The sequence below is a fragment of the Acanthopagrus latus genome, chromosome 10, assembly GCF_904848185.1.
Source record: "Acanthopagrus latus isolate v.2019 chromosome 10, fAcaLat1.1, whole genome shotgun sequence".
Taxonomy (NCBI): domain Eukaryota; kingdom Metazoa; phylum Chordata; class Actinopteri; order Spariformes; family Sparidae; genus Acanthopagrus; species Acanthopagrus latus.
In genome coordinates this window covers 8,763,794-9,052,151 of record NC_051048.1, presented here as the reverse complement: position 1 = coordinate 9,052,151, position 288,358 = coordinate 8,763,794, and the positions used below count along the sequence as shown (strand labels likewise).

At 44.8% G+C, this 288,358-nt stretch overlaps 1 protein-coding gene across 7 annotated transcripts; it reads right to left on the bottom strand.

Moving 5' to 3' along the window:
* Positions 1 to 110,790: 110,790 nt before the first annotated feature.
* Positions 110,791 to 228,442, bottom strand: pcdh7b (protocadherin 7b). 7 transcript variants are annotated; one of them, XM_037112287.1, is made up of 4 exons: positions 227,521 to 228,442; positions 224,330 to 227,413; positions 175,868 to 176,087; positions 110,791 to 114,713 (listed from the first exon to the last, which is right to left on the bottom strand). In XM_037112287.1, the coding sequence occupies exons 2-4, from the start codon at positions 227,402 to 227,404 to the stop codon at positions 114,241 to 114,243; spliced, it is 3,768 nt and encodes a 1,255-aa protein (XP_036968182.1). In that variant the 5' UTR covers positions 227,405 to 227,413; positions 227,521 to 228,442; the 3' UTR covers positions 110,791 to 114,240. The 7 variants fall into 7 exon arrangements, with proteins under 7 accessions (XP_036968182.1, XP_036968181.1, XP_036968183.1 ...); XM_037112290.1 differs by adding an exon at positions 116,042 to 116,060 and having other exon boundaries at positions 114,581 to 114,713; positions 224,330 to 228,442; XM_037112291.1 differs by adding an exon at positions 116,042 to 116,060 and having other exon boundaries at positions 114,581 to 114,713; positions 175,892 to 176,087; positions 224,330 to 228,442.
* Between the last annotated feature and the right edge of the window lie 59,916 nt (positions 228,443 to 288,358).

Below are 288,358 nucleotides of genomic sequence, written 5' to 3'. Positions count from 1 at the left end.
TATGAAATTGAACACGATTAATAAAAGGCCTTCAATTAATCGTCGGCTTCTTTTGTTCAGCGCGGAGTTGAAACCTAGGCTGATGCGATAAAAGAGGAAACAAAAGATACAGAAGACAAAGAGCTCTCTCTCTCTCTTCCTCGTTGAGAAGGAAGATGTAATCACTATTTCTGAAAGACAGAGGCAGTTTAATTGAGTGTTATATGTATGTTTTTCTCACTACTCTGTTAGGTGTTAGGTATATACTCGGTCAATCTCAACACCTTTTTTTCCCATTTCCTTGCTTCTAACACGTTGGTGATTACTTACAGCAAAGGGGAGTCCTTTGACGCAAACCATATATTTTCCATGCTTATATTAAGACTTGAATTGATGTGATGTTTCTATGTTCGTTGAGCTGGAAACCAGTGAGAATTGAGCAATATGCCATATCACTTCAACAAAACTATGGATTTCTTTTTAAAGCATGCAGTTGAAGTTGCTGGCTTCAGTCAGATCTGGACAGGACAGCTGATTAACTTAAGTATTTATTTTCTGTACACTTGTTACATTAAACTTCAGTTAAACGCTGTGTTAAATGCTTCACGTTGCTCCGAGCAGTCCTGCTGTGTGTTTAGCTCAGTCGTAAGCTATCGGCTAAATTAGCCGAACACGCCCCAGGACTCTGATGCTAACAGCTATCGGCTAACTGCCTCAGCTGTTGATGAATTCAATAGAGATAACAATAGTTTTCAGAATTTTGGATCTAGTGTTTTTCCACAATTCTTTGAGAACGCATTCGTGAGGTATAACGTTGAAATGAGGTGGCTAAACCTTGAGTCTAGAACATTTTCACAACGAAACTCATGTAGTATTAGCGGTTAGCGCTTCCTGTTTGCACTGTCAGCATGGATGTATAGACGACTATTTCTTGTTTAATTTTGATAGGTTACTGAAGAAAGTATATCTGTGGATGTTCATCTACATTCTCCGTGGGAAAAGGGGACATAAAACACAGTTTGCTCATCATTTTAACGTTAAGTTCAGTGGAAAACTTGTCAAAAAGCGACACATTAAACAAGTTGGTACAGCAGAGTTGGTAGAACAGTTGTGTTAAGCTAAAAAGTGTTTGGAACATTCCACAGGTTAGCAGGTTAATTGTAAACAGGTAAACAGTTAATTGTAAACAGGTAAACAGTAAACATCGCACCATGATATGACAGGGGTGTCCTCGTGAAGGGTCTGTCATTCGCACGCAAGGAAGGGCCGAAGTTCACCACGATGAAACACATGATTCTATAAAGGACATTACTCTGTGGGCTCGGGGACTCTCTGACTAAGGAATGACTGCCTATCGCATTCATCAGGCGCAAAGGTTTAACTTGCTCGATTGGTTTGATTGATTCCTGCTAAACCAAAAAACAAGCAGCCTCAGCACTGTTTGCTCCTCGTTTATCTTCAGAGCTCTCCTCTTTTAACAAACTCACTTTTATACCCCTATATACCTTTGTAGAGCAGCACCGAACCACACAACATTTATTTCCTTCCTTTTTTTTTTTTTTTTTCCCCCCAGACCCCAGTAAACTAATACTAAACACTCCGCTTGTGCTGCTGAGGCTCATCAACAGCCCGGTCACATAACTTCTGGTTATCTCCCCCCAGGCTCCCCGACCAGACACAAGAGAATAAACTGTGTGCTGAATAACAATACATAAAGAGTTAATGGTGTTCAGATGCCGGCCCTCCCCCCTCTTGTCTCACTCCCACCTCTCACCCACCACTTGGATGAGATGCTGCCTGGCGGTTTCCAGGTCACGATATTGTGAAGGATTGGCGCTCTTTGGCTGGAACAGATGACGGAACTACAAAAAGGAGACTGACCCCGTCTGTCATTTCTCAAATCACTCGTCGCTTCCTGCAAATTTGTCCTGCGCTCTTGGCCTGGGCGTCTGAACCGCAAATGACACCCGCACACACGTGCGCTTGATGAAATGCAGAGCGTTCATTAACATTTTCCTTCCCTCAGCCAAATCACGTAGTAACTCCGGAAAAGTTGTAACCTATGTTTTTTTTTTTTTTCTTAAACTAAGAAAGTCCATCTGTCGAACACAAGATGTGTTCCATTTGGTTTGCACTCTCCGTGAACTTGTGGCATAGTGAGAGGTCCTTGTGTGGGTTGGGAAGGCAGACGCACAGACACTCAGCAGATGGACCCCACTTCAGTGCGGCGACAGGGCGACTGGTGGGGGAAATGGGAGGTCCAGCAGGCTCGAAGACCCCACAAGTCTCTGGCACGGGGCGACCAATCGCACGTACACAGCCCGCGCTCCACTCCCGATCCCTTGTCTCGGTGACAAAAGTGAGAAACTTCACACTCAATCTCAGCGGATGCGGGACAGGTGGTGAGGAGGATGGAGGGAGGTGAGAAGAGAAGGAAGGAAGAAAAAGAAAGAGGCAAGAGGAGCAAGAGCAGCTGAAGCGGAAAAAAAAAAAAGAGACGCTCGCATACAAAAATGGTCTTGGCAGAGATAAAAAGTTGGCCGCTCGCAACTGTTCTCTGGCCTTAACGACGGTTTTTGGCTGATAGGCATTCTGGCAGAGGCTCAACTCGCTCCCCGAAGGTGACAGCAGACGCTCAAGCCAGGTGGAGCGGTGACATTGGTGTCAGACGTCCCACTTGGAATTCAAGTTAAATTCAAGGGAAATTCTGTATGTCGTCCTGTCGCTGGCTGACTGACAATTTAAACAGCACATTCTTCAGGTCTAAGTGACTGTTACCTGTTGGACTGTTGGGCTGTTGAAATTAGAGGGTCCTTACATTTTTCACGGCACTTACCTCGGGAGGCACTTCAGATCTTGCCAGGCAATACGCAAGTAAGATCCTATAGTCCAAGTAATTTGAAAAAGTATAATCGACTGGATAAAAACTGACTGAGGGTGTGTAAAAACTAATTACCAAGCGAGCAGAGAGGTTTAACTGGATGATTATAAGCTAAAAGGTAGTTTGCCAAAAGTGGATGGATTGAAATTGAACTGAAATTTCTTGCATTATTTGCATTAGGGGTCTAGGATAGTACTACTTACTACTTACAAATGTGGGATTATGTGTGAGTTATAGACAATATACATGAAACTGGTCTGGCTTGGAATAGATTGCTAGAAAAAAAGTATTAATGGTTGTCATAGATAGCTAAAAGTGATGGATAAACAGCTGACATAACTGTTGAATCACTGGCTGTAAGTAATACCTAAATGATTATAATAGATATCATAGCAGTCTAATGGAATAGTAATGGGCAATTGAAAAAAAAGCTATTTGGCTAAAATAGTGGATAACAGTAGAAATAGTTTGCAAAAATTAGGTGGATAAATCATTAAAATAGTTAGCAAAAGTTGGATGGAAAAGTTACTTAACAGATAAATGGTTTTAAAAGGCAGCAAAAAGATATTAAAATAGTGGATAACCTGTAGAATAGGGAGCTAAAAGTCAGCATAAAATATGTCAGAATAAATTGCTTATCAGCCTACTGGAAATACTGTTGAAATGTTTAGCTAAAGTGATAGATAAATGAAAAAGTCTCCATACCTACGGATGAACGATTGAAATGGATAGTAAAAAGCGGGTAGATAATAATTGGAATAGAAGCTGAAAGCAGCCAAATGAATTAATGGCATGAATACGTAAGCAAATTGATAAATGGTTCATAAAGATAGCTTAAGTATGTTAAAATAGTTGTATAAAAGCAGTCCATGAAACTGTGTAAACTGTTGAATATGTAGCTAAAAGCTATGGGTAAATTATTGGAAAGATAGCTCAGTAGCCTAAAGGAAATATAGTCAGAACAGTTAGGTGAAAAATAATGGATCATTAAGAAGCTAGTAAGCTAAAATGTATAGATAAAAGGATTGAAAGAGTTAGCCAAGCTAAAAGTAGCCAAATGGATAAATGGCTGGAATAGGCAAGTCACAGATAAATTGTAAACAAAAATAAAATAAATAAAGCTAAAAGATATTAAAATATTTTGTAAAAAAGTGGTTGGTAAACTGTTGAATAGTTTGGTAACTAGATAGCTGAATAGCCTAATGGAAATACAGTTGAAATGTTAGTGTACATGTTAGTGTATAGCTCAATATGATAAGTAGCATAACTGGTTTGAAGATGAATGTAACTGGAAAAGGTAGCTAGAAGTAGGCTAATGGATCGAATGTTGAAATACACCAAGCTACATTGAACAGTTGAAATAATAAAAGTGTTTGAAACATCTAGCTTCTGCTGCTCAAAGTAGTATATGTGGGCCTACCAATGCAAACTTTACCAAAGCAACATAAGTGTTCAGTTGTATAAAATCAGCATTGCTATGCTGTCTGCTGTCTTTAAAAAAAAAAAAAAACAGTGTAACTTCAAGTTAATGTTAATTGAAGTGAACACACCGGCCCTCAGAGGCCTGTAGCCTACATTAGAAAGCAGGTTGAATCCTTGCTCTGCTCCATGTGGTAATGGCTGCTGAGAGCTGTTTTTCTAACCATGAAAACGATTTCCAATGAATATGTTCTTGATTATCGGACATAATCTGTGGATATGTTGAGTGATGTAAGAGGATGAATATTTCAGAGGGCCTGCAGGCATTTACACATTCCAGCCATTAATCTGCGGTCGTGATTTGCCTTCCTTTCCCCTCAATCAAATGGGCTGCATTTCACACTCCCTGTTTTTTTTTCCCCCTCATCAGGGAGATGACACAACAGGGTAATTCACCTTATCTCCGGCCAGGGTTTCTAAAAAATCCAATAAACACATTTCCACATTGCCTTTTGAAGATGGGATTCCCCGTTGAGCACAGCCAGGAATGGGCTTTGTGCGGCGCGCAACGGCCTAACAATGGCGAACACAATTGAGGCGCGGTGGACAAATTCGGAGGACCGGTTTGAAGCCGCGGGCATCAAAGGCAGAGCATCTGCTGATCACACCTCTTACGAGCAACCTTTTACCATCTTCCCACATTGATATCGCGTTTGGCTGCTCACTGAGCGATCCTTTGTTGCCACTGCTCTTACTACTTAAATAATAGAGACGCTTTCAAGGCGACCGGCGATGGAGAGACTTTGCTTCGGCCGCTAACAGGTGCTCCGGACCCCTTCCACCAACTGTCGGCACCATTACCACCACCAGCCCAAGGTGAAACCCTGATAATTGGTCATATGGGATGGGGGCTGATTTTGCTCTGGCAAAGCCGCTCGGTGTGTCGCGGAGCAGGCCAACGACGAAAGCCTCCGCCATCTGCCCCGCTCTTTTTTTTTTTTCCTTCTTTTTTCCCCCACTCTTCAGCACTTTTCCACCAAGATTTTCATCACCTCTAATTTGTGACATACTATTTTAGTGTTTCCGCGTAGTGTCAGCGTGTGAAATGGCAAGTGAACTAATCACCCGTTGATTGCGAAAGCGACTTTTAGTACCGAGGGCCGCTTGTGTGATTTATTAAATGATTGGGAATGAAATGCTGCTTCTTTGATTTACTTCGGGGGGGGTGATTGTGAGGCGCTTCAGTGGCGGCTCCTGTTTGCTTGTTTAGTGTTCCTCCCAGGTTTCCTCCCTGCCATGCTTTGTTCCGTGAGTTATGGGGTTCAACAGGCTACCATATGGACAGTAAATGTGGTTTCTGTCACCACAAAAGTCTTTTACACTTTACTAGCGCTTTGCTTTCTTAATCATGAGCGCCATTATCATTATCGTTGATGTAGCATTTTGTTTTGGTCGTTAGACTCAGGGCTCTGCATGATTAAAAATAAAATATATGGCACGGTGCAATCTGCGGCGTCTGTTGTGCCTGCCGAACCAGCAGTTCTGCTTGCATTGTTATTGCTCTCATCAAACCCTACAAATGTATATTTCAGACATTATGCCTCCGCTGCAAGATCGCGGTCGCATGGCAGTTTTATCATCCGGTTGGTGAAGCCGCGTATGAATATTTTATCATCATAAAGTCAACAGTGTTTGTGAGCCGCCTCGCAGAAAGCTGCAGAAACTGCGATGCTGCTCGGTGTTGTCACCTGATGATCGATCAGGCCCAAAAGGTTCGGTTGATGGGCTGATCTGCCCCGCTGCCACAGCTGAGCACCCAGCAGGTCGCCTGTAACACTGCACTGCAGTCATGTGTCACCTGTTCTCCGTTCTGCCTTGAGCGCCAATCCGCTTTGTTTGGGTATTTGCATCGAGCCCCTGGTTCGTTTTTTGTCTTTTTCCTTCCCCCCTGGTCCTCACAGTTCACTGTGAAGGCTTCATTGCGGTGGGCCGGGGGAACTTCGAGCTCCATAAAGCCTCGCGACGGCTAAATTAAAATATCAAACTCAAACAGAGCAGGCCAATGTGACAGGATTATGGCACTGAAAGTCCACTCGCGGATGAAGGGATTGAGCACTGAAAATAGGACAGGGGAGAAATCCGACCATTCTCTTGGCAGAGGCGCCTTACCGCACGAAAAAAAAAAAAGGAGGTTTGAATAAAAATAGCAGCCTCTCAAGCAGCGCCTTAAATCGGCAGCCTCTCCACACATTCGAATGGAAACATGTAAAATGCAGTGGCACTTCCTTTACACCACATTAGTTAATTGGTCGAGATAAGATGTCAGCAGAGTGTGCGGTGCAATGATTGTCTCCCTAAATAGTTGAGCCTCTCACATTCATGACAATTATTGACAATAAGGGGAGTTAAATTCGCGGAGGCAGCGCTAATGAGGTGTCATCGCCTACCCCAAGCCACTGTGGAAACAACTTCGGGCACGACAGTGAGGCCGACGCCTCGGCACGCGCTCCTATTTCCTCTCGCGCTCCATGAAACCGATAGGTACGGGACCCACATGAAGCAAGGACGCGGCGCTTCGACTGATCGGCCGAGTTCACAACGCACTCGGCGCTCTCCGCTCCTCCTTCAGCATGCGGCGCACGGCCTTTAATATTCCCGCGTTTATCAACACGGACCACTCTCCCCGGAAAAAAAAAGACAAGAGGATATGCAAACGACCCCTGACAGAAGGCATTTGATATGCTAAAGCCCCCCTGATAAATGGTATTAACCTGGCCGGGTGCTTTCCAGCATATGAATAAAAATAAAAAAAGGGATTCCAGAGAACAACAAGATTCAGTAATGGAGAGGAAAAAGGGTCCAGACGTGTGTGTGGGACTTTGTAGGAGGCCAGACGCAGCGCAGAAAAACCCCATGATATCAGCACTAGATAGCTGGAGTGAGGAGCCGCTCCACCACAGCGTGCATACGAATGTAAAATTACATTTCCCCAGACTGCGGCGTGCAGAGCCAGCAGAGCATGTTTTAACCACACTTACACGTTTCCTGCTAAAGGCCCTTCGGATTCTCATATTTATGGTCTAACCATGTGTTGGCGGGGAGTTAATGAAGGGAAGACAGGATCTGAGAAAGACTTGTACGCAATCTAATACTCACCAGAAAGCTTTGCCTCGAGTTAAATTAGGTTGTAGCTCAGCTGAGAGCACCATTTTGTCACCTTTTGTTCTTACCAGAAATTGGGTGCCCTCTCTGATCTCCAATGTTCCCCACCCTCCGTGGCCCCGCCGCGCCGATCCGACTTCCTGTCAATAGAAAATTACCATCCAACACTCGCTTCTTTTGTCTGATTTAAGCGGAGGTTGGAAAGCCGGGGCGATTGATCCGGGGGGGGGGGCATATATCAATAGCACAACCTCGAGACACTCAGCACTTTTCGGGAAAGGAGGCTGCGTTTCCGTTTCAGTGTGTGTGGGCTTGAAAGCTGATAGTTGGGGGGGGATTGGCGGTGGTGATCGGATCCCGGTTCATCGTCCACCGTCGCCGTTAAGTCAACGTACGTGAATGTGTATCAGTTTTGCATCCATGTCTTAAGAGACAGCGCACCTTGCTGCATGTGCAATAGCCGGAAATTTTGATCTGAAGATCAATCTCGTCCCCTCTGCTGATCAAGGTGGTCCGCGAAAGGGAGATGCAAGACCACACAATGACCAAAGTGCCCTGTGGAGCTCAGTCTGCGCATGAACCTGTGTCAATGCCACGTGAAGTCAGTGGTCAGAACGGATCGATGGATGCTGCCTGTGGACAGCAAGAACACGCTTCAAACTTACATGTTATATGAGCCAATTCAGCTCGTTTAACCATAATCTCTGAACGGGTGAATGAGAATTTAAAGGTGCACTATCTCGTTTTAAAGGAAGGAGTTGTTATCAGACGATGACGATCTTCATTTACATGTTTGTTTATCAACTGAATAAACAAACCAACCTTAAAGGACAACAACATTTCAAACTGTTTATATGTGGCGGACCCTGCCACATGTCTAGCTTCCAACAGTGTTTTGGGAACCTTATTTTCCCCTGAGAACAGCTCTTTTATTCAGTTCGGGAAAAGATAAATAAGTCTGAGTTGGTGTTATTGCCTCATTTATGTTGTAAATATTGAAAATATTTTTGGATTCCTCGACAATAATACATACTGCTCCTTTAATTATTTGTCTTGCATCCTGCTTCATATCCAAAATACATCGATTTAACCAAAAATCTAAAAAAATATTAAATAATGAGTAGGTAAGCGATCAATTCAAGGAGACATTCACCCAAAAATGAAAATACAGTCACCTGCTCAGGTGTGACTTGCAACTTCGAGCAACTTTGATGGTCAAGTTCAAATTGGGTGCAAGCTAATGCTTCAGGCTTCAAAGTTACAGTAATGATTTTGGCGTCAAAACAGGTGAACATTGCTGTTTTTTCCCATCTCCTTCAGCTGGTTAGGAGAATGCTGCAACACTGTTTTTCTGACTGAATTTTCATTTTTGGGTGAACTTATCCTTTAAGGAGAGACACCACGGGGAAACTTCCGCTATGAAACTTTGGTCAAACCCAGGTGGATTTTTCATATTAGGATCATTTATTTTCTGTATTACATTACATTAGGTTATTCAAAATGGTGTGCTTAAATATGCAAAGGAGGTTTGACCAAATTAAACTAGAGAGGCTCTTCAGAACTTGCGGTCGTGAGCACTGACTGCTGAAAAAGCCGACGGCAAATGTGCACAATGCTGGCTGAAAAAAAATGTTGAACAATGGCAAGAATCAATGAAAAATGGGGAAAATATTACAGTTTGTTTAAAAGCTGATGCCAAATGTGCACTGCTGAGTAAAAGTATGCTTTCACCATTCACAACCTATTAGCATTAGACTTTTTTTTTTTTAAACTGGCCTGAGAGTAGACGCTATGAAAGCAAAACAGCTTCATATTTATTTTTTTTTTTATTATTGATCAGCGCATGAAAAAATGATGTTTTCACTGGTAGCGTCTTTCCTTAACTGCTCATATTCACATTCCCAGGTACACCGAGGCCTAACTCTGACTCAACACTTTGACAGATTGAGGAACAAATGAGTTCCGCAGTCTGTTCCGTCTCGCCTGTGGGATCGTCTGTTTGATGGCAAAAGCTGATATTTATTGAATAAAATATGAGCGGAGGGTGGAGGGTGGTGGGGGGGGGGCTGATGCAATATCAGCTGCAGACAATGTTCCTTAATACAAACGCAGTTTGAAAACATGACTCGAGTGTTTGACCCCCGACAGCTGAGCAGGCGCGTCGGTACATCTAACCGGCGTGGAAACTGTCGGACTGAGGTTATCCGGTCCTGCGACCTTCCTTTGATTAAAAATGTTGAAAAGCGCTCCTCGCCAGCTTAACGGCAGCATCAATTCTATCTGACTGCATAGGTTAATTCACAATTCCTTGACGTGCTCACGACGCGATTAGCCATTTGTGCGAGGAGATGGAGGATATGGAGTGACTATTAGTGAACTTGTTATAGTCTTTTATCACTGTTTGTTATCCTCTGCTGTATTTTTCATCTGCGAAGCAGAGGCGGTGTAGTTATCCATGAGGGTTTTAAAGCTTGAAGGGCCCCAGCTGTGTCAGCTGAACCCCAGCTGATTCAGCCTTGAACATGGGTATGACCGGTCACCTGTGTACCTGCCCAGAGCCTCAGGCTAGGGGTCCACTTGAGTGATCTGGCGCACCGTTGGGGATCACAGATCACAGAATCCGTGTTTTCTTTCAGGCGCGCTGGTGGTTAAGATAGCGCGGCCAGCCCCGGCCTGGAAGTGGCACGATGGGCATGAGGGGGTTATCCCTCCCCCGTGTGCTTTAGGAGCCAGTAGCCTCGTTAATTCCACCACCCGCTGGGCGAGTCTCTACCATTACAGCCAGGAATGTGGCCCCCTTTAAATTTTATATCTTTATTTACACATTCAGGGTTACAATCCTCAACTCGCACAGCTGAGCAGCTTATCTTGTGTTGAAAACTTATGTCAGGAAAAGTGACTATTCGTATTTCTGAGCTGAAGTAAGCTCGTGTTTTGAAAATTAAAGGGAATTATAAAGCAAATAATTTGAAACTCAACATTTAAATAAGTAATGTCTGCAGCAGCTGAAACACGATCGCAGGTTTGAAACTCACTGATAAACTACATCCATATACAGTACAAAGGCAGCACCATTTTAAAGGGGCAGGTCACCCCAAAATAGAAAAACATATTTTACGCAGCTTACCTGTCATGCTTTTTATCCATCCAGATGGATGTTTTCATGTGAGGATCTTAGTTTTGGAGCTATTGGCCATGGAGACGTCTACCTTCACTATAATGTAATGGAACTGGATGGCGCTCGGCTTCTAGTGCTCAAAGAGCCAAAGGAAAACTCAACACCAGTCACGCAAACCAATCCACAGACTTTGTTGTGAGCAGTTTCATGTATGAACTAGCTGGCCAGCTAACCTGGCGAAAAGCTAATGTGATGTAGCTAATGTTACAGCTCAGTCCAGGGGGACGGCATTAATGTTTGGTGCGACCATGATAACCAAACGCTCTTATGTTAGTGGAGAGAGACACAGTTGTTGAGTTATGTTTTTTGGCATAGGGGGCATCCAAGTGCCCTCTTGGATGCCCCTGTGATGGTGGTCTTGGTGGACAAAACGTGATGACGTGCCCTCTCTACGCTAGAAATATAAGACGACTTTCTGCAGGCTGGTGCCCTTTTTATTCTTCTGCCCCTTAAACATTCTGGGTGCACCCCTGGCGCTTCATCCAACCAGAAGACTTGCCATCTGTCAGACCTTGCCCCTGTTTCTTCGGCTACACAAAAGAAGAAAAGAACAGCCAAAACCCTCATGATAAACTAAAACACGGACTCATGCAATGAGATTAAACTGTACAACCTTTCGGAAGAAGAGAAATCACAAATACCCGTCTGATACTGAACTAAAACGAACAGCACACTTGATTCGAGGAGGGAAATTGTGTAATCCACTTGTTGTTTTCTAAAGATGTTTAAAGTTCATCGGTCATTATTAGCTTTACAGAGCGGGAGATAACCGCCGTAATAATGACAGAAATCCCTGGTGGGATCTATAAATTACAAAAGACATAATCGGCCCTTTATTTTGGTGATTTGCCGTATGTCCATACAAAAAAAAAGGAACCAAATAAATGAACATCCAGTTTCCTTAAGCACTCCGACAGCATTAAGCAGGACACACTCGCATCAGCACAAGTGCACGCTCGCGCGCTCACACACCCGCGCACACATTTACTTTCCTCAAGGGCATGAACAATAGCACACAGGAGAGAGGGGTGTGAGGAGCGCTGTGGCATATTGCTGGGACTAATTTACCAGCGGCTAGGGGAAGTGCTGAGTGGACACAGCTCGGCGGCTGATGCGGGGCCAGGGCTGGGGCCCCTTGGCGACAGACAGACACCGCCAAGGAGCTGAGGCAGCGGAAAAAAAAAAAGTCCACCGCACACAAACACTCAGACACACATTCACACGTACTCCTTTCGCTTTCACACTCTTGTCTTTCCCTTCCTCATCAAGGAAAGGCGGGTGCCTGTCAAGGATATGCCACCCCCGGGTGCCAGCTGCAGCTCCTGTCGATTGCTCGTGTGTGTTTCTTTAGTTTTTTTTTTTTTTTTGTTGTGTTGTGGTTTTTTTTCTGACTTCCTCTTTTTGGCATCTGTCGCCCTGCTTCGTGTTCATGTCCATGCTGTGTCCCCCCCACCCCCCACCCCTTCAATGACAAGGGCATCCCATAGCGCCAGATGGACCTCCCGCCTCGCCAACCTACCCGACACCCCCTCCATGAGAAGTTGATCTTGTCAAGGCTTTGAAAAAACAAATGGCATCTCAGCCACCTGACAACTCTGCGCAAACACATTCTGGTGATTCGGGGTAAGTTCTCCGGGCAAATCAGGGGCATTAATACAACTCTCGAGAATCTAAGAAATGGGCCTTTCATTTATTTATTTACGAGTTTTAATCGACAGGGACCGCAAATAACGAACACGAATTTGAATAATTCAAACCGGATTCATTATACAGTCGGTTAATTTTTCATCCCAGGGCAGGTAAACACCTGTAATTGCTTCGAATTTGGGAATTGCGACAGGTTTGTCAGGATCACACACTGTTCACCCAAAGGATTGTAAAACAAAAAAAAAAAACATATATATATATATATATATATATATATATAAATAAATAAAAATATTTCCAGACTACAAACAAACACAATGAAGTTATGATTAAATATATTTCACTTACTGGCGCAACAGAGCCCTTCATTCTCCGAACACGAGGTCCTGCTTTCACCGTTTCAGCACCATGGACAGCTACAGTCATTGGCTTTTCATTGTAGCTCATTACATACATGTCGGCTCCCAGTGTGGATGTTATGCACTGCAGCATTGCGCCCTGTACAACATGCACTGCAAACAATACTCCATGGCACTGAAGCGCCTGAATATATCTACAGTATATCGATAAACAAATAACAGGCTAAAGCAAGGTGGAGAGTAAGTATATCTACTCAAGTACTGAGCTGAAGCACCATTTCTTTGTTGTTGTTTTTTTGTACTCGTATATTACTTGACTACTTTTACTTGAGGGTTAAAGTTACTAGTTACTTTCCAGATTGGATAAATGCAACACAAACTACCACTGAGACTTAACATTCACAAACTTTGCCACAATGCGTAAAGTGATTTAAAAAATGTGTAGGCTATATACAAAAAAGTAATATTAGCCTCATATTTACAAGCTGTAATGTTACACTGAAGAAAAAAAAATAAGTTTTCCGCAAAAGGAGTATTTTTCCTAGTTGGTACCCTGTATTTTACATAGATTTTGTACATATATGCATATATCTTTTTCTAAGTATATTATGATTCTCATACTTTTAGCACTTTACTGAATTTTACTTTACATGAGTAAAGTGTTAAATGCGGAGCTTGTACTTCTGAAGCGGAACCTCAAACAAGTCCGGTTTCTTTTGTCTGGATCTCAGGTATACCGTGACCTGGAAGACCGAGGACGCCCACAGACTCTTAGTTTCAGTAAAATAAATGATCTGAGCATTTCCTTTCACCGCTGGGTTTAGGACATAAGAGCACACAGTTCGGAGGGGTTGGCTGTGTTTTATTTGGTAATTGCATCCTTATTGTGCGGTGTCTTGCAGCTGCCACTCAGCTGGAACTTAGTGAAGGCCAACACCAAGCTAATATGACATTTAAGTGTTGCCAGTTTGTTCGTTTTAAATAACTGAATTCTCCAGGATGTTCACAAACGTGTCCCCGGGGTCTCCAAACACAGATTTACAGATCAGATTGCAGCATCTTAAAGCGACATTTAACCTGAAGTTACTATCTTTATGTGTGTTAGCTACCAGATTGTAAGTATGTGATAACTGAATTGTGAAAGTAGATTGTGTTGCGTTGTATTTTCCGTAGCCTCGATTGTTTATCGGCCCACCCCCCCCCTATACTGTGGGAGGGGTCGGGTGGGGAGGGGGGTGTCAATGCTCCTGGCAGGTTGCCGGTTCCCATCAAGCACCGCTGCTGCTGTCAGGGCCGCGTGCTGTTCGCAGCCCTGCAGTACTTGTGATGAGAACCGTGTCCGTCGTCTGCTGCATGTATACACTATGCGTTCACTGCAGGTGAAATAAGCAGCTTGTTAGTCTGACCTCTGACTCGAGCCTCCTGCAGTGCAACACTACACCCGTCAGATAATGGCGATTCATAAGTGTGAATGTATAAGTATGATGGAGGCAGGTGGACACTAATTTAGCGACTCACCATGACTGTTATCGTTTTCTCAAATTAGATTCCCGAAATGCCATGATGTTTGAAATGTGCATTTTCTTAAATGTTTTTTTTTTCGTATTTTTTGTTTTTCATGTTCTGAAGTTTGGCGCACCGAGAAATGCTTTTTCTCTAATGTATTTTCTGAAATGTTGCATGCTTGTGTCCAAATTCGTGCGGCGTTGTTTCCTGAAACATTAGTGCGCACAATAACCTTTCAGTAACGTTTCAGTGTTTTCAATGTAGTCGGCTAAAAGTGTTGTGTTCTCTCAAATGTTGTATGTTTTCTAAAATGCTGTTGATGTTCTATTTTCTGAGATTTTTTTTTTTTTTTTTGAATTTTTGTGTTTTTATCTGGTTGTAGTGTAGTGTTTGGCTTATCTAAACTGTTACTGCATTTTGTCAGTTGCCCCTGTACCTTCTGAACGTTGCAGCGCTCAGACCTTCAGGGCCACCGTAGAATAATTCTTCCGCCGCTGCTGTCGACGTCGTACACGAGCCGTAAAATAGAATAATAATCATGACCTGAAACGATGACTTCGAGTACTTGCAGTGGAGTGAAAGCAGCGGGCTGAATGAGCTGCACGCATGTCACAAAAGCCAACTCATTTCTTCACCGCATTTTCGCGATGCGTTGACCCGACTCGTCGTCTTTCCGCTGTTTGTCACTCGTCAAAAGAGAAAGACAAGGGGGCAATGAAAGGCGCGCGGGAGGCAAATGCCGAGAATTACTCTCTCAGCTGGTGACCGCATTTCAACTGCCTGTCACTGTTAGGACGATTTACACAAATCACTACACTGGAGCCTGTTTGGGATTCAGCGCTCATCCGTCCGATGGCAACAATGACTCAGTGATTTGAAAACAATGCCTCTCTGCCACGTTTCAGCACATCACTGCACCGTAGCGACGAGGATGACAGAAGGCCATGCGCGCTGCCTAATGGAAAAAAAAAGTGTTAATAATACTAATGTCATTAACTCCCTGTAAGTGCCTACTTGTCTTCTCAGATAAACATGCCGGCGTTGCGTGAGCTCAGCCGTCGTTCTTCCCGTCTTTATCTTCTCAGCGTGTCGCCGCGCTCCAAGCTGAGCCTGCGAAACACGGCCTGATCTTTGACCGCATGGACCTCTCATACCAATCAGCCCAGCACGTGTCGCTTTTTTTTTTTCCCCCGCAATTTTTAAGTCATGCATCCGTTAATTGTTGAAAGCTTCGCCCTGCTGTGCACCGTCATTCGCTGAAGAAAGTTGATCCCCGCTGTCTCTGTGAGGATAAAGTGCAGTTTAAGAAAAAAAAAAAAAAAAAAAAACATAAAGCAGAGAGTACTGGTAGATTCGGCTAAATGCAGCATTAATTTGTTATGAAAAAAGACAATTTGAGGTCAGAATGTGCTGTATAGCCTAAAGATTTTTATTTTTTTTTTTAACACAGCATAGCAGTATAGATCCTACCAATGTGAGGAATGTGCAAAATGGGCACCGAGGGCCTGACGCTCGGGGGAGATTTGCGATCTCTGCCTCCCACGTTGAAGCTTCAGCCTGTACAAACCTGTAAATTGCTCCCTGGGAGCAGATAGTAGATAAAACAGATATGTATATGTATTTTTTTTTCTTCTTCTTCTTCTGTCTTTGGTGGACCACATTGGTTTATTCAAAATCTGACACTACATACATAAATGTAAAGGTGCTAACTGATGATGGAGATAAAGACGATGAACGCAAATGTATCCGCTGAATGCAGATTTATTTTGGACATGTGAAAACAGAACAAAACAAACTGGAACCAAATAATGGTTCTTCAGAGTAATGCCCTAGAAGACCCATTTTTCGGTTCTATATTGGACCATTTAGCAAAATGTTCCTTAAAGAGTCATACCTTCTGACTTTTCTTTAATGGACCCCCAAAGGTGCTGCGTAAATGGAGCAAGAAAGAACCCTCGCAAAAAAGTTGTTCTTTGTTTGTTGACCCAACTGGTTCAATAAAGAACCTTTTTTAAAGGACTCTTTCGAAATGCTGCCAAACAAATGGTTCTTTGAGCAAATTAAATCACTATGGGTACGTATAGTAACAAGTAGGCGTACATATTTTTGTGCTGTTTATCTGTCTAAAGAACGACATAAAGTATAAAGAAAACCATTGGCTAAATGGAGAGGCTCTTCGATTGGTGATGGACCTCTCAAAAACCAGAGAGCCCTTTTTTAAGAACCACTCAAGAACCGTTGTTTTTGTGAGTGTATTCCGCTGGATAGGGTTGTTATCTTTGCACTGTAGTATCTGATATGAATATACGGCACCTCGAGGCTGCACAGGAAAGTAACTGTGTATTAAATGATTAAAAAAAAAAAAAAAAAGTTGGCAGAGAAATGTGTTAAGACAACAAAACAGCTTTGCGGACACTCTCTGTGTATAGGATAATACGAGGCCCCCTGAGTTCCACTGATCCTATGGCACATCGGCTCTCATCTTTTTTATTATGTTATACAACATATTTTGTTTATTACCTTTTCACACAAGCAAAGACATGAAGTACAACACTGTTTTCTCCGGGAGAGTATGAGTCAACAAACAAATGTAAGGATGCTGTGAGTCCAGATTTGGCCGGATGATGGTTTAACTGACAGAGAGTGTTTTCGTCTGCACAGAGCGGGAAGACAGGGGCTCGTCTACTGGTAAAACCCAAAGAAACTATGAATTATTCATGCCTTTCTTCCTTTGGTAAATTGAAGCAAGTTCACTGTTCATGGTCTTGTTTACTTGTGTGCTCGCAGCGCGTGGGGCTTTTCGTTACTGTGTTCCTGTAAACCCTCAGACATGCACCCTGATTAGAAGATATTCTCCTACTGTATTCTTGTTTTTGTTTTTTTTTTTGTCTGTTGTTGATTTTTTTTTCGCCGAAAAAGATTAGAAAAAAAAAAAAAGGAGCGGCAAAAGGCTGTTCTGAATATATCCAAAATGGCTTGCTGGATATTCCCAGACGCCCCCTTTGGAAATAAAAAAAAGTTTATGAAAAATCGCAGGATAATCTCGCAGCGGACCGGGGGCTGTTATTTTTTGATAAATGGACACTAAGTCTGTCTCTGACTGGTCACACGAGACAAATCCACATCATTATCAGGCGCAGTCGTTGGTTAGCAGTCCATGGACTTCGCATTGATCAAACGGCACAAAGCAGCAGCCTCACTTGGTAGTCGCAAACTGTCACCCCGGGGATCGACCACTGGGGATCCACAGCCCTGAGGGCAAGACGCTAAGCAACATTTGGCGCAGCACATTTTTTTGCCCTGACACAAACACACACAGTGGCAGTTTGTGTGAGCCGCTGCTGTCTAAAATAAAGATCAGTGGAGTTGTTTGCTTACATCTAAAATTAATTGGTTCACATTTACACAATGACCTACTGGCAAAGTGGCCCTGTCAGCTAGTTTTCAGCTGTGGCGCGCGCCCCCCCATCTATCTCATGGGACTTCATTCTGGTGGAAGCATGGGAGGCATCCCGGCTGAAACCCTCAAACACAGCATCTTAACCTTTCCCTCTGAGGAACAGGCTGCTGCTGAATGCACAAAAGTGGCTTGACATTAAGGAAACCGAAACTGCTGGCGTCGGAGGGGGAGCTAGGTGACGTGGGATGAAGACCTTTAGCTGGGGAGTGTGTCAGCAGAAGTTCTTAAGTGTATACCCCGGACCTCAGAGGTCGGGATAATTCCACCGCTGCAACACCGTCTTTTTCACACCAGATAAAAAGGTTAGATACTCACTACGAGAGTGCGCGCAGCTGAGACAGCTGAAAGCTGCTGTCTGCGGCTGTCTGCGGCTGTTATCAAATAAAACACACCGTAAATGAGATTACGCTGATAAACACGTGTTCTTGAAGGGGATAGGACTGAATAACTTAATCAGAGTTGGTCACATTTGCTCTTTCAGACCCGCTCAAAGTCACAGTTTCATCACACTATCGCCGGTTCGTCCGATATATCGGAAGCAATGCAGCAGCCAGATATTTACGGTTCTTTGAGATACATTTTGAAATAGGGATTATATTCAGCCAAGGACGCACAACAGGTTGTTGAAGGATTTTGAGCAGGGCGGGGGGGGGGGGATGATTTTATTGGCTGGAGTCTTTATTATCCTGAATCTGAAGTTAAAAAGCACAAGCAGGGTTTTTAAGCTTAACAGTTGCCAAAGTCATACTGTACTTTTCCGTGTACGATGTTCAGATGGCTGACAGATCATATGTAATGCTTTCCTGGTGTTCGGACCAAACAGGATGATGTGGATCCTTAGTTGTTGATACGTGTGACTAATAAGTTAATTGGCAGAGAAAAACTAAGAAAGGAGTGCCAGCAGCTGTTCTTACCTTCTAACTTTTTTCCCCTCACTGTAGGACATCAGTAACCAGTTTGGTTTGGTTAGTCATCAAATAATTTGCCCTGAGGATTGATTTGTGGGCTGGTTGAGACATTTTCATTTGTCTGTAAGGTCAACTGTCCTTTCTGATGCTAGCAAAGTATTATTAGAATAGTTCTGAGTAGTGACCAACTTTACCCAACTATAATACTTATTTTTTTTTTTTTGTCAAACCTACAGTCTGTCCTTGTACCTTCCCATTGAATTTGCATGATTTACAATATAATTGTATAACTTTTCCAATTTGGTTTCCTGGTATGTGCCTGTGCTGGTGAAAGTGCAGTCACCACTGATGTCTTTACTAAGAAGCATAAATCCATTAGAACATGATGAGTTTCGCTTTAATTGACCCCTGAAAACATACCATACTCCTGAATGTTAGATGGTCTTCAGTATGGTCGTCAGAGATTCATGAATGTATCTATTTCTGAAGGCAAATACATGAAGATCACAGTTGCGGTAGCCTCACTGTGCTCAAGTAGCCTACAATTCCAAGGTGCTTAGCCTACTTTTCTTGAATATTTATTTTGCGTTTGCTATGGCATAACAACAACAACAACAACAACAACATTAATAATAATATATTTTATATAGCGCTTTTTATCTACCCAAAGACACTTAACAGGTTAAAACAGAAATATAAAAACAACACACTTAAAATATAAAGAAAAAAAAAAAAGTTATACATTAAATGGTTGACATCGAGTCTGGTTTTGCACAAAGAAACACACAATACACTGCAAATCGACCCTTTTGTTAAGAAAAGAGCTGGGCTAGCTGATTAGCTAAGCATGTAATGCTAGCTTAGAAGGCTGAGTCATTTGCCTTTCTGCTATCTTACCATGGCCAGTCTCAGTTAGCTGCCTCATCATGGCCCATTTTTGTGTGGTCCAACAGCTCCAGTAGGATATGTAGTGGAAATCTTTGGCTGCTAGTGCCTAGCTTGCTAACATTTCTAATTCACATATTATTTATTTCATTTGAACAACTGCTAAGTCTGTATGTTCATCTCACATTATATGAAGAAGGGTGGTATAGCTAGCATTAGCTAACCCTGACCCCACTGACTAACAAAGGTTATAGAAGTCTTAAAAGAAGTCTGAAGCTGATGTATGTGAGCATAATAAATATGCTGACATTTTTTTGGTTTGTTTCAACTTTAATTAGCGAGGAAAGCATTTTTTGGGGGTAACAGATACGGGACTCCGGACATGCTAACAAGGGATTATAGTAAACAGGTTACTGCCACATGCTTCTAAAAGAAGCAAGACACTGAAGCATAGCATAGCATAGAACAGGGCCTCTCAAAAGTAGGGCCCATTGTTCATCTAGGCCTCCCCAATGTTTCTCGTAAAAAAAAAAAAAAAAAACAAAGTTCATAATTATGAATTATTTGATCGTAATCTGAGCATGCACAGTACAGCAAGAAGCCGGTCAATAGGGAACGCAGTACTTATTAGTACGATTGCAAATATGATGCATTAGGACAATACAATACAATATGTGCACCACCACCAGGGAAATAGTTTTGTCACCTCGGTCCCTGTTGGTGGTACACGAGGTGATTTGTGGAATAATTATTCCAGTCTGTAATGACTCCAGCAACAGTTGCCTTCATAACCCGGTGCCAAGGGAGCGCGCAGCATCTGGACCTCCTTATTTGTACCTTGGTCAGCTCCTCCTTCAGATGCCGGTCAGCTTTTTTCTCTAGCCTTCAAAGCAAATTTTCCCTAATTAGCACCTAATCAACAGTGTGCCTTAAAAAAACAGAATGTAACTCCGCGAGGCTACTCCGTGGTATCTCGCACACTTGGTAGAGTGTGCAAAAAAAAAAACAAAAAACACCCGAGTGCGGCAATAACGTGCACCACCGCTCGCGCATACACACAAAGGGTGCATTGGGTATCCTGCTCACACAGGAGTGTGCTTAGTGGAACACTTTGAACCAGTACAGCATCATTAGCGTGCTAGGTTGCCAGAGGCTATGGGAAAGGGCTACCGCACATAGCTCAGCCAGCTCACAGTGTCTTCTGCAAAGCCCATGAGGTTCATTACGGAGACACAGGCTCCAGTAGCCAGCACATTGTGAACCAGAGGAAAGTTATCATGGCAATGATTCAACTGCCTGTATCTTCCACTCAAAAGGGATTTCCTCGCCTTGGCTTGACTTCCTCAGGCTCATTTAACAAATGGCAGGGGAGATTCTCAAGGCACTTTGTCATTATCCTAAAGCGGAAAGTTACCAGCGGAAATAAGCAAAAGCGACACTTTGTTTCAAGTTGGCATTCGCCCCCTCGAGCAAAATGTGTTTGTAGGCAAATTCGCGCGCCGAAACCTGCCACAGAGGTGGGTGTTAGCGAGCGCAACTACAAACACCTCCACTCCAAAACACACCCCGACTGTTTATTCCAAGGATCCACAGTGTACTTTGGGTGCTCATCCATTCACGCTGACGGCTGGCTCCGACGCGCAGGTAAAATTACAGCCGAATATCATTATCTGAAGGCATTTGCTGACCTTGACAGTGCATGAAGAGCGGCGTCTCCCCCGTCTCCTCCTCCGAACAGGAGAACAGAGCGCTGAGAACAAACACGTTGCCTAATCCGTGCTGAAGTCAGCGCTCTCGAGATATGAAATGCAAAAAGCAGAGCCCACCCCCCCCTTCCACTACACCTCCCAAAAATCTGTTCTCCCTCTCTATCTGCCCGACTATTTTCTCTCCTCTCTCTCGCCGCCCCATCTCAAGAACGGTGTCACTTTCACTACTCTCACGGAAAAGTGCTGTCAGCGCTTGTCTCAAAGTGCTGAGAAATTTCAGAAAGTCTCGGGGAAAGTAACCCTACACTTGTCAACTCTAAGTGGTACATATCCGGTACATAGCGGCCTCAGAAAGTCTAAAAACTACCACTAATGGGGCTTCTGCAGAATTTTTCAGTGTCCGGTGTCCAAAAACTCCAAATGAGACTCGGTGCAACTTTACGGCTGCAAATGGACAGAAATGCAGCGATGCCAACTTAACTGTTTGTACAAACGAATCTCTGTTTTCTCGATACCTAGTAATGCTGATGGATGGGATGAATTTCAACCCATTCGCCAGAATGAATAAAAGAATAAACACTGTGTCTGCAAACAGCGAAGTGAAACTTCAGTTGCTTTATGTTGCATCATTACGTTTCTTTCGGGTCAGTTTTCTAATTTATGTTTCTACGCTGTGATGGTGCTCTGGTTAAAGTTTTCATTCAGTTTCGGTTTCACTCAGTTTCTGCCAGTTTCCTTTTGGAACAGCACAGCATTAACTATTATTTAAGCTGTCTCTAAAATTGGGAGTGCACGATGTTCACTTGTTGGCCAGACCGTCTCCCAGGCTGACGGGAGACGTGGACTCTGTGTTTATAACATCGATGCTTGGTGCTCACACACAGTGTTTCCATGATGTCGAACTTTTGATGTGAATGTTCCAACCGTTTCATCATCATCATAATTGGTGCTGCTGTTTACATTGCAAATTCACCCCAGTGCAAATTCAGAGGAACTATGTGTTCATGTACGTTTGTATTTACATGACTGTAGATATGTTCTGTAATTCATGTAGCTTTAAGGAGTTAATGAACTTCCATTTCATTACGCAGCCATGTGTTGTATAATGATGATTAAACTGCCTCATGCCTTGTTCCCAGCTAACACTGTTTATACCCAGGAAGTGGAAGTGTCTTGGAGACGCTGCTTTTTTTAGTCATGGTTCATTGACAAGGACTCCCAAAACGACATTACGATTGCATTGCACAGGGCGAAAGGCGTACCCTCCTCATATGCTCACAGTTTGGTTAAGGTTAGGCATGTAACTTCAGTTATGAACCTGCCGTGGTTACGTAACGCTATGTAAGTTATGTAACAAACAGCTTTCACCTCTTTGAAACTGTTGAATCATCCATACATTCCCAGAACGCATGCCTGTGTGGTCACTTTTTTTATACTACTTCACCTGACTTCCTCCTTTGCTGCTGTAGGTTGCCATCTAAAAAAAAGATAGGCGTTTAAGATTTGAAAATAAGTTGCTCCTCCGTTACAAAGGGATGGATATGCATGTGTTTACATCCACCGATTTTTCTGAAAATTTGTTTTAAATTTGCGTTACATTTCACAGAGTAACGCAGGGAGTACGACTTAGCAGCAGTTAACAACAGAGCTCGCCGGCGTGGAACTAAAGTGACACCAAATCAAATGCATGAACCCTTCTCTTCGATAATTACAATTTCGTCCAGATAAGTACACAAATCAAGACAAATACCGAGGATATGAATCATCATATATAAATTTGACTCTCATAAAGCATCTAAGATCGTAAAATTCCCAACACTCTTTAATTTGTGGCCGGCAGGCTCATTTAGGGATACAAACGATGTGTGCGTCTCAGAGGTCACCTGAGAACAGCCCATCTGAAAAATGCATATGCTGCCCCGCCTTTGGAGGACTTCCTGTGCACGCCAGCCTCTGTCACACCCTGATGAGTGAAAGATGACTGGGCTTGAACCCTCTCCTTTCATAAATCTTCCCCCCCACCCCCTTTTTTTTTTTTTCTTTTTGGCTGGGTTTCCATCCCCCTAATTAATTCCCGTCTCTAAATGAAATTAAATGGGTTTTAGCACTCCTACACCATCTATATACTTTTCATTACCCCACAGTCTTCCGCAATCATTAATTAGTTTGAGTGTTTTATGTATTTACAGCTGATTTTGACGAAATGCCAGCGAGCAAATAAGTAGGGATAGAGGGGAGGGAGGAAGGGGTGGGAGGGGGAAAAAAAAAACAGTCTATGTGTCAATTATGTGCTAGCATGGTATCTTGAGCGAAAGATGCCAAAGCTCGTGTGTTATTTATCGGAGCTAACAGGCGTAGTTACGATGCAGCGGGCAGATGAGTAATCTCGGCCCTGGGCGTCTCCAGTACAGTAGATCCCAGACGTGCCAGGGTGACATCCATGCCACCGTCGATTCCCCGCTCTCTTTCTTTTATTTTTGTGATATTAATCATTGCTTGCATTGCTAATGCCTCTCACTCCCTCTCCTCTATCTCCTCCCTGTCTGTCTGCATTTTTTATGCTTCGCTCCCTTTTCTTTGGCACCTCGAATGTGTAGACAGTCAGTCGCGAGCCTGTCAGAGCTAAAATGTTACAACGGGGGGGGGGGGGGGTGAACAAAGTGAAAGAAACGTCAGGCACGTGCTTTATTCCCTTTCCCTTTTAATTCGACTGTAAAGCTGCTACAGTTTTTTCGCAGTAGCAGAAATACTAATTAAAAGCGAGACGGGAAAAGGTCAGCGTGGCGATACCTCAGGCAAATGTCAGCGTAAACAGCGGTGGTCTCACATTCTTCTCTTTCTCCCCCCCCCCCACCACCTTCTGCCTCGCACTCGTACAATGATTCCCAACTCCTAACCCGTTTCCCACACTCGTAAACGACCGTCCCGCCTGGCCTTCAATCACGTACGCAACACACACACTCTCTTCCGCTAGCTGCAATTTTCTCGTGTGATACTGTGTTTCCACTCCCCCGAGCACCTCTCCCCACAATGGCCCACTGAATCATATGACAGAGCCTCTTGAGCCCCCCCTAATACCACTTCTTTAGCTCCCAGCCACAGAGAAAAGGGGAGATGAAACCCCTCCAGCTTCAGGGAGAGGACGGTCGGAACGGCACATGCCCCCGACGGACAGCCACTTTTATCGGCTGCACACCCCACCTCCCATCCCCCCGAATCCCCAACGCATCCATCCCCCTGGCTGCCTTCCACGCTCTGATATTTCGCCGCCGCCACATTAGAGGAGGCACCGTTGTTTGGCCCTGCTGGCGACGCGCGCCTCCGTCTGTGGGGAGATGCCAGTGGGAGGGACGGGGAGGGTGGGGGGGGGGTGGAAGATGAGAGAGGAGTCAAATGATCCATAACATATTATTCTGTCATTTGAAAATGGCGTTGGAAGGCGAGCGGCTCGCTGGCGCCTAATGCTCTGCCTTCCCCGCGGCCCCAAGGTGGCATTTTCTGCATGTTGTGCTCTTGGATTCATTATTTAGTCGGAATACAAAAACTGTTAATTAATGGTTTTGATATATTAAAGTCTTTGTTAGAAGCGTTAATGAACAGTTAAACAGCCGCTTATAACACCTCATAAGATGCTTATTAACATTAATAAGACTATATGAGGGTTTATAGCAGCATATGTAATATATTCATTATTGGTTTATAAGACAACTAATTCTTAAAAACATGGAGTATAGACTGCATATCCATGTAAATAAGATGCTTATGAACACTTATATGAATATATTAGGTAAGTTAGTTAAACTCAATAAGTGAACTTTATAATATAACATTAACATTGCAAATCTGTCTCAAGTGTTAACAAGGTTCTAATAATTAGTTATATATGTCTCATAAGACAATAAATATGCTACAGTTAACCCTCATATACGCTGATCAGTGTTAGCAAGATTCTTATGAACATTAATAAGACTACATTTAGTAGGTTAGTTACACATTTAACCTTGTAAATGTTGTGTTAACAAGTTTATGATAGTTAGTTTAATGTCCCATAAGCCAATAAATGATGCTATAATTAGGCCTCTTATAGTCTTAGTAATGTTAATAAGCATTGAATTTGTAATAATTGTTATAAGTGTCTTATAAAGCAATAATAAATGCATTAATAATACTATTATTGTCCCTCATAGTTGTATTAATGTTTATTAGCATATTATTATCATTGATAAGCAGTCTTTAAGCTATTAACATGTTTCTCATAATTAGTAATATGTTCTTATAAACCAATGACACATTATTTATTAATTTCTTATGTGTGCTATTTTTAACCCTTAAAGAGTTTTATTTATGTTAATAAGCATCTTATAACAGCTTATTATCTCTTAATTAATGCTTATTACAACAACGTGTTGCCATGGTTTAATGTCTTTGAATCAATAAACAATGTTTTATAATAGATTTACACTCCCTGACACTCACAGGTGAGACGTTTTATTAGCCGGCCCTGCAGCAGATAGGTGTCTTACTCAAGGACACTTTGTCACGGATGGACGCTCACTTTGTGCCGATCGATCGTGTGACCTTTTTCGGTTATGGGAAAAAGCTCTCTCGCCACCTGCCACCCGACAACCGCCTTTTTTTTTTTGTTTTCCTTCCTCCCCCTCACACATCCATAAACGGCTGAGGAGGTGAACTTAAATGACATTTAATACCTTTAACACGATCCCATTACTCGGGGAAAGCGTCATGGACGCGTGTGAACTGTAGTTTTAGCGATCCCGTTTGCACCAAGAATGTGGTGAAGTCTCTAATCCTCTTAACGGTTCCTCCTCGTGTGGCCGCCCTGATCTCTTCAGCAGATCAATGCACGTTTTCCCGCCCGTCCCTACAAAATAAAAGCACATTCTTCGGGGTGCGTGGATCCTCCCATTGATTCCCCCGCATGTGAGACGGAGTTCAAAAGCAACTTTCTAAAAAACTTCGGCGCGCTGACAGGTTTCCTTTAGCGGTTCTCCTCGCGGCTCGAGCGGGTCGGGGGCCCTGCCTCCGATCATTTGTATGCAGCGGGTGAGTCTTCAACCAGCGCTGATCGATGGAAGCGAAAAGAATGCAGGTTTTCTTGTCACTCTGCAAATTAGATAGATTAGATTCAGTCAGCACTTCGCCCCGTTTCATCTGTGAGCTTGTGTTTGTAGAAGGCAAGACAAGGTGTGTGTGTGAGTGTGTGTGGTGGGGGTGGGGGGGGGGGGGTGTTGGCAACGCATACCAATTTCTAGGCACACAGGTCGCCCATTGAAGTATTCCACCTACACATCCAGTATAGACGGTGAGAGTAGATGAGCGCCGCGTTGCTCCTCAGACGAGAGGCAAGCCTTTGAAAACAGAGGAGAGAGTGTTTACAGTTGCCTCGAGGAAAAGAAAAAAAAAGGTCTGCATATTAATGCGAGCCGGGGTCATCAATTTATTTATCTATCCTGTTAGACAGGTGGATGAGGAGTCAGGGTGGGTTTTTGCATGGTTAATTATTCTCAGTTGTCCCAGTTAATCCTTGAGCACCGAGGTACAGGCAGATGCAGCGGAGGGTGCCGCTGCCAAAAATGCACATCTGTGCTCTGGGTAAGGAAAAAAAAAAGAAAGAAAAAAAAAAGAGAAAAGACACGGAGGGAAGGAAAGGATATTCATTGCTGTGCAGACACTTTTCCGAGGTAGATGTTTCTTGGCACTGGCAGGTGTAATTTAGAAGGGGTTGCATATTGCCGACTCTTTGGATTTGGATTGGTCTGCGGGCAAAAGCCGAGAAAAAAAAAGTCCAGAGGCGCAACTTATTAGGACGAGATGCACGTGTTTCAACTCAAAAACCCGGCTTTGTATCTTTCGAGCCTCACTTTTTGAACTAATAAGAGGAGAGCAGGCGCGACACCCACGAGGCTCAAGCCGAGGACGAGCCCTCGAGAGGGAGATCCCGACATGTGTGCCGAGCGTTTTCCTCGTGATTCGTACAATTAAAAGCGGAAAAAATCCTCTCTAATCTTGCCTCTCCTCCGCCGCGGCAATTTTTCTTCATTAAGGGCCGGATTTCTTTTTTTTTTTTTTTATTTGAAAGTTTATGACGTATCCTTACAAACAAATAATTGCAATATACCCCCAGTGGGAAAAGCGCATTTTAATCAGCGCTAACCCCGAGCTCTGACACGGGGGAACTCATCTCGCCGCATTCATTTTTCCTTCAATTTCTTCCGAGATGTATGCATATTCAATATTCATTTGCGTTATTGTCTTTACCCCCACAGTGAATAACAAACAGCGCTGTTGGGGTGGGGGGAGTGGGGGCGGGCTGAGTCGCATGCATGTTTATTCATTCAGCGCGGAATGTCGCTGCTTTTTGTGCTGCGGCGCCAACATTCGAAGAGTTTCTCGGGGTCAGAAGGGAGAAAAAGTGAGAGGAAGTCCTTGGAGCCACCTGTGCACAACAGAACTACAACTACCAGCGACACTTTCACCAATAACGCCCACATGGTTCACGTCTGTTTCAAAGGAGAGTTGACAAAGTGCATCAAAAGGGCATAAATACCACAACGGATAAAAAAAAAAAAAAAAAAAATATGGAAGCGATAAAAACTGTAAAGCATTCAACAGAAAACTAAACTACACTCGGATAAAATGAAGGCATAAAAACACAATAAAGACAACGATCAGAAAGCGTGTATTACGAGAAAATCTTATTGAATTTTGGTTGGAGCTCCTCAGGCAAGGAGCCCTGTAATCAACTTGAAGTGAGCTTTTGTTCCCTCGTCTTCCGTCTAGATGGGCTGAGGTTCAACACTGACAGGCTTGCGCCGAGTGTTTGTGCCAGCGAACTTTGCATTCACGCAACCAAAATGCGAATGAGCCCGAGGATCGCTGTTCGGATGAAGTCCCTTGGGAGACCAGTTCACCTACCTTGTCAGCTGAGCCGTTCCTTAAGCCTGACCTGTAAAGCTGGGAATTTAAATGATGCACTCCTGCGCTGCTGTGTTTATGACGTTTTATTCCATTTTAATCTTTTAATTACATTGTCAGTTTGATTCTTGTAAATTCTCGCTGCTTTAACAGCCTGGGTTAAATGAGACCTACTCAGCTTTTCCACTGCTTTACTTCCCTGCATCGTTTTATATACAGGTGGGTCTTTGTGCAGCGGCGGACTCAGGATGTCTGAGGGCCAGGGGCGGACAAAAATATGAAGGGCACCAGCTGTATGTGGCGGGGCACCAGCATTGCAGAGAGAGCACCTTAGAAGTGTTTTGATGGGGGCACCGGGGGGAACTCGCCCCGAGTCCATCAAAATAAAATGATGGACCTAAAAATAAGCGGGACATGTCTCCTTTAAAACCAGATGGAGGACAAAAAATGCATTTTTGTGCTTAGCAGCTGACATCACTAATGAATGGGCTAACCAGCCATCCTAATTAAATGATCAAGGGACCAAAATGAGGCTGTTGAAGGAACTAGGCCCTGTCTATGGAAAACTACTATACACAGGACAAATAAAACTAAAAGTGTCTGAATGGCTAGATGCATCTAGCAGGTAACAAGGAAAAATGCCTCCAGATTATGCTCGAACTGGCCCTTTAACTCAACTTTAACTCAACTTACCGCTGATGTATGCATTCGGAACACCGGTGGCTTCCATCAGCCAATGTGTAGCTACCGAAGCAGCAAATAGCCGGCACTCCAATTATGTTCAATCTGTTTGCTCAGCTTTAATTGCGAGGATGTCGAGGCGGGGATGGGGTGGGTGGGGGGGTAGGGGCTGGGGAGTTTGGGGAGCAGAAATGATGTGATGTCCAGGAGGAAAGTCGGTCACTGGTAGGGCGCCTCTCACCCCAGCTGTGGGAGCACATGTGTGACCCTGCGCCGAGACACACGCGGTCGCTCGCAAACACTCGCACAGGTGGAAAGCGCGGTCCCCTGAGTACCTTTTGACGCCCTGGGATCTGCCCATCCGTGCATGATGCCATCAGCGCATGCTAGAGAGAGCTGATGGCATTTTCCCCTATATTCCGTTAGCCACAACTCTCCCCTCGGTGCAGCCCAATGACCCGTCCCCTTTCGCTCCGTCACGCGGAGACGGGGGGGGGCTCCTCCGCCGTGACATCACCGCGCTCCAGCCTCTGAAACACCAGGCTTACTTATTGATGAGGAGGGACAAGCAGACGGAGGCCGACTCTGTTCAGAAAAGCGTTTACTCCAGCGGAAAACATTACAGCACACGTTATTTAACATGCACTGCGTAGATTCAGTGCGGTTGTTGTTGTCGCCAGGCAGACATTGTTGTCACAGCAGGAACAGATGGACGAACTTAATAAAATCGGCACGGCAAAATTGATTCTTTCTTATTAAATGTGACAAAAGAGTGACAAACATGTGGGTAGAAAGTAAGAAAACATTAGAAAGGAGAGAGAACTAAGGCAGGAAAGATCGAAGGGAAGAAACCGATACAACAATTGTGTTATCAAGAGAAAGCAGCTGTGTGATAACAGCAGAAACTGTGGGGTTAGGCTACTGATATGAAAAACTGGTGTGCCTTAGCATGTCTATGTGCAAATGAATTAATTTCACTACGCTGCTGGCTAATAGTGAGCCTTTTTGTAAGAAACAAGAATGTCTATTTGACCTCCCGCTCAAAGTGTTTTTGTATATTATTGTTAAAAACCAGTTATGCATTATACTGTGCAGATGTGTAATGTCCTATTAGCAAGCTATCGAGCATGCTAACTGCTAGTTTAAGCAAGCTTGTTTGTTTGGGATGTGTATCGCACAAAATGATAACATTAACTCTCGAGGACAAAAGAGGATAAACATAGTAAGAGCTGTGGGGAGTTGTTGTGAATGACTAGCGCTACCATCTGGTTAGCATGCTAATGCGCCAGCTACAGTAGGTTAGTTTGCCTGTTAGCCCCTGAAAGTAGCCTATTTGCTGAGTCTTCAAGCTTACCGGAACGGAGAGGCTTAGATTAATTTGCCGCGCTAATTTGGACCCTATGGCCAGACCTTTATTGCGGTCCAAGGGCGGCTTGCTAGCGCATTGACAGTGATCAGTGTGCCTGTATTAGCTCACTGACATTGTTGACGTAGACCTCATCGCCACCTACTGGACCAGAGTGTTTGGATTCCTTTTTTTATGTTGGAAAATGAAGGTCACTTGGATAAAAAAGAATAATAATAATAAAAAATAAACCTACAAGTGGAGTTAGGGCTTAGCGGCTTCGTGCCTCATTTCCTCCCCTCTGGACTCCATTTCCCCCCACTCCTCCCTCTCCTCCTCCTCTCTTATCTCCCCTCTCGCCTCCCCTGACTACAGTAGCACAGTGACCTGGCCTGTCAGCGGTGTCAGCTGTAACTCTCGAAAATCTAAAAGCGCTCATCTAGCTGCACACAGTGACAGGATGATTACCCTTTTCATCATAACTGTGAGGTCTTAACATGAGCTGATTCCTCTCCCCTGAAAGAACTGCACGGAGCCGGCGTGAGACTGAGAGAGAGAGAGCGCGCCGGCGAGACAGAAAAGAGGATGAAGCAATCAGACAAAAAGGGATGCTGATGTCAGGATGCGGGCAGACAGCAGCGAAGAACAAACGCTTTAATATATTGACCTATGTTCTAGTTGATTATGCGTCTTTAGTGATTCGCTGCAAAGAAATGTCTGAGCCTTTAGGTTAACACATCAATCAACAGTTCTCTGAAGCGCAGTAAACCTAAAGGATATTCATTTTTAATGGTAACAGTGTAACGCCATTAAGCATTTTACACATTTAGCGTCGATTTTGCGTCACATGATTTTCAACCAGAAGGTGTTGGCTGACAGTGATAATTAGGTATCAAACAATTGACAAGCAAGAGGAACAATGCAGAAAAGTGATAATTATAGAGGTTCAAACTAACATGCCACAAAAGTAGGAGCTAATTTTATTGACGTCTTGCTTGCATGCTGTTGATGTGCTCGCATGGTATAATGTTTAACCATCTTATCATAGACTCTTAGTACGCTAATAATCTTTAATTAGCACTAAACTCAAAGTAGCACTGAGGACAATGGCAATATCTTTAGTTATGCAAGTATGTTGCCATGAACCAGAGTACCTTTTTTTCGACTCTAGTCAATGTTGTTTCTGGAGCATTGTGAGTCATGTTGCTCCAGGAAAGTGAAGTTAAGTTGGGTTTGGTTTAGGTAACAAAAACACTTTAGTTACTTAGTCTTGGGCAAAAGAGTACTTGGCTAGATTTAGGCAACACGATTACTTGGTAAGGTTTTGGCAGCAAAAAGTACTTGCTTAGGTTTAGGCAACGAAAGTACTTTGTTAATCTTCGGCAAAAAAGTAACTGATTAGGTTTAGGTGATAAAAGTACTTGGTTGGGTTTAGGCAACACAATTACTTAACATTTAGGCAATACAAGTAATCGGTTAGGTTTAGGCAATGCAATTTCTTCATTAGTTTAAGGCAATACAAGTATGTGGTTGGGTTTGGCAATACAATAACTTTAACATTTAGGCAATAAAAGTAATCGGTTAGGTTTAGGCAACACAATTTCTTCATTAGTTTAAGGCAATAAAAGTACTTGGATAGGTTTAGGCAACACAATTACTTGATAAGGTTTAGGCAATCAAAGTACTTGGTTTGGTTTAGGTGGCAAAAGCACTTGGCTGGGTTTTAGAAAACATGGTTTGGGTTAAAATAGAGCAGCACAGTTTACACAGCTCACTAAGCCAGACTTGCAATGAAAGGTATATTTAAACTAACACACTGTATATTCAGTGCAAATTAGTTTCTGGAGGAGTCAAATGTTCCTCACCGAACATTTGAGCCATTATCTTCACCTCTTCACCTTTAATCACATAACTCCCATGACTACATCTTTAGGTAACAAGCTATTTGATATTTTGCCACACTCTAAAAGAAGGACACCCTAGGATGTGTGAAAATGTGAGGAGAACCAGTCCAACTGCAAGGGCTAACAAAGTGAAAGTAAAGCTTGTTGATGTTGACACCTCCTCTCCGGGACAGAGTACCACAAACACGCAGTCCTCCCATCCTCTCCTTTGTTTGTCTTGCTTTGCGGTTTGGGAGCATCATTAGCCGAGATTCCATCAGCGTCACTAGATTTTGTTGGCTGCCATCTGCTTCACTCAGTTACAGTGGGGATTAATGGTCAGGGGTGAGACGGGAAAACCAAAGCCCTCCCTCACTACCCATCACTGCTAATCTACAGCCTCCTCCTAATCCTCACCCACCACCTCGCATCCCCTCAATCTGATAAGTGTGTTTATGCATCTGTGCCCTTGTATGTGTTTTTCCAACATCATCATTTAAGGAGACGCAAAGTCGACAGCAGTGCAGATGCAGCATTAGACCTTCCAGCTCTGAAACGTGCAACTGCAGTGTGGAGGGAAAATGCAATTTCAGGACTCAATTAGTCAGTTCCCTGTTCCGGTCTTCATGTTGGATAAATTGAAACCGTAATGAGTCAGATGAAAACATTCGAAGCTCACGAGTCAATCTGTAAAACATTCAGACGACAAGCTTGTAAATACAGGAAAGAGGAGCAAACAAAATTACTCGCAATTCCGCTCACGTTTTATCGACTAAACGTTGCAGGAATATCCAGAGATTTCTGTTGGCATTCTTAATAATTCAAAATTAATGGCTTCTAGCTGTGAAAATCCTATTTCCGGTCCGTAATGAATACACTTGAATGTACATTGTAATATCTGCTTGGTAAAGCCAGTGTAATAGATCTAGTGCCTGTAGCAGCTGACACCGAACCCAATAGCGCGCTTTAGCCACACTGATAATTAAAAGACGCATTGATCTCTTTTCCCATTGCGTGGACCCTCCCCTTCAAGATCCAGTTCCCATTTCCTGCAGGATTTATTTATCACCCACAATGCCACGGGGGTGCTATCATTCACAGCGTAAAGAGGGGAGAGAGCTCTAGAAACAAGTAGAGTGCACGGGGAAAATGGTGCTCTTTGTGCTCCTGCGTCAGCACACAGATAGATGGGCCATTAGTGGACATGGGAGCATGGTTCAAACCTTGTTATTAACACAGGTGAGCGAGAGTGCATCTCCTGAATACCAGATAAGGGCTTATTTTCCTCGGGAAACTTGGCTGCTAATTAAATTTTGCACTTAATTTTCAGTGTGGCAAATTATTTACAGCATGATATTGGGAATTTATACAGTAATTGAAATGCTTTGGAATAAACAGCGCATGAAATCACCTGCACTTCATGTGGCAGGAATTAGTTAAATGTGACTCATAACTCATGGTTCAGAAGTAGAATTCAAATACTTCCAGGAAGTGCGTCATATTTTTGATGGTGTTGGGAAAGTCAGTTATCATGTGGATCATGGAAGGTCTGGCTCAGGACCTCGGTATCCTAGACAGCACCCATTGCACTTCTTTACATATATTTTGCATGTGCCCCAAAATCTGTTTTGATCAGCTCAAGTTTAATTGTTTCATACTCTTCAGCGTTAAAGGTTAAACATTGTTAATGCTAGCGAGCAAACCGGTGCTAATGCTGCTAATGCTATCTAGCGAACATTAAAATTGCTAATCTAGCTAACGTTAGGTCAGTACAGTATGCTGGGAGCCACCATGACTGGTGACTGTTGAGAAAACACAAGTACAACATACCAACTGTGTTACACTGGCTGACTGACCTTGGCAGAAGCTGGAACCAACCGTCAGAATTCTTCCTGGGACTAAAACAAAACAATCATTTTTGGACCTGACAACTATCACAATTAGAATAAAAAGAGGCACCTTTATTCTCCATCTTTCTTCAAGCTCTGTAGATATATAAATATTTTTGAATTGTCTTCATAAAATGGTTCAATCAATATAACCATTAGTGTTTCTTGTTGTCATCACTTTGAAAACCTACTTATTTTAACGTAACTATTGCCTTTTTTTGTAACGTAGTGAAACATAAATACAATTAACAAATCTTGAAGGATCCTTGACCCATCACTGAGGTACTCCAGGGATTCCTTTGGGAACCACCAGTCTATATCTTTTCTTTTGTTCTTTTGTTAATTTGACTGGGATTGCTAATTGTGATTTTGTGGTATGTGATGTGTGATGCGCGTGTTAAATTGTTGTGTATGGTTATGTTAATCTTTCTTTTTTCTTTTTTACTAATTAATATTGCAGGAATAACACTATTGGGGTCACAGTTGAAGTATTTTGATTTGGTAGAAATTGTCTTTTGTTGCAGATATCAAAGGGAAATTTCCCAAAGTTTTTCATCATCATCCTTGCCAACGGCGATGAGAGAATCAAAAGGCGAGGATGCTTCACATTTTAATTTTCTTTCAAACTTTAAACCCATTAACCTTTTTATTTAGCTATGGTGAGATCAATGGTGCACCGAGATAAATTGGCAGTTCGGCCTTGAGAAATTAACTGCGGAAACGCTAATAAAATATGGTTCAGAACATTGTAATTGTAAGAAGATTCATGAGTCTAGCTTCATATGCCAAATTAATTCATAAAAACTAATTGTTCAAACTAAACCCAACCAAAAAAAAAAAAAAAAACAATCTCTACATCATAACTGATTTATTAGGTCATTACCTTGTTGAAGGCTTCTCAACCCTGCACAAAACTTCAAGCTTGTTATGCAGAATGAGGTGTGCACATCAAAACCAAGTCAAGGTATGAAATGGGCTTTTGATGGTGCTCACTCGACCCCACAAAGCATTACATTCAGAATGGGCAAATTTGAGAACCAAACCTTATGGAACATCGTTGTTATCATTGTGTGGACATACGATGGAGATTTTGCCACCATCGACCGGTCGGAACGTGAACGTCTGTTAACAACCCAACACTCAATCATCCAGAATCCACCGTGTCTTTTTCATAATCAAGGCAGTACAACTGTTCTATTTGTTCTGTTTCCACACCAGGCTCCCCCACTACGCAGACCATGTGGCACAAACAGTTTGTAAAGCAACAACACCACACATTTGGTCAAGTGTGAAACGCGGAATAAATAAAGTGTAAATACAGGAACACATGCATGAATGAACAATAGTCATAGGCATATACACATGTAATTGCATGCACATTGCAATTATGTTAATGTGATGGTAAATGCATCCCGTTGGGCTAAAAATAAAGATCTACGACTGAAAGTCTACCTCATCCAGCAGTTAATGAGTATATACAATTCATATACAAGAGAGACAAATTGAAAGACAATCAAATCTAAAGTGTACTAGTGAGATGTTGAACGTGTTAAGTGCTCCTTGACATATATTCCCCAAGTCTCTGGAACTCAACAGTACATTGACAGTTTGACGTGTCATCAGCTGTGGTGATCTGTTATTACAAAGTCATTTGCCATGTATCTGTGGAGCTAGAAAAACACGGACACTCACAATCTATTCATGATTTCTCACCATTAAAGAAGTAATCAAATAAAATTTTAAAAAACACTGCTTTATTAGCTGGTGCTTCATAGGTTAACATTAGCAACCCATGCAACGACAACTGCTGTTATTAAAGGAAGTGTAGCGACCTCACTGCTGGACTTTAAGAGTTTCCAGAGATGTATGCGATCGAAGGAGAGAATGCAATGCTGGTATACGTCTAAATGCAGCAATGTAATGTTAGCTACCAAGACATCAGCAAACTAGGAGCAGCTATTAATGCGTGTTAAGTAGAAAACAATCATAATGCATTGAAAAGACAGAAGCTTGGGTCTGAAGTGTGCCTTCGAACAACATCCAACACTCTGCCCTGCCCCTCGAAACCTACAACAATTGGGGCACCCTAACCCTAGATGTGAACCCACAAAAACAGACAGTTGGGCTAAGAGAAATGGGCAAGGGGTGTATTGGGATTAGGCCAATGTCTATAGGTGACTCCTCTGACCATATCCCTCCTCACATATAAATGATCATGGCTTGGATGGACATTGTTAGACACCTAAGGAAAAGTTGCTTTTCTGTTTTTTCTTTACATTACCCCACTAATGCATGAACATCGCGTTCATCAAATGTGCGCCGTTGATCACAATTTCCGACCCTATTTACCAACGCCTTGCCTTTAGATCTCTGCCACTTTAATCACTGGTTCCTGTTATTAAAAAAAAAAAAAAAAAAAAAACACTCGCCAGTCGAGCAGTCAGCTCCTGTCATCCGTGCCCCCACAACGAACCCTCTTTTCAAAGTCACTTTGATCTTTTCGTCTTGCCATCTTGACACAAAATCAGGATAAAACTTTGCCTGCCAAGCACTTTTATATATGGCGCGGTGCATGATTGGATCTTAATTGCTTAGTTGTACCATGTACAACTAAGTATATACAATTATGTTTCAGTAAGGCCTCTACAGCACGCAATTGACCTGTAATTAACCCTGTTAAAATCATTCATTTCAGCCATTGTTTTAATTCTCCATTTATGTAAAGATGGGTCGAAAAATAGTACTTTTCTTTTTGTGCTTTTTATAGTGTGGCTTTATGTGCATTTGATTTTCAGATTAGATTTTATCACCACCCCTGAAATTCCCTATATGCATTTAGTGAGAAAGATGTCATGTCACCAGCTGCACACACTTGAACGCCGCATCAAATCACACTGAAAAGGCACAAGTGACCCTTCCACAATGAGCTCCCGCTCCTCGGTGCTGGTGGTATATACAGCTGCTTTCATGCTACAGCAGCTAGTTTATCCTTTAAAGTGAATATCCGCACAGTTTCAGGCCCAGTACTTTGGTGCATTCCAGCATGATGGGCATCAGCTACAATGGCTGAGCACACACGCCCATTCAGGGCTGATGAGCACTGGCTCTCCGGAGACAGCTTGGTGTGAACAGCGAGGTGGAATATTCATGCCACTGAGCAAGGGGCTTGGAATCACTTGAAAAGCAGTGAGTGGTGTTGTCAAGTCATAATGGTAACAATTACCAAACGGAGGAGGCACCGCTTTTGAAATAAGATCTGCCTCGCCATCCAATTAACGCTAGGATGCTCTCACCAAATTCCCAGTGTTAGCACGGCTGAAAGGTTATCCATGCAGTTAGGCCAGATGCCCGTGCAATATCTAATGCTACTGCCACTTTCGGGAGCCTGCTCATTCACCGACGCCGAGGCGGATCTCGATGCGAGCCAGACGATATGTGCGTTATGCAGAGGGAGCCGTTTCTGAATGGAGATTGGATTACCCAGGAGCCCTTATAGGAGGGTTCATTACGGCCGGGCTATCCGAGATTTCCTGATTCATGGCTCTCTCGCTCTCTTTCGCCTGAGTGTTTGTGCATGTGTGTGTGCGCGCCGGTGATGCTACCATTAGCAGGCCGATGCAGTAAACAATGCTGATGGGCAGCAGTGGGTGCAAGCAGGGGCAGACACCCCCGTGAGTCATGTTAGGTCTGATTAGATTATTGGATTTTAAAACACATACAGGTAGGATATTCCACCAGATATCCACATATTGCATGCAATAGCACGTTTCTTTAAAGGGATATTGCCCCCATTACACATGTATCTGTTTTTCTCTGTGTGCTTTTAAGCAGATAACTATGTCTATCTAACACATCTAACATATCACAAAACACATGTTCATTACCTCGGTTGTTGTGTATTCTGAAATGTTGTTGTGCTTTGACCCTCAGTGCCAATGTGCCGATTGTGAAAAAGATCCATAACTTCCTAACAGCTAGGATTTTGTGGTAAGATTTGTGAGATTTAAGGCTAATGCAAATTGTCTAAACAGTTTCAGACAGTAGAGACGTAGAGAAAGACGTACACAAACAAACACAAAGAAGATACAAATTAAATTATCTGCATCTGTTAGTTCATCAGCTCAGTGGTCCACAAAGCTGTGCTCGCCCTGTGTGTGAACACATATGTGGTGGCAGCTATTATGAATTAGCGCCTTTTTTTAATGATGTGCTAGTTAATTGTGCTTCAATTAACTGAGGCGGGAAAAGGAAGGTTTTGATTGATTGATTGATTGATTGATTGATAGATATGGAATGCCCTGTGTGTTATGTTTGCAATCAGGTACATACACTTTATTTGTGTATGCAGTGACAAACGCTTACACTCCAACTTTATTTCAGTGATGAGCACTTGTCAAGTCTTTACCCCTGTAGAGAAGGCAGGCATGGAGCTCGAAGACTCACAGCTGTCACACACACACACACACACACACACACAACCTGTGACTTCTTAGCTGCGGTGACGCCATCTCTATCTGTCTACTGTCTCAGCTCGCTGTGCCTGAAAATTTCAGAGACATTTTATGCAAACTGCAACAAAGGGGACGGCAAAGTACCAATATTAAACCCTTGCAGACCAAACTGATTATATCACATGGCACATGACGTATGGGAGGCCATTATAGGTCCGAACACTCAACGTGGTGGAGTGCTGACTCCAGAGCCATCAGGGTGCCCCTTGACCAAACGCCCCAACATGCTAGCGTGATCCTCCTCCAAACCAACCCATGCCACTATCCTCTCGCTCTATCAGTGCTATTTATAGCGGCCTAACCTTTTGCCACTGGGCCCGCGTCCAAGCGCTCCCTCTCTCCGGCTCTGTCACACAGTGGCCTCAGGATCGCCGCGTCCCTTCTATGTCGACTCTTCACTTCAGAATCCCCGTCGTTAACCCTCTGGGGGCGGCGTTCTCATTTTCAGGTGGCCAATGAAGATGACTGCCAAAATCCCAGCTTCAGGAGTGAATTACATTTCATCACATTGTGTTTCATGCTTAGCTAGGCCTAAAAGGACCGTTTATGACAGCACCTGCAGTCATGCAGCGGGAAATGGTGCATCGTTCTACGGTACATGAGCACTTTTCCTGGAGTTTGTCTGAAAATTTCAAGCTATATGCTACAATGTTAATGTGATAATTAGCTCTTTTTTTCTGAAATGAAGGACTTTCTGAGTATTTTGCCTTGACAGAGCAACACGTTACCCAACCAGGATTTTTGACAAACAGTCACTCTGCAGCGATTAATGATGTTCCCAGAAAACGCAAGTTACCGAGCTTCGGGCATTACAGAGATCTTTGGAGTCTAACATGGAGATTAGCCAGAAACCATTTGTGATGCACTGAGCGAAAAACAGTCAGGTGGATCCTCCCGCTGCAAAGTCCTGGTGATGCAGCAATTTTTCCCTGGCTCGCTCTGAGTCCAGATGCCTTTTGCCTCATGACAGCTGCACTAGTGGATGATCCATTTAACTAATAGAGCAGTATTTAAATGCATCTGCTCAGAGGAGACAGTCACGTTCCAAACAGGCACATTGTGAGCTGCTGACATTTTCTCCGGGAAGAAAAAGCCATGTAAAAAGAAGAAAAAGAAAATAGGTGCTTGACGTTGATCGAACCGCCTGCAGATGCACACAGAGGATGGCTGACATTTTAAAAACTAAATTTTGTACAGATTTTATTTTGTTTTTTTTTTTATCATTGGGAAATCTAATAACTGTATTTTATTGTACCACGGATGCAGAGAGCCACAGTTGTTGTTGCCTGTGTATGATTTAAGGTCAGTCAGGGTGCACTGGCGTGTGCTTGCCCATCCCTGAACCCCCTCTGTACAGATTGTATGTGAGGACTCTATTAGAAAAACAAATTCATTGTGACTAGTTAGGGCCAGCTAATTGACACATGCATATTTCAAAGCCTCGCTACACAGAGGAGAGTAGTCAGGCCTATGGAGAATGTAAGATGGTCCTGCTGCTACTCATAGAACTGGATTTTGATGCATAACCTCCAGTTAGTATAAAAAAGTACAGTGTGTAACTAATTGCAGAGGTGGAATATAATGTTCATAGTTATGTCTTTATGGGTATATAATCATCTGTAACTAGGAATCATTGTGGTTTAGCTACGTTAGAACAAGCATTTTATATTTTGCAGAGGGAGAGGGTCCTTGTCCATGGAGTATTTTTCTATAGTAGTCAAGTACAGACAAACCAAACACTGGATTCAGAACGTTTTTCTTGTTAAAGCGGCCACCATAGGACAGGATGAGGGGTATTCAGTTGGTTGCAATTGGGAACATCAGTTTTATACACTGCCCTGGTCATTGGATCTATTGGTCATGATACGCAACAGTTATTCAAAGACGCTACAAAAAAGGTCCAACAGAGTAACAAACGAGCAATCGGACGATGAGAAGTGTCGCAAACTGGTCAGCCAGATCTGTTTGGGAGGGAAAAAGAAAGTGAATGATGGGTTTAGCAGAGCTGAGAGAAGGAACCCCGACACGTGCATAAAGTCGCTAAAAGGTCAGATGCAAGTCCTTCGCAAGGAAGTCGACAGTCCGGCAACATTAAACAACTTGTGTGGGCAACCAAGAGAGATGGGGAAGATGTCATTTTTTACGTCACATTATAATTAGAGACAGTTTTCTAAATCTAAGTGTTTTTTGTGCCCAAGCCTGACCAGACCTTAACCACCGTGCACCTGCAACATAAAATCAAGATGTCGAGGCTGACGAGTACAACGTTATCATAAGTGATGGCCAGTGAAATGAAAATATATCCCGTGTTCTCCTTAAACTGTAGTTATTTTTCAGCCACACACTTTAGAATTAGCATATGCCATTACAGCCTTAACACAAGAATGTACAGAACAACATGTACACAAGGACCGCACGTGCCTCAGCATGCGGTTCACACAACTGCACGCACAAACACTCACCTATCTGCTGTCCAGACTGATGCCACATTGGCTCGATTGCATTCAGCCCCCCCTTTTTTTTTTTTGCTCGAGTGCTACTTCTGTGTTATGATTATGGTATTTTTGGTATTTGCTACCCATCATCCACTTCATCACCTCTCCGCCATTTCTAAGTGCTGTGTTCTACCACACTTATTACCATTTTTTTGGAGGGGGGGGGGGGTTAAGGGAGGGGAAAAAGAACAGCAGCAGAGTGAGAGGGAGCGCAGCCAATACAACAAATCAGCATTACTTGGTATGCATGGGTCGGCCAAGGCTATCGTGTTATAAATTGGCATGTGGCAGCAGGCCAACAGTGCATTGCATTAGTCAGATGCCCTCAATGTAATAAAATGCAGTAGGAGGAAAAAAAAAAAAAAAAGAGCCAAGGCATTTTTCTGTAGATTGAGATCTTATAAAGGGGAGCTGCTGAACAATAAATAGGAGAAAGAAGCTCAGACCAGCTGAGGAGATCATATCGGCTCGCAGGATTATTCTGGACTAAATGAGATGACATTCACTTTGACAAATAATTTCCTTATTTCAGACCTGCATTTGTGGAGCTGCGGGAGAAAACTTAAATCCACAATCAGCCCCTTTTGTGCAATCTTCTACAGCTGTGTAGAGAGCAATATCTAGGTCTCCCCAGGATGTAAAGGCTTATTTCCCGCAATGCAGAGAATGACTGATATAAAGTGAACAGAATTTATTTCATTTTATAATTTTTGTGAGGGTAAAGCCAAGGACTGCACTGGTTGAGTCATATAAATACACAAACACATACATATAGATAGATAGATAGCTAGATAGCTAGATAGATGGATAGATAGTGTCTGTCATAGTAATGGTATGCATTAAAACACTATTAACATATATTTTGCATGTAAAATATATATATATATTGAAAATTAATGCGTATATGTTTTACAATTTATGAAAAATGGCGATAAGTAGTATATCTGACAATAAATAGAAAACATATACAATTTGATGTATCAAATAGAAGTACATGAAGTACATACATGTCAAGATACATGTCAACCTTTCATGTCAGTGTTAAACTGAATATGTAGGTTCAAGGTAAAAAAAATATTGCTGTAACACTGTTTAATTCAGAAATAACGAAAAAGAACACTGAGAGTGTTGATTTGTCGGATTTGCCATATCGACAATGGTTCGCCCTTTTCCTCTGATGTCCCGCTCAGTGCTGTGATAATGTTGTGGTACAGCGTTTCAGGTTAAAAGTCATACAAACGTAGAGAATCCAAATGTTCTTTTTTTTTTTTTTTTTTTCGAATCATTTCAACAGTTTCTGATTTACCAGCAACTGAGAAAGTGATGGATACAAAAAAAATCTCAAGCGTCATCTTCAAGATAAAGCTGCGTATCTGACTTCCAGGTTTAACGTGTTGAAATTTGAGAACAAATTGACATAATGTTGTGTAAACTTTAATGTAACAGAATGTAATGGATGTGGTCGAAGGCTAACATGAGCTGTCTAGCGGAAGCTTGTCAAACGCCTTGTTGGACCTTGCAAAATGGCCCTCTGGATTTTCACTGTCCACCGTCTCAAGTCACTGATCAATCAGGTAGCCGTGTAATTATATGACTTCCAACCTGGAACACAAAGGTAAGCTACCACTTTTGAGCTTCCCACCTCCTTTGGGCCGGAAAGGAACACGTCATTAAACCAAGCGGGAAAGCTAACAATGCTAGTTAATTGGCATTGCTGGCACAAACTAGCATGCTGGGGAACATCAAAACCACAGTTCATCGATAGCGATGACATCAAAAACTGCTTCTTTTTTTTTTTTTTTTCTCCTTTAAAATTATGCCACCTTTGCGTTTCTATCTGTTGTATCCACGAACACCAATGATGAGTTGAACCCTCTGCTGATGCCGCACCATTATGTAGATTGCACTGGTAGGAGATAGAAAATAAAGGCGTGATGGTGCACAGGGTGATTTTTATGGAGATAAGAGCACATGAATTATGATAATATAAGGAACCCGGTTGGAAGTGTAAAGTTCAAAATAATATTGTATGTGTTCAATCTCCAGGTAATAATCATCAGCGGAGCAACTCCGGGCTGTATATCAGCGAGGAAATCACTGATTAGACATGTGGTTCCTGCTCTCCGGCTTTAGGAAGAAGGATGTTCATAAATAACTGACTATAGGACTGAATTAGTCCATTAAAATTATCATATTCTGATTTAGTAGGAGAAGGAATTTCCCTGAGTAGATGGTGGAACGTGCAGAACGCAGTGTGTATAGCAGGCAGTTCTCGTCCGTTCGCTCGTTTAGAGTCCTCGGTCGAGCCATGAAAGGCCGAGCGAAGAGGCCAGCGAGGTAGCATTAAGTGCTATATTGGCTTTGACTTTTTGAGCCCTTGTAAAGTTAGGAAGCATTTAATTCCTACTGAGTAAAATATGTTACATTATAAGTGGCTTTTTGAAGGTCTCCAGTCGGGAGTTGCGTCTCTTAAATTCGCAAGGTATTGTTTCACGAATAGACCGTTCAATTAAGATCTTAATTAAAAAGAGAAAAGACATGCAGTTCCTCGTCTCGTTGCTTCTTTTGTGTTAGCGCCACGAGTGTACTGTGCAGCAGACTGCAGGAAAAAAAAAACCTTTAGCATGTGTCTCATTTAACAAAAGAAAAAGAGTTCATTTACATACATTATGCACATGATAGTTGAAACAATATACAGCTAGTGTAAGAAACTCCCAACTTTGGTAGCTGAATAATTTTTCAATCTGCGTAGAAAGTGTCTCGGGAAGGTGAGCATATTCCTGCAGCATTTCATTAGCAAATCATTTTGTGGCCACAAATGATTCTTTATATTTTGTGCCTCCACTGGCGCCGCTCGATGTATGCTGAAGGATGATTGGATACATCTGAGAGAAAGTGAGCTGCATTATACCTAAAGGCAGTCTTTTTTTTTTTTTTTTTTTTTCCCTCCGGCTGGATGTTCAGTGGGATATTAAAAACAAAACACACTTAATGATGTGTCTGATTATTTTGAAAGTCGTTCAAAATGTTTGTTTTGTTTTTTTAACACTTTTTTTTAATTATTCTTTCGAGCAAGTTTTATTGCGTCTGGAAAATTAAAACAGATTTCTCGACCGGTGGCGAATAAAAAAAAGTAATCAACTTCGGCGCTGGCGATGAGCGTAACTCAACCGTGGGAAGCATTGCAATCAATAAGTCCCAGCGTTCTGAGGATTTCTTTATATCAATATGAATTAAGTGCACAGTGTTTTTCTATGTGTTACCTGGCTTATCAACAGATAAGGCCTCTGCTGCTGTTAAACCAGTCTGTAGGATTTTGTGGACACAAGATTGGAGATTGCAACCAACTGAACATCCCTCACTCATTTGTCCCGTCATACCAATGATTCCTCAGAAAGCTTCAACCTTTTAACGCCAAGAAAGAGAAAGAGACCGGAGAAAGCTGATGGGTAGAAGATGAAGACCGTTTCTCTGGTCCTGCAAGTTGCACGCGGCTTCCTCTGTTGCCGACAAATACTTTTTACTTTTTACTTTATAAATGACCTAGACACACACTTGGTGTGTAACGATGATGGCATTACCCCTTTAATGTTTTGGTACCTGGTAATGTACATGAGAAATTACATTTTTACTCATTTCATACGTAATTTCCAGGTGCTTGTATTCATTTTTCAACATGCATTTGACTCGCGTCTCCTCCCGCCCTGTAGCTATAACAATATTTTCCTTTTTTCTTTTATATGTTCACTTTTTGACTTGTGCCATATTTGATCCCAGGGAAACTGGTTTTAATCTACTTTATTTGCTTTGTTGGTGGTTTCCATACCAACACTGATGATTCTAATAGAAGTCAGTTTTGTCTGTATTAACTGATTCTCAAATTCACCTTTAACTCTCCACTTCATGTACTGTATGAAATGAAGCCGGTGTATTAGTAGAGGTCCATGTTTTAATCTAATGTGTCTGGTGTGTCGTTATGCATTTCAGGACACATTAACAAGTGTGTTCAGCCATTTGTTTTGGTGATATAATCTGAATTTTACAATAACGGCATAACATGTAGCAGTGCTTACATTTTGCTATTAAAACTACTTGAATTTACTCCTAATTAGAATTCCAAATACACAGTTAATGTTTATGAAAAGATGAGATTGTGAGATGAGGTCAAACAAAGTTTAATGCAAACAGAAGCTTCATCATTAATGGTTTGAAAAACCTTAAATATAGCTCTCTAATAAAATGCAGTCTAATCAGACTTGACTTGTACTGTGGGCTATATTTTGTCCAGCTCACTGCTGATGATTTAGTTTTGTACCACTTAATCTCGCCAAGTTGATTAGAAATAGGAAAGGCCATGTGTGAATGTGCAATGTGTGTGACATAATAAATGAAAGTTATTACTAATTGGCTTCATTTAGTTTGGAGATTTCTTTCTTTCTTTTTCTTTTTATTACTGGCAGTTTAATGCACAGCCCTCACGGGTCCACATTCGTTCTCAAAAAAATTGCTGCTGGATCAGCAACTCTAAAAAGCTTTCACTTTGGTCCAGCCTCGCTGCTGTGATTGCACGGCTCCTGATGTACCTGGATATTGTGCAAGCTAAGCAGGCGCCGCAAACTTCTGACTCTCCTGAGGAATCCGGGTGAATGCAGCCTAATTCTGATACCTGTCACTATGTATTTTGTGTTTCCGGCCCATCAACTGGAATGTCTCTATTTAATGAATGAGGAAATACAGTTCCACGCAACAAACCTTCAGCTCTTGCCCTGCTGGGACTGCTGGCCTTGCTCCCTGTCAGCACTGATTTGTAAAAGCAAAGGTTCTGGTGTCAGATTGGTAACTGTCAAGATCTTAAACTGTTCAGGAAATGTAATCTAACCTGAAAAAGGCAGTGCATAATTGCGATGGCTCTGAATTTGGCTTGCAAATAGAAAAGTGAAGTTGTCTCCCGATATATATATTTTTTTTTCGACAAAGCAAAGGGAAACATGACGACAAATGTCTTGAGTTGTCACAGCAGTCACCTTAGATGAACTCGATAAACGCATTTCTTCGTGATAACAACTGCAAAAATCATGGAGGTCAATATGAATAAGTCTTTGTGCTCAGTACACGTGTTTACACAGGAACAAAGCTAAGAGTCTGCAGACTGCTAACGGCTCTTTCAGATAATGGGCACGACAGTGGTTGTTAACTTTATCCCTGCTAAATTGTTTTGAAAAGCGTGTGTTTACCATTAGCTAATGATGATTAACATTACCCATGAGGTACAGCAGAGACTGATGGGAATGTCATTTGTTTTGTTGGTATATGGTCATAAATTAAAACCCTGGACGAAAAAAAAAAAGAGAAGATGAAAAGCAGGCAATTACGAAAGTCATCACAATTAATCACGGAAGTCCATCCAACAGTTGTCAGTAACTTCGGTGGAGATGAGCTTCGATGAGCCGCTGAAGTTTCGACAAACTTTTGGAATGTATTTCTGCACAGAATGGTGGATTTGGTCCACCAACACGTACAAACGGGAAGAATGATTAAAGCAGCAAGAGCTGTTTCTGGGACCGAACTATTGTTTCTGTCTTATTGCAAGACAAACCTTGGCAAACACAATGGACCATATTGGCAGTAACTAAGAAGCAAACTCACATGCTTCAAGCATGCAAACACAGAGGAGGAAAGGTGTAGCTGTAGCTGCTAAGCTAAAAGTGTTAGCTTGCACCTCATCTGAGGTGTGTGCATGAGCTCCGCTGCACCTCGAGGGTGTAAATAATCTCTTTTTACATCATCTTGGGATCTCAAGACTTCTAGAGACTTGGATTGCATGGAGTGAGCTGTATGAAACCACTTTAGTTATCTTTCTGGTTGTGTTTTTAAAGGTTTCAAAAGAAAGGCCCCATCTACTTCAGCCAATGTCAAACCTATCTTGACCAGGACCAAAACACAACATATGCTGGTCTATGCTGGTTTTTCCAGCAGGGTTCTCAGTCCTCAAAGTCTTCGTCGGAGATGCTAGCATGCTAACTGCGAGGCTGCCGAGCCCAGTTCCATTACCCGCGGCGTATACACTAACACTCCCCCTGTTGCTCTGAGCTTCCAGTCAAGGAGACTCAACTCAGCTTAGGCCCACTAGCTGCACAGCTAGCCGTGCTACCTCATTAACTGGAGCCAGCAGCTGATGTGAAATACACACTGGCGCCACGCCGTCTCCTGTTTGTGCGGAGTGACCTTCAACAGGTGGCGTATTCTTATGTAACGCACCTTTAAATCAGACTCGGATTACTGTGACAGTCTCAAAGTTTCAGAGACGAACACACAAACACACACGCACGCACGCACGCACACACGTGCCTTCACGCTTGCTGAAAAACGCGCACTTGTTTACCCGATGAGCATTATTGCAGAGGCATTAGATTGGCCGTGCCGTCTGCTCCACAGTTATGGATTTATGCTTCATCACCGTGGCATCTCTTTTAGCGTTGATTATAATTCCCAGAAGCCCTTAATTAAACCCTGCACAGCAAAGGCCTTTTGTTTTGTTTTTTTTGTTTTTTTTTCATGTAATTATTTATCTGGGAATGAGAGCGAAGCCCCCATCAGATTTACTGACCAAGTCCCCTCAGTGCAGCGGAGAGCCCCAGCAGGCCAAGCACCCCATAAATTGCTCAACCTCCGCCGAACAATTTGCTCTAACTGAAGTCTGCTTATGAGGCGCATTTTCTCCTCGCTTGGTGTTTTGATTTAATCGCCTCGCCTGCTTAATCACGGCGCGAGGGGGCTGTATATTCACGAGGGCGCGTTGACTTTGATGACTTTCTTTGGTATTTCGGCAGGGCCGCGGCTATGCTCAGCCTTTTCAGAAGGAAGATTTGAGCCCCCCCAGCACCACCCCCAGAGTGCAACAGTCCAGTTTACATTCAGCTGATGTAATCTGGCTCTTTAAATATCGAGGAAGCGTGTTGCTTTAATTACACTACATTGTGAATTGGCAACTTGGGTGTTTAAATGGTCATAAAATAAAATGCCATTACAACTTCAACTTTGCTTTTTTTATTTATTTATTTTTTTTGTTTCATGTTGGAAATATACCTTTGTTTAGTTCAAGCTTTGGGTAAATTTGTTGAGAAAAAATAAATAAATAAATAAATAAATAGAATGAAATCAACTGTGGAGATGAGCCATGCTGAGCTTTTGGATTTTCAGTCACACAGTATCATTTTGAAGCTTGATATTTCACCTAATCTGGTAGCTATTGATTCAGCAAATAATGTGAGCAGTGCTGCGTCTCACTCTGCTGACTGCTGCGACCACACTCCCCTGACTTGCTGGAACAGTGTGCACTCTTTGCTTTTCCAGTATGTCTAAACCCCCCCCCCCCCCCCCACGCGATTGCGGCCGCTAATTCGGTGCCACGGGTCCGTGATCGTAAACGTGCGCTCCGTCTGCTAGTTTTCCCAGAGTCGATGAGCTAAAATAGAGTCTTCCGTTATCCCTTACAAATATATTTATAGATGTAAAACCCCAAAACTTTAAAACTTTTTTGCACGTCAAGCACATCACCACAAGCAGAGATGTGCACCTAGACTGCGGATCACAGTTCAATGTGATAAAGCAGAAGCCTCAGCCAAAGTGCAGCAGACAGTAAGACCGAATACAGACTTTTTCATTCAGCTTCATTCAACTGAGTTTGCATTTATAGCTCTGCCTTAATTGTTTTACCAGTCAGCTAACAGCACTGCATCAGCACCCTCCTGGCCTTTTAGTATTTTACTGATAATGCTTTCAACATTTGATGCATAATGCTGCAGAGGGCTGCGAGCAGAGAGAGCGTGCCGGAAAAAAAAAAAAAAAGAAAAAAATAGAGCCTAACCTTTCCATTAAATTACGTAGGAAGTTTGGAGTGATTGAGCCCCATTAACTGCAGACATGCTGCAATAGATCGAACCTGAGCCACTGATATCAGCATACTATGATCCTCAGTGACGACTGTGTGTACTCACCTCTATAGTGTATTGATCGGATTTCTCGTACGGGGCTGTGTTTCCTCTTTGACAGTTTTCCTTCATATTTCCCAAATGGATATAATGGATGAGGTGAAGGTCACTTACACATCTTCAAAGCCCTTTTATCATACTCTAATGTATATTTTAATATCAATTTTGATGGCATGGTGTTGAGGTGGTAGAAAAATAGTCCTGCTACCCGTGTGATCGTTTACATTTCGATGTAAATGTGAGGAGTCTGCAGTGTGGGACTAAGATGGAGCTTCAATCTTCTTTCATGCCGAGCGTGACATTGCACCAGTGGCCCTTGTTTTTCAACGCAGCTGGGCCACAGTAGCATTCGCTAACCCGATTTTCCACGTTTTTGCAGCCAAAGATGCTACCTGATTCGAACCGTTAACCCCAAATGCTCTGACCCGCATGTCCATTAGCATTTCAAGTTCGGCGCGTTAGTTGTGACAGCGTCAGTTTCACTGCGGGGAAACGCGAAGGAGAAGTTAATTTTCTGCATTATGAATTCCTGGAGTTATGTGCTTGCCGAGCCTACAGGGACTTGGCTAACAAATCACCAGCACAGCAGAAAATATCAAAGTGGATAGGGGTAGCGGGTCATAACACTATGCTTGTTTACATTCTGGTGCAGTCTGGGTAGCACAGTAACTGCTTTGCAGACTTTGTCATACACTGTGCCATGCATGGACTACAAGGGACAGCATGCTTTTTCCGATGTATAAGCTGATCACTTGATGGACTTTTATGACAAGTATTGTTTTAAAAAAAGTCAAGTCAGTGCTGCATAATCTGATGCTTACATGGCTCAACACCCAACTTGAATGCTAACAGCTTAGCCTGAGATTTGGGTGTGTTATGCTAGTAGAGGCTAATATAGCCTCGGTCAGCGAGATTATGGTGACCTAAAGGTGTGACTGGTAACAGTCAGCCATCAAATGATACATTGCTCTTCCCCCTTCTGTATAAGAATCATCTGCCCCCTAGTGGATGTGGGTTTGTTGCACTAGCTAAATGTTGCTAACACTCGCTAGCAAGCACTGTTAATGGTTGCTAGCAAACACTGACATTGGTAATGCTAACTAGCCAACTTTATGTTGGGAAACACTAGCCAAAGACTGGGCCTATAGTGTAGAACTCAGCCACTTTAACATATTTTTTTTTTATTTTTATTTTTTTCCACAAACTGGCAACGTCATTGATGCTCGGTTCTCAAACAGAGTCAGGCTGATGGACAGCGTTCACCTGATGACGAACTATTCGTATGATCACATTATGCCAATCACATTATGACTATCTTGTTTCTGGTGTTTACATTCATCCTGACGCAACATGTCTATGTTGATGTGAATGTCATTAACTGTGGGTGTGTTCCATGATTGTGTAGCACTGCCCCTTTAACGGGCCGCCCTTATTGAGGCACAAAAAGATGATTAATTTCGTGCCTAATATCTCTATCAACAAGAATCCAGCTAAGTTTCCGCTGCTTGGGTTTATTGCTGGCCATTTTTCAAAAAACTACACATGTCAGAAGCGCCAACAAACAGTAACTGCAGGTACACTTCATTCCTTGCATTGAGGGTAGCTAAATTGAGCTAGCAACTTAAATTACTTGCCAGCGACTCAACTCAAGATTTATAGCTACTGCAGATCAAATTGTTGTCTTAATGATGCTGCACTCTGTGTTCTCTCATAACTAGAATAATATACCAAAAACAAACCGTGTACTCTATACTGCTAAACCTATTCTGAAGTCACCCCCTTAAATCGAGCACCCAGCCGTATCAGAATCTCCTCTCAATTGTCGCATTTACAGGCAGGTTGATATCGCCCTTATATTCCACTCATCAGCATGTACATCTTGGCACTATTGTGGTGATACCATTCATGAGACACGAGCACAAAGCCCAATAATTATAATATTTGCAACTTGTGCCTCATGCTTGTTATTGTCTCATCACAGAGGCAAACATCAGACGCCGATATGATGGATCAATTTATTTGCGGTATTGTGCAGTCAACGGAACACAGGCGGAAGCAGGTGCAGCGACAAATGGAGAGCTGTTATTATGTATACATCAACAGAAATTATAACGAGAATCCAGGACCGATTTAAGCCCTGATCTAACAGCTTGAATTGAGACTAGCAGCGTGAATGTTTAGGCAGCCCCAATGTAAATACAGAAACTGATTATGGGCATCATCCCCAGAAGCAAACAAACAAGACAGGCATGTTTATGTTAAATCGTACAAACAGGCTTCGAATGCTATAAATCTCGATGGTTAATTAGCGTAAATCAAAAAAGGGAGTGCTCCCTGTCTTCCCGTGATATGTCTGTTATGTGTTCCTGATATCACAGGACATCACCGGGAGGAGGGGGGACACCTTTACATGCTGCTGACAAATGGTAACACCATGCAGCACATGCAAACACTGGGCCAGGTGTCAGATTACATCCATGTGAGGCAGATTGTGCCGGCGAAGCTGTTCCGTTGTCGCACAGATCTCTCAAACAACACACCCAGGCCACTGTGATGACGATCAGCCAGAAAGAACAAGAACTCGAAATAAATTAATGCCGGAGCCAATGTTTTGAAAATGATTTCATTCTACAATGAACGAGCATGGGAACTCTGGTATGGCGTGGTCATGGTAATTTTGTGGCCATGACAAATTAAGCATGGTTAAGGTCAGCTATTCTCATTCTCATCTCGTCAACAAATGGAGCTTTTGTCAGTGGCCCTTCCAAGTATGACCCTGTAAGTGCCCCTCTGGCGTCAGTTTTGCCGGGAAAGGCTCCGCAATGGAGTTTGAATGGGGTTTAATGTTCTTATTTGGATGTTTATTGGGAGGAAGGAACTGAAGAAACTAAACTTTGCAACAGAGGGTGATATTCTTTATTTTTATTTTTGGTAAATATGGTTGAACTTACCTAACTCTAAGATGCAAGTCACTGGAAAAATCAGAAGCTGTTGCAAAACACCTTTTTAAAGGGGATTTTAAAATTCTAAATGACAGCTGTCCGAGCACAATCCAGATACCATAGCATTGAATCGAATGGTGACCTTAAAATTTGAAGTCAGATTGAATTGTTGATTTAGAGAATCTTGACACCCCTAATTAAGATTCATGGTACGGTTAGACTTTTACAGTAAAGGTATCTGAAAACATTTCAACATTTAATCACACATTTAAAGTCTGGACCATCAACTTTGACGAACAGCGGCTGATTGGTTAGGTTTAGGCAGCTAAACTACTTTAGACAGCAAAACTGGTTTGGTTTAAAGCTAGTATGTAAATGACATTATGTAAATTAAGTACAAGTAAACTCTGACTTTTAGTTGGACACAGGACTTCAATTCAATTCTCCTGGGAGTAAGTCCTCTTGTTGGATCAGTTAACTGAAGTCCAGTGGCTGCTGAAAATGTCGAAAATTTCCAGATGGATTGTTCGGAAGTCAACAGAACAATATACCCCTGAGGTTCATTGAATCCCCACCAGTATTCGAAGAGTAGACCAATGTCCAGTCGGATTAGGCTGGTGAAGTTAAAGAAAAAATAGTGCAGTTTTCCCATTTGTCCATATTGTACCAAAACAGCAAATGGCCTGTCACTGACAATCAGAGGGACTTGTTAAACGTCCAGGGCTTGTACATTGGAGGAATCCTCTGATACTGCAGAGTGACTGTGCGAGTGATTGGGGTCCCACTGAATGGTAATCCCTCTCTAAAATGGAGTACTCGCAAAGACAGGAAGAAATGTAATTTGAGATGGGAATCTTCCCCAACTGGGGCAATCTAGAAGGTAATCTGATTGAGAGGGGATGCAGTCGGACTGTGTAAGATCAAGAAGAGTGGAGGCTGCATGTGGGGATGTGTTTACGTTAGAGTCAGCATGGAGGGACAATTCATATTTGATAAAAAACACAATCATGTAGGCATTCCCTGTTGGTGTACGGAGAATTTTCTGGCTATTTTAGTGACATGACTCTATGAATCATTAAGTGTGTTGGTTTGTTTGTCACTCCACCGCTGTGTTTTGTTACCATCTAAAAAACCTTTGGATGGACCGCCAGGAAAGTCTTCATGAACATTCACGGTGCCAAAGGATGAATCCTAATGACCTTGATGATCCTCTGCATCTAGCACCACCCTGAGGTTTTGGAGTGAAATATCTCTACAACTACTGATTGGATTGCCATGACATTTGGTACAGACATTAATTTCCCCCTTAAGAAAAAAATGTGCATACATTTTGTGATGCCTCCATTCATTCCCAGTCTATTTAATACTTTAATTTGTGACTAGATAGTTACAAAACATATACTTTGTGTTCAGTGCTAATTAGCTAGTGTTAGGATGACAGGCTAACCTGAGATGTTGAACATTGTAATCATTAAGCTTGCTTACTATCAGCATGTTAGCATAGTCACTCTATGCATGTTAGCATCCTACCTGTCTAAATCAGGGCCCAAAGTGGAACCCACAGGGCAAAGTTGGCTTGCTAAAAGGTTAAATGTTTCCAGCAAAAACATTTTTTCACCTGTTCTTGAGTGCATGTACATGTTTTTTTTTTTTTTTTGTCATTTGTCTATAAGGGCTTCCATACAATATCATTTTGTAATTTGAGAACACAATAAGTGCTTGCTCATTGCCCATGGTCCACCATTAAATTTCAGTTTTGGCCCTCCTGGTCTGAATAATCACAATTTTGTTGTATTTCTTTCTGTTGACTCACTTTAATTTGTTAATGCAGGCTTGTTGGATTGGGTCACAACCTGGCATCCCGAAAGTGCCCTTTATAATGGCATTTAGAACAGATTTGTACTGATTATGCACTGATAAATAATTTATTAACACTACCCACCCATAAACAAAGCCTTGTCATTCTGTTTTTTTTTTTTTTTTAATGACTCTCTAACTTAAAAAAAAAAAAAAAAATGCTCAAAAGCTCATTTCCTGTCATCCCACCATGAATGTATAATCCAAAAGTGGCAAAAGGTTCAGCAAACTTTACCGACAATACTTTACCTTTTAGCACACGTAAGCAATACATCTGAAATATGAGTCCGGAAATGGACTTGTCGAAGCTGTCACAGAAAACAGCCTATTGTCAAAATAAATAGGATTCAGGGGAATGTGCCTGTGCAATTTTGTGCCGTTATGTGTGTATGAACCTTTGTCTGAATTCACGTACACCGTGTGTGTGTGTGTGTGTGTGCGTGTGTGTGTGTGTGTGTGTGTGTGTGTGCGCGTGTGTGTTGTGTTTGTGACCTCCAAAGTGAGTTCATACCGGGCAGTCTTCAAACTAAATTTACCATTGCCCTGGTGGAGGTTAATGTTGGTCCTCCCATCTGCTGTTTTCTAATCATCCCCTGTTATCTATGAAAAAGGAGAGTGGAGGAATATGGTCGTAGCGTGCAACAGCCATCTTTTTCCATTTACCCCTTCGCTCTCCTGGCCATTTCACCATCATTTGTGAAATCAGCTGTAGCAGCGGGAGGAGAGTTTGCACAAAATGTACTTCCTGGAGTGTCTATTTCATGCCGAGAGGAGAGGAGACGGCGGCAGCAGCTGAGGAGAATAAGCGAGAGAGGGAAGGGTAATGAATAGAACAGTTGGAAAGCTAGCTGGAGATGGCCCCTGAACATTTGTCACTCCAATAGGAGTTATCTATGTTGTGAGATTGGATTTTGGTTTATCATTGTTGTTTTGCAAAAAAAAAAAAGAAAAAAAGAAAGGGGGTGGGGGGGTGTCACTCCGCGCCTGGACGCCAGCAGAGCTTCACATGTAAGTGATGAGGTGCAGTTGTTCTTGACGGGAAGGAAGAAGCCGGGTCCTCACCTCACACTGTATCCAGTGGGATTCCGGCAATAATTTGCGTTTCCTGCCCTTTGCCTCCCCTCATGCATGAGCACAGAACGAAAGCAATCTAATCCGTGAGCCCATTCCATGGTGGTGGTGGTGGTGGTAGGGATGGGGATGGGCGGGAGGGGGGCACAGTGCAGTCACGCTACCTTATTGTTCCTCTGGGGACAGAAATAGGCAAGTGGTGGCTGTCGGCACATCGAGTCACAGCACTTCAATGCATTGTGACTGGCCTCGCTAATACAGAAAACCAACACAAACAGCATCCAACAATCACACTGAAAAAACACCACGGCACCTCTCCTAGGAAATTACGTTTGCATATTATTGAATTGTTTTTCATGATTTCATTGTGGTTTTGCTGCCTACATTATGTCAATTTGATTTACAGCATCGTGACACCAGAATAAGACTCCTGCTTAGGCTTAGCTTTCGCAAAAGCACTTTGGTTAGGGTCAGGGCTAGGGGTTAGGAAAGATCATGCATGAAGAGTCAGCATTGATTTAAGACTTAATACAGTTTGTTAACACTTAAACTAACACAATCCTTCCCTGACATTAACTAAATACTGGCAGTTCCTAGACATAACCCTAAAAAGACTTCCTTAACTAACAGAATGTGAATCAAATATGTTGTCATGGAACACCTGTTGACATTTTGGGACTTGCAAGGTAAATTAATTGAAATTACTGTATGTATTTTCTAAATCAAAATAACGTAAACAAACGACGTAGTCTGATGATATCTTGGGGTAGTGTTGGATGATGGGAGCTGTTTTCTTACGATGCAAAATCTATCTGTAGTGATTCAAGGCAGAAGTTCTCATGTCGCGTTCAGTGTTGCATATTAGCTCTTTATAAATATGATTTCTAGGGGATGGAGTTGGCCAACTGGAGGCCAGTTCTATGTCAGGTGTCGGTTCTGTAGCAGTCCCACTGTTTAAAAGATCTAGCTCTGATCTTTCTTTGTTTTGGGGTGATTTTCCAAATCCCTCTGGACTAATTGCAGGGAATTCAGATCACCTGTGTGCAGGGTGGCAGGGACTTCTGATTGAGGAGTGGAAGCAGCTGGGTGGCATTCCCCCTCCCAGCCAGTCATGGTGTGACAATGCCCTTTTTGTGAAGGCTTAAAAGAGGTGGGTGATGTCACCTGGCTGGCTCTCGCAGTGAATCTGTACCTGACTCACTGTGAACCTCATCTCCCTAGAAACTCTGGGGGGTATTCCAGAAAGTGCGTTTTGTGAAAACTCTGAGTTTGTTAACCCTGAGATGAGAGAAACTCTGAGTTTTCAGTTCCAGAAAGAGAGGTACCTAAACTCTGGGTCTGTTACTGCGGTAACTTACTCTATGAACCTAACCTGCTCACTAGCAGGTTTACCTGAAGAAACCCTGAGTCTGACAGAGCTGTCTGACAGCGGCAGAAATAATTCACATAGTTTTACACCAGGAAGAGAATTTAGGTTCATTTAGATGAGCTCGCACTCCCTGACGAGGACTGAACCAAACAGTAGACCGCTTCTCATCAGTCCATCATTTATATTCTCCAGCTGCATAGCGAATATCAGGCTACACGTCATCGCTGACGTGCCCTCAGATCTGAACAATCTTTGTTTTTTTAATCACTTTGCAGGTTAATTAATCACCTTCCAGCAGCCAGAAAAAGAGAACTAACTCATTTCATTTGGCTTTCTTTATTTCCCACAGATAACTACAAATGTAACCATCAGTAGAGCCTATTGTATTTTTTCCAACGCAATTTCAGAGTCTGTGTTTCTAGTTTGCTGCCGCATTGAGTGTAAGATCAAATTACTTCTAGTTCAATGTGTAGACAGTAAGTGTGTGTCTGCGTTGAATGTTGGGTCCTGGGGGTGAGTGATTCCCTCAGCTTCTGGTCACCCAGCGACCTGACTCAGGATCAGCTCCTCCTGCCTCTGTCGGACGTGGTGGAGGTGGAGGTGAGCACCGCTTCATGTTCAACTACTCAGTAGGATGTTAGGACACACGTGTGTTAAACATCATCTGTTGGTGGTAAAAGCTGCTACAAGTTAAAATACCAGCTGAAAAAAGTTTTACTTTGTTTAATACGTGAAATAAAACCAAAGCGAGGAGCCATCGTGAGACTGTTTTTATATTTCATTTTCAGCCGATTTAAATTAAATAAAATAGCCTAAAATAAAATAAAACATTGAACACTATTCAACCACTTCCTCAAAGGCTAATATAAAAGAAAGTGATGTTAAATTCAAAATGAAAAGACGATCACATCTAAAACTCTGTCAGTGAGTTTTATTACGGCCGCAGCCGTTGACTTACCTAACTCAGATCAGCTGATCTGGAACTGAAAACTCAGAGTTTCACTTCACAGGGTAACATATATATATATTTGGTATACAGATACAGGTCAGCTGTATTAAAATCCACTGTCTGTGGCTCTACCCAGTGGCTGTAATTTGATTAGCAAGAATCCATCGCTCCTGGCTCTATACAACCAATCAGAGCCAAGGGGAGTGTCTGAGAAGTGTCAATCACTCTCATGCCTACACTGCTGGCAGCCCCCGCCCCCCGCAGTGCCTGCTCTTACCTGGTCAGATAAGCTTCAAGCTCAAGTCCAAACTGAAGGACTGAACGTCTCTGTCCAAAGAGAAGACTGAAAGCAGTGTAAAGAGAACGAACTGGACTGAGCCAGAGATAAAACAAGGATAAATACCAGCGTGTCATTTCAGAGGTGGAGAACGCGGCGGGATTTGTAAGGACTCAAGAGAGACGTAGAGTTGGCCACTTTTCTGCTGCACAGGTAAGGACACCTGCTTGATATATGCTTAGTTATATATTTTAACCACAAGGCTATGGTGGCGGTGGTTACAGCAATACTCGCAATAGCGCATATACGATGTTGCAGTCAAGCTACATAGCTTGTTGCTAAATATAGCTTGTTAGCTTGTATGCTAACTCCGGTGTTTAGCTTTGTCTTCATGGCTACCGGTTAGCAAATGTGTCTTTCAAGTGACCGGGCAGTTATAATGTTAGTTTGTGTTCAGTACTCTCTGAAGTGGTTGAATTTGTTCAGAGAAACAACATTGCTCATGCTTCAGAAAGGCAGCATGATGATGATGATGACCTGAATGAATACCGCCATGTGAGGAACATTGTTTGCTACTCGGGGTATCTACAGTAAACTGCATGGGGTACTCGTCACTGTAATTTAGTTGTATTGGTCAGAAATGTAACAATTTGGGCTTATGTTGCTGTTATTGTCTTAAATGTCTTGTCTTGGTTATCTGGCATCCTCTGTTACGTGGTTGCAAGCCTGCTCGTGCATGGCAGCCTCCTCTGTGGGGACTGGAGGTGCTTTGAAGGCAGGGCTGCAGCGTAGCAGAGAGGAAGAAGGGAGACCTGGGAGCTGTGCTGTTCAAATTTTCTGAACTCCAGACTGCAGCTTTAAATCAGATTTTTTAATTTCACTGCAGCTTGTAGGAGCACATTTGCTTATTGTGTTTGTTGTCCAAGTAGCGGACATTGAGCGTCCCCTCTAGATTTACATGTTTTTTTTTTTGTTTTTACTGTTATGTAGGTTGGGCTGGCCTATAAGCATTTTACTGCCAGTACCGCCACAGTTAATGTAGTATGATACTTTATTATTATTTTTTTTTTTATGTGCTCCTGAACTGTTTTGCCAACCTCGACACAGTCCTTTTTAGGTTACATCACTTTTAATGAAAATGTCCTCACACTAACTCAGGAAGAAATCTGGCCTCATTTTATTTTAAGAGAAATTAGTTCCTCCACTTAATTCAGATAATTATCTACTAAGTCTACCACTTCTGCATATATCCCACCGATGCAGCTTCCTCCCCGCAGCGCACTTTTTTTTAATCACTCCCTCTATTTTGCCCTCTGTCTGTTTCTCCCTCCGCCCTCGCTCTATGACTTCCCCTGTTTCCTCCCTGTCCTCCCCTCTCGCTCTCTCTCTCACTCTCTGGAGGAGCCCTTGGCTTGAAGCACTCTTGAGAAAATGAAGGGGGCAAATATACATGTGTGATGTTCAGAACTGGATAATGGTGCACTTGTTCAATGTAATTGGCCTGGAAAAGCACTGTAATTTGTGACTGGAGAACCCTGACTTGACTTGAGAAAAAATGTAAATGTGCAGCAGAGGAGCCCCTTGGTTAATCAGTTCTCACAAAGAGAATACTTTAAGTTCATTAGTGTACCATTTGCATATTCGCCCTCATAAAGGAAGAGTTAATCCCAAATGAAATTGCAAGTTTCTATCATGAAAATGGGCTTGCTTCATATTTCTCCCTATTGCCCCAACCAGAATGTTTGTGTGTGATCATAGTAAAATGTGGTGCCTGTACATTAATAGTCAATCAGTTTTAAATTTAATGCTCTAGTTTTATGCAGCTGTAATGTGATTTAATTTAACGTCATTGTACCGCACATACAGTGATGGGCCTGCTTGATGGTGGTCGCAGAGTATTTAGGCCTCTTTTTGAAAATTTGAAAACATGGAAGTTTTTGTGCAAGGCCGCGTCCACAACTCCCACAGTGGTATTGACAGAGAGAATTATGTCAAGGCAGCAGCTCTTGGCAAAAATAATGCCCGAGTATACTGCACAAAATGAACCGAGTCTAAATTTGAGGGGAACAAAAGCAAGCGCGTCTGCGAGGATTAACGCCGAACAAAAAAAAAGGGCTAATTTGCCAAGCGATGATGGCCATCAACTTGCTTGAATAAAGGGAGTTGAAGGCAATGGGCAGGGAAGCTTTGGATAAAAGGGGGTTAGAAATAATAGAGAAATAAAATAAAAAATAGTGAATGACAGTGAATAGGCGAGGTTGTGTGGTGTAACTCCGGTTCTATGAGCCCAAGCTCTGCGGGCTTTCCTGCTCACCATTTCAGAGAAGTACACTTGAATGGGCGTGTTTCAGCCAATCAACAAAACAACCAGCTGGTGACCACCAAGTATTTCTTTGTTTTAGTACGATTACGATGCCATTTTATTTTTATGTGAGCCTGTGAAATGTTATGTAGAAATAACACATTCTTTTTACACACAGTTAAACTTAGAAAAGTACAAAAAAAACATCCATCTGCGTGCGATCAGGGATTCTTGCACTGCAGTGTCACTTGCATGGGGATCTACTGGCTAAAGTTGGTTAACTTTGGCTGCGTTAAAGGACATTAGTGATTCAACTCGCCGAGCGAAGGAAGAGAATGGCAATAATAAACACAGCCAAGTTGCCTAATGATTCATTAAAGCTCCAGACTAAAGAGAATGGAAAATTCAATGTGCAATTAGTCCATAATTACCACCTACAGACACACTGAATAAAAAATCCTCCTTTGGGCAACTTTCTAAAGAAATTGTGATATAACTGATTTCGCAAGGAGTGATTTTATTCAAATAGTTTAATAATAATTTCACAAATCTCTCCACATGGATAGAATCATGGCGAGCGCGAGGCATGAGAGAGACTCAACGTGACTGATGCTCGGAGGTTTTATGGAGTCACGTTAGCGTTATGAGGCAGTAAAATGATGGCGACCTAAAATAACTGATGCATTTATTCAGTCTATAAACATACTTTAACAGATTTTTATGGCCACTTGGGGCAACAACACCAAACACAACACTGACAGTTTGCAACTTTATAGAGCTGATATAGTGAACATGTTAGCAAAAGGTTGTCTTTTAATGAATCAAGCCAATACAGAGTGACATTATCATTCAACTGAGCTTTTGTTTGTGTGTGTTTGATTGACCAATATGTCCAGTATAACTATCCTTTTGTTAATGATCTCATCATTACCCTAGGAAAACATCTGGCTCAGTAGCTGCTTCATTTCTATTAGCCAGATGCTAACTTAGCCTGTTTCCAATTTGGAGCTTTGTTGCTAGCATAAGTTGTGTTTTGTTATTGGGTGTTACTTTACAGATATTAGTTACAACCTGTTGTCCATAGGATTCACGGGAATTAGAAGGCTATATTGGTGGAAATGCAAAATAATTATCAGAATTATGTTTTCATCATTGTATAATCACTTGAAAATAAGAATTGTGGGGTTTCTGTTGCCTCAGAAGAAGCCTTTTATTTCTGCAGAGAGATCATACTCTTCCATGGTGGACTCCGCCATTTGGCACTGCCGTGTTTATACAGTAGCCCAGGCGGGACAAACCAGATGCAGGCCTTTTTTGAGTTTTTCATGTTTTTAGCAGCCTCCATAGGGGAGGATGAAGGAGTGGGTTTGCTCTTGGTTGCAATCTGCAGCCTCATTAAATCCTATGCACTGGACCCTTTTTTTTTAGGATCCTGTTATCCTACCTAAAATTATGTAAAAAAAAAAAAAATATTTTGGATGCATCTTTTAAATCTGAATCCTTGAACATCATCTAAAACTGAAAGCCCGTTTGCAGCTTCAGTAACAACACTATCCACTCATAGTATTCTTCTTGTTTTTTTTTTGTTCTTTTTCTTTCTCTCTTTTAGCTGATCAGGGCCCGTGTGAGGTTGGTCACTTTGGCTTGGCAGCACTGGCTCCCGCCCAAAACATCTCTTTGGGCTCGTGAGCCCTGGATTCCTGGATGTTACCCACACTGCAGGAGGAAGTGATGCGATGGTGGCGGGGGAGAAAAAAAAAAAAAGGGGGGGGGGGGGGGGTTGAGAGAGTTGAAAACAAAGCCATCAATGTGATTGGTTGTCTGGACGGAGGCCAAAGCGAGGACAGAAGGAGGGAGGAGAGGAAGAACAGAAAGACAGGAAGGGGGCGGAGGTGGGGGATTGTCTTCGAGCCTTTTAAGCGCCCTCTGGAGGGGGTCACGAGGATGCCAGATCTGCGGGACGTCTCGGCGCTGACTCACAGCATGTGTGTGTGTGAGTATCCTTCTGTATACCTGCCCGTGCTAATCTGTGTTCATTTGTCCACTACCCTGTACGTGTGTTGTTTTGGGGGAAGTGCATAATTGCCCCCACGGGTATGAACGCGTGTTGCCCTTCCGTGCGACACGTGTGGCGTTTTCAAAACGTGATGGCTCTTGATCTTGTCCGCCGGCGTGAGCAGCCAGTGAGAGGTTGATTTTGGATAACACTTTTTAGCCGGAAATTCAATTATGTCATTGAGAGTATGAGGAGCTCCACTACTATTTTCGCTCTCCACTTTATTTACCGTCTCTCCGGCCAAATGGATATGAAGAGGGCTAGACGGGCAGCCAGTGTGACCTTCGGTGCCCCGATTTGTTTCGCTTTATTTTTTTTTTTTTTTTTTTAAAGTCTGTCCAACAAGGGAAACCCGAATAGACTAATATCAGCACAGAGGTAGTGCAACACAAGTGCGAACTCCAGCTCGTGTGTAGGGTCAGTTCTCCTTTAACTTCACTCAAACTGAACCATGAAATGAAAGCCATTCATTTAGTTTTCATTACTGACATTATTCATCGTGCACATTTTCATTTAAGATGAGTCGTAATGACCTTTTCAGGAGAGCATTTTTTATTAAAAAATCCTCGAAATGAATTGTTTAATCCGGTGTCAATTGACACCAAGCATGCTTCACCTCACAGCACTTACCCTAGCGGAGATCACATTTCATCCGGCGGAGTTGGCTCTGCACACGGATCCCTTCGATCAAATTCACCGACATTAAATCAAATGGAAAGATTGCAAATTCATTCATAAAGCGTTGGCAGTCTCACACCACTCTATTAAAGACATTTGTAAAATGTGGGAACTTCTAAAAAACAGATTAGAATATTGTGAGGATATTTTTTGCATCGGTACATGCCGGCTAATGCTGCGCTCCTGCATCTGACACCAAGGTTAGCTTAACATCTGGGGTGTGAAAGGCGCTAAAAGAAGAGTCTACAGCCATGCTATGTGGATCTGCGTGGCTATGCTATTGGCAGTGCCATGCTCTAATGACTGAGCTTAAACAGCTGTAACATTTATCACGTTTGACAATGTATGTTAGCATGCTAATGGGTGCAACACAAAAAAGATAAATAAATAAATAAAAAGACGCCTTGAACTAATGGGATTCGGTCATGAATCAGTGTTGGACATATTAAAACATTTGAGCTGCTGATGATTAAAAGTTATTTTTCATTCTGAAGGAGACATGGATGTCTGAAACTAATTGCAATCCATCCAAAGGGCTAGTTGTTGAGGCAATAAATGTCAATTTCACAGTCGGGAAACCACTAAAAGTCTGCAGGCTTGGCTTCATCATCTGGAGAACTTTAATATCTGTACCGTTGGTCGAACCATCGAAGAGTTGTTGATGTATTTCAGGCTGAAACAAAGTACTGGACTGACCAAGAGGTAGACGTTGAGACCTCAAAAAAAGCCCCATTGCCAAAGTTGAAGCTCATATTCAGTGCATATCCAGTAGCAATTTTGTGATAGTTGACAAGTATGACCACACTGAGCCACAATCGATGAATATATTTTTTCCTTAAAGCGGCTACACGGAACTTTCCTTTTGTTGATTCTGGCGGCCCCTGTGGACAAAAGCGGGCATGAGCACCACCCCCTTTGTCTGAATATCTTCATCAGGCTCTCAATCTTGCTCAAATACACTTTATTTTGTGAACACGGGTATTTGAAGAAAGCATAGCAATGAGAAAATGTATCCTTGGCTCTCTGTATGAATAATATATGTAATGCGTGCCTTACGGTGCCACCAGATTACTGACCAGCGTCTTTCTTTACTCCTCAGTTCATCCTCATTGCTCGCCTTACAAAATTATTTCAATCTTATATCTTATCCGACTTCTGTGAATAGGAATCCGACACAGTGAAAGTCATAATGAATAACTATAATAATATTGAGCAAACCCAATCTTCTTACGGATGGTCTCGATTGATTACGCGGATCATCTTAGATAGCGTTAAATTGGGACCATTTCAAAACCATTTTTAAAAAAAAAATCCTTGTAGTAAGCTTACGAAATGTACAAATTAACTAGAATGGCACTCACTAGAAGGCATACTTCTGCCAAGGCCTAACAGTCCCCCTTTCATTCAATCAAAACTGAATCCAATGTCAGACTCAACAGCCTTGTAACACTCTAAATTTTAAACCTCTCATAACTGCCGCAGCAGGATTTCGAATCCACATCAAATTGTACTCAATCATATACTTCCATTTTTTCTTTTTTTTTTTTTTTTTTGGTTTCACTCATAGTTCCCCTAAGAAATGAGTGAGAACAAGGCATCTCACAGTGTTAAAGAATGGATCTATTCTGGGCCGGCACATCCTTCCAGCCAAGTTTTGTGGAAATCCATTTAGTAGTTGTTGTTGTTGTTGTGTTGTAAGCCTGCTAAAAAAAAAAAAAAAAAGACATAAAAAACATAGAAATTTGAGAAACAACAAAAAACTGTTTGAATCTAGAAACGAACAGAGATTACAAAAAATGTTCCTTTTGTACGATGTAATGACGTGTTTAATTCACTGCAAAACTCATTTTCAGAGGAAATCTACTTTCAGAACCAAACTGAAACTAGAATAACTATCCTAAATTAGCCTCCAATGATTAAACGACACATTCAATAAGTCAAAATGTACAGTATGCACGGATGTCCATGCTAACTTCCTCTTTAATTATCTTTCTTTCTGTGCAGTCTCATCAGGATACTTGGCACGCCGCAGCAGCCAGTCCATATGTGCCACTTTCGCCACCGAGCTCTGATATCTCCTGTCATAAGGTTTGTCACCACAAAACCCCATCATGCTACTGTCCCCGCCTGATGCCATGCCAAACAAAAAGCGGGCCATTCACAGCCAAAATTGATTTTGTGCTCGCACTATGGCATGTCCTTTCTGCCATTTTCACCTCCTCTAGTGTGTTTTTCCGCTCTCACTCCTTCTGTCTGGCCCTTCTGCCGGTCGCTTTTTCTTCCCTCCTCGTCAGACTTCCTTTTCTTGCTTTTTCAAAACTTCTTTTTTATTTATTTTTTCTTACGCATCCCAGATACTCCCCAGGATAATGTGATCGACCGCGGTGAACGTTTTTGAAACACTGCTACGGGTGAAGGGAGTCAATGCAATCCATTCTACTCCAATCAGAATTCATTACACCGCATTAGGCAAGAGGCACTGTTCAGCTATCCATTTGTCATTTTCTGAGAAATTACCACAATAGGCGAAAGGAAAAAAAGAAAAAAAAAAAGAAATCGAGGGGGGAGAAAAAAAAAAATCAGTATTCACACCAAATTAGTTTAGCTACAGTGAATAATGGCTGTTTCCATCAAGAGTATTGTAATGAAGAAATGGTTATGAGGTGGCAATGATTCAGAGGTGTTTCTCGACGAGAAAACGAGGAAGGAGCAAAAATGACATAAAGGGGGAAAGAATGGACGCACACACGCCGCACACGCAAACACGGGCGAGACAGATGTGGGCTGCCACGCGCGCCCTCCTGCTGTTCATAATGAAGGGCATTCACCGTTCTGTTCCGGCTCTCCCACTGTCAACACGATTCTTTCACACTGGGCCTCCTTCCCTCCCCCCTCGCGCCCTCCCTTTCTATCCGTCCCTCTCTTCCACTTTTCTTCCTCAATCCAGTTTGGGGCAAAGGAGGACGAGAGGAGAGAGAGACAGAGACAGAAAGTGAATCGAGAGAGCGGCAGAGGGAGCAGATCTGCGCAGCTTGCGGACCAGCGTGAGGCCGTGCTTGTCACTTCTCCTTCCACCCAGCCCGTCGACTGGCAGGGGCTTGTGTGCACAAGAGCGCTTACTGTACCTGGGCATCTGCGGAGCTCCACTGGGTGGGTGGGTGGTCGTAGGGGAGGGGAGAGGGAGGGAGTGGTGGGGGGGCTGCGCCACAGGCCTCAGCACCTCTTTAGCAGCCAGGCAATCTGCTCCGCAAGCCCGGGTCCCTGTCTGTTGTACTGCGGAGGACACACAGTAAAACACGGCCGGCCACCCGCCGTGGAGCGCGGTCAGAGCCCAGGCAAGATGGTCGATGAGGCACAACAAACACATGCGCACATGGCGCCCCAAACTCACTGATATATCATGTTTGTTGCTTTGTAAAAAAACAAAACAAAAAAAAACCCCTCAGAAAAAAAAATGGAGTGATGCTGAGCTTTTGTACTTCATTTGACACAGCAACCAGTGAGCTAACAGCTACAATTCTGGAGGTAGACTCCACAGTAGCTATGCTCCTGACACCAACATGAGATAGTTGAAGGCCATTTTGTTTTGAACCAACAAGACTGCATGAGTAGTAGTAGTAGTAGTAGTAGTTAGTTGTAGTTAGTAGTAGTTAGCTTAAAGTAGGCCAAGAAAACCTTTTCGACAGTTAGCCAAATGTCAGGATTAAGCACTCAAAATGATTAGTCTCCTTTAAAAGACAAGTTAGATAGTCAGTTAAATGTCTTTACAGCTAGATTAATAATAAGCAAACAGTAAAATTGAAATAATGATATAAAAGTAACCTAAGTTTTTACTTCAAGGTTATGGGCCTTTAACCTAATTTTTCAAGTTGAAGGGTTAGCTAAAAGTAATTGTTAAAAAACCTAGTTGAACTAGTTAACACTGAAATGGAAGGCTTAAATTAATGGATAAACTGTTAATAGTCATCTTAAACTAAAACATTAAAGGTTAACATATAAGTAGCTTATGTATAGATGTTGGATTAAATAGACTTGTTCGCTAAAAGTAATGGTTTAATAGTTGAAACGGATAGCTAAAAGTAAAACAACTAGGTATAGCATTGGTAAGAGTAATGAATTAGCTTATTAGCTAACAGGAGGTATAAGCAGTTAGCCTATGAATGTAATAAGCCTATGAAACATTGGCAATAGAAAGGTAAAAGTAATAGATAAACAGTTACAAGACATTAGTATTACAAACAATGATTGAAACATCTACCCCTCAACAGGCTAGCAGGACTCTAAACTCACCTTAACCAACCTCAACATTAGCAATTCAAATACATGGGGAAGAAAACAGCAGCAACATCTTAAAGTAGTTGAAGCCCACTTAAATAGAAAAGGACATATGTGGATGATGGGTTGTGTTGATGATGGGTGGTACATCACAGGAGTACACAATGTTCTGGCAGCAAAAACACATGAATCACATCTTGCATAAATAAACATCCTGCAAATTAACAATTCAGTGCGGGAGCAACATGGATAGTTTTTTTTTTTTTTTTTTTCCCCTTCGTGCTCTAAAAAGCAGTAGCAACAGCTGTTCTGGCCAGAGCAATTTGTATGAGAGTCAGAAACAAAACAGCCCAAAATGTGTAGCTAACTAGCAGTTGACATCCTCGTATCCCTTGAGGTCACTTCCTCCCGTGCCTCCAGAACGCATTCTCCAGATAGGCACAATACCCCCCCACCCTCAACCCAACCCCACCTACCCCTCGCTTCCCATTCCTCAGTGGAAGTGCTCAGGGCGTCTGGAGTAAGGAGTGAACAGCTGTTTGAATTAAATCTGCAAGAGTGAGTCTAGACGGGGCCAGGTTTATTGAAGCGATGTCGACTGTCAGATTGATGGAAGACAAGGGGGAGATGGCTCGGCTTGTTACAGGCAAAGCCAAACTGGATTCTCTGCCTGTAAGCTGCTGTAAATCTTGTCTGTTTGATGGGGAGATTAGTTGTAATTCTGAGGACATAAATACAGCGTTAGCTTGGAAGTGAAGCTGGCCGGAAAACATGAACATAAGGATATAGAGTTAGCCCGAGTACATACTCTGTTTGCTTGAACACAAAATCCCTGGTTATAGAGGGAAAAAAAAAAACATTTTAAAACAACCCTGATGTCCAGTTGCCTCGAATTCAAAAAAACAGCCCACACCTTTTCATAAGTGCAGATAACTCATTCCAGCTAGAAACCAAATCAGTAAATAGATGTCCAATATCCAAACGCAGGTCTATTAACAAAGGTGATGTTATTGCAAAGGGAATATCTCATGCAGTTAACCCTGTCAAACGCTTTTTGTAGCATTTAATCCCAATTCACTGCAAGCTTTTCAGTCATCACTGAAAAGGAGGCAAGGTATTAAAGTAAGTATCCAGGTGACTATCAATACATGAGCTGGATCAATTAAGCCATTGATTGAAGCCAGGACTAACTCAGTGCATTCCTCCTCTTCCAAGGTTTCAAATATTCAGAAATGCATTTGTGTTGTAGGGTTGGGCAGATTTACAACGCTCTGTGTTGGTGTTGGCAGTACTACTTCTTTTCTGCTGCCTTTACATACAAATAAATCCGGTCAAAATCAGTCTTGGACAGACCTCCGCTTTGCCTTGACCACCGTCCGCATTTAACTCAAGTCTCGCTTAAACCATTGGCTACTCCACTACACTGCCGCCCATGACTACCAGCGGAGAGAGGGTGCCAACAGTACCCATCTCTGACAGAAATGAGAATTTAGAGTCTTTCTTTGACTTGTGCTATTGTTTTCTTTGCTTTGTTAGCTTAGCTTCGTTGGTGTAGCTCGCCACCTAACTTTGTTTCAAGCTCCCGAGGCTGAACACAGTTAAGTTACAGACATGTGGTGCTAGTGTGAAGACCCGACACAGGGATGTATGTTGGATGCTGGCCAGACTGGGATGTAAGAGTTCATCTGACCCCCATCGACCCCCAGCGATGACAGGAGACAGTTTTCAGAGTTGGATCAGATTGTTGGAGGTTGCCTTCAGAGCAACGGTGAAGCATCGGTGACTACGGCCATGAGATAATGATTAACTTGACTTCAACTCAGTGGAAGCGCCCTTCCTCAAATTTAGAAACTTACGGTAATGTCATCGTCCATCGCGATGATTCACATCGTCATATGTGGTATATTTCGATATTTTCTGCTCAGCCCTAATGTATTATAAAACAAGCATTACTTGAATTCCAATATTAATGTAGAGAAATGGATGCAGTCTGGTCCAGATCAAAAATTAACCAGAAAAAAAAACATGGTTTTGAAGATATAATGGAAAAGTACAACAAAACTGGCTCAGTTTAGGACTTTACAACGGTGTAAAACAATGTAAACTCACACAACCTCAGAGGCAGCCAATTTCACGCATTTTACAAGAACTACTGAACAATTAAGTCTTTTGGAAAACACTGGCACATTTATAACAATGTTGAACAATGTCAGTTTGACTTGTTGACTCGCCGTCATAGCTCTGACATTTGTCACAAGTGCCGTTAAATATTTAATCATGGAAAAAAGATTGTTTAGCCCACAAACCATAGTTTGCACATTTCCCTGCAAACAACACGATGATGTTGTCTGCTGAAAGACAATGTCGGCTTGTCTATGTGCGTCTTAATTGGGTTCCACCAGCGTCCCCCTCTTGCATTTGGGTGCTTGCATCTGCAGCAGTGTGTGTGTGTGTGTGTGTGCGTGTGTGTGTGTGTGTGTGTATGTGTGTAAGAGGTGTGGACGTCGTGTCTCACCAACTCTTTTGAAAGTGACTCTGACAGTTTGGATAACAGTGCTACCCTGCTTTCCTCACTGCCCACACACATAAAGAGACAGAGACACACCGCCGCAGTCACGTTGCCTTCAGATGGCGGGCTCCTCCGACGCCAAGTGTTAGGGGCCAGCTTATAATTAACTTGCCTGCCAAGTGGCATTATATATCATCAAGGCCTCGACATTGGCCTCGAGGAAGTCCAAAAAAGTGGCAGTGCCTTTGTTCGCCGCCTAATAAGGTCAACGCAGTGGCATGGTAAATTACAGTTATTCCTACCATCGAGACAACAAATGTGGTCAGGCGTCAGCTCCTGCTTCTCACACGGACGTTTCGGGGCCCCTGGAGGAGGAAGCGACCGGGTCCTATTTGCCGAGCAGAAGTCAGCGAGGGTTGAGTGTGTGTCATGGCAAAATACGGTTCAATTATGAGTTTCTCAAGGGAGAGACAGAAACCCATGAAGATAAGAGAGGGGAGATGGAGTGCTGGTGACTTTCAAGCCAAATGATGGCAATTAATGTTGTTGTTTATCAGCTGGAGGCGGATTTTTCTTCTTCTTCAATTAGCTCAGTGTGAGCACACTCATGCGGTTTGATGAGTGCCTTATCCATCTAAGTGGACACACTTGCACATGCACTGCACCGTCCCTGTCTCCCCCTGCTTATGTCTATCCCTCCCTGTAGTGTCTATGTATCAAATCCATGTCACATACTATCATTATGCGGTACAGTATACTATGTAATGCGAGATAGTGATACAAGTTAGTTGCGTAGTTTAATATTTGGGACAATCAGCTAGAGATTCTAATGTAAAAATGGTGCACAACGTAACAAGAAACTGTGCAGAGACAGAAACTGCACACAGTGTCGACTGTTTTCAAATGTGACGTGTTGCACAAAGGCGAAAAACATCAAATACAGCCAAAAAAAGACTTATTTAGTTGTATTTAATGATAAAATAAAGCCTCAGGTTCCAGCTAACATGTGTCCTGATTTTGTTTTCTAACCTGGTGGTTCCACACCTGTCCACTAGAGGCCCTCACTGAGTTTCCCAACTCTTTGCATCACTTGAGTGTTTGTGTCTCCTGGTCCCAGCAGCCCAAATTGTTGAGAGTCGAAGATCAACACTTTGGACTAATGTGCTTGTTTGATTACTAGAGTTAGATGGGAAGAATCGACATTAGAACATCTTCTTGTTTCTCCTTAACTATTTAACAAAGGTCTAAGTTCCCTTTTCAATCAAGCCTTCCATTTCTTTACTAAATCCAAGCTGCCAGCTTCAGAACTCAACCTGTCTTACAGAAACTATTAGGAAAATGTTTTGCTTTTACTGACACTTTAACATTACCTACTTGCTTGCTTTAAGATTCAATGCAGGTAACCAGGGATGATATTTTTCCTGAAACCAGGACACAAATGATAAGGCTCAGAACCGTAATTGCTCTTCACAGTATCCTCCAACTGTCGACAGCCCTTTTGTCTTTCTCCTCCATTATCGTATATCAATATGCATTTGTCTCTCTCTATTATAGACAGTGCATAAATCTACAAATGCAAACACTACAAAATATAATGCTGTCAATAATCCAATTCAGTATTAGTTTCAGACTTTTCCCGGGAAGGAGTTTTCCATTTCCGTTTTCTGTGACTTAAAACGTCTTTAACATTTGTTCAAAACACTAAAATGCATGATAATGTCTGGACAGTGCCTCCAGTTTGCTTTTAGGTTTGGGCTCTACCCAGACACCCCAAAGCCACAGTCTGTGCAAAAACAATCGTGCAGAGGCTTGATTGGCCTCTCTTTGTGCACCCTCTGAAACAGGTGAATGCACGACCAACAACAGCACCGTCCATTCAGTTTCAGACATGGCAACAGGGCCCATGCTTCATAGCATTACACCAGCATTTCTAGTACTATTTGGCTGTGGATTCAGAGATGGCAAACTTGTGTCTGCACATTTTCGTATATAAAGGTTGGTTTGATTTGTGTCACTTCCTCGCCCACCGATGGCGAGGATACTGCAATAAGTTGAGTGGCGATGAACGCGAGATATTCTAAGAGGCACTAAGCTGTGTAAAGTCGTTCAGAAGGAGGCTACAGTTGTCCTCCCTGCCTCCCTTCTGTCTCTCTCTTCATTTGTGGTGTAATAGGGTTGTGGCGATTGATTGATTCCCAGGGACAGATGGCATGCACCCAAGACGGGCATTTCTGCCTAGATCCAATAACGTGGCGAGTTTTCCTTCCCTATTGCATTATATCACAATTTCGAATGTGTTGTCCCTATTATAGCCAAGGTTTTTTTGTCTGTGTTTTATCAAAGGAATAGGCATAGGCAAGTGTGTGTGTGTGTATAGCTGTATGCATGCATGTACAACCAGCCTTTTCTATCCAGGTGGTACGTGTATTCCATCTGGAGTCCTTACCTTTTTTTTCTCATCTTGGAAATTAGGACATTAAGGGTAATAGAGATCTAAATTACATTCATCTGATATTACCACCACCTGTCATAACTGCACGCTATGGATTAAACGAATCATTTAAGTTGCGAGTTGAATGTCACCTCAGCAGGTGCCACTCCCATCAAGTCCAGTGTTGATTGAAAAGGTGTATTATCTCCGCTAGGCGTATGGGCCCACTACGCCTATTGATACACACCTTTTGTGTGACGGATGACTCGAGGCCCACTTAAGTTGTAATGATCTTTATACTTTCAAGAGGTCGACACTTGGCCAATTGGAGGGAAATGAGCAGAGGGTGTATTGAAGATTCTAACCTTGGCTCCCCCTCAATTAGGCCTGTACACACAAATTCCGCCGTCTCAGTCGTGGTTTTGTCCTCCTATAACTAACCCCCCACCCCACCCCCCATCGCATAACTCTGTTCTACAATTACAATAAACTAATTCCTGCCTGGTTCGCACAGACTGTGAATAATGGGAGTGACAAAAAGGGTCGCTCTGCAGCAATAGTCGTACAGGCTCTAAGCACTGTTTTGTTAGGCTTGACTAGATTTTGTAATTATGTTATTTTTTTTTTTTAACCCCCCCCCACAACCTCCCCTGACCATGTATCGCCCCGAACTGCGGAATTCAACTCACTGAAGTATAAAATGCGTTCCACTTTGCAATATAATCACAAGCGAGTCTGTTTAAACGGTGGGAGACTTTGTTTTATTTCATGCACAGACTGTTTAAGTAAGTGAAAACTGGTTGTTTTCATCAGCTACTGTCAATGCATCCCTTGCATTGCACCAATGAGAACCTTTTAATCTGAGCGGCTTGCCGAATGCAAGCCGACGTGACGCCGCGCTGAAGGAAATGGCGACTTACGCTGGGGGGACTAACCACGCTCCTAAGTGCCTATATTCTCATCCTTAGGTTCAAGCGTATTAATTTGCTTTGGATACTTTCGAAAAAGAAAACTGTAATTACAAAATCTCTCATTGTCCAGCAAAATAGGCCGCTCCTTTCATGCTATTGAAAGCAGAGATACCACTTGGCTTAGAATTCTCTAGGCTAGCTGTTGAACATCTTCTTAGCATAGGGCTTTGTGTTTTGCACCGTGGCTCAATTACCGTTAATGCTTATTTCAAACGGTGGCGTCTCTGGGAAAAAAAAATGTCACCGAATCGCGATAAAGTTATCTCCCAGGCCCTAATTACCTCGGCTTAATGAGTTACTATCAACACATCTTGCCGGCGATCTCCCAGTAGCATCCCAGAACCCGTTTGGTTCAGGGGTTGGAGGTGGGGGAGCGCTGTTCCTTAATGAAACCCAGCATGGAGCCTACCAAAAAGCAGAGCACAGTGATTAGAGGCTTACACAAACACAGAAAAGGCTCCAAACAGTGATTAGTTTGTAATTGTAATCCTGTTTCAGAAAAAGGGGATCTCTGTCATTGAATCAGTAGAAGAAGGGGTTAATTAAGAAGGGGGGGGGTCGGCGCAGTGTGTTACGCAACCGTCGTAGAAAAGTACAAGAAATATTTAATATTCATTCTACTCATTTCGAGTTGCTGGGAAATAATTGCCACGTTCTAACTTTGCAGATTAGGCTTTGAAATTGACTGAGCCAAAATAATGGAATTACTTTCTGTTTACAATGGCTCAGCTAACTACTCGCAACTGACTGTTTATAGGCACTTTCCCTCCGCCCGAATATCAATAAAAGGAGGAACAAAAAGCCAGTGAAAAAGGATCGCCTTGAACAAATAATGTCATTCAGATTGTCTCCCAGGCTCCCTCCTCTCTCTCTCTCTCTCTCTCTCTCTCTCTCTCTCTCTCTCTCTCTCTCTCTCTCTCTCTCTCTCTCTCTCTCTCTCTCTCTCCCCATCTTCATCATCCAAGGCCATCCCGGGGTCAACAGATTCTCCCCGCATGTGGTCAATTAGGGTCTGGCGGCACTGACAGGGTCAGCGTCGGAGCTCTTGACCTCTAATAGGTAGAGCTTGCCCGCTCTCGAGCCTCATTGGCCAGCCCGCCTCTTCCCCCCCTGTCCATCAAACGTAAGGGCGGGGTCGAGGAGGAAGCGGTCCGAGCAGTTTTCCCGCGGGGTCTTCTAATGATGACAGGGGCTTCCTCTGAGGCTCATTAAGAATATCATCCGGAGGAGACTCCCTTAAAAGCACATAAAAGACACTGTCTGGACGTACAAGCAGCTGAAGCATGTTCTCACCGGGATTACCGGCCAATTTAGCGAGTGTGAACTGGAGCAGCTCATGCACAGGCCCTTGGATCCTGAACCCCGGCGCATCACACAGTTGTTTCAAGAACTGAAGGCTTTAGATAGACTCTGCCCACTGATACAAGAACAAAATGTTGGAGTTTCATGCAAATGGGGCACTCGGAGTGTCGTGACTTTGGCGATCCTGTCAGCATAACAAGACTGTCGCCCCTGACCCCCAACACGCCCGCTAGCTTCCTCCGTCTTCCTCTCTCACTCCCCCTCTCCTTCTGCTCTTGTCGGCTCAGAGTCAAAGTTCTCCCTTAATCAGCACAATGCTCTCGGTGGCAGGTGTTAGTGAGCTTTTTTTCCCTGGCATCTTGATCACCCCTGAGGGAGCGCGCCGGCCTCCGATGCTGGGCGCACAGCGGGAGATGTCACCGGGCGGAGAGCCACCCACGGCGGCGACAGAACCAGGCAAATTGCTCTCTCCACAGCGAGAGGGAAAGGTTAGGGCCACGGGACTAATCCGAGCTGCAAATCAGCGCACAGAATTACTGTGGGAGGTTAGCGTGACGCGTGTAGCTCGCCGGTGGCAGTTTGCATAAATATGACTGTGCAATAATAATGTGGCCACAAAGATCAGTCTCTCAGGGTGACCACAAATTTTGAACCTAGCTGACTGGAATCCATCCTCATTGGTGGGAAGTACATTTAGATTTCGGGACTCTTCTTAACATCAATTTTGTATTTCCACTTTATGCTGCTTCATAAAAGAAAACATTTGCTTAAAGCTTCAACTTTAAGTATTTCAATGAAATGTACATTTTCCATCCAATTCCTCAAAAAAATAAAAATCGGGCCGACTTCTATGTTAAGTGTTTACCAGTGTTCACTGTATATAAAAGTACAACTGGATAGAAAATGTACTTGTAATTAAAACATTAAAAGTCAAAATAAGACGGTCACCTATGTTTGTTTCCTAACACAGAGGGGTCCCCCCAAATTTCTGTCTATGCCCGACCCATAGTTTGGGAACCTGTGGCCTAAACTGCAGTACCATAAAACAAGCTAACATTTTTGCTTCAGTATTTGCAATCTAATATCAGTCAGTCATGGGGCTAAATTTGTTTTACTTTAAATTCTTTTAAGGTGCACCATGTTTTAGTATAAAACATTTCTAGAAAAAATAGTCATTCTCAACAGAATGCAAAGAATTAACAGAGTGAATTGTGTTGCAGAGATATCTACTGAGATTAGCATGCTAACCAGCTAGCACCGGGTCTGGAAAACTGTTCCTCCCAGCGGTGTAAGGCTCCTGTGGTAGTAGTGTAAACACCCACAATCATCTGGACCGGCTAGCTTCATAGCTAATTGAGCTAACAAGCTAAGAGAAGCTACAATAATGGCTATGTAAACAGAAAAGAGCTAGCCGCAGTTACGCTAGTGACATACTGCCTCTATTTGTTGGGAGTGTCCAGTTCTTACATAGTGCATCTTTAAGTATTTTCACATTAATTTATTGGTTATTTTACTGAAGAAAAGGATGTTGATACTTGAAGGATCTTCTGTCAGAAAACAAATAAAATGTCTCCAAGCAAATGTGAGAATTATTGATGAGCACAAATGCAGATTACATTTTTTAGGGAAATCATCCAGTCTCAGTTTCAGACCCTTCCAAATAATGGTATTGCACTTAGGATTGATTATAGGTAACATTGATCTGACAACATAGGCCGGTGTCTCCAGGGAAATCAGCTAAACAATGTCTCAGTACCACATGTATAGATCGAATGTCTGCTCAAGTGAAGAATGACTATTAAAGCAATCTTCTGTGTTGTAACAATGCGTCTTGAGCTGGATGAGCTGGGCCGAGGTGTCACGCCAGTCATTTTCGACTCGCGCAGACACACCTCACTTCGCACATCCACATCTGCTTCACTTCGATCGCGACTTTCTCGACGTACGCGTTTGCACCTCTAAATTCGGCTCCAGTTTTGCCGGCTGAACCCAGGTGTGGGCGCCTCTGCTAATTGGATGACTGCTTCATACATATTGTATGTAAGAAAAAGCTTTAAGACTGTTTTTCACCTGAGTAGCTCCCCTAATGACTATTTCAGCGAATTAAAGTTTGAAAATTACATTACAGAGGTGCTCTTAATTCCCTCAAATATATTCTTAACTTTTTTCGCAGTTAATTTCACAATGCTGACCACCGGTGATTGGCTCGAGGAAATTGGCTGTCGCAGCAGATCCCAGAAGTAGGTACTTTGCGTCGGTCATATTTTTGACTATACTGCGGCGACATTCACTGGTCCTTCAATTTGCTGACACAGCTGTAGACATTTTGATGTTATGTATACCTTCACTTTCCCTCTTCACTAGCTGAGGATTTTGAGGCGATACATCCCCCCCCCCTCCCCTCCTGGGATCAGCTCAGATTTGTCACATTACTTGCTGCCATGCCGCCCAGAGGGGGGTTAGTTTCAAGTTAATGGAATATTAGATTTTGGAGCCAACTCCTCGAAAGTGAAGAGAAAGCACGTCACACCAAATTTACTTTTGCACCAACAGTCACACGGGGAGATTTCTGTCACCGACATGAGAGGATGATATTCAGACTGCATGGCGGCTCCGCACCAACGTGACTCAGCTGCGTGCCCCCTCCAGCACAGGGGAGCACAGTTCCAGGCAAATGGCTCAATTTTACCGATCGCTGATGAGAGGTCAGCCTAAAATGTGAGGGTCCCAGGATCTCTCTGATTTTATGGCACCGCGGTGCAGGCCCTGCAGGACGCACATGCGCAGTGCCGTTCTGCTTACAAGGTAAATTGTCGGGCTTTCACAAGTGATACGGGGGGGGGGAGCTGATTTTGTGAGCTGCTCAACAGCGCGCTCTCTTTCCTGCAGCTTCTGCCGGCGAGCGCTCTGTCACATTCAACTATCAAACTGCACGCGTCAGCAATCTCTGCTCGTCACAAGGGCTTTGGGGAGAGATTGGTTTCTAACATCCTCTCCCTGAAATATTTCCAACAAGGCGGAAATGCGCTGCGATGCACGGCCCGTGGCTTTGTCAAAGCCCCCTTTTTTTTAAAGGGGCCGTCGGGCAGATCTCACTCAGGTTGTTGTCAATTAAGACGCCGTCGTGCGAGCTCTCCGTCCACTCAAGCCGCAGCCTTGCCACGAGAGACCTTAGACGTGCCACGCTTGCGACTGGCCTGTCATCCGGACAACATCTCAGCGTGAGGAATTCAATCCTCATCCCACGGGGGAGAAAGCAAAGAGATCCATCTTGTCTGCTCTGTGTTGACATGCTTTGACATGTTATTGTGAGGCTCATCGCTGCAGTACACAAAGCAGCTTGATGTCTGCTGTGCGGAGCCCTATAGGCTCAGCCACTCCTGAGTGATGGCATGCGACAGTCGTATGTGCGCAGGGAGGTCACCAGCCTTTGTTGCTAATGCTGAGTACAAGAAAGCCAAGTGTGTTCGAAGTCTTAAGGGGATTTGTGTGAAGGTGTCATGGTTGGAAACCCCGACCATTCAACAGGTTTTTCTCTCCTCCTCCACAGCGAGGATGCATTGTGAGTGATGACTGATGAGTCATTGTAAACCAGTTACGCTGTTCTTGAGCTGTCTCTGAGTTCATGATTAGTACTCAGAAAGGTCTGTGAGCGAGACAAAGGAGCGAATGGACTGAATGCATACCCCATCTCTCATCTCACACACACACTTCTACTGACATGATGATTTTCTCATTGTCGTACCTGTAAAGTCACATACTTTGCTCTGTACCGCTCTTCCTGTTGACTGCCTGACCCTGATGTACTAGGCGCTGATCGTACAGTGCACAGTGCCAGTGTGCACTCCCAATCTACATTTGTTGGCGCTTCCTGCTTATCGGGGAGGACAGATGGGAATCACAGATGCTTCTGGCAGGCTTGTTTACAATGATGCGATCACAGGAGCTGAGGTTTTTAAGGTTTTGCCCCGTAAACCTACAGCGCTTGCTTTGAGCTTCTGTTAAATGAAACAACGGTTACGTGTTGTGTGACTCTGTCTTAGTGATCAAAAGTGGGGGGATGTCACTTGTTCCTGAAGACTTAAAGGTTAGCAAAAGCTTATTTGTGTCATTTTACTACACCCGGGTTGTGCTGCATAAAACAAAAACAACTAAACAATCTATTATAGAGTGAATTGCTGAAGATGAATCGAGGAGTCTTACAGCCCAAGGATAGCGGCTCTGTATTTTAGCGGTACGGCAGAGGGATACTTCTGTATCTTTTGCCAGATGGCAGCAAGGTAATCAGAACCGTTGTCGGGGTGAGTGTCGTATTTCAGTATCCTGTGGCTGTTGCAATCTTGGCAGTGCCTGACTCCTTATTAATCCTTAAACTAATCCAAAAATCCAGAGGCATGGCGTGGTGGAGCTGAGACGGGCCAAATTAAGCTGGGGAGAAATCTCGCAGCTAGCTCTTAGTCAAAGCAGCCATGCATGCCTAGCGTAACTTCAAGTTTTAATTTCATTTAAATGAGACAGTTGCATAAAAGGTCTCTCCTTAACAGTTATCAAGAACAGAAGAATTAGCTCAAGAACCCTAAACTGTTTTTTGTACCACACTGTAAACACGTTTATTAGCCTACTGCTGTAAATTGTGCCATTTTGGGGATCAATACGGTTGGTTAGCACGGCCATGCCAGCAGCCCTGTGAGGATATTCTTCGACATAGAAGTGCTTTGACATACATATTAGTATTAGAAGTGAAAAATACTTATCACAACAATGATACAGTGCTTATTATTAACAGGTAGAATACTCATTATTGATCATAATCTTATAGTGTGTTAGCATTTGCAATTTAGCACTTACGATAGAGTTGAGACAGATGGCAGAAACCAAAAGTTTTGGACCAACAACAAATGCTGATGATTGGCACCAGGTAGAATGTCACAATGTTGAACGTACGTCCAAACTATCCCAATGGTGAAACCCGTGGTGATGCAACAGGAAGTCAGGGGACCGCCAGCGGCAGTCCAGGGCACCACGACTTCGTGATGAGGCTCTGTGATGAGCAAGGGCATGCCTAGAAATTGTGGGGCACAGATGTAAAACGCAGATGTTCCTGTGAAGCTGCGAAAATGGATATTTAGGGTAGACTGTGATGGGATTGGTAATGTCAGAGGGGCCTAAGTTGTTTTGCAAGACTTTTGGTTTGACTGTAGGCACTTCAGAGCTGAAGGGGGGGCGTGACACAGCTTTCGTAAGACAACATCAAAAATGGCAAAAAAAAAAAAAAAAAAAAAGTTGAAAAAAAAGAGTTGAAATCCTTTCTGATAGTCAATGACTGAACCACTTACCAAACATCAAAGCACAAGACAGGGGCAGACCTATACTCTTTACCCACTCATCTCTCTCTCTCTCTCTCTCTCTCTCTCTCTCTCTCTCTCTCTCTCTCTCTCTCTCTCTCATCTGCTGCCTTGTAGCCTCGCGCAAAGCCTCTGAGATATTTTTGAGTGGATTTAAAGAAAAAAAAAAAAATGTGGGTCGTTTATTATCGGCCAAAAAAGAAATCTGGAGCTCTATCTTGGGTCTTCCTCTCTCTGCCCTCGCTCCTTTCCCCTCATCTGCTCCCTCTTTCTAATTAGCTTCTACAGCGAGCGCAGACTGGACAGGGGCCTATAATGGAGCCAGATGTTCGAGGAGATTTCGCCCCGCAGGGGAATGTTTTGTTTACTACAAGATGAAAACAACTCTCTCTTGCCCTTACTTTCCTTTCGGGGTTGTTTATGTGCAAAAAAAAAAAAAAAAAAGCATTTTTTCCCTCCTGCTTGTGTCGAGATTCAGCTGCTAAGAACCCGTTAAAATGCACATTTTATTTTATTTTGTTCACAATACCAGGTTGTTATTCAGTTGATTGAAAGTGTTTTTCACTTTAAAACCTGCAAAAAAGAAAAAAAAACATTGCTTGCCATATTCTACAGGGGACAATCCATACCATTTAGATCCATATTGGTTGCATCAGCAAGAAAAGTCGTTCCTTCAGCCTCACTGTTTTCCTCCCTCATCCAACATAGCGTGACAACCATTATCCAGTTCAACACTTATCACAACAAAATTGACATGTAACCCATTTCTGGGATGATTAATTTAGCTGTGGTGTGGCCCGCCGGAGGATCAGTCTTAATCAGCAGAGAGAGAGAGAGAGAGAGAGAGAGACTCGGTCTATACATCAGCCGTTGTGGAAAAAAAAATAAATAAATAAAAAAAAAAAGAAGACACTTGGAATCAACTCCATCTGCATCTCCGACGGATTCTGGGAGCGGGATTAGGAAGGCGAGCGGGTCAATGAGTTTCCGAAGCGGAGTGGCGGTGGTGTGTGATCAGACAGTGATGCCGTCACACTCGTCAGCATCTTAAGATCCACTGGGGTTGTAATTGGGTAGTGCTCGGGACTCGAGCAACTGATAAGGTTGATTAGTCCAATAGCATCGCAGGGCAGTGGTGGGATTTATAAGAAATGAGATGAGATTTACTTCGCAAAGGGGATCAGGGGGAAAAAAAAAAAACAAAAAAAAACACAGATCGTGAATGTTTGCAAACATCTTTTTGCGCCTAAGAATAAGATGGATGAGTGGCAACGGCACATAAAATGGGATTATCATTACTTGAACAACGTCTTTCAACGCATTAAACTAGAAGTAGAGCGAGTGAGTAGGTTGGTCTGTGGTTCAGTTTGTATGCAAACTCGTAATGATAAACGCGCACACACACACACGCACGAGGAAGAAAAAAAAGCCAAAACCAAAAGAGTTTTTTGAGTGAGTGAGAGTGTTTTGAAAAGTAAGCACATCTGTCTTCAAGAAAAAAAAAAAAAAAAAGGAAAACCCTCCTTTTTAACTCTTGTCGGCACAAACCGCACGCTTTGCCTTCTTTCGAAATCTGCACCCACCTCATTCTGGTCTCTGAGCATAGAGAGACGGAGGGAGAAAAAAGGCACAATCACATTAGCATGAAGTCAAATCTGCCTTTTGTGAAATGCCAATCCAATTAGCACGTTCTCGTTTAGCTCCCTTCTCCTAAATGGAGGTTTTTGCATCTTTTACAAGGATGATGTGCAGTAAAAGGCACATTTAGTAAACAGCGCGGCCCTCGGGCCTTCCTCTGGGACTGTTCGAGCTAGGTGGCTAATGAAACTGATCCATAAAAGCAGCAGGGGGGCCGTGAGGGTGGCCATGTGGAACACAGTGGCATGGGGTCTCCTGGGAAAGGGAACAGAGAGAAAAGAGAGGATGATCCTTGTCAGCGGGGATAGGTGGTGCTTTAAAGGTCCAATAGTATTGATTGTTGATAATTGCCCTCATGATTGGTACTGAAATGGAGACACCCCAAGATGAAAAAACACTCTTATTATCAAGAAAACTGGCTCGTGTTCCTCTTTGGTTGTATGTGTGCAGCTAAAGAGTGGATTTGTTTGATATTTAATGGGATTAAGGCATCTAAATCATAAAGCCTGGGGTCCCAGGATGATTTAGAGATTATAGAATCAACATGTGAGGGTGATTTGTTGGTGTCATCAGACAAATCCAGATGCTTAAGTTGCATTTCCTTCTATGAAAACTGCGATGTTATAGATCTGGCATTGTATCTTTCGGTTTCGATGACATTGCATTTAGGATCTGGCAACACTGTAACAAGCTAACGGGTTAGCCGAAATTCAACAACTTAATTCGAAAGAAAAAATCCAAAGTTGGCTCAAATAAAATGTGCATCACGGTGGAAGTTAACCCCAGAAGTTTGTAAACTCTGATGATTGGTTTATGACAGACAGTTTGGGGATGAGTTTTCCGTCAGCCTTTCATTTTCTCTTCCAACATTTTTTTGCTTTTTGGCCAACCTCGGAGTTGATTGAAAACCGTTCTAGCTGTTTCTCAACATAACCAAAATTCTAATGTAAGCCATTAAAGGGCTACTTTTTTTTTTGGGAAATTACTTGTATTAAAGGACAGTCATTATTTCTCCCTTGCGCCTAATGGAGACAACTGAAACTAAACATGAAATAGCTTCATACAAAAGCCCTGGGATGCCAGATTGATTTGAAAAAAAAGATTACTTATACCCTGATTACATGGTTGCGCTTGTGTACCCACTTCAGACAGGGGCGTGTGCTCACGCCACGCTTTTAGCTGAGCAACTAGTGAGGTGAATATTCTGGCTGTAGAAAAGGTGCAAATAGCGTCTTTTTAAACACATTTTGGGGATTTGAATCAAGCTGGACAAGCTGTATGGAGCTGTGTTATGTTCACTTTTATTTGTGTCTTTACATTTAGAAACAAGTCCCCATCTACGTCAGTTGTTTGGGAGAATGCTGCAATGCTGCTTTTTTTTTTTTTTTTTCCCGTCAAGCTCCGTAAATGTTTTGTTGACAGCAAAAAAAACTTTCCATCAGCATGACTGTGAGTAAATAATGACTGATGTGTCATTTTTAAGTGAACGTATCCTTTAAATTGGACTTTTAAGAGCCAGATCATTAAAAGGAAAGTCCAAATCAAAGGACTAGTAGCCAATATCTCGCAACTATGAGTCCCTTGTGTGGATAAAGCTCCAAAAACACTGGATCCTACATTTCCCAACATGCAGCCTGATGGAATCTTTCATTAGCCCCTTCCTACCTGGTGAACTGATGTCTTCTAAACTCCACAGACCCCTCAAGTGAGTGGAAATCCATGTGTAAGATTTGGTGGACAACTCTTTTTAAAATCGTTCTTACTGATAGAAGCGGAGACCAAACCAAAGAGCGGTCATTAATTTAACCAAAAGAAATTCGACTTATCTTGGAATCAGTGGGGGCGCCGTGTAGGAACTGCAGGTATTTAATATGCCACACATTTTTAATCGCATTAAATGTGTGTGTGGTGTGTGTTTGGCGCGAAAAACCTTCCCGCTAATGAGAAGCTTTACCGTGCCCGGCTCTTGCTAAAGGCTCCTGGTCATTCGTGTTGAACTTTGAGGTTTTTTTTTTCTTTTCTTTTTTTTTTTTTTCTTTTTTAACCACAAAGTTTCTGGAGTGTATATGGCTGGGAGGAAACCCAGCAGACCTCAAATTATCCTCCTCCTTTTTCCAGGGTCTTTTCATCATTTCAGCTCTCTTGCACACCATTCCTTTACTCTTGGACATTTTACCCACAGTTATATCTGTTCTCGCTTGCACATTATTTTCTTGCTTTCTTCTTCTTCTCCTTGCTCCGGTCCCTGCTTCTGCCAATTTCATGCCAGGCCAGTCCTTGGAGAATCACCAAGGGCGTTGGAAACAATCAGACGACTCTTCCCCTCTCCACGCCCCCCCCCCCAAAAAATAACAGACCTCAGCTTGTAATAATCAACCACCATTTAGTTTCCTCTCTGTCGCAATTAAAATGGAAAAAAAAATACAAGATGGAAATTATTTTTAGACATGGCTCTCGTTTCCTATTTCGCATTTCACAGTTCAAGATTATTTATCTAAACACAGCGCTGTGCAAGTGTGCGTTCTGTGGCCCGCAGCTATTTTCCACATGGGCAACCGTGAAGTCATATTGACACTAAACATATGGTTGGCCCTGTTTTTGAGATACACTTGCAGACTCCCAACGTTTCACTTGTCTTAATGAATAATACCATGGTGGATTCCGGCGTCTGGAATCAGTGGAATTTTTCAACAGCACCAACAGTGCTTTCATGCATGAATTAACGCCGTGCATTTCCATTTTTCCATGGTGCTGGGGAACACAACGGTTTGTAATTTCATTTGCAATATTAAGAGGGAGGGTCTGAAGAAGAGAGACCCATCCTTTGCTTGTGATAAGTGGCCCATTTTTATGTTGATTCCCATTCCAGTTCAGCCGAGTACGTTGTCCCCGCACGGTAAAAAAAGATTGAGGCATTTGAGCAAAATCAATGATATTTTACGGTACTAAACCGCCAATCTTTAGTGATATATCCCTTTGTTATTGAAATGCATTTTCTTTCAGAAGGACCCTGGCTTCATATCAAGACTGGAGCTATTCCTGTGTGCACTGAACGGAAGAAACCTAATACTAAGTGACAGGATAGGAAATGAAAATAATGAGATCTCATAAATATAGTTTGGAAGACAAACCGTCCACTGCTGCTCAGACAAAAGGAGATATTTCTGTCCACGGGCCTAATTTCGGTGACCTCTGAGGTGTAGAGGGAGCTACAGAGAGACGGGCCGAGAGGAGCTGTGCGTTTGTGCATGAGAGAGAGAACAAAAAAAAAAAAAACTAAAAAGTGTATATGCTTTCATGTTTATCTTTTTGAAGGTCATATTGAGAAGCAGAATTGTGTGGTTGCTCCCATCCCAAGCTGTGGCTCTCAAAAAAAAAAAAACCTCCCAACAGCCAAACAGGAAATATCACTAAAAAAGACGAGATGAGCTCACAGTGTAGTGCTTTCTAATGAGGGGAGCATCAACAACATTGGACTGAGCAGAAAAACAAGACTAATGGTGCCAGTGTACACTGTCTGAACTGCTTGTCACATGTGTATAACCAAGAGAAACACTATAAATACCTTTTCAGCTTTTCACTCCATCTTTCAGTGAAGATAAACACTTTTGCCTTCTGATGTGGTCAGACAGCACGTTGGACAATATAGTACTTTTCTGACCATATGCAGCAATGTAGGGACTAACCGCGATGTCAGTGTTTATCCATTGGACAGATAATGCCAACTATGTTAACCGTCTTGGTTTGGCATGCTAACTTTTGCTAATTGGAGCAAAAAGTAAAGTATGTGGGGAATTAATATATCGTCTTGATGATGGCCTCAGTTGGAAATTAAGTGGTATGACCAAAGTTGTTTTTGTGTGCACAAAATGTCCAGTTTGTAGCATTCAGTGGCAGCAAGCAGTGAGGGTAAAGCTAGCAACCAACTGAATACCCCCCAACTTTCACATCCAACTTTGTTTAGAGGGCAATAAAGGTTACATACAAACAAACAAACAAACAAACACACTCATGCACACAGAAAAGACATCGGAAAGGCTGGGCTTCTGTGGAAACATGGCAGGCGACGTGGAAGAAGACTCTCTTCCTCTGTAGATATAAAAAGAATCATTTTAAGGTAACCTTGTTTCTATTTTCATGTGAAAACAAAAACACAATTTTGAATATTACATTCTATTTCTGCCAATAGATCCCCTGAAATTGTGCACTGTGTACCTTTAGAACCACAAATGTCATTGTCATGGTGGCGCTAGATGAAAAGTCAGGGGATCATTGAAACTTGAGTACATTGATTGAAACTGAGATTAAATTTCATGGCAATCGTCAAACAGTTCTTGAGATGAGTCATGAGAAACCTTAAATGTCAACTTTATAGTGGTGCCAGACCAGGGCTGATGGCCAAAGTTGACATAAAGCTTGCATTGGCTCTCTAGATGTTTCTCATGAAAAAAAGATCAAAAAGTTAATAAAAAAGATTATACTGCTGTTTTGCTTTTTGCAAGGTGAAAATAAAATATGTAGGATCCTTTGAAACTTTGCACAGGAATTCAGCCAATGAATGGATTCTTTGGATCCTTGCACCACTTTGCATCTAAACAATATAAGCGGCGTTTGCTTTTTGCCCCTGGTCCACCATTAAGTTTCAGTTTTGGTCATCTAAGGGACAAGATTTGTGCTGGCAGGGTGACCGAGTATGTGTTCTCTGATGACCGTGAGTGTACAAAATGCAACAGTGGTTAGTGTAATAGTTGTTGGGATGTTTTTCCTCTGGACCATAGTGACTAACTGACCAACTGACTGATGGATCAATACTGCAATCTATAAAGCCATGACACTAGTGTGGCTGAGAGGACAAACCTGTTTTGTTTCCATACACTACTGAGCAAATAATTATCTGTTTATATTTAATAAAAGACCTGCTGTAAATACAAAATAATAGGAACAGTTTTTTTTTTCTTTTTTTTATGTACCAGAGTGAATGTTTGATATCTGGTGGGAGGTAAATTATACATTCAAGCAAATGTTTTTGTTTTGACTCAACAATGCCTTGCTGAATGTTCAGACACTCCACAAACATGTTGACAGGCTTCATCAAATGTAGTCAAATTAGCACCTAATTTAGTGTTGGCAGTTTCAGCCAAGCTTGTAGGTGACATTTGTCTAAACAATAGAGGTTGTCATCGGTTTTTCTTTTCCCCTTCCATATTTCAATACATTTAACAAACACCTGCCTCCTTGATGACTTTTTCGGTATTCACTGACTGTTCCCAAAGTTTTCTCCAAGCCTACCCACCCGAAGGAATTTGATGATGTCGGTGGATTGTGGTTTTTTTTTCCACCGCGATCGTGGCGACTCATAACTCTGAAACCTTATTAAGGTTGATTAGCAGTTTGTTGAGCTCGTACTTTTGTGTGCATTTCTGTCACGCATAAATCCTGACAAATGGCCTCTGGGCTCGCCTGCAAAGTGCATGATGTACTAGACACACATTTCACAGCTCTGAGCTGGCTGATTAACATTGCCGCGTCTGACTTTGGTAAACTTGAATGTTTCCTTAGCGGCTCATAAGACAGAGCAGAAAAGCACGAGCCAGAGATATTAATCAATGAAATGAAGAACTACAGTGCAACGAGCAAGAAAAATTATATTATTTATGTCATGTCTGAGGAAAAATGCTTGTATTCATTCCCCGAATTGCCTCCGTGTTTGCAGAATCCAATCACTGAAACCAATTGGTTATAAATACTGCACTATCCCTATTCCCAATTCATAACAAGCACAACAACATTGCAAAAGTCAGGGCGTGCGGCTGACATTTTCATTTAGATTTCACACCAGTATTTAATTGTCCAATGGGAGAGATTTGATTTGCATACAAGTTTTGGAAATTAAAACTAAATTTACCAGATACACGGAACACATACCAAAGTAATGAGTATCAGCTGATACATGCACAAAATTAAACATCTTCTGATATCAATCCAGTAAGTTGATATACCTGACTCCAGACTCTAACTCAGAATGCAGAAGGCATCGGCTCAAGTTGCCCTCCATAAGTAAACAACCCAAAGACTTTAGAATGGCATCGGCCTCGTTTCGCCATATGCTTCTCGAAAGTTTCCCGTCAGTCGTACCTGGCCTCCATAACTCCGAAACACCAACCACAACTCCATCCTGAAATCTTCTTCTGCTAATTAAGAGCGCGACAACAGTGCCGCAACAGTAAAGGTTCGCGGGACAAGGAGCAAACATAAAGGTGCAGGTTAAGTGACAGGCCAGATGGTCCGAGTTTGGAACCAAAGTCACTTTAGATAGTGGCACTCTTTTCACCTTCCCCAGCCTATACTGTACTGCAGCTGCTGAATAGGCAAAGAAAGCATCATCTGATCGGGGGAAAGAATTCTGGGTTGTGCACTTTTTGAGGTCAGTTCTAGTTGGGGTGGGTGTGAACATGATATTGTTGAGGGTTCTGAACATTTTTTTTCCTGTAGGTTAAAGCTAAATTTAACAGCTTTAGAGCATTGCGTCTTCACTAAGGAGGGCTACATTTGCATTGATGGAAGAAGTGCTCAAGTTCTAAAGTGCCACTGAGGCAACGTACAAAAATACTCAAGCACAATTTAAGGTGCTCCATTAAAAACTCAAAAACTCAACTAAAGTGAAAGTACAGAAGTATTATTAGTTGAAGTACTTGTTCTGCAGAAAAAGGACCTCTGTGAGTATAAAACATTATTACATTGTTAGCTACAATATTTCTAAGTACTTAGAAGTTGAGGGTGTCTCGAAAGGGTCTCATTAGAAGTCTGTGGGTCATGAAAAGATTAATGTGGCTGGAGAGAGGAAAATACAAATGTTCTGCTCCTTAATATTGTATTTATAGACTTTTAAATTGGATAATCTGACACCTTTTGACACCTACTCTAGTAAGACCTTTTCAGATAATTGTATATCAAATCAAGCCCATCCTCATCAGTAAAGACAGCTGTATTTCTTGACTGAGCATTGAGCTCATTATAAAACATATTTTGTTCTCTGTTAGGGGCAACCTGTTGTTGCTGTAATTATTATGATGGGAGCAAAGGAGGAAGTCAGGTGACTTTGTAGGATTACAAGTGACAACATCTGCATATGGAGGAGGAGGGGTGGATGACTGGGTCAAACACAGACAGACCATCACCAAGGAGACAGCTGTTCATGTCCCTTGTGAAATGTCAAATACACTTTAATAAGTTAGTTATGTAAGATCATGTTTATATTAACCCGAACCCATAGGTTTACTTAAACTTTTACCGAAACCGAACTGCAAGCTTTTCACAACCTTATCCACCACATATTCTCACTGCCAACTCGTCAACCACAGGAGCTTCAATCAGTGGCCTTAAGCTTCAAACTGTGACTCTCTAGTAACACTCTTGGCTAGGTTTAGGCACAATAACTTCTTGACTAGGTTTAGGTACTTAAACCGCTTGGTTAGGTTTAGGCAGAGAAACTACTTGGTTAGCTTTAGGTATAAAAATTACTTGGTTAGGTTTAGGAACCAGAGGATTTTACCTAAATAGCATTCAGACATGTCACTTACCTAACTTACTTGAATCACCTTATGTATGTTAACTCATGAATGCAACATAACTTAAAAACTAACCAGTTATAGTGACTCTTGGCAATAAATCTGTTTCTGAATCTAATTAGTTTCCTTTTCCCTGCTTCTTATACAATCACACTACAGGTGTACTACTGCATGAAGCTTAGAAGCGTAGGGCAACTCTGTAGTGTTTGACATGCTGGGAGTGAGAGTCACATGAAAGTGAAGGTCCAGTATCCCTATCTTGGTACATTCCACCACTCACATACAGTATGGTAGGCAATGTCATTATGGGAACGGTCATCTATAGTGTTTTGGGGGTCACTGGAAACATGTTGGTTAAAAAATACTGTACACAATTTTAGCAGGGCCTTTTATTGCAAGCCTAAATGTTTCGAAATGAAGCCATTTCCCAGCATATCTGTTCAATTTGTTAACATTTATCAAATCTCCCAAGTTTAAGACACAGACATTAAGATAATAACTGGAGTCTAAATCCCCCACAGGTTTCATCAGCAGTGAAGCCACTGATTATGAATCAACGCTGCTTAGAACATCGTAACACCATCCTGTGCTCAAGGAATACAGTCTCCCCAAATTTGATACCATTGTTTCTCCCTTCTGATGTGTTCAGACTGATGGCTTGGAGAGGCGTGATGTATTACCCAAACTTAACTTGATGAAGTCTTCTGGAAGTTTGGCGTTTGTACAGTGTGTTGTTTTGTTACTGTTGAGAGACTTCTTGGCTGGGAAAACACACAGTGCAAGGGAAAATATAAAGACACCCGCTGGCGATAATGCAGAGTAGGACGGTCTACACAAGTCGCGAAAACCCATAATCACGTCGGCAAGGTGCTTAGGACGCAGTAATTGGGAGGGCAGAGTCTTTAAAGCGAGCGGTCACACTGAAAACGCACTGTGCATATCAGTATTGAACACTCTCGCCCTCGCCCAAACAAGCTGAGTGCATTTTACTAGCAGCTTGCTTTAAAGATGAAACCATTCCACTGTGTTCCTGTGCACTGCAAGCACTTCACGATCTGCCTCCCGAGTGATGCATCCGACAAAATCCACACGTGCACACACACACACACACACCGTCCTGCATGTAGGCCACAGCACAGATGGATATTGATGACAGTGCAATACCAATTGGTGTAATTAATGCCCAGGTTATATTGGAAGGACATGGGCAGCGATGTGGGCCATTTATCACCGGTGGGCTTGCTTATTCTCGCCCCATTGAGCCATCGGAGTAGGCTGGCTGAGCAGAATCTTAATTGCAGGCTCAACCCTAAACCCCCATCCCCCCCCACCCATGCCTGAAGACAGGGGGGACAAGACGGGAAAGTCAAATAGTCAGCCAACCCTCTCTCCACCTCCCTTTCGCTCTCCGTCGTCATCGCTTCACCTCTGCACAGCGTGCAATGAGGGAGAGGAGGAGAAATGCATGTGTGACGGCAAGAGAGGGGCGCACACACACACACACACACACACACACACACACACACACTGGCTGCCGGATAAGCGAGTGAAAACGGAGGGTGGGAGGTGGGGGGAGTCCGTCACGCACACGGCGGGACTCGGAGTAGATTACAGAACTCCTGAGGAAATATTTCTTAGCCCTCAAACTGTCAGTGGAAGAGGATTGACCACTGCAGAGCCCCCAGAACAAACATTTACACTTTTCCCGCAATACACAACATTGCGTAAAGAGGCAGAAAGTGCCGAGCAGATCAAGCCTGCACCATGAAAAAAACAGAAATGCCAAATAGGAAATCGACAGGGAGCGCGCGCTCTGTATTTACCCCAATTGGTGCGACTGTCAGAGTCATTTTGTGGAAGATGTGCCATTTAAAATGTTTTTTCGGCAGGAGAGATCCACACTGCTCCAAATGCACAGCATCTACTGCCAACATCACCTGGCTGTTTCTCACAGCATTCACAGGGTTTTTTCATTAATGTATGTAGTTTTTTCTTCTTCTTTTTCTTTTTAATGCCGGGGTTAAGGTGGAAGGGGCTCAGGGCTCGTCAGAGGGGTGCCTAATTGAAAACATAAATGTCAGAGAGGAAGCAAGGCAGAGTGTGGTAGCATGGTGGAGGAGCAGGCGCTCTGGGAATACCAACGAGCGCTCATTATCATCACTGTGCTTTACTGTGTCGAGACTCTGGAGAAGGGTAGAGGAGACGAGGGAGGAAGGAGAGGCAAGAGAAGGGAGATGAGGAAGGGAGCCGGACCGCAGAGTAGACGCTGGTGATGTGTATCTCTGCGAACCACGGATGCTGAATGCTGCAACTTTACCTTTCTTTGCTGTGACGGTGCTGTGCTTGTGCTCTGGTCGGCTTTAGGCACACAAGGTTTTTCCGATTCTGTAGGGCGATCTCGAAAAGTGGCCAGCACACCACCACCATGAGTCTGAACTCCGTCATGCAATCTGACTGTGATACAGCGCAAATTGTAGAAATAACCCCAAATACAGTATGTGTGACACGTACAAACTTCCACATATCAGTGGTGTGCAGAAACCAAAAATGCCAACATTTTTACTCGACTGGCAAATGGAAAGAAGCAAAACATAGTTGACAGGTGGGTGCAGAGAGACGCGTAGAGACAGATGTTCACTCAGGATAAAATGTTGGCAGTTAACGTGTCTGAAAACCACTGATACATTCGCATCTGTACGTGTCACAGTCTATGTACCACACTGACATTTCTGCAAAGCCTGTCACGTCACAATATTTACAATACATTTTACAAACTGACTTTCAGGTGAGGAGTTACAGGGGTTCGACTGGCAAGCCAGTGACCGCGGTTCAAGCCTGCGTTTCAACATTTGCGAGGGTGAAACTGCTTGATCTTTTGAGGCGATCTCAGGACATTTTCCTGCCATATTTGTAGCAAGGAAAAACAGACGTTTTTGACGGGCAGCTGAGACCTCTCCAGTTGTCTTTGTGACGACCGAAACAGGCATTTTAAGCCAAAATACTCCAATCAAGTGTTTTATGTGCTTGAAACCTAACGAGAGCCTAAAATAGAAAATCGAACCTCGAGAAATGCAAAGTTGCGATGTAAAGAAACAGAAAGTTCCAACATATCCATTGTTTGCAGAAACTTACATTGCCAACATTTAGCCTGGCGCTTGAGTTAGTTCACAAATGGTTGTAGAATTCTTCCAGGGAGCCGTTCCTCTGTGCATAAGCGTGTATCTCTGCAAACACTGAAGCGCAAGGATTTTAGCCAAGTGCATTTTAAAGCCAGGGAGACAAGCAAGAACAGACTTGGTGCGCCTCTCCGCACCCTTAGTCCCCTCCTCCTCGCCATTGTTTTCGCACATCATCGAATCTCTCTGTGTCGTTTCATCATTAGTCCATATCTCCAGTGACTAACTGTCCGCTTCGCCGGTGCCGAGTTGAAAAATGCAAATACTTCGACTGCACTCCATTATGAGATGCATTGCAAACAAGACCCCCCCCCCCCCCCGTTCCCCTTTCAAAACCACTTGTGTCAATACAGGGAGGGGAGAGATCTAATGTAATATGATAGAGTGCCGACCTTTCTCAATGATCAGAGGTGTCAATGGGATGACAAATAAACTCTTAAGTCAGGCAAGAACGCTGACGGAGAGCAATACAGAAGCCCCGGAGTTCGCTGTCTTTCCTCAATCACTCATGCTGGAAGAAGTTAATTTCAAATACATACTTGAACTGTGGTTATACAATATGTGAACACGCACAGAGAGAGGTCGGAGATGCATGTTTCACGTTCTTTACTTCATAAATGTCCAGCCAGCAGTTTGGTGTTTGCTGCAGACCTGTGGCCATCAGTAACAGAAAAAAGAGAGAATGTTAATTCGTGTTTGCTTTAATCCCATTTTTATGTTCATATGAAGCTCGAGCCAGTAGGCAATTAGCTTAGCTTAGCATACGGACTGGTAGCAGGGGTTAACAGCTAGCTTGGTGCTGTCCAAAGATGTTTTATACGTACAAAAATATATGTTCTGTAAGTTATGGAAGTGACTGATCCGGCTATGCAATATTATTTGATGAAACACGTTAATGCTTCCGGTCTTTATGCCAAGCTAAGCAATTAGCACATCTGTTCCACCTAACTGCCTGCTGGCTGTAGCTTCATAAGTAAGGAGCAGACAAGAGTGTGGTATCAATCTACTCATCAAAATGTTGTTAAGAAAGTGAATGGGCAGATCTCTTAAAATGTTAAACTGTCCCTTCAACCAAAGTGCCAGGAATGGCCAAACAGTGGGCTTTTACCTCTGGAACACATGGAAGTTAATTTGGTGTCAAATTAACCTATCAAACGTGTGTTTCTGAATTGTTTGTCATGACTCAGACCTCATCTCTGTTCTTGTGATGACTGATTGTGAATTAAAAAAAAATTAGTTCTGTTCATTTTTTAAAAAGAATTCAAAACTACTCTTCTAAGACTTGACTGGAATACATGGACATTTTGATGTGAGTGGATTCATGTTATTATGTAAAACTGTCACCTCTCCCATGAACTTTTTCTTCAAGCTCACATTGATAACATTTTTTAAAAATATAATACATCTAGAGAGCTTGTGTAAATGTGCAGAATAAAAGTATCTCCTCCTCTCTAAAAATCATTATTATGACCATGAATACCATTTTTTGAAAATTATGTTGGGTACAAATGGATTCTTCTGTTCCTGCCTGTGTATTCCGACAATTGGTTTTCTGCTTCTAACAAGGATTGTGCGCCAATAGTATAATGCTGTTGGTATCTGTGTTTCATTAGCGATCATCAGTCTTGGTAGTTGCCAGTTTGTGGGGGAAAAAAACATTAAAAAAAGCTGATTTTTAAAGTATGCCCAGTATACTGTACTGCCCTAACTAGCTATTGTTGTAAACGTAAAGATTTTCTAGCAATACTGATGTAAATATTAGCTAGTGTTAGCAATGTAAAAGTTAGCTAGTGTCAGTAACATATACAGTAGCTAGTATCAACAATGTAAATACTAGCAATGTCAGCAATGTAAATATTTGCTAGTGTTAGCAGCATAAATGTTAGCTTGTGTTAGACACGTTAACGTTAGCTGACTAGAATAGCTACCTTTCCTTTTGCTAGATAGCGTTAGCAATACTGGCAAGTGAAACAACATCTGATGGGGCAAGCTGCATGAGCCTCAGACCTCCTCTGGAAAATGTATTTCAAATTCAAGTGAATTTCCTGTCCATAAATATAAAAACACTATAAAAGCAGAGCTCTTTTATCATAATTAGAATAAATTTTACATATAAAAAAATGATAAAATGTGGATGAGCTGCAACTTGTTGTTATTTCGAATGCACATACCAGTGCTCTGAATCCGTCATCTTCATGTTTTCCGCACACATCCTGACTGACGGTGTGTAAAAGAAAAGAAAAAAAGTTCTCTTACAGCGCAGGAGATGGGTGGATGAGACATCTGCAGTGTGCACTGTGTGTACAATACATTTCTCTCACGTTCTCACTGCCTCCCCCCCGCGTCTGTCCCCTCAACCCTCGGGCTAAACACACTCCATTGTATTCCTCATGTTGACTCCCGAGAAAATCTGTCACCGGCACTCCGGTCCCGTGCCATCATCTGGCTCCTCAGAGGGGAGTGGTGGCTATATGCATGTCTGCGTGGTGTTTGCACGTGTGTCCGTGGGTGGGCTGCCAAGCCCCTTCCATCTCCGTTGAACTGATTGGCATGGCAGCGGTGCTAGCAGACACTAATCTCATGTGCCAGGTTGGAGGCATCACACGGGCTGCTATCACTTCCGCGGATAAACAAGTTACCCCTCGCAGAAGTAAATGCTGCTGCAGTAAGTCAGTCGACTCAATAAATGACACCGAGGGGACTGAGGGTTTTATGCAGGGGCTGTGCACGGAGGTGACAGCGGTCTGACAGACGACGAGGATGTCCGGGGGGGGTCACAAGTTCAGCGGCGAGTGAAGGGAAGAGTTTCGTTCTGAAGCAAAAGTAGCACAGTACCACTGCGAATAACATCCATTTTGGACGTCTCTGCGGTATGAACATTAGCCAACCGGTCTCCTAAAAAATGATGGCCATATACTACCAGAGGACTTTACCAAATATGTTTTGGAAGAAAAATAACTGCTGCCTGAAATATGTTCAGTGGCAATGGTTTTCCCGGTCCAGATAGTATTAAATCAGCAGAAATCCCAGAGAGGAGGTGGGAGTGGATGGTACAGAACATAAAACTTGAATCCTGAGTCCTGTGCTTGGTTAAGTTTAGACATCTTACATTGAGAAAGACTATGGTTTTGGTCAAATATTGAGAAAAGAAGCACATGTTTATGACTTGACCAAGTGGGAAGGTCAAAGGGATGGTAGTGGTGTCACAGTTGAGAGCGCTACCAAGCCAGTGACCACTGTTCAAGACTGCGTTTCAAGATCTGTAAACCTCGAACCAAAGGATATTTTTAAGGAGACTTGGGAACAATTTCCAGTCTTGTCTGGCCCTGAAACCGTGGTCTTGCAATCCATCCCTGATCTTGAGGGTGTTAAATCAGCCATTATAAACAACATTATGAAAACAATGGATCATAGTAAAATGCTACAAATCGTATATAAAAGCAGCTCCCCTCAATTACAGAGAGCTCAGCTCATTGTTTAGCTCCCCCACCCACAACTTTAGTGTTTTACTTCCCTCCGACCACTCTCATGGTGTCGTTTTTGGCCGCAGCAGGCAGCTGTTTCAAGTGTGAATAGCTCTAAAATCCCCCTGGACTCTCAGTACTTTATTGCCATGTCAACACGGCTGACAGGAGTTTGCCTCAGTGCAGCTCTTAAAAGGCAGACAGTCGAGAACATACACAGAAGCAGAAGCAGTTATAGATTCATACATATGTTTTGGGTTCAGTCAAAAAGTGCATGGTGCTGCTATTCTGTAGTATGATATATATTTATACAGCTAATGCCTCCTCTGCCGCTACAAGTGCAGACAGCCTCGGGATATGAGCTGTTCCCTGAGGCGCGACTTCCGGCTGGACACTGCTCAGCACCAAACGCGAGACAGACAGGATTAGATACTATGTGGTGAACATACTGGGAGTTTGAGCAGCTAAAATGCCACACATTTTGCTTGGTTGTCGGTGGAGACCAACAACAGAGCTAAAAATAGATTGAATATTGGACTCAAAGGACAATTTAAACCCAAAATTCACATTTACTTCCCATGGTATGTCAGGTGGGGGGTTTTATTCAAAATATTTAAAAAAATATAACAAAATAAAGAAAACCATAAGATTTTCATACTGTTTGCCAAATCCCACATTAATTTGAAACGACTTGTAGCCGCTAAGCTAAATGCGTGAGCAAATCCTGTTAGAGGGGGCTGCTCAATCTTGACCAGGCATCGAGGGTGAAAGCTAATGTTGCTCCTTGACTGCTGGATATTTGAATTAGCAACTGTTTTCTGACTTTTCTCAGTGGATCAGAAATTAGTTACTGCAGGTTTTGGGAAGTATTGTCGAAGTGAGTGTTCTAACTTTTTTAGACAAAAACACCTCATGATGGATGTGGTGTATATGAAGAGGAAAAAGTGACTAGAGACGGCCTTCGCAGATACATTTTGGTATGAACATCTCGTCGTCTGTTGCAAATTAGTTTTAAATATCTTCTGAGGGTTGGCATAGGAGTTTGTCTCCGGCTGAGCAACCCGACCACTTGCACATATTAATGGTACCAAAGTATATACACATTAATATGCCTCCCTGATACTTTTTTGAAAAAGTTTTTGTTTGCTCTCTACTTGGCACAAATGATGAATAATGCATGGGGTAATTCTGAAGTGTTTGTGATACTCAGAAAAATGCACAGGCACTTCTGTTGTAATTATTGTGAAACAGTCTTTTTTTGGGGGGGGGGGGCGACTGTCGAGACGGGGCTGGATTAAACGGATGGGTTACACCAAACGGACTGTAAGCGTCGGGTACACGCCTTACCATTACAATTTTATGATGTTTGGTAAACAAACAGAACCGGCTTAACTGTGGCATGATTACCATCATGCTCATTATTTTTTTTTCGCATATATTTTAGCTTAACTCAATATATATTTACAGGAGAGGTATAGCCCTGTCTTCCAAATTTAGTTTAATCTGTGTCTTTACTTGTTCAGATGTAAATGTTTTCAGCCATCTTTTAATGAGCTAAAACCACTGAAATACTCCTTACCCACACATTAATGCTAATGTTGTGTCTGTTTAAAATGAATGAGTTAAGACATTAACATTGATATAATGTTTTAGATTGTATATGTATATGTTTCTGAATATACATGGAACTATTCTTCTCCCTTCTGACTGGGCCCCCTAGTGGCGAGGAGGCCTTAAAATACCTGTGCCAGCCCAGACTGTGCTCGCAAGGGTAGAATTTTCCCTACGCCTGCCAGGGCGTTGGAGGTTGGCGGTTTGCCTCTCATCCCGTCACATTGAACGTTTTGTTTTTACAAACTGTTATCTAGTCTTTCCCTTACCTCTGAACTGCAGGGCTGGCATTCAGATCACTTTCCAGGACATTTTCGGCTCTTTCCATCGCTACCATAAGATAATATTTTAATTAGTCATTAATCTATGACCCCGATCCCTTTTTCCCATGTGAATCATATTATAAATTGATGCCTGAACATCAATAACTGAATAGCTTTAGTGGTTTCAGCCATTTAAGCTGTAATGTTACACTAATGCTGTCCAGCCTGCAGGTGCTGCTGTGTGAGGTGACTTTGGGGGATGCGTTTACAGCAGCCTGTTCAAAACACTCTTGTGCATGAATATAGAATACCATTTGATACCACAAATGTACCATCTAAATGTTAGCATGTTACCTTGACGTAGCTTAGCCCTTTCAGGTGACAAGGCCATCCATTTTGGGGGAAAACATTTCCTAAGACTTTATGCTTTTACCTTCATTTTTCATGCTTTCCCCAATTGGAAAATTGGTAAACTTTTTTTCCTGATTTCCAGATCATGTGGCGACCCTGACTTTGCCTTAAAACCATCAACAGTACATTTGAAACCGGGGGGGGGGGGGGGGTACACTTCATAGTCTGCGACAACACACTGCTGCCGTTGGTTTTCCCCCTTGCAGAAAACACAGCGTGCACTTGTATTGCCTGGTAATATGGCAGTCACACTCCACATCCTAGAAGGGGCCCGGTGATTTTCTGAGTTGCAAAAAAAAAAAAAAATCGACACATGAATTAAACATCTCCCCCTCCGCTATTTTCAGTGCTACCACAGCACTTTGGTATTAACAGCCACCAGTTCTTAAAGTCAATGCAGTCTCAGTCAACCAAATCATGCATACGGCGCGCGCCCCATCCTCCCTCGGAATCATTTAGAAAAGCACTCTATAAGACACTTGTTTTTTATACATGAGCGCCTTGCAGAGTTATATATTCTTTTTTGTTTTTCAGCGCTGCCGTGCTTCAAATTCAGTTACACTCGCTCCAAATCCAGCGCACTTTTATGGTCCTGGCAATCAGGCAGCAGATGTGGGTGGGGGGGGTTAAAGGTCTTGCTGAAGGGCACGCTGGCAGCAGCTGCCGGAGGAGTCGTAGATCCCCTTGCTACATGGACGAGCAATGAGACGATGAAGCCCGATGGCATAAATCCCGGCCATCCCAGCGGTGACACAGGTGGTTTTATCACACATTTTATCACACATGCCTCAATAACACGGATAGAAAACGTTAAATCAAAACAGGAACTGTAGCCAGGAGAACGAGGTGATTAATAAAGAGGATGGGGAGCGTGGGTGCTGACATTAGGGTGACATTGTGCACACAAACATCTGTTTTGTTTTGTCAAGACAGGCTGCTCCCAGGGGGGTTCCCGCTCCTTAGCATCATCAAATCCATGCGGATTTATCGCACGTGCGCGCACTCGTACGTGTGTGTGTGTGTGTGTGTGTGCTGCATTATCATACATGCAAGAATGAATTTGTGTGCTCGTTGAGGACTTTTGTGTGTGTGTGTGTGTTTGCGTGCTGTCGTGCAATCGGCTAATTAACTGTGGCTAATGCATACCACACACACACACACACACACACACACACAGGCGCAGTTTCTCCTTGAGGGATGTGTTTTAAGCAAAGGGTCCAGAAACACACCACAGCCTCTCCCGGGACACACACTGTAGCTCCCAACCCTCCCCCGGCCCCCACTTTTGCTCTCCCATCGGGTGCAGCACGAGCGGGAGAGGCAGGAAGTAAACAAGGTGGCCATGGGGACCGCACGGTTCACACTCGGCTCGTGTATCTTTGTGTACGAGAGAGAGAGAGAGAGAGAGAGTGCGGGGGACCGGATGCAAAGTCAGATCAAGGGGGACGCTTGTTATTCAAAAATCAGACCTAAAATTAGCAACGACGTCACGAGGCCTCATTCAGAACGAGTCGGGCAAAAACGGCGGTCCTCCTATGAGATGTGGGAGGGCTGCAGCAGTGTGAGGACTGCAGGGGTCGCCGACATGAAAACGCAGCGGCCGCCACGGCAAAGAGTTTAAAAAAAGAATCAACTTTTGGTTCCGCCGTTGCTGGGGTGACTTCTTCCCTCGACAGTGTTTTTCAATCCTGTCCTGCACGTTTTGCACGTTCACCTGCCCCGACGCACCTGATTCAGATGATCAGCTCGTCATCAGGCTCTGCTGAGGTCAGATAAGGGCCCACTCATTTGAGTCTGGATGTGTTTTCAATCAGTTGAATGTTACTCTTGACACGGATGTCTCAGAGATCTGGGAAGATACATGTAGCGCTTGGCTAAGCAGACAGCAGAGGCATAACAGCGGCCCTGCCCGAGATACAATGCATTATATAGATTCTCTGTGCATCCAGAAGACCAAGATGTGAGTGGGCTCAGAATGGAATAACTGTAACTGGTCCGTAAAGATTCAATGCAGCTACTGCTCGCTAGCATATTAACGTTAGCATTTCACAAAGCGACTCGAAATGTAGCGCCATCCTCCCACGCGGCACCGCGACAGCACCACAGATCCGCCCAGATACAGCCTAGGAGTGAGCTCGAGCTCACAATGCAGAAAATAAGCATGTGCGGCGTCACATCTCCAATGCATAGAAGTCCCGCAACCCCAATGCATCAATCAAGAACAACGGGGCGAGCAGCGATCGTCACATACCAGCATTCTTTGATGTGGCGCATGCAAATACTGATACTCTCCTCATGCTTTCCTTCTCGAGCTCGGCGCCTAACCTAAATACTTCCAACAAAAAAAAAAAAAAAAAGCCACCTTCTCCATAGAGCCATCATATTTATGCTAATGAGTAAATAAAACATGCATGCATACATGCTTGACTGATTAAGTGTTTTTTTTTCCCCTTCTCAACTAACAGTGTCTTAGCACAATCAGATATGTGGGATAATTATGCAAAGGCATGCATTCGAAATGTGCATACAAGAAAACCCTGTGTACCATAAAACATCAAAGACAAACTGGCGTCCTTGTCAGAGTAATGCACGCATGCATGCATAAACAGATATTTTATATACATCACAAAGGGGGATGCACCAAGCAAAGAAACAGCGAGCCAGAGGCCGCGCTCCCCGGAGAATCAGCCGACGGATCTCGGCTTCTTCTCCCGACCCGCGTTCGGCGAATTGTATTGGCCCGCATGGATCACCCAATACATTGATCTTGGCAGAGGCTGAAATTAGCTAATTAATTAGCGAGAGTGTGGGGGGGCTGCAGGCAGACAGAGCACTTGATGCGAAAGCTATCCACAAAACAAAGTCCACTCCTGAAGTCGCTCCCCTGCTCTTGGAGGCTCCAGGTTGAGGCTGCACCTTATGTAAATACACCTCCGATGAATTATTCATGGTTCGAGTGTCATGGGCAGTGTTACTTTGGTATGCTAATGAGGTATGTAAATAGACGGGCAGAGTGTTGGACTGGCGGCTGGTTTAAGAGATCACTGAGGGATCAATAGTCCAAAAAAAGAAAAAGGGGGTTGAATGCATTTGTGCATGTACACATGTTCACGTCAGATAGTGTAAGCTCGGAGGCAGTGGCGAGGACTGGGTGGTGGGGGGAGGAGCAGAAATGAAAGTCAGAACTGTCGATGGAAAGGCACACAGACAGAATGAAAATAATGTTTTGACTAAACGTGTTATTAAGAATAATTTGGTCCCCAGCTGAGGCCATTATGAATCATTTCTCCTCAAATGCAGGTGCTTCTTAAGAGAAGGAAAAAAAAAAAAGAAAAGAAAAAGCGGTCCTTTCATTGTTGAATGAATTGTTGTGAAACTAGTCGCCATTTCACTTCTGGTTCCTAGAGATGAATGATGTGCCGAGGCTGCTGAGGCAGCTCTTCACACCCACACAAGGTGTTTTCACTTGTTGCCTAATTAGTTCTCCTCTCAGGACAGGGTGGGCGTGTACAAACTGGGCTTGATTGACGTCTCTGAGACTTGCCTGTTGGCACCTGTTTTGGCTGGAAAGAGCGTTACACTGCCTGATTGCTATTGGACTGATCGGACGAATGTGGAAACATCTGGTCTTAATGTCACCCTGAAAACAAGAATTGTACGTGTTTTATCATTTACCTCTAATGGACAGGAAGGGGCATAATGTTGGGGCTCTTGGCCAAGGGAAGAGATACTACCTTTAAAAACTGCTGACCGTGTGTTTTCATGAATAACAAGGGGCTGTCGTGTCATACCGTGTCATTATTACCACGAACCATCATGAAACAAATCCTGTTTGCGTTCAAAACGGTTGGTGACGGACACCTAAAGGGCAAGAAATCTCAGAACCTGTGGCAAGTAACCCTTGGCCCTTTGTTTTATTCAAATCTGGCACTTTACACTATATCACCTGACTTCCTCCTTTTGCGGCCATAACAACAATGGCCACTAGAGGTCACCACCTAACAAACTACATCAATATGGGCGGTAATAAGTTGATTTCAGCTGCCTTTTGACTTTTGTTTTTGTTGAGGACAGGCTGTTTGGTTCGTCCCTAAGTTCATAAGTGAGTTCGGAAAAAAGTAGTTGAGCAGGCCTGGCATAGTTTGTCCACTGGTCTCGGAAATGTGAACATTCACATTTCTGTTTTTGTAGCACTTTTGAGGGCTGAACAGCTTGAACTCCAAACACCTACCTTTTATACTTTGTGTTACATCTTGGTGCGTTTTAAAAAGCCCGACGCACAGCTAACCTGTCACACACTGTATGGGCTTTTTCGGGACTTTCGGAACCGGCGAGTCCCGGCCATACAATCTCGTTTTCGCAATCCTTAGTGCCCACTTCCTTTGCTCCAACGGTAATGAGAAGTGCAGCAGAGTGGCAGAGCTCGCGGGGCACAGTGGGATGGAAATGGCTCGGTGTCTATCAAAGTGTCAAAATGGAATATAGCTGTGCTGCACTCTGGCCTTGAGCCACGGGGTGACTCAGGGACTCAACACACACACACGCACGCACCCATGACACACACCTACGCTGTGAGGTCAGCGCAATTGCTGCTGAGTCAAACCCTTCTATTCATGATCGAGTGTTTTTACAAAAGAGTTTCGCGGGAGATGCAGACGGAAAGGCGTCGGACCGAACGTGAGAGAAAAGGGTTAGTTATTGGACTGGAGGGGCTCTTAAGACACACAAGAGTGCATCCGCCATGAGTGCATGTGTGTGTGTGTTCATTCTAGCCCTAACACACAGCTGCTCCGTGCATTATACATCCATCCACATGGGAAATAATGAGATCACTGAGATCGTTCTCTCAGAAAAAAATAAAAAAATAAAAAAGAATCTGTTGCATTTTCATGGCTGGTGCCCTGTGCATGTTAACAGCGTGAGGCGTGGAGCTAAACCAACTCTCTCTACACACACCCCCCTCCTTTCTCTCTTCTTTCTCTCTCTCTCGCTCCATCTCTCCCTCTGGTTTTGCTTAATGCAAAAAAATATATATATATATTTGTGCATGTGTAGGAAAATGCATGAGAAGCCCGCAGACGTAGAACAGGGGAGGGAAAACGATGCGGTTGTGAGTGCTATCTCACTGGCTCGACGGCGGGGTCAGTCTGGGTAGGTGGGGGGGGGGGGTGAGGTGGATGTACGGTAGTCAAGTCTGTCATGTCTCCATGGGCCAAAAAAAAAAAAAAAGGAGCTACTGCACACAGTGGCAATGCGCAAACCCTTAACGCGAACACAGCGCCGTGGATGTGTCTGTGGGGGGGAGGGGGGCAAAGATGAGATATGACTCCCGCTGCCAGAGTGCAAGCAGCGAAACGTTGCCACCCAGCCCACTTTCGTACAATATCACACCTATGATTCATATGTCAGCGATGATCCTCCTCCTCCTCCTCGCCATGTCTGCCACAAATGAGAAATCCTATGCGGTGGCCTCAGTACACTGCTTGGAGCTAGAAAGGCGGCAGGGTCCGCCACATATAAACAAGTAAGAACAATATGACATTTGTTTGTTTGTTTGTTTGTTTGATAGTAAAAATTCAGCAAAAGATACTTTCTCTCCTGATGAAGATTTCTACCTCAATACTACGTAGCACACCTTTAAACTTTACAACAGGCAGATGTGCTATTTATTTTTTTATTTTTTTACTGTTTATAGTACAATTTGCCTCCAATCTGTTGTCAGTTACGGAGGAGTGTTTTTTATTTTTTGCGGCTACAAAACATTAAACCAGGTTTCCATTGCTTCTTCCGAGAAATCTCATCATAAACAAGGCCAAAGAAATTATGCGGGACCCCTCCGGACTGGACTTTGCTCCGCCTAATTAAAAACACTGGGACCGGCGAAAGCGCATTCTAGAATGAATTCAATCTGAATGTAATTATGTCAGCAGAGTGGTGTTTGTGTGTGTGTGTGTGTGTGTGTGTGTGTGTGTGTGTGTGTGTGTGTGTGTGTGTGTGTGTGTGTTTGTGTGCAAGGTTTTTTCTCGTTCTATTTGTGTGTATGTACGATGTGATTCCTGCTGTTTTTGTGTTACACAAAGGTTGTGACAAATGACATGAATGGTTTAACCACCAGAACATCAATTAAAAAGTGTGTGTGTGTGTGTGTGTGTGTTTGGGGGGGGGACTGCAGGAGAACAAAACAAACGTTAGTCAGCAGCACTTCACCGGTACAGTATTCAGTCACTAGATGCATTATGAGGCAAGGTTTTTTTACGATTGAGTCTTCCTTTTGTCTCTTTGCATTGATGAAACATAGTGCCAATAAGGCTGGAAGATATAATGGTCTCATTTTAAGTTTAAAGTTTCATAACTGTATCGTTTTTAGTTACTACTAAACTACTACTACTGAGTCACTCCTCATGCTGTTCAGTGCTGCAGCTCTGCGTCCCCCCTCCGTCTGATTCGCTCTGGTTTTTGCTCCAGTCTCGTCTGATTGGTCAGCTCACACGCGCCTGAGCCGGCCACGCTCAACATGTCCCGTCACGTTTTGCTGTGTGATGTCGTGAAGTCATTAAAGGCTGGACTGCAGACGATGCGTTTCAGGAGCAGCGTTGTATGTGGGAAAGATGAGCTGCCGCAGGCTTTATGCACAAGAGCCTGCATAAAACACTGAAGGCAAGGGAAAACAAAAACAAAAACAGCATAGTATGTCCCCTTTAAAATGATCTTTTCAACTTTTTTAATAAGGAAATGTATTCAGCATGTTTGTTAGGCCTCAAGGACATGCATATGGTGTATGTTTTCGTGGGTAAAACATTGAATTTGAACCTATTGTTAGGAAGAACACTCTGCAGGATAGCTTTTGATGTTTTGTTATTACAATGGTATTTAATGTATGAACGGTTGATGGCTGTACATATTACCATGGCTTTAAATCAGATTGCGTGGCACACAGGGCAGTCCTTGAGTTCAATGAGAGAAGGCTTTCATCTGCAGCAACCTACTGTTACTACACATAAGAGCAAACTAAACATATGAAAACATAAAATGTACAGAATGAAATGAACAAGTATATTCATTAAATAATATCAGAACCGCGCTTCAATGGCACCCGTGTAATGATCCACGTTTTCCCGTTAGTGTTTCTGTGTAAAAGTCAGATTTCGCCGCAGCTCTATTCAGGTTTCACTCTCAAGTTCAGGTTTTTAAAGATAAGACCAGCAGTCTCAAAGGGTTTCTCCTCCCGTGTCACGATTTCACTGAACATCTTTTTTTCGGCACACTTGGTTGTCATATTGACTGTATTCATTACCACATAAATGCTCGGGATTTTGCAATGAAGAGCCTCAAACTATGAATGTAATCCAATCAGTTCCCTGTCAAAGGTGAAGGTATGTTACTTTTTTTTTTTCCCTTTTTTTTGGTCAGACTCTGCTCCTTTTGTGTCACACTTAAGTATTTGTAGAAATGAGATTAAACTCACAGGTTATTTCTTTGGATGTGAATTTGGGGAATTTTGGCTTTTTCTTTCTCACAACCTTCCAGGGGGGAAGGTTTTTTTTAAGTGGGAGTTCGATAAATAAATGTATGAGTCATTTGTCGTGGCTCAACTTTTTTAGAACATGTGGTGTGTGTGTGTGTGTGGGGGGGGTGGAGGGGGGGTGGTAGTCAATCAAGCAGTCCCCTTTTTCTCAATCTCTTTCCGCCCTACAGTCTGCCGCCATCTATTTGTCATTTCTCCGCCCTCCTCCGGCTCCATCTCCCCCGTTTTTTTTTCCTCCCTCACCCCGCTCACTTTCTCTTACGTAAGTAGTTCTCATTAATCACGGGCCCACGGCTTCGACTACTAAGGCTTGTATGGATTTTTGTCAAATTGCTTCTGCCACATAAATCTAGCACATATAAATTTGTACGCGCTCGACTCACAACTGATGTGTGATTAATGGGCGTCAGTGCATTTGCCTGCTCCGGTGCAGATTCTGGCCTCACAACAAGTAGCTAAGCGTCCTTACACCCCCCCGTGTTCGCGTCGGGAGATCACGTGATCGGCTGAAGGTCGTGGCGGGAAATCTATCATGTGACGGCCGGGGTCGCGGGGAGTCTTGCGGGTAATAACTGGTGACCCGCACACACGGGAAAGATATCACTCAACATCTCCTCTCCGCCAGTCTCGGCCTGCCTGCTCTGTGTCCTAGTTTGCAGGTGAGAACTGTTTGTCACACTCGAAACCGGAGGGACGGGAGGCGAAAACATTGAAGGATGGAGCCTGAAAACTGCTGAGACAGCCCGTCCTCGCCAGAAAAACAGCCGTGTAGCGTGTCAGTGCTTGTCAAGGAGTTTGTCATATGACCCACATTTGGGTTTACAGTCCAGTTACAGCTAAGGAGGAAGTTTTGTGATGTAGTGTAAAGAGCGTTCGAATTCGGCATAGCTAGGAGGTCAGGATGGATGGACGGGTCACACACACCCAGACTTTTACCCAAGAGGATGGCGCTCGTGTCCAACGTGAAACCAACAGTCAACCCTCAACTCATAAAGTACATAAAGAGACTTCAGTGTGCTATTTAAACCCAAACCATGACGTTTTCCTAAACTGAACCAAGTGAATTTGGTGCCTGAACTTATCCAAACTGCAACCGCTTCCCAATGGAACATTGGAACTGGGTCTAAAAATGAGTCATAACCTGTATCTGACTTCCCGGCATGCGTTTTTGTGCCATAGAAATGTCTAATTTCAGCTAAAATAACGTCTTTTAGTAGCCACAAAATGGGCCTAAAAACCATGCCAGCACTGAAGTAAGAGGGTTTTATCAAACCGGCGTTAGCCCCTCAGTAGCCTTAGCTAATGCTAAAACTAAGTTTAGTTTAGTTTTCCCCTAGCTTTTATCTTTAAATGAAAAACATTCATTTGGATTTGGTTCAGTGATGTATTCAAGTTACCTAAATAAAGCAACAACTTTGTCACTTCAATATGGAAAAGGAAAAACAACAAACGTTGTTGAGCTAGCTTGCAGAGCTTTTAGCAGCTAGAAAGTTGTTTTAATTAAGTGTATCTAATGTCATTTGGTGGTTAGGCGTCCCTCCTGCCTCACAAACTTGAATATAGTAAACTTTTTGATGTAATTCTCATGAGTTATCACCTTTAAATGTTAGCCAATACATAGAAAAACTTATTTGGTATATGCTGATGTTTCTGTGATCTTTTAATTGTATTTTTAGGGTTATAGATGATTGCGGTATAGGCTAATGGAGCAACAGGGGTATATAAAAAGACATAAACTGAAAGCACAACAGCTTTTGTATCTGTTTAAAAGTTTCAGAGTCGTCCAGTCTGTAAACTTTAATCCTATTTTTCTCAACTTTACTGCTTCTGTAGGCAATAAAAAAATAAGTCTCTCCCATAATTTAAATTAAAACAATACAAAGCAACTGCATCAGATTCCCTCAAATGGGAATATTTGATCGGAAAACATTGACTTGAGCGGATTAAGTGTGAACACAGGGCGAGGCAGCGCCTGCAGTCCCTGTGTATGTCCGTCTCTGCTGTGAGAGCAATGAAATTAACTGTAATGACATCATCCTCGGGGGTGCGATGGCCGGCAAAATAAAAGCTGATAGAATTTATGTGATCACAATTAAATCTAAGTTATTGCAGGAGTTTCCTTATGAACTTGTTGAGCTGTTCCATCCACAACACATAAAAAAAGAACTTCGCCCCCCTCCCCTCCCCGGTCCCTCGGCGCGTTCGTAAAATAAATATGAAATAGACATCAATTCAACAAAAGCCCTAACTGCTATTCCTCGGATGCCATTTCCTGCGGTTGCGCTCGAAAAAATAAAATTCAAAGACAATAAAAAAGTCATAAATTGTGGATATCAAATAGCTTCCTCTGAGGTTTATGGTCGAATTCCCCTCGCTGATGTGATTTTGAGTCGTTATTTCGCACCAGTGAGCATAAACGGGAATGGAATTTATATTGAAATGGCATACCTCATGTTCGGTGTGGGAGAAGTGATCAATGATTTCATTAATTGGCCTTACATATTTGAGCTTGGGGAATAGTGCCTTTAATATGCTCCCTATCTCTCTTGCCCCACAGCACACCAGGGGCCTTCCTGTCCTCCGCAGTTTTATCAGCCTGTCCGTCCCACACTATCTTCCCCCAACGGCTGGTTGAACACGACACCTCGGCAGAACGGACCTTTTGACTCAGGTGAAGGCCCCGATTATTATCGAGGCCTTCACCTGCGCTTCCTTCAGGGGCTCGTGCTCCCACGGCGAGACCTGTGTGGGAGGTCAGTGCGAGGCCGGGACTTTGTGGGGGCCTGTTCGCAACTTAGCATGGAGTCGGTGGGTAGCGGGTGCGGTGTCAGCTATGATCGCGGGCTATTTCTGCCAGGGGGCATTTGTTTCTGCCAATGGAAAAGTATCAGGTGCCGGTGAACCCGCTGTGCAGCGCTTTGTTGTGCTACAATCAGGAGAAACACTCGTGCCCACGCAACATGACCATTTTAACCGACCTGACGAGACCTCACAATTAGCACCAGCAAATGCATATTTCTAAGAATAAGCTGTGCATAACCTATGTTGTTATTGACGCCTTCCATCTAGTCGCACCTACTCCTTTTTTTCTTTTTGCGCAGTGGCTCTGGTTCTTATTTATGGTATTCATAGCATTCCCTCACTGTTTTATTCATTACAAAAATTGATGTGCGTCGCCTAAACATTAATTACATTCAAATTCATCCTAATTTGCCTTAATTTCTCCCCCTCTCTCTCTCTCGACAGAAAAAAAAAAAAAATAGCGCTCCCGCTGATTATTCCATGCCAGGCTATTCAGAGAGGACAAGAAAATGAGCGAGTCCATTTGCATATCAACACGATTCAAAACCTAGTATTTCTTAGAAGTGGCATCTTTTGAAGACAAACATGCAGGGGAGGAAAAAAAAAATGGTGACAATTTTGAATTTCCTATTGAAATTGTGGGTAAACAAAACTTGCCAGCCTCGTGGAAAAACAGTGTTTCAGCCGATACCGATACGTAGCAGCGCCGCTGTTGTGCCGCGTTCGCACCGGAGCTCCCTCCGAACGTTCGCCCAGTTGAGGGGAATAATTTCTCCAAATTATTGAACTTTGGAGATGTAATTTTATAGTGCATTGTAGTTTTCTATTAAGACTCCATTAGCGGTTTGAGGGTGTTAGAGAGGCTGCGGCACGCTGTTAATCAGAGCGCAGGGAAAGGAGTGGAATGGATCTCTAATCACCTAGACTGTAATCACCTCATACATCACCCAGGCGTACTGGCAAAATAGGACACACACACACACACACACACACACACACACACACACACACACACACACACTCGAAAACATGTGAGCACACACGTATGTTAGCAAAAGCACATAAACACTTGTGTACATATTATATGAACGCTCACAGCTGCCAAGGACACGCTTAATTCCATTTGTGGCATAACATTTATATTCCTCTTCTCTGAAGGGTGTAATCAGCCTGATCTAAGTTATACACATATTGTACATCATTCAACTTGCAACTTAAAGCTGCACTGATATTGTGCACAATGTTGTTTACATTGCCAGTCGATCAAGTGATCATTTGTTGTGTGAAAGTGTTGCTCGTAGTGACAAACCCACACTTTTGTTGTACTGTATTGTATTGTATAGACCATATTCACACGACAGCCATTGTCCTATGACGTGCACGCTCGGAAGGACAAAGTTATGCTAGTCATATAAACACAGGAAATTGACAGATTATCTTTCCACCTCTTCTCCAATGATCAGCCACTGAGAAGATGGATCTGATGGTGACAAATTTCCATGTAAAACAACATATTCCATAACCCGCTAGTTATCCTTAGCATGCAACCACTTCCTAGTTGACATTACTGTTTGATTACATGTAGTGGGTTTCACTTCCAGATTTTGGTTTGAGGTTTACGAAGATGTGTTTAATATTTCAGAATTAATTCATGCCTTTCCTTCACCGTTGTGGAACATATATCAAACTGCTGTGCTAGCCAATGCAAACGTTAGCCGTTGTTTAACACAAGCTACTGTATAAGTTATCAAATATGTTGTTGTAGCTTATATTATAACCCTTTGTCCCTCTGGCTTTTCACTGTTCATTGTGTTTTCAGCTGCTGATCAATCAGTAAATGGCGAAATGGTAACTATTCTTCGGATTTCCTACATTTCTAGGATGTGGAACCTAGAAAACAACAGTCCCGTATGTCCGATGAAAATGGCTGCTTAAAGAATATCTCCTATCATACAGCTACAGCAGGAAGGAAGCGCAAAAGCTATGATAATACCCACTGTATGCTAGCTGCCGCCCCAAGAATAGCAATGCGTGTAGCTAGCTTGTGAACACAACGAACATTTCGAAGCTAAAATGTCCGACATCTTTCACAGGAGTTCGTAAAGACCAAAACACCGCTAAAAAGGGAGCAAATACTGGACTTACATTCACCAGTGGGGCAGAAACATGGCTTTAATGATTAGTAATATTGCTGATCAATGTCTGCTATGTGTGTTGTACACAGGGAGCTAACACATTAGCCAAAACAACCTATTAAAACCCATGATTTGTCAGATTTTTAGCTTGCCCCCTTGGCCAAAAAACAATTAATATAAGTTTTTGTAATATTTAATTGGAGAATATTTTCATTTGTGTGTCATCCGTTTATTTTACAGAGATAGCACAGTTAGCTGTAATCTATAAAATTAGCATATTGATGCAAAAAGACCAACGCATGCATATAAACAATGAAACCAGGGACGCCATTTTGTTTTACCATGTTATATTTTAATTTCTGCAGAGACAAAAATGACAAGCAATTTATTTACACAAACCTGTACAAAAGCAAATTAAATTATGTAAAATATCTCATAAATAGAAGTGGACTTGCGTTCAATACACTTTGCCATGTTCAGCTAAGCTGCGTGCATAGTGACTCATATTAAACGATGATAAGTTTATTCCTCAATTTCTATATCAACATCCAAGTCGCAGGACAAATAGTAATGGTTAATATTACAAATCTCATTACACACTGTGAAGGCTATATGAATAGAGGAGAGCGCGGGGCGGGACACACACCTCGGGTGGCAGGGTGCAGACATTTTAATCGGCAGGTGCTGACGTAATTCCGCCGGCCGCAGTCCGGACACCTAGGTGAATATCAGATAAAAAAAAGTAAGTGAGCCTGTCAGAAACGTGTGCCGTCGTCAGGTGTATCCCTTTCGTCTGAGGTTTCGCACCAGTTTTTATTTCGTCTGATCTTGGAAAAAAATTCAAAGCATCGCCTCGCTGTATCATCGCAAACAATCACACCGCCGCTTATTCGCCGTGCAGGGTGTTTTCATCACCCCCTGATATGCATATACTGTAAATCCGTGTGTGAGTGTTGTGTTGCTCGGCACGTCCCGAGGTGTGTGTCCTGTCGGCTGCTCTCCCTTGCAGCTTTTTTTTTTTTTTTTTTTTTTTTTTTTTCTTCGACCCCCTCCCCCTTGCTTCCACTCCTCCTAGTAAACCGTCACATTAGCATTTTTATCTCCGGGCTCCCTCAACTCTTAGCAGTCAAATGTCTCCAAGCAAGTTTTTTTTTTTTTTTCTATCCCCACGCTTTACCTTTCTCTGCTTCTATATTCAGTCCTAGGGCTTGTTTCATGCACAAAGTAGGTTACTTGACCTCTGATGTCATACATGTACATGAGTGGAACACGACAAAAAAATCCATTATATCATTATTATTACTACCAACAAGCAACTTTTTGAATGTACCTGTACTCATTCGGGTAATGCACTATGCTAGGAATGGATATTTCGACAAGTTAATTGAACCCAGCGAACAACAGCCACTTGCGAGTCGTATGAAGGCTCGCTGACATTTGACCGGCCCAGTCCTCCCGAGAAGCCTTTGACATCATGGGGATTTCATCTAAGATATGCAAATATAGTTCAGTCCGCTCTTGAATGCCACCCCAATCTACTTTTTGTAAGCAACGTAATTGTTTATGCACCATTCCAAACCAACATTGAATCATACCAATTGGTATAAAAAGGCACAATTGCATATTTGCATTCACTCTAGTGTTTTTTTTTTTTCATTTTAGGGTTTTTTTGTCAGTTTTTTTGTCTATTTTTTTTCAGAAGCACTCTAAATATACAAAGTGGCACCAGATAAAGAAAAAAAATAATAAAATAAAAAAAAAGGAAAACACGCAGTACATTGTCATGATCATTTTCGACCGTTGTCGTGTAAGAAAATCGATGCACGGAATTATAAAGTAAAATACAAGATGGAGATAAAAAAGTTGAAAATGTCGCCGATACAAAGTCGGTGTGAAAACGAGTGAAGGTTTCGGGTTCGTGTGGCGGTAAGAGGAGACACTCAATGAAAAGTATGAAAACGTTAAAAAGGAAAAACATGGTCCTTACTGATGTACTAAGTTGTACTACATGTTTCTTCAGGTATAACAAAAGCAAGCAACAAGGTGGATTTCCATGTTTACAGGGAAAACATTTTTTTTTTTTGTACATTTTGTTTTACAGTTTTTTTTTCTTCTTCCTTCTCAGTAAGTGAAGTAAGTTCCCATTTAAACGTGCAGTAAAAAGTAAATATTCATGTATACAGTTTGATAAGTATAGGAGCACTTTCCTTTTCAAACAACGAGTAGTACTTACAGACTATTAGATCGCCCCGGAGTGCAGGACGAAAAAAAAAATAAAATAAAAAAAAAGCAGCTCCAGTCCAAACCAAAGGGGTTCTGCTAACATACAAAAAAAGTTCCATTGCATCTGATATTCTTTTGCTTTATTACAGTCATGAGATTTTGCGCCTCTGCAGCTGCGGGAAAAAAAAAAAGGAAAAAAAAGAAAAAGAAACATCACTGTAGACAGGGAGGCACAACATCCCAACATTGTCATGTGTCTGTGTGTGAGTGGCCGTTGAGCGTCAGCACTGAGAATGGAATGGATGCTTGTGTTATTTTTTTTGTTTGTTTTTTTTTTCTTTTGTTGTTAGCCGAGACATCACATTCTTATCGCTCAGTCTCAATCCTTCACGTAATGCACGTAAAAGCTATTTTTGTGTGTGATGGAGTGTGGGTGGGGGGGTGGGGGGGGAGTTGGTGAGTGGGATGCTTCATCCAGTTTGCGAAGCTTTGGTTTCACTTTGACACCGTAATCCAAAAAAAATTAAAAATAAAAAATAAAAAATCGCTCCCTGCTCTCTGCGACGTCGCTTTCTGATTGTTCTCCCATTGAGCTGATTCGTACATTCGTGCTCAAAGACGCCCGTCGCCGCGCACTTGTACGGAAAGCGACATCTGCTAGTGCTAAGAGGACACGCTCTCTCGCTCGCCACGCGTGGGCGGCCGATGTCACCTTGAAGGCTTGAGAAGAAGTGACAAAGAAGTTGATGCTTGTTGGTCACGTGTACATGATGGTATTTATTGCTCAGTCTATCACACAAAATCAAAGGAATAACAGTAGAAAGCTGTCCTCCGCAGCTGTTTCAGGAGCAGCTCAGCCATGTTTGCGCCCTCCTATGCCTATTATCGGTGTACATCTACAGTATACACTAAATATAGCCCCCCCAAAAAAAACACACATTTAATACTGCATATCTGGCCTGTACACTCACACACTTTCAATTGCACCTCCATAATTTGACTCGGCATGCCACACACTGTGCTTGCCCAGGCCTCAGTTACATGGATCTGTTTTTTTTTTTTTTTTTTTCTGCTCCTGCATATACGTGTGAATGAGAAAGAAAACAGGGCACGTATTACAAAAGAGATCCGACTATGCACGACCTTGTACACACATGCTTTTCCAGCCGACGCGTTGATATGTCATGGCTCTACTGTAATTTTGCATTTCGTAAAAAAAAAAAAAAAAGGGTTGGGGCCAGGAGGGACGGGGGGGGGGGGGTTTGGTCTCGACCTCGGCAATCAAAGACAAAAGAACGAAGAGACTGAGGAAGGGTCGCAAGACGGAGAGGGGAATGAGAGTGGTTGGCGTTGTTGCTGTGGTTCCAATGCGTATGTACAATGAGTGAGCGCTGGTCGCACTGGTCGACTTCAGTCACCATGTGTTCATCGTCCAGTGTTGTCGTAAGTCCCAAGCGAAGGTGGCGTTGCGGCGAAAAAAGAAAAAAAATCCGTCGAGTCCTATTTCCGGTCCACGACTTACACAAGTGTCCCTCTGGGCTGAGTATTTAAAGCTTAGTCTTTCCTGTCCGTTATAGGATTTCAGTACGATCAAGTTTTGGTCTGCTGTTTAGCAGCTTTTTATTAGAAACAGTCAAGGTGAAGGAATCCACGGACAGCTCGATGGGCTAAAGACCATAATGTCTGTATATGAGACATCGTGGCCCGAGTGTTGCACTCCTCCAAAAAACAAAAAAAAAAAAGGCATAACCAGACACACTCTGAAGTCAAAAAAGTCCACATGTACAAGTTTTCTAGAAAAAGAAAAAAAAAAATCAGAGAAAGAAAGGGTCCGTTTTTGTACAGTGTCATCTTCAGGGAATGGGGCCTCCATGGGGGAACAGTGGGGGGGTAATGCATGCATGTACTGTATATGTAAAATGAGTTGATTATTGTACAGATTTGACTGTCAGGCAGCAGATCGTGTCCCAAGAGCCCGACTCGCCAGTAGAACAGCCTCGTCCCAAGTCCCGTCACTGCCCTCAACAGTTTCTTTCCTCCTCCTCCTCCTTTTCTTCCAGGTCATGGCCGGAGTTAGCACTTTTAAAAAAATGGTACTATGTTTATATATCCACTTAGAGTTTTCATTAAGGAGCTGTCGTAAAAGTCTTTGGAGAGAGTTTAGTCCTACCTCGCGCAGAACAAGGGCGGCTAAAAAGCTTCTAGAGCTCTAACGGTGGCGGGTAAGCAGCTATGCTTAGTTTTGAATGCGTCAAACCCTCCCAGCTCACAGGTACACCTCCCGTCGCGTCAGAGTGCCACAGGACGTGGGCTTGTACTCCCCGGTAGGTGCCAGTGGGATCTCCTCAGTGGGGTGGCCCAGCGTCTCCTCCCCGCTTCCCGGCGAGCCGTAGGAAGGCGAGCCGAAGGCCTCGTAGGATGAGGAGGAGGAGGCCATCTTCTTGTTGAGAAGGTTGCGATTGCGGTCGCCCATCATGTGAGCGGAGGTGGGGTCTCCGTTGGCCATGGCGGCCATGGCGAGGGTCTCTTGGCTGCCGGGCTGCTCCGCGCTGCTGCTGCCGCTTCCGCTGCCGCTCATGAAAGTGGAAAGCTTTGGTTGTTGTGGGGTGGTGGTTGACTTGGATGGCCGTCGCTCGGGCGACGTGCGCACAGGCATCCAGCAGGAGTCCGAGTGGCCGTACTCGTCGCATTCCCGGGTGCACTTGCCAGTCATGGCTACGTCAGGCAAAGGCCGGGCGTCTAGAGGAAGAAGAGGGAGAGAAAAAGTGAGCAATGCTGTTTGTTTCACTAAAGTGGGATATTAAATGAGAAACTACCTTTATTTATTTTTTTTTTTGACTAACTTGCACTAAGTGTTTGGTGTGGTATGTTTTCTTAAATTAGATGCGTGAATCTGCATTTTCTCCCTAATGAGGTCATCAGCGCATCTGAATGTTAATGGAGAAAGGTGGGGAAAACAATCAAAACTGGTCCCAATTGGTCACCGGGAGCCCCGCTGCTGACCGCTGATGTGACGTTCTGAATTGTATCACTCTGTTGAACACAAGTCAGCTCGTACGTATGTTTAAAATTTGCATGTTTTTTTTCATGCAGGAGCCCCCATACCACATGACAGAAAACAGCCACAGAAAACAACAATGAAACGAGAAAAAAAAAAAAAGTCCACTGGCTACGACAACAGCCTCAAACTAAAAAACAGTGGCGTGAATCAGAGTTGAAATAATGTCATGCTTCAAAACGTGTTTGTGCTGAGAGGGGGAGGGGAGGGGGAGGGAAGGGAGGCAGAGATGGAGAGAGGAGGGAGGAGGTCAGTTTGTGTTTTTCAGCTCGCCTTGGTCTAGAAATTAAGATGCAAAAATTAGGCCCGCTCTGTGTCTGCAGTGTGTGTGTGTGTGTGTGTGTGTGTGTGTGTGGGTGAGGATGTTTGAGCGCCAACAACACCCTATTTTTCTTATCTGGTGATTGACAGACGGCAATCACATTCTGATCTAAGTAGCTTAATAGCTTTGTGTGGCTAAAGCGCCCTGATATCCTCTTAAATCCACTAAATAGGGGTCTTAACCAATTACCTAGCTAGGAGCCGGCCTCAGATTAACTACGTCTACTGTATTATTGTGGAAAGCAAATTAAGTGCTTACGATGCTACGCCAGGACAACAGGTTTGACAGAAAGCCCCACTGCCAGTGACTACTGTCAGACAGTGCAATAGTTTATTCCAGTGTGCAATGTGTGAGAGATAATTATCCCAAATGCAGCAAACCAAAGCTGAGTAGCTGGCTCGATATGAGACGGGAAAAAACTGTGAGGCAGGGAAGGAAGGAGGAAGGAGTCTACTCCAAGAAACCCTGACCGAATGCTCAGACATAACACAGTGCCAGAGTTAATAAGAGTGCCAATGTTATAGAGATGCTATGTTAGATGTAATTTATTCATGACCTGATGCGAAAGTATGGAGAAAAAACCAAAAATCAAGCAGAAGCGAGGGTGAGTGCAAACCAAGCCAAGCATGCCTTTTGCACATAGTAAAAAAAAAAAAAAAAAAAGCAAGAGTTTGGACCATGGCTTACTTTTAATGCTCTTTTTCTCCTGTAAAAGAAACAAAATAGAACAGAAATCACTCTTTATGTTTTTGCACTTGTGCGATAGTATATATATATATATATTGAATGTATGAGAAACCCCTTTGAGCAGCATTGAAACTGGAACTAAAAAAAATAAAAAATAAACAGTGTTATGCAGAGCGGACACATGACTGACGACACAATGCAGCCGAGACAAGGACAGCAAAGAAAGAGGAGGAAAAACAGACAATGAGAGTCCTCTGCAGTCCTACTGATCAACACGTCAATTCACTACGGGTGCCTTTCAGCCAAAACGTTACTCCAAGAGTGCCATTCCTGCTCTGCCGGAAATCTTATTTCTACTAAATACCTATTAGAAATCCATTTTCGTGTCACAAATTACCTTTGTCAAGCATCAGCTGATGATTGCCAGTCAATATACTGTATAGCCAATGCCTCGGGGGAGCAACTGCCGCTTGATGGAAAAATCAAATAACTTCTTTGTCATTAGCGAGCCCCGACAGCTGAGCAGTCGTGTTAAATGAAATGTAAATTGCAAAATAAATGAGGAGAAATGCAAGAAAATAAAGCAAAACAGAGAGATGCAATGGCAATCAAAAACAGTTGAAGGAGACTTTTTTTCCATCAGTGTTTTATAGGTTGAAAGTTAAACACTCCGCACGGACGGAAGCTCCTTTCTCCCACAGAAAACACGGCTCCTTAAATGCCTCGTCAGTAGTCCCCGCCTCTCTGTGACTTTATGACATCACACTTTGCATAATGTCTGCCCTAAGAATGGATTTAGCAGAGCTGCTCCGTCGCTGCTAAGGGTACCGGCTCTAGCGTGCTTGAGCAGACCAATCAGAGCGGAGCGTTCAGGGGGAGGGCCTTAAAGGAACAGAGCGTTTCAGACAGGCTGACAAAACTGACGTGTTTTTTGAGCATCAAAACATGTAAACCTGTCCTATTAGTGACCTGAAACAAGACTGTGAACCTGAAACTGAGCAGAATCTGTCTCCTTTAACATTCCAGCTGATGAAAGTGATAACAGCGGCTGTGGATCACGGCAAGAAAGAAAGAAGAGACGTCTCCCTCACTCTCCTCCTCTGCTGGAAAAGCACAGCCGTCAAAGAGACAAGCGGACACCAGGTACCGATCGTCTCACTCATTTACAGCAACGATTGAGCCATCAGGCAACCCACAATGCACGAGAGCCCCCCCCTGGCGCCCTGCCCCGGTATGCTAGTCCAAATCTCTGCATCATCGTCCCGGCCACCCCGCACGGTGAGCTGCTGAGGTAGTTAGCTGGCGCTCTTGTGTGCTGCGCGCGCTGAAAGGAGGCTGATTATTTCCTAGCCACGGTCCATTGACTCTGCAGGCCTGCTAAAAATGAAGACGTTTCCCACAGAGCTAATGAATTGGGCTGCTATATCAAAGCAAAAAAAAAAAAAAAAAAAAGCTCTTTTTTTTTTTCGCTTTCCTCCTTCAAAAACGTGTCACCCCCCCCCCACACTTCCACTTAAACTTTGAAACCATTTAAATCCATCCGTCCTGTGGCTCTGGACAAATAAATACGCTCGAGTCGACTTTGGTGAATTTGAAACTTTACTACAATTCCAAAAAAAAAAAAAGAAATCTACGCCAGCAGAATGAAAGCAAATGCATCGAAACGTTGCCCAGAAATAATCAATTGTAACTGTTTCGAGAGAGACAGTGAAGACATGCAACATCGCTCCCAAACATATCCATAGGCCCTTTCAAGACCCAATTCAGAAATCAGGACGTAGAAAATATCTTCAAAGAAAAAGCCCTCGGAGCGCACGCGGCACTGTAGCAGGCTTTTGTTATATATGCACAAACATCCCGCAAGCCTGCACTATCAGCCGCGGAATAACACAATACAAGTGGGTCACTCTGCTGTGTTAAAAAGCCTCCCTGCAAACGCCGAGAGCTGCTCGAGAAAGGGCCCCCCTCCGTCCCAGGTTGCGGTCCCGAGGGTCGAGGCCTTGTTGTTGCCAGAAAACAGAGGCTCGGTCAGGGTCCTTGCAGGCGAGGCCGTCTCCATCGCTGCGAGAGAGGCAAGCTTTTTAGCCAAGCAGAGCTGGGGAGGGGAGCGGACGGGAGCTCATAATACCCCACAAGCCATTAGCCCTCTTTTACATTTGACTCAAAGGAGGCTTCCGGAGGTGGGGGCGGGGAGAGGTGAATGAGGGGAGTGATTGGCAGATGAGTTAGAGGGGCACGGCGGAAGAGAGAGGATGTAATTCCACGCGCTCCGCGGCCGAAGTGATGATTACCCGGCGGTGCTCGGGGATATCTGCGCCTCACACTGTGTCTGTTAGTGGAGACTTTCTTCATTTGTGCGCGTCTGAAAGTGGGCCAGTGGCTGCACTGGTTGAGCGGCGGCTTTTCTTAGCCGGGCTTTTAGTCAGCCACCCTATCAGCTGACTAGCTCACACTGTGGGATATTTCAAAAGAACCCTCGGATGCCGGGGTACAGTAGCAATTCGACGCGCCGTCTTTTAGATGTTGCAGCGGTAGGAAGGAGAGAGGAGAAAGAGGCGGAGGGGTTAGGCTGTCATCGCTTCTGGGCATATGCACACTAATGTCTGTTGCGTGGGCCTTTCTGGGCAATTACAGTTCAGCGTGTTTGTTTGTGTCGTAGTACAGTACACTGTGTTTGCACAGTGGCATGTCAGCAAAGTCACTTGCCAGTCCGGATCCGCCGACGTCACAGGCGCTCTCGCTTTTGAGCCGCGCCGTCCCCCGCACCATCCTCTCTCCACATTACCGCTATGAAACACTTCTGCACAGACTGAAGCTCCCTGACCTTCTGCCCTCTTTTTTTTTTCTTTTTTTTTTTTTTTCCGGCCGGCAGACTCAACCCAAACAGCTGAGGCGCTGGGAGGGAGGGAGGGAGGAAGAGAGTGGAGGACAAAACAGAGGTGACGTGCCTGCGTGCATTTTTTTTTTCTTTTTTTTTTTGCGTCCACGCTGTGTCTTTGACAGACATTACAGTCGCCCCGGACAGCAGATAGGGGTCAGGAGCGGCGGGGGAGGGATGGATGGCGAGAGAACGAAGGAGAGAGTCAAGGAGGGAGAGAGTGTGTGCTGAGTATAGCAGGGTCAGGGCCTGGGAGAAAGGGAAACGGCAGATTGAGTGGAGAAGACAGCATGGCTGCCTCTGGGCCGTCACAGGCCAAACACACTGCCAAAGAGAGCAGCGGAGAGGAGAGGAGAGTCGCGGAGACAGGAGGAAGAGAGGAGGAAGAATTGAGGACATTAGCAAAGACAGGAGGAGGACAGAAGGGGAACGCAGGAGGAGAAAGAGTGATGGCGAAAGGGGAACTTTGAGAAACAGAGGCTGCACTGTCCTGTAAATAAGCCCATGTGCTCCCAGGTGCTCTGGCGCATTAGCTTAACGAGCCAAAGAGCTTGATTTAGCCCTCATCATCTCCCCAACAATGAAGCCCTGTGTGCAAGGCGACGCTTATCTCCCCACTCAACTTAATCCAATGTACTTCCATCACAGGGCAGCTAAAAAAAAAAAAAAAGAAGCTCCAAATGCCATTAACAACTCGTCCGCATGGTTCCAATTTCAAGCCAAAATGGGACATCTTCTCGATCGAGGCGGGGAAAGAAAAAGGGTGGGAAAAGGCGCGAGAGGGCGCCTGTGCGAGAGGATGGCGAGTCTGGCATTTTTTTGGAAATGGGCTCGTGATTGCCTCGCGCCCCTCATCAAAGGCCTCCCTGTACGGACAGATCTATCTGCGGCGGCGGCAGAGCAATCAGCGCCGAGATGACAGTGTACATTGCCGGGTGTCACACAGATTACTGCGTGGCGGCCAAGGGAGGGTGCGTGTGTGTGTGTGGGGAGGGGGGGAATGAAATATTTATCCGGGAAAACCAGCTGTTGGGAGCGCTCGTGACAAAACGGGAGCGAGCGAAAGAAAGGAGACGCGATGTGATATGAGGAGACGGAGGGGAAAAAAGCAGCGCCTGTTTTCCCTTCCGCAAGTCTTCCTCCCTTTCTGCTCCTTCTCGCCTCTAATAGAGTCCCGCTTAATTAGGTGAAACTCGCCGACTAATTGTGGTGTGAGAGCGAGTCTCCGCCGCGTTCGGCTGTCTCGCTTTGCGGGGGCCCCCTGTGGCATCGCCTCGCAGCCGAGAGGTCCTGAGCATCAAAGACAAGACGGGAAAGACAGACAACACACACACAACTGGGGGTGGTTGTTGGTGGGGGGGAGAACGCAAGGAAGGAAGCAGCAGAGAAAGAGATAAGAAGAAGAAGAGGCCTGAGAGGAGAAAATAAGGTGAGGGAGGAAGTGCGAGAGGAAGAACAGGTTGCTGAATTATTAACACCTTGACGGCGAGTCCAGACAGAACAAAATCCACAGGAAAAAGCGGTATTTGTCTTGCTCTTGCTGAGATGTTTGCCAGACAATTAAGGAGGGATGGGAGAGAGAGAGAGAGAGAGAGAGAGAGAGGCGCGGCAGTGCATGGGAAAACGAGAACAAAAAAAAAAAGCGCCGTCCTGGGGAGCGATGACCTTTGAGGGAGCGCGAGTCACGCCGGCGCACCGCGAGCGACGGCATTTAATTGATGGCATTAACGTCGGCGGCGCGGATTCCTTCGGCGGCGTGGTTAAGTTAAATCCGAACCTCAAATATGTAACCCCCGAGATCTCGCAAGCGGGAGGCCAATTTGATCGAAGGAGCGGAAAATAACTCTTAATTACTGTTGTGTGCACAGGAAGCGACGGTTTCCCATCAGTCGCTTTCGCCCTCCCTCGTCACCGGCTCGTCCTCGGCTTTCGCGCTTTAGCCGTTGCCGCTCACGGGCCCAGCTGGAACGCGGGAGCGCCGCTCAAAGTGGCAGCAGGTGATCTATTCTCCGCCTTCTGAGCCCCTTGAAGTATTTACTGCCTGGCAAGGGCGACTGAGGGAATAATCTGGAGCCCCCCCGCCACTCCTCGAGAGGTTACGGGACGGGGCGTGAAAAAGAATAAAAAGGGGCAGCGAGCGAGGGAGAGAAAAGATACAAGGGGCCCCGATCGAGTTTTGTAATGAGCTGTCGCCTCCTTTTGCCTTGCTGCTTTCCAGACGCCCGACCTCTGTGTGGAGCAGAAGTACACATGAAGGCCGTCCAGGAGACGTTTTCTAGGGCCACATGCAGGTCCAATCACTTCCTCTTTTTCATTCTCTCACTAGCCTCACAAAACCCACCGCAGGTCAGCATCATGGGTATGGCATGGCCACCAGGGTCGGTACTCTTTCTGGAATAATGAATGTTACTGCGGCCCGCTCCTGAGGTAATTAATCGAGGGGGAGATTAACTAGCATAATTTCATTCTGGTGTCGATCTCTCAGCCAATTATCAAAAATGCGCCGTGCACTCTCCCTCCCCTCGGCTCACCTCCCCTCTCCACCGGGTCTCAGGGCTCGAGAAGCCCGTAAATAAAGCGTCCCACAGTCCCTCATCCATCTCGCCCGCGCGCTCACGTGCAGCAGGCAGCGGCAGCAATGGCCGTGTTTACCGGAAGCATACTTTCTCCATCTAGAACGCAAACAGCGGCCAGACCGGTGTCCTCAGAGCGCCTCCGACCCCTGACCTCATCTGTAAGTGGAACAACAGCAGGATGATGTGCAAGCGAGGAAGAAGCCGAGTGACTCATCCACTCTGCTAATAAGAATGATGGTGCTGGCTTCCTGCCACGCACACTCACACAAAACACACACGCCGATGACTAAAAAGCTCGAAACGAGTCAAAAACAATATCCCCTCAAATGTGTGCTGAAAATCTGAAAAGTTTTCTCATCAGGCTCGCGCGTTATCCTCGAGGCATCACACTTTTAATCACCTTTGCTAGCTGCACCTCACATCTCTGTACATGTGATTTGTTCACGGCTGAAAAAACATCCAATTACAGTAAAAAATAAAAGCACCACAGCTCCTTTTTTTTTTTTTTTTTTAAAAACTTAGTTTTTTTCAAGCGTCTTGTTTTCTTCCTGTGCACGGCACTCCGAGCTCATACAGAATACTCCGGGAGAGCCGTGAGGATTAGCATTAGCCGCTCTTCCATGGTGCACGCGTGCAACACTGCTAGCAGCCGATAAAAACAACATGGCACCCGCGCTCGCTTACAGATGCTGCGCCACTCGGAGCGAACCGCACATTTTTACACATGCAGCTTGTGTGTGCATGGCATACCCGGCCACAGACAAGAAGGCAAGCGGCAGCAGCAGCAGCAGCACACAGTATTACTTGATAAGACAAACACAGGATGAAGGGGCAGTGGTGGTGGTGGCGATGGTGGTGGTGAGTGTGTAGAAAATGGTAGGGCTTACTGAGTTACTGTGAGCAGTGGTGTGAGCAACCAGGGGTTAAATCAGTTTTCTTTTATTGTTTATTATTCCTCTGCATTCTCTCTCTCTTGCAACAGCATCTCCCATCCTCTCCCTTGCTCTCCCTCCCTCTTTAGAAAAAAAAAAAGAAAAAAAAGAAGTGTCATTGCTTCTCCTCCACTGTTACTCTTATCGCACACTCCCAGGCACCCTCACACAATAGCCTGTTTTACACCATTAAATGGTTATTTGTCAAAATACAATTTCGATTAAATCCTCCCCAAAAAATAAAAATAATAATAAAAAAAGAAGAGAGTGGAAGAAAAAGGTCAGTGATTTGTGCTTCTTTTTTTTTCTTTCTTTTTTTACTGATCGTACTTATAAGAGAAAACATCTTAATCACGGCGAGGCATACTGTAGAGGTAGGGTTTTAAATATATATGTGGCTCCAGTGGAATTCTTCATCCAACACACTTTGCAATAACCGGCGACTGCACCGAAGACGGTTCAAGTTCAGCACATGTTCCGCCCTAAGCAGCATATGAAATATGAAGCTTTAACAAGAAGTATTATACCACTTGGGCGAAGAGTCTCATAACAGTAGCAGCACATTTGCATCAGAATTTCATTATGTCTTAAATTTAGTATGACCTACATTTTAAGAAATGCTTTTGTATTCATGCATTTTCATTTCAACGTGGAGGGGAAGGGGAAAAAAAAAAAAAAGGCACCAGACTGACTCTGGAGGTTACAAATGAAAGGAAATAATCCGACAATCTCTCTGCACCTCGTGTCTAAAAGAGAGGCTCCGCTTGTGATGTGTGATTAGTGGTGGCCGGCTAGGTGGTTAGCTGGTGAGTCAGCCAAACAACACCCACTACCTACCACGCCTGTCATCCCGAGTGTAGCAATTAGCCCTCAGCTGCTAGCACATTCTAGGCCAGAGTGAGCTAGGCACGGGTGAGTCACGACCTTAATGGAAAGCTAGTGGTGGGAATGGGGTGGGGGGTAATTATGCTGACCTCCAGGGGACAGGCTCGCTCGTAGCTCTTTTCAGCATGCGGGCTCATAAACAGGCGCGCCGAGCTCCACTTCAGGGCAGAAAGAAGACAGCAAATTATCCAGGGCCTGTGTTTTTCCGAGGGGGATTAGTTTGGCTGTGTTTGAGCAGGTTCACGGAACATGATGGGCTCTTGTCTTCCGCCTTAAAACTCTGAGGGCCTTGTTGATTTAGGTGGACACGCGCATACTGTTTACTGGTGGTTTACTTGTGAGAGTTGTGAAGATTATTCCCATCATGATTTAGAATCCACTGTAAAACATGGCACCAAAATGTTATAATAGTCTAGTTGGACCATGGATTTAAGATGGTGCACTCCCCCTCATTACAAAAACCAAAACCAAAAAGCTCCTTCTAACTCTTTTGACCAAGCTTCCACCCACTACCTGGAACTTTTAGTCCCAGGAACCACTTTTCAAGGAACTAAAGGAGTTCTTTATACCTGTAGTTTTCTGCTTTTCCACTACAGTCTAAAGACAAACAGAGAATAAGCAATTAACAGTTAGTCAAATATGGCAGCATGGTCAGTGGTCTTAAACTTCGAATAATGACACTTTACCTACCCCCATAGTGTCAGTTTCCCATGTGAAGGGCTCTATGGTCAAATAAGCAATAACGCTTAATATGCAATATCCGGCTTATGACTTTTATATACTTATTACGGTTGTCAAATGTCACTGCTTGGCCAGGGTTAGGCTCCAAAACTACTTGGTAAGGTGTACTCACAAAAACTACTTGGTAAGGTGTACTCACAAAAACTACTTGGTAAGGTAAAGGCACATAAGTACTTGGCAAGATTTAGCTACAAAAACTACGAGGCAAGGTTTAGGCACAAAAAGTATATGGTAAGGTTTAGGTACAACAACTACATGGTAAGGTGTATGTACAAAAAATAACATGGCAAGGTTTAGACACAAAAGTACTTGGCGAGGGTTTAAGTACAAAAAACTACTTGGTAAGGGTTCAGGTACAAAAACTACTTTGTTAGGTTTAGGTACAACAACTACATGGTAAGGATTAGCCCCAAAACTACTTGGCTTGGTTTAGGGACAAAAACTACTTTGAAAGATACAGTTGCAAAAACTACTTGGTGAGGAAAAGATCATACTTTGCGTTAAAAGAACTAAGCTTATGTAAGGTATGCAAGTCAATAACTTAACCTTAAATCAAATCGCTCTCGACCCTTGGTCTCAAATAGGATGGGAACCCAAGACTTTTGCTGAGTCACCCCTCCTATTATGCCATGACTGTTTCTAACTCGCAAGCTTCATTATTAAGACACTGGGATGTGACAACACTACTCGACACAGCATCACAGTGTAAGGCCCAGGGTAACCAAACAAAAGATCAGACAGGTTTTAGAGACATTTCCCTCTCGAACAGACAGGACTCCTACTGGGAGGGTTAAAAAACAAACTGCATCAAATGGCTCTGCACAGTGCAGCCCCCTTGATGAAAGTACTCAAAGGAAGTGCCAGTCAGCAAATGGCTTCTCCAGCACCTCTTTAATGTATCCTTGAGTCTGGCCGGGGTGTCTCTGCTGTGTAAAACCTCCTGCGGTGTTCAAGGGTTCAAACATTGAAGATGACAGCTTGAAGACCTCGTCCTACGTGAGAGACATCTGGCGAAGGACTCTTAATCCAGCCCAATTTGAATACTAGTCACAGGTACAAAAACACATCCAGATATGCTGCGCAGTGACAAAATGTCATCGCGTGTTGGGCCTGATCCTGCCAGGAGAAGCTTGAGCGCTCAGTCAGAATCGTCATCTTTGATTTCTTGAGTCCCTTAAACACTCTCCAGCCACTCTTGCTTGGGCAGAAGCTCAGAGTGATACAGCCTGATAACGCCAAGGTGTCCTGGATTATAGACTATCTCAGAGATAGCCCACAGTTTGTTCCCTCCCGGAGCACTATATTGGATTTGCAGAAAGGCACTGTTGCTGTCACCTTCCTTATTCGCTCTCTATCTTTTGACTCAACTGTGGGTCACGCCACCTCCAGATTTTCTCTCATGATTCCTCCAATATGGTTTGCATCTATGAGAGGGGGAGGCGTATTGTATGAGTCTGGTAAGGAGATCTTGCTGTTGGGTGCCAAGGAGGACCATCTGAAGCCGAACATTTGCAAAATGGAATAAGGCTTACGCAGAGGATTGCCGATGACTGACATGTAATGGCATCTGTCATTATAGAGTTTAGCTTGGAAATGTGCTATAAATAAATCAAATGACTCCTTCTTGAAGGAAAGTAAGATAAGATGAAATGGGGAAAATGGTGGGAGAAATTGTAGCACTTTATAACATCCACTATTAATAAATGTTAAATTCATAGTTAATTAATCATTAGTTATTAATTATTTCACTGTCACCAAACAATTCAATGTTTTGTAGACCATGTACTTAGCAACTTTTTATTATTATAACTGTAAAGTTGCAGCTGGTGGTTATTATTCTTTGTAGATGGTTAATAAAATATGTGTAGTCTCTATAACTAATAGACATTCAACTGACGTTCATGATTCCTTAATTAATGATTTTTTGTTGTTTGTCGACAGTGAAATAGCTACTAGCTTATGTTTAATCAACTTTACCTAATAGACAAAAAGATAAACATACAGATAAATAATTTCAAGTATATGAAATTAAACAAATACAACAAAAAAGCCTAGACGTGACAACAGCACTTGAACTTCAAGGGGCAATATGTAAGAATTTGTAGATCAAAACCAGAAACAGCAACTGATGTTAGCATGCTACCCAGCTAGCCCTGCTCTGTCCCGATCCAAAGCTCCTGTGCTAGCAGAGTTCACAGTGATTCTCCCCTGATCCCTGAGTGCCCAGCTAGTTGCACAGCTAACTGCACAAGCTAGCTAACAGCAGCTACAGTTACCAGCAGTTGCTATAATATGCTGCCCCCTATGTGTTTTGATTATGAATTTGACAGGTGGCCAATTTTTACATATTGTGCTTTTAAATTACAGGTAACAGCAGCACACATGAAGCACCCACGACTTGTGTTATAGAATAGGATCAGATATAGATAAGTATAATATATGGTGAAAAGTAGTGTACAGCAATATAGCACAAAATAATATATATATAAGTAAAGTATGAGAATAGTATAGTACAATAGTACTGTATTACTATCACTTACAAATCACAGTACAAATAATAATTAATGCACATATTTTTCCATGTTACCCTTATATATTTAATTATATGCAAGTGTCAACGCAAGGGCACACAAGCTGTGTGCACACCACCCTCCTCCTCCTCTCCCCATCCCAAAGAGGTTTTGCATGTTGGGTCAAATTATGAAGCGTGAAGAAGCAAAAAAAACAAAAAAAAAAAACATCCGAACATTTCCACTATCTTTTTGCTCCGTGCCCCTCCTGCACCAGCTGAGGGAGTGTCGGTGACACTGACACACCACATCTTAAACATTCATCAGTGCACGATTCTGTTTCCAGCAACAAACGCCACGGGGAGACAACAAGGCTCCTTTTCAGTCATCACTCAAAAGTCGCTTCCTATCCTTGAAGCTCCGAATCTAGATGCGAGCGCAATTGAAGACTGGAGAGCGAGGCTCACATTAACATTTGCATGTATCACATGGATGAACAAGAAAGGGAGATGATTGGAAGTGAAACAGGCCCTGGATTTGGAGTCGCTAACCGTACGCCTCTTTCAACCCCACAACACACACACCATTCTTAACAGGCCAGTTTAGCAATATAGAACTACATCACCATGGCTGGAGCCCTACACAGTGTATTATTTAAAGCACCAGGGGCCCAATTTGTCACTCTGGCGGGCTCATCACAGGCGAACATCCTTTATGAAATGCACTTTTCACGCTGCCTGTCGGAGGGATCAAAGCAGCAGCAGCCTTGCCCGTTTCTCCCTCTTCAGTTTCCCTGCTCCGATTCCCACTGACAAAATGAGTCAATTTAAAGCAAATGGATCCCCTATCAAAATAACGAGAGCGAGCGGGGGAGACAGACGGGGAGAAAGAGATTCATATCGTGGGTGGATGAGGTTTGGACAGGTGGGCAGTAACTAGGGAATATGGACACTCAGCCGCTCTTGTATTGACTGAAAATGGTCAGGTGTAGAACATAAATGCCATCGCGGCGTTTTCGGCTTGGAGTCAGTTTTCAGCTAAAGTGTCACAGATTGTCAGAGAAAGAGTGTAAAAACTCAGCTTGTGGTTGAAATAGCCTATTCCTCTTCCATTTCCATGAGGGTCACATTACATTTGCGCAGCATGTGGATTTATTTCTGGTCTAATCATTATGATAATATCATAATACACCTCATATTTCATCATTGTGTTCATTTTGATGGCACTTGTTGTCTCCAAAGACAATAACTTAAAGGTGAATTCCAGTTAAAAAACAACAAAAAAGTAACATACAGTGGAAGCTATAGGGAACTACAACAACATTGGACAACAGATAATGTACTCTTTAGGAATTTAAAATTATTATTTATTGTCTACTACTTGATGTGAAGCACATCCTAACTCAGATGAGATGGCAATCCAAACATTTGAGCTCCAGCACAAGCTAGTTAGCATCAGCCAGCCTCACAGAAACGCATAAACAGCCAGCAAAAGTTATGTTCGCTACATGTTAGCAAGTGTGATGTTGCTAGCAACTAGATACAAGTCTATGTAATGACTTAAGCTAACAGGGTGATAGCTCATTGGAGTCAAGCTTAGGTGAATCCTATGCTTGGCTACTTGTACTAGCTGCTAGTGATGGTGGATTCGCTGTTTATGTAAAGTTATGGTGGAGGCCTTATTGACCAGCTTTGCTATGTATTGGCTGTTTCCCTATGTGGCTAGCACGAGCTACATCATCATCCTTTTAACAACATTGAAACTGCCTATTTGGAAAGGCTTAATTCTCAGCAGCGAGAAAAGTTGTAAGGCAGCTCTAACCTGCGACTGATCAGCAATTCTTGAGAGCCCCTGCTGATATGTAGCACAAATATCACTCATTGCAACTCATTGGGGGCCTTGAAGGTGCTAAGTTAATACTTGAAGAGTTCAAAGCGTTTGAAAAAAAACCCATCACGTTCGCCTCAGCTTTCTTTGCATTATTTCTGGCTCGTGTGATACTCAAATTAATTTGACATGAGATGACACCGAGTACATAACATGACTTCACCGTGCCTTTCCTCCTTTGCCTTTGAAGCACGGAAAACATGCTTCATTATTCATCCAGCTTGACAGGCCTATTTTTCCCCCCCTTGTACCCCCTCTACCGCCGCCGCCCTCCCTCCGCCCTTTTTAGCAAAGCTCTCGACCAATTGATTTTTCCTCTTCCACCCCCCACCCCCCGCTCCCCCACCCTCGATTCTAATGCTTCTGGGTTGTGGGAAATATTTATTCACATTGATCGACGACGGGGCTGATGGGTCTTTCATGAGCGTCAGAACTCAAACTGTTTTTGTCCCACCGATGTCTCCAAATATCAATCACCGGTGGGAGAAGTGTGGACCAGACTGCAAGATTAGGCCAATAAAGCCCCAAAGGCCAGACTCATTTTCCTACTCGAGGAAGAGAGGGGAAGAAAATATACACCAGACACCGATAGTCTGACCCGTGATGGAGTGTTTGTGTATTCTGCGATGCGTCCTGCGAGCTGTCGGCGCTCAGACGCATTGTTTTAAAGAGACAAATGGAACTTTTTTTCCTACGGATGATTGAAACACCCGAAGCGGATCCGGACTGCGACTGGAGTTCGACCCGGAGGTGCAAAAGTCGTCCGGGGGGGGCTTTTAAACGACTGGAGAGGGAAGCGCCGCGATGATAATTCCCGCGTCTGCGTGCTCTCCGTTAAAAATGCAGCGCCGACAGGATATCTTCCGCATCAAATTTTCATAGCGTCAAGCCGCCTCAGCATCCTCGCCTGACGCTCTTGCACGGGGGAGATGTCTCGAAGCCCTGTGCATCTTCTCTCTCTCTTTTCTTTCTTTTTTTTTTTTTTTTTGTCGTCTCTGAATGAATGCAGAACAGCTTTATGTACAAGGGATGCAGACGGGGGTATTGTGCCATGGTGCATAGCGGTATTCCTCAAGGGCCTTCGACTACTCTGTGTGTGCTATCCCTCAGATGAACACCTTCGACAGTGACTCACATGCGTGGGCGCACACACACACACACACACACACACACACACACACACACACACACACACACCAACATCTCTGTTTACCAGCTCTCCTGTCTGCACATACAGAAGCATGATTCGAATTATTACTTTCACCACAAAAAAAAAAAACCACCCGCACGCGCCCCCCCCCCCCCCGGCATCTGGTGACAGGTTGTCACTTATGCCCGGAGAACAGCATGGGTGCTCTATGTAAGATAAAGGGCACGCACGCACGTTTAAATAGTCTGGCAGCCCACACATGCAGTACTGTACAGGCCACCGACATAATATACAGTACGGTCGGCTGCCAAACTAGTAAACACATTATGTCTAATCCTCATGAATACCACAACCCAATCTGACTCAGCCGCTCTTTTTCCCATTTTCATATTCATATTCGGCTGTCACATCCAAGATAAAAGCACATCGTTCCAGCACAATTTAAAAAAAAAAAAAAAAATATGCGAAAGCCTCCCCCCCCCCGCAATTCCCGCCAATCGCTGCATGCAAGGTCATATGTAAATAGAGTTCCCTCGCGGCGAGAGGGAGACAGAGGCATCACCATCCATGTTGGCATTGCGAACAAAAAAAAACAAAAGAAAAAGAAGAAAAAAAAAAACTTTGCTTTTGATGAATACGCCTGGTACGCATTCACACGCCAGTTCCCCCTCGGCCTGAGCAAACAGTTGCCGGGGAAACGGAGGCGAACGCTTGACGTGTTTTGGCCGCCTTGCCCTCATTATAACTCGCGTACGGCACGCACTCGGGTGTTCCCCCGTCGCGTGAGCAGACCAGAAACGATTCGCGACCGTTACAAAGTGTCATCGCGGAGATAAGAAGAAAGTTGTAAAACTAATGGCGTCTGGATTTATCACTTTCCATGCATTGGAAGAAATAAAAAAATAAGTCCTTTTTGATGACTCCCAACTTAATCCCGGCAAAGCTGACAGAGTATTTGCTTTCTATCTCGTTTCACTGGTTGAAAGATTAGCATTATCTCCGTGCGTCTGATGAGAAGAATTCGCCGAGAATAGGACAGTCTAAACCACAGCGTCGCGTACACAGAGAGCGATACGAGGGCTCTGGCTCTGTGGAAGGGTGACCATGCTGTGTTGATACCTGATGAGCGCCACTTGAAGGGAAAGAGAGAGGGAGGGAGAGAGAAAAAGCAATAATATGTATTTACTTCCTTTGTTTCCTCTGGAGAGACGCATAGGAAGAGCTGGGGGTAGAAGTGTGAAGGGGGGTGGTGGGGGTGTGCAACCAAATTAAGAGAGAGAGAGACGTAATCAGAGAGAGTGAGAGATGCAAGTGTGTGTGAGAGAGCGAGAGAGGGAGCGAGAGAGAGAGAGAGAGAGAGAGAGACTGGTAATATGCTTGGGAATTTAATAAGGCTCAGCGCTCCTCAATAATATCACCCGCTTCACAGAGTCCTCTGGGAAACATGAAATGTGCCGATAAAGGATGATGCCTCCCTCTGACAAACGGGGTGTGCTAAAAGTGCTGTAGAGAAAAAAAAAAAAAAGAAGGAAAAAAAAAGAAAACAGCCACGCACCGCCGCCATAGCTAGCGCACATGCTAATGCGCCCCCGGCTACACTTTAAAGAATTATTCACTTTCTTCTTCTTATGCAGCGTTTCTCCAAACCTCCCCCTCTTTAAGGTCACGCGCGCACACGCCGCACACTTAGCTGGAGAAGCTGCAGCCTAATCATGACAGAGCGAGCGATTGCAGGGCTGTTTTGTGGACACGGGGCAGTGCGTTTTTGGGGGTTTTTTTGGGGGGGGGGGTGCATTTAAGCCTGTCTCGTCATGGCGACACAGCAATGGATGATCAGCTTGATCGAGGGGTGAGAAGAGGCAGGGATTACACAGATCAGATGCTTACTATTATTCAAATGTCACCTTTACATGCACAGTATGTCATGCTACAAGAGAGCGGGTCAGAAATATTTGGGATGGAGTAAATACAGATCTCAACAAATGATGTAGCTGAGGTTCAGTCGATTTTAGACATTTGAATGCAGAAATGTGACGTAATATACCTTTAACTGGAACTAAACAGCCCAGAGTTAGGTTGAGTTGAGTGTCACGTCATCGGGTCAGAACAGAATCGCCACTTTCCCTCTTTATGTCTGGCTGGTTTGTGAGGCTCGTCAGTTACCTCACAGGCCCACATGTATTAAAGGTGCAGTACGTGACAATTTGCCACCTCAAATTCATCCAAATAAACAGGGATCACCAGAGCACCTGCTAACTGCTGCTTACTTCATGCTTTTTATACAAACACGACTATAGCTGTTGTTTGCTTGTTAGCTCAGTTAGCTGTGCAGATAGCCAGGTGCTTACACTGTCAGTGCATGAGGAAGGGTGGGAGAAAGCGGTTTCCAGGCCTGGGGCTAGCTGGTTAGCATGCTGTTAATCTTGTTTTATGTGCATATTGCACCTTTGCGTGCATTTAGCTGACAGTTGGATTGCGTTGGACTTTTCTTTTGCTGACTGCCTCCATCTTGTTTCCTTTGGATCGTAACTCCTGTGAGGACTGTGGGCTGGCTCCACATGGGGCCTTGAACAGCTCACTCAAAAAAATGCAAGCAGGTGCGCGCCCCTGCTCTTCTTGCGCCTTCTGCCGCGTTTGTTAACTTTATTACGTATTACTTTTCCCGACTTTTCTCCCGAGTCGCGTTCGAGCGCAGCCCCCGCTCGCGTACGTCAAACCCCCGACGCGTTCATGTTGACACGGACGCGACACGAGGAGAGGCTTCCTCCCGAGCTGTCATGTCCCCCCGTCTAACAAACAGAGAGAGACAGCCACTCACTGCGGTCGAGTCCTATGACATTTACATACCACATCGCCCGGTTAGCGCAGCACTCGCCCTCAGGCTCTACCAGGCCTTGAATTTAGGACAGGCTGTTTTTTTTCTTGTTTAGTTCGAAGGCTCCTCCTCTGTTCTCTTTCCTCTCTTGTCACTACCTCACCAGGACCTGCTCACGCTTGACAAAAAGAACCCCAAACATGTACCTTGCTCCACTGCCGCTCCAAAAAAAAAAAAAAAAAAAAAAACCGGGCTGCTGGCTTTCAGACGGGGGACACAAAGCGTGAAAGGGGGAAAAAACATGGCCCATTTCTCTCCCTCCATCCATCCTTCCTTCCCTCCTCTCTCGGCCCTATCTGAGCAGGCGTTCGCGTTCACCCTTTTCACCGCAACTCTGTCTATCAAGGCTCACCTGCTCCCTTTGTCTTCGCTAATCTGCCCTCTCGCGCTCGCTCAATCTTACTCCCATCTTCTTCAGTACCTCGGAATATTTCCTCCTTGTTGTCCCCGTAGTCGTTCCCCCTCCCCTCCCTCACATCCCTCTCATTATCTGCCTCTGTCTCTGCTGATCGGCCAACGACTCCCTATCGGCAAATTCATGAGATTGATCATTTTTACACGGGTGGGTGGATTTACTAAAAGGGCCCCTCTCCCCTCCTCTCCCAACCAACACGGCGGCTCCTATGCGGCGCGCTACGTGGCACCCACACCCCTGCCGGTAAGACTCTGAAGCCCTATCACTTAACATGCACTGGGCTCAGCTCCCAGGAGGAGGATGAGGAGGAGGAGGAGGAGAGAGAGGAGGGGAGGCTGTGGGAGAGCAGTGAGGAGAAGGAGAAGAAAGCGGAGTAACCGTCTGAGCAGCATACTAATAAAGCGCAGCACTCGAGAAAAAAAAAAAAAAAGAGGGAGAAGGCAGCGGCGGCGTTCTGGTGCGACAAAAATTAACCACTTAATTCGATTCACTGCGGTAGCGTCGCCCGCTTCTCCGCCCGTCTCGTGTTTTTTTTTTTTTTTTTTTTTTTTTTGCGTGCACGCGAACATGTGCGTCGAATTATGCGAATGTGTGTACGGCTGTGTGTAAAGTGAGCCCACAGGCGTGCAAAGATACAGAGTTATAGAATTCTCCACTTAAGATATTCATGTGCCTTAGGGGAGTTTGGGCACTCCGCTCTTTTTCTTCTTGTTCCTTTAATGCGTGCGTGCGTGCGTGTACAAGCGCGCAAGTGTATAAGTGTGTGTGTGTGTGTGTGTGTGGGCGTGTGTGTGTGAGTGTGGTCGGCCTCTGCCAGCGGAGAGAGCGAGGGTGAGGCTGCATTAGCATGATTAAAAGGACAGTAACAAATGACTGCTGTCTCATAGAAGCCATGTGACTATCACAACAGGATATAGGCCAAGTATATCAAGACACACACACACACACACACACACACACACATTCCCTTGCTTCTTAAAGACAGACGAGATTGGCAGGAAACGAGCGGTGAGGGACGCTAAGAGGACGCCGTGTCGCGCAACGTGACAACTTTGAGAATTTGTTTGATTGTATACGTTGCGCGTGGTATTTTTTGAGAGCCAGTGTGAGAGCGCGGGTGTGTGCGTGTGTTCGGATGCATCAAATATTAATGGGCGCATGGTCGCTGGCGAAGCCTCATTATCACAATTTCTTTTGGGGGAAGAATACAGAAGAGAGTTTTCTTTCATTGCTACAACTGCCGAGGTGCAGGCAAAGGCGGGCGCTAAAAATAGCCTCGAGGTTTCATGTGCCGTAAACCCAATTCTACGCTCTCGTACTGGGTGGAAGAGGTGGGAAAGTTTTTTTTACACCGGTTTTCCTCATTATGAATCAACAGCTGCGTGGCGCATTTCCCTCTCAATAATTAAGACAAGAGTGACCGGCCCGGCTGCTGGCTCAGCGTCCAGTAACGACCACCCTGAATGGATGAACTCATCCCTTCCCGCCCGTCACCTGGCTAATGGCTACCCGTGGCTCTGCATTAAGCCTCAGCTAGGCCGAGTGCACTCCTCCACAGTCCCGGCTCAGAATAAGGAAGCAGCCCTAACCATCTTCATGTTAGCATAGTGGAAAGAACACGTTTCTATCTTTGCCCGTGGCAGCGTTCAGCCGGGGCGTTCATTAATATTACAGGCGGGGGGGAAGAGAGAGAGTGCGTGCGAGGGAGGGAGCTTGAGAAGAAAAAAAAGATTGTGCGGTACATTAGCGGCCAGATTTATTGACGTCTTTGCGCCGTGAATGTGGCAGGTGCTCTTAGGCTACTTGTGAACAGCGGAGCTCCCCCCCCCACCCCACAACCTCAACTCCCTGCCTCTGGAGATAAGTTTGGTGGGGGAAAAAAGACACATTCACACACACACACACACACACACACACACACGGGCGGCGCGTTCAGTCAAGGTTGCTGAGACGTTGCAGGAACTTTTATGAATGTTCTCTGTCTTGTCAGGGCACAGTGTGCAGCCTCCCACTGACAGCGGGCACAAAATGATGGACGGCCCGTGCGCGGCGCTGCCAGCGGCTGAAAATCACCTGACGGACCTGCGGCCAGACCTTGAAAACAGACTTAGACCACGTTCGCGGCCTGTGAGTCATATTTATTCATATTTCTTTAAATCTTTCAAACGACTGCAAGCGTTCATCTACGAGTTGCTCCCTTGGCAACGGAGATTGGAGGCCACATCGTTCCACCTCAGGGCGAGGGGAGCATGAACCACGGCGGAACACCCTAAAAACTGCATTAATGGAACGCGCCTTTTTCTATCTCTGCTGATGAGCGTGGCTCGTTTTATCAGCCGTGAATCAGCGCTGCGACGAATCTCGCTTTACTCGTGTTGACATTTATTTTCTATTGTCTTGACAACACAGTAGGCAGTGTGACAAATCATCACTAAATCGGCCATAATTCCTCCAATACGTCACGTTGCAGCTTTTCATCAGTAAACAGCCTTTCCTTGGCACTCATTGCACACTGCTTCTGCCTGTAGCTCTGTACTTCACTATATATAATACTTGATTGAAGTCTAAAGGCCCATGCACATACTAGGGGGGATGGCTGTCAAATGTATTAGATCTCGCTCCCTGTAGGGCACTGTAAACAAAATGGAAGTACTAAATTGTCAGAACTGAGGTCAGAGGTCACTTACTGAGTTATGTTCAGTAAGTGGAAAAAAACAAAAAAATCATTACAATTAAGGAGCATGATGGCAAAGTGTTAGTTTGAGGTTTTGTCTTAGCTAGGCTACAGCATGTGGCCGTTAGCTTACTTCGCTAACAAAACATGGGGATTAGTTTTCCTGTTTATGTTCTACCGATGCAGGAAATGCATTCCAATGAAATTCGATGATTTAAATATCTCTTTAAGGTAGCCTTCATGCAATTATTGCCATTAATTATGATGGGAGAGCTAGAGTTTAGGTTGTGTGCCAGCTAGGCTGTTAGCTCAGTCGCTAGCAGAAATATGAATGATTCTTCCTGTATATGCGATGCAACAGATGTGCTGGGGTTTTTTGTATTCTTCAGATTGCCCGCAAAAGTTTGGTGCGAGAGCTGAACTCTTTAGCTAGGCCACAGCTGCTAGCAAAATATCCCGGTTGGGGATGCCTGTCACATTCTCTTTGAGGGTGGGGTGTCTAAACTTCTACTACAATTTAAACGTTGTGTCCATACAATAGTGAAAAAAAGGATAAAGGGAGAGCTACAGTAAGAAGAAGTTATGTCTTGGCAACAGTACAAAATGCACTTGTTTGTTTTCTTCTTATGACACAATGCATCTTAAGTGAACTCATTCCTAAGATCGCTTCAATGTCACTTCTCCCCATTTAAATAACGTAGTGACTGCATGACTGCCAACCCCATGCTGTGGATGGTTGTCACAAGTGCATGGGACATATTTGACAGACCATATCTCTTGAACGGTAGAAGGTTAAGAAGAGAAAGGTCATTCCATTCCTACCCGACACTCTAGGCTTCAATGACACATTGAAAGGGAAGCTTTTAAGGATTGCAGTCAAAGTAAAACGTGTGACTAGCAACCCAATTCTCCTCCATCTTTTCCCTTTAACCCAGCTACACAAGACACAGTGTTGTCAAGCCATATGCAGCTCATTTATTCTTTGCTTTATGAGACACTTAAGAGTTTAAGATGGTTTCACTAGATGCATCTGCTACATCGGTCCTGTTCAAATCACAACAGAAAGACATGAATAAATAAGATTGTTACCAGTGAATGAGTGTGTATATATGTATGTATGTATATGTATATATGTATATGTATATATATATATATATATATATATATATATATATATATATATATATATATACACAGACATGCCCTGTAATGGTCTAGAGTTTCTTATATTGGAGAGCCGCAAGATTCATTTCTTGGCGCTACCCCAAGCCACAATCATAACCTTTTCACCCCGGCTCATATGTCTCTCCCAGGCCTGAGGCACAACAGCGAGCGCCATCACTCACTGGATAGGAACTGATGTATGGAACCACGCATCGGTTCAATACCATTTAATTGTATTAGGCCTAAAGTATGAGATTAGTCTTCAAATCTGTCCAGAAGAAACAGGGATGCTGTGCGAGCGCCGGCGGTGGCGTACCAAATTGATGTGAATCCGACACAGTCCGATGAGGGGGTGGGGGGGTGGGGGGGGTGGGGGTAGAAAAAAAAGCCGGCTCTGGTCTCGGGACATAATGACTGCTTGGTTTGTTTTCTGTGGGTCAGCTTGGCCATTTCAGGGGCTAGAGAGGTGTAGTCATTGATGTATCAAAACTATTTACCCCCCCCCCCCCCCCCTATAACTAAATATTCCACGCAACTTGATCCCCCCCCCCTCGTCCCCCGTACCTTGCTTAAAGCTCTGAGACAAGTTGTCTGGTGCGACGCTTGTGAAATAAATTAGAGAGGGGAAGGGGAGAATAAATCACATTTTCATTGGATTTCGTAGCGAGGGAGCCTCACCGAAAATCAAAGGAATGAGCTTAGGCTATGAAACGCCATCTATTCCTGGATTGTGTTCGTCCTATATTTTCGGGAGTTACAGTGCCGCAGCATAGCATAAATAATACGCTGCTATAGTGCGCTTTTAAAAAATGATTTTGTGGCATATGAAAGGCCCCGCTGTCCAAAAGAGAAGAAAAGGAGGACGAGCATTTCTTCCCACTGAGTACACTCGAGGATGCGAGGTACTGTACATACAGTACAAGCTCATTTATCTGTCTCTTTATTTCCTTCTGTGCAGCACATAGAGCATATTGTGTCATCCTTAAAATTGCCTGAAACAAAGCTATTTTTTTTTGGGCCGTTTGTGTGTTTGCATGTGTGGGAGTCGTGATGACATGCGAACGCGCCAAGACCAATCCTCAACACTATGCACAGATTTTGTAATTCAAACAGATGAGCATTCTGGGCGCTAAATCTCCGCCAATCGATTGGAGCTGTGGATATCATAGCAAGGCAGGGGAGAAAAGAAAAAAAAAAGAAACACACCAAATATTTAATACACAACAAACATATCAGCCGCTAACAGCTGAGTATGGATTAGGCCATCTTCCTGAAAGTGAGCGCATATTTACTGACACAAACAAAGCTAGGGGAGCATATTACCGAGACACACATTGCTCAGCGCCAGCATATGAATGTTAAATTAGACTGTATGGAGGTTCGGAACGGCTGCGGCTGTGACATTTGCTGCAAAAGGGAAAGAAAATAAACAACAGTGTTGCATGGAAAAGCTGCTCAGCTCTAGAGCATCAGAATCAGAGGGGTTATTCTTTTGGTCGGCACTGAGACGTGATGTTGATTCAATGGCGAAAATTTCGTGCACTTATATTTGGATAGCGACTGTTAATGCATTTCTTGATTTTGTTGAATACATTGGAGTTTTAATCCCAACAGACATTACAGCTTCGCCATCTGTGCACAGAACCCTTCCCGACAGATGGCACTTCTTTCCATTTCAAATTTGTTTATGATTTCGACCCCTTCACCCCTCATACTTTTTTCTCTCCGCTGTTTCGAGGCATTTTTTTTTTAGAAAAGAAAAGCACCCGCCACTGCCAAATGGGTAAAACAAATGAGCCCCGAGCTCATGGATGTAGATGGGTTTTGTTTTTTATTGATTTCCAGTGGCTGAGGAGCTGGTGACAGGGAGTCTCCACTCATCAGGGCAGGTTATCGATTAGCTGAGGAGGAGCAGCGAGGAGGTGCGTGAAGGGGTCAAGCGTGCAAGGCGAAAAACGGGGTTGGAATGCGGCCCGTTGCGAAGGCAAGACACAGCCGCGAACCCCACACACCGGTAATTAACGCCTGGAATGCGGTCAATGTCTCTTCGGGGTGGAGAAGGGCTGTTGCAAAGTCAACGTTTTGCTCACATAATTGAACGGTCTCACGTCCGTGAGCACTTAAGGAATCAAAGTATCCCGCAGAAGGTGTCAGTCTGGTGCAACATGCTGAACCGCAGTGCAAAATCCAGCCCAACCATCAAACACAGCAGTCTGGGGAGTGGCTCATCGCTTCTAGTTCTGACACTGTGGTCAGCCCTGTATCGTCATTTCATAGTGTTCCCCTCCAGTGAAGTGTAATAAAGATATAAAGAGCAAGAAAAGTCAAAGTCGGGGAGTGGTTGGAGGTGACTGGGTGGGCCACATGCAGATTTTTGCCCTGGAAGAGTGGTGTGTGTCTAGGTTGATCTGTCTTTAAGTTGTGCCGTGTGAGTTAACTTACTTAAATTGCATAACGTAAGTTGATTAAACGATGTGACTGAGACTTTTTAACACAAAGCAAGATGTTTTTTCTACACCTAACCAGAAAGTTTTGGTGACTAAACATGAAGTATTATGTATAGTATAGTATACCTTGTACTCCAATCTCGAATGAGAATTTGCTTATCCACAAGGCGGGATGTCTAATTTACTGCTAATCGCACCTGATGCCAACAAACACTTGCAACAACTGCAGAGACCCAGGAATGAATGCCCATTGTACCCTCTCCAGCTAAAGGCCAAGGCCACATGTTGGTGGGTTTGCATCCAGTATGAAAGGGGTTGTACTGTTGCAGAGGTATAGCCTGTAATGCCCGTGTTGCACTACCCTACTAACTCATTAACAGTGCTAATGATAGCATTAGCTTTAAATACCTCCCTAAAAAATCATAAATGCCTATACCCTTTAAATAACCATCCCTATGTCGCAGGAGTCTGTTGTTAGAGGACAACAGTACACTCAGAGGTAGGTGAGACAGATGACATTTTGAACCCCCGCAAGGACTGAATCATTACAAGCACCTCCCCACTGGAAGTGTGGTGGGATCAGCAATATTTCACACTGACAGAAGGACCCAACAGCAGGCGTCCACACACAAGCCCGACTCCTCTCCTCCCTTTTTATTTATATATTTCTCTGTCTCTTTCTTTACCCCCCATAAATTTGGGAGTTGCCAGATTGGATCAAAAGCGCATCGACTTCAAATGTACTCTTTTACTCTATCACAAACTTCTCCACTTGAAGAGGTATGCTCACAGAAGGCAGGGGGGGAGGGGGGCGGGGAGCCGGAGTGTGTGATTAGAAATCTCAAACTCGACAGACTTTCCCGACATTCTTCTTTATGTTTCTAATCAGCATCTGAATGCAAATGTGTCTCCGGCTCGAGCTAGAGTGATAGGACCAGAATCAGTATGTGTCTGCTTAACAGCAAAGTGTTTAAAATGCCCGCTGAGTGCCCCTCTATCTTCCTCCCTCCCTGCTCCTCTTTCTTCCCTCTGACTTTGTTGCTGATGTATATGCAGAAGACACAACATTAGGACTCTGGTTCTGCTGATTGAACCCATTTGCTGCAGACTCTTGCCTCAATCCTGGTACCCATTAGATAATACCTTATCGTGCAACAGTTCACTTGTACCTCTCGAACATCTTACAAAGAAGATGAGCTCATTTGATCTGAATGCGCCCGCTCTTAATGCATTTCATTCCTTGTGCTATTTATTTCCATTTGGGCCAGAGCCTTTCTCCTCCTTTAGGACCCATGAATAGTGCATCAGTCTTCGCTGTGAGCGCTTCGACGAAAAACACAAAGAGCCTTGGAAGTCTAAGTTTGACTCCGGGGCAAGTCTCTTTCCTTGCCCCTCCTCTCCCATCCTCTACCCATGTACCCCTTTACACTAGCCTGAAATGAAACAAGTTGGAAATAACAGCTCCATCTTTGGCAGTGCTTCTGAACATCGTAAGTCTCCAAACAATCGAGGCGTATTAGCTTTGAAAGCTACTGACATGGAATGATGTTTGCTGACAGAGCCCACACTAAATCACTTAGGAGGAGGCCTTCTTTTGTCTCCTGTCTTGCCACCTCTGCCTGGGTGGCCTACATCACCCTTGGGGGATTACCCGTCGCCAATTGTCTTTCAAGAGCAGCATCTCCATTTGCTCATTAGCTATCTCTATGTGTTACAAAGCTGAAGTTCATCCAATGTTTTACAGATTAATTTGAGGATTTGATTCTCTGCGAGCTGCTCGTTGCATGAAACCTGGCAGGGAGCTGCTCCCTTGGGAGCGGGTTGCCAGAGAGAAATAAGTAAATAAATTCTTTCTTTGATTTCTGTTGGTGTTAAAACATAATTCTCAAATTTGCCAACACTCAGACATTCCTCCAAGTGACTAAGCATTAAACCTAAACTCGCCCGCGAAACTCTCCAAAAAATGATCCCACTATCAGCAACCATGAGCGGTGGCTTGTACCATTTGCTGGGATCAATTAGGCTGATTGGCTTAGGCTCGGTCTTGGCCGGCCCAGGGGGTTGGCAGTTGCAGACAAGTTGTCCAATTAAGTGAGCACAAGTACTTGCCAATAATGGCTGAATAATGGGCCTTAAGGGGAGTGTGATTCATCTCCAATGTTAGGCACCAGGGAGGCAGCCATTGAGTGTGTAAAAACCATAGATTTCTCTTTTCAGATTACAATCGATATCGCCCCCGTGGCTTTGACACAAGCCTCGATGAAGGATTAGACTGTAAAGATTCCGGTGTCCTGGGTCGAGGCCAATAGTTATTTTGGGACCAATTCTACCAGTGTACAGTTCACAAATGTCAACATCTGCTCTTCTGAAAAGGGTGGCCACAATCACGAGCCCGGTCAGTGTTTGCGATTCATTTTCCCCGACTTGTGCGGAGATGCCTGGGATTTAATGCACTGCGGCATCAAGTGCTACATCTGACAGGTATGCTTAGCTGTAAATGCGCAGGTATTCCTTTTGGTCCCACACACACACACACACACACGTCTACAACAAGCACTTTCACTTGTCACTCACATGGGATAAATGAGACCGGATTGTTCCCATTACATCAAGTCGGATCGGTAAACGTTAGCCCAGCAGCCATGTGTACGCGTTCCAAACTTTGAAAAGATTAAGTCACTTTCTTTGAGGAGGTCGGAAGCAGTCACCATTTTAGCCTTTTTTTTCCCTCTATTGCTCCCTCCTTCCCTCATCTGGAGTCTAGAATAATAGTCAATAAGTAGTTGAAAGGCTTTCATTTCCTCTGACATCACATCCAGCGCCAATCTCCCTCCCCTCCCTTTCACTCTCCGCATCTCCTTTGTCGACGTGTCTAATACTGGCAGGTTTCTTAATGTCACATGTAAGCAGCTGTAATTTAATGCGCCGGGTGTGGCGTCTGACAGTCGCGTGTTTAATCTCTCGCTTGTCGAATGCTTGTTAGTGCCACCACCTGATCATAGGCCCGGAGTGGGAGATGCCACGGCGCGCACAAAAGGGACCATTTGAAACGAGGAGACGAAAAGACAAGAGACGAGCCGGAGAATGGCTGCCATATTTGATGCATCCTTTCATCCCCCCTTGTTTCCTCTCCCCGTGTTCATATACATTATGTGATTATTCAAGATGTAACCGTGTCATAATGAGGAGACGGGGGAGAGGAAGGAGAGACGAACGGAATTGCACACTTTGCTGAAGTGATCTCACACACCTCCACAGTGTTACTTGCGCGTTCATTTCAAATGCTCCTCTCTTGCGCACCCCTCACTCTGCTCTATTGATCTCAAACACTGCTCATACGAGTCGCTACCACCACTGCACTTGGTTACCTCTCTGACTTGTTTTTTTTCACTCTGTCATGGCGGCCTCTCTGTGTGCATTGGCCGAGGACGGGAACATGTAACAAACCTCCCGTGTTTGCCCTTCTAACATTTCCTTTTCCTTTCTTCCTCCCCCGGCTCCCAGGCGGCTGTCTCTGGCCAACCGTGCACATCGGGGTCAGCGGCAAAACGGACGACATTAGCAAGGGAATGCACTCTTTGGCATGTGTGCGAGCAACACACCGTTCCCCCATGCACACGCTCCCCGGCTGATAGCAAAGCTGTCAATCATGATGGCCTGGGAAATGTGTGCTTCAGCACAGCAACAACCTGGAAATAATACAAATCCTATGTGCAGCTGTGAGTGAGTTCTTCCCTCTATCTCCTCTCCCCTCCCTCCCAACACCATCCAGCCACTCCACCTTCGCCTCTACCAGACACTCCATCCTCTCTCCTTGTTCATCCTGCCTTTTGGAACACCGTGTAATCCCTCTTTCACGAGAGGGTACTTGTTTTCTTTATGTACCCACTATATTGGTTGCCAGCAGATAATTGTTTAGAAGACACATTGCCGTTTTGGTTAAGATTTAAAACTTAGACACGAGGCGGGGTGGGGTAGGGGGATGAGCCGGTGACATGCGTAGCCTGAATCTCATTAGATATATTTGAGCATCAGGGCTGCATGAGATTTTCGCTGACCACAATGCCATCCAGTTACCAGCAGGGCATTATGGGAGAAAAAGCAATTTGCTGCGGCAAGGCTCAATGGCCTCATGAATCAAGCCAATATGGACACAGCGAGAGCAGTAAAGAGACCAGTGCATGCCGCCTGGAGATTTCACTTAATGCTGTTCTTCGGCAGGGAAAAAAAAAAAAAAAAGGTGTGTGTGTGTGTGTGTGTGTGTTTGTGTGTGTGGTGGGGGGGTCACACTTTGTAGTACCTCAACCTACAGGTTAATATCCTTTTGCGTTGCCTCATTGTCATCTGACACCTGTTATAAAACGTTTAGAAAAGGTTTTGGTAGTTTGCTATGAAACTCAAATGCCTGCACAGGTCAAGGAGGTTTGTAAATAGCAAGACGGCCTATAAATTATAACACTTCTTATCCTATTAATGGAAACGATACAGATGACAGCATAAGTTTTCAATTTTGAGTTTTTTTCTTCTGGGTCATGTCTTCTGTCCAAAATATGCTTTAAATATTAGCTCAGGTTTTATATCTGGATGCTTATACAAATGAGCAGTGACGTCATACTACTTAAGTTTCATATTGACATCTATAAGTTACATTTTTTTTGCCTGATGTATATATTTAAAGGTGCAATATGTAATAATTGGCCACCTGCTGGATACAAAATCAGAACCAAAAGGTGGCTGCGTGCGACCAGCCTAAATGCTAATTGTTGCTAACTGTAGTTGCCTTTAGTAAGTTAGTTAGCTATGTTTGTGAAAGTACCCATGGAGTGTTGGTGCTCACACCATAAGCATGGTAGCTTTCAGGCTAGCCGGTAAGCATGCTAACTTCAGTAAATGTCCCTTCAATATAATAACATAAACTCAAATAATCCACAAAATGTGAAGAAATAACCAGTGTGATGTTATGATGTCTGTTTTTGGAGACTTGCAACTAAAATTCTCTCAACATTTTGCACCTTTAAAGTTTTTTTTCTTTTTAAATCAACATATCTTTCTTTTCTCTGCTTCAGCAGCACTTCCATACACCACACATTCCAATTTTCTTTCTCTTTATATTCTGAAGATTTCTTTTAAAGGGTGTGTTTATACATCATCCAAAGCCTGATTTATCTAACATTTTATGCCTAAAAACATGGCAGAAATTATTTTATAGCTGTAGACATCTCTTTCGTGATTTATAAAGTGGTACAAGGATGTGTCCACAATTCCCTCTGTGAAAAACCTTTTGCATCCATTTACTTTCTACTGTCAGCAGAATGAAGCTTCATCCAATATTCAGATATCTGTTCTGCAAATGTATATAATAACCCTCACCCTAATCCTAATTAGATGATGCCAAATGTGCACATTTAAACAAAAAACAATTGTCTTACTGAAAGTAATACACTATGGAAGACTCATATTGATATCTGTCACTTATAGTTTCTACCCTATTCATGATTTTCTGTACAGGCTGTTTTCTCAAACTGTATTTCTTCTCATACTCTCAGCCAGAAATCTCCATTTCAATCACACTTACATACATCAGGCTTCCCGCCTTTATTCCTATCTACATTCTAAAGGTCTTTTTTTTCAGAGGGGTTTGTTCATCTGTCATTCATAGCCTGACTTGTGTAACATTTGTATTGTTGAAAACATGGCGAGAGTTGATTTTCTGACAGTATCTTTCAGATTTATGGCGTGGTAGAAAGATAAATATACTATTCCCTTTTGTCAAAAAACATTGACTCTAAGATGGCAACAAAATATATGCAATATACCGTAACCTTGACCATAAGAAGATAATCGCTAATTTGCACATTTAAACATATAATCTTGGAAAACAAACTGTTTTGTTGAAAGTAATTTACTGGGGAAGTTTCATGGTGATTTCTGTTAAAAATGTGATCCCATTCCCCTGTAGTATCTCCCCTGACAGAGAAAAATGTGATACACAAAGTTTGCCCAGGCTTTTTTTATTTATTTATTTATTTTTTGCTTCCAGACACAACAACCTGTTGGCGCTGGGCTGTCAACAAGGGCTGAGTTAAAACACCTGTCATACCCTACTGCCAACCCTCTTCCTGGTAGGTAGCTGTGCCGCTCAAGCTGCTAATGATAATGACGGCAATCAAAACATTGGCACTAATGCTGTTAATAGCGATGATAGCACTAATGAGGACACTACCTGGGAGGCTGTTTGCCTAAGCTGTTTTCCTGGCTTGCCCTCTGGGACCAGAGAAAGAGGGCCTGATATCCTGTCGCATTGGTCCCCCGGTGGTCTCCTGGATGTCCTGATAGGCACCCGACGGCACCGGCTAACTGCTAATACGCGCCGCTAATTACAAACAGGGGAAATGAGGTAACAGCGAGGGAGCCTCGTGGGGCTCGGAGATGCACCCTGACTCTTCCTCGCAGCCCCTCGCCTCCCTCCTCCCTGGAGGGTAACGTGATTTGCAACAAGTTTCGAAACAGCTATTTTTTTTTTTTTTTAGCCCTCTGGCTGTTGTGAGTTTTTTGCTGAAAACACACAAGGGCGAGCGAGTAGGAAGAAAATGGGCAAGTTGTTGCTCTCTCTAGCACTCAGCCTCTCTGCGCGGCAATTAAAACCTGAAATATTAGTCTGCAGAATGGCTGCATTAATGATCAGTGTGGTGGAGGAGAGGTGAAAGAGCTTTTAAGCTTTTCAATGTTGATAAAAGCTATTTATATACTGTATTTTCTGTCTCCGAACAAAAGTACGCGGGAGGAAAGGGGGCGGGGGATTACAATGTTGTGGGACCACCTTTGTAATGCTAAATCCCATTCCTAATCTGCCAGTATTGATTGGCCATCACAAGCGTCCGTTTACCAAAAAGAGGATTGTGGGGGAATTAGGGATTGTGGGGGACGAGGCAACACAAGGTGCTCCCAAATGGCCGACACTGGATAAAAACCAAAGCCTAGCATCACTGAGCCTGCGCGGGAAGAAAAACAGAAAAAAAAAAAAAAATCGAGGATAATGCTCTCCCTCTCATCTACTGTTGCCACTCGCCACAAGCACAAGGGAGAGCATAATCGCCAGAGCAAGACAGAGCAGAAAAAGGAGAAAAAAAAGAGGGAGAAAGGGTAGAAATGAGCCCTCCTGCCTCCATTTTGGCTCTGATATCTGGCAGTTGCCCTTTAAGAGTGAGAGTCTGCTGGGTCCAATTGGAGACGGGAGCCCAGTCCCCTGTTCGGTCATTAAAAGCGGTTTCTAGAATGGCATCCATCTGCTGCTCCCTCATTACTGCTGTGAGTGATGGTGGTAATGTTCCTAAATACGGTACTGGCGAATTGTCACTGTGACCCTTGACTCAGGAAGTGGACACAAGCCGGCTAATGATGCCAGCGTGTGGACAGAAGTGAGCTCTGGGCTTCCAAGTTGGACTCCATTGCAGGTGGCGGTCGCATCATTAAGCTTAAATGACTCGTCCTTCCGGGTGACGCCGCTCGCCTCGCCTTGCCTCGTCGGCGTGCTCGGGGGTCGATTGCACCTGCATTAACAAGAAGGGGGTTGCGAGCGTTCAGCCGGGGACTGCTCATCGCTCGCCTGGCCTCAATCAATGTCGTCTGCCTCTCTTACCCCCCCCCCGCAGACCTTATTCCTTTCTTCGCTGCCTTTGACAGATGGAAAACTCCAATGTGTGAAATGAGTAATAAAGCGTTGCTAAAGAGCTAAGCTGTGACTCAGCAAACAGCACATTCACCGAGGATAAAAGCCCTTTTTGCACAGCAGCCATTTTGATTTCACATCCACGTCGTCAAGTTGAGGCCGCCGTTTATTTCCCCTCCCCGACAGACACAGAAAATCTCTCCACGGCTCAGACTCTTGCTCCGCTAACGTCGCCCCTCCCGCCCCTGCTCTCCATCCATAACTGCTGCAGTGTTCACTCCCATTAATTACCTGCTTACAGAGGCTCTGCATTAGGGCCTGCCAAGACTGCAACAGAAATAGCGCCACGAGTAAAAGTGAGAGCGGGAGTGAGACTGGGCGTCAAGCGCCACGCTCGCGCGCTCACGAAACCCGCGTTCGCAAAAACCCACTCCTCGTTGTTTGCGCCGCACACAGAGCGTCGCTGCTAACAAACAACTTCATATGCATGGGCCGACGGATCTGAATATGCAAATAGATACAGTAAAATGGAAAACAATGCGCAGGCTTGTGCGCGCGCACATACAAACATCACTCATCACTCCAAGGTGTGAGCCACTGTTGAGTCTATTTACCTGGAAGAGAGATGAACTGTACGGCACACTAAGGACTAATGAGTTCATTCTCTCTGCAGCCAAATCCCCCAGGCATCTCACACACAAATATGCACGTGCACACACACACACACACACACACACACACACACACACACAAACTACCAGCCTTCCTCCCCTGTCACTACCCCTTCTACCCCTTTCGTCATTTTTTTTTTTTTTTTTTTTTTTTTTGCAATTCCTCCTCGCGCATCGCACTTCTCCTCCCTCTCTCCTTGTTTCTGTTTTCTTCTCTCCTCCCCACTTCCCCCCCTCCTCTTCCTCTCCCTCCCCGAGGCGTATCCCAGGGAGCCTGAGTGATCCAGCAGCTGTTTGTTTGGAGAGTGGTTGATAGGGCATGCGGGTACCTTGGGGCGCAAAAGGCGGGAGACGGAGAGAGAGGCGATGCGAGGTGACGGGAAAAGGAGGAAATAATGGCTGGGATGCTTGGAGGGAGGAAGTTGTGGATGTCACCAGATGAATCGGCGTGCGTTTACTCGAGGTGGTGACTTTTTTTATTCAAAGTTGAGGCGGATGCGACTGCTGCCTGGATCTTTAGAAATTTGTCACATTCTACCTTGGAGCTGTACAAGAAAAGTTTGATAAAGACAGTCAAGGTGACCCTCCGTATTCCTCGACAAGAAAAAACACCTTTTTTTTTATCAATGAGCTGGCAGACAGACATGCAGGAAGTGATTTAAATGCTGTAGCAAGTAATGCAGTTCAACTCTTCCATCGAGATATATCTAATCTCACATTTTGATATTGATATAAACTGTCATGTAGGGAAAAATCAATTCAGAAACTGTTTACTGGAAAAAAAAATAAGGGGAATGGGATTGTCTGTTTTTCGGCTAATCCGGCCATTGAAACCCCCGACAAATCGAGGTAAATCATCACATTGATGCAAATCTATAAAAAGCCAATATTGCTGTAAAAACATTCTGCACATTGATTTGCACCACTGCCCACAACGACCTAATGAAACCAAGAACTCCAGTGGTTGAAAAATTCATAGCATATCGGTGTACTTATCATCATAATGCCAGATTCTGATAGAGTGCATATCGTGAGGTCATTTGAGAGGAAGGTTTGTAAGTTTAGGGTGACTGGATTTCATGTTTTAGACTTGGGAAATGAGAGTGAGGGGCCGGCAAGAAATGGGTGATTCAACGATCAGCCGCAACAAGAAAGCCACCTGCCTAATATTGCGCAGGTTCCCCCAGGTTCAAGGCATGGTTACGAGACTTCTGGGGGTGTCCTGTTGAGTTAGGAACTGCAGATGTTTGTAGAGGATCCTTTAGGTTCTAGGGGTTAAGGATCGGGGCCTCCACGGATCAGACTTGTTCCGGTACCTCGTACAGATGCCCCATCAGCTTGGAATCTTGGGAATTTGCAGGTCAGGTTGACCACTGGAGAGTGCCCTCGCCATAAGAGGGTTCACTTGGTCTGTAATGGTGTATGGATGGGTGTCTATCTGTGGAGATGCACCATCATAGCTGCCCGGGCTCAAGATTCCCCAGCAGAACGCTGCATTGTAAGGTGATGATCAATGTTATTCACATCGACTGTCAAGTGGTTTCAATGCTGCGGTGGATTGGTGTTTACACACAAACTGTACCGAACAGGCAAGCACCGGCTGAAAGGCTCCATTTAAAAGCACTCATTTATTCCCAGAGTGGCACAAAAAAAACACCAGAGCATTGATTGACAAACAGCAAAACTCTCTTGGACACTGTCATTTGTCACAGTTGCTGAGGAAACCCGTGCACACACACACACACACACACACACACGGGCTCACACTCGTTCCACGTGACAGGTGCACAATGAAAGGGACAATCTAATCCCATAAAAGGTGTCTTTGTGCTATATGAAGCTTCTGCGCTGCAGCCTACTTCACTTCGCTGGTAATTATCACCGTCTGCCTGGAAGACAGAGACAGTAATGCTTCATTACAAAGTGCAGGAGAGACTGGAGCACTGCGAGGGGAAGAGAACAGACCAGGAGGAATGTCGGGGATGAAGGGGTATCATTACTGGCCCGTTTGTCTGGAAACGCAGAGATGGGCAGGAGAGGAGTTTGAGGAAGAGGAATTGGATAGATCTATGAGAAGGAGACCCATCAGAAACCGATCCAGCTGGATCTCAGGGGACTCCTGCCTGTCAGCGGCGGACCAATTGGCAACTGCGAAAATGAGCCAAACCCGGTGTAAATGTAGTCGACTCTCCCAATTCAATTTCATTATTCCAACTTTAATTACTTGACCAATTTGGGGCTATAGCACGCCGTGATTAAAATGGACACTATTTAATAACCCCGGCCCCCTCAAAAAAAAAAGGGAACGCACCTTGAAGATGGAATAATTAAAGCAGCAGCGAGATAAGATTCATATCGTCCCCCTCGAACACCGCGCAAATTGGATGTGCTCTAACGAGAGAGAGCCGAGCGAGCCGGGTGAGGGGAGAAAGCGACGAGAGGTTGGGGGGGTTTGACGAAGGAAGAGAGTGTGGTGGAAGGATTTGATGGACACGTAGAAAGGCTGGAGGAGGATAGGTAAAGGAGAGACATGTGGGGGTTCGTGGAAAACGGAGAACAGGCGCTGATCTGGTCTTGATTCGACCGATCCGAGGCATCGGACCTGTGATGTTGAACACCGAAGGGTAAATGGGCTGGAGAATGTGGGTGGGTTAGCAGGGTTGACTTTGCGTGTGTCCAACAGCGCCCCCGGGGGAAGGGCTATTTAAAGAAGGGGACGGACGGCCGAGCCTCCCTCCCTACTCTCACCAAGAAACGAGGAGAGAGAAGTGGGGCAGGACATTTACAGTGTCCTCCACGCACTGCTTCCGACTGGACGCGTGCGAGCAGCAGCATCTGCGCCTCTCATTTGGTTTCACCGGACATGTTTTTTAGTTTAATCATACCCAGTGGGCTTGTGAGCCACAACACTAACAAATGTGGGAGTTTTGCTCTTCCCGTCCTCGCATTTTTCGGAAAAAAAAATATGGCTTTCAACGAGAGTTTCGGACAGCATTTACTTGGCCTTCCTGATATCAAAGCAGCATGGGGTGTGTGTGTGTGTGTGTGTGTGTGTTAGTGCGAGTGCATCAGCGGGGAAAGGTTGCTTCCCTGCGCACATGTGTGTTTGTGTGTGTGTGTGTGTGTGTGTGTGTGTGTGTGCTTGTGCGCCACTGCAACAGCCACTAACCTGTGCGCCCTCGTGGCCTCACCTAGTGAGAGTGCCATGGCTCGTTAAGTTGGCAAGGATGATAGGGCCTGACATCTATTTACCGTAGCCACGCAAACACACAGGCACACACAAATGGCCCACTTTGGCCAACAGCATCCCCTCCGGCCATTTTACGACTCTCACTCTTTGACTCTTTTCCTTCCATTACAACCCCCACCCCCCCGACCCCGCTCATGTCTCCTTTTCATCCCTTGGTGCCTCCATCCTGGTCTGAAACGATTAGTGTCATACCTGGCTGTGAGAATAAAACATGGGGGAAGTGTACTTTTCAATGTGCTACAGCAGCTTTCCGTATAAATACACCGTGATCTCACCTCGCGAGTGAGATGTGGGGCGTCCAAAAAAAAAAAAAGCGATTTGCAACAATGTGTTAAACGAACATGCACCACAACGCTAACATCTTGTTCCATGAGCCCAGACCGACTTCACAGCACTTCATCACTAGTTGATTCGTGAGGCTCGTCTTCTCAGATCTGTCAGTGTGTCAAGGGCTCGCATTCAGCAATTTACTCTAACAAGCACAAAGCTAACTTGTGCAGTGGCCTTGCAGATGTATAGCCATTTTAATGCACCATTGGAAAACGACTCGTTCTCCAATAGAACGCCCTAATTTCAGCAAAAGCAGAGTCCTCGAAAGCTGCGACTTCCTTCTGTAAGCACGGGCCTCCGTGATTTCAGGTTTTAATAAGATGTGCACATACTGAAATACAGAACTTTTTGGTGAACAGACTCATTTTAGCCGAAACCAGATAATGCTAACAAGAAGCTCTCCTATGCATGATGGTGGCCTATTTTTCGCCCTTACCCTAACCTGGATAAGATGAAGTCTACTGGATCAATAGGCCTGTGCACCTAAATGCAACAGTGGCCTGTTTTTTCACCCTAACCTTAAAAAAAGCATCCTTTCCTAACCCTAACCTTAGTGTTTTTGTGCCTGAACCTAACCAGACACATCCTGCACACAACATAAATCTCTCCAGTACACCAAAGCACAATGGTAGCCTGTTTTTCACCCTAAAACTGAAGAATGAGCTTTTCATAGCCAGGCATTTTGTGCCTAAACCAATATGCACAGCAAATCTGACTTAAACTTAAAGTTGTGATGTAAAGAAATGTAAAGTTTCAACACATCCCGGATTTGCAGAAAACCTACGTTGCAAAAACTGGGTTGCCCATTCCGCACATTTAAAGCTGATGTTTGTATTCGGTATCCCAAAAAAAAAAAAAAAAAAAGCATACCCGCAACTTAACTAAAGGCCGTTCTAATTTCACCCATGCAAATTAGCCTGCTTAAGCTGCTTTTAAAAGGGCCTTCAGAAAGCGATCTAAATGAATGAAGGAGGGAGAGAGTCTGATGTAGAGCGATGGCGAGAGAGAGCGAGGGAAATCACAGCGTGCTACCCCGGGCTCAAGCTGATCAGCACTGTCTGGGTCAGCACATTTGAAGTTAAAATCAGTCTTAAATGGGTCTTCAGACACCCTCAAATGAAGCCGACAGACAGCGCTGACCTTTACAAACTACTGTCTGCAGTGAAGGGAGAGGGCGGCGGGGGTGGGGTGGGGATGGGGGGGGGAGTGATGGAGAAAAGCGCCACGGCTCAAATTCTCTATAATTGAAACTTTTCGATTCTTTTTGGGAGTTGAGCTAAACTCGGGGGAGGGAAAAGTAAAAAGGCGGAGCAGGTTCTGTTTTGACTCGCTCGTCTCCGGCAGACCCCCGCAACGCGCTTCCCCATATTTTTTTTTTACAATGTGTTTATGTTCAAATCTAGGTTGCTGCAAGTGCGTGAGCGGGAGAGAGGGTGTTATTTGGAGCTCACGTTCTTCTTTTTTTTTTTTGTTCTTTCCCTTCTCCTCTGCACTGCGCAATTAAATTTAATGACACAAGCGTTTGTCTAAAGCGTTTGAAGTGACTTGGCTTGGTGCTGGCGAAATGGAGAGGGCCAAGGTCGAAGGCCCGAGATGTCATATCTCTCCTCGTGTTGCATAATTTAATGACCCCGAGCGTTGGATTGTTAATTCATTCATCCGCAGAGTCTGTAATTCCGCTGAGACATGGAGCAGGAGGGGAAAGGAGAGGAGCGGCGGCAGATGATAGCGGGAAAAAAGAACGTTGCGTTGTTGCTTATTGATCTGCGCTGGACTGCGAGTGTCCATCAGTGCTCGTTTGTGCGGATCCAGATGCTTTTAATTGGGCAGCAAAGGGATGTTTTTTTGGGGGGCTGATTTGAGCAGAAGTATGGATTGCGAGCAAGAAACTACACTTGCAAAGTCAGGGCTGCTTTGTTTTAACTCTAGCTAATCTTTAAAGAACCCAGAAGAACTATTCAGAACTCATCGGGACACCGTGGTTTTGGAGAAGAAATTAAAACTCAGAATTTAAATACTGACAATATCAATAGAAAACTTAAATAAAAGCAACTCTGAAATATTTACAATTTCCATAACTGCTCAAAGAAGCTGTTCTGTGAGGAAAATAAGATCCCAGATCATGGTGTGAAGCCAGAAAGGTGGCAGGGTCCGGCACTTCAGTAATGTTGTGATGTCACAACTACACAGTCCCGCCCTCAGCCACGCTCTCTAACACGACTGTGGCTGCTAAAACGATGGCAGAGCCGGTGCCAGAATACAGTGAGTGATGCCTGCTCAGGCATGTGAGAGATGACCAATCAGAGCAGACAGGGCCTTAAAGAATCAGTGTCCGGACAGAGGGTGAACAGAGGTGCTGCAGGAATGGACAGAGAAATCCAAAATTAAAGTGTGAACCTTTCAAACTTTACTTAACAAAAGAAAAAAGTGTTTTCTCTGAGAGAGTGAGTTCCGGCTGGTCCCCATAAATCTCACCGGTAGCGCATGAGTTATTTGTTTATGCGTGACATGTCTTGGCCGCCGAAATGTGTGTCAAGCGAGCAGGTGGGGCGGTCATCAATGAAGACAATTAAACACCTCGGAGGCACCCAGCCAAATCTTCCCTCTGTCCCTTGTTGCTCCGTACCCTTCCTCCCTCCCTCGCTCTTCCTCTTCCCGGCGTCTGACGGATGATAATACGGTGGGAGTACGGGGTCACGGCCTGACAGAGAAGGGCATCATCAGCTGTGATAACCATCGCCGGACACAGACAGTCAACAACAAGTTGGCAGCTGAGAACAACAACAGACGCGGGGAGAACTTTTCAAAGGCACGCTCGCACACACCGGCCGGGCTTTTCGCCGATACAACCCTCGCGCTCCCCGAACGCGCGTGCATTAATGCTGAATCGGCGGTTTTCGGGCGACGCCTTGCAGCGGGTACACTCTGTGCCGCGGGCGGGAGGCACACTGCTTACTCATCCTAACCTGACTCCCCTGTGTACACCGAGACCTGGAGACGCACAAACAGGCAGCGAGACACAAGACGTATCAGCCCCCGTCGAGGTCAAAGGGGCTCTCGGTTTCCCTCGCATCATATCAAATGCTCGCTAATTACAAGGACTTGATGGGTATTATTGTGCCCTCTCTAATTGCCGGAATATTCTAGAAGGACAAAAAAAAAAAAAAAGAAAAAATACTTCAGTCACTCGCACGTCCTCAAAGGAGGGATTATAGTCCCAAACTAGAGTGGGAGAAAAAGAAAAAAAAAAAAAAAAAGCCAGTGTCACAAATAGGGATCGACTGTCAGCCCAGCTAATTATCCCCATTGAAAAGAGCAAGCTTCATTTCCTGGACTTGCGTCGAGGGGAATCATTTGTGGCGACCTCATCCCCGACTTTATGAAAAGAAACATTACATTCATAATATTACCAACCCCCCCACCCCCCCTTTCTTTTCCAGCTCCCTTCATTTTGACGGCTAATTCCGGTGTTTTCATTTCAGACGCATGAGCTTAATTCTAATGCATATTAGCGCATTACAAGGGGGGTATCCGCGGCGGCGGCAGCCCACACGCATCACACTGACACGGGGGATAAAACATGTAAGCTCTCGGTCACAATCACAGTCGAATGCGCGAACAGTCAGCTGAGTGATAGCTCCTACACAGTTTCACACATATTAGCGCTCCTTTAATGCACTGACACTGTTAGCCTCGTGCCTTTAACTGCTCCGTGAGAGGTGCAGCTTGGCTAACGCGGCGCTGTACCTCGATCTGAGTTCAGAGTGAATGCGAGGCTGCGAGGTCAACGCCGGGGCACTCGCATGATCGATGCTAACGCGATTAGTGACACGCTAGCGCTCTGCCAGGGGCTACGCCACGGCTCACGTGCAGGTGCTAGCGTTGCTTTCCCATCACTAGGTGCGTGCAGACCTGCGAGCGGGCATGTGTGCAGGCTAACATGGAGCTGCCCATGGACCATAATCCATTTATGACTGTAAACATGAAGGAGGGGGGGGAAGACATTTACTGTCAGGCAGCACTTGCCACAGCCGGTATATCATCTTCCTGTCAGCAAAGCACACACTGCTGGCCTCCATTAAATCACTACCGCTGCAGAGGTGATATTAGTAACATTACCTGCAGGCTTCTGCCTTCTAATCAACTGCAGTGCTCTTATAAAGAAGCCCATCGTTTTCGCTTTTTGCATGCTTTCACTGACGATACCTGCGGTTTTTTTTTTTTGGTTTTTTTTTAAATACAGATGTTTCACCTGGATTTTTGTGCCCCAGTGCAGAAACAGCTGTGCGCCCTGCAACGAGAGGACCCTGATCGTATATACATGGAAAATATACACCTTCCTGATTATGAGCTGCTCTAAGGCAGGGAGTTACAGAAAGACAACCTTCATGTTTCCTTTCACTATCCCGATTTCATCAAATAATCAAACGTAGAGACATTTACAGTACTAAGAAAATACAAAATGGTATAAGAGTATTTCACAATGTAAGTAGATACAGAGAGAAGTGTAGACTAGCTAATCTGAAAATGTGATTATCAGGGCAGGGTAGTAATGGATTACATGTAATCAGTATTACATGGTAAGTGTTCCAAAAGAAATGTAAAAAGTGGTTATCCACTTAAATTCCATGTGAAGAAATTAGTAATGATGTGAAAGTCACCTTGCCAGTGATAACTTGATTACATTATGAGTAACATTTTGATCCTTCAAATGTCCAGCAGGTAAGACTGGTGTGATTGTTGGTGGATGAAAAAAGACTCCTTCATCATTTGAGCTAGTAATGTTAAAATGATTCAACATTTAACAATATGTTCCCCTGTACGTCAAGGTTACTTCTTGGTTACTTCTCTCAGGATGCCAGTTTTGCTGAGGATGGAATTATTTATGTTTCAGATTGATGATCATAGAAATCGCATTTGTTTTTACCTACATTGAAAACATAAGACAACTGCTTTGAGTAACTGCTCTTGCTGCACTGCAAGAACAAAGTTGTCCATGTGGCCTTAGTTTTAAAGGAAAAAAAACAGCCGGATACAAAAACTTGCATGAAGGATTTAGCATCCCACACATCACACGTATTTTAGAATTCACTCCGTACGCATGTAGTTTGTGCCAGTGCTGTTTTTGTGAGGGGTCACTTGATCCGACTAACTGTAGTGTTTTGAGAGAATAAGGAATATGTGTGGAACTCAGATCCTTGTGGCTGGGTACATTGTTTTTGTTTTTTTTGTTTTTTTTTTAAGACAATGCATGCTATGTCACTTCTGTTTAGTTACCTCAGTCGGTCAAAGTAATCTGACCCGAGCCTTGTGGTCACGACTGTTGTGTCATGTCCAAAAGCCCCGACTGTACGGCGTTAATCCACCGTCCTTATGCCGGGTGAATAAGGCCACGGTTTTGTCTGCCAAGGTTGCAGACATGTTTAAGAGCGGCTGACATTTACACACTGAGGTCCCTCAGCCTTTTGGACTCGCAGCAGTCACTCGGCGGCTTAGTGTCCTGGAATGGCAGGAATGGCAAAAAAAAAAAAAAAATACTGCTTGTAGGATAATAAGTTAAAGAAAAAAAGAAAAGATTTGTCAGTGAGCCAAGTAAAAATGTGTGAAAATGGTCCGCAAACAAGTCCCTGCATCTCCCCGAAGTGTTACACTCTCTGTGATTTTGTCTTATATAAGATGTGGAGTTTTTTGCGTTGCTGAGATGTGATACGGAGAGGAAAAGAAAGACCGAGACAAAGAATGTGTTTCCTCTCTCACTTTGTGATGTGCACACACACACACACACACGCATACGCACACACACTCCCTCTCCCATTATGCAAACACCTCTTCTCACACTCTACCTCGCTCCCAGACCATAACTTCTATTATTAGAGAAGGGCTCTCCAGCTACCGCTACTCCTTTTGATTTTTCACTGGCGCCGGCTTCGGCGAAGCAGGTGCAGTGGCCTTGCCTGCAGAACCCGAACCGGCACTGCCTGCCCGCCCGCCTCTCACAGGGAAACACAATTAAACTGGCCTTGCAAAAAAAAAAGAAAAAAAACATTGAGACGCGAACGAGCATGCCTGTTTGCTCTGGCAGGGAGGGAAAAAAAAAAAAAAATTACATCATTAATGACTTTTTTTTCATGGCATTTTTTTTTTTTTTTTTTGTCTGTTCAGCCAGACGGAGGCAACTTCAGGTCAAGCAGGAGCAGCAGCACGAATACCTGCCCTCCGACGGCCAAGGTTGTCTGCAATGTCTCGATCGATATTTTCCCCTGGTACGAGCCGCTACACGTCTGCAATCGGCCACTGAGCAATACGGTGAAACACCCCGGCCCTCGGCGCTCTACATGTGTTTTGCAGAGCTGAAAAGAGGTGCGCGGAGGTGAGAATGCATTCCAAACCCTCGGCTGCAGTTTGCTCTTTACTGTCGGATTCCTCCGCCAGAGCACTAGAGCGGCGTGTGATGCCGGATGGGATTTCATCACCAGTAAGCGCTTGATAAACAGAATAATAATGAGCGTTGGCTCTCCAGTTAGTGGTTGCAGCAGAGGGACTTAACCATGGCGGGCGTCTGTGAGAAAATACCATTGTGCTGTTCGGTAAATGCATATAATGCATAAAGATGGACACGCACACACACACACACACACACACACACATCTCGAGTGAAAGCACTTGAAATAATACCCGGAAAACTTTCCCACATTGCTCAACATCTCATGGCAATGCTCCTCGCAGCCATCGCCGGAGTTATTAGTCTATTATTAGCTGCAGCAGCGGCTGCCTGCTCTCCCTCCCTCCCTCCCTCCCTGCCTGCCGACGCAGCGCTGTCATCATAGATGACTGGCCCCTAATTGGATGCAGAGCAGGCCGCACGCATGTTTCACACGCTGCGAGCGGCCATCGAGTGGCGAGAATCGGATTTTCAATTAAATAAGCTCCAAAATGCCAGAAATAACAGTTCTCGGGGAAGGCGGCAAGCTGATTACTCTGTGAATCATATTGAGGCTTTTTGCATAAACAGATGATTGCAACGAGATGTCTGAGGAGAAGTCGGGGGGTGGGGGAGGGGTGGTGGTGGTGGTGGAGGGGTTTGTGGAACATGGAAGGACCTCTTCATCTCCGTCTCTCTGCGCCTCAGACAGTTGGCACCGACTTTTTGTTTCTCATTTTCTGGGTGTAAAGAGGGAACTAGTATGCAAACACACATGCACAAATACAGTGTACACACACACACACACACACACACACACACACAAACGCTCAGTGGGAAGCTGCAGAAAAGTGAAGCAGCTGTGAAAACACTGCTTCTCAGTATCAGAAGAGATTTGAGAGGAAATATGGTGCAATTTTTTACAGCTCTCTGCCTGTCAGGGTGAGTAAAGAGAACCCTGTCCAGTGGACCTCTACAGTCTACACACACATCAACACACGCACACACACACACACACACACACACACACACACACACACACACACAGAGACACAAAATCAGAAACTCTGGTGTCACATTCTCCTCCTTTTGCCTCTTCTGCCTATTCGTACGTTCCTGCCGCCTTTTCTTGTTTGACGTTCTCGTGAAAACGTGGCCTCGTTCTCACAACGAAACAAACAAGTCACTGCATGCGAGTACGAGCGGGAAACTGTATTTTTTTGGGGGGCTTTTTTCGGCCCATTTCCCACTTCCTGTTTTTCGACGCGCGGGAACCCGGCCCGTCGATTCTAAATGTTAAAAACACAGTGTTTTTCTGCTCCCCGGCTCTCGGAATTAGTTTCCCAAACACAATTTAGTGAGAGAATGCGATTGATTTCTCTAGTATGTTATCTGCGGCGGCCACAGAGTGAGGCTTCATTTAGACTGTGTGTGTGTGGTTGTGTGTGTGTGTGTGTGTGTGTGTGTGTGCACGAAAATGTGTCAGACTGGCATTTTCATTAGGGGAAGTGCTCTCTGGATCTTAACTGTGCATTCTTTTGTTTCTCATTATTATTATTGTTTTTTTTTTTTTCTTACCGTGCCCCCCTGTTCACATCATCAGCACTTCAGATTAAACCGACACAATCTCCTGCTCGAGTGGATGCACACACACAGGCAAGAACACACAAACACACACACACGCATGGGCGTGCGCACAATTAATCAGAAGAAAAAGGGGAAGAGTCTGCACGGGGGTTGCGTAACACCTTGAACAGAACACAGCCGCCGAGCTCCCGTCATCACCTTTGTCTGGGGAGGTGGAGGTGGGGGATAAACTCTCCGGCTCGCAGGCTTTCCATCAAAAAGCCCTGAAAACTGCGAAAAAAAGAAGCTTGCTCTCTTTATCCCCCCCCCCCCAAAAAAAAACTGTTTATACACTGTTCCCCACTCCCCTTTGCTCCTCCTCTGACGCTTTAGAAACAAATTGCTTTGTCCTCGCGCAGAGTTCAGCCAAAGAACATGAGCGTTGACAGCTATGGTCTTTTTAAGAGGGGAGAGGGGAGAGGGGTGGGGGTGGGGGTGGGGCTGAGGATTACCGCATGTATGTATTGAGGTGGATTAAGACTTTTCAAAGGTCCTGACCGGAGCTTTTTTTTGGGGGGGGGGATGAATTGGTCAGCGGGTCTTAAGCCCAGATAATGCGTTTAAGACCAATCTGAAATCGCCGAAAGCAGGGGGTAGTAATAATCATAATAACACGGAGAAAAAGAGCAAACAATCGAGAGGAGTCGGGAAAATGCAATTTTCGCCCACAAAAAAAAAAAAAAAAACAAACATCTGCTCGCTTCTTATAATCTGTGGCTGCTTTTGATTAAGATTAAACCTCACCCGGAGCCCCGTGAGCTATTAAAGGAGTGCAGCCTCTTTCTTTCTGTTTTTTTTTTTTCTTTTAATAAAGATGAGTGATTTGGAGGGTGATTTGGGTTGCTCCGGAACAAGGTGAGGTGTGTGCGTGTGTGTTTATGCATACGCTTGTGTGCGTCCTTGCTCCGTCTGCAATCGCTCAGGGATTAAGATGATTTATGCCGCCCTGGCGTGACTTCAGATTCACAACATGTGGGGTGATGGGACCATCATTCATCTCTCTCTCTCTCTCTCTCTGTCTCTCTCTTCCTCTCTGTCTTTTCTTTCTTCCTCTCTGTCAGTAAAAATCAACCTCCTCGACTCGATTCCCCCCGGAGCCAAAACTGTCGGAAAAGTTTCGATTCTGATTAAAATTCTCGCTGTGTTCAGCTAAACAGCGCTCAGCGTGAACAAAAAAAAGGTTTTCTCAGCTCTTTGAAAGAGCATCTCCCTCCTAAAACGACGCGGAAACCGAGGATAATAGAGAATATTTCCAAATGAGATGCAAAATAAAAGTTGATCCGGCAGAATCGGGCACTCTCGCGCCTGCATTAACCGTGATGCAAGTCAACCACCGACAGAGGCGGCGGCGGACGCTACAAGCAGCTGCCCCGTCGGGCAGGGACGAGGAAGCGGCCTGCAGAGGTCCACTAAAGTCACCTCCCCACACCCCTGCAGTGTGTCTGTGCATGTGTGTGTTTGTGTGAGTGTGTGTGTGTGTGTGTGTGTGTGGCAATCCCGATACGAGACAGCTACCCAAAGAGCAGTTTGGGAGCGAGTTCATCATAACCGCTATAACTGGATAATGACTGTAACTTGTTTCCCCGTGCAGTGTGTGAACCCAATCTGTCACTTCCAGAAGATTTTCAAATCCGAGTGTGTGGGAGGCAGGCTGAACAGCGCTCCTCCACATCTGTGCACACGCGGCGAGGAATACAGTAGCCATGTGCTAAAAAAAAAAAAAAACGAAAAAAGAAAAGAAAAGAAAAACACTCTGGAACTAGTGCTAATTTGAAAACCATCCAAACAGCATGCTTTTTTTTCCTCACCCCCCTCGCCCTTTGCTTTCACTCGCAGCATGGAGGGATTCCCTCTTGCCTGCATGTGTGCAACCTCTTGATTCGCCTCTTTCCCAGCAGCATCCCCGCAACCATCGCACAAACCCTGCGCTCGCAGGGGCCGCCGAAAGCTGATCCCAGGGCGTTCACAGAAAGAGACAAGAAAGAGAATTTCTGAGCGTGTTTCGGTGTGGTATCGGGCGCGCCTGCATGTGTGTGGCTGAGCCTTTTTGCTTTTTTGTTTGTTTTTTTTTCAGGCGCTGCGCAAGTTGTCACGAGGGGTGTCATCTGGATTAGGACGCGCTGCTTTGTCAGCCCATGGGGGGTGTGCTTGCTTTTCTTTACTCTTCCCCTCGCTCCCGTTTCACACCTGATGAAAGTCGAGGGGTTGCTTGGTGCTCAGACAAAAAAAAAAAAAAAAAAATCGGATAAAGTTGAACGAAAGAAAAAGAATGGAGGTACGGGCCTTTTTCCCCTTCAGCTCTCCGCTGACCATTACTCATTAGTTTCTCTCCACTTAAATCTAATCCAGGATGCCCTGTGGAGGTGCTTCTGTGACTAGTTGCGCAACCTGAGCCAAAGTGACTGCCTGAGGGCTAGCTTGGACTACAGACAAGATAAATGCTATTGTGTTAGCCTTCAAGGTGGCCATTAGTCTGCGGGCGGGACCCGCAAACAAAGGGACAGGAAACAGACAAGGCACAGAAACAGGTGTGCCCTTATTGGGCTTGTTCAAAGGGTTAACCTTTTCTGTGAACCCCCAGAGAAAGAAAAAAAACAACTCACCTGGCTTTCCCTGCAACATTTACCTCCATTGTTTGCCTTCAGTGTCACGTTACTTTGCTCCGATTGTGTCCACTGATGTGTTTTGGCTCTCGGGTTCTTTTTCTCTATTGTGGTTTCAAATGGAGGCTTTTGACTGCCACTTTGGCTTTCCCCCACCCCCCTTCACAGGAAGTCCCGCTTAAGGCCCCAGGTCGCGTGCATGGCGGAGCCGGAAGGATTTGTGAGGCGATTGCCGCAGTTTCGCAGGCATGAAAAGACGGCTGCCACGGCGAGCGGCACACAAAGCAGAGAGGAATTCATTTCTTAAGTCCTTGTTTTTTTTGTTGCGACCTTGAGGTGAGATTCCACACCTGGGAGAGGGGCGGGATCTGTGTGTGCTTGGATGCACGCTTCCTCACTTTCGAGACCAGGTGCAACCAAAAAATGACAAACAACACGGAGGAAGGAGGGAGGAGGAGGGGGGGATAAGCGCGCCACGCGATGATGGAAGAAGACTTGGGTGAAATTTGTCAAGTCATGGGCTCGAGTTGACGCGGCACTTCAATTACTGGGTGCCAATGCATATTCATCCCAGCGTGAGGGGGAGGAAATGGCGCATGGTGCCCCGAAATAATTCCCCGAGCTGTCAGCGGGTTGTTTTATTCCATGACGGACCCCCTGCCAATGCATTTCCTGCTCTTGGAAAGGGTGATGGAGAGAGGAAGAGAAAGGAAAAAAAATGAAAGGAGATAAAGCATTTATTAAAAAAGAGAGAGCAGCTGACAAAAGGCTATTTTTTTTTTTTGTTAAAAAAAAAGCGTCTGCGGCATCCAAGTCTTTGCCCTTTAACTGCACCCAAATTTTAAGTCCAACCTGAACCCACCCAAGTTCAAACCCTACCCTCAATCCCAGTGCACCCTGGTATTAGCCCCATCTCTGATGCACTCTGAGGTTCAACACCAACATTAAACCAAACTAACCCAAAAGTGAATCCCGACCCCGCTGCCCCAAAGTTTTAACTCTAACAATAACGCGCCCAGGTTTTCACCCTAATCCTTACCTGATTGCACCAAAGTGACAACCCCAACCCTTGTGCATCCAAGCATTAACCCTGACCCTAACTCTTTATGTTGCGTCTCTGCAGGTGCTGCCTGTGCGGGAACAAACCGTTCACATCTCGAGCTGCCAGAACACAATAGCCAAAAAAAACGCTAAGGCTCTTACAGTAAATGGGTCAACAATGCATAAGCAAGCAGCTTCACACTCACAAGGGGGAAGCAGGGAGAGTGCAAATATTAGCACACACACACTTAGCAACCCCCTCCACCCCCCCCAACACACACACGCACGCACACACAACTTCACGGCTGTGCGGATGGTGCGGGCGATCGTTTGTCTTAAGTAGGCTGAGCTCTCGGCCTTCATAAAACATGCATGGCGCTAATGCTGACCGTTATGCGAGTTTCTTGCCTCACCCACGCCAGGGGAACGGGTTCAATGGACTAAATGGACGAGCCTTTGTAAAAAAAAAAAAAAAGGGATCTCGTAAAACGCATTAAGTCCCTCGCGACGCTCTGGGCCAGCTCAGACAGAACCCTCCCTCTGTTCTCCGCAGGCTTCTGCGGGAACCGCCGAAGGGAAATAATGAAATGGAAAGCACATATAGCCCATCTAAAGTTCACCAACACACATATGACCCTCTGTAATTGTGTCCATGAGCCTACGGAAGAGAAAGAAAGGAGGAAATAATGAAATTCCTCAGCTGGGAGGAACTGTACAGAGCATATTGTCCCTGCAGGTGAACCCAGTGTTGCACGCGTGTGCCGTAAAGGGAGGTGATGACGTGTGTCAGAGCCTCCTGGATGTGTTTTCCTGTTTGGATGCCACGCGTTATGAAACCCTCCAGCATCTCCCGCCGGTGTCAAAGGTCGCCATGTGCACCACGCGGAGACCTCTAACATGGGTCTCTGCTACGAGGGAGGGGGAGATCCTCTTTCTATTAACCGTGTGTTCTTATCATTTCAGTCCCCCCCCTCTTCATTTCCTCCCTCCCCACCACTTCCTCCATGCGAGACACATAAACCGTCCTCAAAGGGAGACGGCGAGGGAGAGAGAGAGTCTGAGAGAGAGAGAGAGGGAGCAGGGAGGATAACCCCCTTCTTCCATTGTTACAGGCTTTCATCTATTTTTATAAGGCGATGGAGCGGAGGGGTGAGGGAGAGAGGGTGGAGAGGGGGAGGAAGGAGGGAAGTAAAAATAAGTTCTGGTGGGCCGCGGTATAGTGTTGCTGCTGCACCGCTGAGAGTATGATGCATCTCCGGCTGGATTTACTTGCATGTGCATGCGCGCGCACACACACACATACACACACACACACACACAGGTATGCTGAACATGGATGCCATATTTAGTATCGATCCGCGCAGCTTTCGGTAAAGCACTCTGCAGAGACAACATTTTACTTTATCGCCCTTATTTCACATTTATAAGCACTTTATATACAGACTTCATAGACAGCACAGTCACACTTATTAATACCTTAATAAACACTTAAAGGATGCGTTCACCCAAAAATGAAGACCCAGTCTTTTTCTAGATCGCTTAGGTAGGCTAGATAGATTTTCTTGATTGTGCTGTACGAGCAGTGTGAAGCAATTCCATGTTTTTTTGTTTTTTTCTTTTTGATTTTTTTCTTTTTCTTTATTCAAATACTTTTTTGGTTGTGAAGCTCCAGAAATGTCTGGTGAACTACAAAACTACACCCGCCCTCACACTGGCATGGAGGGGTGAGCTGATAGTGGCTAAATCCTCATTTTGGGCGAACTGATCCTTTAAGGCGGCCTCATTTCAAATGTTTCAAATCATGTATTACACGCAAAAATCATTTTGGAATTTAAGATTAGGGTCACCGTTGACACCGACAGCTGTCTCCTCCTCCTCCTCCTCCTCTTATTGTTGCCAATACAGGGTTCACAAGGGTCCTTGAAATCCTTGAAAGTGTTTGAAAGTAGACTTAAATGGACATGGAAGTATTATTTGTGCAACAGTATTTTTTCATTAATTCATATTTTTTGAGATGTGTCTCAAACTATGCTGTCTTGGGTCCTCCACGAGGAGGGGAGAAAGGCTGGAAAGTCCTTGAACAACCTTGAATTTAGTGTTAAAGAAGTTATGAGATCACTGATCTAAAAATCAACGTTGTGACAGTGTGTGAAACCGAAATCAAATCAAAACGCAGCGAATCCTTTTAAACTTGCATTCAACTGAAAATACAGACTAGATATTTAAAGGTGCATTATGTAGTTTTGGGGAAGATTTTTTTTTTTTTCACATGACATTTACAGATCCCCCCCGTGGGATTTGACTTGACTTGACTCGGGACTGAAGAACAAACTAATCATACTGTTTTACTTTACATGCTGTTTAAATGTGGCGGGCCCTGCCACCTTACTAGCTTAAAACAGTGTTCTGCGGACCTTATTTTCCTCTGAGAACAGCTTGTTTATTCAGTTATGGAAAAAAATAAAAATAATAATAAAATGTTCGAGTTTGTATCATTGCCTCATTAATATTGTAAATATTGCAATTCTGAGTTTTAATTCCTCCTCAAAACTACATAGTGCCCCATTTTAACACACATACTTTACTGCCGATGTAAACACCTCATGATATGAATGTGAATTTAATGCCTGCAACAAGTAATAGTATTTGATTGATATGAGGATAGTGGCGTTCACACTGTAGTGTATCTTAAGCTATAACCCTCACATAACCCACGCACCGCACCGAGACTGTCTCCTGACACTGAAACACACACACACACACACACACACACACACTGATTATCATTAGCTTTTCCACACGATGCCTCCAGCAGGCAAGCATTTGTTTGCCCCGTGTTTTGACAGTTTTACAGCATTTAGCTGCGTCTGTGACTCATCAAACCACCCCGATTAAAGACGAACACGATGTCAAATTCCTAAATAATGCGACCTAATTGGTATCAATTAGCGGTAGCAGCCTCTGCTGCTGGCACAGCGTGGAGTTTTGCTGACAAAAATCCCTTCCCAGAAGGAATGCCAGTTTACAGCCATGCCTGCTGGAGACGCGGCACAGCAAGCTGTTCTGTAAATAGGCTCACGTGGGTGAACCCAGAAAGAAAGTTTGTGGATTCTTAAATCATTGTTGGGGACAAAGTTGTGGGCGGCTGGGAAGCGCAGCGTGACGTCTCCGAGTAGTCAAAGGTCAGACTGTTGGCAGGGGCCAGACCCCCCCCCACCCCCCCCCCCCCCCACACACACACACACACACACACACACACACACAAGGCGGAAGATAAACAGTGAGGGCGCTAAAACATGCACGCGTCAACACACACCGGAAAAAAATGTACACAATTTGCAATTCCCTACCTGAAAGGTCAGAAACAGTGTCGCTGCTTTTATTCAGCGCAGGAACACAAGCATATCTCTTACTCATATTCCTCTCTGGAATGAACACATTTATGTATATTGGCTGCAAGAAGTGCATTACATCTGGTTCCAGCTGGTTCAGTTCAGCTCAAGAGGAACACGTTCACCTTTTTGTGCCTTTTCTCGGAAAAGACGCGTTTTGCAATCGTCGCGGCATTCCTGGCGCGCACAATTAAAATCGGCTGCGTTTTTTTTTTTTTTTTTTTTTGGAAGAGCGTGTCGAGCAGGAGTTTCAGTAGAGTTGTTATGCATGAATTTGTGTGTGAGATACGAGGAGGAGGGGGAGGGATAGTGAGAGACGGTGTTTGCACATAAAGTGTAGTATGTTTTTGCGAAACACATGAATGAATGCATGAGCGGCATCCGGCTTGGTGTCGGCCCCGCGGAATGTGCGAACACCTGAGCGTGTTTTTTTTTCTCGATCCTTGTTTGTCTGTGCCGTTTCAACAAATTCCCGGAGGTGAGAAAAATATGAAGAAAGGGAAAAAAAAAAAAAAAAGAACGAAAGAATGCCTCCATTCTTTGGCTTTTCCCGGTGTTCCCTCTCAGATACGCTCCTGGTGTGAAGTCCTCGTGCTGAAACATATGCACATATACATACGTATGCACGCAAACACGCGCGCGTCCCTTGCAGTGGTCTCCTTGTGGGAAAACACACATGTAAATCAACTAGCACTTGCAGCCGCTCCCGTGCTCCAGACCTCACACTGGGAGAGACATGGCACCCACTGTGTCCCAGCGCTGCGCACCTGATGCTCCGGCACGCACCGGAAAATGTATCCCCACCACCCCCCACACCGCAACCTATGCAACCAGCCTCAAATCTCAACCGTTGACGACAGTTATGAAGAGGAGGAAGATCTGGGGAAGCAGACGGAGGAGGGGAAACAAGCAGAAGACAGAGTGCCTGGGAGGGAGAGCTGGAGGGAGGGGGGGGGTAGCGAGGGAGGCTTTGGCTCGGTGCCTTGGAGGTGTTTAATTGTCTTCATTGAAGACCGCCCCACCTGTCTTCCCCCTTACACCTGACACACATACCCCAGCCAAGGAGCGATGATATCCTGAGAGAGGTGGGGAGAAAAAAAAATGAAAGAAGAAGAAGAAGAAGCAGCTAGGTGCATTCCAAATTAACAGCTGTCGGAGGAAGCGATTTTTACTCCTAACAAATGCCCGTGCCATTTGGAGGGGGGCCAAATTGCCGGTCGCCGCTTCACTGCACCCGAAAAAGGCACAAAATGCACATGGCAGCATGCGCGACTGTAAGCCCTCATTGAAAGTACAGTCATGTCTCTGCAGCGCCATGAAAAACCATTCTGCTCTCCCTCTCCTTCTCCCGCAAGTGGGAGGCTGGCTGGCTGGCTGGCTGGCGGGCACTTTATCGACGGTGCCGAAGCGCGACAGACGTCGATGATCTAAGTCGAAATCGGCATGATGCAAAAATGACGCTTTTACCGCGAACACTTGACAATTAGCCCTCATCTCTGAGTGACAACTGCGCACACCGTGCACGTACGCAGCCTCGAGTGCGGCAATAAAGCGGACATACTTTTTCTGCAACTCCAATCCGAGCCATCGTGGCTGTGTGACGCTTCTGTTTATCAGTAAGCCGGCTGAATGGCTTTTTTTTTCTCTAATCTCTGTCAGGAGTGGGTGTCAGTCGGCCTCGAGCCACACAAAACACAGCGGCAACAATTCCATTACCTACACTTGGACCGCCGCAACACCTGCATGTGCAAACATGTGTGTGTGTGTGTGTGTGTGTGTTTGTGCGTGCACCACATACATCCTTTACAACTTATTGTATTGGCTGTGTCTGCCTCTGTTACTGCACAGCCCTACAGCACACGTACACACAGTAGATGTTCATGATCTGACTTTCACACCAGAAGGTGGAGGGGTCGGTGGCCTTTTCGAGAAGGTTGGCAAGCCAGTGACCACGGTTCAGGACCGTGTTTTGACGTTCATAAACAGGGCACCACTTCATATTTTTGAGGAGACTTCCCAGTCATGTTTGCAATGACAAAACCGGGTATTTTAGCCACATTTGTGGCGACAAACGGGTGTTTTTAAGGAGTGTCATCTTCGGCTGTGTTGAACGCTTTGTAACCCTAACACAAGCCAACGCAAAATAAGATAAAAATGGATGGAAGTAAGACATGCCCCCATATTAAAGCTTTCTGGAGGCTCCGCTGGTTGCAACAACACATGTTAAGAACTCAAACAGCAACATTTACTTGGAACTTGTGTCTTTAACTTATCCTCCCCCCTCTTTAGTTTGATTTTCTCAAGTTTATTCACAGGGTGCAAAAATATTTCATGCAAACAAACCCAAAACAATTTCTGCCTTCAGCCGAATACAGTAGAGGTGGATACAAATGTGATTTTGTGATGCAAAAGAGTTTAAAAAGCACTTAAAAAAATTCTCTTTCCCTAGTTGGATGACTCACATGTGATCGCTTCACAAGTTTGGTTATGAGCTGCTCGGTCTGTTTTCTCTTTAGAGGCCTGAATAGGTTATCTTAGTTGTCCATGGGAGAGAAACAATGTTTGTGCAGAAGTTTGACTTTTTTCTGTGCTGTTAGACATCTTTATGACCTCTTAGATTTGTCCTGAGAGAGCTCTGCTCTCTGTAATTCCGCGGAACAAACCGTTTTCTCAGGGTAGGAGTGAGAATGCAAAGCCGTCCACAGTGAGGACCGTGGATTGTCCGGAGCAACCTCCCAGGGTGAGATGATGCTTTTCTCCGGCACTCCTCCATCGTCTTCCTGCAGGAATCTCGGCCAGAACAGAACTCTGTGTGCATGGCCAGATGCGAATAGATGTGTTTTTTTTTGTTTTTTTTTTAAGTGGACTGATGCTTTTCAAGGCAATGCTTCCTCTGCAGACTTATGTTACGAGCATGTTTTTCTCCTGATACACAGCTTGCTGCTGTCAGTGTGGTGCGTTACGCGACTCAAGGCTGCACTGGGTGGGCTCTGCAGTCCATGTGTGCCCATGTGGAGCGACAGAGAGGGAGACAGGGCCGTGGATGTGACACTGGGGTATGATTTGAATACCTGCCTGCGCCGGAGCAGTGATCAATCATCTCTCTGTCAAGCGCCACTCCCTGCTGGCAACTTCTCCATGCGTGCAAACCCCCCCCCATCCCTCAATCGTTCTCCCTTCTGTTTTTCGCTCCCTCTCTTTGTTTTTTTTTTTTTCTCTTTACTATTAATTCTCTCTCCATCTCCTGGTCGCTCGCCCAACCTCCCGTCCCTTCGATCCGTTTCTAGGGGCCCTCCTGCGCCGCGTGTTACTCATTTTACTCTGCCTCGCCGCGCTTCTCCTGCTCTTCGCCCTCCCTTCTGCGCTCGCATCGACTCACCGGGCCCCCTAGCTTCTTTCTGACGCCTGGCCCGAGGACGTCGCGGAAAAAAAATCAAATAAAAGGGGTGCGTGGGGTAAAAAAAGGGGAGACGAATGCATGAGAGACGCAAAATGTGCGGGCATCCAAACGTTTTACACACTTGTTAAGATGTATGATAATTATTTCCCCTTTCCCACATTTCTTTTTTTTTTTTTTTTTTTTACTGGTGCACAACACGGACTGTGACCTTGGGGAGGGTGAAAAGCGTGTGTAACATGCTGATTGATAGCGTGAGTGCCTGCCGCTGGGTGATTTTTCACTACACCGCTCCCCATCGGGTGGTTCTAATCACACACACACGCACACACAAGTATTCTCACAGACATGTTCCCATCCCTCCACCAAGTTGAGGGAAATCAGACCTAAGACCAGTGCCGCCGCTGCTGCTCCGCTCTTGAAATATGAATGGTTTTAATTAAACAAACTCGCTTTGCCATCTGGCTCTACAATTGGGCTTGCCTAATGAACAGAGTTGCACACAAACACGCACACAGAGGCAGACACACACGCACACACACACACACACACATGCACATTATTAACCAGGCTAAGCAGCATTCCAACAGGCAAAGCTTCGTAAATGGGGAGAAACAACAACAATGAAGTGATCTAGTGAGGTGCTTCACAGAGCTGGAAAATGATGCAGTGCCTCGTTGTGCTGAATGAGTGAGTGAGTGTGTGTGTGTGCGTGTGTGTGTGAGAGCGTATTTGTTTTTATGTGACTGAGCACGTGTGCACTTGCTTGTGCATGTGCATCTCTCTGTGTAAAATTGGCCATTTTCAGTCTGTCTCTCTGGTTTTATTTTTGCGCACTTTGAGCTTGTGTGTGTGCGTGTGTGTGTGTTTGTGCGTGTTTGCTCAGACAGCGCCTGTACTCGTCGACTACCTGACTGATAACTGCTGTGATGTGCCACTTTCCTGTCCTCTCTATTGGACCAGCTAGCCAACACTAAATGATGATGTTTGTAATCCGACGGTGGTACCCCAAGATTTCTCAGCAGGAGAGACAGGAGAGAGATAGAGTCTGTGTGTGTGTCTGTGTGTCTGTGTGTCTGTGTGTGTGTTTGAGCTGGGGGGGGTGGTTGTCTGGCAGCCAAAGCGCAGAAACGTGGGAGGCATGCTAACGTTAGCAGCCGGTGGGACGTGCTATTACTCTCTTAGAGGCTACAATAAATTTGCACTATTCATCTGTCTTAGCAGCCAGTATAAACAAAATCGGGCATCAGCCTCCGCGAGATGCACTCAGTGATGTAGTGGTGGATAAAAAGTTGAGTAAACTGATGTATCACCTCCGGTCTACTGCTGATCATCATACAGCACAAATAATACCCCTGCAATCCAGAAAAAATGGTCTTTTTTTCGAGAAGCCCCTAACAAGTCTAAACTCCATATGGATTCTTGTTGCATAACACACACACGATACATTGGTCTTGTTAGCAATTGCTACTCGCACCACAGCTGATAGAATAGGCACTCATTAGAGCGCATACCTCTGCCAAAGCCCGACAGAGACTCTCCTTGACGAAAACATGTGTTTAAACCTTGTAGATCAAGATGTTTCTAATCATGCCCATCATAATGTGCTCACTCATAGATACCAACCACCTAATTGTGGTTTTCATCAGGACGCATGCATTATCTCAGATCCACACCAAAACTTAATGGGGTCCGCTGTGCACTGAGACTGATCCTCCGTCCAAGTTTCGTGGAAATACGCTCTGTAGTTTTTGTGTAATCGTGACTACAAACCAACATCGAATACGGGTGAAAACATAACCAGCACGTCGTAGGTAATTAAGCCTTAGTTAATAGTTATCCACTGCTAACAACCAATAAAATGCTTTAAAAAACAATTATGAAGCAAGGTTTACAAACCTTTGTAAATTGTTTATAAATATTCTGTAGTTAATCTATGAACATTATTTGAACATTACAAAACTGTAATCAATGGTTTAGAATGCACTTAATAGTTAACAGTAACATAACATTTAATTTAATCCACCATTTTGTAAGTGTTAGCTAAAATCCTCATTGGTCAGCTGACTGATTATTAGTTTATTAATTCTGGTTTATAAAACAAAAAAAAAACAAAAAACATAAAAACTTGCATCTGAAGCTCAATAGAGGATTAAATCAACAATATCTGGCTACCCACTTCCTGGTTAAGCCCCGCCTATCCATTGTATTGACTAGATACAATGCAGTAAATCTAGCTGCTTGAACAGATCTAGATACAGCTAATGCACTCACTCGTCCCAAGTGTTAACTCAGGGTTGCATACAGGGAATGGAGGATATAATAAGATTGATGGCTGAAGTCACACATTATCATTCTCTCTATGAAAAAAATCCACTATATAATGATTCACGCTATGGATGTAAAAGGATGGATCATCGGCAGCGTGACCTACACACCACACAGGCTCACTCGTGCACTGAACAATATTACATCTCCGCCGCCGGGAGCTGTTGAGATCCGCACGGAGGTTTCATACGAGAAAAACACTTTGCACACCTCAGACACCTCAGTCATGATGAAAGGCCAAATCTGGAAGCGTGTTATTCGGAGGTGTACTTGAACTAACATGGTAAGAATTGAAAAATTCCTACCCCCCCCCCACCCCCCGGCGATGTGGAGATCAATAATGGAGCGCAGAATCTTTGACCCGCTGATAACAGCGTACATCTGGAAGGGCTCTTTGACATCCATAACGGCCTAATCGGGTGTTTGACTCCAAACACTCAGCGTTTATGAATATCTGATGAGCGCCAGGGTAAGCTTATGAATAAGTGAGGGGCCCAGCTGTGCATCAAAAAAGATCAAGACTTCATGGAATGCACCAAAATGCCAAGCGCCGAGCAATACACGGATCTGCGTGATGCTCAAATTGATGCATTTCTCGTTCTAATAAAGACTCCAAATTGAATTTCTTTGAGCCCGGTTCAACTGAACACGTTCCCACACATCTGCGGATGCAGCGGAATTCTCCGGACACGCAGCTTTTGACTGTCTCTCACTCTGCTGAAGCAAGAAAAGAGTCCGTCAAGACGAGACTACAGAGGCGGCTTGTCTGCCGGCCTGTGCAACGTGGAAAGGGTCAAGAATGTGTTCGTATTCCCGCGGTGACCCCAGCACTCCCTGTTTTGAGTCGGCTCTGGAGGAATCTTGGATGGAGAGGTTGTTTTTCCTTTTTATTTTTTGTTTTCTCTCCGATGCTCCCCGCGGAAAGGAGTCAACCAATAGAAAATAATAAAGTTCGAAACCTGACCTTGATGAAGGAGATGAGGGAGAGAAAACAAGGTCCCTGGGCACATCTGTGCGAGGGAGGAAAGGGAAGGAAAGGACGGATGAGGAATGGAAAACAGACTCTTGTGTGCGTTGTCTGGGCAAGTCTGCGCAAGTGTGTGAGGCGCTCATTCGTGTGTGTGTGTGTGTGTGAGAGGCAGATGGGCAGCTGCGGCGAAGGATGATTGTTACTGTGAACATCAATCGCCGGCGAGCGAGTCAGAGCCCGAGGAAAAAAGGCACCGAATCCGCATTTCGCTGTTTCACAAAGCGACGGCGATCTGGCGCGACGAGTCGGCGAAGCGGCGATGGGAAATCAAATCGTCGGAATCAAAAAAGTTTCCGAACTGATGACACCCCGTTTCCCGTTTCGTTCTGGCGCGGTCAGAAAAGACGCTCTCGCCGCCGCAATCGGCCAGCAATTACCTGTCGCTAATGACGCCCGCTGAGCACCGCAGCAGAGCCATCTGCTTGCTTTTGTTCCCCCTCTTCCCTCATAACTCCCTAATTCTATAAAAGAGCTTCAAATATATTGAGTGTGTGTGTGTGTGTGTGTGAGAGCTCTGGGTACAACACGAGGGGGAACGCTAATGACCACAGTTAGCATCCCTCAAGAGGCCGGAGCAGTTTGCCAATATTTGCCCTAACCTCAGATGATTGCATTTACTTTACACTTACGGTATTTAGCCGATGCCCTCATCCACAGTGACCTGGCAGAAAGTGAGCGAGCAGCACCCTGAAGGACACTCAGAACAGGAGACACTACTGTGATTGAATGACAGGATCTGGACCAATTACAGTCTGGCACACCACAAGGCCCACCCCCCCACCCCCCACCCCCCCCCCGATCATATCTCACCCTGCAAGGACTCGGAATCGCATAAATGCGCCGCGAAGACGCAAGATTCAGAGGGCTGATTTGATATTGAAAAACAAAACAGGCGAATATTCACAGGCAATCACGTCCGATCTCGCTTGTGCAGCTGGCCCCTCAAGAACACACACACACACACACACACACACACACACCAGTCTGGGGCTGATCTCGATGGAGATAGCGAGCAGCGGCCGAGCGTGTTGTTTCTCTTGGATGGCGACTGCTCCGTGAATTGACCTTGACTCCTGTCCCTCCGACAAATCTCCTCCCAAGCCCCGGTTTACTTTTGCAAGAGCGCTCTCTCTCTCTCTCTCTCTCTCTCTCTCTCTCTCTCTCTCTCTGTCTCTCTCTCTCTCTCAAACCGCAGGAAGAAAAAGGGGACAATTGACAACATGTGTGCGCTTGAGCAGAAACCAGAAAAATCGATGGCGCTGTGTGTGTGTGTGTGTGTGTTGGGGGGGTGTGTGTTTTCCATACTTGTAGATGTCAAATATTTAAAAGGGTTAACAGCCTAACAGTCCATCTCAGGATTCATTTGCTGAGCTGTTTTCTTTTTTTTTTGTTTGTTTCTTGAGGTTGATGACACTTATTTTTTCCTGATCTAGCCGGTTTTGCTTGCTATCGGCTGTTCCTGTCCGATTAATAAAAAAAAAAAGAAAGAAACCACATTGAAATGGGCCTTTTAATTGGCTCTAATTTGGCCAGTAACTGGGCGCCTGTTGATCTGAAAAACAGGGAGATTTTTTATTTTTTTTTCCACATATCCGTGAAGTAGCCCCATCGGCTCGCATTAAAAGCGTTTCAAATCCCTTTTAATCTCCATTAAGGCCGAAACTTTGAGGAAGGCTCGCCGCGGACACCTGTGCGTTTATACCTCTCGAGGTCGATCTCGCCGCCCCGGGCCTCGCCCTGTGGATGCAGCGGAACGCTAGACCGGCTGCGATCGATCCGAAATAAGTTAAGACATCATCTACATAACGGCTCCGTCCATAAAAAGAAAGGATGTGTATCTTTAAGCCATTTGAATATCCTTATCCTAAGCTGCGGCGGGGGAAGCCTCTGCACTTAGGCTTAGCACTCTCAAGACAGCTAGTCCTTGTTAAGCATCGCCTCAGACTCCTAGACTATGAATGGGACCATTACCCCCATCTCTCTCTGCTGCACACCCAGACACACACACACACACACACACACACACACACACACATACTCACTCACACTCACACATATTTTTGGCCTTGGTAGGGAAAACTAGCTTGTGCTAGCTGCGAGAAGGGGAAGACTACAGTGCTGCACCCAGGGACTGCCTTTTGCATTAGGCTCCATTGCCTTCCATGCACTTTCTCTAGGCTGCAGTCTTTCCCCATTACAACCTACACAACGTCGGCGCCGTCTCCCAATTGCAGAGAAATGAACTCCTTCATGGGGGGCTCGAGCCAAACACACTCCGCAAAATCAGCAAACCACCTGTTTTTTTTTTTTGGCCTCCAAACAATTCAAGTTAGGTATTAACCCCCCGCCGTTACTCCTCCTTTACTTTATCTCGGAGAGATGTAGAGACTTTGTTAGGGGAAAGAAATCTATATTCTGACAAGCCGAAACCCGGATGACAAAAGGAGCTCGACAGGAATTGTAAAGGAGTCCGTCAGAGCTGGAAAACTAAAAGCAGAAAGACGATCGGAAAGGTGGTTGATTTAAAAGAATATATCTGTTACATATATTCCCTGGTGTAGCCCCCTTTGATCGAATAAGCCTGAGACAGAACTGCAGCTCTGACAATAAATCCATCACCTCCGTCTTCGCGTGGTGTACATTTATTGGAGGGCTTTAGCTTTAATAAAAGTTGCAACAGCTACTGCATCGCCACATCACACCTGATACACTACAGATCTGACTAACCACCGCCGAGAGCCGAAAGCACCTGAAGAATAAACAAAAATTGAAAAGGACAGAACCTGACATGTTTCTGTATGTTTTGTAAGACTGTCTACCATCGGGCCCGCTACGTGAATGCTCTAGGCCAAGTATGTGAGTGTTATAATGTTTTTTTTTTTCTTTCTTGTATCTTAGCGTTTTACTTAATCTCCTTTCAGTGTTTGCCCCTACCATTTTCCATGTGCTCTGCCTCACCGACACTGCCATCCGGCGTTGTCCTCTCGTAGCTGTCCTCGGGAAGGGGGAGGGCGCCCAGCCGGGGGCCCGACGAACTCTTGCTGCTGGGCGTCTCCGACTCATCCAGGCCACTGTCGTAGCAGCTCTGCAGCGATCCCTGCTGGTGAGGGTCCTGGGGCTGGCTCACCACCGAGAAGGTCACTCGGCGAAACGGCTACAAGAGAAACCAAACGGCCGGGGGTCACTATAAAAGGGACTGTTTTTCTTTTACTTTTTTTTTTTTTTTTTCTTTTTCACTCTTATTGTTTCAGGGTAGCGAGGGAGTCGGGTCCTCTGGGATTTCGGGTCAGGATGGTAGAGAAGACAGGTCAGGAAAAAAAGGGTGCAAAGGTGAGGAACTATGGAGGAGTCGTAGTTCTTTCTTTTTTTTTTTTTTTTTTTCTTTCAAGGACACAACCATCAGGGCTAAAAGATCTCCAAGCTAGCTGTGATTTCAATTTCCTGCCCCCCCCCCAAAAAAAATAAGACACATAACCTACTGGACTCTGTGACAAAAGCCAATAAAAACCTTTTGTTACCATAAACAAGGTCCTGCCTTTATCCTGCACTGAAAGCGTTCAATAGGAAGACCTTGTAATGGGGATATGAAGGAGGCTGTATAAAGGGACTCTTTCACGGGCTCGCTTGAAGCTCAGGGGACCGAGCAGACGTGGCAGCTGGCTAAACCTGTGTGCGCAACACAACTACGGAGGGAAGAATGCGCCGGCCTCATCCTCTTGTTTATCTGCCCGTTAAAGGAGGACGAGGGGAACAAGCATTCGGCTCTGCGGGGGGTCCGATTTGACGCACGTCGAGGCGGGGAGCACAAAGACGAGGGCGCGCGGAGCCAGCACGCCTCCTCGGCCGCGCGCGACCACGTGCGCGGGCTCGACATGTGTGGCCCGCTCGACAAAAAAGAACACTTTATCGAGCTGCGTCCTGAGTTAAGCAGTAACGGAGCATGTCATTAAAGCCGAGGCCGCTTCCTCACTGTCTCAGTCCGTTTCCCTTCCTCCCCCTGCATCTCTCAATCCCTGTCTGAGCGCCGTGCAAAGGTAATGGTGGAGAAGCTGGTGGTGGTGGTGGTTTGGGGGGGGGGGATGAAAGAGGGAGAATGAGCATGAGGCGAGGAATGAAAGATCAGGCTTGGTCATTACCAGAATAAATGGCATAACAAATGGCTAATGCCATTCATTAATTAGATACAAACACAGTCGGAGCTCGCCGCCGTGGCTGCACATCTTCTCCTCCAGCCCCATGCAGGACCTCATCGCTTGCTCATGTTCTCCTCTCGTCCCCCCCGCCCCCTTCCCTCTGTCCTCCTCACTTCCTTGTTCCATCATGAGAGTATCAAACAGGACAGGGGGGCCCATTACTCAAACATTTTCCCTTCCTCCCCCTCCTTCCATTTGCTCCCGACTTGTCCCACCTGATGAAGTAAAATCTGCTACTTCACGTCTATTCATAAACCACCCGAGCATCAGGCTTGTGCATTAGAAATGGCTGGGCCGCTAATAAATCTGCTTCACTCATATCAGTACGTGTGTGCTGACGTGGCATCCTGGCTATTGTTTGTGTTTTCAGCTAAGCTAACTGAAAAAAAACAACAAATGATTTGGGTCTAAAGCTCTTGCTCGCTAGCTCCCTGTTTTTCTTCTCCTTACTTTCCTGGCATCCAGATTAGATAGTATTCTGGGTCAAAGTTCATCATAACCCCCCCCCAGTTGCTGGGCCCCTGAAAGCTGTCAAAGCTTTGCCCCTCTTATGGGCGTCCCTGCATCCTACAATGTCATCTGATCCGAGACGCAGTCGCCAAAACACCACATCGAGCTTTTATCGTGCCGAACGTCTATTTACTATGCAAGAAAGCGTGTCTACATCTTGAGAAAAAGAGAGACCAATGAAGCGTAAATACACATGAACACACACACACACACACACACACACACACACATACAGATACACACAAATAAAGTGAGGATTCTCAGCAAGTGTTGACAGGTCACCTCATAAAGGTGAGCGTCTTGTTATTTCCGCTCTCCGAGACGCTCGCTGTAAGCACCCCTGAGTCTCTGCCAGACACATGCCGAGGAGGATGTTTCTTTCTTTTTTTTTTTTTTTTTTTCTTTTTGGTAATGAAATTTCCCACAAGCCACTTGGAAAAATGGGCTCCTTTTCTGCTGCGTGTGGAAATGAAAAAAATAAAAAGAAATTTGCATTTATTTATATATTTCTGCCCGGCTCGCTCTTCTCTGGCTGGCTGGCTAACACAGCAATCTTGGCAATAAATCATGTTTCCATGTAATTACAATCAACACTCAACAAATGAATTGGTATAAATATTCATGCAAATTTCACTTGGATAGTCAAACATTTGTTGCATAATTAAACCAGGGCCCAGAAGGAGAACCGCTCTCTATAAGTGTAATAACACTTGAGGAGATGTTAAGATATTAAACCATGTTTTTTTGTTGTTGTTGTTGTTGGGTTTTTTTTGCTGTTGTTGTTGTCTTGTTTGTTTGTTTCAACTCCGTTTCTCCGAGCCACTTGTTTGGTGCGAGGTGCGCGATAACAAGTCCCACAGCTTGTGTGTGTGGTCGGAAAAAAGAGAGCACTCTGTCTGGATCAGATTTAGCGGAGTGCCATACTCCTTGGGAAAACACGGTTTTCTAATGATACAAATTAAACGACTGTTGCCTAATGAATTGCCAGCGAGCGAGCGTCGCGAGGAAAAACAAAAAAAAGAAACACTCCGGCAGGCGCGCGGCGAAGGGAAAATTGAGTTTGGGAGCGAGAGAAAAAAGGGAGCCGTCGGGAAGGAAGGGGGAAGAAAAAGGTAAATGAACAAATAGATTTTGTTCACCTGAATTTCCCTTTTATTTTCACTGGAGGGAGAGCAAGATAGAGAGAGAAGTGAGGGAGCGGGAGAAAAAAAAAAAAAAAAAAAAAAGCTAATTTGTTTGCAGACCAGAAATGGAGTTCATGTAGAGATCGCCGGAGGCTTTGGATTAGAATCTGCAGCAGCCACCGTCTGCACAGCGACCTTCGCTCCCTTCATTCTGTGTCTTTTAAATAAATGAATAACAAAAAAAAAAAAAAAAAGTGATTCTTTCTTAGTCATTTTTCATTCCCCCTTGTATTTGCATTCGCATGCCCAGGTGTGCGTCTCTCGGTTGTCGAAGAGGGGAAAGAGAAACGAACGGTCCGGTGAAAACACATATGGCTCTCTGGCTTTCTTTCGCTTTCAAATAGTGAAAAGGGAGGATCATCTCGGGTGTTTGTCACATGGCCAAACCACAGGGAAAAATTAACAAAATTATCTGCCATGCACACACAACCGGGGTTGACGGCTGGAGTTTCGCTGCCCCGAGGACACTTTAACGCATGAGCGGCGGCGAGGGAGGTTTTTTGCATCGCGGGAAATGAAAAGCAGGCTGTGGGTGTTGCAGTGAAAGTGTTCCCCTCGCTGTCTCCCCCATGCTGTCATATGGCACGCAGTTGACCCGTTCTCACCAGATACTGGCCACTTTCAGAGCTAGGGGCGTTTTGTTAAGCCTGACTGAGTACATGCCCTTTCCCTCTACCTCCTACCCTGACCTCCCGCCCCTGTTGTCCACTCAGCCGCCAATCAATCTACCGGGAACACACACACACACACAAACAAACACACACGCGTACGCAAACATGCTGAAATGTCGCGACCCCGTAGTCCCATTTAATTTTAAAAGGGAGCCACTGTATTTCAAACAATACCAATTTAGTTTATTGACTGTCTATTATGTGCTGGTTGATTTTGAAGCTTTGGATTCAGAAAAGTGAATTAACACTTACACACTATTGCTAACCCCCTGCTGTGTCCTGCCAAAGTATGACAGAGCTTTAAATACATGGCTTTCATTACAAGTTAGCGCTATTGTCCTTTATCTTTACCAGATGCTGGGACCCTGTTTTAGGGGTCTCGACGGCGGAGGGCCTCTTAGGGGTTTGCCTGTGATTGAAAGCCAGCTGTGACAGCCACGGGTGACTGAGCGAATCCGTCATCCCGAAAAATGAACAACGCAAACAAGCCACAGGTTTATTGGGAGCTCTGGCCCGAGCCTGGCCCCGGCCTGTTTCCTGGACAGCTAAAGGGAAAACACATGGGCCTGCCCGACTCGAGCCGGAGCCCGAGCCAATAAAAACAGGCCCGTGCCACTCGTGTCAACAGCGTGTGACCTCCAGGATTTGATTTTCATTTCCTCCTCGCGCCGGGCCAAACGCGGAGCCGCTGTCGGCAGCACTTTGTTTGAGCCGTACCTCTTCTTTTATCTCCGCAGCAAAACCTTGAATGAGTAACACGTTGTTTCAACGTGGAGCGCTCTGCCTTTGTACCAAACCTTGGAGTATGTCAGATCAGCTGAGAACACAGTCGAGGCAGATCACTCAAGGCTATACAGAAGCTTCGTTGTCAAGTGTTTCCTTTAACATTCTCATCACCACATCTCTATCCAATCTCGCCCCTTATGCGATATGTACAAAAACGGACAGTGGAGTTTACTCTGCTTGCTAACCCTAACCCCTTTTTTGCTGTGGCTGCCTGCATTCGTAATGAACCCCGCCCTCACCAGGGCCTCTGGACAGTGTAGAGGATAATGGAACTGATGGAGGTGGGTCTGGTCGGAAAACACAGTGTGTGTAATTTCAGCTGTAAATACCTCTGGCGGATGGCAGTGACCCACTACCGTGAACCACAGGAAGTAATTGTGGCTGGGCCGGACTGGGGGCAAGGGGAGCAAACATAAACTGCAGGGCCAGTGTCTTATTGCAGTCAACCGAGAGAGATGGAGGGATACAGAGAGGAGAGTATGAGTAAGTGAGATGGAAAGAAAGATAAAGAGGCCAGTTGAACATGCGTGGGGGTGGGGGTTACAAAGAAAGAGGGGAGTGATACGCAGGTATGGTCGTAATTGCCAAAAGTGCCGGTCGGTAATTAAGACGCCATGTTTCATTTTTAATGGGCAACCAGACAGTGACCTGCGATACGCCACCTGAGACGGCCAGAAAGTGCCAAAAAGCCACGGTACACCAAGCAGCGTACTTGCCGGGGATCTTAAATTGGCTGTAACCCAGTGGCGGCTGCTATGCCTTGCAGAGCTCGAATGCAGGTGATAGCGGCTCGGTGTAATTCCAAGTGCTTTTGAATTTAAAAAATAAAAGATCACGAGATGCCGCTGCGATAAATGAGACAAACGCCCTCGAGGTGAATCCCTTGCCCGGGAATCAATCGGAATCCGATCTGGGTGGATTCAGGTTCTGTTTGGGTGCTGCTCACTTTGCACTTAATTATGCTAAAAGCTAAGCTAAGCGCAGAAAGACCCCGGGGCCTCGCCGGTCCGAAACAAGAGACAGAGTGAGGATGGTTCCTCAGGTGCATTGAACCCCCCTTGTAAGCACCCGGGGAATTTCAAAAAGAGGGTTTTTTTCTGTTTGTTTAGGGCTGAGTAAGTTGTGGGAATTCTGTCAGAGCGGTTGGCTGCAGCTTTGTTAGTGCAACCCTCCTGCAGAGTCTCAGGTATCACGTTCCAGTCTGACTGATAGCTTTGGCCCTGTCAAGCTCCAGCGCTCCTCTTCCCTTCCTCACCTTCCCCCCGTCTTCTTCAAACTTCTACTCCTCCGCACACATTCTTCCCCTGGTCACTCGGTATGTAGAGGAGAAAACCGGGGGCTAACACTTCCAAAGAAACACCCGAGACTCCCGGAAAAAAAAAAAAAAAAAGAAAGAAAAACAGATCCGAGATAAAAGAGACTCTTGCGGCTTTGGCGTCTGATTTTTTTTTCCTCTAATGTTATCTTCTAAGTCAACAAAGATGCAAAGACGGTTGTTTTTTTTTTTTGTTTTTTTTCTCTCCCTTTTTGTTCTATTCTGCTGAGTTTGAAAAAAGAGTTGCTGTTTTTTTTTTTTTTTTTTCCTTTACATCCTTTAAGTCAGCCGGGCTGGCAAGGGCACCCAGCTGTCAGCTCCTCGCCTCGACAGCGAGCACAGCGATGCAAGTGAAAATAACGTGATGGGTTACACTGACAGATCTGAATGCCAGTCGTTCATTAGGAATGACGGCAGAGAGAGCTGTGAGGTCCTCCAGTCCACATGGGCACAAAGCTTGATAATAACGTCTTAAACACCTCTAAAAAAAAAAACAGCCTTTATTGCAGGAGGAGCAGACATTACGGGCGACACGCCACACAACCGCGTTAAAGAGTTGATGCTATTAGCGCTCTCCTGTCGATCCTCGAGATCATGAGAGTATTTTCGCCCCTTCCATTTCAACCTATGATCGTTTTATGATCGGACGGCGCGCTGATCAACCGAACGTCCTTCGGAGCTTGTCCACTGGCCTTCCCCTCAGTCTTTACTGACCCTTTACTGCAGCCTTTGGCAGAGTACTGGCTCTAGTAAGAAAAGGCTATTTCATAAATCCCGGAAGACAGCAGGAAACCCCAACACATGAAGTCCCCTACGCTTCCAGAAAATTGTGTAGTTGGGGTTGTGCCACGGAAAAAGTTGTTGCTATGCACAAAAACTCCTCGGAAGGAACTCCAGGGGGATGAATTCTTCTTCTCAGAGCTCGGGCCTTGGGAACCACTTTGGATTGAAAAAAGACAAACAAAAAAAATAAAAGGAAGTGGGAACCGAAGTAAAACTTGGAGAGGGCATGAAAAAGGAGGGTGGGGAACAAAGAAGGGGAAAGGAAGGGAAATGGTTTAATAAGGAAACAAGAAAGTGGGTGATCCTTCAGTCCCAAGCTCCATCTTTTTTTTTTTTCCTTCCTTCATCCACATCTCCTTTTAGTCTTTTCTTTTCCCCAGTGCGTTTGGAATGTCTTTGGAAGAGTGCCACAGCTAACGCTCTCCCATTAGCATGCACCACATGCACGCAGCCGGAGAGACAGACCCGCAAGGAAAGACCAAAAAAAAAAAAAAAAAAAAGATCACACATGGTTACTTTCTTAAAGTCTGGGCTAAACTTTTAATTGCTCTTCAAGTGGCGGATTAGGCCACTGGTGTAACAGAGATACTATTCTTGGGGGATGCGTTTGAACATCTTCAGAAGCTTAGTCCAACCCCTGACCTGTTCTGAATGGCAAAGGAGAAGTGTTGTGTTTTTTTTTTTTTTCTTCAGTTGATGTGAGTGGGGGGGGGGGGTGTTGAGTGGCGGTGGATTAGCCTCAAGCTGACAAATAACGCCCTTTGAGGGGATTCCGCTACTTCTGTGCCGGGCCCGCAGGAACACAGCACAGCTGATAGCACCGCGGCTAAAGTAGGACACGAGAGGGAGAAACGAAAGCGTCGTCGCTCATGAAGGGGAGGCTTGTCGTCCACCAAATGACTAATGTATTCTTGCATGTGCTGCGGTGCACTTTTTTTGTGGATTTCCAAAACCATATCCGCCGCTGTCGGACGCGAGTTTGTGTTACATCCTCTCATTATGAATGGATGCGGCCTTCTCCCGTGTCGCCGTGTTAGAGCCGTTCCGCTGACACAAGCGCTGGCAGACATTGGCAATGAGTGCCAACCAAACCTTGACCCTGGTGTTGCTTACAGAGTGTCTGCTCGCGAAAAATCTTGAGATCGCATTTCCTACTTTTTCAGCCCTTGTTTTGTGCGCTGACATCCGAATGGCGTGCCGTTCACCGCGTGCGCGCACTTATCAAGTGAAATCGCTCCCTGTGCACTGAGGCGTACAAGTGCCTCTTGTCTATCTGTGAGTGTAAGTCTGTGTGTGTGTGTGTGTGTGTGTGTGTGTGTGTGTGTGTGTGTGTGTGTGTTTGTGTGTGTCATGTCTTTGGCATTGTCATGTCATTTCACATGTCACCCAGCCATCAGCTTAGGTTCCCAGATCTGGCACCGGAGATGGCGGCGGCGGTGGGGGCTAGGTGTCGTGTGTGTGTGTGTGTGTGTGTGTGTGGGGATCCATCACAGCACTGGCAGCGCTGCATCTGACCAACGGCCTACTACTGTCAGCCTGTGACGGGCCCGGGGCCGCCGCTAACGCTAGCTTGTTGTGACACGGGTCCGGGTGTCAGCAGAAAAGCCATGACACGGCATCAGCGAGGCCCCCCGGAGTTGGCGCGGAGAGGCAGCCAAATGCTGGGGGTTGAGCGTCGGATATGAGACGCGGCGGCGCGCCTGTTTTGCGACCTGTCCCGGGCGAGCGAGATTTAGAAGCCGTCACGCACTGCGTGTAAAGAAATAAATGTCACCACGGAGAGTTAAAAAGAAAAAAGAAAAAGAAAGCAGAGATAGGATCTACAGGGACAGGCGGATCGTGAAGGGGAGGATAAAGAACGAAAAAAAAAAAGGGGAGATAAGGGAAGGAGAAAGAGAATGAGACAGGCTGATAAATGATTCTTTATTTACCATCCTGAGTCACTGATGACAGATAACCTGCATTTAGGGGGATCAGGGCTGCCATCCAAACAGCCAAAAGAGAGGAGGGAGATGGATCGGGTGAGGGTTAGAGAGCATATCCAGCGTATCCACTAATGAGGCGTTCTATTTGAGTATGATCATGCAGGCATGTATCATTCAAGTGGGGTAAGTAGTGTGTGTCTCCTGTCCGTGCTGCCAGAGTGTGTGTTCGTGTGCGTGTGTGTCCTCCTGTCCTCTTTAGAAACACCCACGCTCTCCTCGCCCATCGGTAAAGCACCACCAGGTGGCGTGTCTTTGCCTCGACGCAATCAACTGTACATCCCGATCATATCGCTCACACACACACACACACACACACACACACACACACACACATTTCCCTTACAGGTCCCATCCGCCACCTGTTCCTGACAACACAAGCATAGGACAATTACGATCCAGACAATTACGAAAAACAATCATTACAAATGAGTAATTAAACCCCGACGTCAGGATAAATAAACTGACGGTGAGAAGGGAGAGGATGAAGGAGGACGGGATGGAAAAAAAAAAAAAAAAAAAAAAAGCCCAAGGCAAGTGAGGGGAAGGAATGAATAAAGAGCAGCGGGATAGGAAAAGGAATTGAAAGAGATGTGTGTAGTTGCTAACATGCTACACTCTGCCGGTGCAACACGAGGATTATGAGGAATGGAAGCGCTTCACACACGCGCATTTAACAGACCCCGAAAACTTGGCAGGGAAGATGCGTCTCCCTCCCTCCCGACGTTTCCTCCCCTTCGCGCTCACCCGTCCCGCCGTCCTCGTTCATCATCTCAACTTAGCCCCCTCTTATCTCCCAACTCTCCCCACACCCCCCCCTTCTCTCTCCCCTATCTCCGTCTCTGTCACTCCCGCCCGCCCCGCTCCCTCCCCACCTCGCTATCTTGGTTCGAGATCACGCAAGGTCAAACCTCCCCGACATTTGATGGATGAAAATGGAATTAAGATGAAAGCACACTTTCGGATAATGAAGATGTGCGGCGGGAGATTAGGGGAGCTGGGGAGGCTGCCGAGGTGCCGACCAAATTAATATTGAAATTTATGTGTGTTTGGCTCGGGCCCAGACAATCCCCATGTGTTATTTTCACCAGGGGGGCCAAAGTGGAAAACATAACAAAAATTTTAATAGTGTTTGAGGAGGGAAAGTGGAGAGGCGGTGCCTTTTTTTTTTGTTGTTTTTCTTTTTGTTTTTCCAGCCGACAGTGCTCGTTTTGTCTGACGTAGGAATGCAAAGCGAGGCGGCGCGCCATGCAGCTGAGGAGCGGTCGTGCTCGCGAGTGCTCGACGCGCACACCTGCGGTTTCAAGGACTAAACGGCCCCGAACTCAACACCCGTTTCAAGACTGGCTGAAGCGCGCCCGTTCTGATGTTTACGTCGACTCTGAAAAAAAAAAAAAGGCACATTTAGCAAAAAGTGACACACGTAGGCAGGCGCATCTTGCGAGCCAATCTTCCCCATCTCAGCAGCTCTAAAGGGCTGCCTGGATCAGTGTACGTGTGTTTGAGGAGCGTGTTACGGAAGATGGGCGAAAGGGATAAGTCCCCGCGCCTCAAAAGGCATCAAAGACAAGACGGTCTATCAAGGCCCCGTATCGCTGTCTGATGACGGCGATATGCGCGCTAATCCGCATGTAAAATAGTCCTCTCCTCCAAGGCACTTCTTGGAGTGCACTTAGCGAACTATCTCTCCCCCTTCTCGCTTTGTGTTTGACACTATTCCCAGTGAAGGAGGGAGAAAAAAAGAGAGAGAGAGAAGAGGAAAAAAAGGAGGGGAAGATCCAACATGTGCTCAGGTCTCATTTTCGGCTCCGGCCCTATTAGATCTCATTACTCAGTTGTTGACCGGGCAGCCATTTTGGGGGGCGGCTAATGGGAAATTTGATAACGGCGTCAGGTTGTTTTGGTCCCCGCTGTCACGGCGCTCCTCGCTCGCAGTGGCACTTTGTTAAGGGGGTGCAAGAGTGAAAAAAAAAAAAAAACCCAATTAACAGTGCAGCTTGTTTGTTCCCTCCGGTATTTCAACCCAGCAAGTCAAAATAATGCAGGAAAAAAAACATTGTCGGAGGAGGAGTACAAAAGAAATCCAAGCGCAGTTCAATTTGGCCCTGTTTCTGTCCTCTGTAAGCTGCAAGCTGTTCCCCCTTATTGAATAAGAAGGAGGGTGGTGGTGGTGGGGCTGGTCAGGTTACATAGGACGGTGCCAACAATGGAGCTCTTTGTTAAGACATTAAGTAAACAAGGCGAATGCAGAAAATATTGTCGTCTTCTCCCGCCTTAATCAAAGGTTACAGGGAGGTCAAAGAGGCATGATTACCGGACACCTGCGCCTGCTCTCCGCTGAGCTGTATACCTGTGACCCCCCGTGCCATCATTCCCCACCTACAAGTGAGCATGCATTTGTGTGTGTGTGTGTGCCTGTGTGTTTCACCTATCACCTTACCGGCAGCTGGCATCCTAGGAATAAAGGAATCGTCAGTGAAACGGCCAGCGAAGGCAGAGGAGGAGGATGATGGGAGATGGTGGGTGGTGGCGGAGGCGCGCAGGGCGGGCAGATGGGACGGATCCAGTGTCTCGTTCAAATCCGTTCCACCCACCCCACCACCATCTCACCTCACCCCACCCCCTCCCCCCTCACGGTGCAGGTGAAAGCGCCTTACTGTATGCATACCCCCACCCGCTCCCCCTCTTCGCCCTCTCTGTACTTTTAATCAAGGAACGAGAGGACAGGGCGCTTCGAGGGAACAATGGCCGCTATTGATGTAACCTAAGCTAGCGGAGTAAGGTAGTGGACATATCAGACACACACACACACACACAGAAACAATCCGCGCATTGACAGCATCTGTTCTGCTTACCGACTCCATGAAGAAGCTGGCGTGTGTGTGTGTGTGTGTGTGTGTGTGTGTGTGTGTGTGTGTGTGCTGGTGGTGGGGGGTCACTGACTCCGAGATGGTCATTGATTTAAAGTGACGCCCGCGTGACAGATAATAGTGACGCTTGGTAGGCAACGGGCGCAGCGCATCACGTGCGGCATCACGAAGGATCCATGACGCCGGATCAATGAGGAGTCATGAGGCTGGGAGGTGGGGTGGGTAGCAGTATGTGTGTTTGCGATTGCTATGAATAGGCTTTTTAAAAAAATTTTCCTGCGTCCTTGTGGATTTTTTTTTTTTTCCTTATTTACAGGGAGTGCGGATGAGGGATGTGCTCCTCTAGTATCCCACCTCTCCTTTTCATTCCCCCCCTTCCTCCATCTTCCTCCCTCTGTCAGCCAGCCACAACAGAACCGCTTGAGAAAACAAGCCGAGACATCAAAAAAAAAAAAAGAAAAGAAAAAAAAAACTCAAGGCCAGAATCGAGGCTGTCACATAAAAAGACAAAACATCCATTTAATTTGAGCTCGTATTACATTGCCATTTTTTTTTTCCTCTCTCCCCGGCTTTGATCTAACAACAATGGCCAGGATTCGCCTCAGACTGGGCCGCTTCCAAACCCCGCCGCTCTGCAACACATAGTTTCTGCCGAACTGGTTTTCTCCCCCGTTCACTTCCCCGTGACAAAGCCGACGGCTAGCAGGAAAGCACAGCGCCCCACCGCACTAATGATGGCCCACTCATCATCAGGCTGGCTAATTTAACCCCCCTGTGTAAATTGAGAGGTAGAGGTCACGGTGAGTAAGGGAGCGGGCGGATTGGGATGGAATTCATCTGAAGCAAGAGGCTTCTCGCTTAAAACAATAATCAGATCTGAAAAAAAAAAGAAGGAGAAGGAAGGAAAAAAAAAACCAAACAGCCGCCTGGCCCACATTTCTATGCTAACAAGGAAATTGGGTGTGTTTTATTTATTCTGCAGTGCAGACCGCATTATTATGAATTTGGGGCATTGGAAGAGCAGTTATTTAGAAGGCTACAGTTTCAGTCATCCCCCCCATGTATTTACTCTCTACCCTCCCTTTTTGCCGCGCCTCTGGTCCTCGTCTTCGGCCAGAATGAAAAGCAGGTCAGGCGTAGATGACAACTCAATAAGCTAAGTGTAGTACACCGAAAAGTGAGCAGGTGGGGGTGGGGGGGACGGTTGTTAGCATGCAGGACAACACCGCGACGAGGCGAAATGTATCATTGGGTATTCTTTCAAAGGGAAGCAGGTTTGAGGAGGTGTGAGGTGGCCGTCCCTCTCCGCCACTTCAGCGGAACCGTAACGCTGCTCAAACATCCGAAGACAGCCGGGGCGGCTTCTATTTTCCGAGCTTAAGTGCGCGGTCCTATATCATAACGCCGATGTTTTCAATCTGTTCTCAAGGAGCCATTGTTATTTTCCTTCCCCTGCAAAAAAAAAACAAAAAAAAGAACAACAGCGCACGGGAAGGTGTCGTCCCATCCAGATGTGATCATCAACCATTAGCGAGTTTTTCTTTTTTTTTTTTTCCGGCGCCGATAACTTTTCATTTCTCATCCGTCTGTCAAGAATATTACCCAGCGACTCATCCATCACACTCGACCCCCCCTCCCTATTTCTCACGTCTCCCGCTCCACTTGTCGCAATACTTTTCGGTAGGCGAGGCGTAATACTAACAAGCCACGGCAAGGCGGAGGGGGGGAATAGACGAATGGCGCGTTGGGTTGTAAATCTGCGGATAAGGTGAGCGGCGTGACTCACATTAGTCCACGTTAGACCTCGGGAGAACTTCCTGGTGTCTTCACACTCACACACTCATGAGTTAAAAAGGTCCCTGTCACTCTTGGCTCCCTCTCCACTAATGAGTTCCATTTCTTTCCCCGCATTCCTTTACACGACCCTATCAACCTCGGCCGTGTCGAGTTGCGGTGCCACCATCTCCCGGTCCCTCTCTCTTTCTCTCCTTCTCTCTCTCTCTCTCTCTCTCTCTGGCTGCCTCTCTATACTCTCCAGTGCAGCCCGATCTCCGTCGAGCCCTACAATCTAGTTAATATTTCATCAAGTGGGGAATTTCACATCTGTAGGTCACATTCTGGGCCTCGGCAATTAGAAACTCAAACAGCGACCTGGCTTGCTTCTCTAATTCTCCTTCTTCTTCTCCTTCGCCTCACCCTTCCCGCGCGCCCTTTTTCTTTTTTTTTTTTTTTTTCAAAGGGAATTAACAAGTTGAAATTAATTTGAGGCCCTCGCCGAAGTCCTGGCGGCGCAATCAGCGAGTGACCGCGAGCGCAGGGGGAGGGGGCAGCGCGAGGGAGGCCCTGTTGATGTGAGCGATAGAGTCGGGCGGAGAGGCAGAGATAGCGGAGAGACCACCCGAGTCCACATGAATTTAAAAAAAAAAAAAAAAAAAAAGATTCAGGGTTTCAAAGTATCGCGTTGCTAAATCGGAGGTGACCGCTTTGACTTCTCTTTTCGGGGTCCAGGGCGAATCCCTCGTTTGGGAGGCCGATGATGTGTTTGGCACCACAGCTGCCAGAGACACAACCAACCAGAATAATGAATAATGAATTTTGGGAGTTTGTGCGCCTCTTTTTTTTGGCTTCCATGTTTGTGCTGTAATAACATGCGCTGAGGGACATCTGCGTGGGTGCATTAAGTGTGTGTGTGTGTGTGTGTGTGTGTGTGTGTTGCGTGGGTCGAGAGTGCACGCTGGATTCTGTGGGTTTACCCTAGATACAGTATCCGAACTGGATTAACAATGCCTCGCTCGCTGCAAGATCTTTGATTAACCCCCCGCCTATACCTCCCCGCATTAGGAGGAGGCTTAACAATGGGATGGCCGGTCTTAGCATGTTCACATCTAATGGTAACCGCCCCCCCCCCAACCCGGAACAAGATGGCTAGGGAAACCTGAAGGGGGGTCCTCAACCACTCGGCAACACCCGAATGTAGGACGATGTGATCAATGAGTCGTTCGCCGTCGTTTCCACAAGGATGTCAACGCAGCCGCTCTGGAATGGATTTAAAAGGATCACTGGGCCTTTATCTGCTTAAGATACTGAGAGGAGTTTACATAAACACAGACATGTCTCATCATGCTTTTACAGGCAACAAAACAACGTTGTCATCGGGGTTCGTCTAATGCTTTTCGACAGGCGCAGCGAGGGTCAGGAGTCCCTCCGAGTTCCAGTGATTATTAGCAAACGACCACTCAGGGCCCTGACCCGCACTGCACTCCAATACACGACCCCGCGACCTTCCTGTTTGCCAGCCCTGCCGAGAGCTAATATGTATTGATCGCGAGCGTACGTGTGTGTGGAGGAGATGCGGGTAGAATTAATGTTAAAATCTGACCAAAAAAAAATAATAAATTAAATTAAAAAAAAAAAAATCACTCTGGCAACTACAGGTCCCTGCTGGGCTAATTTAAGCAGGCAAACAAGAGAGGCAGCCCAGCAATCTGGCAAAATACAAACCAATGCTCCCCGCTGCAGCCAGCCATCCAAGGCCACCGCACAGAGAAATGGCGAAAATCCACTGAATCTTTCTCGGAGTTACAGTCTCAGCGCAAAAAAAAGCTCAGAATGCGAGCCAGCGAGCGCGGCGTTAAAACGAGAAAAAAAAAAAAAAAAAAAAAAGAATACCGAGCGGAGCGCGCACCTTTTTTTTTCCGAGGTGAAAACTTTCGCACTTTTGTTCCGATTCCAGACACACCCACCCCGCACGTAGCCCAGATCTGTCCATCAGCCGTGTGTTTAGCCAACCGGAAAAAAAAAAAGACAACAAAAAAGAAAACTGCCCCAATCAACACAGAAGCTGAGGCTTGTCAGTCACACATTAGCAGCCAAGTCACCACAAGGCAGAGGAGGAGATGAGGCTGAATGCTTATTAGCGGCTGTGAAATCTTAGCCCCAAAGCTTCTCTTGCATTCACAGGCTTCAGTCAGAAAGCACCATTGCTTTTTCTTTAAGAGGATTTTTTTTTTTTTTTTTGCTTTTTTTTGGCAGCGTTTCTGTTTTGGTTTTTTTTGCACAAATTTATACGGGAGTGAAAGGAAAGCAGGGAAAGTGAAGGGGAAGGACGAGGCAGAGGAAAGCACCATTATGTCCAAAACACTGATGTTGTAAGCACGCGGATACCTCCCACTAACTCAGACTGTTACTGTAAGCGTAAGTAAGAGCGAAGTTGTTTGATATAGTGTGTTCCCAGAGATTAGGAGGCTTCTCTTTATCCCACGCAAATTTACTCTGCAGAGGAGCGCCGATTGGCTGTGTAGACTTTGGCCATCGACTGAGAACATTTGCTGTACATTTATATTCACAATTAAAGTCAGTCAATGGAAACTGTACAAGTTCAACTCCCACAAGGTGGTTAAGCCGTGGTAATGCCGTGTCTTACTTTTCTTTCTTTTTTTTCTAATACTGAGGCCTGTTCCCCAGCTATCTGATCCTTCATTATCCTCACCAAAAAAAAAATGAAAAAAAATGACACAGACAGCTCGGAAACAAGCCAACTCTCACACTTCCATCTTTAGAAAGATCCCACACGTGGACAAAACTTTTATCCATTAATGAAAGCATACATCCATGCACAAAAAAAACACATACCCACAGACACACACACTGAAAAGAACCAACTCGCAATCCGCGCGCTCGCATCCGATGGACGTGGCGTTTAAATGGATGTGACATTAAAACAGGCGCTGTTCAGAACCACGCTCCCTCTCTCCCTCGCTCTCCCTCTCTCTCCGCATCAATGTTGAAAGAGCGACGTCTTAACATATTTGTCAAACAGATGCAGCGACTTTACACGTTCGCGAAGGAAGATGTGCAATATGCAAAAAAAAAAAAAAACAAGCTTTATGTGTTTTCTTGTTTGTCGGTGGCGAGGATGCACGGCATGCTGTCAGTCAAGATCTTGACCGAGTTTCAAAAAACCACACTCCCACTCGCGGGTCCGCTCGATAGTTGGCGTGAGTCACCGGTAGAAGGAATGACAGAGATAACAGAAGGAAAAAGAAGAAAAAAAAGGAAACAAGAATGGCACTCAGTAGATCGCATACCTCTGCCAAGGCCCGACAGTACCCCTTTAAAGGCGCAGTATGTAAGATGTGGCCATCTGTTGAATTCATGTTCCAAAACACCACCAGTGACTGCTACCTGGAGTAGCAGTTAGCGTTCAGGCCCAGACCTAGCTGTTTAGCATGCTGACGTAAACACAGTGCATAAATGCCTTCGACATGATGTCAACACTGTTACAGGTTAGTTTTTAAAATGTTTTAAACCAAAGTTCCTACATATTGACCCATAAATGACCCCATTCAATCAAGCCTAATCCAGTCTTTAAAAAAAACAAAAAACAAACATATTTAATCCCATCAGATCTAGACTCATGCTCAATTTGTCCTCACTCATAGATACCAGCCATTTAAATATACCAGACTCCAAGATGTCGAAATCTATCTTGCAGTTTTAACAAAAGTGAAAAAAAAAAAAAAAAAGAAGTTCCTTCATCACGCCAAAAGTTAGTCGGGTCTATTCTTGGCCGAGACCCGTCCTCTGTCCAAGTTGAAATCCGTCCACTCGTTTTGGTGTTACCCTGCCCACAAACCAACCATAGAGATCAGGTCCTCACAGCACACCGTGCTCCACAATTGTGATGGCAGGCTAACGGGAAAACAAAACACAACAAAACAAAAACATATTTCTAGTTGTGCTTCGCAGTCCAAGCATATGCGCTTTGGATTCCACGAGAGGAAGAAGAGGAGGAAGAAGACAGGCGCGTACCCCCGCTAGCATGTGTCTCTCCACATTATCCCGCCTCTCGGTGTGTATCAACCCGAGGATTGACCATCAATCGCGCACCGTCCCTGTTCAATCTGCTCGCTGTTTGATCTCGGCAACGGCAGAGCCAAAGAATAAACAACTCTATCACAGAAGGATTTTGCATACAAGAGAAAAGCAAAGAGATACAAAGCAAACAAATAAATGTGCCAGCCCGTATGAAGAATTTCTGGGCTGCGTAATTAGGCAACATTCATAATACATGACCGGAGGGAGAGAGGGAGGAAGTGAGGGGAGGAGAGAGAGAGAGAGAGAGAGAGAGGTAGGGGAGAGGCAGCTGAGTGTGGAAGGCAAGGGGATGGTAATGCCTGATCCGCTGTCATTGATCAGTGTGTGCAAGTGTGTTTATTTCTGGTCGCCTCCATCATGCGGCCAATCGCGTGTCCCCGGTCTCGATGTGTGTTTGTTTGTGTGTGTGTGTGTGTGTGTGTGTGTGTGTGCGCGCGGCGTGATGGAGGCAGAGGGGCCCGTGGCAGGTAGAAAATGGCCCGGGCCTTTTCATTTGACACCGCTGCGCCTTCAAACAAACTACCTAGGGCCCCCGCGCACACCCATAATCCATTCAAGGTAGCAAGCAATTTTCATTATTGACTGGTGAGAAACACAAGGCAGGAGAGGGAGAGAGAGAGAGAGAGAGAGAGAGAGAGAGAGACGGAGAGGAGGAGAGCGAGACGAGACGAGATGGAAAACAAAAAAAAGAGAGAGAATAGCGTGGCCGAGCCGGAGAGATTGAAAGTAGTAAAGAAGGGGGAGAAGTGGAAGAGATAGCGGGGTATTGGCGAGGACGGGAGGAAAAAAAAAAAAAGAGGTTGAGTAAAGGAGAGAAAATAGATTACAAATAAAGAAGTGGGGGGGGGGAGTCGATGGGAGGAGAGATAGATGGGATTGAGAGTGATGCGTTCGGAGAGAGGCGGGGAGGGCGATGCAATCATGGGAGTTGCTAATGTATGGGCAGATATGGGAAGTTCATGTTTATAGCATCTCGTATATGAGCGTGGTGATCAACAAGGGGTGGAGCGTGCTGTGCTAAAGCCGGGCCTTGCAAAGAGGGCCGGGGTTGTGTGTGTGTGGGGGGGGGGGGGGTGTGGTCGTGGCCGTGAAAAGCAAAAAAAAAAATCGCCCACGCACTCCTCTCTTTCAGTTCCCACTCCCCCCTACACCGAAAGCAAGAGCTTGTGATACAGATTTAAAACCGCAGGTGAAACTCGACCGCCGTCATTTCCCTGCAGTTTTTACGGTATCTGGCTTTTTTTTTTTTAAAGATCTGTCAAGAATATTGACAGGGCCTTTTGGGATAGACTCATTGAAATGCAGCTCGGCAAGTGCGGGGGGAGAGGGGTAGCTGGAGAGAAAGGAAGGGGCGACGGGACGGGTGTGGAGAGCTGTTAACACTTATGAGAAATCCCTCAGATTTGTAATGTTTAACACCCCCCCCACACACACACACACACACTTCCCTCAACACCAACAATGCCTTTTAAAGTCAGGCTACCTATCCAGAAACACTTGAAGGTATGTTTTATGATAAGGGCTCGAGCCGTACATTATTTACCGTGGGGCCTCCTGAGGCAGCCAACAAGGGAGTGTCCTCTGCTTGTACCCGTAGTGGGAAGTTGTGACCGAAAAGAAAGAGATGAGAAGGGGGTTTAGAAAATACGGGAAATGATTGATATTCCGTCCTCGTCTTGTTCCAGTCAAGTGACAGAAAAATTCCTCTCGCTGTGTTTTTTTTTTTTTTTTTCTGTCTCCCTCCCATCTCTCTAACAACCTGAGCCAGCAGCCAGGAAATGAGCTGGGTTTGTTTTGTTGGAAGTTATTTTTTTGTTGCTTTGTTTTATATATATTCCGAATAAAAAAAATGACACTTGATTTGTCAGCCACTCTCTGCTGTTTTAGGCGGTGGGGGTGAGGAGGGGGGACTGCACGTGCCCACGCTGGCAGCCACTGTTGCGTCGCCGCCGCATCCATCAAGCCCCAACAAATAAGCAATAACCGCGCCGATCGCGGCCAAATTTCTCCCCTGTTTCGCATTCATCGCCGCACTTCCTGCCTCCAAATCCCTTATGCTAACATCCCGGTTCCCTTTCCCCTTATCTCCTCCTCCTCCTCATCCTTTCAGCCTGCCCGCCTTTCTCCACAGTCACATCATCTCTCTCTCTCTCTCTGTCTCTCTCTCTCTCACACACACACACACGTTACACTTACGGGGAGTGTGTCTAAGATTATGAGTCTCTCCTCTTTTCTTTTTTTTTTTTTTTCCCTTCCCTCTTTACGACAGGGGCCAGGGCCTGAAGTTGCCTCTGTCAGCACAATAAGGCCCTATAATGGATGGTAATCATTCAGCGAGCGTGGCAGCTACGGCTAGCCTGAAAAAAAAAAAGAAAAAAAAAAAGAAAAAGAAATAAAGTGAGTGAGGGAAGGTGAAAGAGAGGGGGAGAGAGAGAGAGAGAGAGAGAAGCCTGGCTCCGCCACTGCTAATCTCAGCTAATGGCTTCTGCAGAGCCAGGAGAGAGCAATACGCACTAATAATGCAGCGGGGGAAGAAATGGGGGGGGATTGGGCATGCAGGTTCGAGAGGTTGGTGATGGGTTGGGAAGGGGGGGTCGACTGAGTGTTCAGAAAATGTGGAAGGAGGGGTGGGTTGAGGAAGAGAGAGCGGAAGAGAGTGAGTGAGAAGGAGGTAAGGGGGAGGTTGGATAAAGGAGGAGGGGAAAAGGAAAGCAAAGTCAGCTTAAGCGCACGGTTTAATAGCATCATTATTATGGGGAGGCACCCACTATGGGATTTAGAGCCAAACACACACACACACTCACTAATAGTCAATTTAAAGACTTGTTCACACCGATGCTATAAATCACAGAGCCATTCATTGGTTATGGCTCGCAATGTTCAGGTATTTTCCCACTGACATGAACGTTTCAAACAAAATGTTCTTTTGTCTCAGATTTACAAGGCTATAGCCAGCAGCTAGTTAGCTTAGCCTACCGTAAAGAGGGGAGAATGAGGTAGCCTAGCTAAACGGCAAGCCTGGCTCTGGACAAAATCAGCCAAAACCGTGTCCCTGGGCCGCTAAAGCTAAGTTAGGTCATTAACATTTTGAATCTGATTAGCTAGCTTTGGCAAACTCACAGACATGACAGTAAGTATAAGAAGTTACGCCTAATGGCCACAACAATAAAGTGATACTTTGTTTTCTAGATTTAACATGTTGACAAAACTGCACCATTTCTGGGCATTTTGATCAAGGTGGGCTAGTGCGGCTGCTTGCTTTAGCCTAATAAGCTAAACAATCGAGATACAACATGCTAATTAGTTAGCTTAAGTATCTTATAGGTGGATTTTGTTATTTTCAGACATAGCTGGGTTCTCTATTCACCCTCTCTCCAGTCTTTTGGCTATGTTAAGCTAACTGGGCTAAACTAAGCTAATCTTCTCATCCAATGCTGGATTTTACAAAAATGCTGAAATATTGCTTTGAACAAAAGATTAATTTTGTTGAAATCGTTTCCTTTATGAGGAGATGGGCTGAAAGTTGCTTGTGGATTTTTGGATCAGAGCTATTAGCTTAGCAACAGCCCTTGCCCCGTGCTCATTAGTCACGAAGATGGAATTATCTGTGCCGTTCAGATGATTTTAGGATTCTCCCCAGATCGGATGTAGCTCAATAAATGCTTTCCACCTGTGCAGGTTGTGACCTTTTGTACCAATCGACCGTATCATCTGGCATTTTTTACTTTGTCAAAAAGAAAAAAAAAGCAGAAAGCCAAAAATCCTGCGGCAGGAAAATAAGCGGAGGGAGAAACAGATTCATCTGGAGACCGAAAATCCAATCTTTAAATACAGGACTGTAAACAATCATGATTTGACAATGCAGTACATTGGCTGGTGTTGCAATGAGCACCATGCTTTGAGGGATTGGACATTTGTCTAAAGGGATTAGCTCAGGGGATAAGCAGAATGTTTCCCATATCTCTTCAGCCTAACTGAGCAGAGGGACGGCAAAATAGTACTTGTTTGTGCCTGGCTCATTTTACATTTCCAAATATATATTTATCCCTTCATCCGGTTTTCATCATCCGCAAGGTTACGCAAGCATGAGCGGAGACAGGGCTACGAGGTCGGACGCACGAGAGGCTGATACCAAATTACCGCCGTCCAGAGCTCGTGCACATGCACCAGGACTGAGGCCGTGGATTGGAGGAGAGACCAGCGGGCGTTTTCCTCTCATTACGACGCCAAAAGACACAGATGGCCGTGGCCAGAGCAGGGGATCAAATCCGCTGGAAAGCACCCAATGGGTGAGCCATGAGCCTTCTCATGGTCACAGGCAGCATTAATTGGGAGAAAGAAGCTCGGGGAAAAAAAAAAAAAAAAAGTAGCAGGAGCAAAGTGTAGGGAGCTCAGTATCTGTTGCAAATGACGAAGTAGAATTAGGTTGTGATACTTGTGAGAAAATATCCGTCTGTGTTGTCGGTGTCGCCTCAAATCTCAGACCAGCAGCGGGTCGCGCTTAGTGACGATGGCGACATTTATCCATATGAACTCGGTCAGACATCTTAAGTAATTCTCGCAGAGGGATTCACAATAGATGATGTGGTGAGGATCTTATGCAATTTCCTTTGCTAGACTGGCCTCGGGAAAAAGAGAAAGGGAAAAAAAAAAGAAAAAGCCGCTTCCTTTCAGCAGAAATGGGTCAGATTTTAGCATCCCAGCCGAGGGACAAAAACAAGACGTCTTCTGTACCGTGTAAACATTAAAGCCGCATGAAGGACGGAGGAGATTGAGGAGGGGGTGGTGGGGGGAACAAAAAGTGAAGGAGGGGAGAAGGAATGAGGTGAAAAGGAAGGAGATGGGGGAGATGGAAGGGAGCTGAAGAGGGGATGTGGAGAAAGGGGAGCGCAAAGAAGCTTATGGAGCTTATAGGCTGATGTGCGTCTTGTGTGTGTGTTGTGTGTGTGTGTGTGTGTGTAGTCAGAGTGGTCCATCAGTAGGTCCACCACTTCTGCCCAAAGTGAATAAAATCTCTCTCTTTTTTTTTTTTTCCATGCCACTGGATATTTTCACACGTGGACTATCATTTTACCATATTCAAACAAAAGGTCACATGTGAAAGGTGCTCTTCTTTTACACACATTTTTTTTCCTTGTATATAAATGTAAATTTCCACAATGACGTATATGTTTACACACATTTGTCTTCACTTCACGTGGATTAGAATTTCCACATGTACGACAACAACTGTGAAAATGCCCAAGAGAATAAAGGCTGGGGATTTTTCCTTCGGTGACACCGTCCCTATGACTTGACTGGATAGTTTGCCACAAAGTCCGCCAGTTTTGCATTCCGATTCAAACTTTCTTTGGTCCCATCGGGACCAAACTTCCTATTTTGCACAATACTGCGCTTTATGGACACAAACTTGCAAAACGAAGCGACGAATGATTAGCGACTGTTCGCATTGATTGGATGGGTCGCCTGGAAATTTGCTATTTTGCATCCCAATTCTAAATGTCTTCGGACGCTGCCAGATCGAGGGCCCCCACCGGGATGTAAATTCCCGTTTTGCTCTGCACTGTTATTTTCGAATAAACAAATGATTAGCAACTAGCATGGTAATACGCTAAACATATATGGCGAAACTGAAAAACATTCCACGTGCTCACTCTTGTTTTCCTGTGTTGCAGCGCCGATCAACTTGCAACCGTCCTGACTCGAACACATCCTTGCAGAAGGCATCAGGAGGGAGACCCCCGACAGAGACACAACCGAAGGAGCATTCCAGCATATTTGCCCAAGAGGTATCTCCCTTCCCTTCTTTCTTCCTCTCCTCATAAAACCTTTTTCTGCATCTCTTCACCTCCCTCTTCTCCATTTCATCCTCACTTTCTACCTCTCTCTCCTTCCTCCTCGTCTGCCTCTCGTCCTTTTTTTTTTTTTTCTCTTTTTCTTCCTCCCACTCGGTTTTCCGCGACTCTGTGAAGACTGATGTGCGCCTGTTTAAGAGACGGGGGAGAAAGGCGCATTCATCAACAGACGGTTGCCTCGTCGCGCCGCTTGAAGTGCGTGCGACTGCGCGCGTAAACAAAGCTAATACCATCAGACGCATTAGACACATCTGTGTCTGGGCGCGCGAGCGTGAGTGCGCGCTGGCGTGTCGGGGGTATAAACACACCTCCTTGAACCTGCCTCCACCTGCCGCGACTGACTGGAGGCAGTGTGTTGAATGCTCCCTGCTTCTTTCTTGTTGTTGACATTCAAACGGTGTAGTAGGTTTTGTTGCTAGTGAAGTGCCAGAGGTGGAATCCATCTGGCATTATAAAGAAATGTGTTGACAAAAGAGTGCATTTCTGAAATACGAGAGTACAGTCAAGAGCGTGCAAACGTTCACGAGCGTCGGTGTGTGCGTGGAGGACTAAAACCTGCGAAAGAGCAATGAATCATGTTTACACCCTTGGCGCAAGACCTTTCATCCATCATCGCGGTGTGTTTGTGTCTGCGCAGGTTGCTGCACCCCTAATTTGACCAGAGAATGAGCGAATGTTATCATTTTCCTGCCCTTGACCTGTTCCCGCACCAGTAGACAGAAACACCAGATTGAGAAAAGATTGAATGAGGGAGACCGTAGAGAAAACTAAATAAACAGGAGAGAGCGAAAAAAAAAAAAAAGATAGAGGGGAGGCAAGAAAAAAGGTGCTGCCACAGGCATCAAAAGTGCAAGACAGCTACAGGGGAAGAATATTATAAATAGTTTTGAAACAGCTTTATTGTCTTCTGAGGCTTTTTTTTTTCTCGCCACGATGGAAAATCTCATTTTCAATAACACAGCGTGTTGCAAATATCAGATCTTCTCCAATCCCGGGATGTCGCCATACTCATCACAAAGTGTCATCAAGACAGAGTTATCCTCAGCGGATGGATTAGCTTCAGTCTTCCTCATGCAGACTTTGACCTTTAGGTTGTAAATTGCAGATGGTTATCGGGGAGATGAGCAGGAATGGAATGACAACCGGGGGGAGAAATTGATCCCTCGGCTAAAACTTTGCGGCCTGTCAGAGAAGTTTGAACCCTGTAAAAGTTTGTTAAAATATGTCCATGTCGAGAGGGTTTTTTATTATTTTTTTTTTTTATCTCTTTCCCTGTCAGTTTTTGACATTATCAGGTTTTCTAATAGGATTCCGGCTGATACACACAGATGTGCACGGTGCGCGAGCACGCACTTCACACAACGTTTGATCTGGCTCGCGCTGAGGTGACATCCCGCTGCCAGTAACGAGGCCCCGCTCTCGAGGAAGGAGAACCTGAGGTCAAAGAGGCAACTACAATTCCACAGGCTTTCATTTAGCGCTCAGCTCAAACCACCCCACCTGTCTTTGAGCCGAGATTAAAGACCTTCAAAAACAGACAGAGAGAAAGAAAAAGAGGGGTGGAAAGAGAACGACAGGGTGGGGGAGGGGGGTAAAAAAAAAAAAAAAAAAAAACTTCAATGACAACAAAAAAAAACCCTCAGCTGTCAAAACTCAATGTCATTGTATCTCGAAAGGGAATTGGTAATTGGCCGGGAGAATAGGCCGGGTGGGGGGGACCAGAGACGAGAATGGACGGGGCGAAGGTTCTTCAGCTGCGTTAGAGCTGTTGAGATATGCTGCACGCGTCCTCTCTAGCCCCAGGCAGGGAGAGGGCCAGCTCGGCTTGCACAGGAGCCGCGACTCAACAGCATAGTTCTAAAACAGTATTGATGTCAAAAGGGGAATAAAGCTCAACGGCACTTCCTATTGTTGTCGGGTGTATAAAAGACAAAGTGGTCCCCCCCCCCCCCCACAACTGCGGCGAGGGAGAAAGATGTTGGTGTGAGTCATAAAAAAAAAAAAAACAACACTAGCTGCTCAACGGTTAGCCAAATTGCTTGCTGGGAAACAGGGGGAGGGTGTCTTCTGAAAAGAGGCAGAAATATCCCAACGTGGCCGGGAGAAAAAGGCACTCACTCTTTGGGAACACAATGCTTTTTCTATTTGTAAGGGCACCTGTTTTGGGGGGGGGACCCTTACAAATCCATCCAAACCTCAGCAGGAGGTTCTTGCGCAAGACAAAACAAAAATGGCTGACAAAAAAGGCGTTCGACCGCTCTTGGAATTCTTAAAACTCCTCACAAGTGCTTCGTGGCCCCCCCTCGGAGGAGCAATAATAGGGTGATGGCCTCTATTTATCCCCATCCGTTCAGCCTGTCCTCTAATTTCCCTGCTAGGTGTAGTGCGTGGTGTGGCAGCGCATTGGGTCGAGGGGTTGAAGGGAGGCCAAGTTGAGCGGGTCAAAGGGCAGACTGAGGGCAAGCGTTGCATCATGGAAGCCAGTCTGACAATGGCTGAGCGACGAGGACGCTCAGCCAGGCTCGCGGCGTACCCTCGGCTTCCTACTGCTAACTGAACCTTTTTCATCGAACTCAAGAACTGCCTTACACTTCATTCTGAAAAAAAAAACACTTGCGCGGCTCAATTTAAGACCACGGGTCCAATCAGTCCCGGGTTGTGCAGCGACGCTAGCTGAAAGAGCATCTCGAGGCACTCGAGGACACATCTCCCCACCGAGAAGGACCCAGGAGCTTCAGTGATCGTCAACAACACCTTGGCATTCCAGTCCAAACAAAGCACCCCCCTATCAGTGACAAGGCCGCTGATTAACTATTAAAACCTAAGTGTACAAGCAGTGTCGACATACCCGTTGTCATCTTGCCAAGGCTCTCACTCAGCTGCCACAAAGCGGCTTGTCACATAAAACACTTCACGATTAATATTTCAGCATCAAACGCAGACAGGTTGAAAGCCACGTTTCTGGAGGGTCTGCACGCCGAGTGCGCCAGATTGTTTGGGCTGAGCCAGTCACTCGCCCGACCTCCCACCTAATACCTCATCGGCAGGTTTACCTTCTTTGGCCTTTTGGATACATAAACTAAATCCTGCGAGGTTTTTTTTTTCCAGACGGTCACAATCCAGCACGTGACAGTCCAAAAAAAAAAAAAAAATGCAATAAAAGGATCCGCTCGGATATCTTTGCAGCACTCTGCCTGTTAATATTTCAAGGTTGTGAGCATAATACTTGCATGCTCTGGGACGGAGAAATTCACTTCAAAGAAGGGGTGTGTTTAACCTAGAAAATATAGCAATTCAGTAAAATGGATGGTTTTTCCGAGTGTGTGTGCATCTGATTCTATGCACACAGCCTAAGGTTTGGCTGTGAACCCGAATTCAACTCCTAACAGCACGAGGAGGCGAGGATGGGCACGCACGGCTGTCAGGAAATCAGCGAGGGTCGGTCTTGTTCTTATATAGGGTACAGCAGCATCGTCCTTTTTTTGCGTACGTGAATGCGCACATGGACAGCGTGAGTGTGTGTGGACAGAAAGAAGGCACATAAGCCCCACTGCTGCTTTTCAGCGAAGATGTCGAGATGATGCGGTCTGTGTGTGTTCCCTTTCTCTCAGGCCCTGCATCCACCGCCTCATCTTTTGTGCCTTTGACACGCTCGTACGTCCTGGGTTCCTTTTTTTTTTTTTTTTTCCACGGCGCTGTGTCATGATCAATTTACCGCTCGGCACATGACGGCCCCTAGCGCCTCAGAGGATTTGAAGGACTTTGTGCGCAATCCCAGCCTGCCTCGCTTTCTCTCCCACATACAAAACGGGCATTTGTATTTTTATCCCGATTTGGCCGCCGAGTGAGATTGTGTCCCAGCTTTTTTTTTTTTTTTTTTCCGACTCTCTGATTCCAGGTTATTGTTTGGGAAGGGGAAATCACAATAAATCTCGCCTAGCAGACACCAACTGGCAGCTCCTATTTCGAGGCTCTTTTTTTTTTTTTTTTTTAAGTCTCTGTTTTCCAACTGCGTGAGGTCGGGGTCAGTCGGGTAATCTCGCAAGAACAGTGCACGGCAGCGTTTTGAAAAACATCAGGCCCAATCAGCGCTCATTTGTTCATGGACCCCCACCCCCCCCCACCCCTGAGAAACTGAGCTCGTTGCCTCACATAGTGACAGAGTGGGAAGGAGCCGTTGACAAGTGTTGTTCTGTGCAGCTACAGTTTGTTTGCGCACCTGCCTGTTTTCTAACCGGACACAAATAAGGCTTGGCACGCACCGAGACGTAAAACTACAACCTCCTCTATGTTCCACATTTCAAATTTCACCCGTTGTTCAAGCAGATCTCCAGCCGCACATAACACATTCAGAATCGTGCTCGGTTTCAACATTTTTTTACTCCCCCCCCGAAATACTGTAAAATGCTAAATAACTGTGCTAATAATCCACCGAAAGCAAAAAAAAAAAAAAAACACGGCGTGGAGGATATTTGCAATTCAACGACTGTCGTTGGCGGTAATGCACGCCACGCCGATCCAGCCAAAAATACTGTATTATCATTCCGCTTTCGCATGCGGGTTGGTGCTGCTGCCACTGGCAAGGCTATGGCTGCCTGCCTGTGTGTGTGTGTGTTTGTGTGTGTGTGTGTGTGTGTGTGTGTGTGTGTGTGTGTGTGTAGGTGGGCCCACATTATTAAGCTGGCCGGGACTGAATGTACAAACGCAACCTGTACCGTGCGTTGCGCCGGCTCCCTCATTTCATCTCCTCCTCCATCCACTCCTTTCTTCCCTCTCGGATCCTGCAGCCCACCTGGCGAGCGTCCCACAACAGGGACTTTTTACTGCAGACCTTTCCTTTACTCCTCCTTCTAATTGAATAATGCACTCTAGTATAAATCCCCCCCCCCCTTCTCATTAAAAGGGCCTTCTATGGATTAGAATGCTGAGGCAAACACATTTTCCGCATGCGGAGGTAACTTAATGTATTCGGTTACCTCCAGTAATGAAGCGAAAACGAGAGTGTGTGTGTTGGGAGAGCCCTGGCGGGGACCGGCGGCACGCTCTGACCTCACGGCGCATCGGCGGGGGTTACAGGACACGTAAACGGTAGCGTGTATGCATCTTCGGAATAAAAAAAAAAAAGGTGAAAATGCAGCATACACAACGGTCATTTTTTGGCCTTTCACACTTACACACACACACACACACACACACACACCTCTCAGCAGAATCCATATTACTGCTTTAAAGGAATAATACAGCGATCGATAAATGCTGCTATGTTTGTCAGTGCCCTCGCCGTCCACAAGGCAAACAGTCCACAGCATCCCAAGGTGATGGATGGCAGCCTCGCAGACGTCAATACTCACCACGTTTATGTCACTACAGCACAGAGTTAACAGTAGTAGTAGTAGTACAGTTATAGCACAGTAAGTTCTGGAAGTACTTTGTAGCAAAAAACTGCTCTATTAATTATTAATGGGGCGGCGGGATGTAGCAGTAACTTCTAAGCACAACATATTCCAGCTCTCTAATTGAAGCAGATCAGGCCCCAGACACCACGCCCCGGCTGGAATCAATGCACAGTTCTGTTTATTTATCTTGTGCGTTAACTCGCTTGATCCACAGTTACGAATAAGTGTGAAAACTCCCAAAATATCCCGTACACCGAAGTGCACTTCAGGTCACCCCGAGACGGCGCCTGCCTGTGCCGCTCCAGAGAGAAAACCCACACAGGAAGTGGAGCTAACGAGGTGTAAAGAATGATCGCCTCCTGTCAGGGATGGCCTGATCAATCCCCGTAGTGTAGATACTAACGATATGAAGCGTCGCTGTACAAAACTAACACTTTGTGTTTCTTTTGAGGTTGCATATTTAGGAGGTGGCCTTTTGTTCCACACTCACTGAAAACTGGTTTGTGCATTACGCGGCCTTTATTAGGAGGGCATTGTTCTAAATCAAACAGCTGTTGACTTGATGACTTATTACCTATTAACATGTGTTTTCAACCTAAATTCTGTGCTATTGCCCACCCCTGCTACCTGCATTTAGATAGGTGGCCCCAATACTGTCCGACCTGAGACCAGCCACGAGGCAGAGGCAGCTGCTCCCTCCACCGAGACCCACCTCGAGGCTCCACCCTGCCGCTCTCGGCCCGTTTTTTTTTTTTTTATCAGTAGCGCCTCCTGACTGGGCCCACACAGCCATCAGCTCCCTCTCCCCCCGACAAGCTTTAATATCATTTATCTACCCAACCTGCAAGACACGGAGCAAAAAGCCATGAGAAAGGGAGTCAAGCGTACGGGCTCGCAATGAGACCTTCCCCCCCCACCCCACCGTTCCCTTTTGGGAAAAAAAAGAAAAAAAAAGAAAAAAAGCACAGCGCGACTGTAAAAACCCAGTGGTACACAGTCAAATTAACCAACCTCATCCGAGTATGGATATGAGATTTCTTCGGCTAATATTGATATGCAGAATTTTCTCATTATCCCCGGCGAACGGAACTGCTGCAAACAACACCCGGGCAAGCGTGTCTCATGCGAGGCAAGGAGAGAGAGAGAGAGAGAGAGAGAGAGAGAGAGAGAGAGAGAAACCAAAGCAAGAAAGAAAAGTTAATGTTTAATTTGTGAAAACAACGCCCTGACTAATGAATTTCCAAAGTTTGTTTCCCCCCCTGCTCACCGCTCCTTGTTTGGCTTTGTTTAATGCAGATTTAGGGAAAAAAAAAAGAGGGGCAGGAGTGGAAAGAGAAGGAGCGAGGAAGACGGAGAGAGAGAGAGAGACGGGGGGGGGGACTGAGGGTTGTTTGTGCAGAAAACACCTTATTTGGACTGTTTTTCTTTTGTTTTTTTTTTTCCAGAGGTGATCCGACCGCGCTCTGCCAAAATGAGATGTCGGGAGCGCGGTGTAAGACAAGAAACAGCTAACACGAGGAGTTGCCTCGCCTGAGGCATTTTAATGATCCGGGGGTCCAGAAACGTGAGCAGCAGACGGGCGCTCCTCTTAAGTCCCAGACACGAACTGAATCATCTCTGTATACAGAAGCCAACGCAATCCTCGCAGAGACGCATAAATCTGCTGGGAAAGAAAAAGAAAAAAAAAACAAAAAAAAACAGGGGAGGTAGCTGAGCGTCACGGTGGCCCCGGAGATGTGAGGATAGGAGGCCGAAAAAAGACGAGTGCGGAGGAGTTCAGCACAAGTTCAGCGCAAACAAACCCCAGAACTAAACGCAAGGCCACTAAATGTAGCGCTTTGAAAAAAAAAAAGAAAAGCCTTTCATTAAAAGCTCAAAACATGGCTTTAAATCGGAAATCAAGTCTGTTTTCATGATCTAGTCGGATCATTTCCCGCTGCTGCTGGAAGCTTAGTCTCTTTATTTCACGCTCTTATTTCCACTTCACCCAAAGTACGCGGCGCCACAGTTTTATAGGTGACTCACACCTCTCCTCTCCTATGACTGTACTTTTTTTTTTTTGAAAAGCAACCTTTACAAATTCTGAGGAGAGAGAAAGAAAGAAAGAAAGAAAGAAAGAAAGAAAGAAAGAAAGAAAAAAAACAAAAAACAAAACACCTGTGATATGAGCAGCTCTCGTGCTCTCCAGTCTCTGCTGATTCTACGCACTCTAAAACGCTGCGGCCGTGAAGTGGAATAACTCGCGCCGAGTGGCGTGACTTCGCCGCGCTCAGGTATGTCTGCTGCGTGCCAAAAAAGCGGAGGAGAAGCTGCTCCCCTTTCAACGGCAAACACGCGCGCAAGATCGCGAGCGAGCGGTTGAAAGAGATGAGGATCTGGATAACTAACCGAGCCGCATGCCTTTTTTAGACCACATGACAGGAGCCGAAGCCACCGTCAGATTCCTGTGTGACAGATAGGATCGCGAGCCCGGGAACATGACCGGCACGCCCCCTTCTTTAACAACAGGAACAGTAGCAACCGTGACTGCTGTCTTTTCATCTCCTGGAAAAAAAAAAAAAACACAACGTCACAAGCCGTGCGCCCTTTCACTCAGAGAATCCGGAGGGCCATTATGTTATTAATACAAATTACACAGACAGAAGTTGCTGTAATAACTCGCCTGGAGCCTCCGAGGGATCGCAGACAAAGATTTGAGTCATTCCTGTTCCTTCACTTTCCGGTTGAGCTAGCCAAAGGCGGGGCGTTTCTCTCTGGGAGTGGAGGTGTAGCTCCAGGAGGGTTGCTGGGAGCTGAGAGCCACGCTCCAATCCGACAGGCCCTTCTGCCGGAAACCGTGTGTCGGCGTGAGACCTATTTTGCCTGGTCCAAAACGGCACGCTAGAGCGGCGAAATCACTGCAAAATCTGGCAACGCCCCTAAAACTGACATCGTCATCACTTCAAAGACCTGTCTCGTGATAATCGGCAGTTACTCAGTTTTGTAAAAAGTCATTTCCATCCACACACACGCACGTGCACATTGGTCCCTGGAGGCCGAGAGGAGTGCATTTGTTCCAACTTATCACAATAAATGTAATTACACTGGGTATTTAATGACTTTTTTTTTCATGTGTTTTTTTTTTCCCCCCTTCCTTTTGTAGTTTTTCAACAAGAGCCTTGTCAGTCTATAATTAGCGATCACTGAGAGGAATCAAAAAAGCGAGAAAGACGCGTTTGTGTTGAGCTCCTTGCTTCCCCCCCGAGGGGAAGATGCCTCACACACAATTTGATTCAGAGCCGAGCACCAGATCCAAAACCTTGCTCGACTTCAATGCAGTGTTAGCTCCCGGAGACTGACGCCTGTATATATCAACAACCTGCGAGATTCGGCTATTAATAAGAGCAGGCGTGTCCGCAGAAAAAGGATGAGACGCTGAATCCCGCGGGTGTTGTCGATGTCTTTGCGCTTCTTTTCTATTCTCTTTTTTGTGTGTGTGTGTGTGCGTTCCCCCACCCTGAGCGGAGCAAAGACTCGGGCGGCTTCCACAAGCATTCAAAGGCCTTTGTGACGGCGCTTGGATTCACACCGCTCTCTGCAGAGGGCCGGACTCTCGAACATGTGTAGAGAGACGAGCTCCGAGGCAAACAGCCAGTTTTTTTTTTTCATTTGACTGCGAATATTTGCGTGACTCATTTATCATCGTCTATTTAAAGTTTGAACAAAAACAGAAACTTGTATATACGTCTTTATATAAATAGAAACATTTTTGCACCGTCGCATGTTTGACAGAGGCGCCCTCACTGCTCTCGCTCTTTTTCCCCACTCTACTTTTTGCCTTCTAAGACTTGAACCAAGCAACCAAACAGCCTCGGCATCTTCCCAGCCTCATTTATTGTTTATTAAGTTCAGATCTTCTCATAAACATAAAAGAAAGCACCACGATAGACAAGCGTTTTTTTGAAAAGGTCAGGAAATGTTTTACAGCAAACAACACAGAGGTACGCGAGGGAGACCTCAACGCGGGCGTTAACATCCTCCGGACGCCAAACAGTGAGGGGGGCCGCAGAGCTCGTGCTTCGCGAGGCCAGACACATGCCGTGGACTGACGGGCAAGAGTGAGGAAAACAAAGTACTCGAGGTTAACTTAAGGTTACATCGATCTCAGGCTCTGACTGAACGATGAGGAATACATTTACAAGAGAAGAAAAAAAGAAAAGATGCATATTTGAAGCCCTGCTCTGTCCTCATCAGACCCCGCTGCCAAAGGTTTCTCATGAGCTACAAGCAGGGCTGACAGGAACGGCTGTCTAGACGGGGGTGGAGGAGGCGGCGGGGGATGGCGGCGGTGCACACAGCCAGGTGCTCTTCATAAACACTCCCATTAGAGATTGGAACTGACGCTTGTTTGAATAACTTTCAAAAGCGATAGGCCTGGTGTTTGTCGGCCATTGATTTCCCCCCCCCAATCCCTGTCCATTACACCTCAATGGGAGGACCGGCCATCGACGGTAACCACCATTACAGGAAATCCATACCAAATAACCACCTTATTATAAATGCTCATTTTAAAACTTCAATAAAGGTGGAGCGGCAGCGTCGGTAGCTATCATTATTCCTTCAGGGGCATGTGAGGATAAGTGATTTTATAGAGGTTGTTTGACTCGATTGTTTATATCATCTTTTTTTTTTTTTTTTTTTTTAAAAAAACAAAAAAACAAAAAACACAAAAAAACACCCCTGGAGTCAGAATCTTTGGACGCAAAACAATATCTCAGCGCTGTAATATGCGCGCCACATAGGCTGTACGCATAGCATGTGGCTCTGTAACTTTTTAAATCCCGGCCTCATTGATATGCCAGAGTGAAGGAGCCAACGCACCCCCCCCCCAAGTAGTTGCGGGGGTTCCAGGGTTGCAGCTAACACGGCGCGGAAAAAAAACAACATCGCCGAGGGAGGGAAGGGAGCTTTAAATTGAAATGTGCATTATAGATGTATAGATAGCCGGGCTTATAGCGACAGCAAGCCCCGAAGCCGTTGTGCGCTGCGATGAAACAATGACCCAGGAGCTGCCAAATTTAGAGACGAGCTGGGTCTCCCAGGAAGCTTCTCCATTTGGGCTGGAATGGCAAGTGTGACCCTCATCTCTCTGCTCCTCACCTCCTACTAATTGAATCAGGCTGCTGCCCAGGATAATTCTGTGTGTGTGTGTGTGTGTGAGAGAGAGAGAGAGAGAGAGAGAGTTTGTCTGTTTAAACCAGGTTTAAAATCGTTAAAATGTGTCTCTCTGACCCTCGCCTCAGATAACCATCCAATATATTTCACACGCGAAGTGATTGGGAATACCGTGCGTGCACGCTCACAGCCCGGCAGGCCTTGTGCATGCCTGCTCCAACCAAACCCCAGGGGGCAAATATATAACTCTACTAAAAAGTCATGAGATATCTATTAAAATCCCTCATGGACATTGCCTGGGAAAGTTATGCATTATGAATTTGTCTACTCGGCACGTCCCAAACTCACTCCTCGATACGAGGCCTTTTTACTATATTCAGATGCATGGATTTAATTAAGAAACAGTGGAATAAACATTAAAAATGTATGATTGGAAATTGCCTCAAGTTCTAGATTCATTTTTTTTACCCCCCTCTCTTTTTCAGCTGCCTTCTGTCGAATATACCAAAACAAGGTTAGAGCGCTGTTCCCAGCCTTCCCAGACATTGACTGAAGGACTTTTGGTGTGTGAACGGCCAATCTGTTGTTGTGGGGTTTGAGGCTGGGGTCAGGGTTGCGGTTAGGGTTTTTGGGGTAGAGTCAGGGTCGGGGTTTGGTTTAGCGTTTGGGGCTGAGGTTGGCGTAAGAGTTTAGGGTTGGGAATCGGGGTTGAGGTTGAGGTTAGTGTTTGTTTGCTGCCAGGGCTTGAGGTCAGAGTTAGGATTATGGTTAGGGGCTTCCAGCGACTTGGCACATCACACTCACAATGCATGACTCTGGTTGGGTTTCCCGTCTCATCCCTAATGCCGGCTCATCATCTCTGAAACCAGCGCTCTCATCAGTGCGCAAGATGAGGTAAACAGGGTTTAATTAGAAAGGATAGAGCAATCTGGGACAGATGTTGTGAAGGAGAGATCACACTGTGACTGTTTTTGGTTTGTGTCGCAACGAGAGGGAGAGAGAGAGAGAGAAAAAAAAAAGCGTCTCGCTATTCCAGAAATACAAAAACAACCATTTGTTTCAACCTCACGCACACACGCTCACGAGTGTGGGGCTGCAAGTGTGGTCTTGTCGAGGAGCTTCTGTGGAAAGTGACACACGACTGCGCCCGTGCAAACGGAACGGACAGAAGACAAAAGCAAAAGTGTTCCAGCGGTTGCTGAATTGTTCCCGTTCTATTACTGTCAATCTTTATCTTGACAGTTGAGAGTTTACGTCCTCAGCCCTGCAGGGTGGATCCCTGACCGTTTCCCCTCAGGGGGAGGGAAAGGCCAGGGCAGGTATCTCGAGAATGTCTTCTTGACTTCCCTGCTAAGTGGCAGCTGCACTACTTAAAAACCTGCTGATGGGATCGCAGTCCTCCGCCGCGGCTTAAGTCGCCACCGAACCACACGAAACCTCTCCTCTGACGGGCAGTGGCTGAACGAGGATCAACAGCTAACAATGTGGCAGTCAATGCGCCGTTTTGGGAAAGTAACAAAAGCAAACACACCTAAGGCGGGTTTTTGTGGCTCCTAAGCCTTAAATAACCACGTCCGCTAAGCTGGAAGAACAGAGGAGGGGGAGGATAGGAGTGTGAGAATGAGAGCGATGGAGGAGCTGGTGAGAGAATGGAGTGTTAAAACAGAGATGATTAGAAGCGGGAGAGGGAGAGGGAGAGAAAAGCGAGCTCTGAGGGGCAGATGATGAGGATGACAGCGAGCGGTGGGAGGGAGGGAGGGAGCGGGCGAGGGAAAGAAAGACGAGGGAAGAAAAAATAAAAAAAATCACGCGTTCTTGACAGAAGCAACATGGCAGGATCACACGGCTATTTTTCATTCACACTCCTCTGCATTCACACATGATTCCAAAGGTACCCGAGCCCCAAGGAAGCCTTCCAGCAAACACTGTTTGCCAATTTTTCAAACCTGTCACTCCCTTTCCGTGTATCAGCTTGTGCTGCACAAAGGGGGCCTCCTCCTAGCGCTGTCGCTACTGTTGTTGTCATTGTGCCCGATGCGAGGTAAACACGTGAGTCGGTGTCGTCCATCCCCTAACCACCCCCCGCCCTTCACATCCACACCCACAATGCATCACTCTCGGATCACACCGTAAGGCGACAAACATTACAGTAGGAGGGACAGTGTGTGTGCGTGTTTTTTTTTTTTTTTTTCTCTCCCTGTTGCGCCCGCTTTTTGACAGCACACAATATCCACGCAGCATATTTCAGTGGGTGTTGAAAAATCACATGAATGCCTGAAAGTATGACTTGTGTAAATAGCCGGCGATGGCTTGAGTAATGCGCGAGGAGAGGATGCGGGGATGGCTTCATGCCGCCTTGTCAAGTCCGACAAGCAGATAGTTGGAAGTGGTTGCTCGGTAATCCACGTCTTTTTTTTTTTTTTTTTTACCTCTGTCTTCCTCTGTCTCAATCTTACTGCACCTCCAGTGGCTGGGCCTCAGACACTCTCGTCTCGCCCTCCGGCGAGAAAAACACACCGCGCCACTGCAGGCAGGCGGGTGAAATTCAGTCCGATTCTTAGGGGCTGCTGGCGCCTGAGGAACACATGCAAAAGACACACATGCCAACGCGCACAGGCGCCTATTTTCCTCCCTCGCGGGGGTTCACAGCATTCGCTGCCCACAGTGCTTATTATGAGCTTTGACACAAAGTCTGCAGAGATGCTGTGGCTGGTAATCAAACAGGAGCCGCGGCGTGCCACCTAAAGGCAGACCAAAATGGGGAGCATTGTGTCTTAGAGAACGCTCTCCAGGCTGCTACTGATGCCTGGCAACGCCTTAAGAAGTGTAACATTTCCTGTTTAATCAAGTTTATGCACTTGTGGAAATACCCCCGAGCTAATCCAGGAGACGCAAGGGGTTAAGAAAGGTGAGCATTTATCCCTACAGTGAGCGCCTGAACAGAACAAACTTGTTGAGCAACGCCGCAGGCAGCCTCTGGGGCGGCTTCCAATCAGACGCAATGCTGTCGTCACGCAGATGGGAGACCCACTTCATTAGGGCCACATGCATGCCAAGAGTCATCACAGGGACGAGGCGCACGCAGTCGCACAAACACTTCATTCCTGTCATTCAAGCTTCTGGGTTTGTAAGCTGCTCGCCAGCCTCTGAATATGACATTACATGCGCTGCCTTCCAATCCACACGCGCACACACACACGCATTCGGTCATTTCATTTACTCCTCATGCATAGGAATTCTTACAGTATTTATTCAGCATTCCTCCTGTTTGATCCTTGACACCAGCTCCTTTAATCTGTCTGAATGAATTCATTGCTATTCAGCCGTCACGCTCCTCAGATACGGGATGAAATATAGAGGACTTGTTTCATCCGTCTTTAAGATTCATGGCTATTTGATACTCTGGAATGTTTTATAAAACACTAGATTCCTGCGTGGCGCGCCGCATCAATAAGAGGCTCGACCTTGCGAGGCGCGTCTTCCCTCAAAAGGGGGGGGGGGTTCGATGGGGTGACTCAGATCTTATTAAATGCCTTTGTTTAGCCACATCAAGCTCATTTCTTTCTCTCCCGGCTCGAGAAATATGGCTGCACATATTGTATTTTAAATCTCGAGCCCCGGAATAGATGCGGGGATGAGTTAGCCGAGGCGCGCCGCGGCCTCGAGTGAGAGAGCAAAGTATTGTGGAGGCACGGATGTTCCCTCACTGTCTAATTTGATCCCGTGAATCAAGAACTCAAAGTGGGAAGGGCAGTAAATTATGGGGCCCCTAAGGAGGGGTGGCACAGGGAAGAGATGAGCCCATTGTAGTGAAGCAACTCCTGCCAATTTAGTGCTCGGGGACCTTCATCTTTGAAACGCTCCCTGCTTGCCCAGGTGGCTTTATCAAAAGAGTTTAGTGGAACATGACATTCCCACGCCTCATCCAGCTCCGCGCCAACGCTGTTAGGATACCACCAAATTTTTTTTTTTTTATTGTCGTTGGGGGCAGGTTGCCCCTGAGCTCCGCCGTTGGCAGCAATGAGTCTGAATTACTGGGTACAAGCAAGATGAGAGAGACAGTGAAAACCTTTTAAAAAAAAAAAAAAAAAAAACCTCCAGGCGAGGTTGCTGTGGATGGCGGCAGCAGCGACGGAGGTATATTGCCATAGTAACAATGGATAGCCCACCAAGGATTCCTGAGCAAACACAGGCATACGGTTTAAACAGCGCGATGAGGACCCTTGCCCAGTGCGCCTCCTTGTTCAAACTGAATCCCGCTGGCACAGATAGCGCCGGCGTTTTTAAACATAAATTACAAGGTCTCCGACTGTCGTGTCATGTCCCCCGATTCACTGGGAGAAGAGGCTGCCTCGGCGAAGAAAAGCTCATTCAAACGGAATCAAAGGGAGGTAGGCAAACACATGCACGCACCCTGACGTAAATCTTTCAAATGCTGAAGAAGTAGAAGAAGAAGAAGAAAAAGGGGAAGGGGGTGGGGGGCGGTGTGCGCATTAAGCACATTTGCGCTGACATCAAACGATCGCCCTTGCAATTGGCTCCATTGCGGTGGGGTGGCGGGTACAGTAATCGGCGCTGCTCAAACACTCGCCGCAGCGCCCGCGGAATCCTGATGGTGATTAAACAGACAGTAACAATGTTCTCCTCCAAGTCCGGCTGGGGATCTCCACAACACACTTGCAAATGTCACCCATGTAGGCACTTAGCCGCTTGTCAAAGTCGCTATGAGCCCCCCCCCACCCCCACCCCCACTGCACCACGTCACCAGTTCATGAGAGCTCTTCACTGTGTGATATCCCCCTTCATGCACTTACGCTCCCAGCAGTGCGCCTCCTTTCCACTGAAGTCTGTTATTAATATATCATTATGGACAGATTAAACATGACGAAGCTGACGTTAAGTGAAGCTTTATGAAGTGAAGCCGGGTTTGGAAAATAAAAATAAAAAAAGAAGTCGAGCTAAGATATGAGAAGCCCGGCCGTGTTTAAGCGGCTTTGTTTACCATTATTCTAATCATTTTACCGCCCCCAGACATGTCAATTTGATTGATACCGTTGCCTTTCCCCGCAATCCCATACCTCATCAGCCTAGGAAAAAAAAGAAAAACACAACAAATGTAACAGCACTGCCTGTTGCCCCCCCCCCCCCCCCCGCCTCTGTGGGCTAGCTCCCCCTCAAGGCACTTCTCGCCACTGAATCCACTCTGTAATTTACAATTGGCTGTTGTGTCCCAAGTGTTGCTTTGGACCAACTCAGAGTAAATGAACCGTGTCAAAGACCAGTCTCTCACTTGTGATTACACCCCCCCACCCCTTCCAATACCCTTCATAATTGCAGCAAACTGAGAAAAAAAAAAAAAAAAAAAAAAAGCCTCAGCTCGGAACATGCCGTCGTTCACGCACCTAAAGTTCACCCACTCATTCACCGACCCAAGCGGGTGTTTCTTTCTTTGCCAGTGGCCAGTTTGATTGAATATTTGTAGCGCTTGCTGAGAACATTGTTGCCGAGGAGGGAAAAGAGGCAGGGAGGAGGAGAGGAGGACTCCATCTCCTCGGATACAGCGAAAGAAAAGGAGTGAGAGGAGGGAAAAAAAAAAAAAAAAAAGGTGAAGCCAAAGCGAGATAATAAACAGGCTATAGGGCATGGTGCCGCAAATCAATACCTGAAACCATATTAAATGTCTGGAGCTCCTCAATCCGCAGAAGAATTTGTCTGACTAAAGCCAGCACCACAGTCATCTGGACTTTATTCTGCAGTTTGTAATGGGCCAGGCCTGTGGGAATGTACAGTATATGAGGACCAGTGTCAGACCGCATTCGGTTAATTCAGGCTGAATGATGCAGAGCTCTGCTGCGGAACAAAATCTCGGCGTAACGAGATTCTTTGAGGGATTAAAACCTGCCACCGATGTATCATCAGGGAAGACACGATCACTACCCAGACGCATCTCTCCGATATCAACAGGACTGACTGTTTTTTTTTCTTTTTTCAGTTAACAGAATAATTGTTCGGTGTGCAAACACAATTTGAAAAATGCTCAAAATGCCCTGAGTGGCGCCATCTCATACAGTATATTCACCCAACCAGCAGTCCAGAACCTCAAAAGCTTTGTTTATTGTCACAAATGACAAAGAAAGACGTTAAAGCCTGACATTTAGGAAGCCGGCATCAGCACATGTCTGATGTTTTTGCTTCAAAAATGATTGAAACAATGAGTAGACTGTCAAAACCGTAGCAACTTATTTGTATTTTGGTCAAATGGAGGATAAAATGACAGATTGTTGCAGACTTAATTGGTTTATCCTGTAAAAAAGAAGTGAATACTTTATCAGAGAGTCTAAGATACTATACATATAACAAAATATCTACATTTAAGGAACTGTAACCAGCTAATCTTCTGCATTTCTGCTCTCATCTATACCCAAAATAGTTCGATGGACGTGTGGATCATTTTTGCAGCTCTGATTAATTCATCTCACGAAATGTAGTGAAACTGCCCATTATAATTCCACCAGAGAGAGCCTAAAAAATCCATATTCAGTCTGCTATCATGTATAACAATAGAAAAAAAAGCACAAACTCTTTACATCTGAGCAGCTGGAGCAAGCAAATCTCTGGCCAAAACTTGATAAATGACTAAAACCATTACTTTCTCATCAATGAACTGACGGAAAAATTGAGGGGCTCATAAAGACTCTCGCAACTTTGAAAAAAAAACTACGTGGCCGCGTCTCAACTCACGGGCCGCTTCCTTTCACCACGTCTCTGTTCTCTGTGCTCTGCATGACAGGGAGTCATTAGCTTTAAGTCGTAGATGTGAGACGCACAAAGGAAGCTCAACATCTGATACGCTGCTAAGCAGAAAGTCGGCGTACGGCCGATGCACATCTGTCATCATCTGCCTCATCTGTAACCTTTCCCCTCGTTCCAATTTAATCCTACATCACTGTATGCGGCCCGACGGAAAAAAAAAAAAGCGGGCCAAAGAAAGTGCGCGCTGAGAAAGAGGCAAATTGAAAAATTAGCATTTAAAAAAAAAAAGAGAAAAAAAAAAGCTCTGGCCGGACTTCATATTTCAGCTGATTTGATGGCTGCTACCTGGCGAGGCTGCTCGTAAACTCCAGCTGCCCCGTGACCTTCATTCTCCGGCAGGCAGGCAGGCTCCTCCAGCCCCTGACAAGAGTTATCGGGCCCGGCTAATAGGCTGCTCTCTGCCAGGTGAGGCCTCATCGATACGTGGGGGCCTCTCTTTGCTAATGAATCTGGCTTCTTTTGCACACATTCAGAGCTGCACGTAGGGTTGAAAACACACGTTATTAGTCACGCCGGCGTCCAATAAAATAGCTCCGCTGGGGGCAGGAAGGGGGGGGTGCTCCCAGCGCCTTGCTCGAGGGCACTCCCCGGCTACTGAGAGCCATCATCTGCCCAGACTGCTCGAGTTCACTGTGGGGTTTTTTTTGTTTTGGTTTTTTTTGTTGCCTCTTTTTTTTTTTTGGTAACAGTTGAAGATGAAGCACCCGCTCCAGCCTTTTCAGGCTCCGTCTGCCTCCGTGCGCATGTGTGTAGAGAGTGTATGTAATAACCAGACACACATACAAATATAATGAACTGCATTCCTTGGGTAAACACAGCAGCCGGCACTGGCACACAAACACACACACACACACACACTTGCGGAGGATATTGAAACCCTCTCAGGCATGTCGCTGCGCGTGTGCCTGGCGTGCAGGATGATGGAGAGGCTGAACTGTGGAGGCCCCCCGTTTGCTCTCGTCTCCAGCCCTCATAGGATAACACACACACACACATACACACATTCCAACTGTACACCCACGCCCCTTACACGTACACATCCACCGCACTGTGTGCACCCGCTGAGTACACATGCACAAACTTTCGCACAGGTCCCCCCAGGCTTTGATGGATGGTCGGTGAGCGCTCTACCTCCTGTTTCATACACATATAATCTCATTTGGGGGGCCACATGGTGGGAGCCGCACCAAGGCAGGGCTAATAGAAGCAGTCAAGCTGTCCTATCCCTCCACTTTCAAGTCAAGTCGTATCCACTGTATTCCTCTGCTTAGCAAAATATGCATGAACGCAAGCCCGTTAATAAGAAAAAAAAAACAAAAAATAAAAAAAACAGTCGGACAAAGAAAAAGCAAAGCTTTTTGGCTGCATTATTTATCCCGGACTATTCTTAATGGGTCTCTGAGATCTCGGCGCGGGTTAATATTCTAGGAGGTTCTTAATACAAAAGAAGGCAGGTCAAAGGGGGAAGGAAGGATATGGAGAGAGAGAGAGAGAGAGAGAGAGAGAGAGAGAGATTTAAAAAAAAATCAACGTGGAGCTGATCCCGGGCTAGAGGTCATACCTCTTAAATATGCTTCAATTACCCTCTTGAACTTGATAACACACAAACACCTAACCGAGCGTTCGCCTCGCATATTTCCTCCGTCAGTCTGGGACACACAGCATGCCACTTAACGTGCCTCTCCCTCCACCTGTCATCTCCGCTTAATAAACAAGTTCGCGCTGAGGAGCCTTACACTCGGCTGCCGGCGCGAAAAGGTGGCACTCAGGGGTGAATTATGGATCAACGCGCCCGCCTTTCACGACTCGTATTCTCATTTTCACGAAGGCCACGCGTGAAAACGCAACTGACGTTGGTCGGGGGTTTAAATCGTGGAGGGTGGGGGTTTGGGGGGCACGGACCCTGCTGGCAGTTCCCTTGACACCTTGGACCTGTGTGAGCAACGCTGACAGGCGGCGATTCGTCTGATTCATCGCAATGTTGCGTTCGGCTGCGAGGGAGAGAGGGAGGCGCCGAAACCTGCACTCGACAGAAAGTTTGCTCACGAGGGAGTGAGGCGATGGAGGGAGGGGGAGGGGACGAGAAGCACAAAGCGCCTTCTCGCCACCTGTTTCGAACGAGCATTGAGAGAACAAGCGGCCCGTGACCTTTCCTGCAAAACAACAACAAAAACAGGAACATCATTACGCGACTAACTCTGGCAGATATATATATATATATATATATTTTTTTTTTTTTTTTAACAATTTTGATGAGGTACAGTGTCAGAGTAAACAAAACACCATTGTTTTGCCTATTAGTCTCGCAAACAGCAAGCCTTTACGTCTGATCCGTGTTGTGATCCAGCTCGTCGACAGAGAACTATTCCCCGGGGTTGTTCAGCAGCAGAGCTAAGTGATGTTCTCATTTAGTTGGTTTGAGCTCCTACAAGAGGACAGCTACAGAGGGGGAAAAAAAACAACAAGGCTAGCATAGCATATCATAGACCTTGGGAGCCTTGTAAAAGTCAATTTACTGTACAAACTCCTCCTAACAATTGCCGTGTAAAAAACAAGCGCGCGGCGCTGCGAGCGCGCGGTGGTTGATAGTGCCACAGGAAAGGCAAATCGGCAGAAATGAATCGGCTTTATCCTGGCGAGCCTCGTCTAATGCGATCGCTGCCGAGTATGAAATGAAATTCCATTTTCGATGACATCAAATTGAAAGGAGCGGCGAGAAGAAGGTGGCATCTCCGACACTGCCACTTACAATCAGCGGCGTGGAGAGCAATCAAGGTTGCATGTGGCTCGCGCTCCTCGTCTGTTTGATCCCTCGCTCCTCCCCGTGTCAGCCCTCTTGCCTCCGTGTTTTGGCGGCCTGCGCTGATGACATGTGATCGCGAGGAGGCAGCACGGGTCGATTAGAGAGGAGAGGGGGAGGCAGAAGACGGAGAGAGAGGAGAACGACATACTATCCATGCTTTTCCCCTATAGGAAAAGAAAGCGAAAAACGCCTCGGCATTAACATACTATAGCAGCAATCCCTCCCTGACTTCCTCCTCTCTCGGCCCGCACCGCTCCTGCCTGCGTATCAGGTAAGTATAATCCTAAGATTAGTAATTGCCTTAGAGCGAGCGCATTCAAATCACCAAACCAAATTACAGCAGAAAACGCTGCCCGCTGCAATTTCACGAGCATTACTGTGCACTCTTACTCCTTCCATTTTCCCTTTCTTTTTTTTTCTTTTCTTTTTTTTCGGAGGCACAAACAACAAAAAAGCCCGAGCAGCCCCTAGATTGAATTAAGCCGTAATAGATCCAAAACAATTTCTGATAAAATTAGCCACAGTCTGCGCTACGCAGCGCCGCACAAAGGACACTAATAATGCGGCAATAAACAAACCAGCTCATTGCACATAATCTCATTTCGTACTAAACACGAGATTTCCGCATTGGGTTTTTTTTTCCCTCCTTCACCTTTCTCCTCACCTCTAACACCCGGTACTAAATTACCATGAGGTTGCTATGAATCCTGTTTTTCGTATTTTGATCTTGTGATTGTGAAACCTGGACACAGATTTGATGATAGTGAAGGAAAGTTTGACTGTTTTCTTTAACAGCTACTTTCTCTAACTTTTCTAAACCCCTACCCATGACCCCTCAACTGCAAACTAACCTGAAAAACCTAGCCCTGACCCCAACCGTAACCCTAAAACCCAATCCCGAGGCCAATCCCTACACCTAAACACTAACCATATCCCCTGACCATAACCCAAAAACCTGAACCCTGCCTCCTTCACCCCAACCCTTACCAAAAAACCCACCTCTAAATCTTAAGCTCCCAACCCTGACCTTGTAGCTGCTTTCTCTGGCTATCAAAAACCCTATGCTGGCCTCTATCAGCCTCCACAGAGGGCGGAGGGACGGCCCAACATGTTAAAGCTCCTTGTGCAACCTCTTATCAGGTAATTACCTTATTGAGCTCAATGAGGGGACTTACTGCCACGGCGAGATAAAAATCACGCGAGAAGCCATCGGGGGGAGTTTGGTTCCTGCAAAACACTAATGGCAATGACTGCCAGAGGGGTGGGGGGGGGAACACAAAAGGTTTGGACAATGGTAGCGTGATGGATCAAATGTATGTTCAGCCCCTGACATGCATGGTCACGAGGGGTTTTATGTTTCAAACAGGTCACTTGTGGCTTCTTGTTGGTGTTTAGGCAGCTACAATTTGTAGGTTAAAACAAATTAGGCCTGAGGCAAAGTGCCACCATTTCCATATTGGCTTCCTGTTCTGCCTGGAGCCTGAAGGGCGATCACGGCCTACGTTTTGGCTACAGACACCACTCAGGTGACCCCTATTTGCATGCTGATATTGTTTGTCCTGGCTGAGGATTTGCCCTATGCAAATCAGACGCTTGCTAGCACACCTGCATCCAGCTCGTCCCGGAGAGGCCGCGGCCACGAGGCGGAGGAGGAGGAGGAACAGCTGGCTGGAGCTCAGGAGGTGAACGCCGGGGCTCTGGGTTAAGGCCTGTGTCCAGTTATGCTCGCTGCATCAGCCCTGAGGCAGGATAACCTGGTATAAGTGTGCGGACCGGGGCTTTTTTTTTTTTCCCCCTGCCCTGAGGGGCTACACTGGGAGAGCGCAGGATACAAGCTGCTGTGGCTCAGCGCTGATTAAAAGTGATCCACCTGGGCACGAGCGAGCGCTTTGAAGTGCAATGATAAAACAAAAGCTGATGGCTTGTGCTAATTCGACGGCTAAGTGATTTCATTCCTCACTACATTACGGTTGGACAGCATTATTTTCTGGCACTGGAGAGGACAGTGAGCCACTGCCAAAAGCAATAAAGTTAAGTGTTCTGTTAAGTGCACGCGCTGCTCATCAGCCTTCGGACGTAAGGACTGGACGCAGGTACGCGAGGGGCTGGTAGAAGGAAGGGTAACGTAAGAAGGGAAATAAGAGGAAATATGAATAAGCTGCAGTGGAAGGCGTTTCGGGAGAGGAAATGTCAGGTCTGTCGCCCCTCCTGTTCAATCCCTCGACAGCTGCCGGGTGACACGCTGGCTTCTCCCTCACACTTAGCTCGGTTTAATGACTGTTTAAATGTCTGATGGGCTAAACAGAAAAAAAAAAGGTTCGCCTCAGCAATAAACCCCCTCAGTTGCCTGGTTACCTGCCCAAGCAGGTTGCCTGTGCAGTTATTGTAAGACTAGATAGGTGATGACAGAGAAAGACGGAATCCGATACCTCAGAGATTACAGTCAATGGTCAGCTCTATTCTCTCCCTCCCTCCCTCCCTGCCTCACTCCCTGCCTCACCCTTCCAAAGTCCCTTGTGAAACACTAGGGGCCATTCTCTGTGCCGATAACAGGGCCGTCTTTCTTGTGCCCGTCTCTATCTCCTCCCACAGGCGGCCAAAAAAAGAGAGGGAGTGGCGAGAGAGATGGGTCTGTGGGTGAGGGTGTGCGTGTTCATGTTGCGCGTGGGAAGGAAACTCGTAATTAAAGACACCGCCTCATCACCGCTTATCACAAATCACCATCTGGGGCTAAATGTGACACACATTCAAATGTGAACCGTCACATGAATAAATCTCAGGGATGTAAAAATATGTTCCCGGACGAATATAGAATGGAATAAAAAAAAAAAAAAACACAGTGTCAGTGGCCTCTCTGTGATGTAACCGCCACTAATCCAGATCACGCATAAATTTCTTCCCTTAACCGAGGCGCACAAGTGTCCTTGAGTGCTTTATTATGTCTTTATCTGTAGTGGCACTTACGTGAAAATCGAATATTTTTAGAAGCAGCATCCCTTAAAAATCAAGAGCATGACCGCTTCACTACTTAATCTAATATAGAGGCGGCTGTTTTAATGCCATAATTGGAGCACATGAGCACACACACCTTCTCTTCAATTAGCTCTCTTGTGCAGCCATTAAATTACACCCTATTCACCCCAACAGAATTTATCAACAGTATTTACTGAGCCCCTGGGATATAAAAAGGCGATTTTAATACCTGCTTGCTATTGTATATTAAGCACCAAGCCGGTCTCACCACACAATAAACATGGATGATATTGCCCAGTAGACCACTGAACACTTTCTTTACTATTCTATTACATCTGAGCGTTGCAAGAAAATGCTCATCGCAAGTGCATTACTGTTTGGTCTCAGGCGCTGTATTGTAACAAACGCACACTTCATAAAAGTTCCCGCGGCATTAATGCAGAGAGTAAATAAATAATTATATAAGTGGAGCGTAGTGACACACAATACATGCTGCTGCCGCAGCAGCAAATAGAGTGCCCTTTTAATTATGCAGGAGACATCCGAAAGCAACAGCACTCCTCACACTCTGGGAAGCAGCTCAGTGAATACACCATATTAGAAGCTGTTAGAGACAGAGTAGGGGAAGAGAAGGGATAGAAGTAAAAGGGGAGTGAAATGATTTGAGAGGAGAAGCGGCAAGAGGGAGGGGGTTGAGGGGTGTAGAGAGATGAGAGTGGAGATTTAAAAAGAAACCACTGCAAGGGAAGAAAAAAAAAAAGGCAAGGCGAGGGGAGCACCATTGTAAAGGGTATGATGTGGCAGGGGCTGAGAGAGAATAAGGAATAAAGAGGGAGAGGAGGCAGCACGGGTGGGTGCAGAGCACGCAAGGATACACTACGCTGGGCCAAAGGAGAGTTGGGGGGGGACAACAGTGTGTATGGAATATAAAGGAAAAGAAAGAGGAAAACAAAAAAACAGTCCAGCTGTGTTCTGAGAGAAAGCAGCACTCCTGAATTCTAAAAAAGAGTAGTGCTGACACCAAGTAAAAGAAAGATCAATAATTCATTAGACTGCCACAGAAAACACATAAAACAGGTGCATTCTTTTTTTTTCCCTCACAAAAACGCAAATCAGCCGACTTCATTATGTATTAACTGCGCGTCTTGCCGCTGATGCACGTTAAGACTGCGACGACAGCCAAAAAAACTATAAAGCCCGAGCTGATAAAAGCACACATTTCCTGGAATTTGAATATCACATCATGCCACCTCCACTCGTCTTGCAGCACTGCGAATGGAAGAAAGGAGTTACTCAGAGCGGGAGAACAAAAAAAAAAAGGAAGGCAAAAAGGGAAGAAAAGCACAAACAGAAAGGAGGTGAGACTAGCTGGAGGGTGGATGAGAAGTGAAGGGGAAGGAAAATAAAAAGGCAGGTAGGAAATGGCAGACATTTATATACGAGGTGAAGAGATAAGGGAGTAAAAGAAACACAGGCACAATATGGGAGGTGATATATAAATGTCCAATTTCATTGCCGGGTCAATGAAGCGATGCAGACCCATAAGTCCAGAAGAATGTTAATACAACCTCCTGGCCAGATGTTCCTACTTAAAACCAGACTGTAAAACTGACTCACAAAACCAAACAAAGCCATGTTTGTGCTGCATTCACCCTTCAATCTACCTTTCTCTCTTATCCTCTTTTGCTTTGTCCCCCCCCCTTTTCACAAGAAAACAAGGGGGCCTTGTCACAGCCAGAGGGCAGGGCAGGGCTTGACATGGCTAAGGGGAATTTGACCGGCCCCTGCCTCGCTCCCTTCTGGGATAAAAAATAACTGCAAAACCAAACCCTTATGTGAGCTGTCTGCAACACTCCCCCGACACATACTTGACGAGGTTAGTCGTCGTGACACCCCTGGCGGAAAAGGCAGACTCAACACGCCGCATGACGAAAGCCGAAAAAGTTGGCCCCCCTGTTTGGTCGAGTGGTAACAAAACCTCTCCGTACGCTCATCTAAATCATTCTCTTCCCTTTCGATATTACATGTGAATGGCACTCCAAACCAAAAACAGATCAATGCTGCTAACTTGACACACATTAGCACCATAAAGGCAACAAGACTACTGAGACTAGCCCTGTCAGAAAGCATTATGGTGGAGAGAACACTAACAGGAAGAAACAGAGGACATTTAAGAGTGGTGGAAGGGGGAAAAAAAAGAAGAAGAAGAACATGGAGATGTGTCTTCTTACCTGTTTGTTGTACTTGTTGATAGTTTGACTGCTGTATTCAGAGCAGTGGTCAGATCCAAGGGAAATGTTATCTCCGGTGCCAACAAAGGTGTTGGCAGGGGGCAGGTCCTGAACTGCCTGGTGCTTTTTACCAGCTGTCGGCGACTGCGGGTGAAGCTGGACAGTGGGGAGTGGTGAACTGGACTTGTAGTGCCGGGCCAGGTCTGGGCTCCCCGGCCCTCCGTTGACTGAACGGTAGCGGCCCATGCCAGGACTGTCCGACAGCTTCTCGTTGACGCCGTCGTAGCGCTGCCCGTTGGGTTTGGAGGCCTCTACAGTGACAATGCTGCTATAGAGTGGCTGCTTGGACTTCTGTTTCTTCTTATCCTTCTTGGGCTTCTTGGACTTATCGTGCTGCTGTGGTGTGAAGAAGTCTTCGTGGTCCTTCTTGCCGGCCTCATAGCCATTCTTGTTCTTGGGGCGGCAGTAACGGGCCATGACGACAACCAGGATGATAAGGATGACGGTCATGATGCCCGAAACGACCCCAATTACGATGCTTAGCCGCTGTTTGCTCAAATCATAGTTTGGGTCGCCGGCAATGTTGGTGTTGAGAGACGTGCTCAGGCTCTTAGCCACCTGGGCGTCCACAACTGTGGAGTTGGAAAGAGTCTCGTTGACGTACACATGGACCAGCGTGGTGGTGCTCTGTGAAGGCTGCCCACTGTCATTCACCTGGACCACCAGTCTGTGGAGGCCATAGTGCTTCTGCTCCAACTTCCCCACCAGAGAAATGACCCCGGTGCCCCCATCAATCTCAAACAGCTTGAAGGGGTTCCCCCCAATGATGCTGTAGTTCAGGTCTGCGTTGATGCCAGTGTCGGTATCGGTGGCGATGACTGTTCTCACCACTGTTCTGATGTTGCTGGAGGGAGGAAGAAGGGTGTAGGAGCTGTTTATTGGGAACGTGACTGTTGGCGCGTTGTCATTTTCATCCATGACGAAGAGTGAAACTGTGGCCGTGGCGGATCTGGGAGGGTCACCCCCATCCACGGCTTTGACGCGGAATGTGTACGTAGTTTTCTGCTCTCGGTCGAAGGAGAGGGTGGAGAAAATAGTCCCTGTGTCATTCTCAATTGAAAAGATCTCCTCCTCTTCCTCAATGAAAAGACTCATCTCTGCATTTTGGCCTTTATCTGCGTCAATGACTGTAACCATGCCGACTGGGCTGTTTGGCTCAAGGTTCTCCTTGACATAGAAGGTAAACACGTCCTGCATGAACTTTGGTTCGTTGTCATTCTTATCGGCCACAAGGACGACCACTGTTGCAGAGCCCTGAAGGGTGTTTATGCCCTTATCTTTGGCTATCACTTTGAATTCGTAGCGCTCAGTTTGCTCTCTATCCAGAATGGTGTTTACTCTGATGTCTCCACTGTCTGCATCGATAGAGAAAATCCCATTTACCGATGAGTCCAGGGAATAGGCTATTTCGGCGTTCTTCCCACTATCTGCGTCAATGGCTGCCACTGTTGTCACCCTCTCGCCAGGGGCATTGTTCTCCGGAAACGACACCTCTACAACATTCTGGCTGAAGACAGGAGGGTTGTCATTAGTGTCACCCACTTTGACGATAAGAGAGTTATTGCTCGCCAGGCTGGGGCTTCCAGAGTCCACAGCCACTATGACCACATTGTATTCCTGTGTGGCCTCATAGTCCAGCGGTGCAGATGTGTGGAGGAAGTATTTCTTTTTGTTCTGCTCACCCTCCATCTCACTGGCTGGCTTCAGCTGAAAGGGCACGTCGCCCACCACGGTGCACGTCACGATGCCGTTTTCCCCCTGGTCGCGGTCCGACACCTGGACCAGGGCGATGGGTGTGTCCACCACCACGTCCTCAGCCACGTTCGCTATCCCGTCTTTTAAGAAAATGCGCCCAATCTTCCTGATCTCAATGGCGGGGACGTTGTCGTTCTCGTCCTTGATGTTCAACACCACGGTGGCCTTGTCCATTTTTGGCGGCTGGCCTCGGTCGCGGGCCATTACTGTGAACCTCAGTTGGCTCACTTCTTCACGGTCAATGCGGTGCAACACACTCAGCCACCCTGTGCTCTCATCCAACCTCAGCAGCCTCCTTACTGACTCTGTGGCTGCCCCGAACACATACTCTATTTGACCATTAACCCCCACGTCTGCATCCGTCGCTTTGAGCTGCAGTATGGGGGAACCGGGGGAGCTGTTTTCCGGCAGGTCAGCCTCATACACGCTCTTCTCGAACCGGGGGTTGTTGTCATTCACATCAGTGATCATCACCCTCAGAATGGCCTGGGAGGAGCGAGGGGGATCTCCTCCATCCCTCACGCGCAGTGTGAGCTCATAGGAGTCTCTCTGTTCCCTATCAAGGGCCCCTTTAATGATGAGCTGAGGCTGCTTCTCTCCATCAGTGGTGTCAGCAACTTGCAGTTCAAAGACGCTGCTCCTGCTCGCGCCTTCATCAAACCTCCTCTTCCCCGAGTATGAATCCCCAGAAGAGCCCAGGCGCCTTGAGTTCTCCCCATTGTCCTGGATAAGCTCGTATCGCTCTATTCCATTCCTGCCAAAATCTCTGTCTGTGGCTGTGGGCAGCAGATAAAGGGTTCCAATGGGTCTGTTCTCCTCCACAGACAGTGTCAGGACAGGGGACGGGAAGGACGGGGTGTTATCGTTTATGTCTAGTATGATGACTTTTCCCTCAAAGAGGTCGACCCAGCTCTGAGCCGGCCCTATCACTGACACCTCAAAATCTATAAAACACTCATTTTCATCAAATATCATTTGGCACTGCTGTAGTTTCTCCCGGTCTATGCGCCTCTCGTTGGTGGTGAGCTCACCTGTTATGTTGTCTATTTTGAAAAAATCGGAGCCGGACTCCAGCGTGAATGTCACCTCGCCGGACCCGGCCACGATGCCCAGGTCGCCGGCCACGTTCCCCACCCTGACATCGGCAGGTCCCTCCTCGGCCAAACGGTACCGGAGCACTTGCTTGGCAGCGGGCTGATGCACGAGCTGCAGGATGAGCACGCAATAGTACAAATAGTCCACTGCACCAGTAGTCCTCATTGTTCCCACCTGGAAGGCAAAAAAAAAATAATAATAATAATGTCCACTTAAGACTTGAAGAAAGATGTTCTCCCCCCCAAAAAATATGAAGGAAAAACAAAAGAGGATTTAATCACTGCGGGAGAGTCCGAGCGCGGAGAGGAAATCTCGTTTTCATTAAGAGCGGAGCCCTCTGTTGCGGGATGCGTGAGACTTCATCCTCCGGACGACTTCCTACATCGCTCCTGCTGCAGTGAAAAAAGCAGCAAGTGCACGGGGGCTTTCTCTGATTTTTTTTTTTACCCCCCACCTCCCTGTGAGCTTTGGATGTTAGTTGCCCTTTCCCCGATTTACCATAAAACACTGAAAAAAAACCCCAACACACACCGGGGGGGGGGGGGCTTCCGTGCGCTCCGGGCGGTGCCACACAAAATACTCGGGATTTACATGCGCGTAAAAAGCCAAACGAAATGTCCGGGCATCGCAGCAGCCAGAAAGTCAATTCGGTCCATATCCCGCCGTTATGTTGGGTTTATTTTCTTGTTTTACTCACAGAATCTCCTTCTTGGGTGAGGCTGCAATATCTCCCTTTCTGTCCGGACGACGGTTATGTCCACATATGTCAAGAGGGAGCGTTTAAATGCCCGCGCAGTTTCCAAAACTCAGTGTCGACTGCGCGGAGCCGGCCCCCCTCCTCTCCTCTCCTCCCCTCCCCTCCACAGACCCGGCGATCTCGAGGATGTGGAGACGAAGCAGATTACCTGTCCGGCCGCGCTTACCCCGCTCTCTTCCCTCCCTCCAAGTCACTTGCAAGCCTTGCGCACAAGACCGCTGTGTAGTTCTCTCCTGTCTCTCTCTCTCTTTTTCTCTCGCTCCTCTCCCCCTTGTTTTCCCGGCGAGCCAACTCCAGTGTGCACAAACCTGCTGTCTTGTTAGAGCGAGAAAAAAGAAAGAGGGGGGGGGAATAAAAAATCAAGCATGGAAGGAATGACCAAAAAATAGAAAAAAATAAGACGTATATCCGACGCTGTTTTCTTTTTTTTTTTCTTTTTAGGTTGGTTGACTTCCCCCCCTTCAGTGTGTCCGGCACGGTGCAAGCCTTGTTCCCTCACCTGCAGACGCGCCGCATGTGTTGGCAGCCCCTATCTGCAGCACTGTGAGAGGGATTCACAAATGATATTGCAGTCTCTCTCTCTCTCCTCCTCCTCCTCCTCCTCTCCCCTCCTTCTCTCTCTCTCTCTCTCTCTCTCTCTCTCTCTCTCCACCACCACCGCCCCCCTTATGGTTTCTTCTCCTTCTTCTTCTTCTTCTTCTTCTTCCCCAAGCAGCGCACGTAAACAGGGTCGGACTTGGTCTTGATCGCCGGGGTCCAGACGCCGGCAGACAATATTTGACACACACACAAAATAAATAACTAAATAAATAAAATAAAACAACAGCAAAAAAACAGAGGTGGACAGAGGAGGGCTGTAGTATTGTAGGGGTTTATTAATTTGTAATTTTTTTTTGTATCGGTGTTTTCTCGAGACGTGTGTCGGCACTTTGTCAGCACAGTTCGGGTGTTATGTTCATGTGAGCGATGAGGCGAGATATCCGATACATATATATATACACACACAAAATCCAAAAAAAATATATCACTCATTAATCATCCTGTACGTTATACTGTGATACACACATGAACGTTGTGACGATTTGTGTCCCCTGTGCTGCGCGGACGTTTGCGCAAAAGACGCCAAGAAGAACGCAAATCCAGAGCTTAACTTTTTACGCACTGTCGTGAGGTGGGGGGGTGGGCACACAAGTTGTCCGTTTTTGTTGTTTTTCTTTTTGACGTGATTGTGAAACAAGCTCCGGGTCTGACTCCACACGTACCGCCTGCATGCAGGACGAGGCGAGACGGGACGGGACGGGACCGTGGCTGGCTGTGTGCGCAGTGCTGTGGTTTTTCCTCCCTGTGGTTAATAATATGAATGCGTGTGGTCGCCGGTGGTTGCGCTCTCCGGCGCAGCGGGGCTCGGTGTCTTTTTCGCCTCACTTGTGTGTGTGTGTGTGTGTGTGTGTGTGTGTGTGTGTGTGTGTGTGTGCGTCCGTGCGTGCGCGCCGCTCGAGTCCACTCAGCATCCAGGAATCTGAGACCGTGGGTATGAAATCATTTGCGTAAAGAAGAAGAATAAAAAAAAAAAAGACAGATATCCCTCTTCTCCCGCGCGGCCCCCCTCCCTCCTCTCTCAGACGGGTTTCTCGGCTCGGCCACTGCGCAAACACTACTCCCCCAGTGCGCGGGATTAGTGTGTGTGTGTGTGTGTGTGTGTGTGTGTGTGTGTGTGTGTGTGTGCGTGCGTGCGTGCGTGCGCGCGCTCTGCCCGCAGATGACATCCACTTGTACGTGAATGTGTAGATTAGTGTGATGCTGGCGTTCAGAATCACGCGTAAATCCCCCCCTCCAAAAAATCCGCACTTTGCACGGTGTGTACAAAAAAGTGCACGTTTTCGGTGCAGCACGTATGCGCATTCAAAAAAAAAAAAGGGAGAGAGAGGGAAATAAAGTCTGGATTTTGTGAGGGTGCCCTCCTCTTTTTTTTTTTTTTTTAATACAGGGACAGTGCGCCGCTGTGTCTGAAATTATACAGTGAACGAGTGTAATGACTGAGTGAAGGAGTGAGGGGCAGGGCGGGATAGGAGGGGAAGGATGGAGGGAAGGAGGGAGGGAGGGATGGTGGGGGAAAGAGGCAGCCAGTCTCAGCAGCTGCTTCTCTCTCAGACGGCTGTCTGAATTCCAGCAGTGGGCTCTATCCTTGCTTACTAGCGCCCTCTATCGTCGATTTAAAACCAAGCCCCTGCTCATGGAGGAGCAGCAGCAGATGAAGAGGAGGGCGCATGTTTGTGTGTCCTCGAGAGGCGGCCAGTGGACGTGTCACTCTCGCCCCTCGGTTAATTGAGAAAGAGGCTGATTGTCGGTCGAATGCGCTCTTTTGAATATGACCCAGAAGTAGTTTAGCTTGCCCAAGGAGTGACAGTGCAAATGAATAAAACACCTGGTGATACATGGCTGTGCCAAAAGACTACTTTTCACCTGTCGTCCCACGGGCCACGGGGTTAAAGAGAAATACAACGAAGCAACACGCGTGCTGAACAAAACAACACAGCAAGTTTAAAGGGGTGTTATGTAGTTGTGGGGAAGACATTTCGATCAGAAGAGAGAGATCTAACTGATTTATTTTTATGCCCAAACTAAACAAACAAACTGACCTTTAAAGGGGCTACACAGTTTCATGCTGTTTTGCTTTATTAGTATGTGGCGGACCCTGCCACCTTTGCTTGCAAACAGTGTTCTGTGGACCTTATTTTCCTCTGAGAACAGCTCGTTTATTCACGTATGGAAAAAAAAAAAAAATGCCTCTCCATATCGTAAATATTCAAATTCTATATGTTAATCAGTGTTTGTCAATGTAATGCGGCAGACAAACAAGTCAATTTGAATTGTTCCAACGATGGGAATACAAGCTTTAATGTAACAGACGTGCCTGAATTGATTCAAAATGTTATGTGATGAAACCAACATCATTAGTATTGACTCGCCAGGATCAAGGTTTAAATATATCTAACAGACACTGGGTTACTTCATGTCGATGTTTGTTGAGTGTTAGTGTTATTTTTATGGGTAGTCGACCAAAATTAAAACCTGTAACTATTCGCTTGTATTAGGCAGATTTGGTACGTATCTATAAGTAATTAAAGGGACGAGTCGTGTGAGAGGTAATTAAAGCGTCACTCTGTTCATCTTTATACTTTTGCGATTCTTGGTGATATATTGCTGTTGTGAGCACTCAGGGCTGGGAGGGTTACTTTAAAAACTCGTTCTCATAGAATTACTTATCACCCATAAAGTAATGTAACTTGACTACTTTTTTGTTTGTTTGTTTGTTTGTTTGTTTGTTTATTTCCTCAGCGCCAAACGTGCAAATAAAGACAAAAGGCTGTATTCATTCATCCATTCATATAAACTGGTAAACAAGGTTAGGAGCCAAATGCAGACAACTCACAGGGAGCAGGTGTGAGAAACTGTGGCTCAGGGGTAGTGCCAGTGTCTTGTAATTGGAAGGCTGCTGGATTGATTCCCCTGCTGTGCATGTCGGAGTGTCCTTGGGCAAGCTATGAACCCAAATCTACATACATTTCCTGTTACACCCAGTCTTTGAGTAGTACAAAGTGGTAAAGCTGGAGTATGATGAGTACAAGTTGTTTTGCTACTATGAGATAGGTTACCTACATTCTGAACAAATTAATGTGCTCTGTCATAAGAGTGTGTCACATGATCGTGATGTCACTGGCTGTTAAGTCGGTAACGGATGTGTTGGACCCAAACCAGAAGAAAGGTGAGGCAGCAGGATAGCTGTAGCCTGTAACACTTTTTTTGTTATATTTGCTAAAATTGTCAATCTGATCTGACAGTCGAATAAGATCAGCTCGGGTCAGCTCTGTAAAAAGCCACTGCCTTTGGCTCCACCCAGTTGCTGTAATTTGATTTGCAGTAATCCACTGCTCCCGGATCATCACAACCAATCAGAGCCGAGGGGAGTGTCTGAGAAGTGTCAATCATGTGCTGCTGGCAGTCCCCCCTCCCTCAGGCAGCCTGCTTGGCAGTGCCCCTCCTCTGCACAGGTGCAGTGTCTGCTTTAACCTCAGATAGTTCAACCTAAAACTCAAATTGCTAACAATAGTGGAGAACAGACAACAGCAATAGAGCTGAAAAATGCCCCATCATTGCCCACAAGATGGCTAATAAGATGGCTGACGAAGAAAAGCAGTGTAAAAAGAAACAATTGGACCGAGCCAGAAGGAAAACTAGCATCACTTTCAGAGGTGGAGGGAGCTGCGGGATTTGCAAAGACTTTTCTTGCTGGACAGGTAAGGACCCCTGCTTGATACATGTTTCATTCTATTTTTTTTTACCACAAAGCTATGGTGGCAGCAGCTACAGTAATACTATATAGCCCTACGATGTTGCAGTCAAGCTACATAGCTTGCTGGTAAATTAGCGTGTATGCTAACTCCGGTGTTTAGCTCTGTCTTCATGGCTACTGAGAGGTAGCCAGAGGACGAAGGAGGGACCTGGGAGCTGGGTGATATTTTCATGACAGATTAGATGACAGGCAGGTACACAGGAAAATAAACTGAGTGGCTGGTTCCCAAGGAAAAAAAAAAAGAAACCCAGATTGAATGGGAATGAATGTTGTGCACCATACTGGGTTAACAGGTGATCAGGAGCAGCTGCGACACCAGGTGAGTGGAGTTGGCTTGATCTGGTGGGAGTGGCTGGCCAACAGGGCAGAGGGAGGTGAGCAGGTGACTGGAAATGCAGGCCTGTGACATTTGGTGAGCTTTATTTAAGAAGCACCTGCTTCCTTTACAGTTCAATGCTCTTAAAGAAGACTCGCATTACTTGCAAGCTTTTCATTTTAATTAATGTTAATTAATTATGTTTATCCTGACCCAGTGTTGAAATTAACAAGCTCAAGTTTTTATCTTAAGTCTGTCGAGCTGAAACGATGGGCTGATAAATCGTTCAGTCGCCAACTGTTCAACTAATTGGCAACTATTTTTAATTGTCACATTAATTGTGTTAAAGAAAAAAATGTCTGAAACTTTATGACTTTTGACATTTTTGTGGAGCACTTTCATGTTTCTCTACTCCCCTGTGTCAGTAAACTGCATATATTTTGGATTGTGGGCAAAATGAGACTTTTGAAGACTTCATCTTGGGATCTTTGCAAAGAAGTAGTCACAGTTTGTTTCACCATTTCATGGACCAAACAACTAATTCATGAATCAAATCATGATCAACAAATGAATAATGAAAGTAATAGTTACTAGCAGCCACACATTTATTGTAGGTATTACGGGCATTGAAAACATTGAACAGATATTTAACAGTAATGAATGAAAAGTGACACATAACTCTGATAATGATATGTTTTTTTCAGCCTTCGTATGGCTTTGTTGTTCAGACAGGCTCAGTGATGACAGGAAACAGGATGAGGGTGAGGATCCCAGGCCGGGACTCGAACCCAGGGCTGCCGCAGCGAAGACAAAGCCTCTGTTCACGTGATGTTCACTCGACCAACTGAGCTACTGGGTGCCCCAACCATACCATATTTTAAGGTAAGTGAATTATTCTACAGATATCACTAACATTGGGTCAAAACAGCTCCTTTTCTGAGGCTGTTTTCCATCAAAAAGGAAAAGTAAACCCATGACTACATTGCTGCTTTAATGACTCAATTACGGCTGAGGGATTTTCAGTGAGTGAAATATAAAATACTACTATTCCACCACTACTCTCACTAGAAAATCTCTGTTTAATCAGCCCTCAAGGCAATTAAATAAACAACACATCCAAAGATTCACATTCAGCCTTGTACGTGGAGGCCACTTTGAATCCACCGGATCAAACAACAATAACTCTGCGTCCCGAGGCCTTTGGAATTCACGGATACAATGCAGAAGTGAACTCGTGGGCGATTCGGAGGCCGTGTTTACTATCAGAACCAGCAAGATCAAGGCTCGAAATTATCACTGAACATCATTATCGTGGTTGTGTGTGGCACCGATCTTGCTCTCTAGTGGATGAGTGGCCTAAAACGATGCCAGGGAAAGCACTCAGCGGCGTCACAAAGACCCCCATCGTGATGTTCAAATGGAAAAAAAAAAAAAAAAGTGACTCATGTGAGGACTGATAGCACAGAATCAAAAACCAGTTCTGATAAGAGATGATTCACCCTCCTTTTTTTTTTTTTTTTTTTCCCAAAAAAGTAATTTTCTGACTGAATCGTTTGCATATTATATATAGAGTGGAGCGTTGGGTAGTGAAATGTGGGAAGTGAAGAGGAAGCATCTGCTTGTCTTTACTGCCTAATGCTGTGACACCGCACATTAAAGTTGCATTACGTCGACTGTCAACACAAAGCGCGGCCTGTGTTGTCCAGTGATGTGACAACGGAGCTTTAACTGACACAACAATCGAACCGCTTGTCAAAATGTAAACCCATTGTTTTAAAGTGTTTTACATACAGCTGGTGGCCTTTTTTCTTTGCTTCTTCCGCCCCTGCCACTCAAACAGCCTGAGCTTGGCGCTGTTTCCCAGCAATTTCTTTTGCAGGTTTCCAGCACCGACTGTCAGTCAAGAGAACATCTTGAAACTGGCGCCGGTTTCTGTAACACTTTGTACTAACGATCATTAGTAAATGTGTAAATTTGAGCTGATTAAACTTTACTTCAGTTGTTTCGCTGTTATCAAACAATGAAAGGCTTTAGAGACCATTTACAAAGTGATTGTAATTTTTTACAAACATCAGTTGCAATTTTATAACTGTCGTCCAAATGATGTTTATGGATGAACTACACAGTATTTATTAACAATTTAGAAAAGATGTAAAGTGTGACCGTGGTTTCAAATATAAGTCCGATTGTATGTAAGCTTATGAGGAAATGACCTTACTTCTAACACGATTCATTACCTCAGTGGACAGTTTTCTAACGAGTTGATGGTCTGCATCAGTTGTTTTTTAAGCTTTCTTCAGTACAGCATGATGATCGTTTTGTAAATTATGGTCCCACGTAGAGTAAAAACAGATGATAAAGCAGAGTATGATTTAGGGGTTGTCTAACTCGTGCCTTCACAGTGTGGCACCGATTTTCAGTCAGATCCTCTCCGCTTCCCTTCTGGTTGCAAGAAACTGACATGGAGACAGCGGTAATGCTTTGAGGCTTTAGAAACCACTAGAAAACAAACCATTCATTAAAACGTAATAGTAAGAACAAGCTTCTGGGTCCTCCTCACATGCCACTGAGACATCACAGTGTGCGAGAACTTTGTCGGAATAGCTCAAATGCTTCGAGGTAACCACCATCTCGAGCTCTGCTCCGGTGGAGTACCGGCTGTAGCATTGCTGATGAGTCCCTATGTATGGGGATGAACTCGGAGATGAACTATCTACACACTCTCAGTCGGCAATCATCATTATGACTCTGCGTGGAACCGCAACGCCGGTGATGATGGAGGAGCCGGTGGTCGGATGCTGGCATCAGCATCAGGTGCTGGAATCTGCACTCTGCAGGTGCAACTAAGTGGATTAATAAAGGGGGTGGGGTGGTGATATTAGTAATTGATGAGAGGAATATTATGTTTATGCTAATCTGAATGGATTGTCTCAACCAGGACGCAGGTAAATGAAGGATACTGTTACTGGGTGATGGACAAGAGGTGTGGAGCAGATGAGAAAAGAGCAAATCTGCAGCTTGTCTGACTGGTGCTGCTCAGGAAATTTGAATGCAGCTGATTTGGCCACAACTGAGCTCTTTTACAAGTCTCATGTTGCTTTTGAAACTCACTTTTTCAAACCGTGTGATTGCAAGTCCTCCTTTTCGCGACAGAAAGATCCCGCTAATTGGCATTCAGCTGTGTTGTCGCTACCGCAATGTTAGCAATTTTTTTTTTCTTTTTTTCCCAGCCGAGGCACCAGGTATTTTTGTCTGTATTCTGAAGAAATGTCAGGTGACGCGACCAAAATAAAGTTTCTTGCAGCAGAAAATTCACATTCAAAACGGAGATTTGGATATTGTACGGCAACAGGAATTATGGAGTCAATTGAATAAATGTAGGCTGCTTTTTCGAGAAAACCTTATGATAAACATACTTTATTGGCGGGTAGAGAGTCCCATAGAGAGCTCATCTGAGAAGAGGATTGTTTACAGCTTTGTATGTGTGAAAGTTAGTTTGGAGAAATGTGAGAAAAATGTGAGTGGAACTGTTATTTCGAGTCAAGGAATCCGCAGGAAGCCATGACTCTGAAAGAGGTTCTCTTCCAACTGGTTGTTATTTTCAGCCCAAAAAACAAACTTTGGAAAAAAAACAAACAAAAAAAACAAACAATGAGCAGTGGATCAGGGATGTATACAACATTTTTCTACGTCTTCAGCACGTGCCAATCATCAGATAGGCATTAAGATAGGTGTCCAGGTGTTTGGGACTTGTGGCCTAAGTTTGACCAGTGGTGGATTCTAACTAGGTACATTTACTAAAGTACTTTACCCGAATGTTTCCATTTTATGCAGCTTTATACCTCAACTCCACCACATCTCAGAGGGAAATATTGCATTTTCTTCTCCAGTGCATTTGTCTGACAGCTTTAGTCACTGTACTTTTCAGGTGGCATTTTCATATCCCTCTTATGCAGTGAAAACAGTAGAACTCCAAATTGGTTGCTTTTGATTTTTCTGAATGTGTTGAAATATACAGTAATTCACCCATAACACTGATGGCGGTTTCTACCGTGCAAGGTGCCGACTTGCTGGAAACAAGTCTGTTTTTCTGACTTTATAAAGATACACGGGTCTCACAGGACTGGTGATTAAACAACCAAACAATATATCTGATTGTAAAGCAAGGAATCCTGTCTGTCTGTAACTTACATATCTCAAAAACTGTTCATCCGATTTACATCACATTTGACAGGTTTGTTGCTGGGGACCTAAAGAAGTTCAGTGTTGAATTTGGTGCAATCCAGACAGGCAACACTTTCAATATTAATATGTTTTGGATAAGCAAAAACAAATAATAAAAAAGAGCATGAAGAAGGTTTAACAATTCTGAATCAAGAACTGATCTGTCAACAGCAGTGTGCTAGCTAACATTAGCCTCGTGGGCTAGAAAACTAAACAGAGATTAGCGTGGTGCAACAACTTGCCGTTGCAGTGAGAGCAAACAAACGCAGGGCATTTAATGAGTCTGGATGAGACGCAGTCAACTAGAAGTGACATTTTAAGTTTCTGTCAACAGCAATGCGCTGGCTAACTTTAGCCTCAAGGGCTTGAATGTTTACTGTTGCTTGACAGCACTGTCGGAATGTACTGATGTAATCATCCATATTTTAAATTGTAAATATTAAACACTGTTTTTATCGGGTGGTCCCTGTGTGTCAGTGAGCAGTTCAGGGGGCTTAAAACTGGATGTGCAAACCCTTCACAGTAGCAGGTAATTCTGAATGGGCTTCGCTACCAAAGTATAAATGAGCTGAACCTTAAATCTACCTGCATCAGTTAATAAATACAGTAAACAATATTTCAGCAGTTTTAATAAAGCAAAGACTCTTCTACAAAGGGTTAAGATATTTTTCTTTGTCTCAAGAGCAAGGATGTTTTTTAAAAAGTTCAGAAATAGGTGTGTGTGTGTGTGTGTGTGTGTGTAACTGGTGTCTAGCAGGTCTTTTTAATTACCATCAACACCACACAAGGTGTTTTGCTCCGTTCCACTTACTTTGTTATTTGATCGAAATTAGCGCTTCACTCTCACAGCTATATGCAAAGTGCTGATAATGTATCTATTCCAGTCTCCAGCGTGTATCTCTTAGCATGAGAAACGTGCATAAAGATGTGGCTGGAAAGCTCTTGGCGAACAACGGTCGCCCCTGTCGGAGCTATCTTAGCCTGGAAACGGCACCTCCCCTTATCAAAGCTCTGCCAACACCCCCTGATGTCAGGTGAACAAGCCCGACCATTAACAACAGATCTATGTATGTATGTGCTCTTATCTTCCTTCCTGTGCATCTGTATGCTACCTTGCATGTGTGGGTGCAAGCATTGATTCGCACTTCTGATGCATGCGTGTGGGTTTTTCCCTTGTATGAACGCTGCTGTGTGGACGTGTCAGTCACTGTCCCCCCCTGCCGAGCCCGTGTGCAGCCCATCGCTTTGCACTCTCTGACCGCACGGCCTCAGGAGGGACGTGCAACCGATCTGTCAGGAACGTGTAAAAAAAAAAGTCAGGAGATGGCGGGCAGCCAGCCAGGCCACTCTTAGGCGAGTCTTTGTAGGGCTGACCGAGAGGTAATATGTCACGACATCCTCCACTTTGAACGGCAGGGAGAAACATCAACCGGGAGTGACTCAACAGCACATAGAGGAAGCGTCCAGCGCTGCGGTGGTGTAACTCGGCGAGCCTTTTTCCCTCCAACTCCCTCTGGCGAGTTGCTATTTTGAGACCCCCGACGCCTTGTTCTGCCTTGTCCCCCCCCCCCCACTCCTCCCCCGAACTGCTGGGTAGATCACAACACACAATGGAGTCGGCTCAGGAGAAAAAAAGTTTTTAGTACCGCCCGGATAATTCAGGTAGTCACAGGGGGTAAACTGGAAGGTACCACACTTCGAATATGAAAAGGAAATTGCGTGTCATGCCTCTCGTTCGCTTGCAGACAAATCCGGTGAGATCGTCGCTGGATTTTTCTGACTCATATCTGATCTGACGGCTTGTTGGTTTGCATTATTAATCCGTATATTTGTGAGTTTACTCTCAATCGGGATGACGATGTGTCAGAAAATTGCACGCATACAATGATTTTAGCCAGAGGCCTTACAGAGTTCAGTAGAGTCCAGCAACAGTATTGGCATTTAGCTAAACTTTGACAGAGATGGGGGTTTACTGTCTTACTCAAGGATGTGTCGACAAAAGAAACAGTGATTGAACCACCAAGCCTTGAATTGGATGATAAAACAACATGTAATCGAATTAAGGTTGCAGCTAAGGTTGACATTAAATAAAGTATGGTGTGCACATGTTTCTATTTTATTGTTTTTTGTAGCTGTTAGTTTTTAGTGGTTTCCTGATATATTACCGATAGCAACATGGCTACTGTCCAAGGCAAAAAAAAAACAACTGTTAGAATCCCAATTTGACCTTGAAGGCCTTAAAGGCAGAGTAAAACACTTGGCTGTATGAATATGTAGGCAGGTTCTTTTTTTTTTTTTTGTCTCTCTCTGATGTGGAAGGTAGAACGCCGAAGTCCCTGCGGTAAGAGGAAACGCATATCAGCGGGGGAACAGACTTTGAAACAACACCACGGCGCTCTCCATTGACTGAAAGCCCATTCGTTCGCTCTCGTTTCACCTCGGTTTCCATCACTCTCCCTCCTTGATGCCTTTGCCTCCTCGATCAGCGGGGTTCTTTTTCATTTGCAATGTACAGGATCCACAGTTATTGTGGTTCGTCCCGCGTTACCTGGAGATGGCGACCAGGGAAAATGATGCCTCTCCCTGTTTTGGTTGCGCAATGGTTGGATTCTTCCTTAGTGGCGTAATTCAACCTCAATTTTTCTGTGAAATGTTGCAGACCGATTCCATAGTTATCTACTTCATACTTTCATAGTTGAAGTTATTAAGTATTTATTTCATCATTTTTTAAAAATGATTTGTGTCATGTATTCGAGACGTTCAAAACGAAAGGCACTTACAAGCACTGGCCCCGTGTCACCCCCACCAGTACAAGGGGCATATACATTGTAGGCATTAGTCACCCCCACCACCCAGTGAGTCAGTCGCCCAGTCACAACTTAATCACTGACACCAGTGACACAAGAGACACTCTGCTCTTCAAAAAGCCCCTCAAACTTCAAAAGGGGACCTCTCAAAGCAGCCATTCAGAGGCCTCTTTTCAGCAGGGGTGAGGGTCACCGTGGCGGGCATGAATGGATTGATTTGAAGCGAACGCGAACAACATGTATTGTGATAATTCCAGTGTCAACACTCCCCCCCACCCCCCACCCCGCCCAGCTCATCTTCAATGGGCTCGACTCCCGTCACACTGACAGATCCTTGAAAATCTGACACTTACGAGGGAAGTTTGGCACAATAATGCCGCTAATTCCATCACCCCCCCCTCCCTCCTGGAAAAGAGTCAGCCGGAGCATGCAACACTAGCCACATTATTAGAATCTGTTGAGGGAATAATAAGGATGAATTACCCCTCCCCTTCCTGTGGCCTAAAAATTGCAGAGCGTACTAAATCTTGCCCCTGTGTCAGTGGCTGCCTGTTATTTACATGCATTAAAGGGGAAATAGCGGCTGCTTTGTGACACTCATTTTGTGTCCCCCCCCCCATCACGTACTCCCTCAACTCCAGCAGACGTGTGGAAAACATTGCATGTGAAGGGTAGTCATTTCCAATGCATAGTTACTCCTCAAGTGCCAGTGCTATGTTTGTATGCATGTGTGAGAGTGTTGGTTGGTTGGTGTGTGTGTGTGTGTGTTTGCGTGTTTGCCTGTCTGTCTGGTCTGCGGGTGTGTTTATCTGTTTATGAACAGCGCCGGAGTGTTTGTGTGCACTGTCCCACTGTTTCGGCAGAAAAAATAAGAAGACACCTGCTCGGCGATTCGGAGCTGGCTGTCAAAAAACAGGAGAGGAAAAAGTGTGGTGGTAGAGAAGGAGGGAAAAAAAAAAAAAAAAGCCCAGGCAGCCCCGAGATATATCTATTCTGGCTCCCCGCTTCCCTCAAGCTGCTGGTGGGAGACTTCAAAATGGCTCCACTCCCCGCCACAGAGTGGGCTCTGCCCTGTCAAAATGTCTTTGAATGAGAAAATACAGACTGAAAAGTTTCCTCCCTTTTCCCCCCTTCTCTTCCTCATTGTTTTTCTCTCCCGCTCCCCTCATTCTCCCCTTCCTCCGCCACCTCCCCCTGCCCCCCCCCCCCCCCTTGCTTCCCCCCTTCTGTCCATCCTTCATCGCACACAGAAAGGGCATCTCATCCTCTCCAGTGAAGCTCTCATTGAATGCTGCCTTTTGCTCAGAGAAAAACACTCTCTTCCTCTATCTCGCTCTCGCTCCCTCGCTGGAGCCCCGCCAGAGCTCTCTGTCTCGGTGAGGTATCTGCCAGTCACTCAGAAGTCCATTCTTCACTAAAACATGATGTCTATCTCCTGGGTCCTGTCTGTAGAACAGTGCAGGTCTTGGTACCTTTTTGTCAGGAGCGATTATGATCGGTGTAGCTGACGGACTTCGCAAACAACACTTAAGTCGGTGAAATTAATCCGCCGGGGTGGGGGTTGATTAATGTTGGGGGGGGATTTGCTTGATTTTGCAGCTACAGTTGGTGGCCAAAAGTATGTGGACACCCAAACAATTCACAGATTGTGCTCAGAGATATGAGAAATTTGGCTCAATCAATCTGTCCTGATGATGTCTCTTGCATTACAATGGTAATAATGGTTTAAATGAATAAATATATCCCTATTTTATGGAGCACTGGATGTCCTATGCCCAGGTTGTGAACCACCAATTTAAGAAAAATAGTATTGTATGCAGTTGCGTTAAAGGAAAAGTCCACCCCAAAATGCATATCTGTTATTAGTTACTCAGTCCCATGCTGTTCGGAAAATCTGGCGAAACAGCCAGCCGCTTTCTCCTAAATAGCTGACATGGGGACTTGTTTTAAATATAAAATAAAAACCAACTTGTATAACAATGCAAAAATGGTTTGTCCGGCGTAATCAAAGTCTGTGGAAGCCTGAGATCACACCCCCTGCAATGCTTGAATCTTCCCTGTAGCTGCTAAGCTAAAGGTATTAGCATGCACCCCTTTAAAGTTTGGTGAACCAGCTCGATCGGTCCTGTAAATGGTGTAAATACAGTCTTTTGAGATCAAGTTGAGCCACTTGAACCTTGGATTATGGAGACATTTTATGTTTTTTTTTATTTATTTATTTTTTTCAGTTGTCTGTTTACATTTCAAAGTTAGTCTCCATCTACTTCAGTTATTTGGGAGAATGCTGCTAGCGTGAGTAGACAATGGTTGAACTTGAAGATTTTCTTTTAATTTTGAAGTAAAAATAAATAAATAAATAAAAAAATAAGCATGAAAAACATCTCCGGACAGCTTGTCCACATACATTTTGGCACTTTAACCAAACAAAGGTCTGGAGGATGTGGGTGGTCGGTGTAATGTCACGACAAATATGAACAGAATAATGTTTAACTACAATGGGGCCATTAAGAATGTCATTTCACATGCAGCACATCAATCACTTAAGAAGCCAGTGATCATTAATTTCATGGTATGGACGCTATCTGCAGAAATCTGGCCCCCAAGGCGTCTTACATTTATGGTTAATCTAATACCTCGCCCATGACCATGTCTGAAGACCCATTCTGCCTGCGCTTTTTTCCCCATTATTTCAGGTGGCTTCATCACCTGTGGCCAGAAGGAACTACCTAATGGCCATTTTCATTTGATAATTGGTTATCTTGACATTTCAAACTGGCTCCATAATTTGTTCGTCTCTATTGTGAGTGGCTCGTTAATTAGACTGTGTCTGTGCTTAGCTCATCATTTCCGAAAAGGATTCGAGGTCATTGTCGAATTACACGGTTGGCATTCTTTGGACACGTTCATTAAAAATGGCTCTTTTGCCTAACCAGCCTAACATGAGAACTTTTAGAGGATCTGATAACCCGAATCCAAAGGAGCAGCCATAGAGGGAGAGTTAATATCCGAAAGACCCAAGGAATTCAAGCAGTTTGTCTATTCAAATATCTGAAATAATGCATCTCGTCCTGCTGCTGCAAGATCTTCAGGACAGAGGGTGATATGTGCCTTGAGGTCCATGTTCGCCGAGTTAACTCCACGCTAAAATGAGTAAATGTCCTTGTGAAAGTCTTCACATGAGTGATGCCTCAGACTAAGCCTTCAATCTCTCCACAATGCTCATCTCAGTAATAATTCATTCTGCATCCTCAGAAATGGAAAATATTGATTTTCAATGAATAACACCCTAAACCAGCATGCAGACGGCTGCCTAAGATTGCCGGTAAAGCAAAAAAATGGTGTGCCCTCTCTCCCAAAGACGCACGCCTCATGCATCCACTCCAGGCGTGATGAAACGGATAAATGCAAGTCAACGTCCAGACTAGTTATTGTTATTACAGCAAATTAGGCGAGGAGTCCCTTTTTGTGTTCAAGAGGCTCCAACTGACAGACAATAATTTCCGTTACTGTGTTGAAATTCACTTATTATTGTAGACACAGCTGTCAAACGTGGTCAAATATTCAGGCATTATTTGGACACATTCAAAGAACCTGGGTTATCAAACACCTGTTTCTGTCTGTTCAACCCCTTCCTATGGTATGAACGACAAAGAAAGGCAACAGCATGGTTTAACCTCAGTTGATTCTTGTGTAGTGATTTACAGGTATAGATACGGGTAAAGTGCGGCTGCAAGGAGCTTTTTATGGCCCATGCTTACATTTATTGTTATTTACTATGGCCTGTACTGGCTGTTGTTGTTATGACGGGAGCAAAGAAGGAAGGCACAATGTCCATACATGTTGGAGGAGTTGTTTCCCTGAAGAGACTGTTACTTAAAGTGTCCCCTGTGGTGTTGTCGTTGATAAGCAACATGGCTACGGCTAGCAGCCTGGCTACTGTCCAACGGAAACGAAAAACTTGAAGCTGTTTGACTTGAAAACCCAATCTCATCGCTATGAAGAAAGGAAGGTTAAACAACCAATTATATTACTAAGGACGCAGGTTTTGGTACGTTCTGATCTGGTAGAAAGAATGTCTCAGTGGTAAAGGGAAATGTATCTATGAGGGAACAGACTTAACACCGGCACTCTCCATTGCGTGAAAGCCAGTCTAATTGATTAAATTGTCTTTTGCCAGTTAAAGTCATGTCAAACTAACCCTAATCTAATTTTGCGTTTACCACATGACAACAAAGCTCTGGTGCAAAGGAGCCCCATGCCTGTTGCTGGCAGCTATGTCATTTTTTGGAACCATTATAGTCATTGGCAATTTACATGTCGAATGTGCTTTTGAATAGCAGTAGGTTCTTATACATCACAGTTGTTGTTGCTGAGCTTCAGTGCCTTCCATCAAAACCCCTGTCTGGTACAGTAAAACTCACAGTGGCATGTATCCGGCTCAGTAATCCATCACGCGGCCGTATCAATGACACTGATTTGTCAGGATTAATGTTATCATCTGGACTGATCAATAGATTATCTTAGATTAACGTTTCAGTTCAGAGCCGCCTCTTGAATAACTCATTTCCATTCAGTCCGACATCCCTTTTGGAGAGATTGCAGAGATTATCAACTGTACTTTTCCTGACTCGCATTCATCTCAAACCTGCAAACCTACCTGCTGTTTATCCACGGCGCGGCACACAGCGATTGGTCAGCAACAGGGGGAAAAAAGGGGGTTCAGACTGTGCGCTGTGAGTTTGCCTTCTTTGAAAGTAGCAACAGGAATGTTTTTTAGGGATAAAAGGGATCCGGCTTTACTGATGTGATTAGAATTAAAAGTATAATGCTTTAAATCCCCTCCATGCTCTCTTTTGTTTCAGAGCACGCAGAGATGACAGAAGGATTAAAGTACATTGTTAATTTTTGTAGATCTGTGTGCATTGGTTACAGTCTGTACTATTACCCTGTTTAGCATTCATACATTCAGGAGGGAAAGTGTTCAGCAGATAATGAGAAGGACAAATCTGCACCCTTCAGTGTTTGGATGACAGAATATATAATCTGATCCCGATGCACTTTTAGAAGCTGACGAATGCAGTTAGGTTCAGCGATCTGATTCTCAGTCAAATAGTGGATTGCATCAAAAACAATTAAAGTGGTAATTAAGAGAGCCTGTTATGTTGTCCAAATGTTTAAACTTGTACCTGTTAAGCCTTCACTTGAATCCCTCTAGAGCTGTTCTCCAATGTAAACGTGTTAATGATTTACTCAGAGTCTGGGGAGTGTAAGGCCGAGGGATGGAAAAAGTGTTGCTTTCAAAACATTTTACCCAAGATAACTAAAAGTACTTCAGTGAAAATTTAATTAGATTGGACTTTAGTGTCTGGGATTCAGCCAGACTCAGCATGCACCTGTTAGTGGCCCGACATCTTGGGTGTGTTTTGATTTGGTTTACTGGATGCATTAAAACAGTGAATAGGTAGGTGCACACTGTTTGAAACTATATGTTTTCTGTATTTTATAGTTTGATACTTGATTAGCTGTTTTTTGAGCAAAAAGAAAAATTTGAAGAATTTTCACTGATTGCAGCTGCTCAAAAGTTATTAATTACTGGTTTTGTTTAGTTCTTTGTTTAGTAAAAACAACCATTATTATTTATTATTTATTTATTTATTTATTTTTTTACAATTGTTTCTCATTACAACAAATAGATAAAAATCAAATGAAGGCAAACAAAAGGATAAACAAAGAAAAAAAAAACAAAACACTGGCGACCATATTCATTATAATGCAACTATAAACAAAACCAACCAGTTCTTTGTTGAGTTTAGTGTTTTAGTATAACTTTTTGAAAGCCTAAAAAACATTTTTTGCAGCCCTTCTACATTATACCGTACATTTGTGCAATAATCTGACAATCAGTTATATTACGTAAAGGCTGGTGAGGTACATCTGACAAAGCAAACTGTCGACGATCCAGGCTTTGGTTCAGCTATCTCTATGACTATAGCTGGCCCTACTCTGGCCATGAGCCCAGACCCACGTCCTAACCCTGATCTGGACCCCCCTCTGAACCAAAATTAATTGCTATAAGTGGGCTGGGTGTATGTGGCTGTGCATAAAACCAATATTTTCACAGAAACCTTCAGTTTTAGTTAAGAATAATAAGCAAAAATGGCAGAAACATGTGCTGCTAAGACCTTAATCAAGCCTTTTGCAGATTACGAATTTACCGCTGGAGAAACAACTGGCACTTTCCTTTTTAACTGACTTCATAGTGTGTGTTTTTGTTTGTGTGTGTGTGTGCATGATCCGTCTCCCTCCTCGGGCCAGGCAGTGTCTCATTTTATACCCTCTCAAATCACTCAACTTGTCCCTGTTTGGCGCATTACCCTCCCGCCCTCACACTGTCTCTTATCTGTCCCCTCTCCCCTGGCCTTTGATACACCCCTCTGGCCTCCACCAGTTCCCCAGTAGTGCAATCTGTTGTCTACTGGTATTGATCAGGTGCACAAGGTTTTGATTAGCACACTTGGCTGGATAACGGGGGCTTCACTGCATGATTGTACTCAACCATTCCACTGTCTTGTTCCTCTATTGGCCAGGGAGTACTTCACTTCATTGGAGTCAGTGATTGGATGCACCCCGGACACCCCCCCCTTCCACCGTGTGTGGTAAAAGATCCGAGAGTCTGATTCTTTCTTCACTTGACTGAGTGTTTTTGTGTTGGATTTGTCACATCAAGGCAGGCGGCAATGTGCAACCGAGAACGCGCTTGCTGCTGAATGGATCTCAACTCTTAACTGCGGGGAGAGATACATAGATGAAAGAACTGATAGTGGCCACATTTGGCGAAAAAAAAAATGAGGCCGAACCCCACACGTTCAATAAAGAATTTCGCAGGCGATTCAGTGAAGAAAAGCCCCCAAACAAAAGAACGGGCAAGAGAGGAGATGGGAGGTCGATACGGATGTTTAATCAAGAGGGACGTCCAAGCTTTTTCTCATTTGCGGGAGAAAGAAGGAGACAAGGGCAAGCTGTTGGCCGGTCAGGCATTTTGACATTGCAGCTTAAGAGTCAGCCACCCATTGGCCTATTCACTGGTCAGCCAATTAGGTCTTGGCTGTTAAGGTTTAATACCTACAGTTAAGGCTACTATTGTGTGCCAACTAATGCTATTTCAGGCTTTCACTCACTTTGGAAGCTTTCATTAAATCCAGAAGAATGCCACGGCTATTCACACAGAGGCTTGAGTTAAATGCTTTCGCATTTTCATATTTCTTTAACTTTCAGACCCCTTCCTCACTTATCCCCATCTCCATACTCCATGCAAGGACACAATCCTTCAAATAAAGTCGCTTCTAAGAGCAAAGAAAGTTGATTTTCCCTTTTGACTCTGCTGGCTGTTATTCATTTGGGCTCTCAGATTTCTGCAGGTGTTTCGCAGGGTCAGGATGCTCCCACCGTTTTTTAAAGTTTGATGAACTTGTGCTTCTTTGAGAAGTTGCTCACTTGATCTCATGTGATGCATTGACTTTCTTCCTCAAAGTCAAGAGAGAGTTCGGAGCGTGACTTCTGTTTCTGTTGAGAGGTTTCCACAAGCATTTCACGGTCATCTGACTTGATATTTCCGCTCCGTCTTCCGGACTGGATCATTGTAAACAGTGCCCCTATTGAGAGTGAAACTTATCAAACAAAAAGGCAGGGGACGGGCACTGGCACATTCCTTCAGTCGTGTTCATTAGTTGCATGCTCGCTGTGATGCATGCTGGGGGATGTTGGCTGGGCTTGGCCAACCACTCGAGCACTGAACGCGCCAACAGATGTAGCGTAGCCTCTCCAAACAGAGGGGATCTGACTTGCTCAAACTTGGCCAGGAGTCTGGGGAGTTGTTGATGGAGCCGGAGGAGGAGAGGAGGATGGGGAAAGAGAGGAGGGTATGCAGAAGGAAAAAGAAAAAAAAGGGCTTTAGGGAGAGAGGAAGAGAGAGGCTGGAAGATAAAGAGAGACAAACAGAGAGGGGTGGGGGCGGGAGGTGGGAGATGAGTCGTTCCCCTGAGGGATCACTCTTGGTGTCTCACTCCACTGGTCCTTCTAATGTGTGACGCTCAGGAGATTGACAGACTGTGTAAAACTCAGCCCACAGGAGGAAACAACAACAACACAAGTCAGACACATGAAAACGGCAACTCGACTGGGCTGTGCCAAGAAGAGACCGCGGTGGGGGATTGGGATGGACAGCAGCAGTGGTTGACGTAACCTTTAGACATTCCGGGAAGGTTATCTGAGCATGTGAGCTCCTTTTTTTTTTTTTTTTTTTTTTTTTCCTCCCCCTCAGTCGCCCATTCTGCTTCACTCTTGCACAGTAACATGAATGTGAACCTGGGAGTGGCCCTGTATCACCTCAATGAAGTAGATGGAGTGAAATGCTGTTATTTTTCCTGAGATCACAACCTGTTTTTTAAATGTTCCAAAGAGGATATGGTGTTGGCAAAGGGGGCGACAAACATAATATGGTGGACATAAAAAAGAAAGAAAGAAAAAACAGTGTTTTAGCTAATGCTAATTCAGTCTCTATGTGCAGTGTCTCTGTTAAACGAACCACTCATAGACATAAGAATGTAGAGTAATGCTGATGGGTTTTGTTCACATTTTGAGGTCTTTTTCTCATTTTCTTTGGTATTTTTTTAGTATTTTTTTTATCAGACATGATACGAGTGGAACTGAGGAAATAGAGGGATGGACAGTAACAGGCAAAACATCTGCACTTCCCCAAGATGAGGGATTCAACCAGATCTGCATTTGCTAAACCAACTAGTTTATTCTTACACTTAAAGTCTTGTCTACTGCCTCACCACAAATACTGCTTATATGCACTTCCAATAGAGCAGTCGATGGTGGTCAGTGCTTGATGGTACCTTTGACAATGGCTCTTCTGATTCCCCAACTTGTTCCCAAACCCTACAGTAGTAGTGGGGAAGACTCCTAGTTTATTTTTAGTGGTAGTGCATGTTGTTATTGAGTTGGCGCATAGCTATAAATACTTGGGTACTCTTCTCGATGGCAGTCTTTGACTGGCAATGTCTTTTTCTGCAGAAATTACCTTTATTTTTGTATGGGAACTTGATTATGGCTGACAAAAACTGGCTTCCTTTGTCCCAGCTGATATTTCTGTGAAACACAGCCGTGACACTGGACTCTGAAAGTCTATGGAATTGTCATTTGCAGAGATTGCTTAGGTTTCTCATTTCACTGCTAGAGCTGTGTTGAAAAAATCGATTTCCAGATTCTGAATCGATTTGCATATTAATTCCTCATAATCAATTCGTGCGTCCGAAAATTGATTTTTAAAAATAAGTTTAAAACTTTTAAACTTAGCTAACAAGCGAGCTAATTACCTAGCCTTCTGGCGAGGTAGCTAGCAGACCAGGCTAGCCAGCTAAGCTAGTTTGACAGCTCTGGGGCTGAACAATCGGCGGAGAATGTTTTTCTCTTAAATTATTATACATCAACGTACCTATCGTCCCAACCTAGCTTGGCCACCACCGTGTTTACATCATTTTACAACTTCATTGAGTGTAGAAATGCTAAAGGTCACCCTCCGGTATGATTGTTATGACACTTGTAGCTAGGTTACACTTAACGTTAACGTTACAGTATCTCTACTGTAAAAGTTGGTTGTTAAACCTACGACCACACCACATGTCTCTGTCACCTCACAGACAAATTGTCATTTTTTTCTTGCGCTCCACACTGCTTGTCAAGTACAACTAGTTACTCAGACAACATAAACTCAGACTGAGGTATCAAAATGTCTGACTTTAAACGAGAGATACTAAGCAGCGATTTCAAACAGCCACAGCTGCGACTACGATTTGCATATTAATTCCTCATAATCGATTTGTGCGTCCGAAAATCGATTTTTAAAAATAAGTTTAAAAGTTTTAAACTTATTTTTAAAAATCAATTTTCGGACGCACGAATCGATTATGAGGAATTAATATGCAAATCGATTCAGAATCTGAAAATCGATTTTTTCAACACAGCTCTATTCACTGCTCCACTGTGTCCAGTTGTTTGCTGTGTATGATCCATTCTGCAAACCCATTTCCCTGTAAGGGACAACAGAGATACCTTGAACAGACAAAAAGCAGTGCGCAGCTGCTTCCCTAGGCTTTTAGATGTGAGGAATCCAGGACTGTCTACAATGCTCTGGATAAGAGTTACTTGGGGCAGTACTGGAATATAATGGAGTCTGCGTTATTTGGTAATCAACAGTCAATCCTCACTGTAAACGGCCTTCACATAAATTTCTTTCTATCGATGAAATAGTCCTTATGTACACTAATTATCTGTGGATTGTCAAATTAACTAGAATCATGTCTCATTATGGCTGAAGTGCATTTTCAATGGCTTGATCAGTACAAATACCATTCCATCCAATCAAGGTACCATTAAAGGACATTAACACATTCAGCACATGTATTCATAGGAATTTTTTAATTAACATTTGATAGTATCATTTTTTTATCCATCATGACTGAGTTTATTTATCTACATAGGACCATTGCAATTGACCTGGAAAGAAGAAAGCAGGTTAAGCCCAATTTATGGGCCTATACATTTGCCTGTAGCCCCACTTACTCACCTCACATGATATAGCCCCATAGCAGGGAACGTGATGCTCCCACCCTAAAACTGAAAAAATGCCACAGGCCTCCGGAATCCAACATTCTCACATTCCCTCCATCATGTCCTTGACACATGAACATATAACTGACTGCAAAAAGGGGAGCGTTTCATTCACATGTATCTCTCAGCCTGACCTTCAGCGATGATGGAGTGAAAGCGGCCGAATGAAGATGAATGGCAGGCGCTGTCGACGCTATGACCCACTGCTCCTGTGCTTGACTAGCAGGTTTAATATGGCAACGGGCTAATCCTTATTTAGGAACCTTCATCATTGCAATCATCGCATGCAATCTCAGAGCTATTAATCACGATCGTGTGGGGAAGCATTTATCACACACATGGCGTTGTGTGTTAATCATTAGCATACACAACATGCATTTTCACTTGCACAACGGAATATGCAAACTGCATAACAATTGGTTAAAAAAAACCTGCAAATGTATGCATTCTTATGAACTCAATCTTTGCTGGAATGGTTTTTAATGCTGAGCAATTTGCTGACTAACAACAATACTGTTCTTAAAGAGTTTCCATAAATGACTGTTTATTTTGCAAACGCAGATATTTTCCCTCACATTTGAAATTCAGAGAATCTTCTGTTACTTTATTAGAACGTTCTATAATTCATAGAGTAAATGTGTAATATATATACAGACAAAAATCCTTCTTCTGTTTCATATTCAGATGCATGCTGGATCTTGTGCCAAATAATCTGTTTGCTGTAAATTTGCAGATGACAGCCTTTCCTGTGTTTTATTTACTTTTCCTGCTTCTGTACAAAACCCTGCACTTCACGTTATTTTGTGGTCTGAATGCTCGAGTATTAACCCAAATTTTCAAAAGTGGATTTGTTTCATTGTTTTTGTTAAATGTGTGCATCAGTTGTAGCCTAGTCTATGATGTTATTCATATATTAATATTTTCATTCACGTGGAACACATTCTTTGAAATACACGTTAATCTTTTGTCACAGTTCTGTGCATCTCGGGCTGAGGGTGGGTCGTAAAAAGAATCTTGCACTCAGGCCTGTCAAAACCAGCAGATGCCACTGTGTGTGTGTGTGTGTGTGTTTGTGTATGCATCCATGTGTTTAACGCCCTTTGTGTGATTGTGCGTGCGTATATCTGTGCTGGCCGACACCATGATGGCTGCCATATGGGAGCCGTAACTCCATTAGCACGTAAACAGCCTGCTAGGCTTACTTGGGTTGGATTCAGATCTAGACACACACACACACACACACACACACACACACACACACACACACACACACACTCACACACACAAATGGCTGCCACTGCATTAAGTGGAATCCCATTTACAATAGGAGTTAAAGGTTTAGTTCAGGTGGAAGTGTGATCTGAGATTAAATTTGTATATGACAAAGTAAGTATACAAACAAGAGGCAATTATAACAAGACACAATAATGGGCAATTATGAAGGGGCAGTTAACCCAAAATTCTGAAATAACATATTTTCCATCTAGTGGTGTCTGACCATGCAGCTAGAACTGTTCTCAGTACCTCAATTAAAATTGTGTGCATCAAAAGCAAAGTGAAAGTACAAAAGTTGCAAAAAAACACAACCAGTAAATATGTACCAGCATTAAAGCATTTACAATATTTGAGTGGAGTGTCAAAGGTACAGCATGATGCAGAGCTTTAGACTTTATGACTAGCATTAATGAATCATCAATACATGGATGCAGATATGTTTTTTGGGAAACATATTGATTTTACTAGGTTAGCCTTCTCAAAGTAAAAGCATTAGAAATAATGTGACTTCAGGTTAGTTAGAACAAATCCACTGACCCGACATCAACAGGTTTCTTTGTGAAGAAAAACAATACTGCTGATTATTTTAACTCTCTCCATTCACCTTCATTGCGTCATTGTAGCAGCAGATGATGTATTGTCAGAGCGCTGAAAATAATGGCACATATGCCTAAACCTGTTGTTGTGACCAGATACAGCTCTTGTTTAGCAAGGAAATTGTTTGTGATTTGAGTGAAACAGCCCTTTAGTGCTTGAAATGTACTGCAGCTGTCATGGGGGTTCATGTATAACTGCGTGAGTGCATAAGACTCTTGTCTCATCTCTGAATTATTTATTTAAGTGGTGGAACAATGTAAGCTACAAATACATGCTGCTTGGCTTTATGGCCCACAAAGAGATGTCTGTCAACATGTGTTTTCTCTCTGCAGCTCTCTCACACACATGTTTCCATCACGTCAAAGGGCATTACACAAAGGACATATACAAATGTCCTGATGAGCATTTTAAACCTAACTGTAACCTAAACTTAACATTACTCTAAGTTTTTACCCTAGAATGATTTGATGATTTACGTTACGGGGACCTGCAACAGCAAAGTCCCCACACTGTGACTGGTGAAACAGATTTGTCACCACAATGTGACTATTACACACACACATAGGCTATGTTGAATTTTAATACCCTATTAACACTTTGCCTGAGTGAAAGTCATCTCACATGTGACACCCGCGCTCGTGTGTACATGTGACACATCTTACATCGGGAGCTGTCAACTTGCTCCAATGTGTCAACACGTGAAGTCCTGTGTGTTTGTGTGACACTTGGTGTATTCACGTTATATGTTACGTGTATGTGGGGACATGCATCTGTTTAGTCAGTCATTGTAGGGACACATGGTGTCTAATGCTATATATATATATATATATATATATATATATATATATATATATATATATATATATATATATATATATATATATATATATATATATATATATATATATATATATATATATATATATATATATATATATATATATATATATAATTTTTTTTTTTTTGTTTAATTCTCAAGGAAAAGGTTATACAAAGGTTAAATTTTACATAGAATTAGGTGATGTACAACAACAGATACAAGAGACGAAGAATATCTATACATCCATGTATGTCTTGGAACAAATATGAAAACAAGGAAAAAAAGGGCAACTAACTACAAAAAAAACCCAAAATCATAATGATTAACTTCACGGTTATGGTGGGGTTTAGGGTAAATTCTCTATGCCTCCAAAAGTGACAGAAACACAAATATGTGTGTGTGCGTATTTAATGTTGACACCATGACCACTCATGACACCCACGCACAGAACGTGACACATGAGCGCAATTCCCCCGCCTGTCACAAATAACTTGACTTTTTCGGTGCCCTATGACACAAACTGACCGCGGCATGTTGTCGAGCAGGGCGGCAAACAAAGCGCTTGTTGTTTCATCATCGCTTATGTGGCTCGGAGAGAGAGCCCGAGAAGTCGGCTGAAATCGAGTGTATTTCTAGCTGTACTGGCTTGTTGCATTAGTAGATACATAATGGTACTGCATCACTGCTAAATGCATGCCTGTCTGAGGAGTTAAGCCTGCCTGAACAGTGGAGAGCAGGCCAATTACATAGCCTGGATTAAACGGCAAATCCCAGCTATAATGAGAACCAATCACAATGGCCGCGGGGTATCATAGCAACCGGCAGCACCTCGGATGGCTGTTTGGGCACAGTGAAAAATATTGTTGATGCTGTTGTGATTGTGATGAGCACAGATGAAAAACATACACGAATAGGGGAAAACAAGGAGGGTTCGGAGAGTATACATATGTGCCGGGAGACAAAGAGAAGGCCCGAGTGAAAGATGAATAGAGGCTAGGCAAAACATGTCAGAACAATACAGTGAAGTGGGTGAAGTGACGAGCATCTGAAAGAGGGTTAGAGAGAAGACAGACATTAAGGAAAGATACACCGAGCGAGTAAGAGAGAGCAAAACAGCGAGACAGACAGAAAAAGGAGAGACAGTGGAGAAAACATTGAGGGCTCTAGAAGGAATTAGGCAGCTTAGGGGGCATTATGTCAGTGTACATAGGATTTAGAGTATAAGTCTGGATTATGGCCTTTTGCTTTGATAGAAAATGCCACCTTATAGGAAATGGAGCTGTGTTTTGTTCTCCGGGCAGATATCAAAGAGGGCGCCCCGCTGCTTTTTGGAATGCACGGTCAGAAGGTGGGCACTCAATCCCTTCCACCGAGGAATTCAGACGGGATTTGTAACGCCGACCACTCTGTTCCTTACTGTGTGGGGCCAAATGGACCATGGTGCACAATGACAGGCAAGCCAAAGGCACGGACAGGTACATGGGCCGTGCAGACAAATAAAGAAACGGACACACACATACACGCACACGGAGGCAGCGAGGTAGCCCGCTTTGAAATGCATTCCATCGTCCTATTCAATTTCGCTCCCATTTTAGATTACTTTGGCAAATTCGTAGGCGTAAAGGAAGAGTTCAGATAAGGGAAAAAAAAAAATGAACAATTACAAAGTTGAGGGAATACATTTTGGGGTTTGCATTCAAATTTTTTCTTCCGGTGCCTTTCTTAAAAATCCCTCTCCGGTTTAAAATGGACTCCTGATTCTCTCGCTTTCTACTCATGAAGTAAAACATCCTTCCGTGGCAATTATTTTAAGATTTCAATACAACTCTTTTGTTATGTAACAATGCAGGAGTTACAGATGTTACGCTGCGCAGGAAAATGCAGCATCTGTCACTCACATACAGTATGTCCTCTCACAGCGTTTGATCGATATCGACAGAAAACAGATTCTCTATCATCTGTACTCACCTACACACCCTAGAATTGCCACTATCCACTTCCCCATTCTGCACATTCTTTTTTTATTTTTTTATTGTCATCCGCAGGAAGGATACCGTGTGATTGGCCTGAAAATCCTACACAGTCCTCCTACACAGTAATGTGCTGTTTTGCACCGTGGAGCTCTCTTTCAGGTGCCTCAGTAAATAGGGCCATTGTGTGGAGTGCATTACCCAAAGGTTTTACTCCCATCTCTCCCTAGTGGTTTGTGGCTAGTCACATATTGGCCTCGCTTTTCACCGTCGCAGTCAAAAGCATTATAGGGTTAGGGGTAGGGGGGAAAAAAAAAGGCTTTTCTGTGTTAAAAGTGGGTGTTTCGGAACACCGTAGGAGGAGAGTCTTGTTTTATTCTTATTCATACACAGAATTACCCCCCCCCCCCCCAAAAAAAAAGACACATTTTATATCCACCAGGTAAGTGCTGGTTTCTGTCTTTTCCAGGAAAGTGGGAAAATCACCCTGCAGAGAATTTCTTTAGATGGAGGTGAAGTGACTTGCAATCACGGCGTTTTCTTGTTGCATTCAGTTGCACGCAAAACGCCTGCTGCAAAAGCATCACAGTGATCAAGAAAATCAAAGGAAAATACGGTTGCCACGAAAGAGATACTGAACACACATTTGTTGCTTGTGGTAAAACAATATTGTTCGATTACTTTGAACTCATTTAAAAGGGGAAAAGGTACGCTGTGGAATATCTGAACATTAGTAACACTGTGGAGGAAGATTTTTGTGAGGGGGATCCCCGATTTGTGGTGACGTTGTTTTTCTGCGGCCAGTTTCTGTCAATCCAACTTATCAACACTTAGAAAGTAACAAGGGAAGGAATGTGCCAATAAAAGGCAAAAAAAGGCGAAGACATAGCAGGTAAACGTGGATGCAGCTGCAAACACAACACTGATTCATGATTACATTTAAGATGATAAATTGAAGAATACAGTCGGCTGTTTCAGAAGATACAGCGCAAGAAGAACATTTACTTGGCACCATGTTTCTGGCAAATCATGATTTTAAGTCCAACATTCACAGTCCTCCTGTGGGTCATATCTGGATCTTTATCTGAAAAATTCATCCACTATGTTCACCAGGTAGACAGTGTTTTTTGTTTGGCTGCTGTTCCATTGTGTACCTGTGTACCATTGGTATGTAAGAGAATTTACACTCTAAACAGCTTGCCTGCTGCAGCCAAAAGGAATGTCAGCAGGATACTGAAAGAGAACCAAAAGTGCCAAGCTGCAGGTTGGAAAAACCAAAAAACCTGGCTCCACATAGAACCGAGGGGACCTAATTAGTCAGGTGTAAATATGGTGACCATGGATGCATTAAATAGTTTAATTTAGATTGTTTTTGAATTATAATTAAAAAATATATAATTTTCTAAATAATTCTGGCATTTAAAAAGCTGAATTAAAACAAAAAAGTACGTCCTTGATCAAAACAGGCATAACCAGCGAGAAAAATCTACATTTTGAAAGTATCCAATCAAAAATGTTTAAAAAATCTCTCCAAAACACATGAACGTGTACTTCCTGACTACACTGTCTCCCTCATAACTCTAATTGGCCAGCCGGGAGATGTCTTAGAAACTACTACTACTTCTAATGGCTCCTAAAAGGCTACTTAGCATGACAGTTACTCCTTACTGCTGTAGCTTACATGTGTGCTTTGTGCTAACTGGGTAAGCCACTGAAAGAGGCTGTTGTTGGACAGGGACAGTGTGTTTTGTGCTACTGATTTAACTAGCTGCTGTGCAGTGGCCTCAGCAGCTGTGCCTTGTGAGAGCAGCACTTCGGGGTTACAGCTAACCATATCACACATCACATCTCATCCGCTTGTAAGAAACAAACAAACCTTATTGCGATCACCATGTTTGTACTCAACGCTGTCATGCTAGCATGTTACATTAGTGTTTGGAATCTGTGGCTGCACATTTTCTTACATTTTCGTGTGACTAGCATGCTAGTAGCTTTAGCACATGTCCACCTAGCCTAGCAGGGGACAAACAGCCACAGATATCGGATTTGTTTATTTTTTTTTCTTGTATTTGTCCAGGCATTCTGATTTATCGACTGCTGTCAGGATGTTGAGGTTTTCTCAAAAATGAAACAAAACATGCCTCTGGAATAACTTTTAATGATCGAATTGATTTATTGCTCAAAAGTGCTGTCAGTTAATTCCCTGTCAACATCTAATAGATTAATTGACTGTTTCAGCTCTACTGCTATGGTCGGGTGATTACAGCACATAATGGGTGCCGTTTGCAGCACTGTTTCCTTTGCTATACCATTTTTCTCTCCGCTCCCTCCGCTTAGCTGTTTTTCCCAGGCATGTGAACTTCGTGGTCAGACACAGCGACGCATCACCTCGTCCCCCTTTCTTTAATACATCATCTCAGTTTGCCACTTTCATATTTTTATCGGAGTTCTTTTGCCACTCAGAAAAGAGTGGGAGCGAGGGAAGTTCGAACGCTGTCTGAACTCCCCGAACGAAATGAAAGTTATGAGGGCGATGCTACCCTGAACAAGTCGCCCCATCATGGCATGACTTACATTTACACAACCCCTGAAGGCATAAGAGCTCTGATGTCTCCCTCTCTGTGTTTCTGTCTCTGCCTCACGCTGTCTTTCCCAGCGCTGCAACTTGATGTCAAATAGAGTCAGTGCCCACACCACAGGCCTGAGGGAACGGAGAGACAAGTCTGCCTTTCTGCAGTCTCTTCTCTTCATCTTTCCCCTTGAATTTCTTTTTTTTTTTTTCATTGCCTTTTTTCCGAATACAACGGCACCCAAAAATCCACAGTTTCGATGGTAACTTTCAGAATTTTGTTGCTCTCTCACAAAATAAAGCAAACATGTCGATCGGGTCTTCACTTTTTTTAGTCGAATACGTTGTCTCCCATGCGTTGCCACGTGTAACTTAATGCTGTAAATTTCTACAGCGCGGTCCACGTCCGCCGCCGTTGGCACTTGTCGCTCGTTTAATTGTAACCGCATCACGCGTATACTGCGATGTGCAATTCAATCTACATCGACAAGGCTATTTTTGGATGCATAATGAGCGGATATTGTTCAATCAATATGATTGGGTTTCACCAGCTGTCCTTAGCTCCTTCTCTTTTTTTTTTTTTTTTTTCTCCTTGAGGAATCTGACAATGAAAGACAGCACATCGAAGGGATTTGTGTGCGCGCTCGCATGGAGGGATTTGTTAAGAGACAATAAAGAATGGGAGTGGGAGGGGAAGGAGTAAAAAATAGACGAGGGGACAATTAGGAACAGCGAGTGGAAGAAGTCGAGACGCAGATTGAGAGTAGCAAAGAAGTGAGGAAGGAAGGGTGGAAGAGTCTCTTGTGATTTATACGGTTATTATCTCTTGCACTTGTGGGTGTGAATGGAGGCTGTCATGCATGCACCCTGGCAGGTCTCCTCTCCTTGTGTTTGGGGAACGGGGCCAGTCCCCGGGGCCTGAAGTTTGGCATTAGCATTCTGCGTGGTAATGGGCCCCCATTTGCCGCTTGTCACCGTAAGATAGGTGGCTTCGTCCTCGCCAGAGTCCCTCCAGCTGAGCGGGGCCCCGTGTTCCCGTTGTGCTCAATGACCCCACTCATTCTGACTGTCGATTCCCTCTCCCTCCCGTCCTCGGTCTCTTCCCCTTCCTCTTATTTCATCGGGAGGAAAAAAAAAAAATGACTACGACCACATCTGAAGGGGTTCACTCGCTGATTCTTTGCTGTCAAATAGGCGTTTCTCTTGCAAATGAACGAGAGCTGAATGGTGCCACGCAGACGGCGAACCCCTGGTCATCGCCGCTCTAATCCCGCGCGGCCCGGTGAGAGTGGTTATTTTCCAGTTTCGCGCAGTCATATTAGGGTTCATGATGGAACAGATGCCGGTGTGTATGCAGGCTAATGAGGTAGCAGAGTACGGTTCAGAGTTCAGGCCTACTCTCCACCGTGGAGACCTGAGTTTGTTTGGAGCCGTGCCCTCAGCTCCACATCGGCCTGCGCAGAGGAGACAGAAGATCACTAAGGTCTTGACCATTCTACAGCGAAGAATATTAATTGGAAATTGGTGCGGCAGAAACATTATTTATTTTATTTTATTTTTTCTGGAGCTGTGAAGGCTCTGAGAGGTGAGGTGGGGTAGCTAACAGTCTGAGAATGCCCAGTCAGAAATCACAGACAGATTCATCACATACTGTATATCTCACATTAAAGGGGCAACACGTAGGTAATTTTAGTTGAAAATGCTCTAAAATTAACAAAAAATAACAACAGGATGTGAATAGATGTTGATAATATGATGTGGACGTGGTGTGTTGTAGCGATGGCTGCAGAAGTTAGCATGCTAACCAGCTAGGGAACACCAACACTCCCCTGGTCCTTGAGCTCCCAGATCTGAATCGCTGACTGCGAGGCTAATGAGCTAATTAGCTCAGGGGCAGCTGCAGTTAGCAGCAGTTATAGGCTACTCCCGTGATATGCTGCCCCCTATTTGTTCGGAGCACAATTTTTACATGCCGCACCTTTTCCAATCACCTGAATATTTGCTCTCTCTCCAACCAAATGAGGCAAGATGTCCTCATCCTTCTGTGCATTAAGAGCACATTTCATAACTTAAAAAAATCCACTGTACGTCAGAGATCAACGACTCATCAATGTTGCATGGGTGATCATTAGTGTACGCTCCGTAATGGCCCGCCAGCTGTTCCATGAAAGCCAGATCCCTCACAGACAGAATCAGAAATTTTTTTGCTGACACGTCGCCCCCATTTTGTTCAAATTAGAGCCTCTCTGTTCAAATATGTACAATGCTGACATGCGCCATATGTCCCCAAACATGTTTCCTGTAATCTGTTTGCATACATGCTCACTCACACCTCACACGCGAACCGAAGGGAAGGGAGACTGGGGAAAATCAAAGTTTATGTCGCCCCGTGATGGCCTGTATTACACAGTTTAAAGAATAGCAGCTGATTGATGCACCGGCTGCTCTGTGAAGGTGAGGCGAGCTACTTGTTGCCCCCGCTGCTCAGGATCCGCCGGCGCATAATACCGGGCGACAGCCAGCCTGGTGTTTGTAGCGCAAGCCAAGAGGGATTATGGGTAGTGGGCTTTAATATCTGATTTTAATTAGCAGTTTAACACAGTGATCACGCCTCATTAGGGAGCTGGGGATGTGCGTGAGTATGCTGGAGAAGTACCGTGAAAGAGAAGAGAGGAGGAAGGAATATAGATGCTTGAAGGGGGAGAGGAGTCTATGTGATGCCCTCCATGTAATGATAGCAAATTAAAGGTGCAGTCTGTAGTTGTGGGGCAGATATTCTAAAATCAGACAATAAATATCTTCATCTATTGACTGTTTGTTTTTTTATGCCTAAACAAACTCTCTGAATAAACTGAATCAACACACTGACCTTAAAGGACAACACAATTTCACCCCTGTTTTGTTTATATGTGGCAGATGCTGCCACTTTTCCAGCTTCCAACAGTGTTCTGGTGACCTTATTTTCCTCTGACAGCAGAGACAGAACTCTTGAATTTTTATCATCGCCTCTTTAATATCATCAATATTGAAATTATCAGTTTGAATATCTTCTCTCAAACTGCACAGTGCCCCTTTAATTCATTACCAAAGATGACACCATTTCAACACCGACACACAGACTCCACGGTGGAAGGATTATGCCATAATGTAGTTTAAGAACCAAACACCATATATGCTATGTTTTATAACTCCGGCGTCCTCAGCCGGCTGCCAGGAGTCATCTGTTTGTGTGTGGAATTCCCCTCAGCCTTGCCCTCGCATGCCACTTAAGGATTTAGAGTGAGTGTATCAAATCTGTGAATAGTCCTCGCTAGCACAGGATAAAAAGATTAAGGCATTTTAACCCCTGGGAACCCAGTGCCCTCTTGCTCTTGTCATCCAGGAATTAGTCCGGCTCCTCCAATTGTGTCCATTTCCTGGTGTCGATGGCGCGGCGAGGTGGCGGGGATGCTCGGCAGGGGCAGCCAGTGGGCTTGGCGCTCTACCAGATGCTGCACGGCTGGGTGAGAAAAACAGGAACCCTCGGTCCCAGTAATGGTATAATGGGAGAGGAGGGGGGGTTTGAAAGGCTCCAGCGGTCAGCTGGTAACACACCACTGCTCTTATTGCTGCTTCCCCGGCGCTCCTTTTCTTCATCCCTCGTCCCACTCGTTGACTCACTCCAACTCTCTCCCCATCGCTGTCCCCGCGGTGCCAGCGGCTGTCTATATATGGTGAGATGCATTCAATCCACTTCCAATCCCCTGGGTTTAGTTCAGGGGACCGCGCTCATTTTGTCGAAGGCAGCTTCAACCAACCTCTCTAACCCCCCTCGTATTGCTCTCTGCCTCTCTCCCTCACATTCCACCGGTTTTTTTGAACGGGAGCAAAATAATACACTTTATCAATCCCCCCCGAGACACCCTGCGACATAACAAAAAACCCCAAACAAGTCCTCAGTAGGAGCATGTTTGCTATTTGCATTCAAGTAAAACTCTCGAAGTGCAACACCGTTAAAAAAAAATCTCACTTAATTCCTTTGTTTTCTTGTTTTTCATCGCTTGGAATTAATACCTAAATGCAAGCAAGATGTTTCCCCCGTAATGCTACTTAAACAAAGCAAACAATCAGGGAGAAAGCTTGTGGTCTGCGCTAAATGGGCATTAACACAAATTGTACAGGCAAGGCAACTGTGTAAAAGGAGGAACCTCCAACATAAAAGAGTACTAGATACAAGTAGGGAAAGTAAAAAAAAAAATGTTAATACTCCAAAGAGCCCATTAAGCCAGGGGATACATGGGAATTAGGGCCAAGATTAGTATCGCAAGTAGAGCAGTGGGTCTGCATCAGAACTCAAAGTAATGACTGGCGATTTGAGGATAAGATCCATTGCACCAGATGTTGCTCATCTCTCATAACATGTTTGTGTCACTCAAACTCCCTAATGCCTTCATTTGATACGCGCATATCCGTTGTTCTCCATTTTTAAAGACCCTCTGGTGCGTTTCCAGATATAGACCAGCTCCATCACAATGATCATCTGGATGTCCTGATGGATATCTGTCTACTTTGGTCTCACCACAGACATCTGAGAAGTCGGAAAAACGGAGAGGGCCGCGACATTCCGCGCTGTCACTCCTCTTTATCTTTTTGTGAATGAAAATCATTTGGAATCGATTATGTGCGGAAATCATAACCATCGTGTGAAAAAAGGCCAATTCGGTACAAATATTTGTGATTCATATGTGAAAATGTACATTAGTTAAGAAAATGTTTTAATCGTATGTTAAAAAAGCCTGTCATAATGTCATGTGCCATTTTTATTGTACATGTGGAAATTCTAATCCACATGTAACAATTTAATTTTCACATGTTAAAATTGTTTGAATGTGAAACTAGCCAACTGAATGTTTGAAAAGGTGGCAAAATGTGGCAATCATGTGTGAGGAAGTACATTTCCAGTTCACATGTGACATTGTTTTCTTTTTTCACATGTGAAAAATCAAATTTCACATGATTTCATGAATCTTTTTTTTTTTTGGTTTCCAAAGGTGGAATTTTTAATTAACACAGGAAAATGTGCGAAAATGTCCCGTTCACACATGACATTAATTCCTTTTCACATGATCAATATTAGTTTACATGTGAAAATTTAAATACACGTGAGTCACACATGAATCTATTCACATGTGCAAATTTAAAGTTGATACAGAAAATGTTCATTCATGTGTGGAAAAAAGCCAATCACTTGTGAAAAGAAAGTAATGTCACATGAGCTCGGGCCATTTTCACATGTTAAAATGTTTGTTCCCATGTGAAAATGTGTGAAATCAAATACAAATGCGACATTCACACGTGAAGAAGTAAAACTCCTGTATGTCCATTTGCCGTGTTTTATTTCCACATGTGAAAATTCTAATCTCGATGTGGGGGGAAAAAAGCCACTCGCATGTGAACGTATTACAGTTCACATGTGGGATTGTCGTTCGCATGTGCCATTTTCACATGGGAGTGAATGGGCGTTGTCCCACCTGATGCTACACCGCGGCGTTTGAAATAAGGCCTGCCCTCGCACCGCATTCCCATCACTCATTTCAGGGGAAAGTTCCTCAAACCCAAAGCATAAACAGGATTGTTTAGTCCCACCGACTCCCACTGTCGGCCTGCAGAGCTTAAGTCAAGAGGTGCTGAGAATCTGACTGTCTTCTCTGTGCCTCATTGAGCTTGCCTTTTAACACCGCCATAATTAGTTTTTACCCAGCCTCCGGCCCTGGGTGTCTGGTTTTGTGGGCCGTGTCTCTCAGAGAATCGAACCTGTCTGGCAAACAGAAACAAACTGCCCCTGCACGACTCCACTCGTTTGCGCGCCTCCCCGACCAGATTGCTTATTGAACAGCGGGCGTGACAGCTTAAGGGCCGGAGGGGCCAGAGAGGAGGCACGGCAGATCCACGCCAAACACAATGTCTCAGGACACCTCTAATTTTTTCATCATTTAAGTCGTCCTATAATTAATCTGCCTGTACATTTAATTAAAAAGAAAAGCTGAGGGTGTAATTGAAAGCAATGCCTGCCGTGTGAGTCGACCCGGAGAACAATGTGAGCGGTAATGCATCGTGGCAGCGGGGATACATCACGTTAGTTAATCTGAAGTTGACCTCAGAGCAACTTGGTGAAAAACAGGGTAGACAACAGACTCTTGACTGAGCCGAACCTCCTCCAAACACAGACAGACATTCATTTAATTCTAGGAATTAATCTCAACTCAGAGACATTCATCCAAACCATTCCGAGGGCACAGAATTAATGTGACAGCTCAGATTGGTTACTGCGATCCAAGAGGGGTCGCCTATCGGCTGCTTTGCGGAATGGCATTTCCCGAATTTCTGCGAGAATCACAACGAAAAATACGAATAGATGCGCCCCGCCAAATTGGTACAGACCTAAAGGGCTCTGTGCATCAAATCCAGCAACACTGGCTGAAAATGACTCATCACTAAAGCAGATCATGCTCTCTTCATAACGGGAGCGAACGCACCCCGCTTGCAACAAAACACTCACTTCTCCCTCTGCATTAGTCCGCAGCCTTTTCCGACCAAAAAAAATGAATAATGGAAGAAAGAGCGAGCGGCGCGCAGTCAGCTCGATTGCTAATGGCACGTCACGCTTGATTCTGGCATGCAGCCCGCTCTCAGCCACAACAACATCTGTGACATGTGTGCGCGGGGAAGGGGGAAACAAAGCAATTTCAGAAGTCATTTGAGCCGAGTCAGTGATGGTCCAGTGACAATGTTTCGTGCTTGTTGTTAGGAGGGGGGGAGAGAGAAACAGCGAGGCGAGTAAATGAGAGCGAAAGAACGACAAGTGGCAGGCAACACAAATAACACTGAGTTGACTTTACTGCCGTGGTGAGCCAAGACTTGGTAGAGTGTTATGTCATGCACCGCGGCGTACACTCTGGCGCCCGTCACAGTAGGGATTTCATTTCTTGTTCTATTTTTTTTTTTTTTTTCCTCCTTCTTCTTTTTTTTTGCATGCGATTGAACGGTACGCTCAAAAGTTCAAACACCATCTGGAAATTCTCTGATCATTTATACAAGATGATTACAGATTTATTGCTCTCATATTTCTTTTTAAAAACCCATAAAGGAAGGTGCTCATTTGATCTCAGTAATTACAAAGCTACATTTAAACAGGCATGTGTTGGTGCGACATCTGATTTCGTCTCATTTAATATCAGTTGCAATCAGTGCGTCAAAAGTCTTTTACAAATAAAATGTGTCAGCCTGCCTTACGAGGCTGACTGCTTGACGAGAGCACTATTTATTTGTCTTACTATAGCACAGAATATATTTTCCACTAAATAACCTTAAAGGTAGCATTATGTAAGAGTTGATCATCTCTGGAATACAAAATAAATAGAGGGTAGCATCTCAGCAGAGTGACTGCTAACTACAGCTGACTGTAAGCTGCTGTTAACCAGTTAGCTCAGTTAGCCGTGCAGCTAGCAGCCTGGGAGCTGGGAATTTTAGACTGGAAAGGGTCCAGGCTAGCTGGTTTGCATGCAAACTTAAGTATTTTTCTTTGCAGCACTGTACATATAAGTCGTGAGGTCAGAAATGTTATTCACATTCTCTTGATCATTTCATTTATTCATTGCTTTACTTTTACAGTGTGCTGTATGATTAAACAGGACTATAATAACACATTTTCTTCATTTGGTCTGCTGTAATAAACTGATTTGTGCAAAGATGTCCCAGTAAATGAACTTTATAAATCAAAATGACATAAACTATCCAAATTTCCAAATCCGACGCATTAGCCATTGGCAGTTTAAACTACCCTAGTTCCAGACCTCTAACTCACCACTCTCCATTCAAAAAGAACAGTTGCAGTATTAAATGTTTGTTGGTGGAATGAGGGATATCAACTTCATAGCTAGCTACTAAGCCCGTTAGCTACCTAGCTACATCCGTGAATATCAGCTAAGTCAATGAGTAAAGACTAGATTGATGCACCAGTCATGACTCATAAGACGCCTCTATGTCTGCTGGATGTTCAGTTAAGCAATCGTTAGCTATCAAGCCCCGTTGATTAGGTTGTTTTGGAGGCTTTTTTGCCCCCTGGTGGACAAATGTAACTTAACGCAGCTTTAATTGACCGCCGGGCCCCTAAAAACCTAGGGTAGGCGATGAGCTCGTTCAAAGCCACATTTGGAAGCAAGAGCGCAAAGAAAAATCAAATCAAACAAGCATAAGCATTCTAATGGCCCGGCAATTACTGCAACTCCCACATTCACACAAACGGCCCCAGCACAAGCCATGAGTCATTAGGATCAATTTCAAAAGGCTAAGCACTGAGCACTAAGAGCTGATGGGTGAGGGACGAGGGGGTGAGGAGAGCATTTGTGTACCTGCACGCCACTCACTCAAAAGCTGTAAACAGGATTAGGATCCTTTGAGAAGGTGCTGTTTCATGGTTTCACGTGAAGGAAACAAAGTCCAGTTAGGCAAACACATATTAGATTTTATTGTCATTTGCTTACGCATGGGAGCTGAGTATTGAATACGTGGCTCAAAGGGCATGCAGTGAGCAATGTAATTGCCAATCAAACGACTTTGCTTAGAGTTTGTCATCCTCAGTCTCCCCGCCTTGCGTGCACGTCTCTATCATCTGTTTGCACAGTCGGCGGCGAGTATGATACGTGAGATTCCACGCGTGTCGCAGCTCCCGACATCAGTGTTCTTTCGCATGCCCCCCGACCCTGACACCACTTTCCTCCGCAGAGAAATATTGTGTCTTTTATTTACCATTGTTTAATCAAGATGGTGGATGGGATGGGTTTAATTAACCCAAGTTGGCGATAAATGTAAATGCCAAACGTCGGCCAGTGCCGCAGCATAAAGCTTTTACGAGGTAGGGCCCTATTTCTCCGAGGGGTATAAAGCAGCTCAGTGCTGACCCGCTGGTTCTGGAATGGCCCGAGGATGGTAATGAATCCTGTTACGAGACAGAGAAACCAATGGGGATTTTTTTTTTTTTTTTTTTTTACATGCAAGTGATATGATTGTTGGTTACATGTCGCAGATGGCTCCTTACAACACAGCGCTAATGTTATCAGACATCAAATTATTGTCCAAATGTGGCCTGTGGTTCAACCTAGAGCACAGCTGAAATTCGACACGAAGAGGATGGGTGCTTACCACAACATCAAACTGTCGCTATGATTGAAGCTACCTGATGCTAATGCTAGTGTTGACAATGTGAAAGCCAGTTTGACGTCTTGGGGAATGTGCTTTTTCTAGTTTTCTGTCGTAAAGTTTCAAGTGGAGATCGACCCCGTTTGGGTGTCTTGGTGGTGAATATGTGTTAAAAAGCCAGCAGCCGGTTAGCTTAGCTTAGCCCAAAGGCTGAAAAACAGGAAAAGCTAGTCTGGCTCTGTCCAAAGCTAAGCTACTAGCACCTGTAAAGCATGATGTAGCACAATGTCACAACACATATCAGACCAAAGTGTAAGAACGGAATAATGTTTTTTTTTAGAGATTGTATGACTCATTTGACCTCCTGGACCCTGGGTGTTGCATCAAAGTGGGTTAGTGTTAGGGTATGATCACTGATCTGGCAGTCTCCACCTCCTGATATGAAAGCCAGGCACTGTATTAAACAAATAAAGTGAATGTGATATGACACATTTTCTACAATGTTAACTAATATTTTATCCTGGTGACTGGGCCGTCTACAGATACATCGCCACAGGAAGGCAGAAAAACTATAAAGTAAAGATCATAAAAAGCTCAATCCTCATCAGACGAGAGCCGAAGCGCTGCGCCCTGTTCGCTCGCCTCATGAACCCTTTACCTGCAATGCACCCAAACGCCCGCTCGAACACGATTGGTCAATACCACTCGGACTCCAAACAGACCGGGCCAGAAGACGGATAGCGGCGATGGAGGTTAGCGCGTTTTTGATTTTCCAAAGTTTTGACCCTCGCCGACAGATTCTGCATTCATATGCAGATATCTGTTTCATTAGTAATTCAGAGTCTTGTTTCACTAAATTACATGAGATCTTTTTTAATGAGAATTAGCCTCCCGCTCAATGTTCCACCCCCATGAACAGATTTGAATTATAGATCAAGCTCATACCAAATGCGGCAGGACTGAGGATCAAAAGCATCATGTTCCCAGACAGAAAGTTACATGTGTATTTTTTTGTGCACGACTAGACTGTCTACTTACTGTATAAGTGGTCTGCTATAAAGGAAACGTGCCATGACACTGCCAGGGTTAGGAGTTAATTTTGCATGGACTCATGTTATAGCAAATGTCAGTTATGCCCCTGGTGCTTTACGGAGGATGTCCTACTGTATTTTTTTTATTATTATTATTATTATTATTATTATTATTATTATTATTATTATTATTTTAATTACAATCTATTTTCCTACAGTCAGTCTCACAGTCACACTCTGGTACACAGTAGCAGTACTGCTGGAGTAAGAGGGGATTTAGCCGAGGCTGTTCGTGTATTTTCTCCACCTAATTGCGTTTAAGTTCCCCAATAATTTTTGGACTAATTATTCTCATCCTGCGTCCCCTGGCTCCCATAGAGGGGTGGAGGGGGGGGAGCAATAAACGGAGAGGAATACGGTCCAGACTCGAGTATTAACGTCCTCGTCTCTGTCTCTCTCTCACTCACTCTCTGTCTTTGTGTGGCGACATCGGCGCGAGAATTCACAAGAATTATTCTCATTTCTAATCATGGGAAATGGGATATGGGCTCAATCCCGTCTGATGAGTATTTTGCAGCTCGTTCCGTGGCATTTGGCTGCGTCGTCCGGGACACGAGGTTGCTGGAATTCCTGGTTTGCGGTCGACTCTGTGTGCATTTCAGCACAGCGGACGCAGCCATCAAACGTCCTTTCACGCATTCATGGAACTCTGCTCTGTCACCGACCTCCGTCTACACTGGATTGGAAAGTGTGAAAGGACTACGATGGGTCGGGGGCGTGGGGGGGGATTGCGTGGTTCCCGCTGCTCTCATCATGCAGGCCCTCGCACACAGAAGACCCCCCGCGACGAGCTCAGGCCTGGCGGTGCCCCCGTGCTTCCAGCCAGACAACACTGAGCGAGGCTGACCGCTCCCCGGGTGGCCAGAGGTTTCCAGATAACAGCACGAACACAGCCGAGTTTGCAGAAGAGCGAACCCGTCTGCAGAAAAATAACAAATTAGAAAGCACAAGATCACGTGTATACGAGGGGTAAAACACACAATCTTCACATGAGCACTTGGAAACACACCGACAATCTAATGTTTTGTTTTTTTTGTTTTTTTTTCCGTTCAAGAGGATAATCCATTAGCATTGGACCCGCTCGTCGCTATAATTGAATACGATTTCTACTTCAGTTTTTTTGAAAAATCGTGGAGTGCTTTGGAAAACAAATACTTGAAACATGATGCAAGGGGTTCAAGATGGTCACCATAACAGGACAAATTAATTAGCAGAAAGGTGTCATCCATTCCATCCTGCCCTCGAGGGGCTCGTTTCGCTCATTAGGATAATGGAAACTTCCAAAGCGTGTTTGGGGTCTGAATGTTTGCGGAACAAAGCGAAAAACAAAATGGTGCAACTCTATATTTTCACCTTTTTTTTTTTCCACTTGTTGATCTATATTTCATGTAATCACGGCGATTCTAAGTGCCATTTGTTTTCATTTGCCATTCAAGTATCCAACTTAAGAGTCCATTACAGCTATTTTGTAATCTTGTTGGAAATTCCTGTGTTAATAGGTGAGAATGTTGAGTTAAGTTATCATTGTGTGTGTGTATGTATGTATGTGTATGTATGTGTATGTATAATATATATAATATAAATTTTCCACACCCTGCTTCCCTCTCAGCTGCTTCTCTCAAAGCGGCTTAACGACTCTGGGGGCCATTTTCACACCCACGCTCACTGCTGTACCTAAAATCAGTTTGGGGAGTTTCAGGCAGTTTACTTACCTGAGGCTATTACAGCTATTTTTACTTGCCGAGCGCTTTGCCACTGCGAGACAGTCTCATCTCCAGTTTTCCCTTCGCTCCCCGACACCCTCCCCGGTGCTGCTATTTGATCAAGGCTTTTGTCCGTCAAGATTTTTATTGGTTTTATACTGATGCGATGGGAATGAGTGAGAAACAGGGCCCCCCGCGAAAAGGTCAGGAGTCAAATGAAAAATATGAATATCTCTCTCCCCTCCTCTGTTTGCTAGAATGATATTGCATGATATTTGGAGTGTTTTTTTTTAATAATTCATTGGACGGCCGGTGACAGTCGAGTGGACGGCGCACATAACAGCTCGCTGTCAAAACACTAAATCTCCTCCAAGCAAAACAAGCAGCTTTGAAAAACAGAGTTTACATTTCCATCACTTATGGAACCGTTGAGTCAAACAGCTAAGAATAAAACCATCTCAAGCTCAGGGTGAGGCAACCTTTTTTTTTTTTTCCTCCACACCAATAACAACATTGATCCGTCTGCATCCTGCAGCACTTCAAGAGTAGATGCACGCTTTATTCTTTCTTTCCACTCAGGAAAATTAAACCAAGGAAGGCTATGCTAGATGCTCGCTCCCACACATCTTAATATAAAACACACAAACAAACCCAAAAAGAAAAAAAAGAGAGAGAGAAACGAAGCTCTGATCTGAGGCAACCTGCTGGCTACATGAGCAGCTCGTGCATCCTGACTGAGATGTCGACGGCATGTGTTGCAAAGACAACAGCGCAGCCGGGGTAAATGTGTGTTGGTTTGTGGAATCGAGAGATTCGTCACTGTTGTTGTTTGCGATTCCTTCTTCCTCTCTTTCCTCCTGTTTATTTCCCCTCCTTACCCTCATAAGATAAATATCTCAAACCCCCCCCACCCCCACCCCCACTCCTTCAAGACCTCCCGGACTTCTCTTTCCGAACACATAACTGGATCTGCGCCTCTATTTTCCAAATGAGACAAGACCGATTCTTCGACTAGCTCGGGGGGGTCAATCTCAGGGGGATCTGATTGGGCAGTAATTGAATTTGAGGGGTCAGATCAAACGCGTGGCTCTTCCACTTGACAGCTACGATAACCCTCCCCTCCCCTCTGCCGAGAAGGAGAGGAGCGGAGGGGATGCGAAGGCGAACTCCCGACGGGAGCGGGAAAGATTAGATCTAGCTGGTTTGGAGTGGGGGGCCGTTTACTGTATGTGTTTGGGTTGTGTTTTGCTCTTGCGGGGGAGAAGATTAGAAGATTACGTTAGATGCAATTGATAGTGTGCATAATGGAGCGAAAACGTCGGGATCTTAACTTCGTGTAGCTCCCGACTGGATGGTGGAGGAGCGGGATCCTTAATGGCGTTGCAGGGGCGAAGCGTGTCAGATCAATTCATCTCCCTTCATTAAAGCAAACGCCGCCCGAGCCTATTACCAGACGTGCCTATGTACTCATCCCTTTAAAGAACGTGACCTCACCGTTCACTCGGTGACCAGCATCGCCGACGGGTTCAGTTTGGGGGGCACGGGGATATATATTATTGCAGATCATGTCGGCCACACTGCTGGGCAGAGGTCTAGCAACTGCATGCTCGAATTGGATTTTTGTGTGTGTGTGTGTGTTCTGCAGCGCCCATTACCAATTCAAGTCAGTGCTGTACCTCTGGTGTCCTTGTTCCAGGATGCATCAGTGAGTAACTCGATGTTTATCAAATGGAGTTTGTTTCTAGGTGTGCGAGCAATCAGGCTCTCTAATTAAACATCCCTCCATTAGAAAATAAAATGTTTGCATTACTGATTGCTATCTGCAGGCCTTTGAGAATCAGATTGTGGAGTTAATTCGGTTGGAGCTGGCTTTATATTCACCGGGGCTGTGGTTGGAATGAAAAAAAAAGAAACTCACATTTTAACCGGGAACTGCTCCCTACTCTCATATTGAATGGCTTACGTATGGTACCATTGTCTTGTGCCTCTCAAAAGCCTCCCCTCCCGCATTAATGGACACGTGCACGTTTAAAAGCATTTCAATCAATGAGACCGAGTCGTCTAATGGGGCCTCCTTTCAGGGAAGGGGTGCTGGAATATACGTTTTCATTACAAGGAGCAGATTGCGGCGTTCACTCAGCGCACTCAGCCCTGTATTGAAATGAGAGGTGTGCAGCGTGATTACCGGAGAGAGTAAAAAGCTTCTGAGAGATAGAAAATAGTTAAGATGGATACACGGGATTTTTTATTTTTTTTCCCCCTCCCTTCATGATCCCTTCTTTGATTCACCTTTTAATAGTGAAGGGAGGAAAGTGATAGAGGTGGAGGCTGATGATAGCGATGGCTTCCATACTTGGTAATGCGCTGATGTTGATCTGGACGATGATTTGAATAAATTAATGATGAATGCATTACCTCAGTTGTAAATTCCGACCTGGTAAAATAACATACCACAAACACAACACACAATAAACGGCTTATTTTGCAACACATTTTTACCTTGACTCGTGAGTGTTTTCACACAAAGATGGTGGCGGCCGAAACCAACCATGCAACCCTGCCTGTGTGCGTGCTGTATGGGCCCCACGGTGCCGAAGATCCAGGTGAAAAAACACCAGGAAGCCAAGCTTTTTCGGCTTGATGCACCATTTAGCAGCCTCCATAGGAATGAACAGGCCTCCACCTTTACTGTTGTATCCAGATTTTGATGTAGACCAATGTCCTTGGTTCCAGTACAACAGTTAGAAATGCCAGTTGTTGTAATTGGTAGCAATACCAGTTGCTGACAATTAGTATTACATGGTATGTTGCACATAAATGCATCGAAGCAACATTCAAGATTCAAGATTCAAGATTCAAGAGTTTTTATTATCATTGGACATTCACATGTCAATCAATGAATGTGACAGTGCTGACAGTATACTGCTTTTTATAGATACTGATAAGCAGAGCAGCCATCTTTGATGGCGTGTCAGACTTTCAGCGGTTGAGGAGGTGTTTTAGTAGAACTCGGTAATTCTGAAGACCCGGTACAAATTGGAACCCACCAATAACACACTGACCAGTCGTGGGGCTTTTGTTCATCTGCCTGTTGACATGCTAGTCACCCGGAACATGCTAGTGCTGGTCAGAGCTGGCTTTCTCCCTGTTTTTCTCCGTTTTGCGCTCTTGCATCATTTCATTCTATAAAGGGGCTTAACTGAAGAGGTAAACAGCCGAGCTAACACCCTCACTGCTCACTAATTGTCAGTTAGCGAGACAGTTAGCCTAGTCAACGGGAGCTTGTGCAGGGGATTTACTATCAGTTGGTTAGCATGATATTTTGGATAGTTCATGTAGTCCATTTTAAACACACATGGGTACTGTCAACTCTTGTAACTGTCTTATATTTTACATTTTTTGTGCAGTATAGCAATGTTTGCAACTGATTTGGCTGTGACGAGGCCTCCAGCCCTGAGTTTGTCAACAGAAAAGTACATGGAAAGCGAAACCAACCATTCATCTTCAGAGCACACCACTTTTTAGCACTGACAGATCACAGAGATATTTTCAAGACAGTTTTAAGCACCACCTGTAGATTTTGTAAAAGTAGCAATACAAGGGGAAATGAAGCGTTTCACCATAGGGGATCACGAGCAGCCATTAGATCCCTTGACGAGAATAGGAAAGTGTTTGTTTAATTTCTGCAGTTTAAGGTGGTGTGAGAGCCGGGTGTGAACATAGTATAAATAATTCTTGACAAACAGCAAAATCTCAGAGTGACAGAAGAATCCCTGTTCTTCCTGTCGTCTCACGCTGAGAGTGTTCGGATGTGTTGTGTCAAAGTTCCTGCGCGTGTGGAGTAACTTCTTTCGTTGTCATCCGCAAACTTTTCCTTCTGTCACTTGTATTCCCAGCTTGGTCAGAGGGAAAAAAAAAAAAAAGTGGCTCGCAAAGCGGTTCGCTACGTGTTAATGACCAGCACTTTTTTAATCTTCATAAAAATGGAAAATATCTCCATTAGGTATAATTATAAGTGGATGAAGTTTCAATTTCCCCAACTTCCAGCAAATATAATTAATCAAACTAATTTGTGACACATTTAATACACTTGATATTGCCTTTGGTAATGAATTGCACTTGAGCAAAAAATTAATTACTCTTCCCTATTGTGGTGTGCAAATACGGAAATAATTTAATTAGGTCTAGGGACCTGTTGCCGAGTCTTTTGTCGCACAAGACCGCAGGTTTGGGTCGTGTTCTTTAAGTAATGCAAATTTAACCAACAAAGGATATATTTTGTTCATATGCTGGGAGAGTGATGCATTTTCTGAGCAATGTCAAATAAATTAAAATAAATAGGTTACATATATAACTTCGGGAACATGCTGTTTTTTTTTTTTCCTCCAGTGAATGATAACATTATCCTTGATGTTTCCTCCACACTTGTATTTAGTTTATTAAAGCAGCTATTGTCAAAGTTTAGCGGTAAAGCAATTATCACACAGGACCATATATTCTAAAGGCTGCATGCAACTGGTTAGCAACCCGCATTTGTCAGTCATGACCTCTAGAGATTAACCGTTTTGTCTTCCCCACAGTGCTCATATCTCCTACCAGCCAATTTCACTGCTTTAAGCAGCTATTTCAAACGGTGCCTTGATAATAGCAGAGGTGAGGTTGATGGGAATTTGTGTATTTTGCATTTGACCTAGCGGAGATATAGCGCCGTGTTCAAATTGCTCCCGTGCATACCATCCATCTTATTATCATCTGAGATTCTGCACCTCTGATAGTTCACCTTCATCGCACAGCGGCCCGGATGCTGCTCTGTGATGTTCAACTACGTTAATGATGGCGCCGGCGACAAAAAGCCAACGCACAAACAAGAAACTGTGAGAACCTTATCATACATACTTTTTTACAGTTGTTAAGGTGCTTTTTTTTGCACTATACTATCAGACAGCCTGTGTGTTCTCTGGAATATGATGATGTAATTGACATTTTACCAATCACATATATCCTTGATATCAAAGCAATCCCAATAATTATCATAAATTATCATACAGTCTGTGTATATTTAAAGAGGATTGTACTGTATGTGAACACTACACACCTCCAACACACTGATATTAAACCTGGGAAAAAAAAATAAACCCATCTGTGTCTGCTTCATCATCATAGCCCTGTCAGATGAACTCAACCATACCCTTTAATTAGACTGATTTTAGCACTATTTGTTTTTTTTGTTTTTTTAAAATGAATAATGTTACAACATGTACTTAATGCAATTCAGCTGTCAGTGTTCAGCTGACAGCTGAATAGAAGCAGAATGTTCCAGCTCTTTATCCATCACACTTGGCCATCTGATTCAACCATTTATCTAAATCGTGTTTAGCTTACTAGTTTGTCCTATTTTTTTGTAGGAAATTATCATTATTATTATTATTATTATTAACGTTTAACTTTAAGCTAACTCTTTTCACTGACTTATCCGCTAGGTTAGTTTAAGCAAACAACTACAACCATTTATCTCACACATTTAGCCACTTCAAAGATATTGCATATCTTTGTCTTTCAATGTTCATCTTTCAGTTATTTCAACCAAACAGGCCACTACCGTTAGCATCTTAACTATCTATCCTATAGGCTTCTTTAGAAAACTTATCAGTTTACTTTCAGCTCCCTCCTTCAACCATTTTTACAACACTTTTGGCTATTCTAACCTTATACTCAATACTTTTGTCCATGTGTAAACTTTTACCCATTACTTTAAGCTATTTCTAACATACACTGCCTTTTAGCTTTTTTTCACTTTTACCTAACTTAACTTTTTATCCATTGCCTTTAGTTGACTGTTGACTGTTCAATTTCATGGAATTCATCCATAATATTTAATTACCAGGCTTACTTGTATATTACAAGACTTTGTTTGGTTTCTGTTCTAAGAGCATTAGAACAGGAACAGCATTTCCTTTAAGTCCTTAAAACCTCTCAACTAGCTTGTAACTTTACTCTTGGTTCTATGCTATTTCCAGTGTTGGGAAAGTTCACTTTCTACATGAACTATTTCAAAGGTCAGTTCACAAATGTTAAAATGAACTAGTTCAGTTCATAGTTCATAACTGAAAATTTTGAAATAAGTTCACAGTTCCAAAAATGAACTAGCTCATAGTTCTTTTTTTTTCAATATGTTGCTGAGAGCTGCTATTTTTCAAAATTATTGCCACATCCCATTGACGGACAGCTATTATTTTATCAGTTTTGACACTAAACTGCAGCTCTCTGACAATATACTGCAAAACCAGGTAGTCCAGCTGCGGCTGGGAGATGAAGACAGCGGAGCCGCTACTGTACACTGTTAGTATGTGATTTGGGTGGTAGAGGTTCTGTTTTGGCTTGTCGTTGCCGGCTAGCCGGGCGCTGTTGTTGATTTACAGAGTTGTTTCTTGAAACCTGGCGGGCAAAGTTTGCACAAAAAGGTCAGATTTTTCCCACCAGGATCATCACTGACCTTTTCATAAAATTGTTTTAGGTAATCATACAAAGATCCCGTATTAATAGTGGAGGCAGAGTCTGAGGTAGTGTTGCTGCCTTCTTTTGTTTTTGCCACCATGCTTCGCATTTTGATGACGGTGTGACTCTGTGGTGGCTGTGTTGCCAGATTGGGTGTTTTTCCGCTACATATTAAGGCCTATTTACGATTGTTCACTGAACTGACAGGCACAACACTGGCTATTTCTGTCGCTATCCAATTCTATTCCGTATGTCCAAGAATCGCCGGGTCCATTATAGCATTAAAGTCAATATTCAAAGCTTTCCAGGGCACAGTGACTGTGTAACCATAATGAATTTAATCTCCACAATGTGATATTCACATGCACGCATTAGCATATTTTACCTTAATGTGCAAAGCGTGGATATGCCAACTGGGAGGTCTGTCGTTAGTCATCTAGTAGAAAGGGTATTTGATATGTAGACCACTGCCTCACTGAATGGCTCTGCGGGCATTGTGGCCACTGTGACCCTGCCGAAGCTGATTTTTATTCAGCCGCTATTGGTAGAAACTTTAGCCTCTAACTGCAGGGCGTGGATAAATTAAAAAGTGCTTGACAATTCATGAAGACGACTATAATGGCTTTTGGATGCATTTTTGATGTATTCTATTTTTTATGTATTTAATGCAGTAATAGGCCCGCCTTATACAGTACAGCGAAGGGATGACAAAACATGTTTTTACTCTACTTCCATAATTCCATCACTCACACTTTGCATAGCCATTTACAATTATGTGGCTTTTTACTCTGACATGATTTCCTTTAATGCACCCATTTTTAGAAATGTCCTTCCCTTTTGAAAAGCCCCGGTCATGTCAAATAAGAGCGCAGAACAATCAGCTCCGGCAGGAAACCAGATTGTCGATGCTTTGACTTTAAGTTTACCCGTGTGGAATTCGCCGCTATTCATTACTAAGTGTGCTCAAGGAAGGAACGGGGAAGCTACTTTCTTCTTTTTTTTCCCCATGTAGAAACAAAAAAAAATTAAATTAAAATGCGAAGAGGAGGAAACTCACAACAGAATAGATCGCAGCTTCAGAGAATAACAGATGTCTGCCGGTGCATTTGTGGACTTTTAAAGCGAGTGAGATCCCTGCGAGCGTCACAGGGCGACGCGACTGAACAGGGTTCATGAAAATGACTCACCGTACACAGTCATCACTGGGGGTGTGTGTGTGTGGGGGGGGGCACTTTAAGTCAGGCCTCTCTGATCCGTCATCTATGTACAATACAGTTTACTGGTACGTTCTGTACATATGTTTAATGCGAGCGACAGCAGGGAATTAATCTCACAGAAATCTTACACATGGGAGATTAGAGGAAGCGAGTCGTTTGTATGTGTGTTTATCTGCCGCGATGTGAGGGTGAGGGGAGGGAGGGTGTCTGAAAGTCCATGTGTGAGAGTGTGTTATATGTGTGCGCCCGCCGCAGTCAAACCTCACACAGGGCCCAGTAGGGGTTGTATTATGCCTCACCGGCTCACTAACACCCCCTACTGGTAAACCGCTGCAGCCTAGTGACAGTCCAATTTCACAGCTCTTCAGGCCTACGTGGATGTATGTTTAATGTGTGTACATGCGGCGCTTGTGGATAGATGGGAGCCCGGGACCCCGCGGTGATGCCGACATGGCTGCTGAGCTTGTTGCACCATTCAAACAGTTTTCAATCCGAGCCTTCGAGCACCGCCCCCCCCCAAACTCATTTTGAATCCCATCATCTTTCTTCTTCCTCCGAATCAGTGACTCCGTGTTAAAACATTGAGTGGCGCGGGTGTGCGCACCGTAGTTGCTGACAAATACACTATTGCACATCATTTGGCGCATTTTAGCACATTGATCGAGTCGTTGCGGTCAATATCGTCCTGAGCTGTAAGTCACGTGAGTGCCTGTGTGTGTGTGTGTGTGTGTGTGTGTGTGTGTGTGTGTGTGTGTGTGTGTGATGGTTATGGCTAATGAGGGAGGGCCGGTGCACTGCCCAGGGGGCCCTTCCTGGAGCGCTACTCCAACTCAGACAGTGGGATGATTAATGGAATGTAAATGTTGATGGATTATTGAACAGGGAAATGATAAAGTTGGCCCGCGCTCCCTTAAAAAAAAAAAAAAAAAGAGCACTCGGAGTCGATCGGCGTGTGTGCGTGCCTGAGTGCGAGAGTGCGCGAGGGTGTTTACAGGAGCAAACCTAATAGCCTGAGGTTTAAAAGCCACGACCCTTTAACCCGTGTTTAAATAGCTAAGTAGGTGAGCAAAGCAAACGCTGGTTAAAAAAAAAAAAAAAGCCTGATACAGAGGGAAATCAATGGGATTCTTAAGTGGGTCATCAATACTCCAAGAAATTAAAATTACACTGATATGATGTAATTAAATCCTTCAATTGGATAATCAAGTAAAATTACGATGTTTTTCTGTTTCTTTCCTCCCTGCCTCTTTTTTTGTTGTAATTCACTTACAGACTCATATCAAGTGTCGAAAAACAGAGTGAGTGGAAAAACCTCTGCTCTTTGTCTCATTCAATAGCTCCACATTAAGTCAGCTCAAGTAATTAATTTTTTCCGCGGAAGGGAGGCACTCATGGACTCAATGCTAAATGAGGAGAAATGATATGCTGGATAATGTGCGGCCTTGTGAATAGTTAGATGTCCCGGCTAATAAGGTGTGTTTTTTTTTTTTTTTTTTTTTTTTTTTGGGGAGAGAAGATGAGCTTGGTCGAGACGGAATACGTATCTCTCTCATATCAAAGCGTTGGTGTTGCGGTTAATTAGTTCCTCCTTTTTGATGGCATGCTTGTCAGGTAAGGCCGTTTTGCATATATCTGTGGCAGCTAACTAACATATACAGCAGTCTGGTGGATTTATTGACTATCATCAACAAGCAGGAGAAAGGCATCTATAGGCAGTTTGTATTTAAATATGATTAGATCGTAAATCCCGCTCAGCATCAAGGTTTCAAAGCAAAACAAAGCGCCTTTTTACACCAAAGGAGAGAAGTTGAAATGAAAACGCGACATAAAGAAATAAACAGAGCAAGATCCTATAACTTGTTTCCTTGACTTTGAGTCTCACACCGCCGTATCGCAACATCTTATCTCCTCTCGGATGCTTAAAGTTCAGCTCAGCGGATTTGAATCAACAGACAAACTTCAGGGGGAAAGAAAGAGGATTAGTCGATTGTTGCCCTCGCCACACTTGAGCTGAATACAAGAAGCCCTGCTTACACCGGGCAGCCCGTGTGCTGTTTTTACAAGACCTCCCCTATAGGAACACACACCCCCCATACCAAATGAAGCTCCTCTCTAAAGGCCACTTGCATAACTCTTCAGTGAAGAATGACCTTTTCTTTCTTTTCTTTTTTTTTCCTTTTACTGGTCCGACACCAAGTCACAGCAAAAGACTGAATAGTGTAATTAGTTTCAAGGCTCACAGAGCTCATCCGAAAATGCAAGTTGTTTATAGTAACATTTTTTGGGAAAATTATCAAATTTTGATGTACATACCGTGTACTTGATTCTGTCCCTGCTTTATAGCAGTCAAAAGGGAGTCTAACATTTGTGATTATTAATCAAGATCAATGTTAAACTATGTTGGTGTCTGTTTTTTAACACGTAACACATTTTCCATCTGACCCCTATATTTACATGTGCTGGTGTGTAAATGATTCATGTTTACCAAAAGTTTTCGGAGTCAGCCCAGTAGATCACCATCAGCTCCTTCAGGGCACGACACGTCTGTGAAAAGTGCTTGTTTGTGCCGCTGACAGTCTGAGGTTGTTGTTCTAAAGCGCCTGACAACATTATGTAACTGATTCCAAAGGGGAGATGGAGCTTTTGGTCAAATAATAACATCGGTTTCTATACCAGAAACACAAGTCTCATTCAAGGTTAGGTCTGGCTCGGAAATCTGGCGAGGCGAGGCGTTGCAGCTGCTCGGGTTATCCTCATCTAGAAAACACTGTTCAGCGCGAAACAAAAGAATGTATAATGTAGTTTATGCCATCCAGTGCAACCGGGACAGCACACATTTGTACATCGGGGAGACAAAACATCTCCTCAGGTCAACACTCTGCTGTCCACTTACATCTGGAGGAGAAAATGAATTCCTTTGAGGACAGCAACATAAACATCTCAGCCAGAGAAGACAGATGGTTTGAAAGTAAGAAGTAGAAGAATCCATCTATGTCCGACTGGAACGACCGTCTCTGAACAGAGGAGGTGGCCTTCCATGTTACTTATCACCCACCTACAATGCAGTACCAAGTTCCCTCCCCAGACAGCTCAACAACCATTCACACCTCGTCTCACCGAGCCTGAGCAGCTCACACGGAGGCCTCGAAAATGGCCCAAATGACTCTGAAACTCAGAGCTCACGCGTCCCTAAAAGGCCCTCAGCGTCTTGTTATCGGAAGGTCGCTGGTTCGATTCCCCTGGTCTGAGAGTCGAAGTGTCCTCGGGCAAGATACTGAACCCCAAACTGCCCCTGGTGTGCTCGCTGGCACCTTGCTTGACAGCAATCAGTGCATTAATGTATGAATTACTGTTAACGCTTTGGACAAAAGCGTCTGCTAAATGTAATTGTGAACTATAGTAAGTAAAGATGTCCTATGTGATTGTAGTGGATAAGGAGGGTACGGTTTTAAAGGACTGAAAATCTAAATTAAATGTGGATATTTACATTCCACCAGTTGACATGAAGGGATGTAATAATGGCACAGTAAGAAAAGAGGAAATGCTAAATATAAAAATCCAAACACACGCGATGCCTGCAGCCTGCCTAGACAACAGCAGTGCATGTACGGAATGTCCAAGGAACTGATATCCAACTGCAAATGAAGACACACACACACACGCACACAAAAGGAAACCCACATTGTTCCACTGATAAAATATGTTGCTCAGCATGCAGTGCCACCCTCCAAACATCCCCATGCCAGCCCGTGGCAGATGCTGCGGTCTCATCCTGCCTGCCTGCCTGCATGTTGACAGGCTCGGGCTCTCCGGCTAACAAGCCAGTTGTGGAAAAGTGCAGCGATGGCGTGAAGGCCTCCCCAGTGCTGTGCCATTACCCAGCTCCCGGCAGGGTTGAGGGAGATCATCATTTTCACATAACAAACCGTAGATTATTATTTTGCAGACAGTTTCCTCAAGTGGAAAATTAGCTTCCGCCAACCGGGCGTCTTTCCGCCCCCATTCACCGGCAACAATTTACCACGCAAAGAAAAACGGCGTAAATGAAACTAATCGCAGGAAAAGCGATCCCTACCTTCTGTTGGCAGAAGCCATCAACCAGCCCCGGAGATGGGCTGCTTATAGCCGTGCTTCTGAGAGGTGGGGGGAGCCTACAAAGAGAGGCGGCAAATTGCTGTTTATGGTACAATTTACCAGTATTTTTGTCCAATTCGTTTGGATACACAAACGATTGCATTCATTACAGGGATGTCTTTTGTTATGCTCGGATTTAGCAGCTGGTGTTGCATATAATTATTTGCACAATCTGGGAGTATTTCAGTCGAAATGTTGTGCATCACACACTCATGCAGCTCCACAGACAGCACCGACGCACAGGCTTTAGCACCGTCGTCACAGGTTTTCCTCTGTGAGTATCCTCATAAGGGTAACATGCAGCTTTTTAATGTAGTCCATGTGGCCGTGTCAAAGTGCTCAATCATTTTCTTAAAATGTTAATGGACGTGCAGAATTAACCTTGAGCTCCCATTGAGATGAATGTGAGCGATCGACTGATTAGCCCCGTCGTTCATTAGTCAAATCATTTCTTTTCACTAAATGATGGATGGCGGGAGGGATGTGTCAGAGGTGCGTGGGACGCGAGAACAAAACATGACAGGTCAGGCAGTTAGCTGATACTTTAATGTCATGAGGCCGAGGCTCGTGGCGCCGTGAATGGCATGTGACTTAAAAATGGGACAATCTGATCAATGGTCGCTCCTAAGAGAGTGATAACACCGAAAAAATAAATAAATAAAGTAATATTATCAGGGTTACCAAGTGGCCTTTGACTTTGCAAAATTACAGCCCTGCTCTCATTTTCATATTTTCCCACTGAGCAAGAATTTAAAAGACTCTGGAAACTGCATTTCTCAAAAAAATTAAAAATAAAAAAAAAATAAAAAAACTGGGATTTTCAGAGAACACAAAATGTTCTGCCAAAGTAAGAAAAGTTTTGTTTTCAGATGAGACATGTTGTGCATCGTGTACTTCGGCACACCAATCAGAAAGTTTGCAACATTTCAAATTGAAATGCGACGACCACTGCGGGATTCGTTTCCCGGCCGCTGTCAGTCAAATGTGATCAAACCACGGCCAAACAGTCCCGATCAACAGATTAGTCAAAACCAACTGATGAAACATCCCTCCAAACTTTGACTACAGCTTTTGTAGTGATAACCAGAACTTTAGGTTCCGCTCCACAAGGGAGCAAAATGCACTCACATTCGTTTTGATTCAAACAACTGAAAAATCCAGTCATGGCACAACAAGCCCTACACAACAGTATCCTCTACTGTTCCCAAAACATCCACTTTATGTATTTCAATTAAATATAAATCATCTATGTAATCCAGTTACATAATTTGCCGGTACAATATTTAATTTAATGCAAAGTTTTCCCTATCATATTGGGTTAAATGCATTAAAAAGTAATCCACACGTAACGCATTACGTCTACATCCATACACAAGTCAATGTTTTGTGTGAATTAGTTTTCCGAGTGGATAATTCTTTAACAAACACCATTTCCCATAATCCATGGAAAGTCAAAGGTCATCAGCCCAGAAGATAAGTCTTGTACAGCTAAAATAGCAAGTTTATGACAGGTATGCTACAGATGAAACATGTGGCGACAACATAAGCACTGGCCAAAGGGAGCTGGAGTTCTCCAGAGGCTGTGCTATTACAACTTTTGTTGGTTGAGGTTTACATGAAAAGTAAACCTCATGAACACATTCCATTTCCTCAGCCAGGAAGCTAAAAGAAATTAAAAATAAGTAATCGGCGTAATTGGTTGGACACGTTGAGTGAGAGAAGCTAGCACAGCAGCAGCTAGGCACGTCATGGCGCCAAAAGTTCAGCTCTCTTGCTAATTTAATTTACTGAAATTTGGTATACATAAACATATTGTCCAGTGCTTTAAGCAGAAATGTATTTGGTGAATTTCAGTCAATTTTTTTATACTTGCAGTTATATTCTTTTTGCTGTCGCTAGTTTATGAGTGCTAGCTAGCTACTGGCTGCCAGTCCATGCTAGCTACTGAGTTTGCAACAGTCTCCTGAGGTGAGTAGTCGTGACTAAGCCGTCGTCCTCTCCAGAACAGCTCCCCATGTCATCACACGTTCTAATCCGCGCAACGGCAGTGCCTCACACCTTTTTGAAAAAAAAAGCGCTGAAGCAAGAAGAAAACCAAGGACTCCGCGTCGATGTCTCTGTTAATTGTCGGAGCGGATTTTTAACGACGCGATAAAATGTATAGCGTTTGACCCCCTGGTTTACAGTACCTCTCCATTCCGGTTATGATCTCTCTTTTCATTACTCAGTGAGTATATTATTACCTGACCACTGTATAATCCATAGATCCGCTTCTTCATCCTTTGTGCGGTTCCCAATTCAATTGTACATGGTGATTGCTTTCATTGATTCTCACATTCTCCCCCGTCCCACAAGTCCAACGCGTATTCCACATCACCTTATTCCCATTCACACACCCCGGTGCTCTCTAATAATGTGACCCTTTTTTTTTTTTTTTGCGAGGAACAAGAGGCTGCCGGCGCGCTCCCATCGGGACTTAGACCAATTTAAGACACTCACGGTGGCGAGGTAACATATCATTATGCGCTAACTCTCCGGACGAGCCACATACTAATTAATTGAATCATAGCGATACATGGCTGGAGCCAGAGGCTACAGATGGAGAGAATTAGGGCCTCGCGGAGAAGAATGGAGAATCGCGCGAACATGGATGGAGGAGGATATGAGAGGTGGGGGAACGGCCTCGTGGGGATTGTGGGCTTAAGGCAACCGCTTTTTCTAGGCAACAGATCTTCAGTGCATGTAATTAGACAGGGTGGGGTTGGGGGGTCTTGGCAGCATTTTTTTTTTAATTTAATGTATTGCTGATATGTCCCACTGATGTATGTTGGGGAGGGGGAGGCTAGCATCGCTAAATTAAGATTTATTTAAGCGTGCAGATGGAGTAAAATTCAAAGGATTGACTGATCGGGCACCATGGGACCTGAGAAACGTGGAATGTATTAATGCCTTGGTATGCGAGCGTAACTTCATCTTTTATGATGATAGACATCGGCCGTTAGCTTGGCCGGCTGCAGGAAGTGTCGCTCCTATACATTTTTTTTTGTTTTTACCTTGGCGTGGACGACGACAGGAGGCTCGGGGAGGGCGGAGGATTGGTCGGGGGTGCAGTTTGATAAATGATTGGTTTGTCTTGGCGGGATTATTCCATTCTTCTCGCAAATTGGACGGCATGCAGATATTAGGATGAATGCCGTCGAGCCTCAAGCATAACAATGATGTCCAATGATGTATGTTTGCAAGGTGCATCCGGATAGAGCAGGAGAAGAAAGGGGGGCGGGGGGGCGGCGGTAAGGAAAGCGAGGACGAGACGGAGATACTGTACCTCCCCGTTGATGAGAAGCAGGGAGAGGGCGGGGGAAGCACATATAGGATTCTAGACCGCGGTGGAGAAAGAAAGATGTGGAACATTCACAGGCTCTGATAAGAGCGCGAGCGACGCACACACTCGAGCGTTTTTTTTTGTTTTTTTTCCCCTCCAGTTGGTATTCAGTTCATGAGGTAGAACAGGAGGGGGAAAGGAAAGCCTCGCTCCTCGCTCCACTCTCTCTTCTCGCTCCCCTTTTTTCTCCCTCTCTCCGGCTCTCCGTCATTGTGCCGTTGATAGATGGAAATCTCAAACCGCTGTAAATTGAACATTGCGTCCAGCAGACCATTCATAACGCTGTCCCTTCCCCGCTGCTATCGTCGACATCATACGGCGTGGTCCGCCGCTGACAGGCAGGGCTTTTAATGGAATAGTTTGAGACGCTCAAGTGTTGACAATAGCACGCCGGATGGGAGGTTAAACCACTGGCGAACATGATGTTGCAGGAGTTCTGAGCAGGCGGACGGCATAAATAAATAGATTTTTTTTAAATTTGCATAGATTTTGCCGTTTACAGTAGATTCCAGCATGTTTAAAGCATTAGAATCAGAATAAATGAATGAATCAAGCCGACATGTACAGTGACCTTGATGACTCGAGTGTTTATTCTTTCTCACGCTGAACGAAAGCCGAATATCCCCCACAGTGGATAAAGCAAAAAAAAAAAAAAAAAACTTTCCCATCTCAGCAGTCACCATGCCTTCTCTCCCTGCCTCTCTCTTCCCCCCTTTTTTTTCCACCCCTCTTCTCCCTCCTCTTCTTTATCTTTCTCCGGGTGATGTCTCCAGTTCAAAGCGCACACTGCACACGGACGGGGGGACTTAATCTGCCGAGCATGCTACAAAGGCGACCTTGAGGGGGAGGTTTGATTGAGGTGTTCAAAACCCGGGTGAGAAAGAGGATTGATAGAATCAAGCGAGCGAGATTACTTCACATTCCGTGCCACACCCAGCCCCGCTGACCTGGGGATAGTGTTGCAAATGAAGCGCTGGCACAAGTTTCGAGAGAGGGAAGAGAGTGAATGAGAATGACGGGAGAGGGAGAGGACGGGGAGAGAAGAGGACAGGAGAGTGGGAGAGAACATCACAGACAAAAGAAGGAAAGTTGCCTCGTACACTTTGTAACTTCCGTCAGAGCCGAGTGATCAAACCCAAGAATCGCGCAGACATTGAATACTGACGCCACTCTCTCTATTTTGTTTTTTCGAGGCTTTGTACTGTACAAGCTTTTGATTAGTCCCACTAATCCTCGAGCTTCGGCTGTACATGCATGCGAAGGAAATAAATAATCACTCTGTCTGCAGTGATCGGGCGAATATTTTAGACGACGCCTGAATTTATAGCGACACGCGACTGAGAAACCTTGCGTGTTTGTTTTTTCGCTCAATGCCTTCGCTCCTCAAGAGGGCAACAAAAAAAAAAAAAACTTTGCCGGCGCCTGCTGATTCCTCGCGTCTGGCTTTTTTGGAGCTGTGCTAAGTGGAACACAGTGCATTTTGATACATGCTCCTTGTGTTGTTACATAAATGCTCCTTTGTGTGCGTTTCCTCTTTTCATCTCCTCGCGCTCTTTTAAATAAGAAAATAAAAAAGAGAGAGAGATACAGAGAGAGAGAGAGAGAGTCGGGACGCGCTACAGCTGCATTCATCTGTTACGAGAGCCTCGCAATTATTCCCCCTCTTCAGTCAGAAAAAGTCAACCTGCTGGTGCCGGCACACAGATGAATGACTGTTGTCTCCTCTGCCGGATTATTAGCCAGGAGATGTGTGTACACCGACGTCTCTGACGCCTTTGCTACCCCCCTCCCCCACCCTCCCCCTTATTCAATATGTTCCCCTTTGTGTTTCTTGTCAGCGAAACAAAATGCTGTCGGGAGGGAAGGGAAAAAGGCTGCAGACTAGAGTGCAAAGCTTGATGAGAGGCTTGATGATGACAAGCGTGAAGGATCTGATATAGGTGCCCCCTAGAAAGCTTTATTGCGAGCTGCTGATAAGACGTGGGGGGAGGAGTAGTTCACCGCTTTTCACCCCGGTAAGGTTGAGGCGGCGGGAGAGCCACCGAAAAAGTAGCGAAGCGAAATCATCTCGCGTCGGCTTTGTCGTTTATAACTATCAGGCAAATGTGGGGTTTTTATTAAAGGGATCCAACTGACACAGACGCACGTTCGAAGCGACTAAAGCGGCAATGCATCATCCAGCGACGGCGCGAGGAAATATCTTTCCGCTATCTACCCGCAGTGATCTGTCAATACCATTGTACTGTCCATAATTGAATGGTTAGGCGTGTGCTTTAGCTCGTCCAATTCCCATTAGCAGTCCCTTACTCTTTTGTCCACGCTCCCTGGACCGTTAAGCGGTCAGCCAGGAGAGAGTCCGGGCCGGGGGCCCCATTAATTTTGGTTACCGTCTTGTCTTATGGCCTCACAATGTCCGTGACCTGCAATAAAGGCCGGGGACCTGTTATTTAAGAAGGAGAGGTGAAAAAGGGAAGCAGAGCAAATGGGACAGCGGCTTAGCTCAGCTATATGGACACAGTCTCACATCGCCGAGCCGGCTGTCACCAGGGGAAAAGATATGTTTCAGTTCTCCAAGGGTGTATTAAGAGAGCAGGGCAAACCAGGAGGAGGGAAAAGTAGATGATTGTATCTGTTCAATGAATGAAAAAGGGGGGGATTGTATCTGCTCGGGATGTCAGAAGGGGGGGATTGTATGTGTTCAGTGACTCAACGGGAGGGGATGAAAACGGCAACAGTTGTAGCAAATATGCAAGGAGAAGCTAAATGGAAACCCCTATTTGTCGTCTCCTCCTCCGTGGCTCTCCGCCACGTGGACGTAAGAAGCTGAAGTGTGACAACCTCGAAGACGAGATGTTTTGCGCCCGACGTGCCTGGCGCCATCCGTCACGCTCCGCCGCCTCCCCTCTCCGACCCGGTTTGCGAGGCGCCACCTCCCTTTACCCGCCACTCGGGAGACGAATCGCGGCGGCGATCATTCCACACGTGCTCGAATGACACCCAAACACAAAACTGACACTCCGACATAGATTCTGCCCCTCCATCTCTTTTCTTCCTCTTCTGCCGCACAGCCCTCCGCCACATCTCCCCCCTGCCTCCCTCCATCCTTGGAAATGTGCAGCACTTCCAAATCCGATTGTCACATCAGTTTCTGCCGGTCAACAAGAAGAGAAAAAAAAAAGAGTAAAGGAAAGCAATGGAAATGATGATTTCTCTCCCCTCAAGTCGGGGCCTGTCGTATGCAATCTACTTCGACATTCCACCTCATCAGCTTCTCTATTTAACAATTTTGTGCACAGAGGACGCCAAAAAAAAAAAAAGCAAGAAAAGGAAAAAATAAAGATGCGGGCAGACTGGTGAGGATGTGGTGGCAGGTGCCTATTCAAACACTGAATATTAATGGCGGATGGAGTGAGGCCTGGACGCGCACACAATCGTTACCCTCTGCACTTAAAAAAAAAAAAAAAGCACATAGCCATTAATTGTCATCCAATTTTCATATTTTGCCAATCTGTCTGTGCCGCCCGGCTCATTCCTCACACTAAACGCTTGTGACACAA

Excerpts from the sequence above, each read along its gene's own strand:
- pcdh7b (XM_037112286.1), bottom strand. The coding sequence starts at position 227,404 with ATGAGGACTACTGGTGCAGTGGACTATTTGTACTATTGCGTGCTCATC. Across the intron at positions 176,088-224,329 it reads TCAACAAGTACAACAAACAG|CCGTTTCGCCGAGTGACCTT; the intron begins GTAAGAAGACAC and ends TTTCTCTTGTAG. Across the intron at positions 114,714-175,867 it reads GGCAGAGCACATGGAAAATG|ACGCCCGGCCTTTGCCTGAC; the intron begins GTAGGGGCAAAC and ends TTCTTCCTCTAG.